The following is a 205000-nucleotide window of genomic DNA, read 5'->3' on the forward strand; positions in this document are numbered from 1 at the left end:
GAAATTTGTTGAAATTTTTGTGGGCTTTATTGGACTGAAACCCAAGTTATGTAAAAACAAACAAACATATAAAATAATATAAAATAATATGTAAAATAATATGTAAAAAATATATACATTTATAAAAGATTTACTTTTTGAATGGAATTATGTAAATGAATGAACTCTTCTTTTTATAACTGTGCCTGCTTTTAAATATTTTAATTTGCTATATCTTAATTATGAATTAACTAATAATATTTTCACTCATTTAATGGATCTTAATTTTTTTCATGATTTTTTTTACAGTAGTCACATTTTTTTAAATGTTCGTTTTGTGGGTTCTATGAAGGTTAAGAAAAATAAATAAATACAGTCGTTCAAATTGCCTATGTATGTATATATATATATATATATATATATATATATATATATATATATATATATATATATATATATATATATATATATATATATATAAAATACAAAAATCTTTTTTTGTTTTCCATGATATTGTATTTTTGGGTCTATAATTTTGATTAAAGATTAAGATGGGCATATCATGTATGTATTTGTATACACTAACACAAAGACGCCATTGCGGTTTCGTCCAATAGGAAAGCAAGGGTAAAAAAAAAAGCGTGGTGGGGGCCGACCTCGATCGCTGTCGTAGAGGTAGGCGAACTTGTCCCACTTGTAGTACTCGATGAGGCTGAGCAGCGGGCCCTTGATGTCGGGTCTCATCTGGATGATGAACTGCTGGCTGCCGTCCAGCGGGAAACTGGGCGTGATGAAGGACACGTGCAGCGTGCCGCAGAAGGACGTGATGGTGTTGACCGACTTCTTGTCGTAGAATCCGAAGATGGCGTAGACGCCCCTGGAGAACTGCGAGCAGACTGCCCGAGCGGGAAAAGAAAAAAAAACAACCTCAATCGCTTGCATTATTGCATCCGCCGGCCCATTCGGCGATTTCCGTCTTTTAACCGCACCCACCGGACGGCTGAATCTCGGAACGTCCACTTGCTCGTCTGCTTCTTCGGAAACGGCGGTAGAGATATTTTAGCAGATGAGCAAATTTATCCGTGCGTCGATAATTTGGCAATTTTTTCGGAAGCCCGGCCGATTAAAAGGCTAATATTAGCTGTGCTAAAATTAGCAAAAAACATACGATCTTTTCTGATTTATTCAGTTTAAAGTGTGGCATGATACTGCATTTTCAAAATTTTATCAATTAATTGGTTATAGGAATGTCATTCTGCCAAATGTCGAAATTGGTATCAGCATCCAAAAAATTCGCAGTCATACCTTTCTTTTTTTGTAAAGTCAGTATTTTTTGTTTAGGAAAGCGTGGCAAAATACTGCATTTTTAAAAATTATTCAGGCAATTATCAGGTTATCGGAAAAGTTATCGGAAAGTTATTCGGCCAAATATTGGAAGTGGTATCAGCATCAAAGAATTCAGTCATAGCCTTCTTTTTTATAAAGTCAATATTTTACTTTATTAATTTATTAATACCAATTAATTGGCTGAATAATTTTGTTTAAGAAAATGCCGCAAATTATCGCAGTTTTAAAAAAAATAATCAGCCAATCAATTGGTTACCGGAATGTCATTCTGCCTTTTTTTTAATGACTTTTTTTTTTCAAGAATGTGCCACATAACACGACATTTTTTAAAATTAATCAGCCAATGAATTGGCGATCGGAATGTCATTCTGCCAAATATCGGAATGGGTATCGGCGCAAATAAATTCACAGTAATACCCTTCTTTTCTTCGCCTATTCTTAGTCAATATTTTCTTCTTCGTCAAATGCTAATATTTACATCATGGCGTGGTAAAATTTGCTTTCCTTTTGAGAACGCTGTCACGTAATCCGCGTTTTTATTCCCGTGATTTGCGTTAAATCCTCCATTCCGCTGACTTTGCAAAAATCCAGCTAGCTGTATAATTTACGAGGCGTGCCCCACGTACGCCAAAGTGACTTTTTCCCGGCATTTATTATGCAGCGAGCGCCGAGTCGTGGTCGCTTTGCATGCGGTAAGCACAGGAAAAAGATTTTCCCAAACGTTACCCCGGGGTCAGCGGATTAGCGTGGCGTTGGCGCGGCTCGTATTGATCGCAGGTAGTTTCATCAGTTTTATTGATGGTGCTCAGGCGTAATTAATGTAATGAGGCAATTCTTCTTCTGCAATATCATGGGAATGACTCGCTGACACCACAGCCGGAGGGGACAGGGAAGGAAAACCCCACAGGACGTTGTACTTATAAAAGAATAAGTGCAAGAATTTTGGAAATTTTTAGAAATTCGTACGATGTTTGTGTTTCACAATAAATTATGACGGTATTGATCTGTCGTAAAAATGTGACCGAGATTTGTGCCCTCGCAAGATTTTTATCCGAAATATTACAAAACATAGTAGGAAATTGTAATAAAACGATACCTTCAAATCTTTTTGCACTCACAAAAATAATAAAAAATGCTCCAGAAATGTAGATCTATACATATCTCTATCTCTACCTCTATATATCTCTATCTATATCTCGATATATCTCTATCTATATCTCTATATCTCTCTCTCTCTCTCGCTATATATATTAGCAGCCTTTGGGTTGAAAAAGTAATTGAAGTTTATGCAAATTAAAGTGTGAGTAGACGATGTGCACCATCGAAAAACGAACGCGCCAAAAGTTAAAACTTGTTTTTCTCAAAAGTAGGGAAGACTCGGCAACGTTCAAATGACCGTAACTTTTTGAAGCTACCGCCATATTATCAATTATTTGAAATGGAAAAGTCCCTTGGCCCCGTTCCCGTGACAACCCACCGCTCCAGATGATGGGCGTGCCACTGACTGTACGTAAGTGCTGATTCATGGTTTTAGCGCTGCCTGAGGGTCAGTTCGTATTCCGTTATCAATCCATCCACACAAGCTTAAATGAGGCTGATTCATGCAAGTGTCCTTTGGTACAAAGTGTATGTGGGATGAAGGCGGGGTCACCATGGCAACAAGATCTACTCGAATCTATCCACGGAAGGCTTTTGCAGCAGGGGACACATTTTAGCGTCTCGTCGTGGAATTCCAGAGTGAAGCAAGATTTTGGCTTTCGTTTCCTACAAATTTTTGACAGGAATTTTGCCACATTTTCAGGGTGAGGCGAAGGTGACCGTTTCGCGATAATTTATGCAAATGCAATCTTTGATCAGCATAAACAGCAGCGTAAAACGAGACGAGGCCCTCCGGGTGGCGAGAAGCGGGGCGGCTAATTGGAACGGCTAAATTTGTTTCACGCCGTTCACCTTCTCGCAAGGTGACGAGGCGCCAGAGCGTCCGTCCAAAAGACGTGGCGGCGCAGACGTCCTTATACTTTGTCTCCCCGAGGTGACGGAAACGGTAGAACGTTTTGTACGCGGACGTTGAGAAATAATGGTCATTTAGTTGTCGCGAGTGTACGGAAGGATTTGTGAGCAGGATTCATTGAGGGGCAGTCACATGTGACAAAGGCCTAATGGCTTTTCCCACAATCCTTCACTCTTTCTGCCAGCCGGCGATTAAGCGTCCCCCCGACTTCTTTATTGCGACGGATTGACTTGTTTCTCCACCTAAAAAAATACTTCTTTTTTAGGCTGTAAGTGAGTGGAAAAGTCAACTTTGGACTCGGTGTGGCTTTAAACACAAAAACAATTCTTCAGAATTGAAGTTCAGATTATATGACGTCATTACATGATCATCATCAAACTGATTCGTGCGGTTTCACAAATTTCGGACCAGAATTTTAGATGAACTTATATGGTGTGTTTTTACAAAATTGGGCACTGAAAATGAAAATTCACATATTGATCCGTTTTAACCCTTGTGGCATTACGTTATAAATTATGTAAATTCCTTTGTTAATGATATCGTAAATTAATGGGGGAAAAAACACCAGGAAGCTGAAATTTCCAGCAGATGATTAATACATGTAAAATTTTGAAATGTAACGATTCTGACATTTCTATATGATTAAAGTTGGACGTGCAAGATTTTGTGTACAAAAATAATCATATCGCTAAATCAGTCCCAATTTTGGACCATATAAAACCATTATAATTACAATTTTTGAGATGCATTTTAATAGGATTCATCACATTGATTTTCCAGCAATTTTTTGCAAAATTCCATTATGCGGCCATCAAACTATGTCAACAAATAGAAAATCCTTTGTTGACTTGTGTTTCACCTCAAGACAGTAGGTGGCGGTAGAGACCATTTATTGGGCTACAAAGACAGACCATACCATTTTTCAATTTTTTGTGGGTGTTAATAAATTGAACCTACACATGTATGGATAGAATTGATGCCACTGAATAATTTGAGTGGTTGAAGGACAAAAATATTCACAATTAACCAAGCATTTGGAAAATTAGGAACAAAATGCAATGTATACTTTGCAAAGCAAGGGTTAAATGAGGAACCGATGGGCTGTTTGTGTCACTTGATACAGTGGCCGCAATTGTGTTCCTTTTTTTTTTTCCTTTTCGACCGACCTTGTCTGCGGTAACCAAACAAGCCCAGAGGAGCGTTTTGCTGCTCGCTTAGATTTCATTTGCGGTTAAAGATCCGGAGAGGCTAACCGGCCAGCCGATTAGCGTTAGCGCACACGAGCCGCTAAACTCAATGGCGGGACGGCGCAAGGAAATCATGACCACAAAGATGACTTTTATGAGAAAAATGTTTTCTGAGGAATCTTTTGTCATGGAAAAGATGTCATGTTGTTTAGTGACCACCTTTCTTTGCTTGAACAAAGAACCTTTCACTTAAAAAACATGAAAAGTTATTTGTGTAGCTAAAATGAGATGACCTTGATAGTTCAACCCGGATAGACTATTTTTGTCTTCTCTTTGACTACCTCCTTCCTAACTCCATACAATCTTCTCATTCACTTGTCCCTTCACACGTTCTTACAGACCACAAAACTGCTCTCTTAAGACTTGGCAGCGTGTCCGGGGATTTTTCACTATCATCACCCAACTTGGGCTGACTTTCAAAGGGTCATAACATTGTCAAATAGAAATATATATTTATTTTCAGTGGCATCAGCCCTATCCATACCTTTTTTTTGTACAAAAATGGTCAAAATGCGATATTAGCAAAAGTAACTCCTCCATTTGTATGTATATATTCATGAAATTGAAATAAGAATTTTTATTATGTCCAGGAAGTTCAGGCTAAGCCAATCAATAAAGTCATTGACAGGCTTGCGAATGTCATAAGTTGGCCGCTAGCGCCACCCGGTGGTATTGCGCCCCGTTTGTAAGTTGCCGTTGAAAGGGTCAATGCAAAAATCGGGGGAAATCCATGATGATAGGTTTTCAATATGTCCAAAATTGACAATATTTTCAATTTTGAATGGCAGTAAATAAGCCTGACATGGGCTTAATTTGACACCTATAGGGTGTACCTTCTTACGGTGGCCAAGAGGCAAACATTGTGTTTTTCTTTCTTCTTTTTGGCTTTGTTTACTGTTTTAAATTTGCGCCCATGTAATTTTTGTAAGTGCATTGTGGGTTTTGTTTTGTTTTGTTTTTTTGAGAATTTTTTTTTGTGTTTATCATTTTTTGTTCGCAGCCTTTTAAATTTTGGCAATTTTTTTGTTTTTTTTGTGTTCATTAGCACTACGTATATTTACAACGTAGCCTCTTTTTGTAAATCGAGATTTTTTTTTTCTAATTATACTGCTTTTTTGCATGAAATGACTACTTGATAAAAATCCTAATTAGGGCTATATTCTGGTAGGCATTTTTTTTTTTTTTTTTACATTCTTATAATGCTTTATGACAAGCTAGGTAACCCATCCTATAATGAGGCAGTGCATTTCTGGGATGTCAGGGGATGTTGCCGTGACGACCGTCAGCTATATTAGAAAGAAGAAGGACTTGTGGGAGATGTGACTAGCGGCCACACTGGCTTGATTTATTTTTTTTTTTCTGCTCCTTTGAGCCATCCTTCCGGCAGCTGCTCTCGACAAGAACACTGCAGCTCAGTTCTTGTCAACTTCTATCGCCAACCCCCCCGCTCCTCTTCCTCGCCATCGCTCTCCTTTTGTGCACTGACCTGTTTCCTGGAGGCGTTGCGACGGCCCGCGCCCGAGCCTTCTCGAGCTACTTCATGCGCATCCCGGCGCCCCCTAGTGTAACGCTACTTTCTTTTGATGCTTCCCGCGGCCTCCTTTAAGGTTTGGATGTCGGAGGAGGGATGGGACACCATGGCAACAGTATGAAGCACTTCATCCCGCGCAAGCAAGACAACAGCGTCCTTCACGAGCAAACTTGGATGTTTATGACGCACTTAAAAAAAGAAAACATTCGGAATGACATTCGCTAAATATCTAGCTGTGAATTAGACAGATTTTTATCTTTTTGTTTTTAAATCAAGACATTTTAGACTTTTAATACCTAAAATAATCAATTACTTTAAGGTTAGATTATGTACTAATGTTATCAATAACTTTAATACATTATTACTTAATGTAATCCATTACTTTATTCCTTTATTCCTTTAGTGTCCGCCATTTTTAGACCCTTTAAACGCTTTAAACGTATTTAAACGCTTTAAAAACGTGCTGAAAATTATGACATGGAATTGAACGATTAAATAGGATTCAATTTATATGTTTGTACACGATACACAGCGCTGAAGTGGAAACAAATCGATCGGGATACGTGAATCGCGGCTACTCCCTGTCATAATAGCACAACGTACGCTTCGTGACCTTTAATGGAAATACCAACGTGGACTTGGTGTGTCCTAATGATCTCGCAACAAACAGACAAGCGCCGCCGCGCGTGTGAAGGACAGCGTTGCCGTGGCAACTCGAGGGGATTGACAACGCTGCTTCTCTCTGTTTAACCGTTACAGCTCTTTTTAGACACGCTACTCCGTCTTAATAGCCTGATAGTGGCTAATTCAAATATTCAGCACTATTGAGTTTCATTAGCAGCTCTTTGAGGAGGATTTTATTCCAAGTCATTTAAAAGGCTCATAGTGAGTCATTTTTCCCTTCTGCGCCAGTGTCACAAAAAAGTGGGGCTAATTATCATAATAACCACCTCCACAACAATGTCATGATCAGCTAGGCTAGCTAAAGCGGCCAAGTTGCTACCATGTTAAACCTAATGAATAATTGGAGCTGCCAAGTTAGCGCGAATTAGCATTAGCTAAAAAGCTTGTGATAATAATCGAGGTTTGTCTACTTAAAAGTTGGGGATATTTAAATTTGGTGTCACTATATCGAGTCAGCGGAAAAATGTGGGGGTAATTAACCACCTCGACACAAAATTTCCCCATCTGTGAAATAATTCGCTCAAGTTACAGGACCATATTTCCATAAAAGCCAAATTGCTAATATGTTGAAGCTAAAAGGTAATCACAGATGCCATGTTAGCAAAATTGAATTAGCTAACAGGGTTGCTAGCATCATCATAACCACCGCAACAAAAAATGTCTCAATTTTTCTCGATTGGCTAGGCTAGCTAAAGTTCCAGAACCACTTTTACATAATGTACATACAATTTAAAGTTACAAAACCATATTTCCATAGCAGCCAAATTGCTACCATGTTAAAGCTAAAAGGTAATCAGAGCTGCCATGTTAGCAAAACCTAGCATTAGCCAACAGCGTTGCAAGCATTAGCTTGACATAAAAGATATGGGTGTATACTTGGGAGTTGGGGATTTTTACGTCTTGCGCCAAACTGCTACGTTGAGTCACAAGTATTGCTTGGTGGAAAATTCTACATCCACCAGTGATTTAAATTAAAAAAAAAATGTTTCCGTAGTCCTGCCAAGTGACACAGTTTATAGCTCTGTCTCATCTAGGAAATTTGACCCCTGAGCCCGGGCTTTTATACGCTCCATTTGTCCTTGGCCTTCAACTCACTGTGAAACATCATTCCATGTAATGTATGACATAAAGACATACATTACTGTGAAAATCAACGACACATTGGCTGGAATTCGTAGTAGCGTACAGTCATCGGATAATACCGAACACAGAACAAAAAGTACTTAAATAGATGGTACATAATTAAAATATATACTCAGTCAAATCATTGTGGAAGTTTACAGTTAGTGTATAAAATGGAAAGGGATGAAAGGCGAACATGCTAGCAGTTAGTTTTCTAAAAATGTACGTTGACACAAAGCTAAAAAGCAAAGCAAAAGAGTGTTAGCTTAAAACCACTTCCTATGAAAAAATATGCTTTGATAGAATAAAAATGTGCGATTTTTTTTTTTTATGCGTATTTTGTTCAATTTTGCTCGGCAGCGCACTATTTAGCGTGTCCTCCTCACAGTTATGGGACCCGAGTTTGATTCCGGATGGTTCCGACCTTTCTGTCTGGAGTTTGCATGTTCTCCCTAAGCCTGTGTGGGTTCTGTCAGGGCTTTCTCCCACTCTAAATTGTCCTTAGGTGTGTTTGGGTGCGTGAATGGTTTTTCGTCCCTTTGTGCCCTGTGTTTGGGTGCGTGAATGGTTTTTCGTCCCTTTGTGCCCTGTGATTGGGTGTCCCTCGCCTACAGCCCGAAGTCAGCTAGGATTGACACTAGCAAGCCTGCGACCCTTGTGAGGATAAGATGGACGTTCATTTTCAAACAACAATTATAAAAAAAAAAAAGGTAAAAAAAAAGGTTTGACCATTTTTGTATTGCTTTCTTTCACATCATTCTTGCAGTATTTTCGCCAAGTGTGATAACTAAGTGGGGATGCCATATTGAATTTTGACATGTCGTCACCATCTGGGTAAAATTTCAGCTCCTTGGCGTCTCTTTAGTGATTTCTCTTTGATGTTAAATTCCTTTGATCTAAAGGCGAAATAGGGTATTAGAAAGTGTCTCATTTCGGCAAGCATCTTGCTAGCGCGTCTCCCGCTGTTTTGATAGCAGCAGGGGCGCTAGTGAAACATCTGTTGCCGCCAAAAAGACGGGACAACGGTTTCCGCGTCGTTCCCACGAGGACTTGATGTGCCTTTTCATTGCCTTCGCTCCCACTGTCCTCGCCGTCGTTTATTGTTTCTTATCAGCGAGATTGTGTGACATTCACTGACGCCAGCGATTGCGGTTCGACCTCGTCCGAGTGGCTGGATTCATGATTTACGCGCGCATATTTTTGAGTTATGTCGCCGGCCTCCGAGCCGGGGCGGCGAGGGTTCAGGGTGTCGCTTTGATTGAAAGAAAGGGAGGGGCAAAGGAGATAAAACAGCCAATGAAAAAGACCTTACGCGATTAGCTTTAAACGCTATGTTAATGAGCGCAATAAATCACACGTGTAATTTTACTGGAAAAAAAAAACAACGAACAAAATGATCGAGGCCTTGTGCTCAATTAGCTTTCCGTGTTGGGACGAATAGCGAGTAATTAGGCCGTTTGGCCAAACGTCTTCAGAAATGAGTGACCAAAATCAATAAGCGGATCATCTCACGTAAGCGTTAATCAATTTAAAGTTGCGTCTTTGATTCTCGCAATCTTGCAACAGAACGACCATTGATGGCATGTCACTTTATATAAAGATAAGTGAAAGGACAATTTAATCGGAAATCTCACCGTTTTTATTGCACTTAACTGCAGTGATAAACGGATCCGACATCACTCGAAGAGCGGAATGCCTGTAGTGCTTTCGTTTTTGTCGTTAAAATGCGGTTTATCGCTTGACGGATTCGAAATCAACAAAAAGCAGAAAATTCCGGTCTTATTATTATTATTATAATTCTCAATCAAAAAATACAATAGTTCGCTTTTCTGAGAGTTACGCAATAATTTTCTTATCTTAAATATATTTCCGTGCAGCATAACAGTCAAGTGCTGCTTCACCATGTTTGCTTTGGGCTCTGGGCTGCACTATTGCCCTTATTAATCCGAATTTGTAGATCTAAAAGCCTTTGAATATGGTATAACAAAAAAAAAATGAAAAGAACATGTACTTTTCTTCTGGACGATCGATTATCTGTCTCAGTCTCAAGGGACATTGCTTCTGAAATTTCGTTTTTAATTCCGTTTTATGGCAGCAGCGTATTAAATAGCAATTAAGAACAAAATGTTCGCCTCGGTGGGGACATTATTTTTTCTTTTTCATACAAACGCCCTTAAAATGGCACAACGTCGAAAGCTTAGCGAAAATGAGAACGTTGGCATGAAAGCACCCGATGATGCCCAATGGACTCCGTCTAATAAATGTGGAGTTATGGCATCAGGTAAGGAGACAACAGCAATGTGGGCGCTAGCTTGCTAGCTAGCCTGAGTCACGTTGCCCTTTCAAAGGACACGGCCTGAAGACGTGCGCTTACATTTACGACGCACGCAGGTTTAACAGGAACACAGTGTAAGTGTAAAACCGAGGCAAGCACATGAAAGCTAATGACATGCATGCTAATGAAACCTTTAGCGTTAAGGTTATACGCGCATCGCTAACAAACCCAGGATGATTCAACTAGCAATAACAAATGGAGGTATTTTAAAGGATATGTGGGGCAAATTTTCCACTTTGTGCCAATGGCGAAAGATTGCTTTATTTCGTATTATCTTATTGTCTTTAATCGGGTTGATTTCGTTTTATATTTTTCGACATATTAAGTGAACTAAACAGTCAATGTTTTAATCTGGTTGATTTCTAAATTTTGTACAGTAAACAAAAAAAAGTTCCACATCTGTCTAATATGCACAATAATTGTGCTTTAATTCTTATTGTTCATTTTGATGGAGTTAATATTAAAGCCTCATATTCAACATGTAAACTAAAAAGAAAACAAAAACATATGCTGCAAAATGCTGCAAATATGCTCATGAAAAAACTATTGTGCTTTCATTCTTATTGTTCTGTTTACCCTGCTTGATTTTTGTTTGCTTGTTTTTGTTCAGTTTAATGTGGTTTGTTTTGTTATACATTTTTATGAAATTTTTTTTTTTTGTCTTAACCTCGTTGACATTGTTATACATTTTTCTATGTCAGCAAAAGTTCCACATCAGTCTCTTGTATGCACAAGCAAAAAATGGTGCTTTAATTCGTATTGTTGGTGTTAATCCGGTCCATTTGAAAGCAATTTTCAACAAGCTACACTAACTAAAAAATAACAATAAAAGCCGGGTATCAGTTTCTAATATGCACAAACCAAAAAAAAGAATTCTTATTGTTTACTTTGGTCTGATCAATTTTCAAACATTTTTTTTCCCAACATGTTATGTACACTGAAATCACAAAATAGTCCACATCAATTGCTAATACCCTCAATATTGCTTTAATTCTTATCGTTGAGTTTATTCTGGTTGATTTTGTTAACATTCTAGCCATTATATATGAGAAAGTTGCTCTACATGCGATATTAAAAGCTATGTAAAATGCAATTAGGCAAAACAACTGTGCTTTAATTCTTATTGCGGAAGCATGACAGCACTAAGAGCGTTTACATTCTAGTTGTGCTGCAGTGTTTATGTGAGCACCTTGATGACGGTCGCCCACTTGCATCAAGGCCGCCCGGCGTGAGCGTGCGCATGTCGGAGACTGAGATTTTTTTTCTTTCTTTTTTTTTTTTTAATGCAAATGAAATGGATTGGACGCCGGCGAGCACCAATCGCAAGCCTTTGATTTATGTTGAAGGGAGCAGTTGCGTAGCAACCAATCGCCTCAACGTGAACTATGAAAAAGGTTATGTAAAAACACTCCAAATGTATGCCTGACTGCAAAAATAAAAATAATAAGCGTGAAAAGTCAAGTAATGGCAGGCTATGTATTTAAAGGTATTTCTGAATAAATAGATACAACATAATGAGGTAGTAATTGTAAGAAAATGGAATAAGGAGCTTCGATTCAAAACGAGACATAAGTAGGCATAATAAACGAAGCATTTTATACCTATGCATAAAAATGATCTCGATTTTATGAGGGGGCAATTGAATGAAAAACTCGAGGAGGACGATGACGACGAAGGACTCGTTTGCCGAGACGACGAATACCGCGAGCGATGCGCGGCGTCGTAGACGTGAAGGAATGAAATGATGGATGCGGCCGTTGCCGTGGAAACCAACTTTACCCCCCCTCCCCCTCGTTTTCCCCCTCACGTGTACACATCCATACCATATGGCGCAATGCCATTTTATTATTTTTTTAAAACTCACAGCAATTGGTGACGGCGAAGCTGTTGGCCACCTCCAGGTTGTCGATGTGCGGCGTGAGGCGGAACTCGGCCGTACCGAACTGGACCATGCCTATCCGGAAGGCGCTGTACTCTTGGTCGGCGCCCCTCGGAAAGAGCCCCCCTGTACGGGCGCAAATAAACGCAGCGGTCAGTCCTCCGAAATCGCAATGCGTGTCATTTCTGGCGCGCGGACATTTTTTTTTTCTCACCGATTTGGACGCTGGGTGAGCCCCCGTGCGCGCACCCCCACAAAACCAGGAGGAAGGACACGGAGAAATGCACAATCTGCTGCATGGCCGCGGCGGTCCGCATCTACCGTACACACACTCAGGGAGGGGAGGCAGGAATATTCCAGCAGAGAGACGGACGATTAAGGCGTTAAATCCCACGCATCCTTTTTCGCTTTTTTGGGGCGGGCGCAGCCGGGCGTGCGATCAAGGACGACTAATATCGGAGGTGGAAAATAAAAGGGGGGGCGACCCCAGTTGTCGAGGAATAAAGGAGCCTCGGCGACGGAGCGGCGAGCGCGGCTGTTTCCTGCTCCGAGTGCGGCGCTCGTCTCTCAGCATCACCCCCCCCTCCGTCCCCCCCCCTCCCCCCCCCTCTCTTCCCTCCACCCTACTTCTCAAGCCGAATGGTAATGAGGCGGTGGCCGAAGATTGCCGAAAGGGAAGCCGGCCGCTCGAGTGATGTCAGCGATGAACCGTGCGCTTTCATGAGAGATGTGTGCGGACAGGGAAGTTTCTCGTCGGGATGGACCGTCCGGAAAAATGGCATTGGATCGCTTTTTCCTGGAATGTTGTGTGAATATGTGATGACTATTTCATGGTGCGCTTCCTATGTATTATTATTTTTGCAAACATAAGCATACATACAGTCTATATAGGTATATATATACACACACACACACAATTTATACTGAATATTGTGTGTGTAAATATATCTTATTATGCATATATACGCATATACATGTTTCTGTATATATATGAATATACCTTCACAAATTTACAGTTTTATATATATGTGTATATATATATATATATATATACATTTGTTTCCATATTTGCATATACAAACATTTACATGTTTGCTTTTATTTATCCACATATGTAAATGTGCATGTAAAATTTAAACATACCATATATATTCTATATATTTACATACAGATGCATAACATATCCATACAGTATACCTATACATTCATTAGTATATGTTGTATACATATATACTTAAGAATGTACACATACATTCACGTTTTTATACAAATACGTACATTTGTGTGTGTGTATATACAGTATATATGTTAAATATGTATACAGCACATGTGTATACATACATACACACATATGTATGTATATATATGAAAACTGCATTTATCAATATACATTTTCGGATATGTTCACATATGCATTCATACAAATCTAGATACATTATCTATACATTATTTACACACACATTTATATATATATATATATATATATATATATATATATATATATATATAAATATGTGTGTGTGTGTGTGATATATGTGAAAAGTAGGAAGAACCTTTAGTGATTCAGTGGGAAATTTAATTAGCATAAATAAACTCTTAAACATGATAGTGTTGCGTTTTGTGCCTGTGAGAGTGTGATGCCACTTCTCCCATTTTTTTCCTCTTGTGTGAAGAAAATGTATCATTTTTTTTACCAAATTCTATCGTTTTGTCTCGCCATCAATATGTATATGGGACCATGATCGGGCAAGTCTTTCAGCACCATGGACAGCAGACAGACCTCAAGTCTGATCGAAAGAAAGAAATCTTGAAGCATGGAGGTGTTATGAATACATAACAAGTCAAGTTGCCATGTCAAGCATCCCCTGACACGTGGGTGGGGGTGGGGGGGTCGGGGGTTGAGTTCTTCAAGGCAGCAGGGACATGTCATGGAAGAGCGTGGAGAGCAAACACTGCATCGTGTCTTGTGAATATTCACTCGCTCCGCTCAAAAACCAAATTGAAACTAATTTAAAACACCGGTAATTTCAAAAATAAAAACAGGACCCTTAATGAAAAACGGTTATAAACATGACGAATCAAAGTTAAAAAAAAATAAAGGCAGTAAAAACTTCACATGTCTACAGTATAATTTACACATTCAATCCCAAAGACGAATTTATAAATCTGAAAAAACAATAAATCCTGGGTCCTTATGTAATTTATTCATAATTTTAAGACATTTTGCCGTCGACTGAAAATGTTATCACCACGTGCTGAAAGTAATGACCAATAACATCTTAGCTTGTCACATGACTAACAAATGAGCCATGATTGATTCAGGCTAGACCCATGAGTGGAAAATGGGATTTTACAGCTTTTAAATTGATATGAAATTATTAAACTTTTTACTGCCAAAAATGGCTAAATAAGCGGACTATCCCTTTAAGAATCAAGTAATGGGGAAGAATTGAGCAAGAAACTAAAGTAAAAAGCAAAAGAAACAATGAAAAAGGGAAAAGTAAGAAACAGGAGTACAGAAAAAAAAGCAAAATTATAAATGTACCTTCCTTTGTTAACACAAGTTGTTATTATTTTGGGTAATTGACTGCTGTCTTTGTGGCGTGAGACTTCAGCCAGTGACCTTTTGGCCAGCGCGGGCCGCATCCTGACATCCCGCCGGGCGGCGGCCTGGTGAGAGCTCCTGTCGGATTAGTGCTCGCCCTGTGTGATATAGGTTAGCGCGCTAGGACGCTACACACACACGCACACGTCCAAAGTAGAAGCATCAAATCATGTCAATGTCAATTACGCAGGTCATACACATCTCAAACAGCCGACCGGTGACATACTTAGCGCATTCACTACCATTGACGGCAAAAGACGTGATTGAAAATATAATGTCTAAATCGACTTTGTATGGGTATACTGGCAGCAGTATTTACTTGATACCGATACAATATCAAAATTTCAAAAGATGTCAGTGCAGCGTTACATTAAATTTGATGTAAAATGGATTGTTAAAGATTTCAGCGTTTGAAAGTAAAAGAATTACAATGGTGCAGTACTTGCTGTGAACAGCAGAGGTGCTGTCGCTTCACCTTTGCTGTGAAGCAATAATTTGATCATTTAATATGTCCAATACACCCGCTGTGCATGTTTTTGGAATGAGGGAGGAAGTTGGAGTGCCCGGAGAGAATCCACGCAGGCTAGGGGAGAACATGCAAACCCCACATACAATGGTCGCCAAAGCTAACTTCTCTGTGGTATCCATTTAGTTTAATTGAATATGAAAAATCAATCTAAGTGCCAGAAAAGTGCCTACACTTTTTTGTCTGTCAAATTTCAAATTTGAAATTAGCAAGAGCCGCAGGGTGCGAATTGCAGATTAGCATTAGCAACATTAGCTTCTGGTTCTTGAAAAAAATAAGTGAAGACAGTTGGGTTTTTTTTGTGACGTGCCTGGGTCGTAGATAATGGCAAATTTCGATGTAAAACAAATGTAAATATGTCACATGGTGGCAAAAACTTACAGTCTCCTTTTCAGGGTCACATCAATGACAAGCATCCCCACGGCTTTCGGTGTGCATCACGCTAGGTGAAAAGTTGTCTTTTTATTGAGCTTTTGCTTGCAACCCGTGTACACAGGTGGAAAACATCACAGTGGAGGGGCGGCGGGCGGGGGCCTGTCACTCAAGAGCAAAAATATTAGGGAAACCCCCACCCGAAAAAAGTCTGCTTTAAAATGCCTACTTGGATATTATATTTATATGCTCGCACATGCATGCCTTTCCAGGCTTTAAAAAACATGCAACGTAACGTTCCGCTTGAAAAAACAAAGAAAGAAGCTCATGATAAATAGAAGCTATGTACATATTGTATAGAATATATCTATATATAAATATAGAGAGATATATTTATATATAAGGCAGGGGTGGGCAAACTTTTTTGATTTGATTTTCAAAACAGACAGATGGCACATGTAAGGTGAATAAAGTAAATATAATATAAATAAATAGTGTTTTAATGTAATATTTTCTAAATATTTTATTTTTGACAATTTCTCATAATTTTTTTAATGTTAAAAAATGTGTTTTGTTTTAGAAGACTTGCATGTACATGTAACATTAATATTTACTCATACTTTTAAAATATTTATAATAAATGAACTACCGGTATTTACTAAAATGAACATTAAATCTAGAGTTACATTTCTATATTTGGACGGTTAAAAAAATGAGATTGTATTATCTTATTTACAACTAATTTAACAAAATAAATCAACCAATATCCAATAAAATACATAAAATCTATTGAAAGTTCATCTATATTTGCTGGTTTTAGTGTGAGTGTGATTTTTTTTTTTTTAATTGCTACAATAAACTCATTCGCCGCCAATCAATGACGACTAAAATGCCATTATGCCATATTTACTGGGCCGGCTGTGGATGAGTTAATAATTAAATATAGGGTATACAATGGGGTAAAGGGTGCATTTTAACTTACTTACTAATAATTAGGTATAAAAAAAAAATCCCAAAGTATAAGCGTGGGGACAGTTGATTTTTGTCACTTTGTATTTAAATCTTAAAAAAGATTGACACACTCTTGCTGGAGCGAATATAACTTGCTGAGTTTTGGAATAAGGCAAAATGAGAAGTGTTGGATGTTTGAAAAATAAAATAATAATACTAATAATACAAAGGGGCCCGAAAGCGGCCCCGGGCCCATACTTTGCCCACCCCTGAGCTAAGCTCGTTTCTTCGAAGTGTGCATTTGGCAAAAGCTGTTGAATAAATCATCAACAGTGATGATAAATAACATTGAGATAAGATAAATAGATTATATAGTTTTGGGCGCGTGGGATTAACTCGCTTTTCACGGGAGGAAGCACCGTTTTTTTTGTTTGTTTTTTTTTCGCCGTTTTTTTTTGTAGGGGCGGGGCGTAATTGTCCTTGGCGTCGGCGATCACAAGTAACAAGACCAGTAAATGACGTTGAAGAAGAGGAAGGAGAAAGGGAAGAGGGCCCGGGCGTACAGGTCCACGCGCTTGGCGGCCGACGGGATGACGGGCTTGGGGGGCGGCGGCTTCTTGTTGTTCTTGGCCTGCGATTTGCCGCCCCCGCCGGCCGTGTCGATGGGCTTGCCGTAGCAGTCAAAGTTCGACAGCTCAAAGTCCCGCGGGAGCGAGCCCACGATGCTGAAGTCGTTGGTGCGCAGGTCCGACTTGGAGGTGCACACTTTCTTGCAGCGCGTCTCCGCCACCTGCGAAAATAAAATGACAATGGGCAAAGAGAAGAGCCTTGGGGAACTCCATCCACGCATGTTTATGGCCAGGGAAATTGCGGTCGTTTTTCTTGATGGAATTTCTCCATCAGGATGCGGACCTCCCCCGAGGCATTCCGGCTGAACAGCATGTAATCAGCGGAAGCCATTTAAAGTCACCTGAGCTTCATTATGTTGACAAGCATCGCTCATTAAATCGCAATGGAAACGGTGTAATCCTTCTAGACAAATAAGGTTGGACTCAAAGAGCATTTTTTTTCCAATTAGCACACAATTGGAAGGATAAACGCCAAGTGCGGTGTCACACTTGAGTCACATTGAAAACACAAAGATTTTCTGATAGATTTTATCGGACTCTTTTGCATTTAGATGACATCTAAGCCGCATCTAATGAATTCTCTTTTCGACAAGCTTTGCTTCAAACCCTAACAGCGGAATTAAATCCTTCAAATTATAAATTATCTTCGGCACCCCAAATCAGATATGAAACCCTAACTCTGGCTTTAAACCCTAAACCTGAAGCCTTAACCTTATTAGTTGGAAAGCCTGACTACAGACTTCAAAATGAACATTTGTTTATCTTGTCTTAAATTAGGTCTAAAAATGGCCGGTACTAAATGAGTTACATTCCTTAATGTTCGGTGAGGTAGCGGGAGGCACTGACATGCAAGGTGCTGACATGAAGCGGCGTCCCTCCGGTGCCGTTGACGGTGTTGTTCCTGGCGGCGGCGTTGGCGGCGCCCTTGCCGGCCGCTTTCTCCTTCGACGCCATCTTGGCCTTCTCGGCCTCGATGCGCTTGGGGCTGTTGAGCATGACCTGCACCACGGCGTACTCCACCAGCGAGGCGAAGCCGAAGAGCAGGCAGGCGATCAGCCAGATGTCGATGGCCTTCACGTACGATACCTTGGGCAGCTCCGACGCCAGCGACGTGCACTCCGAGGACAGCGATAGCACCGACAGGATGCCTGCGGTCGGGGAAACACAACGCCGTACGCTTCAGCTTTGAAAAAATTATTTGAAAACTCAATTTAAACCCTAACCTAGACTTGAGACACCAATTCCAAACCCTAAACCAGACAAGACACCCCAATTTAAACCTAAAATCCTAATTTGACGCCATGACCCGAACTCCAACACTGATTTGAAATATGAGCTGTCTTCAAGCTCTCATTGAAAATCACCACAATTGCATGAAAGCCTTACCTTGGTTAAAACCCCCAATTTGAAACGCAAACATACCCCTTCAACTTTAAGACTGACGTAGACTTGAAACATTGGAAATAGTGTTTCAAATTACGACCCTAAAACTCATTTGAAGACCTATTGCAAACTTAAAACCTAGATCGACTTGAAACCCTAATCCAAACAAAGAAAAAAAAAACTCTTTATGTGAAATCCTACATCAAACTTGAATCCTTTAATTGAAATCTGAACACAACACAAACTCAAAACCCTTATTTGAAACCCTTACCCAGATTTTAAACCTTCATTCAAAACCCAAACTCATATGTGAAACTCTTAATTGAAATCCTACCCTAAACTTGAATCCTTAATTTGAAACCCTAACTTAGATCTGAAACACTTACTTGAAACTCTAACGCAGACTTAAAACTCGCATTTGAAACTCTATACCCGATTTGAAGCCCTAATTTGACCCTCATTTGAAATAATTACTTTGACTGCAAATCCTCCTTAAAACCCCCCCGCACATATGCAAACCCCTCAATTTTACACTATGACCTAGACTTGAAACCCTAACTTGAAGCACTAATCCGAAAATCTAAACGGTTTGGAACCCTCTCTTCAAACAACCTGTGCTTTGAAAACATGATTCTGGTTTGAAACCCCAACTCTATGTCTTGAAACCCTCATTTCAATCCTTACCCCAAACCTCATTCAAAATACCCACCCTGGCATTAAACCTTACAGCAGCTGGCTAAAATGACGATTTTGGATTATTAAACACACCACACACACACACACACACACAGAGGCACGGAGGAAGAAATGAGAGCGGCGGCACACACCTGGGTGTTGAGTGACCTGCAGCGATCCCATTTAGAGAGGAGTGAAGAGGACGCGGGTCCATGCGGAGTGGAGGTGATGATGACATGAGGGAGGTGATGATGGACGACTGACTGCAAGCGGGGATGGAGCACACGCATGACAAAGCAAGTCATGCCTTACCACGCACACGGCCCAGAAGAAGCCCTACTTTCAAACCTTGACCATGGAATCTTGATTTCAAACCTAACCATCTCCCAGAACCATCATTTTAAATCTTAACTTTCAAATACATAGCTTGGAAGCCGGCTTTGACCTTTGCTTGAAGGATGGGCGAGTACCGATACTAACTCGCAAAGACGGACGATACTTGTATCGCCCGGTCTCAATATGGCGGTATATCGGTACCCGTTATGCTGCAATCCTCCGTAGTTCGTAAGATTTGAACAGAGCTTCTGCAGGTATTCACACATCTAATTTAATACTCGTCAATGCCAGGAAGAGAAGAATACATTACAGTATTTTTCTTTTCAAACTAAGCGCAAATTAATTGGAACATTGTTCTTTTTTCACCGCGCTCTTCTTATTTTGCGCAGGTTAGGTCGTAGTTGACCGAGCAAATATTTCACAGGGGGTCAGTGAAAAGAAGGGCTTATCCTTTCGAGAACTCATCTGCCCCTGAACGTGCGCGCATAGTCCTTGGCCTGCCTTGCCTCGTGAAGGGCTTCAATCCCATCTGTCAAGCACATCTGTTACGTATTGATCGATGGCATCCAGAGGCGCATGGATGCATGCCTGCTAGATAAAGTCCTTCACGCCGTCCAGGTGATTGATGGCGCGACAGCCGTCGTAAAAAAAATCCGCCATCCTGCAAAATATACACCGACCACCCCCTAGAGTTCCTTCTATTTGTGAATTTTCCCGCCTAATGACCTCACTCCCGCAAACGTTGCCTTTTTGACAACCCCTGACATCCCGATGGGATATTCATACCGATTTTGTCAGCGGCGTTGGGACAGCGCGCGACCTGTGAAAAGAGCTGCCTTACCCAACGGCACTCTGGCGGCGCTGGCGTCGGGGTTGATCCAGAAGGACAGCCAGGAAAGCACCACGATGAGCAGCGTGGGTGCGTAGACGCCCATCATGTAGAAGCCCACCTGTCGCCGCAGAGTGAAGATGACCTCCACGCATGTGTAGTAGCCTGCCAAAACACATCATATAAGGCACACGTATAATACTTTAATTTCTCAAGAATGAACGGTGAGCCTTATAAGGTACGCACGTACCGAAGTTAAATTGAAGTTCAAGAAGTTAATCTTATTTGCTGGACTGTTTTGTTCTACTTAATGTGGAGTACTGATTTTAATAATCCGGCGCACTTTACCCACCTACCTACCTTGTTGTGCCTTATAACCTGTTGCGCCTTATAAAGAGATGCGCCTTATTGTGCCTTACAACCCATACTTATAAATCTGCAAATATGGACGTCTTCATTGATAGTGCGCCTTACAGGGCGAAAAATCAGGGCCGAAAAATAAGGACGGTTTTGTCCTACTACTTCAACTGTAGTACAGCGCACTAAAGATCAATTATTGGAATAACAGGTCTGTGTTTATTCTTTTTAATCTTCGGACCGTGAATGCTAACAGTACATACTAAGGCGCCTCCGCGTCTGGCCTCGATCATGTTCTGTGAAGTGTTAGTCCAAGGGGACGTTTTGATGTAATACGCGAGCGTGAATTTCAAATGAGCCTCCCGCTCACGCCTGCCTCAAGCGCAGAGCTAATCTTTGTGCCTGGCCTTGTTGCCGTGGCGACGCGCACCCGGCGAGAACGGTACCTGTCCCCGCGTAGAACTTGGTGCAGTTGCCGTAGTCTATGTCTTCCTGTCGGATGTCGAACTGGGGTAGGGCGATGGCGTCCATCTGCACGGGGTCCCCCGTCTGCCACATGAACTGCAGGTCGTCCGTGGTGTAGCCGACTGTATTCACACAAAATGATCCTCTGATGTACCCGACGATTTTTCTTTTAGGGCGGGGGAGGGGGTTGAGACTCACAGCTTTCCAGTTGCATTTTACACCTCTGGGTGTCCATGGGGAACAACGTCAAGTCTAGCGGACAAGACAGCGTGACGGACAACCTGCGGGTTGGAGGAAGACGTTTTGAACGCCGTCTCATTTGCGCCTAAGCAGGGGACTCATTTGCCAGAGATTAATGGCCAGCGTATTCTAGATCAACAAACTATGAAATTACAGCCGCACATGATTACAACCTGTCTACGGACGCCTCGGGGAAATTATCTAACCGCTTTATCGCTTTACTTTTGCGAGAGTAAATGTGCACTCGACTACTTGGCCAAACAGATCTTCTGCGAAAAATGATCGATGCGAAAAACGGGACGTTCCGTTCCAAGAACCGTTGAAGCGAAGTACCTCATGCTGATGAGTACGTCGCCGTTACGGAAAATGAAGAGGAGGATGTTCTCCTGCGTGACGTCGTGGAAATTGGCGCTCTTCTCGTTGGCGAAGAACAAGTCGGGCTTCCAAAGGCATTTGAACATCTTGGGGTCCACGGTCAGGGAGTCCGACTTGAAGTCCTGCGGCAGTTTGAGCCGCGGGTCGTTCCAGCGCTGCCGCAGGAAGATGTTGACCCGGTAGTCCTGTGGATGGAAAAAAAAAAAAAAACCTCAATAAATAAAAACAGCTATAATATCAGTCAGTGTGTGATTCATTGAAAGACATATTTCATCCATTGAAAGACATATTTTTAGGTACAGAAACTTAACTCCAGTTTGTTTCATGTTCTAATTGATTTGCTCTTATTTGAAAAACAAAACTCTACTGTTCATGTCACAATGATCAAAAACCCTGTTAAAATTTCACAAAACCGCTGAAATGCTTTCACGTAGTCCTATTTGAGAAACGCTGCTTTATGATGTGTTCAATCAAAATAAGAAGTTTACAAATATTTGCTTTTACTTTGAAAAACAATTATCAATATTTTAGCCCAGCAATTCTCAACTGGGGGTATGAGTAGCCCTATAAGGGTGTGTGAAGGCACTCCAGGGTGTACACACGTATTTAAGAAGATTTCCACATAAGCATCACTAAATTAATGTTTTTTTGATGACGGGACAGGAACAGTACGTTTTTCTTTTGCAAATTGAGAGCAAATTAATTCAAACAAGTACTGCAAAGGTTTGAGGGCTGAAACAAAATTAATTCTATTTACTGACACACTATATAGCAATACAATACAATAGCGTAAAAAATGAACTAAATAGCTTATTATTTCCTCCTGTTTTGCATGCAAATAAAAGGAACGATATTTGATTAATCAACGAACTCGAGAGATTCTGTGCAAGGTATTTTCAGAATTAAGTTTCAATGTTAATTATTGGAAAAAAGTGGAGGTAAACATGAATAACTGTCAACATCCTCTTGTTGCCTTCCTGTCAAACCTTGATAGCAACAAGCGCCCTCCGCAGCAACAGTTGCCTACACGTGTTCTTCATGGAAGCATACATAGGTTATCTGATGTTTGGTAAACTCGCACAAACACACACACACACACACACACACACACACACACACACACACTGTCAACTTCATAGGAGCCCTGCAGCTGCACACCAGACGGCCTCTTCACACGCACGCCCATAACCCCTAACAAGCTGGACTACTTTGGTTCTGTCCTTCCTGCTGCGGGCCAGTGCGACTACCAGGGGAAAACACACACCCACACACGCACACACACACATTGACAGATTAGGACAACAATCTGCTCCTCTCCTCATGTTTGGCCCATTAGAATGATTTTGAATTGATTGAAAGTGACAGGCGCTCTAAAGACACAAGACCTTCTTGGACCTCTCTAGGCTATTCCGACCTCCCGGGGAACCAAATGGAGGACTGTGTGGATTGCGCCACCTGTTGCAAAATCACAAGAATTTTGGACCGGAGAATTGTGCTTTTCTTTGATGTGTATTTAGTGATTTTATTTATCTGCCCGCCAATCATCTTCGCTGATTGCCTTTAGCCCCACCCAGTTGTCTGTCATTGACGTAATTTGTCTAGTTTGGTTGCTTGGCTTGTCGGGGCTTCTTTGTTTTTTTTATCTTTTCTTTTTGTTTCTTTTTTTCACGTGACGAAGTGGAATACAAAGTTTTGTCGCCCCCTTTTTATGGCAATTTTCCCGCTTTACGGCATCAATAACTTTCATGACCTGTGGGGTTGGCTGTGTTCATGGTGTTTTGCCTCCCTCTTCAGGCGTTTTTAGGTAATTGGTCTTATTTTCTGGTCATGTCAAACTGCCTGCGCTGCTATTGGTCGGTGTCACACAAAGACGATTAGTATGGAAACGAAGCTGGAGATAATCAAAAATACGAAGAAGGAAAGGTTAGGCTAAAATACCCTTGCTAGGGATTATGGCCGTAAATAGCTCGTTTTACACGCATTACCTAACCATGGTTTCCATTCCACGCCATAGGACGATTTCGCCTTACGACCCCAACCCCGGAAAAAATTAATTTCATGTGGCGGGGGACCACTGCAGTGTCATTTCTGTTTATTTTTTTCTTGAGAGAAAATAGGGAAGAAAGAACACTTTGTTTGGACATAAGGAAACCGCTTCAATGCGCAGAGTCAGCGTGCCAATACTGTAAGTATGTTTCTCCTTTAGTGAGGTTTCAAAGGCATGCTGTCATTTCTTGGGGTCCGCTGAGGGGCCGGTCTGACACACCTTTCGCCTTTGTACAAAAGAGCAAGCCGTGGAACTCAATCTTTTCTTTGGCTCCCAGTCAAGCTTCCCTTCAGGAGGGATTTAACACAAGCCAGCAAATCGCAAAAATGGAGGCTGCGCAGAAGAACAACAACTGCCACGCCGTCGAATTAGTCATCCTTGGAGCGAAAAATAGATGTGCTAACGGCAGCATGGGGGGGGGGGGGGGGGGGGGTGATGGGGAGGGGGTTGCCGTGACATTGCGGACCCAACGGAGGGAAACAAGAGGAGGATGGAAAGCTCGCATTTTGGACTCTTTTGTTGAACTCCATTTAAAAGAGTTGGGAGGCAGCCAATGTGTAAGGCGATGTCATGGTGCAAGAATGGATAAATGTCCCTGCCCCTTGTCGTCACGGTAACGAAAGCCAATAAAGTACCTTGTGATACGAGCCGAATTTGTTCAATGTGTATATTACTTCTTATAATTGGCAGGTTTTTTTTGTCTACATTATGACAAGTTTAGGTTACCTGGCTCAATTTTCAGATTTTATTTTTCTCATACGCCCCCATTTTTCTGAAAGGTCTAATGATGAATGCTAATTAAAAATATTTTGAAGAATTGCTAATTTGTTTGTTTTTTTTAATTAATTGAAGGGCCTAAAACCGCAAGTTGTCCATACTTGCATTACAACAAAACAAAAAATGAATGACAACCTCCCAAAAAAGCAGAAAAATAAATATATAAATGCCAAGTTTTCTCTTTATTAGAAATTTAAACAAATCTATCAGTTTTTTAGACTGATACCACTATGAATATCAATGAGCAGTACCGATACTGACACCAAGTACCGATTTTCTCCACAACAAAAACATTCCTATAGAATTTTCCTTAAAATGCCATGATATTAATAGCACTTTTCTATTATTCTATTTTGTAATTTCTAGTTTGTGATCATAAAACCGCTTCAAGGCGGCCCATGCGAGGCACGATACCAATACTTAGTATCGGGACTCAATCATCTCTACAAAAAGTGTGAAAAACTGTAAAATCTCCTGGTTGAATTTAGAGCTTCATTGTTATTAAGGGGCTGAAAAATGTTACTGATACCTTTTTTTTTTAATTAACCGGTAATCTGCATTTTGCTGCATATCGGAATCGGATCAATCGGGAAAAAAACCCAAAAAGGTAGCTTTAGGTCTAGTCTGAAACCATTCCAGTTCTTGGTTTCTCTTAAGCACTGTCCTTGAGTCCCGCCCCTTCATTAGCATTCAAAGTTGATCAGAAATGAAGCCATCCAATGAGCAAGGGCGTGAGAATTTGCCCTCAGACACGCAATTTTTAAGGCCCGACGGGGTGAAATATGGCCGATCAAGGTTAAAAAAACAACAACAAAAAAGACTCACCATGGTTGTCTCTTGGATGGAGCCGAAGCTGTTGATGAAAATATTCACCCGGTCTTCCACGGGTATTCCTGCGGCCGGTTAAGAGAAAGGATCGGCATCAGTGAGGTCATGTGTTTTGCTTTCGCAGACGTTCTAGTAGCTTCAAATGGTGATCAAAGCGAGAGCTTTTATAAGCTTTGGTCAAAGGAATGCACCGTTTTTTTTTTTTTTTTGGAGGGATCACGACACGCCGCTAATGGATGACTTTGGGGGGTCACTCCGGAATTGGGAGCAGATGTTTTGCTCGCGGAGGCACTCGATTAGGCTGGCGGAAGCCTGGGCTCGCAGACGACGCTTGCCAAGGACGAAGAGTATCCCAGGATCGACCTCAAGACGAATTTTGAGGACATCGGTCGAATGCTCTCCAGTTCTTCTGGGATGTTTGTGGCTGGGCGACGAATGCTTCTATATAATTAGTATATTATAGTATTATATATATTATATAATATATATATATATATATATATATATATATATATATATATATATATATAAAATATATAGTATTAAATATATTATAGTATATTATAAATATATATATATATATATATATATATATAAATATATATATATATATATATATATATATATATATATATATATATATATATATATATATATATATATAACTATATTTTTTTTATATGTTTTGTTTGTTTATATTCAGATTAAATCCATCCATTTTCTATAGCTGCTTATTCCTCACAAGGGTCGCAGCATTTATACATCATAAAAATGTACGCATCTTTAAAAAACAGAGCACTCTTTTTACATTCTATTTATTATATTAGTATATTAGCGGAGCCAAATTAATGTGATTAAAAGTTTTTGACAAACAGCAAAATGTTCCATAATTAATCTAACTACTTTCTATGAATTTTAAATGCTTAAAAAAATTATTAATATTTGGGGAGTCTGTCTGTTAGTCAAATGCTGTGCCTGCAATAAAAAAGTAAATGTATAATATGTATTATTATTTAAAGTCATATAATAAAATATACAAATATCGTATCTATAATAAAAGTCGAGCTCTCTTGAACGCCAGCAAAAATAAATCCAAAAGAAGAAGTTCCGAGTAGCCGTCGCGAAATTACTACGACAACGGCAATCCGGCGGCCTTCGTAAAAAGCCAGACAGACGCACGGCGGGGATGAGGAGGCATTGGGACTAACCTTTGAAGTTGGGCCGTATTCTGGGATCGTAGCTGATCAGTAACCTGTTCAAGATGTTACTGGTGGAATTGGCGGGCACGCGGGCCAGATCCTCGGATGACAGTTGCCTGAACGAAAACAAAAAAGGAAAGATCGCACAGGGCCGTCAAAAGAACTTCGGTAAGGACTACCGCTGGTGGATTCCATTAGCATCTGGCTGAGACGGAACCACCCAAACAACTGATGCGACCTGTCCTTCAAGAGAACATCTTAATAACTTCAAAAGGCAAATGTCAAAAACATCAACCGGAGGTAAATAAAACCACGTTGAAACATCAAACCATGTGTGTATAAAACCACGTTGATTTATCGGATGTGTCTCGCAAGCTGTGATGACTAAAAATGCACCTTGATTTTAGTTCTTTGGATTTTATGAGGCATTTCTTAAATCTTCTTAACCATTCATGATTTCAGATTTTATTCTTGATTTGTTTATGTTGGTTCTAGGACCTGGCCGATATGGATTTGTATTTTTTTAGGCAGAAACCCATTTTTGGTTAATAAATAAATACAAATTATAACAAATAAAATAGCATTTGTTTCGTTGCAGGACCCAATGCATTTCAATGGTTGAATTATATGTAGATTTTCATTATTCACTGGCCAGTGTATTGCTCATCTAATTAATGCATATAAAAATGAAGATTTATTTTGAATAACAGATCTTATCAACGAATTTTGTGATATATTTTGTAGGATACAAGGTTACGGTATGGATTTATGGATTTAAAGAATGATGCTGTTGTTACCTGTATATAACCGCTGTAAATTGTTAGAGTACATTCAAGTACATTGTTTTTATTTTTTATTGTCCACTCTTTTTTTGGTATCGCTGTCTTTCAAATGTTGACTTTGCACTTTGAGCTGTCACATTTCTTTGTAATGTTTTTTAATACTGTAAATAGCAAAAAAAAAAAAAACTCAAGTATCATCAGGTGGTTAGCAATGAAGTTCTTCTTTTACTAGGGAAATTGCAATTAATATTCCCGTCGTCTTAACCATGACAAAAAAACACTATTCAAGAAAATGTATTAAAAAAAAAAAGGATTCCACAGAAAAAAAATAGATTCTAGACATAGTCATAATTCACAGAAATGATTTGGTTTATTTACAATAAAAGAGAAAAATGTCACATTCCAGGAAAAAGTTGTATTTTCAGCTAAATGCAAACATTTTTCTTGAAAGTACACAAATTTGTTGCTTTATTTAAAAATGACTTTTAGTGTAGGAAATTGGCTTATTTGACACCTGCAAACTGCCATTTTTTGAGAAAAAAAAATGCTAGTAATTCACTTTAATAGGCTCTGTCATGTATACCTAATGAGCGTGCGCAGCTGACAAATTTTAATGGCTAACAGAAGAAGCGTTTTCTGAGTCACTTGATCAGATTGATGGCCTAATCTCGAGCTCATCAAGAATCTACACCCCCCTCAAAAAAATATCCTCTTTTCTTTTTCAAGCCGGCTGCCGCAGCAACATATAAAGCGAGTGCGGATGTTTGGGATGTTTGGATGGCGGAGGCGGAGAAGCAGCAGAAGCAGGTCTGGCAGAAGAGCAGAGACGAAAAAGCCTCCTCCCCGTGGGTGGCAATGAAAGCTTCTGCCAAAGACCCCCCCCCCCCCCCCCCCCCCCCTTCTCCAAGCACTTTACATGTCATTATATAAACGTTATCCCGCACACGGAATCGGTGTGAGGAATGTTGGGCACTGTGCGCGTGTTCTTACCATGATCAAAGTGAAACCCATAATTCCTGCCCCCCCCCCCCCCCCTTGCGTTTTACAAACACTGCAGCCAAAGCGGAACCAAGTGGCTCCTCAAAGTATAGCTTACACTACATTTGTTACCATTTAAGGCAGCTTTTCAATATACCGTATATACAGTGTACATATATAAGATATAAATGGAGTGAGACTCCGCTAGGGCATTGGTGAGCCATTTGGACCTTTGGCTGATCAAAAAAGAAAAAAAAAAATCTCCCTTCTATTCTTCCCACACTTCATTAACGGGCCTCTATGGGAGACAAGTTTCACCTCATGGAAAATATCGAGTATTTTCCTACAAGTACATACTCGTTTTTCCATTTCTAACTCACCTTACATTACCCTTTCAAATAAATGCATTACAGGTTGAATTTGCTTCCCTTTGATCTCATTCAAAATTGCAATGGCAGTGATTGAGTTCAATCTTCTTCCATAAAATGGCAGATTAAAGCAGGAAAGTCTGTTTCAGGGACGGCCATTTTGTGCGGTTTTCCTATGAGACGCCGCCGTCTTGTGACTTCTTTCGATGTTTCCAAACACAAAACTGCAACTAGGTGAGTTTTTCAGCAAATAAACCCCACTATCTGCGATCCCTGGCCATTATTTGTTCGAAATCGCACAACTAAAAAATATCTCATCTAAACCTAGCAACGGGTGCAGCATAAAATGAAACTAGTGTTTGTTGTACTTACGATGGGCAGTAAACCTGCTTCCCTTTCTTCTTGCCCTTCTTGGCCCCTTTCTCTTTGGCAGACGCTCCCTGGAGGCAAACGCACAGGACCAGGAGGAAGACCACCAGCTTCTTTTTGACACCCATCCTTTGTGTCGGGTGGAGCCTGCCCGGGGTCAAAAAAACAATTTAGGACACTTGAAAACAATCTTGAGGGCGCCCCGGTTTGAGAAGACGACAAATCACGCAGCCACATGTGCGCTAAAATGGCTAGCAAATAACGGCAAATGTATTTGCAAATATGTCTGTGCTTTCAAGGACGTTTTTGAAAATAGTTTGAAATGTATTTGAAACATTAATTATGTTCGAACGCATTTTCAAATGTGCCTGAATGTACTTGTAGGCTAAATGCTAGAAGCAGAGCAAATGTTCCCATAATATTATGCGGTGTTGATGCACATAACCTAGCATAGTGGGGGAAAAAAAATTAGCTTACAATTACGTTTGAATGTATTTTCAATCTCCTTTGAACACATTTTCAAAACATTTTAACATAACACAATGCCCACATTGTTTTGGCATGCGTACCTTGTAACATTATGGGAAAAAAACGCTAAGTTTTTAGCATTTAACTTATAAGTATGTTTGAGTGTATTTTCAAGTATGTTCTAACCCAGGAAATACATTTGAACATGCTTATAAATACGTGGGAACGTCCTTTCTAACATATTTTTAAATAGGTCTGAACATAAATGTAGGCTAAATGCTTAAAGTATAGCAATTATTCTCACAATGCCCACATGGTTTTGACATGCATACTCTGTACCATTATAGGAAAAAAAATGTTGTTTTTTGCATTTAGCTTATAGGTACGATCGAATGTAATTTAAAGTATGTTAAAACGCTTACGTAAATATGTTCAAACGTACATGCAAATATATTGAAATGTACTTGAACCTGTAAAGTGTACTTATTGGGGGAAGTGACACTTTTTTTGGGCTATGCAATCATCTAAAAAAAAAAAAAAAAGTCAACAAATCAAAGTGACAGCGCAATCAATTTGAGTACCATGACTGCTCCGCGATTCAGTCGTCGTCGGGGCAATGTGACCTCCAAATGAGGTCACCTCAAATTAGCGTCCATTCAGAAGCGCGGTCAAGTGTACGACCTGCATGGTACGCTCCGCCATCATCATTACAATCTGGTCCGGTGCGTTTACTGTACAGCAAAACCTCGGCTCCTATTCCAGAGAATCCAAACACAGCATGTCTACGGTATTAAGAGGCGGTTCATGAAGGCAGCGATAGGAGTCATAAATCAAGCGCATGATGCAGTCGCTAGTGGACAGTAGAGGGACGTCGCGGCCAAACTCGCATCCCGCGCCTTAAGTATCACACTTTATTGTCCGTACGGACTCTCTTGGCCGGAGCCTCCTCACCCGCTCTTTGCTGCTCGTTCATCATATTCATAAGTAGACGTCATCGCCATGGCCCGATCCGCCTTGGCTAGGTCAATACCCTTTCGTCAATGAGGACGGGAGTTGGGTCGGTCATTCTAAAACCATGGGAAATCTGGACAAGGGAGTATTAATACCTTCATTGGCCCATGAAGTAGTTTTAAATTGGGGTTTTGCACCCTTGTGCAATATTTTGACCATTTTTGGATCATTTTCTTCCACGGCGTTCTCGCAGTTGTTCTCCCGCTAGTGTGATCACTAGGTGGTCGTGCCATGTTCCAGATCTCTTGTGTCGTCTTTCAATGGCTTCCCTTTAATGTGAATAATACTATCAGTGCATATTTGAACATGTAGTGACCATCTGGATGAATTTTCAGCTCCTTGGTGTCTTCTTTCAATGCTTTCCTTTCGATGTGAATTGTCCTTGATGTAAAGGATCAAAGGATTGGACAAAATATCACACGAGGGTGAATAGAATCTGTGCCAACCATCTGGGTGAAATTTCAGCTCCCTGGTGTCTTCTTTCAATGCTTTACCTTTGATGCGAAATGCATTTGATGTAAAGATGAAAGGATTGGACAAAATACCACATGGGGGTTTGAGATAATACTATCAGCGCAGACTTGGACATGTTGCTACCGTCTGGGTGAAATTTCAGCTTCCTAGTGTCTTCTTTCAATCCTCTCCTTTTTATGTTAATTGCCTTAACGGAGTTAAGATAATAGTATCTGATTTTAACATGTTGTCATCATCTGGATTAAATTTTAGCTCCATACCGTCTTTTCAATGCTTTTCATGTAAAAAAAAAAAAGCAATTTTGAGTGCTCAAACATTAAATATGGTATTCAAGGAAACTTGCCGTCCTTAATATGAACTAAATGATCATTTTGCACAGGCAAAATTATCAGTCATAGTCACTATTCCATTCAGGTTTTCAATTAAGAAAGCATTCGAGCTTGTCAATTTCAACCAATGGCGGAAATCGAGTGCACTTCATAGTAAAAAAAAAAAAAACCCTCGCCGTTGACAAATGATTAAATGGTCGCTGGACATGCTTTCAAGCCTGCGAGCCAACCAGAAATCTTTCCCAAGTGACTTTGCCTCGGGCCCAAGTCGTCTCTCTGCCGCCCAATGAACAAGATCGCCCCGGTTCTGTTTGATCATGTCAGTGTTTATAGAGCTGACTGTGTCACACGGAGTGGCAGACGTGCATGAGCTGGATTAAGGCTTCAAGGTCAATAACATATCGCCACGTAGGTGCCGCATGGGAATAGAGCTACTCGAGAATATGAATGATTAACGAGCACGTGCGCTCCCGTCTGACCGGGGGATCGATTTGAAGAATTTGCTCGTAGAAATTTGCCAAGGTATGATTCCTTGAATTCAAAGCAAAAGGTCAGAATTGTTGTTCATTTTTTGGAAGGCATGTTATGATGTAAGTACACCAGAGGGATGGTTAATTTTTTTTATTTTCCTTTCAGAGCGATACCAGTTTGAGTATTCATACTTTTCCTTTTTCTCTGTTTGACCCCCCTGGCCGTAGTTTGGGGATTTCTGATTTAGGCAATTATAATATGTGAGCATCAAAACAGTCAAAAATAGTAATATTAAAAATCAACCTATACTTCATCGATGGTCATTTATGACCACAAACTTTTCTACTTATACTCCATGAACTTCGGGTTTACGTCACTATTTATCTTGCAGTTTTTTTCCATTCACGTAAGACTAGTCAAAAATTTGTAATTTTATTTATTAAAAAAAAAAACGGATTATCATTTATGAACAAAACTTTTTCTACTTGAGGTTAACAACACTATTTATTTTGCATTTTTTTCGTTCTTTCAAGTTAGATCAGTAAAAAAAAAGAGCTCTTATTTATTTTCATTCATGACCATGTCTACTGCAAATTTACTCACTATTTTTCATATTTTTCCTCCAAGTCAGACCAAAAACAAAAACTATTGATTCTGTGCATTTTTTTTAACAAAAAAAAAAAGGGAAGAAAAGCATTAAAAGTCCAATCTCTACCAGTGTATTGCAGATTTATGTCAATATTTGTCTTGCAGTTTTTCTTCCTTTCAAGTAGGACTAGTAAAAAATTAGTAATATTATCAATTTAAAAAAAATCAACCTCTACCAAATGGATTTTCATTGAACTAAACTTTTTCTACTGCAGATAAACGTCAATCTATATCCTGCATTCTTCTTCTTTTTACGTTAGACCAGTTAAAAAAAAAAACATTTTCTTTAAAAAATTAAATCTCCACTTAATTGGGTTTCATTTATGACCATGCCTTCTGCAAATTTACCTCGCTACTTCTCATATATTTCCTCTGTCAGACCAGAAAGAAAAAATATTGATTTTGTGTAATTTTAACAAAAGATGTCAAATTAAAAAATCGGGAAAGAAAGGGGAAAAAAAGTTCTCATCAGTTTCTTGCAGATTACGGTTACTACGGGTAATATGGGCACGTAAAACCCGCGATAAACAAGGGATCACTTCATAAACATTAATTTAGGTGCACATGTATAAAAGTGTCCAATTTTGGACCTTGGCGGAGGTCAAGTGCCATTCGAGTAAGGCCACACAGCTCTAGTATTAGCCTGGCAAGTGTAGCTAAAGCCATGAGTATCTTGCGTGCATATAAACAAAGGAAAGTCACCATTTGAAGTCTATGAATGCAACAGAGGCTGCAGCATTATTGAGCACCATGTTGCGGGTGGGGGGACAACACACGCAAACACGTACACAAGAATCCCCCACCCTCCCTCTTTAAAATGGCGGCCAAGCCACGTCACGAACGTAAACATTACGAGCATCACGTCAAAAGTCTCATTAGTTTACCTGTCAGACGTTTGTCGTAAATCTCCCCTCCGGAGCGAGCGGCTAAAGCTAGCTAGGGCTAATCGTCGTTAACGGCGCCTTCCCGTCCAGCCGCTGCCGCCCCTTTCCATCCTTCTTCCCCCGGGAGGGGGGGCTTGAAAGCGTCCTTCTTTCCCAAGCTGTTGTCTTTACAAGAGATTCACATCATCTCGCCCGAGCGGCATCTTGGCTGCACAACCACAGTTGTTGTTGTTGCTTTACGGCGGCGGGGGTCGATCGATTAATTTCGGCTGCTCTCGGAAGCCCAAGATGGAGGCTCGCTGGATGCTTCACGCGCGCGCACCTGTCATGGAACATGCGCAGAAGCGGCTGCGCAGAAGTAGCATCAGCACCACGGAGAGAGAACGCGCCTCTAGCCCCGCCCCTGCTTGCTTTTTTTTCTCCCCTCCAGCAGCTGTGACTTGACCACGTGACACGCTGAGGACGAATCGCTTAGCAAGACCCGGACGCACACCCCGGACGCTTCAGGCGTGTCACGGAAGCTCAGAGTGTGCTGTCATGGAATCCGCGGGGAAAGCGGCTTCATTGGAACATACATAATTTATTCATTGGTGTGTTCATGTGGATTTGATGCGTGCATTGGACTCTGACATATAAAGGACGGTGGGAACGCTCACTCAGGTGTTTTGTGAGGAAATGCTGTCATTTCAAATTGTCCTTGAAGGCAACACCTGACAATCCTCAAACCCGCAAGGGTGGGCAAACTTTTTAGCCTCTCGGGCCACATTCTTATTTGTTTGATTCGTGTTTTTTTTTTTTATTATTATTATTTTAATAAAAATTACAAGGAAATTAATTAGAATCATATATTATTTGATAATCCACGTTTATTGTTATAATGATCTGTAAAAAACTAACAACGTTTTGTGTGTTACCCATTTTTGTCATTTTCATTTGTATTTTAAATCAACACAATTTTGAGGAAAATAAATGTAATCACTATCTGCCGTATTGTGTGTAGACTTTTGAGGGGAAAAAAATAATGCAGAAATAGGTGGGAAATTACATCATATTGGTAGTTATGACAAGTCAACAAATGTTTAACTTCATATTTTGACAAATGAAAGACTTTTTTCCCTCAAATACATTTTTTTCTGCCATTTTTACATTCAATTATACATTTTTCCATCATTTGCTTACTTGAAGGTGTTCTTGAAAAATAAATGAGATACTTTAGGAGAAGTGCGCTAATCTATGAAAGTTTAACGACCAATGGCTTAAATTAGTGGCTGCTACAGGGGCCACAATGACTATTGATTTGCTCCTTAGCCTCAACAGCATCACATGATCAATCCATCGAGTTGTTGCTGTGACCAAAGAAGAAAAAAAGTCAGACACTTCTTGAGAGTTTAAACAAACGGCACAAACCATTGAATATAGTTTTGATTAATGATAAAAATTAATCGAATCTTGCCTTCCCATTGCAAACAATTCCTAGTATGAATTTTACTCAAGAATGTTTGATTTTGGTGACGATGCAGATGAAGTCACAATCATGTTGGTGACATGTGTTGCTGCCACCTAGAGGACCGGAGTGGAACATTTTTCAATTGGGTTAGAATAATTTGCCCTCTGGTGGAGGCCCAACCACTTACCGAAAATACAAAAATCTCCCATGCATGCACAAAAAAAAACCCTCCAAAAGCTGACTTGAGTCTTGATTTTGTGCTTGCACATGCTCACAAATGCAACGGAGTATTTAAGTGGCAAATCGACATGGACCTCCGTGTTGCTGATCTACTCCTTTCAGTATTGATCGTTGTCTCGTGCATTCCGCTCGCCGATACCTCAAAGTGTGCGTGATGGAATCTTAGTTGTCATACTTTCCACTGGAGATGTCGAGAAATGACCGTGTGAAGGTGTAAGCACCAGCAGATGTTCACCTTCACTGGAATCCAGGTTGATATGATTCATGGTTTGGTTCACAAAATTGGATCAAGGTAACACAGAAGATGCCAATGATCTTACTCATAAATACTAAAAAGATCAATTTTAAGTCCAAAAGCATGTCTTGCTTTTTTTCTTGGGATTTTTGGCCAAATTTGTTTGTCAAATAAATCTTTGTACACACGTAACATGTGTCAAAATAATCAATAATTAGCTTATTACGCATGGAAAAAAAACTCTTTAGCGCCCCCTAGGAAGTAAGATGAATCAAGCCCCAGTCGTACGCGTCATCATGTATAATTTGATGAGACGTGTTCCTTTTTTTGTATACGTTCTCATCAAGGTCTGCACCCTCTGACCGTACATGACCCCCCCACCCCAAAAAAAAAAAAATCTGGACCTTGTTTCTAATTTGTTTATTATTCGTCTTTGCATCAAGGTCTCAGTTGGACCACCGTGAAATCGCCTATCAGCAGACCAAACCTGAAGGGTTGCGCGAACGTGAATGTGTGTTTATGTGTGTGTGTGTGTGTTTGGGGGGGTCAGCGGGAGACGGGGGGATTCCACAATGTTGAAGTGCTGACATGTGTTTTGGGCCTTTGCGGGGCTGGAATTTGATCCGGCGTTTTAGAAAAAAGAATCGGCAACCAGAAGACGAAAATGATTTTTTGGAGTGTTCAACTCTTCTTCGTGTGAATATCTATGTCTGCGATTTACTGCCCCCATGTGGCCAAGACCCACAGCAGAGGGAGTGACACAATGTCCATTGTGCTGAAGCAAAAAAGCTGGCAAAAATGTTCAAGTCTTTACATTGTGTTTTAATTCAATACAAGATGTTATTTTAAATGATTACAAACATACAGTTAAATCATTATTGTTGGTTACAGTTATGCAACGTCACATTGAATCCCAGTTCACTTTTAAGGTGAAATGAAGCTTTTTTCAGCACTGTGCCATCTGGTGGATTTAGCAGGCACTGCACTATTGTTGAACTTCTATTTTCCTGAAACACTTAATTAACTCAATAATAATTTTAAAACGATTTTTGCATGTTTATTTAAAATCTCGAGTACCCCCTAAAGTTCCTTGAAGTATCCCCATTGTTTTCGGTCATTTTTTTAACTGACTGCAACATTTAATGACACACCCACCAAAAATTCATGTTGATAGTCACTCTGTCTCCTGTCTGGTCAACAGTGGAATAAAACAGAGCTGATGAGATACAACCGAGGAGGAAATTTGGAACACAAGTTGAGCACTTTGATCTGACAAAGTAACGATGCTTGAAAAAAAAAAAAAAAAGCTTAAAACGTCCGGTTTACGTTTCATCTCCACTCAAGTGTCTAAACAAGAACTCTTGAGTTTGGAAGCCCCAGCGGGGGCACATCTTGATGGGATGAATCATCTTTTATTTGGACTATGAAACATATAAACATAAAGTCAATAGCTAGCAAATGTTGATGGAAAAGAGAGTCATGTCATTGATTCGATTGTCGTGTGAATAATTAGTCTACAATTTTTTCACAACTTTGTAAGGAACTCCAAAAACTTGACTTTGAACAAAACGTTTTTCAAATGTATTTGATTTTGTCATTACCACTAAGATGAAAACACTGTCATGTGAATATTTGTGAAATTATTACACCTGTCTTACTATGCAATCCTAATGATTTTGTCATTCCGATCTGCGTAAATATGTTAATATTGCATAAAGTGGATGTTTCCTAAAAAAAAAAAAACCCAAAACAAAACAAAACAAAAAAATCCTTCATGTTTAATTCCGTTCCCAGTTGAAATTGACAAAATAAAATTACCAAGTCCAGTCCGCTATTTTGTTAGCATGAATGTTGAATTCCATTGACATGCAAATGTTAGCCTGTTGCCACATGTAAATATGTGTTAAAAAAAAGTTTATATTAATGCTGACATCTAATAAGAAGACTGTAACTTATTTTGTTCCTTAGATACAAAAAAAAATCTATATTAATAACATAGATAAATATAATACAAGGAGTAAGACTAGGTAAGTTTTATATTTTTTCGTAATATATCTATATCTATATATATATATATATATATATATCTATATATATATATATATATATATATATATTCTTTTTTCCCCCCCCAATGCCTCTCCCATACTTTTGTGCAGCAGTTCAAGGGTTAACACGGCCCAGGAGCTCCCTCCCTCCTTTCACTTTCCTTCTTCCTCCTCCTCCTTGGCGGCTCCAACTTTTTTTTTTTTTTTTTTTTCTGTCCCGGCACCTGTTGAGCGGCCAGTCTCACACACAAACCGTGAAAGTCTAGAAGAAGTGCTATAACGGACTACAGCACAACTCCTAACTGAGTTGGAGGATATTTTTCTCACGCCATCGCAACTTTAATCCCTGGATTATTTTTTTAAAAATTATTATTTCTTGGAAGACTTTTTCTAGTGTTTTGATAGTTTCTTTTTAGTTCCTTCGAATTTGAGCATTTTTGGGCAGCTTTTTCCCCCTTCCTCCGGGTGGATTGATGGTGAAGATTATGCGGATTCTAGCGCGCGTCCGAGCGCCGAAGCAGCACCGGTGCCCCTGCTGATCCCGACCCCCCCCCTCCAGAAGCCTCTGCCGCACCAGCGCTCCCAACTCATCCAAATGATCCCCCCATCATTCCTCATCCTCCTGGCGTCGCTTCTTCAACCAAGTGGCTCGGAGGTTCAGTCAAGTCATGTCAGCAAGTTTCACCCTCCAGGCGGCAAGGAGCAAAACGGTCAGTTCGCTTCTTCTCGGATGCACGCACAAAAGTTCATCCTTTCTGGGCTCATGGCCATTTTTTTTTTTTTTTCCAAAAGCACATCTTGTTTGAGTTTGCTAGGCAATGAATGGTTGGTTTCATTCACTTCAAACAAGGCAGGATATGGAAATTACCTTTTAAAGTTTACCCCCCAAATTCCATGTCAACCCCCCGTACGCTCTCCTGGAAGCGTGCAATTACCAAAGCAAGGCAACCTCTGATTGGGAAGTGCGTCTGCATGTTGTTGTTTGAAGAGTCCCGAGCGTTTGACCGTGTCGTCCACAACTGGGTTCCACAGATGGTACAGGTAATCTAATGGACTTTTCTGAACAAATGGTACAGAGATGATTGGTTAGTTGGTTGCTTGTTTGCTTAGTAGAAACACTGAATGACTGATTCCCTGGTTGGTCGCTCGCTTGGTAGACGGACAAGTGGGTCGGTGGGTTGTTTGGTAGGCGGGTACATTAATTAGTTGGTTGCTCAGTGGGTTGGTCGGTTGTCAAGTTGCTGGTTTGTTGGTTGGTTGGTAAAATGGATCAGTGGATTAGTCGATTTGTTGGTTGCTAGGCTGTCACTGGTTGGTTGGTTGGTTGGTTGGTTGGTTGGTTGGTTGCTTGGCAGATTGGGTAACTGGTTGGTCGGTCGTCAAGTTACTGGTTTGTTGGTGGATTAGTAGTTGGTAGGCTGGCATTACTTGGTTGTTCTGTCGTTAAGTTGCTGGTTTGATGGTTGATGAACGCCTCAGTGGATTAATTGGTTGGTTGGTTGGTAAATTGGATGATTGATTGCTCAGTTGGTCAGTCAGTCTGTCGTCAAGTTGCTGGTTTGTTGGTTGGTGAGATGGCTCAGTGGATTAGTCGTTGATTGGTTAGTAGGCTGGCACTGGTTGGTTGGGTAGTGGGTTGAATGTTTGGTTGGTAGGCAAGCTAATTGGATGACTAGTTAGTCGGTTGGTTAGCTGTTAAGTTGATGGTTTGTTGGTTGTTAAACTGTTGTTAGTTGTTCATGGTTTGGTTGGTTAGTTGGTTGTTTGGTTGGTTGGTAGGCAGGTGGGCAGGCCGGCACATTGGATGAATGAATAGTTTGTTGGTTGCTGATTGTTTGGACTGTTTGTTAGGTGATTAGTTGTACAGGTTGTTTGGTTTGTTGGCCGGGTGGGTGTTTGATTTAATGGTTTGTTGGTTTTTGTATTGGCCAGCCTTCTGTTTGGTTATTGACTGGTTCGTTCACCCTTGAGTCGGTTGATTGGTCAATTGGTCAGCTTGTTGGCAGACGTAGTTGATTCGTTGGATACATGACCAGTCTGATAGCATTGTCAAAAAGAAGTCAAAAGCGGTGGTGCCTTTTCAATATCACATAATGAGTTTTTGGTCTCTTTTTGGCTTCTTTGGTCTCTGTGGCTGATGATTTTATTCCAAAAACAAACACTGTGGCGACAACGTTTTACGCTTGAGGCCCACAGCTGTGCTTAAAAAAACACGACAACTTTTTTTTTCTGCCTCAAAAACCAGATTTAACTGCAAAAGGCCATCCAAGGGCCGTAACCCAAACTGACCCATGTCTGTGATCTGATTGCAGCGATCTAGTTGCAGTTCTGATGTAATCGTTTTCCAGCTTACTTGCCACACACACAAAGACCCGTGCTGCCAACATCATATTTTCATTTGATTTAAAGCTTGGTGATACGAACAGCAGTTCAGCTGCCTGGCTCGGTTTAATGATAGCCATGAGTTAAAATAATGGCTGGATCGTGATCTTTGCGATTGGATTGAGGTATCCCAGCATGGAAATGTAGACATTAAAGGATAGCATATATCTCAGGGAGTGTAGTTAGTGTTAAGAATTATGACATTGGAGGGTTTGTTTGGAGATGGCAAACATGGCGACACTAAGCGTTAACTCTAGCCCTAAAACTTTACTATAAGTAGCCCAACACCTAACCCAAGACGAACCTTATCCAGAACTCCTAACTCTGGACTCTAACCTCTAATTCTTATTTTTTTACCGTACTCTAATCCTAATCCCCATAAACCAACTCTAACCCGTAAATTTGCAAAAACCCAGTGACCCTGATTTACAAATAAGATTAGCAGTGAGTTCTAGAACCAAATCAATGGAGAGAGGATTTTTTTTTTTATTAATGGTGAAAGATAATTTCTCAAATCATTAAACCTAAGTCTTACTGTCAATTAATAGCATCTTGAAGAAAACAAGGCAAAATTGTTAAGTACTTATAAAGGCATCAGCAATCAAATATTTGGGTATTCTCATATCATACTGAAAAATCACATAACCTTGTTGGATGTTCAGATAAAAGAAAAATACATTTTGGTTGAAGAACAATTATAAACGCATAAATCCTGTCTAAACAGGCAGAAATAAAATCATTTTTCAACCAAGGTACTGAAATTTACGAGGACCTGTTTCACCCCAAGTACTTCTTAAAGTATGTTGGTCATTAATTCATCCCCCTAATCCTTCTGTAATTGTTCTTTGGGTTCCTCAATTTATTCTTCCACCGCACGGTATGTAAAAGTAGAACATCCAGCATTAAACATAAGTACCCACCGGATACTTGCGCTATCAGTAGATTCATCTGAGATTAGGGGTGCCTTCAGATCCCACATGGGAGTTAAGTGTTCCCGGTTAACGTTCCCGTACAAGGCCACGTTTCTCCATGCCCGAGCCCACCCGTAAAGCGCCGTCCCCCCTGGCCGTGATCTTATTAGTAACAAACCCCCGCCGGAGATGCGGATTACCTCCATAAATACTCCCTCGTATCCCCCCCTTGAGCAGCGCCGGAGGAAGGTATGCGTGCGCCGAACCCGACCCGCCGGTGATCACAGAGGCCGCTGTTCCGCTCCAGATTACCAGATTAAACTGGGAGAGTGACAGGCAGGGGGTGAGCGGGGTCACCCGCAAGCCTTACGGGGAGGGAGGAGGGTCAGGAGAAAAAAAAAAAAATCCCCTCATATAGTAGGGTGGGGTTCAAGATAAAGAAGCATATTGTGCATTCATTAGATTACCATGGGGACAAATAAGTGCTTATGGTGGAGTGGTTTGAAAAATGTGAAAACTGAGTGGCGACTCGGGAGCACGCTTTGAGTGGTATAGTGACATTTTGTAAAGGGGGGGGGGCACAGGGGTTTCCAGATGTAAATGCCGTGATTGGATGTTGGAGTGCGTCCAAGTCCTGGGTGGCCGGGGAAAGCGGCATTGAGACATCAGAGCCGAGGAGGACCCGTTTTAGCGAAAGTCTGGTGTCAGTTGAGTCAATGCAATACTCCAAATACACGCTCCAGGGATCATGGTTTAGGCTAATTCTCAAAGGATATACAGTAAGTGCGGGAAAGTTGATAGGTTGGTAGGTAAGCACTTGATTGGGTTGTGGGTGACAGCTGCCTAAGATGTAAAAAGCTGGATTTAAAAAAGCGCTGATTTGCCGGTCCAATTTAAAAATCACCGTCCGATTCAAGACCAAAGATCGAGATTGTTGGCTTTTGATAAGGCGCCACGGGGCCCAAATCAGCAGAAAGTGATGCACAAATGCCATTGGGATCAAACACCGTAACCTCTGTTTGCTTTTAAATAAATTCAAGACATTCAGCTTCATCCAGGCTTTGATTTTATCATGACGGGACTAAAGTGGTCTAAATGAGAAAGCGCCCTTTTGGCTCAATGGGACATATAGTAGATCTAACATTATACCAAATTGGAGTAGAAGGAAAAGTGTGTTTTCTTAAGATACAAATGAAAACCCTCGGGGCCCCAAAATTGAACCCTGTGGAATACCATACCACTGTAAGGCACAGCGACCAAGGCTAAAAGAAAAACTTTTGTCATCCAAATAGGATCGACTCAATTACAGTCTGTAGGTTAGAATTGTTTTACACATACCCTCAGAAGTAGAGACGGGATGTGTGAGATTTGAAAAGTTTCTGTCGATATCAGCTAATTTAATGCATTTTAACATCCAACTAAAGATACACATGTTGATGACAATAACCGTTCATCTGTCTTTTTAAATTAAAAGCAAATTAACTGGAACATCAAGAATGTACTGCAGATGAATGGATGGCTAGATAGATACATGAGGTATAAAAATAATTTTCATATATGAAAACGATAGGCTACTTCCAGCGGGCTTCTAATGGAAAACCACGACTTCCTGCGTAAACACTTCATCAAGGGAAATAATATCGTCCAATCTAAAGACGCAAACGTACGGACACAGGTCCGAGTGTGTCTGCGGTGTTTGATTTGGCCCAAGCTTGCCCGGAGGGGTGGGGGAGCCTGCCGCTTGTCATTTTGGCACCGCGCTTTTCCAAGCGCAACACCAACCGTTTCACTTTCAAATAAAGTTTTGATTGCAAAACAGATGCGCGGTAATCAGAGGCGGAGCTGCACTGTGTTTGTTTACAGAGTCGATGGGGGAGGGTCTGAAATACTTTTGAACCTTTAAAAATGGCTGGAAAGCCGGACCCCGGCTCAAAATCTTACTTCCGATCTTTACCAAGACGAAAATATATGGACGAAGCCACAAAATGGACATGATTGAAAAGCGATACGGCAACACCGATGGGACAAACCACCCCGACCATTATTCACAGCCATCCCGCCTTCCAGACTGCTGAGAGCGTAGAATGTGCTGACTCAGCAACAGCGTTTATATAAATAGCTGACAGGCAGGGCGGCTGTCGATGAGGAAAGCGGCGCTCGGGCCAAAACAATGAGCGGGAAACATGATGTCATGAAAAAATATGTGGTACTTTGTCTCTGGCCTGCTTTTTGGTGCCGCTTATCGCTTGACCCGTGTACAGTAGTTGTGCTGCCTCATTTCCTCTGCCCTTGACTGATCAATACAGATAAAGCGCCGCTTGGCACTATTGCCTGGTATCTTCTCTTTAAGGGTTAAATGCATGCTCTATAGGGTTTAGGTCTAAAATAATTGCCCCTCGGGATCTCCGTAGTTGTTTTGGAAGTGTCATAAATTCTTCATATGCAGATAAAAAAAATAAATAAATACTGTAAAATTTGTTCGATACACTTCTGAATTCTTTAGTCACTGATACCAAGTACCAATACCAATAGAACTTTTGATACATACTCGCCCTCTGAAAAAAAACACGTACCTCTTAGTTTTTATGATAATTTCCTCACTTTTTGACTAATACCAAGTATCGCTAACTTGAAAAATTACAGATATCAATACTTGGGATCTATACCCACATTTGATGATGGACATTTTTTACAGAACTACTTTAAAAAAAAAATCAACACAAGTTAAAAGTGTAGTCATTTTAATTTGGAATTTAAAAAAAAAAAAGGAAAACAAAATAACATTTTTCAAATTTAGGATTTACGCAAATCATTTTTTATATGGAAACTGCATTTTGCAGTGTTGCGTTTTTTTAAAATTATGCAATAAAACAATCTAATAGAATGTCAAGAATTAGTGCATAGTGCAATAAGTCATTATGCCAGCTTCTGTTTCTGAGCAATTTGGCCACTGGGGGCAGCATAACACTATTATGCAAAAACAAAAAAGAAGACTTTCACAGCCACTGTAACACAAGCCATTTTTCACAGTAACTTAAGAATTTATGCTTGTGAGCGTTCCCGTATTGTCTGTCTACATGTGTTGCTGCACCTTTTGTTTTGAAATTCATCTCTTGCGGGATTAAACTCAAATTCAAATCTACTAAATTACTGAAACTAAAATCTAAAACTGAGTTTAGACAGCTGAGCCTCTTTGCAGTCACTCAGGCCTGCTTGTCAGAGCACATAGCTGTCAATCAGCAAGCGCTTGCGTGGCTTGCTCATTTTTTTTTCGTCTCTCTTTTTGCTCGTTGCCCTGACCTGCTCCCATAACTTCAATTTGATTCTTTTGTCCGCTAAATTCACCCTCTCATGCTAGCCCCTTTGTATAGCATCTTGCATAACATCTCGATACTTATGTAAAAAGCTTCCGGTGACCATTTTGGCATGCTTTTAAGGACGCACTAGCGGGAAATGGTGAAAAAAAACAAGTAGACGAGATCAAACTAGTCAAAACTATGATGAGATACGGATGATTAAATAAACACTCCACACAAATGCTTATAAATCATATTGAATGTGATGTGCCAAAAGTGTAAAAGAGCTGACAGAACGATTCTAGCCCGGTACTAGTTTCAAACGTGCCTGGTCCTAATCTGGTTGTAGTACAGGTCTGTACCGTTAGCAAACTGAGACTAGTTCGGTCCTTGCAAATCTCTATCGTGGTACTCGTTTGAATCGACTATATAATTTTGTAGTAGTCTGGTTCTCTTTTAAAACTGGACTAGTCCTGACTGAAAGCAGTCTGGGTAGATTAGTTAGTCAGGGTTTCATCGGCACAAGTCTAGCTGTAGACTAGCAGTCGATTGACTGTGTTTTCTTAAGTGAGTTCTGGTTGAAGTTTGTGAGTAGACTAACTATTATTTGGTACTACTTTATTTCTTCCCTAGTGTTAATGTGGTTCTAGTCTAATGTTGGTCTGGTACTAGCAGAGTCTTAGTTTTTTACTCCTCTGGTACTTAGCACATGGTAGGTCTCGGCTGCTACTAGTCTACTGCTTACTAGTCTACTTCTAGTCTTGTATTAGCAGTACTAGTATTTGTCTGTTACTGGCGGGTACTTGTTTGCTAGTATAGTGGCGGTTGCTTTGTGCTAGCATCCTTGAATTCCGATAAAAATCTGAACTCTGTCTACACCGGGTCTAGGTTGGTTTTATCTTGGTTTCAATCAGGATCTAGCCTGATTATGTAAGGTGCTTCAGAGAAATTTACGAGCGTGTGATTTATTTAATTTTTTGGTACGTGAGCATGTCTAGTCAAGTTTAGAGTTACAAAGCTTCCTTTGTTGCGTCAAGCGGACGGTTTTGACGGGTCGCCAGAGCACAACCCCGTTTTGGCCCAGACCGAGACCTCGCTCCTCGGAATTCCGCCCTTGACCTTGACCGGCGTGTCCTCGGGGCATTCACGTCACCTCTGCGCGAACCCTCAAACTAGACCCGACAGATAGCTGCAGTTTTTATTTTGACTCAATTTTGCAGATTTGATTTCAACTAGCTAACCGATATGAAAACCAAAGCGTCGTTTCAGCGACGCTGTGAAAAGATTCCTCGGCTCCGTTGTGCAAAAGCTCCCGAATGCGTGCGACTACACTGAAGCGTAGCGGCACATTTCACGCTTACGGGAGCGCCGCCACTACGTTGGCTAATTTTAGCTTGCGCGGCCACGCGTGAACAGCTGCATACATTTGACACCTCGGGGCAGATGTGATAGGAATCTTCACATTTCAAGGACGACACGACCGAAACGTGCTAGTCTAAGGGCTCGCTTTGAAGAACTAAGAAAATTTTACGATGGCGCTTTCGATGGAAGATTTGTCGGTTTCCTGCTTTGTCAATTGAAACTTTTGTTTCGAACGTAAATCATTGTCAAAAACACACAAGAGAAATCACCGATGAGCCTCAGTTGATAGATTTTTTTGGCATTGAAGTAAAGGACGACTTTGGTCTGGAATTAGACGCTAAAAATTAGCAACTACTACCAGATTAGCGCAGGCAAAATCAGACTATACAGACTTAAAATATACCCAAACACCGCAAAATCCAGACTAGTACCAATCTAGCCTACAATAAAACCAGTACCAGACTCTTGTCAGGTGTGAACAAAGATAAAACCAGACTAGGCCCATGTTAAATCCAAGTTATTAGTAGAATAGAAACAGGCAAGGACCAGATTCAAAGCAAGTTCAGATCATACTTGTGACACCATAGACCCAAGAAAACTTCGGGGTGGTACCAGGCTAGTCCCAGAATAGTAGCAGGCTGGACCCCGCTAGACCCCTACCAAGCTAGGGTCAGTTTTGTCCTTTACTCGTTTGAGTCTAGCGCTAGACTAGTAGCATGTTAGATTCAAGTATTTACTAGACTAGACACAGGCAAATACCAGATTCAGCGCAAAATCAGATCATACATGCAGTACGATAGACCTAGGAAAGCCCCACGGTGGTACCGGGCTACTACCAGAATAGTAGCAGACTGGACCCCGCTAGACCTCTACAAGGCTAGGGTCAGCTTTGTCCTGAACTCGTTTGAGTCTAGTGCCAGACTCGGGCTGTTTTAGAACCAGGTTTGACTCAAGATAATCCTAGACAAGCAAGTATCAGATAAGCAAGCCTAGTATCACATTCATACAAGTTTGGATCCAGAGTAGTAGCAGGCTAGACCTTTCTAGTTCAAGTCTATTGTAACCTAAAGACATGCTAGCAGCAGCCTACTTCGAGACTAGTATTGGACTCAGACTAGACCCAGCCGAATAAAAGGTTAGCAACTGGCTAGAACCAAACAGGCATCCACAAAGTAGCACTAATTGAGAACTAGAACCAGACTAGAGAAGTGCTAGACCGGCCTCGTATCAGACTAGCATCAGATTAGAATCAGGCTAATACTGTGTAATCACACACATTACACAGGATCCTGTGTAATACCCGACAAGAATGAAGCCAGTACTAAAATAGAACCAAGCTAGAAAATACAAGCCTCCACAGTCTCCACTTTGCTGTATGCAGCCCACAGTCTCCACGAGCATAAACCTCTCTCCTAACTGTGCGGAAGAACATTTAAAAAGGGACTGGAGCTTTTAAGAAAAGACATGAAACAAGGCACCTGTCCCAGTAGAGGATGATGTCACCTGACACATGGCGAGGCGCGATACACGCCGCCGCGTCTCCGTAACCCGATCGTACTCGCTATTTAAAGAATGTTAGGCTTTCCCCATGTTGTTTTCACCGAGGGATTGATTTGTTTGATGGCTTGGGAGCCCTCCAACCCCCCAAACTCATGGTTGGGGGGTATCCATTACTACGAGCCACATTTGCAGGATCCGGATGTGCGGCAGCCTGCTTTTAATCAAACCTCACTTCGGTTTAGTAAGAAAGCGAAAGCCCGCAAATGTAGCATCTGGTTTTGTGCTAAAGAGCTTGTTTGACAAATCCGCGTGGGAACGAGGTCCTGGAAACTGTTTGAAAAAGGGCAGACTCTAGTGGGAGGTGATTGGAGGATAGTGGGTCATTAAAAAAAAAAAAAAAAAAAAAAAACTTTGTTTAATCATATGCTAGTTAGCTTAGCATGCAATTTCCTGGTTGGGGTTAGCAATGCCTTCACTTGACGAGCTAAACCGATCTCCTGCGCCTTTGCTGTGATGGCAGCTACGTTGACTGCACAGTCTCTAATTTACTGCCACAGGCCCTCAATCTCCCCTTGGATAAAATTCCTTATTTGGTGAGGAAAATACAAGACAGCCTTCTTTGTTTGTTTTTTTTTCTTGAGTGTCCTGTTGACCGATATATTGAAAAACTAAAACACATGCTGTCATCCTACTATGCTCAGAGATTCCACAGTTTCAATTTTGCTGCAGCTGGCCCACAGTGTCTTCTTAATAAATGTTTTCTCCTTTTGAGTAAGTAATCAATTTAAACCTCTATAAATATGTTTCCCTCTTTAGCCTTAACTTAGCATGTCGCAGTTCCTGAAGACTTCATATCCTTTTTGCTGCAGCGGGCCCTCAGTCTCCTTTTGGATAAAGGTTTCTATTATTTGGTGTGAATACAAGACAGCTTTAATATTTTGTTTATTGGTGTGTCCCATTGGCAGATATTTTCAAAAACAAAAACACATTTTAATCTTATCCTGCTATGTTCAGAGACTCCACAGTTTCAATATTGCTGCAGCGGGCCCGCAGTCTCCTCTTACACAATTGTGGCTCCCTTTGTGACAAAGTAAAGGATACCCTATTCTCTATTGTTGTTGTTTATGTTTGGCCATTCTCCTCAGCCTGTACTTGCAGATGAAGGCCCATAATCTCCTCTTGGATAAAAACTCAGACAAAAGATGATTTACTCCATTGCTGTTGTTAGTTTGTGCTTCTTGCATTTTTCCTAGAGGTATGCAAGTAACACTTTCAAGGTATCGGTCTTTAAAACGAGGAATTTTGTGTATTAAAAGTTAAATGGTATCAGTATCATCGACTATATAATAGTTAAGTCCTAGTACTGGTATCGGTCTGAAAAAATTGGTATCTAACATCTTTAGTGTTTTTCCCTGTCTCTCAATTATGTTTACTTACCGGAAGTATTATTTTTGCCCACAACACACCACTGGAGTGCGTTTCTCGACGACGCGCAGGAAATCTGATCAAGGCGTGTCACATTGGAGCGAGTCAATCATGCGTCACACATACGAACAAGTTCAAAAGTGATTCGATGGCGCAAATATGCGATCGCAGGATATCAGACACGCTTTGGACTGGAAGTAATGGAGCAGCTGCGAAATATAAATCAAGTGTGAACGAGGCAATCTGGCAATCAGGTTGGCCAATTAATAATGTCACCATATTGAAAATACCCCAATATAACGTTGATGAATTTGTCGGATTTATGAAGCGAAGCCCAATTAGCTTGGGGCTAACACGGAGCATCTTTGCCTCGTCTTTGCCCGCCGAGTGATTGATCGCTTCGAAACGCGTCACAAAACAAACGTTCCTTCATATGTATGCTAATGAGGTCCGCTGGGGGCAAGTCAATTATGATTTTATTTTATTTTAATTTATTATGCTGTGTGATTTGTAATCGTGCAAACATTGAGTACATTTAGCACCAGAAATTTTTAAACGCTTTTTTAGCTAAACACTTGAAAAAATATCTGCATTCAAGTACCTGGGATTGAAAGTGTCTCGAATGGCATTGAATGAGTTAAAAGCATCGAAGCTTCTAATGGCCCCTGCAGGAACTTACCAAAGTATCGAATGGCTCGTAATAATATGTATGCTTATTATGATAAAGGTAATAATGCAATCCGCATCAGACGCAAATGAACCTCAGCAGTTAAGCGCAAGAACGTTCATATTCATTTATAAATAAAGCTTCCACATTCAATTCGATTCCAATCCCACGGAAGCCATTAGTGCACAAGTGAGGTTAATCACAGTGTATTGCTTTGGACCCCGACTTAACCGGGGAGGTGCTTAAACACTCATGAAACACTGCAGGCTCGCCCGTACGAAATAGAGAGCTTGAAATATAATATAATATATATATATATATATATATATATATATATATATATATATATATTAGTGTTCAAGGGTTAATCTGTGACCGCCATTCTAACGATTTCCTCAAAGAACAGCAGCAATCTGACGAGCTTTAATGCAGACCGTTTCAACTCCAGTGAGGTTGGAATAAAAAGCACAGCAGCCTTAATCCATTCATTCATTTTCATCCATATTCAGGGGGCCGCCATTTTGGCCAATACCGTCCTGTGCCGTTGACTGAAAATGACGTCACAAGCGCCTTCGGGCTGGCATTGCGAACGTCACGAGACCTAACCCAGAAAAAAGGTGAGCCTTTTTCTAAAAGCGCTTTATGATGCTGGGTGCTCCTTTGGTGCTGGTGATCTCAAGTACATTCAGCTTGCGGGACCCAAAGAAACCTTTTCGCTGCGCTTCATTACATCTGCTTTTAAGCACTTTTCAACGCTGGTATTGTGAGTGGTGTGGTGGTGGGAATATAATGCAGCCGTTCTCAAATGGGGGGGGGGGGGGGGCTGATGTAAGAATCTCGCAGATATCGGCAAATCTCATCATATTTTAGCAACGCTACATTTTCCTTTTCAAACTGAGAAATGAAATATTTTCAATCAAGTACCCCCAAAAGAGAGGCAAAAGCATTTTTGGATGGAAAAGAAGAAAAATAAAGCCTACTACATTTTGTTACTGTATAACACAATTTTGCAGCAGGATGATGTTCCATTTGATTTGCTCTTAATTTGAAAACTTCCAGCCAAAGCTCCGGGGTCCAATCTGGTCAGCGGAAAACATTCCCTAAATCAGTGGTTAAACTTTTTTTTTTTTTTTTTAATGACGTACCCCCCTGTGAAATATTTTTACAACAAAGTACCTCCTAACTATCAACCACATTTGTACTTGTATCTCTTGGCGCATTTTATTCAGAAAATCCCGAAGATTGCATCTGTCCATCTGTGTGAAAACACCAAAATAAAGGCTTATAATATATACCAAAACTTAGCAATAAAGTGCATCGTGTTCTAATTAATTTGCTCTTAATTTGAAACACAAATGAATTTGACATAAGTGCCTTCCCGTATCCTTTTAACGTGCTTCTTTTTGCAAAATTCGCATAGTATTTCATGTAATCTTTGACTGGTGGTCTATTCCATTAAATAAGCGCTATACTAACGTGCGCTAAACGTTGGCGGCGGCCACGGCGAGTGGGAACACGTCAAGCGTCCTCCTGACAAGATCCATCAGCAGCAAGACGCGACGCCTCCAACCATGTTTGAGAAAAGAAAAAATAATTTGAATAGGGGCTAAAAAAGTTCCTGTCAACAGGTGTGTGTTTTGGCTGAGAGAAGCACAAAGTGAAAGATGAACTTTGACAAAGCTCGTCAGAGCCGTCTCGTTAGCTGGCGCGGCTCCCGCCAAACGTCCTCGTTAGAGGCAGCTGCGAGGGGAAAGTGAAGGAGGATGAAGAGGAAGGCGATGAAGATGACGAGCTTGACGCCACGCCGCTCGCTCGCTCGCTAGCCTGTTAGGCAGCACTTTTACCGGAGTCAAAACCACGGGAAATTTCACAGATTTGAGAGAAAACTATTGGGACAGGAAGGGAAGAAACTTTCAATTTGACGCTTTAGAATCGAAAATCAATTCCGAATCGAATAGGACAGCAGTATTCGTTGCCCCCTTGTGGCCATTTGGCATGAGAAGAATATTGAAAATTTGCCATCAGTACAACCAAGTTTAAATATGCCGACTGTTTATAACACCGCCCCCTACTGCCTTGGAGGTGGCATTACACGTCACAACTCATCAGTTTTCTGGGCTTTAGACGCGTGATGTTTGCAATATGATCCAGATAGAGCTTTGATGTCAATCTGAGTTGAAAACGGAGCAGCATCAAATATCCGTGAGAATAATTTTTGACTTGACTTTTTTATATTTACGTACAGGGTCTGTAATAAATTTAAGATGTGAAAAATCCTTCTTTCTGAGGTTACTTTGGGGCGTGATAGGATTTGTCGCATGTTTTGCTCTTGAGCAAAGTGGCCTGCAATCATCCTCTCAGCACAACTTTTGTGTTGAGCGTCCTAACGGCCGCCTCTGGTTGCGGCCGCATCCACTTCGGCCAAGCCACAAATCCGAAGGCTAAAAATTTCTCCTGTCGTGCGACCGCTTACAGATGTGACTTCAAAGCGGCCCGATCGGCAGCTGCGTCCAGTCGAAAGGACAATGTTGTGTCCGTGGAGACGTCTCCAAGACTTTGAGCATCACATTTCGCGTTACGGCTGAGTAAAAGACTGGATTAAATTTTGGATTTATCTGTTTACTGATTGTTTAAATATGGTGATGCGTTCATGTTCTTTCACAAAAAAAAGGCATGTTTTGAAATATTGCTTCATCTATAGACAACTCTTTGGTTATATTTATACCCGATTTTCATTTTTCATTCTCTAAAAAGAAAAAAATGCAATTTTTTACTCTTTTAGATTTTTATTTTATTTTCTTGACTGTGTTTTTGCTCTGCAGTAAATGTGAATTTATTTTTTATTTTTTTTTGATGAGTGTTTTGGTTTTATCTTCATGCAAAATTAGATTTTATTTCCTAACTTCACGTTTTTTAATTTTTACCAAGTGCAATCATTTTTTTCAGCGAAAAATTCAATTTTTTAAAATTCTGTTTGGTTTCTTTTGATTTAATTTCTTTTGCTATTTAATTTTGTGCTTTATTATTCACATTTCAATATCAATATATATCGATATATACCTATATCTATATATACATATCTCTCTCTCTATATATATCTATATACTGTATATATACTGTATATATACTGTATATATACTGTATATATATATATATATATATATATATATATATATATATATATATATATATATATATATATACTGTATAATACAACTCATATAATATCAATTCATTTTTTTGTTGTTGTCGGATTTGTGTTTTCATCTGTCGGAAAAGCGTCTATTAGAAGTGAAATCCTCAGACACAAGTCAGAAGGTGCTTCCATGTCTTCATCCCATCACACGCGGAATTCCAGCTGACACTGGAGCTTCCCGTGGCCGGATGCCACACAACAAGTGTTGGCACTAATGAGAGAGCCTGGCGCAAATCACATGGGGTGGGGGGGGCAGTGGTTTTGCAACTTGAGCGGCAGAAGGAGGGAGAAGTCTGCGGTGGCGACTTTCAGGCCCCCGGGGAGCGTCCCCAAGCCCGCCGGGGGAGGGGCACGGCCAATATTGCTGTGTGCGCGCAGTGGTCGCCGTTAACTTTGTGCAGCTGTGGCACTTATGCAAGGAGTTATTGCGTGTGGATTCATTAGAGCCTTAAAAATTAATATGTTCCAACAAAACTAACGATGTAACTGCACATTGTAGAAAAGCTGTAAAAAGACTTATAGTAGTGTGTACGTGTGTGTGTACAGAAAGTGGTATCAAATTGACACATACTGTGTGTAAAATGGTGGATTCAAATCAAACTGGCATGTGTGCTTTGACTTTTGGGATATGAGATTTAGACTTTTTTGTGGATCAACTTATGATTGGCACGCCCACCAAATTTCACCTTTTGGCTTTGGGGGCTGAATTTTTCATTGAACCTTTTTAAGATCCAGCCGTTGAGTCAGTCTACATTGCTGAGTGTGTTAGATGATGCTAAAATTTGAAGGATTTGAGATGTTGATGTGTAATCCAATGAATTATTTTCTTACTGGCTGTTCGGAGTCTGACAGTATGTCTGCAACATGACTAGCAGATGAACTCACTGCACAACTGGGCCGCACATGTCCAATTATTAATATTTCATGCTACCTAAGATTCCCGCTGTGTGTTTGCAGCCATGTACGGGCAACCGACTTTAAGCTTTAAAGCAATAAATAGTAGCTAAGCAGGGGAGGAGAATTGACTACACCTGCAGGTTCCTTAACAGGCAACAGATGTTGGCATCGCCCTTTGATATAGTCATAAAAAGAAGTGAATTAATTCCCGGATGGATTACGTCGTCCCATTAGCTGGTGGTGAGACTCCAACCAAATGTCGTCACAATACAAAATGTATTCAGATTTTTACTTAGGGCTGATATGACTTGGATGGAAAGGCATTTTGAACTTTTAAAGAAAACTTAATGGACCTTAAGCTCCTCCTTGAGGAACTCCTGTCTGTAATACTACAGAAACTAAAGGTACAAAGTCTTCACTAGACTTGTCACTGGCGGAATTAAATGACTGTACAATGTAACGTGCATTTGAAAAAGCAGCGTTCTGCCGTTTTTTAGAAAACTTTATGGACCTGAAACACTTTCTTGAGGAACTCCACTCAGTAGTCGTGAAGAAACAGAGAGGTACAAAGGTACAAGTCTTCACTAGACTTGTCTTCACTAGATTGTCAGAAATCGACCTTTGTATCATGTACAAAAGATCATTTAGCCATTTTATAGAAAACCTTCGGGACCTAAAACGCTTCCTTGAGGAACTCCACTCAGTATAATCATCATTATCATCATACTGATTATAATCATAATATACAACCGGCAATATAAAATAAGGAAAAAGCATGAAAATTTTGCTCTTTATTTGAAATTCCTCCATTATGTCAAGTGAAACAAGAGTTTGAAAACACACTTAAAAAGGCAAGAATAAGAGTGGGGACCTCGCACTTTAAAGAATGCCGCTATTTTGGTTAGCAACAGAGTTCAAAAACGGCTGAACTGAGATAATTACTACCCGTTTTTTGTTGATGGGAATAGGTAGTCTTTAATTTGTGTTAAGTGGATGACCGCCCAGCTTCTCCTGGAGCGATGACGTCTATTTAAGGAAATTCTGTGTATTCAATGGCAGCGCTGTTAGCGGCCTGGTCACCGTGTTCATTCACGTTTCGGTGGGCGAGGGTCCCTCAACCCCCCCGAATGTATGTGCACTCCATCGGAAAGGTTAATGTTCAACAGCGTGAATGGAAGGTGCGAACAAAGCACAATGGCCGCACTGTACGCCAGCCTATTCATCCGCATTGACTTCCTGCCTTAATAGCCGCCTCTACTTTCCTCACCGTGAGGGGTGGGTGGGTAAGTAGGTCAAACAAAAGTCATGTTTGAGGTAATTCGCTTCCCGGGGGGAACGGCTGCGCCTGTGATCTTGAGAAGACCCCAGAGGTGAGGTCATTTTCGAGTCACATGGTATACGCCCATGACGAGGGGCTTTGGTGAAAAGAACCTCTGTTGGTGGAAATGTGAAGCCAATGTCGAATTTTACTTCGTCGTCTGCGGGGACCGTCGAAAATAAATGCGGTTCTTACTCAAAAGGAGACTTAGGATACTTTTTTCCCCAGTTTGGTGCCATCTTGTGGCATCTTGGTGCCAAAGAAATGTGAAAGTTCAATTTCGTTATTTGCCCCAAAGATCGGAAGCTAACGCGGTTAGCTCATGCTATTCGGAGCTTCCACATAAATGCAGCTCTGCTTACCTTTTGATTTCAAGACAATAGCATCTGTGTCACACCATGAAAGTGTTTCCACCAACGCTGCCTGTCCGTCGCTTAAAAATAGTGATAAACCGATTATCGATCACGCTGATTATCGGCGCCAAAGTTTGGCGTTTCGGTCATCATGTTTTGTCAATCACTTGCGGGCTTCCGCTATTTGCGCCTGAGTTCAGATGCTAACACTGCTAGCTAACGCTCATTGGAGTATCCAACAAAACTAAATGCAGCTCTGCTTACCTTTTGATTTTAAGACGATAGCATATGCCTAAAGCCGTTGTGATAAATTTGGACGTCATTATATTTCCTTTGACTGAAAAAAATTCTTGACTTGAAAGTGGATCCGGATCTTCACCCGAGCAGACAAACTAGTCAACTATTTATACACAAGCAATTCAAAATTCCATTTTTTTTATGATGTCCTCCTGAGACCCAACGTCCACCCAACGACATAAACGAGGATACGTAACCATTAAAGACATTTTTAGAGATCGTAGTGGCCTTCAGTCATCAGTTTTGATGCGTATCAAAAATGTTTTCCCATCCCTCTCCATCCGGCGAATCCCATTTCCTCCCGTCGCGATAACGTCACTTCAGGCGGCGGGAAAACGCGGACAGTAATTAAAAACACGACTGCTGGAGGCCCAGATTAACCCGTCAGGCGGTAACCTCCCGAGCTCGCAACAGTTAATTAAACGCGGCCCCTTTCGCCGCCACTTGCTACGAGAGCGGAGATAAGACCTCAGAAGGGTATGGCATGCCGGGACAAGCGCCCGCTCAAAAGATGCGATAGCGCTTTAATTGGATTCCGCGCAAAGAAAAGGAAGGATTATGCAGCGCTTCCATGCATGCGTGTTCGCCCTGCAGGAGGTAACGTTGCGCCAAAAGTTGGTTTGGCGTCTTTATGAAAGACTCTTTTCATGCAGAAGTCCTTCTTTTGTTTTTGTTGGCGCGGAGGGACTCGATGGCGTCCCACCTGGCTGCCTACCAAGCCCACATGAAAGCATCAAAGGCAATCCGATGTATTTTTTTTTTCTATTCAAGTTTACATACTTTTTTTTTTTCTATTTGAAGTCTTGAATGATAGCCGCACTGTGCTACAGCTTGTCCTGTTACTTTGTACGTCAGGAGTGCTGAATTGAAAGTGAAAAATAATAACTGTCAAATAACATAAAGAAAATACAATTCAATTATATCTGGAGGATATTTATGATAAATTGAACTCACACTTTCTGATATGGTGTCACAATTAGCTCCAGAATGCATTCACTAGAATTTTTTTTTTGTATCCTCAACAAATTAACTCATGCAATCCCAAAGACGTGTTTTTATGTTGTTGTTTTTTTTTGTGTGTAAATGCAGACTTTCAATCCCAGGTACGTAAAGTAAATAAGTACTTAGGTAACTGGTTACTTTAGACCACCACAAAGGATCAAACACTAACAAAAGTCCAAGAAGGTAGCTCAGTTCGTTCAAGGTCGTCAGACATCACCAAAGGGTCGTAAGAGGTCGCCAAAAGGTCATCGGACATTCGCTTGTTGCAAGTAAACTCCTGACAACATCTGACAACCTTTGGTGACCTTTTAGTGACCTTTAGGCAAACTTTGAGGAGATCAAAAGAAGCACAACCTTCATGGACACTCGCCAACCTCAATGGGAAAGTACCTAATAAAGTACTTCACCTACTTCACCCACAAAAATCACACCAGAACTTTCTCAAATCGTGGTTGAACCAGATGAGACTTTGTCACGGGAGGATTTTGCATAATTACAAAACTTCATCAGGCCTACTCACACCTTTGCAAAATCGAGTGAGATTTTCACAAATCTGGTGGAAGTCCCTTTCACATATTCCTACCATTTTGTGGTGCAAAAGTATCCCCTCATTTCTTGATGTTTTCTCTCGCTTTTAGGAGTGCAAGAGTCCCATCAAGAGAAGGTGATCACAGTGTCTGAAGAAGGGACGATCCATAGTCCTGATTTCCCTCGCACTTATCCCAGGAACGTTGTGTTGGTGTGGAGACTGGTGGCAGCAAGCAACATGAGGATTCAGCTTACTTTTGACGAGAAGTTCGGCTTGGAAGACCCCGAAGACGGCATATGCAAGTAAGGACACACCCTCTGGATGTGACGATTCCTTAAATTCTCATTAGTGTTGATACCAAACTAGAAAGAGAAATCTTGAGATTTGTTTTGGTGTTGTGAGAAATATATTTAACAACATTTCCTCCGTGTACAACTGGAGTTAAAGCACGAGTTTTTAAAATCTTACGGTAAATAAAATCAGACGAGACCCTTCAAGACTTTGTTCAAGACTTTGTAAAACTTGCAATATCTACATGAAGTCACATGAGACTTTGTCAAATCTAAATTCTCCAAAATTTTTTGAGACTTTCAATAGAGCACAGGATGTCCTCAAACTACACAAGAATTCTGTATGACCATGCAGGAGTTCCCCAAATCTGATGAGACTTCTAAATCCTCTGGGATTTCTTAACATGATTTCAAAGAGAAATCTTGTAAGACTTCCACCAAATCTTTCAAATCAGCTAAATACGGCAAAATTTCCTCACATCAAGAGACCTCTATATCAAATGAGACCTCGCAAAATCTTGTGTTTCAAAACTTGAAATAACCCCGCTAAATCATAAGACTTTTTCAAATCTTGCAATAGTTAAAATATGTCACATACGACTGTCAATTCTTGTAAAGACTCAAAAATCTTGTGAAACTTTCGATAAGCCACAAAACGTCCTCAAACCGCACAAAAATTAAGCATATCCAAGGAAGACTGCATCAAATCTTATGAGATTTCTTCAAAATCATGTGAAACTTCCTGAAACAAATCTAAAAAAAAATCTTATGAGACTTTCATGGAATTACTTAAAACTAGGTAAAATAGGAAAGGTTTCCTCAAATCAAGAAACCGCTAAATCAAATGAAACACCACAAAATCTTGTGCGTTTTAAATCACGTAAGACTTTTTCAAATCTTGCAATAGCTATGCTAAGTTGCATGAGACTTTGTCACATCTAAACCCTCAAAATTTTGAGAGAATTCTGCCGAATCAGACGAGACTCCATTCATTCATAGAAGAAATCAGCTAAATCACCCAATATTTATCTGAACGATTTCACTCAACTATTCGACGCAAACCTCCAAGAATTCCATAAAAGGGAATTTGCTAATTTGCATGAGACTTTCCTCAAAATCATCCAAGAATTTCTCAAATATTCTTTCCCCTGTTGACATGTCATACGGCAGAGTCCATTTCAAGATTTCTTAGGCGTCTGCGTCCATTTGAGAGATTGCATCTTGTACGCTCATGAATATAGAAAATAACACCGCAGCAATTTTGAACCGGGCGGTGTTGATACAAGCGGCGGCTAACTCACACACGTGCGCATGTGTACGCACTACATGGGTCACTTTCAATTACGGCCATTTCATTTAACGGCGCCCGCGTGCGCATTGACGCCGATACATCACCGCTGACCGGACGTCACTCCGGAGACAAATCAGGGCAGAGTAGACGGATGGATGAGGAAGAGGAGGAGAGAGAAGAAGAGGAAGGAGATTGGGGTGCCGGATAAGTCACGACTGGAGAGTCCCCTAGAGGACGATGATGGGTACTGCAGGCTGGATTTTAGTGGCTTAAATGACGTTAACTTGCACATTATGAGCAGCTAAATCGGATGAGACAGTGCGGAATCAAACGATGATTAGATTGGACATTGTATTTTTTGTTTTCAACATCAATATGAGCGTGATGTCGAAATTAAAGTGAATGTGACAGCTCGATCATTTCAAAAGAGTGAAAGAAATGTGACGGATATGAAAAGATGTTTCAGATGTATGTAAACTACATTTTGATCAAATTACTTATTGATGAAAATATGATTTTTCGACAGAAGTGTCTATTTGGATTCCTACACGGAATTCCCAGCAGCCAAAAGATTCAAATCGTAACCGGTGTATGAAAATACAGGATTAGTAGACAATGCGCAGTTTTCTCAAAAATAGCGATGTCAACTTGGCAACGTTCAAATTTCTGTAACTTTTTCAGATTTTGAGCTACCTCCATGTATTGTATATCATTCAACCGCAATTCAACGGCAGCAATACTTTGTTTTACTTGTAGTGTACGCGACAGATCACATTTAGACAAAATGTAGACAAATGTAAATGAAACCGTTTTCTATAGTTGTAGCGCAGTTATTACATGTAAATTATTTTATTTACAATTTATAGTCTTTATTGCATCTTAAATAAAAGCAGAAACCACAAACCTGAGTACATCCAAAACTACATTATATTTCTATGTAATAATTCAGATATGGACCCACAACCTTTTCAAGTGCATTCGTGAGGCATAAATAAATAAAAGCACGGCACAAAAACAAAAGCATCGGCACGCACATGTGGACCTAGCCCGAAGTCATCGGCATCTGCAGCCCGTCGGGCGAGTACGAACGATCTCTTTTTTTTTTTTTTTCCTGGGGTCAAGCCAGTCCAAGGGAGGCCCGAGGCGTTTGATTGCATCCCAGGATGCCGCATGATGAATGCGGCATCCAATCATCTTGCACGCCCGCGCACACATTTACATTCCACTCACAGAGCTGTGGCCTGCATATTTTGACATGCACTGAGGAGCTTCATTAGAAGAACAAAATGGCTCCAATCGGCGTTTCTACCTGACGTCATCCCATTTCTTCAATTGCTGTTCACCAGCACATAACGATCAAAACTTGCTGCATTATCGATGAGCCATCTGTCCCCGCAAAAAAAAAAAAAAAAAGTGTTGGAATGCGTCCACGTTGCTGTGTGTGCGGCCTATTGTGGGATAGCTTCTTATTGATCGGTATACGACCTCCACTGTGTTTTATGAGTATTATTGCGAGCCGGTGAGTTTCCGGCGCAGATGGCGACGGCGGCGGGAAAGGTCAAGGGTCATTGCCAGGCTCGAGGACACTTGTGTCGTGTTGCGGAGGGGGCGGGGATCAATCGCGTGGCCTTCTGGTGGTCCTCGTCCGTTATATGGCACGTGATGGGTTTAAATGGTCGCTTGCAAGCTAATATCCATCCATCCATCCATCCATTTAGCTTTTTACCATCGTCATCCATCCATCATTCACCGATTTAACTGTTTCATCCTTCCATTTTTCAAATTTGCCCACCCATCCATCCATCTTTATGGTTACTATCAATGAGCCTACAACAATTTGTAGACAATCTGCTCGCAATTTGGGTTTCGACGTAACGTTTTTGATGTGCGTTTGTGTTTCTGAAGGTACGACTTTGTGGAGGTGGAGGATCCGAGCGACGGGAGCATCCTGGGCCGCTGGTGCGGGTCGCAGGCGGCCCCCGCCCCCCACCTCTCCAAAGGCAATCAGGTCCGCGTACGCTTCGTCTCGGACGAGTACTTCCCGTCCGAGCCGGGCTTCCTCATCCGCTACGCCGTGCAGCCGGCGGTAAGGATGGCGTCACGCCATAAGAAACACATCAATTGTCATTTGGGGGCGCAGCGGTGGGATTTGATTTCACTTCATGAGGGAGCTGAGGTGGAAACAACAGCAGTCTGATTTGTTGGCTAAATTGGCAATTATATTTTTCTGATTGTGGGTTGCAAGCATTTGCATGACAAATTAAAGCGAAGCGCGGGTTTATCTTGCTCAGAGTTGCACGGGAATGGGCTCGGCTCATTAGAAGGTCAACAAAATCTGGAAAAAAAAGGATTCTTTATTTTTATTGTTACCATCATGTTATTGTATTCTCTATTCGAAAGAAATAGACTTTTCTGACATGCTCTTCCCTTAATGTCTTTCATCTACGCTCTTATCAACTCAGAGGAGCCAAAGATGATTGTTCTTTATGACGCGGGGACCTTGTGAAGAGAAAAAAAAAGTGTCTGGTGGAGGGTCCTCGACCCCTGCGGGGCTTCTATTGGGACCCCTGAAATGAAAGTGGGAATTCAGAGAGAGAGGACTATTTTTTTTAAATTGTTCATCGTTTTGATCCTGCTCCAAGTAATATCCCGTCCTAACATCTGTCTATTTTTAGCTCGGTGATACTCCATATATATGGTTTCTTTTTAGGCTTTAATATTGCGAGATTGATAGTCTCGGGCGACCTTTACGTTCACCTTTCTTCAAGTCATAAAGTGACAAGGGAGGACGTCACAATGGCTCGTCCGTCATTTATAATCAGGGGTGAAAACGAAAGGGTCTAATAATAAACGGTGTACGTGGCTCACAAGATGCATTCAAGGAAACTGGGAAAAGTGACGCTTGACTGTGCCGCCAATCATGGTGTGCACGTTTTCTATTCGCTCAGTTCTGTTTATTGTGGGATGACTTCAAAGCAATGCGTGTGTTGCATTCAGGGAAGCTGGGAAAAATGATTCTTCCGAAGATTTTCCTTTTTCTTTTTGTTTCCTTTTTTTTTGTCTATTAGTCGCCACATTATCATTTCTTTTGTGCTAGGTGGCACTTATTAGCCACCACCACCCTTAATTTTGAGTCCCCCTCACCGGGCAAACATAGACGACTTCCGAGTGGCATTCGGGTGGAAAAGCTCGCGAAAATGTTGGCCCCTCCTGGGCTTCTCTTTGAAGGTTGCGCGGTGGAACAGCGGCGCTCTGTTCCCAGCTACCGGAACCCGCAGGAAGCCGCACGGGGGCCCATCAAGAGCCGCTCTGTCATTGACAGGAAGCCATTTTTGGCAGCTAGCTTGTTAAAACACAGGGAAGGAGAAAGAGGAGGAGGAGATATTTGAAGCCGGAGCAAAAAGTACTCACACGCTGATACTCGTGTAAAATAATACTCTTGTAAACCTACTGTTTCAAGTCCTGTCAAAAGTTACTGCCGAGGCACCGAACGTACTCACGTTCTCTACTTAAGGAGAAGGTCAGCTAGTTTGAGCAAATAAACGTAGTGGTAAAAATTCTATCCCTGTACATTTAAGAAGTACAGAAAATGTGTAAAATAAGAATCATCAAAATTGACTACTGAATTAATCAATTACTTTAATACCTAAAGTAATAGTTACTTTAGTACCTAAATATCTAAAGTACAGTCATTGTTTACTTAGGACCAGCCATTCTTAGATCCCTCTTCAGTAGAAAAAAAATTAAAAATACACAAAAATACGTCTTTGGAATTGAATGCGTTAAAAAGGGAAGTCCCATTTTTTCTCTTTTCAATAAAAAGCTGTATGTACCCCAATTATCCAAACACAACATTTGGATTAAGCAGCAAAATCCCCCTGTTTTTATCATTCTGAGGAGGCGGCCATTTTGTCATTTGCTGTTGACAGACAATGACATCACAATCATGACTCATCTTGCGGATGTCACATGAGCAAACTCAGAAAACAGATGAGCTGTGATTGGTCATTTTAAATCGACAGTAAGGGGCAAAATGGCCGCCCTGAAACTGATTTTGTTGCCTAATTCATATTCCACAAACAAAATATTAATCTGAAAGCAGTGTTTAGACTAACGGGGGTGCATTCAAAATATGACCATATATTCCGAACAATACGGCGCACCCAAAAGCCTTCAATAAAACTCTGTTTGAAATTTTGAAACTTGCAAAGTCACATTCCGTTCGCCGTTTCTCCTTGCGTGCAGGCAGGAGTTAGCGGCATAAAACTCCCGACTCTGTTTTTACGGCGACCTCAATTGCAGACTGTGAACGGGCAGGGAAGAAGAAGAAGAAAAAAAAAAAGAAAAACACAAGCCACATGATTTCACGCACAATAGACTTTGCGGCTTAATGGAAGCGAAGCGGATTGCAGGGAAGCGGTTAGGCTGCGCATGAGAACGACGAAGGGAGTCGTCCACGTGTGTCTTAATAGGCTCTTTCCCGACGAGTTGTCATCATTTCAGCCAGCAGAAATAAACGCACGCGAAATAGCTGTCATGAGTAGACGAACGAAACAACAAAAATTCAAGAACGTATTAGCTTTTTCTAGTCGGACTCATCCTAGAGATATCGTCCAAAGGAAATTTGGTGGCTATTCAACTACAAGGAGATCCACACAAATCTCCTAAAACAGTGTTTGAATTCCAGTCCTTGAGGGCCGGTATCCTGCATGTTTTCTGGTTTTCTCTCCTCAACACACCTGAGTCAAATGATTAGCTTATTTGCAAGCTCGGCAGTAACTCAAAAATGACGCTAATCATTTGAATTTGTGTTGAGGAGAGAAAACCGGAAAATATGCAGGATACCGGCCTTCGAGGACTGGAGTTCCACACAAAGGAAGCTTTACAATTTGCTGTGAAGTTGCAATGGTTGCGATTTGATTTTTAAAAAAATTAATTGAATATTTTACTGAATATTGCCGTAAATTGTGACACACTCAAGTCTTAGCCCCTGGGGAAAGTTTCATTTAGCAACATTAAATTCATTTTCAACATTAAGAAATTTTTGTGTTGCGGGCAGCTTATGACATTATGACTTCACTGATCGGCTAAGCCTGGACTCCCATAATGCAAAAGTCTCCATAAGTCATAATACTCTGATTTTGACACATAAACTATTTCAAAGTCATAAATACATAAATATACAGTGTAGTTACTTTTGCTATTATCGCATGTTTACCATTTTTGTACATAAAGGGGGCTTAGGTTCCCCGCAATAAGGGGAATTTCAAATTTCACTCCCGGCAGCTAGTTTCATTTAGCAACATAAAATTCGGTGGGCATGTTTCATATAAGTACACCCGCAAAAAGAGTCTGAAAAACAAACGCAATCAATGACACAAGAAGTCTGCTAGTTTGGTTAGCGCAGCTTGGCAGCAACAACTGAAGAACGCAGAAATCCATTAAGTTTGAAAATTCAGCCCCGGCAGCCAGTATCACTTAGCAGCATGAAATTTGGTAGGCTTGTCCGCCACGAGTAGCTCCACAAAAAAGTCTCAAGAAGCTCTGCCCTGGAAGGCACGGGAAACGCGCCGTGTTGCTTTGAAATGGCTCTTCCCTGAATTTGATTTCCCCATCAAATTTGAATGGATATGCTTCAAAATCAATACAAGTCTTTGGCGTGCGCGTTTACGTCTTAATCGGCGGCCGTTAGAAGTCACAAACGGGCCCGGCTAGCGGAGGGAGCGCGCCGCCGCTAATTGGGGGAGGATTGCGCCGTCAAAATTCATAGGCTGTTAATGACTTCCAGTCGCTGGACTCTGCCAAGGCCGGGCTAATTTGCCCGCTCGCTCGCGCTACTGCCGCTACTCGCTGCCAAGATCTGTCGGCGTTGGGCGCCCGCGTCGATTTATCTCAGCGAGGCTCCGGCGAAACCAAACGCTTCACCGCGAGCTTCCCCTAACGAGCGCCTCTCGTTAGAGCCGCCGCACAGATGGGCCTCAGATGTTTTTTTTTTTTTCTTCTCGTTTTGGCATCCTTTTTAAGGAGCCATCCCAGGAAAGCATGTCGGAGTTTTGCGCATAAAAAAATGGGGGAAAAGGCGGAAACGGTTGATGAAGATTGCGTGTGTTGAAATGGATAATTTACATGTAAAATATCTATTTTCAGGTTGACCTGATTGTTTTATTGTACAGCAGCAGATGGCTTTTGCTTCAGGAATCCTTGACCTCATCTGGATTCAAAGGAGTCGGAAATAACAGTTTTGATTCACAGCTCTAAATAAATGTATAAAATATCCACCCTCAGCTCACACAGCTGAAGAATTCATTTGTGGTTTTGGTATTTGTATTCTTAATGGGAGGTGGATTTCACATTAGGAGCTCCAATGGGAATAACAGAAAGAAAATCTGAGGGCTTTTGTGAAATTCAGCCTCCAGAGTCTTGATGTTTGAAAATTGCCATTTTTCCAAAACATCCCAAAAAATTCTCATTTCAAAAACATTAAAAAAAGCCATTTTAAAACATCACACAAAAAAAAAATGGCCATTTCACAAACTTTAAAATTTGAAAATTAAACTTGAAAATTAAATAGAATGTCTTTTATGTAAAAAAACTAAAGTCTCTTTGTTCAAATCATAAGAATATTAGTATAATAAAGTAATATGGATTTTTAAAAATATATTATGGGGGTGTTATATAATTACAACACTTCAAAGCTCGGAAAAAAGTAAGGAAAAACAAAATCTTCAAATAATTCCTATGTACAATTTGCTGTGACTGAGAAGAACTCTTTGTATGGGTGTTGTACCATAGTCACTGACCTTTGATTTGCTTCCAGATTCCGGGAGAGACCGAGCCTCCGTCCCAGCGGGACCTTCGGGAGCTGTCGGCGGCCGTGTCGGGCCTGAGGACGGTGGAGGAGGTGATGAAGTACCTGGAGCCCGAGCGCTGGCAGTTGGACATGGACGACTTGTACAAGCCCACGTGGCACGTATTGGGAAAATCCTTCATCCATAACAAGAAAGCCAGAGGTAAATGCCATTTTTCTTTTATTCTTATATAGCAGACAACTTTGTGCTGAGGAACTAGGGTCAGGTTGGTTGCGGAGCTTCACTGAGACAAAAGTAGCATGGTGCCAAGCAACTATGGTGAAATGATCTGAGGAGTTTCACTTTGACAAGCGCTCTGTTTTACTTATAGTTGATCGTACAATAAAAATAATCCGATGCTAAACTTCCTGTTTTTTTTGTCCACCCCCCGAGGAGGAGCTGACCTCAACTTACTTTGGGAGGAATCTCAGCTGTACAGCTGCACACCTCGCAACCTGTCCGTGTCGCTGCGAGAGGAGCTCAAGCGGACCGACGCCATTTTTTGGCCCAGCTGCCTCCTGGTGAGGCGCTGCGGAGGCAACTGCGCCTGCTGTGCGCATCGCTGCTACGACTGTCAGTGCCAGCCCGCCCGCGTCACCATAAAGTACCACGAGGTAGCTGCAAGCAAATTAGCAATAGATATGGCATATATATATATATATATATATATATATATATATATATATATATATATATATATTCGCTACTATGTTAGCATGAATGTTGAATTCCATTGACATCCAAGAGTTTATATTACTGTATATATACGGTAAAAAGTAACTTATTTTGTCCCTGTGATACAAAACATTTTATTATTAATATATTAATAACATAAATATAATACAAGGAGTAGGACTAGATAAGTTTTATATGTCCCCCTATTTTATACATATACATACATACATATTCAGCAAATATACATACATATACAGTATATATATAGATATATAAATATATATATATATAAAAAAAAAATTCCCCCCCTCGTTAGGTTCTGCTGCTGAAGCACCGCAGCGGAGGCCGAGGCCTGCAGAAGTCGATGACCGACGTGGCCTTGGAGCACCACGAGGAGTGCGCGTGCGTGTGCAAGGACGCCGATAACGGCAACAATAGCGCGGCCGTCGGACACGTTTAACGTCAAATTGGACGAAGAAAGCAAAACCAAGATTGGGACGGATTCAATCTCCGGAACGTCGTGGAATAAATACTGGGACTACAAATTCCATGGGAGTTTATCTGGAGAGTTAGAAGACAATTTGAGATAAGGAGTTGCCTATTCTTCGCCTTTTTGGGGCTGATAGTGTCATGGAAAATGGGAGGTTCTTTTGTTCGAGTGCTTTGGTAATTGGCTCCCTTTCAAAAGTATTGGAACATTGAGCCTGATCGCTTTATTTTTGCAGGGCAATTTGGGTTTCTGATCAAAACATACCCCAATCATCCGACCCTTCAGTGCACCATGGCTAATTAATAAAATAGCCACAACTACAGCAAATATAAAACGTTTACACACCCCTGATCAAATTGGAGTATTTATGATTTAAAAAATAAGATAAATCTTTTAAAAGGTTGTGATACCGTGAATGTGACCTGTACCTTTGTGTAAAACGTTTTTTCACATTTTTAGAGGGTAAGTAAAAAACAATGTGAAGATCATGTAAAATTGGCCTCGCTGTTCCAATACTTTTGGAGGGGAGGAATCATTTTAAAGCCTTCATTGAGTGTAAATATTTCATTTGCCTTTTTCTTTCCTTTCTGAGGTGCCTTTTTTCTACCAAAGAGACTGTGGGTGCTTCATTGGAGTCAGTTATGCCTTTTCAAATATTTATTTCTTTGTCTTTTTTTTTTATTTTCAAAGCAAAACATCCAAATGTCATTGTACAGTTAGACGCTCCTCCAATTCTTCCTGTCTAATTTTTTAAATGTGTTTTTCCTTCACTCATGTGCAATTATTTATCTGTGTTCTTTTCTTTCCCTCTGCAACAACTCGTTTTATTGTACTGAAATCCTGAATAAAGTTTTTCATTTCTTATTGTGGATTGACATGAAATGTTCAAAATTAACTTACATTTTTAAGATTTTTTTTTGTTTCGATACATTAATATCCAAAGGGTCATTTCAAGATTTGTTTTCATGATGTAAACTTAATTATCTTTTTAATAAAGTAAAATCAATTATTTTTCACAAAAGGTTAATGTTTTAAAACTTTTTTTTTTTTTTTTTTTGCTAGATGAGTTTTCATCCAGGATGTTGGACAACACTTTTGTTTTTATTTTTTATTCTTTAAGATCGATGCAATTACAGTACAGGAACTTCACTCTTGCATGGTATTGGATACCAAGTACCGATACCACTGGTGCTTTAGATAAACAAAATTTAAAATGTAAAATAAAGGCAGATCGCATTAAAGAAAGACCTCCCTATTGTAATATATCATTGTATATATCATTACCATTATATATATCATTTTGTGAAATTAATTACAATTTTCTATTCTTCTAATTCGTCATTTTTTGTTACATGATTGTTTATCTGCTCCAATGAAACGTCTGATTATATCAGCAGCCTGCGTGAGGACATTTAACTTAAAATATCAATATATAATAATATCAATACTTGGTATCAGCCCAATACCAAGTGTAGTCAACTATCCCTAATCTTAATATTTTTTTCATAGTAATTTTTATCTGAAATTTCTGAAAAAAAAAGTTGCGCTAAAACAAATCATGTTACCAATTTGTGAAACAAAAATGTGTTTTTTTTAACTCTCCTCACTACAAAAAAAAAAAAAAATCTTCTCGAGAAGTCTAATGTATTCTCTGGCAGGCGTTGGGATGGCGACAGATGCTGGTGCATAAACGCATCCCTGCCAGTGTGGCCTGATGCCATTGCCTTATAAGTCTTTTCCCCTAGCCCACACAACGGGCACAATAATGTGAGAGCCACTCAGCTCCTCCCCAACATTTCATCGCACTAAGACTATAAATGAGCCCAATTGACCTCAAGTCAACTGCACCTTTCACCTTAACCATTTTCACTATCGCACAAAGACATGCACGCTTTCAAGGACATGGAACTTTGTCAGGTGGACAGCAACAACTATTTTCACTCATCAGCAACAGTATATGCAGCAACATTATGCAGAATCAACATATAGTATAGAGTAAACACATTTATACATAAACACACACAAATACTATGTATGTATGTATATATATATATATATATATATATATATATATATATATATATATATATATATATATGATTTTTCATTTACAATTAATGCATTTAAAAACATTTTAACACTTGTTATTGACTGAAAATGACATCACCAGTGCTCAAGGCTCAGATAACCAATCAGTTCGTGTGTTGGTCATGTGACCGCCTCAACTTGAGCTGTGGCAAAAATGTCTTTTTAACGATATTAATTATAGACAAAATAATAACTTTCAAATGCTAAAAACGGCTAAATAGGTGGACTGTCGCTTTAAGATCAAAATATTAGCAACTCGTCATTCGTACGGTAGTTACACAAACATGACCTTTTCCTAGCTTATCATTTACAAGAACTACAAAAAAAAAAAAGGAAAGGAAAAGTGTTTTCAGCTCACAGACACGAGATGTATTTTCCTCTCGACGTGTCTGGACTTGCCCGATTGCGTCTATGTGAGTCACACACACACACGCGCGGCTCCAACTCCAAAGTCCTATTCAGACTCTTCAAAGTCCACTTCAACACATGGACTCGCTTTTGCAATCAAAGGTTAACGCACATGCACACACTTCCTCCTGCAGGTCATAATTATGCAAAATAAGGGGAGCGAGGCTAATAAAAACATCAGTCTGAACGAGGTGTTTTCTTTTAATGAGACACTACTTCCTGTCTCCCTCACGGTGTTAAGGCACCCAGAGCGCGCCGCTAAAGTAAACGCTGCCAAGGCACGTTGGTATCAACACATGCCGGCCGGCTGCCTCCTTTTAGGGTAAAACTCAAATGCGGCAGCCAGGAATATCATTCATTTATACTTGGTTAATACGTATAACCGTAAAAGGATAAACAGCAATAAAATAATCGTGACACCAAATTCATGCATTGACACGTTTCATAAAAACTGGGCGTTAAAATTGGTAAAATTGGAATTGTAACGATGAAAAAACTTAAACTGAGTAATGGAAAGCATTGAAAGTAGACACTAGGGAGCTGAAATTACACCCAGCTGGTGACATGTCAAAGTTCAGTATGGCACTGTTTTGTTAGTTAAAAAAAAAGGCCTAATATGGCTTTCTCTTCGCCCAACAAACATTTCAACACATTCACCAACAGCCCAGTTACAAAGGGGAAAAAAAATACGTCTATAGTCGTCAATGGCAGTGAATGCATTATCAAATGTTTTAAGTATGACTAATACTCATCTTTGATGAGTTTTTCCTCCATTCAAATAAAAGCCCTTTTTTCCTCCAGACTTTTACAATTTGCCTGTGATGCTGTTGCCATAGCGACAGACATCTCCACGCACCCACATGAGGAGACTGGAGGCAGAATTGAATGTACGCGCAGACCTCGAGCGCCTCGTCGTACATCATCGTATACCTTGTTTATGTGGGATTGCGAATTATGAATACCAAACCTATCGGTACAATTTTGACCGAGTGAAAAGCCCGCTCCCGTCTTAGGAATTTCATTTGCGGAGTTCATATATCAGAGATGGACTGTGAAAGTGGTTGCCTGGCAACCATCCTTGAGGTATCTCGCAGTTCCTCAGCCCCTTGCAGTTTGTTTTTTTCCCCTCAACGTCAACCGTGAGCCAGACGTTAAATTCCTCCATTCCTTCCCATGTTCCTGTCTTTTCAGGCTTCTTGAGATGTTTTTTTGGTGAATATACTCATGACAGATGCCTACCGAATTCCACGTTACTCAGCGCAGCTAGTTCGGTTGGCTAAATTTTCAAAATGGTGGCGTTACGGAATCCTAGTTCCAAAAATCACCCTGAAAGCACCACTTTGGACCAAAACGCCTTTCCTGTTTTTTGTTTAAGCTCCTACTCAAACTGATAGACAAACTACCAAAATGTGGTGAGTTTAATGGATAAATCTACTTGGAGGCATTATTAGAGGTGAGGTGTTTATTAAAGCGGAGCCCACTTTGTGTATGTAAAACTCCGAGCCCGCTTAAATGCATAAACGGGACTGAAATGGTCCATTTGGTAAGTGAGTCAGCAGCGTAGACGTGACAACACCCTGCCTTAAATAAACCTTCTTTCAACTCGCCTTTTCGAGCCTGTTTTTATTATTGCGGCTGTGACCTGGAAATCGCTGCCTGTTTCAATATGTGCGGCGGTTCAAAAGGCCCATTAAAGACCCGCCGAGTGGTCCGGAGATACTTCGGAAGCCAAACCCTCTTTATGGGTTGTTAGGTTGGCTCGGGACCAGGATGACTGCATGGAGTCTGACTCCTTTGAGGTCAAAAGTTGAAGTGGTTCAAGCCCAAAAGCACCTGTGTGAACTCATGACAGAGTCATGTCATTCAAATGCTGGAGCGCATTCGCGGAGGTTTATGCACTTTTTACATGTTTATGAATAAATATCATGTGTATCATCCCAAATCCCGACAAAATTAAGTTGCCTATTCAATACACCGGTCAAGATACGCTTATTTTAATTCAGAGAAAAACGTTATGCGCATAGATATTATTGTAGGTAATAGTTTTCCCGTTTTTCCATGTTATTAGTAGCTAGCAAAACACTATCTAGGGTCTTACCTAGCTAGCGAGTTAGCTGCGATCCAAGCTTAGCATCGCCATGGGCATGCGGCTCCAAAGGTGTCGTGTGACTTTTATATTCTATACATACTGCTAGCTAGCTATATAACTGCATCCTTGTTTGATTTTTTTCCCTTCACGACTTTGCCCTTCCTAGCTTAGCATCGCCATGGGCATGCAGCTCTAAAGGTGCCGTGTCATATTTATCTTTCTATCTATCTTGCTAACTAGCTAGCTACTTGCATCCTTGTTTGCTTTGCTCTTATTTTGCCCTTCCTACCTTAGAATTACTTTGCCCTTCCTAGCTTAGCTATGCCACACAGCTCAAAATGTGCTATCCATCTATCTAGCCATCTGCAGTATCTCTCTATCTATCTATCTATCTATCTATCTATCATGATAGTTACTAGCTTTTTTTTTCTTGCCATCCACAATCTTGACCTTCCTATCGTAGCAGTGCCACGGGCATGCAGCTAGCTGTCTAGCAAGCTAGGTATACCGTACTTTCAGATTTACTGTGAATGATAGGCCACAAAGTTATTAACTAGTCTTGGTGCTAAGATAGGATTGACTGATTATTTTATTGCGTTTGATTTGTTGGCACAACGCAGACCGCATATGTAGGTGTGCATTTCTAAAAGGATGCGACAGAATTTATGGTGAAATCTTTTGCAGACCTCTGGCGGTTCAGGGTTTGAGGGCCACTGAGTTAGCCATCGTTAGACTGTAAAGTGGGAAGCATAAGGGTTAAAGCCAGGAGAAAAGAGATGGCCATTTGTCTTTGTCAGAAGCACCACCGCAAGACATGTTTACTCTCTGGAGCATCCACGGGCGAGCCTGCAGCATCTGCTTTCTTCACTATAATCATCTTCTGAGGCTAAAGTGTTGAATTTTTTAATACATTTTTAGACGCAATAGTTGAGTTGTTGAGAGTTTGTTTGGAGTTTTTTTTTTCAAATTTATTTGCTATAGTCCTTCAACAAGGGGAAAAAATTGGCCCTTTCACAATTTAGCTTCTATCATTGCCGTTCACAAATATCTGCAAGATACTTATGCATATGTTGTATTTCTTTGTTCCACAAATGTTCCCTTTTTTTAACTTAGCAACGACAGGAGCTTGGCATTCATTACGGCAAGTGCCGTCGTCCAATTAATTAAACAAGCCATAGCATGGACGACAACATGGAGTTAACAGAGGCCAGAGTGATGCATTCAAATGCTCTCTCTCTCTCCTCAGGCATGATTCACACCAGCTTGATTTAATGCAGGTGTTCTGATGTCACATGGGCCTTTTCATTGCTTCACGGCGGCCTGCTGAGTGCACGGGGAGGGGGTGTATTCCAGCCTAGGACTTCACACACAAAGAAGGAAACAGTGCCACCTAGCGGAATGCTTTTCTCCCATTGCAGCCATTTTGTTGCACAAACAAGTCATCACTTAAATGGGTGATAGTTTTCACAAATATATATATATATATATATATATATATATATATATATATATATATATATATATATATATATGAAATCACTTATGAGAATGCCAACATGATGTTTTTTCTTCTTATCTGCTTTACATATGCAATGATAAGCGAAATTTGCCGCGTGTAGGCGAAGGTGAGAAAGCTGCAATGTCAAGATTTGAAACAGGCAATTTAGCATGTTCTGACTCTGGTGTATCTGTCATATCTTATCAGCTGGTGCTTGTTATTTGTTGTTCTCTTATTACATTTTATCGGGTTGGAAGAACAGTCGGCGGCGTCTTATAGCCTGCCTGGCATCGGAAAATGAGTGATGAAGAGTCAAAAAGCTGATTAAATTATGAAGGCTACTGAACAAAAATTCCTCAAAAGTTGTGCAGGTGCAAAAAGGACTTATTGTAAACACCACCCGTCACAAATTGCACTAGTTGTGAAAGTAAAGCCGTTGCAAAGCCTCCAATGGTTTAGTGGTTAAGATAACCCAAAATCTCTAAATTACAGAATTTGTTACAACACTACTTCAAACCCTTCCAACCTTGTCCAATTTGTACAACATTACCGTAAATCGCCCATAGGGTGCACAGCCAAAAATAAGACTATCATAAATCTCCTTACATTTACATAAAGTACGAAAAAATTACCTTAAATCACCAGATTTAAGTCAGACTGCTGTAAATATCCCACAAACTGTGCAGGTTAAAATAACATTACCATAAATCCATACCATAGCATAAAATGACCATAATTCCTTCGAAGGTTGTGTATATTAAAATAATATTTCATGATTATTGTTCTTGTGACGGTTATAAATCGGTCATAAATCTCTGAAAAGCTGCACAGGTAACAACATTACCTAAATCCCCACAAAATTGTTTTTAGGTTTAAAACATGACCATAAAAAACCCACAAGATGCACTGGCAAAAGACTATCATAAATCTTCTAAAAGTTACACAAAGTACAAAAAAAATAACCTACAATAAATCACCAGTTTCAAGTCAGACTGCAGGGAATATCCCAAACGTTGTGCAGGTAAAAATAACATTACCATAAAACCCACAACATTTGAAGAAGTAAAATGACCATAATTCCACTGACAGCCGTATAGATTCAAGTATCATTTCGTGATTATTGTTCTGGTAAGGCTTACAAATCTCCCAAAAGTTGCACAGGAACAACAAGATTACCTAAAATCCCCCATAGTTGTTTTTAGGTTTAAAACATGACCATAAAAACCCCAAAAGTTGCGCTTTGCAATATTACTACCGTAATTCCTCTTAAAAAGTGCACAGGCTGCCATATTTTCACCGTAATTTTCCAGAAGGTTGCTCGGGTTTCTTTAATAAGACTGAGTGAATTTAGAGTACCGTAATACCCGCAAAAAGTGCAGAAGTTAAAATACAACAAATCCCTGCTCCAAAGCCAGACTCCCAGCTTCACATTTTCATTTCTCTTTTCTTTTTTTTTCCCTCATAAGATTGGTCTCCACTCTTCCAGCACTTTACTAAGGCGTGTTTGGCGGCTGTATGATGAAGGCTACTCTGAAATCGTCTCTTCCACAGCTCCATTATATAGCGTCTGGAATATTTCTCATTTGGAGAAAGTTCCAGGAGACGTTGTTAAAGCAGCAGCACTATTAGCGTCCATCATGTGCTGCCAACGCACATTGAAATGTGACCCTGGCACCTCACAGCCAGTACTTTTGAAATCCCTGTTGCGTAGCAACGCTTTCGCCAGGCTGCTCGGCGGAAATAATGAAATAAAACTTGTGCACAAAACATAAATACCGCTCGCCTTGAAGGCCGTGCGTTTTCACTTTTCGTTTTGAATGCCTCTGAAAGTATACAAGTCTTTTTTTTTTTTTTAAGCAGCTTTTGTGTTAACATTCTCCCGAAATGAATCGGAACGGCTTATTGGTTAGTTAGTACTAATTTATCAGACTTTTTGTACTCCTGTTTATTTCCCTGCATTTGAATCCAAGATTAGGAGGTCAAATTGAGTAAGGAAATTCAAAAGTATGGTCAAATAAAACAGATAAATCAATGATCAATAAAATCACTATGATCTGAATAAATAAAATATACAAATAGAAAAATACACATGTAAGAGTACAATGAACGAAAAGCAAATACCAATGATTAGGGATGTGCCCCCCCCAAATCACATCAACATTAGGAGTCTCATTCACCACATTTCAGAAGAGATTTAAAATGTCCCCAAAATCGATATAAAAAAGTTGTATTTTATACATTTTATACGATAAACACTATGATATTTACAACTAGCTTCAAACAGTAGCACTTGTGGTCCACGTGTTTTTTTGTAGAAAGTTGTTCCTTACAATTTCAAACTTAATAAATTATTTGTTTTTAATTTCAGATTTTTTTTTTGCCTTATTTCTATCACGTTCTGTCGGATACAGTGCGTTTCCTCCCGTCATCCACTCTCCGCATGGACTCCCGCAATCATGTATGTACTCCCATGATCATACATGTAGATGTTTTCCCATTCGAGTTGTAAATACACACAAGGCGGTGAGGATGCACCACCGGGTCCAAAGAGTCACGGTCATGTATGCACTCCCTCAGTGATGTATGCACTCCCTTGGTAGCGTATGCACTCCCTTAGTTGTATACACACTCAAAATGACCGTTATACGGTCCAATAAAAACAACTGGGCTGGAATTACATTTTAATACTTGGGGTGAGAGCTCCTCTCCCCTCACAGCTTGTGAGAGAGTCAAGACTTTAATACCCATAATTGCTGACTGCTGCCTTTTTTTAACAGAGGAGGGCATGGCTGTACACTTGGCTAAAGAAGACGGGGCTCTGTCTATTTATATCTTGGCCCACAGATGCTTTTCTGGATGGCAGGAATCCAGCGCAAACAAGTTATCACCAAGCGAGGAAGACGGTTGAAAAGTAATGTAAATGATCGTTCATTTGAATTTTTATGAGCAGATGGGATCAGTTTAGTGGACAGGCGGGGATGTGAAAGGAGATAGGACCTCTAAAAATATTCCTCCCTGGCACATGAATCAGTTTGGGATGGTGGTATGCAGATGCAATCTTTCACAACCTTTGAATGTGTAACATAAGACGTAAAAGTGAGGCCTGTGGGGAGCACTGCGGTCCTCTGGCTCTCTCGAGCGGTCAAAATAAGGAATAGCCAAATGGAACGGTTGCAAGCAAATCTATCTGATGGCAATAAATGACAAATGATTGACAATAAATGATTGATAAATGATTGGCAATAAATGATTTTAAATGTCAATGTAATCCCATGGAGACCACACATGACGTCATTGATTTAAAGTGGGATAGAAAGGAAAATTAAGGTAAAAAAAATGTTGACTTGCCTTCGAACTTTTGACGAGAAAGGGATGCGCCACAGGATCAGCTGCAATTAACACAGTTAACCCCTCATAAATCGTCTCAGCGTTACAGATTGATTCAACTTCTCGGGGTTGCTTATCAAACATTTTATCGCACGACCGGCGTCATTTGGGACATTGTTACACTTGTTGGGTTTCAGGTGTGCGTGTTGTATGAATGATGCGTTCATGAACAGCTCGGATATGGCGTATAACGAAGCTGCTCCAGCAGCGTAGATGTTATTCCACGACAAGGCAAAACAAGCTAGAGGATAACAAATTACGGTCGTATGTTGTTATAAACAAACACGTTATAAAAGGTCAGATAAAGGCTTGTTTTTCAAGTTTATTTTTTATTTTTTACAAAAAAAAAACAGGAAACAGAGACAGTAATACTGAGATACTAAGATAATTTTACACATTGGTTTTGCTGACATTTTTTTGTGACCTAGAAAAACATCAGCAAGATGTTAGAGCTTTTTATCAGGTTGAATTCATTAAGTTTTGGTGCTCATGTGTGAATTTACCAGATCAATTTATATTTATTATAGTTGATTTATTTAATGTTGTTTTTTTTCCAGCATCACATGGTCAAGGATATTTCTAGTTGAAATAAGGATTGCTTTCATTCAGTATAAACTGTTTTTTTCTGTTTCAGATTAATCTGTAACTTGCACAAAAAATATATTAAAAGTAGTTAACATTTGTTTAAAGTTGTTAGACTTTTAGTGTTAAAGTACAGTTTTAGCTATACTTTTACATTTTTGGTAGATAATTATTTATTGACAATAATTCTCTATAATCTACAATCTGCAAATGTTATCCTTTTCCTAGGAAGAGCTTTGCAAAAATAATTTATCAGCACAGCTGTATACCAGTAATTTATAATTGTAGTTCAGTTTTTGACCACAAGAGAGCAGTAATACACCTGGTAGCGTTTACACCACTGCGGGTACATACTATGAAGAAGAATGCGGCCTCCCAAACCAAGATGGCGCTAAATGCGCTTCAAGTGCGTACTAAGTAGAGCAATGATCGCAGGAGGAAGAAACAGCAGCAGAGTCCAGTCCTCAAGTCTCTATCCAGTAACAAGAACTTGCTTCAACATCTGGCGTCAAATATGAGCAGCGATGTGTAATTAACCGGGTGAAACTAGAAAACACAAGCAAGGGATTTCATCGCCATCCGACGAGGAAGTACTTTAAATCCGAAGGTGTGTTGAATGTACGAGCCATTCCCAGGATACATCGCTGACCAACCACGGATCTGCCGTCACCCGGAAGGCCGCCGTCACCGCCGCCGCGCCGGGCGGGGATTTAACTTTCTCCCTACCGGACTTATGGACGGAGCCGACAAGTAGGAACCGAGCATCCCCGGGGTAAAACGCCTCTCTGTTTGGTAAGAATGGATTCCTCCTTGGGGATCGGCAGCGAGGAGTGCTTGGCAATATCCTTTTTTTCGAAGGGCGAAAAATCCTTTAATTTATTAATTGGCGAGGTAGCTTGTTGTCTAACATAGCATGGTCATGTAAAGTTATCATTAGGATGCTTGAATCATGAGTGGCTTTTCATATAGTACTAATTCATTTAGTGCTTGTCTCATTTCTTCCACTAGGGGGCTCTCAACCAAAACAATAGTACAGTATAATACGATTTGATGACGCAATTATCATTATCGTACGATTTTACGATAAAGATCTCAGGAGATCTACAAATTAAGTCATTTATTTTTTGTTGCTGTTCAGACACAATTATTCCTTGATTGTGCTGTTTACACTGTAAGAGGTCTGGAACTGAGAGCTGGCCAGAAGGAGCCCAGGCTGCTCTCACTAATTGAACGTGGTGGACAGTTTGTGTAAGTACTTAATAGATTAGAACATTAGCTCTTAACCTTTTTCAATGATGTGCCTCTTGGAAAATAGTTGGTCAGCCAAGTACCTTTTAACTGGCATAAAAAAAATTGAAAGAAGACTGAAAAGGACTTTTTTTTCAAATTAAGAGTAATTCGTTTTCTTTCTGTTTAAAAAAAAGATTTGCTGATGCCTACAAAAAACTAAAAATCAAACACGCATTCCTAGTTTAGTTTTAAATAGTTAATTTACATCTTTGCATATTTAAAAAATCCCCTATATTATATGCTACAAATTTTTTAGTGGCAAATGTAATTTTCTGTGTTTGGTCATTTTAAAGCGGTCGGCAATGTGCCACAAATTGCCCCTGGGCCATTGTTTGGACACCTATGATCTGGAGTCTTCACTGAACCTTCCTTGCATGTTTTTTTTTTTTTTAATTTGGAGAACATGCTAACTTCACAGAGATATTTGCATCCTTGAGCATTTGTGGGGCAGGTTGTCCCGTTCCAAAACGATTAGTTGGAGGCAGCTACCAGCTACCTCCGCTCATTATCTGGAATTCCTGAGCTCTGTAATGAAACTCACATGGCAACACAAGCTTTGTGCTCAGCTAAATGTTGAAAAGAGAGAAACAGACAAGCTGTGGCTTTCTTTTTGACAGTTTACCCGTGAGTTTATCAAGCGTATTAAAAAAAACAATGATGAAAGAATACTTGAACGTCTTGATTGTTGATTTTGTTTTGAGACTCGCTCAACGAAATTCAGTTGTCATATCCTCCTGAGATAAAGCCTATTGATTTGTGTCCACTGTCCATTTTGTCTCGGCAAAACAATTACAGTAATTGCGTCTCACTCAAACACATGAGATCTCATTGAGCCACTAATGACAATGCGTATCTGTCTAAAACTTTAGCAAAATAAAGGAGTCACTATGATACGATTTCACAATCTGTTGCTTCATCTTCCAATTAGTTTGTTCTTGCTTCATGTTCTAATTATTTTGTTTATTTGAAAAGAAAATTAAAATGTTCCTGTCATGGCAACAAAAATTATTCGATATGCTCAGTCCTGCAGAAACTCTAAAGATTTAATGTACTTCTTTAAGTGCCTTCATGAACCTTTTTTTTCTTTAATAGAAACTTACAGTCCAGCAGTTGCCTTACCGATTAGTGATATCATAAAAGCAGCCTCAAAAAAAAAGAAAAAGTTAAACAAGAGCACCTATAAGTGAGTGAGTGGCTAATTATGGGCCCCCATCTACTTTAAATATCACATTGACAAAATCACATAGACCATAAATTACATCCCTACATTTGAGCATGATCATTTATTTTCTTTTTTTAATAAACTGTTGTCTGTTCTGCATCACTGCTAAAACCCCGCAAGTGGCGTGCATGAAACTGACTTGCCGTGTCAAAGGAATGACAACTAAAATTCACGTTTTAGCCTTTCATTTGACTGTCCGTGAATCATGCAAACAATGAGGAAAGTTTGTATTAAATGTAATATTCTGTTGCCATACAGCCTGGGTGTGCTGGCAACCCCTGATGCTGTTGTGGCTCGTCCTGTGGCCCAGCTTTCCATACCCATAAATGGAAAATTTGAAATTGTAAAAGGTAGGAGACTTTATCATTCAGCATATACACAACTGATTGAGCTAACATGAGTAGTGTGTCAGAATCCCATGTTTTCTTCGTAGATTATCTGAGAATCAATAAACTTGAGGAAAATGTCTTCATTTTTAGAGTGGCTAGCTACGCCCACAAATGACCGTTGACCTGCACGTTAACTGTTTTTAATATTTCTGTCACTGCAGAGGGTGAGGAAGCTCTTCTGATTGACTTCTCCCTTGTATGTAAGTATTTTTAAAGTATTTTTTTAAAATCACAAACTGTTTTTTTTTTTAACTGCAAGCCTATGTGAGAACATAAGCATGTCGTTTGGAATTTATTGCAGCTTGACCAAACTGCTTTTTTTTTTTTTTTTTTTTGTAGGGGGGGGGTGTTTACATCTTTATTTAGTAGCAGTCACGGGTCATGAGTTTCCCGGGCTCTCTGCAAGAATTCTGAATGGGTTGACTGAGGATTCACTAGGCATTGTTTTCTACTGTAGACAGTCTGCATTTCTCGTGGCAATTTTAAAGGTTTTCCATTTGTGTGTGTCGGCTTTAGCCGGACTCAAGATCCGAATAAAAGGAGAAAAAGCTCCGGAACTCTTGTTAGAACTCCAGGATGATGAACGCACGCAGACTTTCCTCACTCAGGTGATAAGTGCTCAACAACAAGGTAGGTCAGCAGATGTGTGAAGTGGTTGGATAATGTTGGTTTTTTTTTTCTTTCAAACTAATTATTTACCCAACTACTATTTACTGTATTAACTAAGGCTTGATTAATGATTTGCTATGTTCTTGCGTTCAATATGCACCTGCATGGAATCCTATTGACCGATATAAACTTGCAGAGAAATGCTATTTATGGGGGGAAAAAAAAAATCACCTACGATTGCTTATGATCTGTGAACATTTTTTGGATTATAGCATCAAAGATTTTGTTATTTTTAGTTGTATTTTTTAAACGTTAGGGTTAATAGTCAATAGAAAAATGTGGCCCACATGTTTTGACTTTTTTTTTATATTATTATTTTAATAATCGATTATTCTGTTGATTATTTCTTGTTTAATTGATAAATCAGCTAATTTTGTGTGCGCTCACACAAGGAAACTAAAATTCTGTAATTCAATTGCTTGTCAGAAAAAAAAAGGCAGACAAAAGTTGGATTTTCTTTTTAAGCAAAAGCATACATTTGCAAATACGCATGGTAACTTCCTGAGCAGTAGGAACATTGGTTGTACAAACACTCAGGAAGTTTTGATGACTCACGCTCAGTTCAAATGATGACAAGTTCTCTATTTCCTCGTATGAACGAATCAGCAAAACTGATTGACCTCCTTCATTTCGGTCCATTTTTCTGTTGCTTGTCCTGAGGCACAACTGCACGGCCTACTAAAAATGTCTTTGACGCACGATATTAAGCTAATCGAGGAATCGCAGGAATGATATATTCTTTTCTTATTTTTATTTTTTGTATGTAATTTTAGAAGAAACTTGATCAAGTGATACAATTGTGAAAGAGCAATAGTCAGCAGTTGTAGGCATGAGAAAATATGATCCATTTATTCAAAATTTTTGGGTTACTGGTTTGTATATGAATGCAGAGATTTTGGATGTAGATCGATATAATCCGATACTGGCTTTTTGGCCGATACAGGACCAATGTCAGTATCAGATGGGTACACCTTTGCTGTGTATTAAGCCTGGTGGGCCACCAGCCTTATAATATATCAAAGAATGGCAAAAATTGTATTTTGCAGTAGCTTGGGACACATTTTGTAAAGGTGTCCCTCCAGGATATGTAAATATGACAGAGTTTCATCACATCAGGCTCCCTTTTGAACATTTTGTCTCCTGTGCTCCAGTTCAACTGAATCCTAGCAAGCCCAGCGTAATGGATCCCCTCGCACAAATTCCTTCAAGGGGAGCTCGAGTCCCCATCCCGCCTCAGAGGGGAAACAAGACTGCCAACTGTGTGGACTCTGGAGTCAACGCAGCTGCTTTGAATAGCACACTACCGCCTGGCCTCGACAGCAACATAAACACTCATCACACTAATGCAGGTAATAAATGCATAGAAGCGTCCTGTACCTTCATCAAATAAGACTTTGTATGCATTTATCTGATAATCTAGCCCAGTCCTTGGCCTCAGACTTTGGTTTTGAGGACAACTTTAATCACACTTTGAAAGTGGAGGAAAAGAAGAACCATCAGAACAGGATTGTGGCCAGTCGGGATCCTCCTCCTGTTCCTCCTCTTCCTCCCCGTAAAGCTTCTGTCACTCCATCTTATCAGCTGCCTCCTGCCCCCCTCCCCAAAGAGAAAGCCGTTTCCTCTCAAGCCAAAGACAACTCCACCGGCATCACCAGACCAGAGTGAGTCGCCTTACATTTGGAAATTGCCATACCTGCAAAAACCATTAAATTGCGTCTGTATTTTTGAAATCCCACAGTAGTTTTAGGTCAAACTTTGATCGGGCGGACAGGTCTCCGTCCTGGTGTGAGAGTCCCACTACGAACACCATGAGACAGGCCATGTTCTCCACCCAGGCCGGACAGAGAGAATACCTCATCAAACACCGCTTGGGAAAGAAGGAAAACGAATACGTGGACATCCAGAACTTTCGGTAGGAAGTGCTTCCTTTTCTAAGATTTTTTTTTTTTTTCTCAGACATACAATCCCAGGGTATTTAAATGTAATCTGTTTTCATACTTATTTTTGACTGAAAAAGCTCATCCACAACTTTGGTACTTAATTACAGAAAGAAATGGATTGCTTTATTTGAAAAAAAATATGTAACCAATATATATGATTACCTGGGATTGAATTTATGGACTCTTAAGAAAAAAAATGTCTTTAGAATTGAATTATTTGAAACCTAAATCCTCCCTATTGTTTCTGTAGGTTTTTCAGCGGAACGTGGAATGTGAACGGGCAGTCCCCCGACAGCAGTCTTGAGTCGTGGCTCTCTTGTGACACGGAACCTCCTGATATGTATGCCGTGGGGTCAGTGATAATTCTACTCCACTCACAACCACGCTGCACATACAAGTCACTTTTATCACAGACAATATGTCGCTCCTTTGTACATGTAGATCCAGGTAAAAAAATATTATATATATTTATTTTTTTGTTATTATTTTGTTTTTAGTTTTCAAGAGTTGGACCTGAGCACTGAAGCGTTCTTCTATATGGACTCATCCAAGGAGCAACTGTGGGTGGAGGCAGTTGAGAGAGGCCTCCACCCAAAAGCGCAGTATAAGAGGGTGAGTGGAGAAGCAAATTTGGTCATATTTCCTTCATTCATTTACATATTTCTGATAGGTTCGAATCATTCGACTGGTTGGGATGATGCTGGTGGTCTACGTCAATAAGATACACAAGAAACATGTGACAGAAGTAGCCGCCGAACACGTCGGAACCGGAATAATGGGCAAAATGGTTAGTTGGACCAGCTTTCATTCAAAATTTTCAGATTGTTTATGTCGCTCAAATCGAAATTTTGCGTCGTACAGGGGAACAAAGGAGGCGTGGCGGTGAGGTTTGTGTTCCACAACACCACCTTCTGCATTGTCAACTCGCATCTGGCCGCGCACGTGGAGGACTTTGAGCGTCGGAACCAGGACTACAAAGACATTTGTGCCCGAATGACCTTTCATCTACTGGACCATCCCCCGCTTAGTATCCATAAGCACGAGTTCGTACTCAGCCTTTTATATCCATACCGCACGTGATTCTTATTTTACACTTAGTTATTTTTACAGATACGTTTTAATTTTAGGTTGTGGTTATTTTTTCACGTTACGTCATTAATATGCTAATTTGGCTTTGTCCCTGTGTGTTGTAGTGTGGTAATCTGGTTGGGAGATTTAAACTATCGCCTCTTCATGTACGACGCTTTGGAGGTCAAGCTTCTTATTTCCCAGCAAGAGCTGAAGAAACTTCAGGAGTTTGATCAGGTAGAGAGCCATCAAGGCTTGGGTAACAGCCAATCACATCTCACTTGTTGGTCATGTGACATTCATAAGCTGAGCTGTGATTGGTGGATACCTGAGCCTTGAGCACATGTGATGCTATTTTCAGTAAACATTAAGTGCCTAAATGTGTTTTTGAAATGTTTTAATGTGACAAGAATTTATTAAAATAATTTTTGAAAAATAATACAGTATTCCTCATAATAAGACACTTTTTCCCCAAAAAAAGAAGGCCGAAAGTAAGGATGCGTCCTATAAACAGTAAATTAAATTTTTTTAGCTAACAGCTCGTGTCACCTGAGGTTGTTACGGCATTATTTTCAATAGAAGAAGAGAGCAAACCAAATTCTGACATCATTTTGCCGATTACGCCAGCTAAACATTCAGCGGCAAACCAGACGAGCCTTCACTGACTTCAACGAAGGAGAGATCAACTTCATCCCAACTTACAAATACGACTCCAAAACAGACCGATGGGACTCGAGGTAAAACCGTTATTTCTTATGTAAGCGTGACATCAATTTTCCAGGATATGCCAAGGGCAGCTCCAACACATTTGTAGCTGTTATTTCTTTCTGATTAAACCCGCTCAGCACAGCAGTTATTTCCTGTCGCTATGTGCGCAGAGATAACCAATCAGCTTGTCTGTCATGAGTCTGAAAGGCTTACCCTTTTTTCCGTTAGCGGGAAGTGCCGTGTTCCAGCCTGGTGCGACAGGATCCTGTGGCGGGGCAACAATGTCAAGCAGCTCAAGTATCGCAGTCACATGGAGCTGAAAACCAGCGACCACAAACCGGTCAGCTCTGTCTTCAAGATTGGGGTAAGAAGTGCACTAATCAAGACCTCTTTCACATTGTTTATACAGCAAAATGAATATGATCGTGGCGGTCTGATACGCAATAGGCCCAAGCTATACTTTGTCCATTCATACAGTTTATTATAATAATATAAATTAAATTATTAAATTAATTACCAGTAAATGTATAATACAGATAATACACAACAATATATTTCTTATATAATAAATTATATTATTGTATAAATGATAATGATAAATAAAAATAATAATAAATAATAATACAATTATCAAATCAATTACAATTAATAATACAGATAATACACAATAGTATATAAGATTTATTATGTAATACAATTATCATTTATTAAATCAGATATTATATCATATAAATGTTTTATATATTTATATATTTTCGTACATTTTCCTAGACATCTTGCATTATGAATATAGTAAGACATATTTTAAAACAGTAGTTTTCAATGTGGAATATTTTTCCAGCTAAGTACCCCCAAACCAGTGCAAAGCCTTTTTGGATGATAAAAAAGAAAAAGTTAAAGCAACTGTGCCATTCTTGTCTGCTGTATTAAACTTTGAAATTACATTATTAGCGGGATCTCTATGATCTCTACTCCAGAAGATAGTTTGTGTAACCATCTGATTTAGTTATGGCTTGTCTGCTGAAGAATTGTGTGACAGCGTGCAAACGCATAAAACTGAACAAAATAAAGGCTTTCTATGTTTTGTAAAGGACTCATGATCATACGATTTGGCAAAAGGTTGTTTCGTGTTCCAATTGATTTGCTCTTAATTTAAAAATGTACTCTTCCTGCCACAGCATCAAAAAGCAATACATTAGATAGACTATACCTTCAGAAACCCTGTTAGAGTCACATGTACTCCCTCAGGTATAAACTGTTGTTTTAAAAGATGGTAATTGTGTTTAGTTTTTTTAATACTTGTTGTTTGTGAAACAGGTGAAGGTGGTTAATGAGCAGCGCCACAAAAAAGTCTTTGAGGAGATTGTCCGCGCCATGGATAGAATGGAGAACGATTTCCTCCCCTCCGTTACCCTTAGCAGAAGAGAGGTAAGAAAATTTGGTCTCTCGCTCGCTCACTCACGTCAATGTCAATCTCTCCTCCATCTATTTTTATGAGCCGCTTAAATGGGTGTCCGTTTCCCCAGCAACATACTTCAGTTTCTCCTCGTGGGCCTCCAGGCATTCTCAGGCCAAAAAAGAGCCCTATAATCCCATCAGCATATCCAAGGCTAGGTCATTCCTGGTACTGGTTGATTGTAAGTGCAATACCTCCAGTAGGCAGCATCTAGCCGCTAGATGCGGGCTAGAAAGCGGGCTTTGAATTCAAGGACTAGAACCCATTCAACCCGCTAGCAAAGGAGCTTAGACTAAAGCTAGCTATTTTTGAAACAAAAAATCCGATTTGAGCTGATTTTGTTATACATTCCTTGTGTTAATACCCAAAACTCATGAACGTGCGAGGCTAGGAAGTACCTTCTGAAAACAACAGTCCAGCTCCTTTATCTAGTGTGTGCGTTTCTACCTCATTGATTGAAAATTGGGGTCGCTTACAATGTGACATGTTTTCAACAACTAGGTCACCATTGCTATTAGCGTTTCAAACATTTATTTATTTCAGGATGTGGTCTATGGAGAACCGAATGTGCCAAAATTAAATACATAAATGTTTTATCAAATAATGGTCTCCCATCAAACAAGTTTGACAAAAATAAATTACTCCGCAACACAGAATCGTGAAATCAGTAAGAAGATTTTATATCTACATATATATATATGTTTTTTAAACATGCATTTATTTTATTTATTTAATTGCACATTTATTTAATTAATTAAACATTTAATTGATTTGTGACAATTTCGTTCCAAAGTAGTGAATGCTAATGCTTTTTCTTTCTCCATTTTTCACCCACAGTTTACATTTGAGAACGTGAAGTTCCGGCAGCTCGAGAGAGAGCGTTTGCTCATCCAGAACGACGGGCAGGTCCCCTGCCACTTCGCCTTCATCCCCAAGCTCAATGACACACAGTACTGCAAGTCATGGCTGCGTGCCGAGCCCAGCGAGGGATTCTTGGAACCAAGTAAGGTTTCACTTTGACGCGTCCACTTTTTTTTTTTTTTTTGGTTTGTGGCTCGTGATGAAAACAAGTTTGACACCCTTAACTCATGGCAGTGGTTTCCAAATAGGGGGATGCGAGATTTGAACTGGGTCTCTACAGGTAAAATCAAATGTAATGTAAATGCAAATTAAGAATAAATTAATTGGAACATGATGCACCTTTTTGCTAAAATATTTTTGGCTGTATGCCTTTATTTTACGGACGGCCATTGCATTTTTTTTTTCCCATTCAAAATACGTTGTGCTGGTTAGGACAGTGTTTCTCAAGTGGAGGTAAAAGTACCTCCGGGGGCACAAGAAGGCACTTCAGGGCTATGTTAGATTTTAGAGGGTTTCTGTAGTTATCAAATCAAATTTAATGCTTTTCAATGCCTTGATAATGGCAGTACATTTTCCTTTTCTAATTAAGAGCAAATGAATTGGAACATGACGCACCTGATTGCTACTTTGTGTTGAAGGGTGTTTACCTTTATTTCGTCTTTCATATGGGTGGATGCACATTTTCAATGGTGGTGCAATTTTTCAGCAAATGAACCATCTGCACTTGCTAAATAAAATATGCCTAAAGATACCCCTACAAATATGGTTCCAAAGTTGAATAAATCAGATGTACATCACACAGCACTGACTTAAAAATATTTCACAGATGGAACATTTTTTTTTAAGAACCACTTTTTTAGGGTATGCTGGGTATATTTTCCTTTGAAATAACCTAAGACTGTTTTCTGGTGAACAGATGAGACCCTGGAGATCTACCTGGAGGTCTACGTGAGTAAAGACTCAGTCACGCTGCTCAACTCTGGCGAGGACTGCATGGAGGACATCCTGGTTCTTCATCTGGACCGAGGCAAGGACTACTTCATCACCATCTCTGGCAACTACCTGCCCAGCTGCTTCGGCACCTCGCTGGAGACCCTGTGCAGAATGAAGAAACCAATCAGGGAGATCCCCATCCCCAAACTTATCGACCTGGTGAGGAGAACTTCAACTGTGAGATTAGTCGGCAAAGAGTCTTTTCACAGCTTGGTTGAAAGATTGTGAAACTCAACTAGTTTAGATCGACGACCAGTCTTGGCCCGACGGTAGAACGAGGACACGTGAGGCCTTGCTCACTCGCGCAGGGTAAACTCGGCCACACGTAGTCTATTTTTAAAGACTCTGAAAAGCTTCAGTGTTTATTTAAGTGAATAAGGAAGTAGCGATGACAATGGAAACCACAAAGTGAGAAACTCATTTAGCTGATACGTCCTACTTGCTATTTTGGATCAGCTCTGAAATACCACTGCTGTCACTCCTTTATTTCTCCCCGTTTCCATTTTTTCTGCATTTGTGTGGATGAAATGATTTATGCTAGCAGTCTTGAGTTCATTTTTTTTTCTGATTCTGATTATCGGTGGCGTTTTCTTTCTTCTTTTGCTTCCTTTCATCGCCTGTCCTTGCCTTGATCATTCCTTTTCCAACTCTGCATTCTGGCTGTGGGCTGACTTCTTTCTAAGGGAGAGGACACTTTCACTGAAAAGGTAAAATATTACTACTGATAACTACTGGATAGACATGGTGGGAATTTGTGTTTGACATCCGAATCATTTTTTGCATAACGCAACCCCAGCCACTACTGTAGCTTCTATTCTATGCGCCTTATAATGCGGTGCACCTTATATATGAAAGAAAAGGTTTTAAAATAGGCGTCTTATGGTGCAGAAATTACGGTATGTATCTGTGTTATACTGGCAAGGTGTGCACACCAGAAAGAGCTGCTCTATGGAGACAAATGCATATTAATAGATTCAAAATTACATGCGATGCCAATAAATAATTTTCCAATGAATAAAGTGACATTTGCAGCAAACGAAGATTTCTCGGGGTATATTGCGCCATCACTACACTGGTCTGGTGTGCAAGTTTAACTGCGCTTTTGCCACCAACAGGAAAGGTCCAAGATGAACTTTTTGTTGGATGGCGCAAGCACCGAGGACATACCTCTAAAGATCCCCAAGGAGGTTTGGATTCTGGTTAACCATCTCTTCACCAAGGCTTGTGATCAGGTGAGATATATTTGTTTTAATGAGGTTTTACAGTCCACATTTTCAGCGTACTACAATGATCTTATAGTGATCCTTTTGTTTGTTGCATCTATTTCTTAGGAGGACCTGTTCCAAACCCCAGGATTGAAGGAGGAGCTCCAGAGCATCATTGACAGTCTGGATACCAGCATTCCAGATGTAGTCCGTATCCTCATTTGTGAAGTCGGTTCTGCGCTTTGCTACGCTACCAAACAGCAGATGAACAAGTCTGACCTGTTAGCATTGAAAATAACCTTTAGGGGAACCTTCTTACAGGTCGTAAAACGTTGTTATTTATTTCATCCATGCAGTGAATGAAATGATTATACAATTAAATATGATAACAGGCAGGTTTAAATCTCCAGAACATGCTCGCAAATTAAAACGTTCGTATCTTAAGTCCAAATTCTCATTTGGTAAAAAAACAACAAAAAAACAAACCTCCTTAACAACTTCCATCAAGCTGGCTGCAACCACTCTGTGGCCGAAGCACTGCTAATTTTCTTAGAGGCCTTGCCGGAGCCGGTGGTGTGTTACGAGCTCTACCAACGATGTCTGGAATGTGCCCACGACAGCCGCCTCTGCAAACAGGTGACCACGTCAAACATCATCGTCCTCCTTGCTTTTACACATCTTCGATTTGTTTAGCAAAGGCCGTCTTGCTCACTGTGTATTTTATGATTTTCAGTTGATCTCCCAGCTTCCTCGGGCCCACCGCAATGTGTTCCGCTACTTGATGGGTTTCCTAAAAGAGCTGCTCAAGCACGCCAACAACAACAACCTCACAGCCAGCCTCATTGGTAAGACACAGCCGCGACGCATTCAGTCAAACGAGATGGAAATGTAGAACAAAATCTTGAAGGTGCCCATGCATTCCTCATACATTTTTGGCTTTCTCTGCTCCATCAGCCACCCTCTTTGCCAGTCTCCTCATCCGACCGCCTCCCAGCACGGCCAACCGACAGACGTCCCACGAACGGCAGAAAGCCATTGACTTTGTCCTGGGCTTCCTCATGGCGGGAGATGAAGAGTAATTCGTTCTCCCTTTCATCACGATGTCTCCATCGGAGCCAAAAAAACATTTGCGCAACAAGAGTGGCCCTTTTTTTTTTCTCATCTGGACTAAAGCATTCACAAACTCTCACTTGTAAGAGATCCCGGATGCCTTTTTTTTTTTTTTTTTTTTGGGGGGGGGGGGGGGGGGGGGGGCTACATTGAGACACATTTAACTTTCACCAAGTTGTCCTTCTCTTCATGGTCATCATCTGGATTTACAAGCACTTTGGAAAGGCGTGAAAGATGCTGTGCACCTTTTTTTTTTTTTTTTTTTTATGACTTAAGGGCCCATACGTCCAGACCAGATCTTGTGCAAACAAACCCAAAATGGACGCCACAAAAACACATCCTAACCACACCAAGGGGGTAATATATATGTTAAAACACTATGTTTCACTAGCATACCTCTAAATGAAGTCAAATATTATGGTCACTTTCTTAGAAAAAAAATAAATAAAATAAAAAATACACATTATATATAATATATATATATATATATATATATATATATATATATATATATATTTCTTTTTTGACTATCCTATCCTCACACCAAATATCCATTTTACAGTTGCTTTAGTCGAAAGGGTCCAGTTGTTTTTTTTTTTTTAGCTGTTTTTTTAAATGTTTGCATTTCAACTAAGCAAGTTGAGGTTTCATGTCGAAAATGTCATCACGACTGGTTGCTGTGATCTTGGGAGAATTTTGGGAGCTTACATCAAGTTTGTCCTGTTCATCTGGAGTTATAAAGCAAGTATTTAAAATTGACTTCCTGCTTCAAGGCTGCAGCACAGGCTGCTCGTCTTCAAGACTGTAAATAGCAACTTTTGTTGTGACGTCTGTTTGTCATTGGCTGTCGATCTACAGTACATGTGTGTATTTGTTTAACGCTTACGTTTTCCGCTCGTGATTCATAGTTTGGACATTCTGTCTTACACTGTTTTCCCTCTTGTGTAAATTTATTGTTTGGTTCCGTCAATGCGCCGTGGTGGATAAACCAATCACGTCGCGGGTAGTAAAAGCAATGTGTACGGGAAATGACAACTGAAGTGGGATTAGTTTTGCTTTGTCTTGTGATGCTACAGATTTAATGTTAGCACATGATGTGGCTGCTGACAATCATGCATGTCGGCTTGAAATTGCTCTTTGTTTTTTGTCGTCTGTAGAGTTTGGGCTGGGACAAAACGTCCCGGCTTGGGAGAGGCATATTACGTAAACAACTTTTTAATGTTCAGTAATCATGCTTTACGAATCCAATTTTGGTAGTTTCACCTGAAATTGAAATCTTTGACTCGATTCATGTCTCATATCAGTGAATTATGAGTATTTATGGGAATTTATTATGCATAATTTGCTCCTTAATGAAGGTACTCATAGCGAAACTTTGCGTTCATTTTTTCAGCTTCTTTGGTACGTTTTAATTTATTTAACAAATAAAATTGTATTTAATTACGTCTATTCTGTATTCAAATTTAATGCCTTTTTTTTTAATATATTTAGTAAATGGACTTAGCTGATAAACGCTTCATCACCATGCTTCATCCTCAATGCAGGTGTATAAATTCAAGAAGAGACATGAATTCACTTGAGTTACCCTGTAATGTTACCGCTTTAGTACACTAGGTGGGAGTATTGCATAGCACAGCATTTCCCTCCTCTTGGCTATTGGTTATTCATCCTTTCCCATAGCAGAGTCATTCCGGAAGCCAGGCAGGGGCCTTTGGTAACATAACACTAATTGGAGAGCATGAAAATATATCTTAAATTCGCAATGTCCATCAGCAGAGTGGCACAGCGGTGTTCTGGCCCATAACCCAGTGGTTGACAAATCAAAATCGTCATCTGCTATGCAAATGTTCCTCTTTGGGTCAGCGACACAGAATGAGTCATTTTCCTCATTTGATGTGGAAATGGCAGTGGTGGGATTTGAACCCACGCCTCCTGAGAGACTGGAGCCTAAATCCAGCGCCTTAGACCGCTCGGCCACACTACCGTGTTATGCTGTTGAAAAGGGACATGTGTGGTCAGGAATGAAATTTGGTTGAGCAAGGAAATGACAAGGAGAATCAAGAGTTGGTTTCCACATCAAACTGTAGGCCAGTGCTCTTGAAAGCCTTGCGCATAAGATGTTAAAATCTTAAATGTGAACCATGTTTTATGGTGAGAAGGAAGTTTTGTTACACTTGTTACACTTCATGCAACTATTCCTCTATGATGTGAAAATGGCAGTGGTGGGATTTGAACCCACGCCTCCTGAGAGACTGGAGCCTTAATCCAGCGCCTTAGACCGCTCGGCCACACTACCTTCACAAATTAGTAAAAAGTAACATGTGGGGCAAGCTCAGAAATATGGTTGAGCATAGCAAAGATGGAGAATAAAAAGTTGGTTTGCGCATCAAATTCCAGATCAGTGCTGTCTTGATAGCCGTGTACATAAGATGATGACAACTTGAGAGAGAACGAGATCAATCCAGTTTTTAGGAAAACAGAAAGGGCTGACTTCATACGCAAACATATTTCTTTATGTCTGCAACAAAGAAGGAGCAATGTTTCACATCTGAGGTTGAAATGGCAGTAGTGGGATTTGAACCCACGCCTCCTGAGAGACTGGAGCCTTAATCCAGCGCCTTAGACCGCTCGGCCACACTACCTTATCAAATTGGGAAAAAGGTAACATGTGGGGCAAGCTGAGAAATATGGTTGAGCATAGCAAAGATGGAGAGTAAAAAGTTGTTTTGCGCATCAAATTCCAAGTCAGTGCTGTCTTGATTGCCGTGTGCATTAGATGATGACAACTTGAGAGAGAACGAGATCAATCCAGTTTTTAGGAAAACAGAAAGGGCTGACTTCATACGCAAACATATTTCTTTATGTCAGCAACAAAGAACATATAATGTTTCACATCCGAAGTGGAAATGGCAGTGGTGGGATTTGAACCCACGCCTCTTGAGAGACTGGAACCTAAATCCAGCGCCTTAGACCGCTCGGCCACACTACCTTCATAAACTGGCGAAAAGTAACATGTGGGCCAAGCTGAGAAAAGTGGTTGAGCAAGGAAATGATATATATGGTGAATCAAGAGTGGGTTTCCACATCAACCTCCAGGCCAGTGCTGTCTTGAAAGTCTTATGCATAAGATGTTAAAGTCTTTAAAGTGAACCCTGTTATAAGTAAGAAGGAAGTCTTGTTTCTACATCAAAATTAATGCAATGATTCCTATTTTTTGATGTGGAAACAGCAGTGGTGGAATTTGAACCCACGCTAAGAAATTTGGTTGAAATGGGAAGAAGGTTTGCAGAACAGAGGTGGTTTCCATTTCTTTTGTCAGCAGAGTGGCGCAGCGGAAGCGTGCTGGGCCCATAACCCAGAGGTCGATGGATCGAAACCCTCCTCTGCTATCAGGACTTTAGTCCTTATCAGTCTTACAAAACACTAAAAATTTATATCAAAATCTATGACTGCGTCAAGAGCGAACAATGTAACATTTGTGGCAAGGTAAAAGATATGACTGAGCAAGGCAATGTCCAAGAATAAAGGACGTTTCCACATCAAGCACCAGGCGAGTGTTGTCCTGATACCCTTGTGCATAAGATGATGTTTATGTGCATTATAATGCAGTAGAAACAATAGGTGTCCAGCAGCAGAGTGGCGCAGCGGAAGCGTGCTGGGCCCATAACCCAGAGGTCGACGGATCGAAACCGTCCTCTGCTATTTATAAGCTTTTTTAGGTGTGAGATCACAGGTAAAGCATGCAAAAAACATTAGGAGGCTAAAATATTGCATACATTGTCAAAACGTCAACTTTCAATGTCGTCTTGCCGTCCTTTCAAAATGCTTGCAAATGGGAGGTCAAGAGGTACACCGTACAGATGTCAAATTTAGCCCATGTCAGGCTCATTTACTGCCATTAAAAAATTGGAACGATTGAATTTTGGACATATTGAAAACCTGGTGTTTTCTCATGCTTTTCCCTGATTTTTGCATTAATCCTTTCAACAACAAGTCTCAAATAGGGTGCAACAGAAATGTTTGTGTTGAGACCCCAAAACCACCGGGGAGCACTAGCGGAACACTTATAACATTTGCAAGCCTTTCAATGACTTAATTGAGTATCTTATCCTGACTCCCATAATTCAAATTTCTCGCTATGCATTGTGGGACTTGTAATTGACAAAAGGCTTCGATCTAAGAAATAAATGTTTCAAGAAAGTTTTTTTTTTTTTTTTTTCCTGCAGGGAACTGTTTTATTTCATACAACGCATAACATTATACTGTATCTGTATGTTCCTGTCTGTAAAATCTGCAGAAAACCAAGCAGAGAAAAAAGTGTAGAGATCTGAAATTTCACCCAAACGATGCAAACGTCAAAGTTCAACACGGCTAAGTTATCACATTACTAGGAGTGTGCCATTCTTTCGTCAAAATACTGCAAAAAAAATATGAAAGAAAATGACCCCAAAAAAGGTCAAAATTCTGCACAAGTGTTAACATAATTTTCCATGCATAATTGTCATTTCACATCTAAGATGTGGCACTCCACAAAGTTTTGTGGGCCAGTGTCACTATTTGCAAGGCTATTGTGTGTGTGTGTGTGTGTGTGTAGGTGTGTGTGTAATCAGTTTGAGGGCTACATCAACTTCCCAGATGTTTTTTTTTGTTTTGTTTTCTGGGTGAGTTAGGTAATGCTGCTGTAGCTGTCCTACTTTTGGTATACGCAACATAGCGCACACGCAGGCAACTCCAAATTGGACCAGTCATGATGGACGATGTGTGTGTGTGCCAAGTATCCAAGGAGATGACTGCGAGGTGCTGACCTTCTCATTTACAACTTATATAACTAACAATCTTGCCAAGACTCAAAAACTCAGAGGTGAGACTATTTTTTCAGACTTTGTCTGCACTTTCTTAGGTTAACAGATTGCATTTTGAACTTTTCGACGATGCTATTTTGTACTTTATAAAACATAAAATTCAATTATAAGACTTTTATGACAACAATGTCAGTTTGCAGTGTCGCCACTAGGGGGTGATCATGCCACCATGCTGGCCACCAACTGGCTAGTCTTAAGAGTACAAGTTTTGGCCCAGTACTGTGCTTCTTTTGTTTATAATAATTTACATATTCTGGCTCCTGAAGAAACATATATAGTGGTTCCTCGTTTATCGCGGGGAATATATTAAAAAAAAAGACCCTTTATGAAATCTGCAAAGTAGAGATAGGTTTTTAATACATTTTTTTTAAGTTTGTTACATTCACAGTTTACTGTTTTCATTATTATACAGTACATTTTTTTTATCATTTACAGTATTTTATGGTTTATTATATATGGTTATTTTTTTTATTTCCAGTGTGTTTATGTTTATTATATGCATGTTTTTTCATTTGTGCTTGTTTCATTATTATACAGAATTTTTTCTTTTCATTTACAGAATATTTTTACTATTTATAATGTGTGGTTTGTTTGTATTATTTTTTGTTTTTTTGTTTAGTACAAGTGTTTATTTGTTCATGTTTTTTCATTTGTTTTTTCCATTACACTGTACACGTTTTTCAAATAACAGCATTTCCATTTTTACATTAGGTTTTCATTTATTCTTTATTTCAGTAAAACTCTTGCCTCACAGTACAATTTTTTCAGTGGCATTAAAATTTTCTGATTTCTCAAAATTCAAGCCTTGATAAAAACAAAACAGCGAGGCTGCAGAAAATGAACTGCACTATAGCAAGGGAACCAACTTTGTTTATTTTGTGTTTCTATAGTTACAAAGCAGCTTTATTTGGGAAACAATTTCCTGAAATTATGGCTTTCAGTTTTGCTGAGACACCTCGAGATTTTGAGTGCCCCCCTTCTGACTACCCCTGTAAAAAAAATCTGGAGGCGCCACTGCCAGTTTGAAAGTAGAAGGACATTTATTATGACTTTCACGGCAACAACAATCTTAAAGCATCCGGTTTACTTGACAGTTAGACAAATGCAATACATTTTTGACAGTAAACAAAAAGTAAGCAGCAAGATGTTTAACTGGCATCCTGCAAAGCCTCTTTGACTTCAATAATTTTGTGCAGTCAGCTTCTTTAAACCAGACAATTTCCTTGGAAGCATTATTTATTCATTTTACAAATATGCTTGTATTGGACTTACACAAAAAATAAATAGTATAACGCTACATATGTCTCCTTATTTTAACATTAATGGAAAAAAGGTTAATATTAATCTGTTTTACTTGGTCACTATTCAGTGTTTGTGTGTATATTATATATATATATATATATATATATATATATATATATATATATATATATATATATATATATATATATATATATATATATATATATATATATATATATTGTATGTGTGTGTGTGTGTGTGTGTGTGTGTGTGTGTGTGTGTGTGTGTTTGGATTTTGGGGTTTTTTGTATTGCGACATGCAAGACAATACAAAATATTTAATTCAGTGTTCAGAACAAGCTGTATTACAATTAAACAGACATGGAATTGGCCAAAAATGACCTTAACATAATTTAAGAAACCTCTAAATTCTGCACACAACATTAATACCACATTCCAGTTCTGACATAAAAGGAAGAAGTCCAACTTAAGGCACTAAGAACTGCTATCAATGGAAGATCATTTGTGTCGCAAGATTCACCTTCTGGTTTTAAAAATTAGAATCTTGGGCAACATTACGGTTTCAGCAATTCTTAACTACTATAAAAGAATTATTAGTAGAATAATTCTGTTGAATACAATCAACTTCAGAAGTATTTTTCCAATGGTATACTGCAAATGTAATTACATTTGACTGAAAGCATTTCCCTTTTGGCCCAAAACTATTATTAAATTAGCAAATGGCAAATAATCCACATATGATTCAATATCAACCAGGGGTGTCCAAATGTTGAGGGTCGCATAAACATACGCGTAAATGGAAGAAGACAAGGGCCATTTTCAAATTCTTCGACTTTAATTTCGCAAACACACTAAAACAATCAAGCAAGCAATTGGTCTAGGCGTGCCATCATTGAGTATTTCATGTCGATTATTCTTTAGAAATACTCCATTGATCAATCAAATAATTCGATTTTTTTTATTAAAATGATTTCTTCCCAATTAGAACCACTTTATGTTCAAGTCAGGAGTGTGACAACAAAAATCAAAAAGTCCAGCTGCAGAACTTCGCAGGCTGTGAGAAATGTTATTCAAGTTTAGCATGTTGCGGGCCACTTAAAAATGGATGACAGGCTGCAAATGGCCCCCGGGCTACAGTTTGGACACCACTGTCCTATACTATTTCCCGACTGATCCCAACAACGTTGCGTTGGAAACCATCAAACATTATTGACATACAAAATGAGGTTTTGATTAATCGTGACATCTTTGTACTATATTGCATATGCGATCATGAGGGCCTGCAAAATGATTGCGTGGACAGTCTCTAAAGAAAATACAAACTTGGATAAGAAAACAAATTTAAAGGCAAACCTCTCTACTGTCCTAAAATTGACAACATTCAACAAGGCATCATGTTTTCCAAAATAATTTCCCATTATACGTATTCATATTACGTTTGTATTAAAAATGCAAACAAACAAAAAAATAGCACTGCACTTTTTTTCGGCGCATTCATAACAACACTGACATTTAAACTGGAGATTTTTTTTTTTTTTTTTTAAGAAGACTTCATCCTTTATTTATTTATTTATTTTTTTTATTCCATGGAAGCTATTTTCCCTACTTGGGGTGGAAGTATGTATTCAATAAATAAGAATGAACACTGACTTAAGTTCAACTGAAACATATGAGCAGCAATGCAAGTTGTCGTTTTTTTCTATTTGGGCTTTTCCCAGATTATTTCCGATGCCTGTCGTTTCTATATGTCAAATACAAAAATAATCCTGTGGAAAATGTGTATCTTTTGACAAATGTAAACAAAGCCACTGCTTGCATAAATAATGAACAAATAAATAATGGAGACAAAGCAAAATGCCACGTATACAAAACAAGAGTGAAACTGTCAAATCAATTTAAAATAAACAATCAGAAACACATGATGAGCAAAAAAAAAAAAAAATACTGTGTACTACTAGCAAGTGTTTTTTTTCCATGTTTGTGTGAAATTTGAATTCATTCAATATTTTCTATATCATAATTCACTTGATTCCCCATGAGAACATTTACCCAAAAATATTGATTTGGTCTTTCAAACAATTCAAAAGTACACTTAAAATGCAGAGAATGTTTCACAAATATAAACGACTACCACCTGATTTTATTTTTGCCCCCTTACTCCCATTTAAAATTGTAAATTGTGGCGAGACTAAAAATGAAAGTACTTGAACTACTAAATACGGCTGGGTACTGTTACAGATGTTCAAATTCCATTTAATTCGCTTTTATCTTCGATCCAGCAATGGATTTCATGCAGTATTAATTCAACTTTCATATGGAAGACATTTTAATATGAATCAATGTTGCAAATAGTAGAACCTTGTTGCTCCAACAGTGCAATATTATAAACTATGAAAATTTACATTGAGAAATAAACATGTTATTAATCATTACAAGAATAAAGTAACAGGAATTACTAAGTGGTTTTTAGAATTGAATCGACTAACATTTAGCGTTTTAGCTTCACATTTCGCACCCGATACACGTATGTGCTAGCTTAGCGATTAGCATTAGCCTCAAATTGATCGCCAAAAAAGCATGTTATTCTCATTTATCACGATAACGTACGACACATTAGAAAAATGGATTGAACGCTTTAAAAACTTCATTTAGTTTTAACTAATTTCCTTACAGAGACGTTACTGATAAAGAACTACATCTTATTAAAGCACTTTAGCATTGAGCACAAGCAAAACGAGCTTACCGGAAGTCAACATGAGAGCTCATTTGATGGAAAACGGCTGCTCACATCAATGTAGGTGTACACTTCGTTATCCTAAAAAGCAAGCAACTTATTAAATACTGGCTGTTTATTATGATTCTCAAAAATGTATTTCATACCGGGAGATTCCTCGTCGAGTCTATTAGGGATATACGCCACCGTGTGGCCGAATGAGGTATTAAATCCAAATGGCAATCGTTTAGTAAACATGCATTTTATATGTGTGTTACAGACCGATTTATGGTTTTATGAATCTATACGGAGGGTAATGTCGAGTATTTTTTTAAACCCAGCCCTTACAATTGACTGCTCGATTTTGTGACGGTGTAATAAATTTGTTAAGCGCTGTATATACATATTCATTTATTAACGCTTTTTAGCTGTTAATTTCACTCGGAAGAAGACCGGAGAAAAAAAGTTGTTGTTTTTTTTTTCGTTTTTGTGTATGATCTTCACTTTGGACGCATAGAGAAAACAGGAGTGCCATGCAGAAAGGCCAACATACATTGACTTGCAAGGATCCAGGTTGAGACTGGAGCCAGGACGTACGTTGTGCGCAGTAGCATCATGTAAAATGTTACAAAGACAAGATGATAATCCTCAGAGCTGACAAAATATACATCTAAACTCAAAAAGTCAGTCTTTACATTGCGAAGATGAAACATAGAGGAAGGAGCTTCTCAGATGAAGAGCCCTCGGAAGAATGGAAGTTGAATATCGTGTGAATGCGTGTTTTTTGTGGATTGTGCTACAAGAGGGAAGTTACCATCACGTCAACACAAAGTCCAAAGAAGGAAGAATAACTGCTCATGAGTTGTTGCGGAGGGTCGGGACTATGCCCTGTGGCCCACAGAGTGTCCCCGATGTCTGTTACGGGACATGAAGAGCAGGACTTTGCGGATGCCGCTCAGGCGGTCTTTCAGAGAGGTGATGGCGAGGAAAGGCAGCTGGGCTCGGCCCTCTAATGGAAGAACGGCAAGTAACCACCAACACCATGATGGACCATTTGGACTGGCCTAAAGGCAAAGTAGGATTAGGGTGAGAAACATAAGATCCAAATATATTAAAATGATTGAAGTTGGGAGGCTCATATCAGCCAAAGCGCTAGTGGTATCGGTGCATAGTACCAGATATCACTCAGGTGGTAATATTTGTAATATATTCATGGAAAAAAAAAGATAATAAATCCTGGAAAACTCATTTGGAAGGTCTAGCATGAGATCAATTGTTTGTACTTGTCTGCGCGGTGATAAATACCTGAAGTTCGGAATCTTTTTCAGGTATGGGTCCAAAGTGCCCTTCGATACGTTCCTTCTGCTCTGTTTTCAGCGAGTTTACCCATACCAGGGCCTGGTCATACACCGTGTCATGTAAAGACTGGAGCTCCCCTATTGCCAAGCCTTCCACCTACAAAGGATTCCAAAATTCATTTTGAGGCCTTCAAAAATCTCAATGTCATCGTTTTGCTGCCCTCTCGCTGACCTTGACATCTTCCAGGTACTCGATATCGGCTGTGTTGTAGCCATCCCTCTCGCTGTGTTGGATGACTTTAAACCTCCGCCTGCCGATGGTGTCCACGACCGAGCGGCCGTCGGAGAAGAACGTCACGTCACGAATCTCCAGCAGGCATCCGTAATCTGCGAACCTAGATTCGAGGACGAGGTCATTATTACATTCTCGACATTTAAATCCGCTTGGGAGGGCAGGAATCTCGCACACCCACCCTTTGAGGTCATCCCCCAGACACATGCCGAAGCAGTTGGTTCCCGTCTCCATGCATCGGCGAATCATCAATCGGTAGCAGGGCTCGAAGATATGCAGGGGGCAGGGCACAGTGGGGAAGGCCATGGTGCACACAAATATAGGCACGTTCTTGTTGAGGCTGCGCAGGCAAAAAGACACACATCGTATGAATGGAAATTAGAGTTATCCGCAATCAAATACCGATGTAAAAATACAGACCTAAATAACACGAGATAAGGTTATTAACTATAAATAGTTTATGGTGATACTTGACACGTCTCCAAGAGGTCAGTGTGTCAATTCCGCAAATGAATCACAGTGGGGCAGTAGGTCAACTCGCAGGTTATGTCAGCTCAAAAACAAGGGCGTGGCCAGGGCAAAAGGAAGTGCTTCGAAATATCTGTCCGTGAGCGGACAAGTTATCAAAGAACAGATCTCAGGGATCTCTTTGCTAGCTTTGGCCATGCTCAACACGTCGCAACTATAAATATAGAAGGGGTTTGCAAATGGGGGTGTGTGTACCCCTGGGGATACGGAAAGCCACTTTCAGGGGGCACTTGAGATTTGAAAAGGGTTTCTGTAGGTATCGCCAAATTAATTTATTGCTGTTTTGAATGCATCTTAAATCAAATGTAATTCCAATGTCTGACTGCATATTACATATGTTGACAGGAACACCACATTTTCTTTTCAAATTACATGCAAATAAATTGGAACAGGAAGTAACTAGCATAAGTTTTAGTTTAGTGTATATTTCAACTACCCACAAACCTAATCAAATGCTTTTTAAAGACAACGTGGGAAAAAAAAACAACTTATTTTCAAATTAAGAATAAATTAGTTGTAACATGAAGCCACTGACTTGTGTTATAGTTACCCCTTTGCAAAATGTTCTATGCCTCATGGCCCTAAGTCCAAAAATGCTTTGCATTGGTTAGCAGGTACTAAACTGAGAAATGTATTTCACACACATTTAAAAAATGGTTGGAAAACTACTACTCTAAGATACTGGTTCTGAAATGGAGATATGTGAAACAATTTTAGGTGTTAAGTGAGTTTTTAACAGTGTTTCTGCAGGTATCAGCGAACTTGATTCATTACATTTTGAAGTCATGACAAGAACAGATTTCTTTTCAAATTAAGAGCAAACTATATGGAAAATGAAGCAACTTATTGGTAAACTGCGTACAGGTGACTTCTTTTCAAAAACAACATTGCTCTAACAAATGTTTCATCAATGAGGAAGTTTAAAAACTTACTTTGAAAGCTCAGCCATCTCCTCGTCATGAATTTTCTGTCTTTCCATGAGCTCAGACGGAAGATACCTCGCTATGAGATTTTCCATTAACGTGGTCTTGCAGTATTGTCTTTGGACTAGGTACTGTGGAGGGACGGAGACATTTTTGAACTCACCAAATACGGCAAATGGCAGTATCAAGCTCAGGTTCTTGGATTTAAAATGTTGAATTCAAAAACAAGTATTCCAGCGGGTGCGCTAAAACTGGAGTCTCACATACTTCAGACAGCTCTTCTTTGCAAAGTGGACACTTTGGGTTGTGGTCCAGACATCTCTTGAGACACTGGAGACAGAAGGTGTGACCGCAGGGTGTCGTCACCGGCTCATACAGCAATCTGAGTGGAAATGGAACAAAAGCGCCGTTTAGCATCTTTTGAATGGAAGCACTTGCAAATGGATTTATAGAGCACTTCACCTCATGCAAAGAGAACATTCCAGATCCGTTGGGTCCAAATGTTCCCCGAGTGGCGAACTCAAGGGATCGTTTGCCTCTGCTGACTCAAAAAGATGAAACGATTGCAGCGATTCACCTTTTGCAGCGCATTATTAGCATAGTGAGTATATTAGCATTTGTGTGCTCACCGGATTTCAATCTTTTTTTTTTCGCGTCGCTCTTCATCTCCGCTCCTGGCTCCTCCTCCTCCTCCCACTCTTCCTTTGTGGACCTTCGCTTTCGTTTTTGGAGAAGACAGCGGTCCGTCTTCCCGTCTTCTTCAACTTTGACCTCGTTATCCAAAATTCTGGCCGTGGAAGACACACTCGATTCCGAAGACGGGATGGGGCCAAGGAGCTGAGAGAAGGGCGTTGGAATTTAAAAATAAATAAATAAATATCTACACACAGGTTGTTTGCGTGCAAAGTCTTCTCTTACTTGAGAGGGTCCAATGATGCAATTCTTCATGCGCCCTCTAGAGGACAGGAGGCTGGGGAAGTCTGCGATGTGTTCGGGCACCTGATCCGTCACGGGAGCCAGGAGGTCACTAAGAAGCTGAGGAAGCAAGGATTTACAAGACATGCATTTATATTCTTGAAAAATCTTGCTTGCCAGGTCGGTGAAAATGACTACCTTGTGAGCTTCATTCCTCGCCAGTCGACAGTCAGGCTCTAAAGAAAGACATAGCAGATATTCCCTCAGGGCTTCCTCGGTTCTACCTAGTGACACCAGGGCCTGTGCCTTACGAACGTGACCCTGAAGGCATCGGGAGGTCTTGTCAGAAATTGATCAGGATTTTTAGCTCCAATAAAGACATGCATATGCAGTACCTTGGACCACAGAGGCATGAGTCTGCAGGCCATCTCGGCATCCCTCAAGGCTTTCTCGTAGTGTTTGAGACTGGAGTGGATCTGGGAGCGGTTACTGAACAGGATGTGGTCCGTGGGTGCTGAGGTTCATCACGGGAGAAAAAAATAAGCGGTTGTATTTAATAAACAGCGATACAAAAAAAGCGCATGGCTTTTAACGGCTTGTCTTGCCTGGCCAGATGTAGGAAAACCAAAAAATAATTACACAGGGAATCGATTTTATGACGTTCACAATGGAAGTCCAAAGATTCTTAAATGGCGCTGAAAATAACTAGAGCTGTGTGATACTTCAGATTTTGCTGTCGATTGAAACCAGGTATATATCGCTGCCGATACCGATCACCAATACCGATACCCATGTGCACACAAAACGATTGTGTGATGGAACAACGAGAAACCAAAATAATTTTAAAAATATAAAGGATCTAACTGGTGTTAATATGATACCAAAACCAACTTTAGTTTCATTCCAAATAAGAACCTGGAACAACTCACTCAGTGCCATTGACAGCTTTTAACGTCAAAGACCCATTTGAACTTGGCTGGCAGTACATAAGATAAAAACCAATATGTTTCCAAACTATTTCACAGTGCAGAAAGTTTCAACTGGATCAATAATATGTAAAGTTAAAATCGGACAATAAAAGAGAGTTAATGCGTTTTAAGTTATGTAAAAGAATGACTATTTCAAATAGATTAGGTGGCATATTACAAAACGCCCGTCTTACAAAACCATGCAGCACTATCAAGGTCACCCACATTGTATGTTTCATAACTCCCCAAAACTTACGCAAATGTCACATTTAGCTCGGAGAACAAAGAGGGGGATATTGCTACATTTCGAGTGAATTCAAAAGGTGAAAAAAAAGCATCGACGAAAAACAACAAAAGAAATCCTTTGGAGGAAAATGGAACCAAAGATGAAGCAACACACACACACCCAAAACATGCGCCGATTCTATCAGGAAACCATCAGACTTCCCTGAGGGCTTGCCCTGACTCCACGCGCAACAGCAAAATGCCTCAGCACAAAATGAATTCCACGTGTGACCTCAATCGAGATGATACACACCTTCCAAAATGACAACGATTATATGCGGCTTTTTTCTAATTCCAGATTTTATAGCCATATAATGTAATTGCAAAATCGTTTTAAGTAGTGTTTAAGAGATTCAATGTGGTTTCCGCGAATTGTACAATAATAGCTGTATTTTGTTGTACATTTATGATAAATTAAAGTTCATACCCAAAGTATGAAGTCAAAAGTATGGAAAAACCCTCGAATTTAATGTACCGCCATCCATTGGAATAAATGGGTCACATCTACTGCTGCTGATTTGTTTGTTTAAAAAGTAACAAACAAAAAATTATTGAACGAAGACACTAGGGAGCTGAAATTTCACCAAGATGGTGTCAACACATAGATTGTGCCATCACTTGGCTAAAATACTGAGTCATGTAGAAAAAAAATAACCCAATAATGGCCAAAAGACTGCACAAGGGTTAAGTTCGTGGCTGGTATCAGCATTCTTCGCGACTAACTGATTCCTTAATACAAAGCCAGTAACACCCTGAGACTGATACCTTGTTAGGTACTGGTACTCAGCCATCTTGACTATTTATGACAATGACGTATAGTGACAGGCAAAAGAAATTCTACATGCCATATTTTCAGACTATAAAATGCAACAGATAAGCCACACAGCTTGTTAGAATATTGCACCAAAACAACATAACATGCCTAGATATCTTTACTTGTGAAGAGTGTTCACTAGTGTGGAGGAAAATAACAGTTCAAAATCATTACTTCATTAGTGTTGTTTTCAGTCTCCCTTTGAGGAAATTGCCGCCTTGTGGCAAGAAACAAAACTGAAGATAAGCCACACTGGCCCAGGCTAAGGAAAAAGCAGCAGCCAATAGTCCAAAATTTGCTGTAATTTACTGCAGTTTACCTTTTTGCAAGATTTTGATTAGGGTGGTGTGCATAAAGACTTTTTTCAAGTCAAATAAGCCCCACGGCTCATCAATTGTTGCGTTAAACGACGCTAATCGTCGTTCCTAAAAGACAAGATAATGTCTTAGTTTAATCTTGTGGTTATATCACCCTGTCTGGTGTCCCGTTTCAGAAACGAACTTGGCCTACTGAGCATTCCTAGCGGTGACCTGCAATAATACCCTTGACCTACATTTGTGTCATTCTCCCATTACACAACCAGTGAGCCAAAGGGGGCGGTCTCGAGCTTACGCAATGTTTGGCCCACTGGCCCAGCCAACATTAAGCTTGTTATCCAACACGTGGAGACGCAGTGCGCGTCATGTCAACATGCGTGCACGCACACATGCTATCAAGTGAGCAGCACACACTTAGGACAAGAAAACATTGACACATATTGCAGTATCTTTCTGTAAATGTGTCCCGTGTTTATATATGTAACCTGTCTGTCATGAGCACTTGAAATAATAACAATGAACCTAGTAATCGTCATGATAATGAGACTGATTAATGATGGGAATAATTGTAATAATAGTGAACAATGAGCAAAGATAAATAAAGGCTGCATGTATTTGTGGCATTCTTTTTTTTTCTTTAGGAATCCAGAAATTCAATACCTTATATATATATATATATATATATATATATATATATATATATATATATATATATATATATCAATAGTGTCAATATGTATACACACACACACAGTATGTGTTGAGCTTAAGAAGTCTAAAAAAGTCTGGCAGTGAATGAGTGAAAAAAGAGTCAAAAAGATATTTCGTCTATCATTGCGGATCTATGATAAGATATCTTAATCGTCGAGTGCAGCAGGTCTTAAATGGGGGTATGTGAGGGCACTACATGAGATTTTAACAAGGCTCGTAATGAAGACGCATATCTGATTTATTGCTTTTAATGGAAAAAGAACAGTACATTTTCTTTTCAAATTAAGAGCAAATTAATTGCAATTAATTGCAATTGTGTTTTAAAATGTGCAAAATGTAATACTTTTTTAGTTTCATATGGATGTGCGTTGTCATTAGTGTTGCATTATTTCCAGCGGAAATAAAACAGATGATGTGACGCAATTTGAAAAATTTTCACCTAGAGCTACCACTACAAATGTAGTTTCAAAGTTTAACGAATCACTAATGGCACCTCAATCTGTTTTATCCTATTTTTTTCCAACCAAAAATGTTCTTTAAGTTATTTTTTCATTGTCAGTCATTCTTTTTCAACTTGATTAACAAAACTAATTGATTACTATTTAATTCAATTGGAAGTTATATGGTTAAAAAAAAAAATCAGCACTACTGGTCTAATAAAACCGAACAGTACTCACATATCATGATTGCTTGGTTGTATTTCTCCAAAGCCGCTTCCACCTTCTTCTCCGAGTAGAGGCCGTTGCCCTCCCGTCGCAGCTGGCCGGCCCGGTACACCCTGGGGAACCATTTGGCCAGCAGGTTGCTCAGAACCACGTTGACCCGGTAGCTGTGCGCGTCTACTCGGGAGCTGATCTTGCATTCCTTACAGACCACCTCGTCTTTCTTGTCCCTCTCCAAACACTTTTTGCAGAAGCAGTGTCCGCACGCCAAAGTGACGGGTTCGAACAGGGAACTCAGGCATATCCGGCAGGAGATGTCTTCCCAGCCGCAACCTGTGGCAGCTTCCGCCTCCTCTCCTCGGTCACCCCCGCAGTCCAGCCTGGTGATGGAGGTTAAGTAGTCGACGAGGTTGCCCAGGTGCGCGGGGCTCAGTCGGTCCATTTCCGCGGCTTTCCGATAATCCACGAACGCTTCGGCGAATCTCCCGCCGAAAGCCAGCGCGTCCGCCCGCCTCACGGTCAGCTCCTGTCGGCTCTCTCCTTCCGACACCACCGCTAGCTGGCACTCGTAAATCTCGGCGGCCAGGTCGAAGTTTTTCGCCCGGAAAGCTTCGGCGGCGAGGTGAAGCATACTTTCGCTCTCCGTCCCCATGGCGGCCGGCTGTTTGGAGGAGCTCATGCGCGTGGAGCATCCCCGCTCGGATGGAAGCACTCAACTCCGTTGCTCCACGTACCACGCGCCTCATTCACCAACACAGGGAGGAGGGGGGCGGGGGGTGGTTACGTAAAACGCGTGTCACGTGACGCCTATCATGCGTTCTCATTGGGCGAGCGCGTGGTAAAAAAAACGGTTACAAAACAATTGGCCATGTAACACATTCAAGAACTGGAGTGACTGTGGGGCAACCGCCGATTTGACCTGCATTCGGGACTCTCCGGACGGGTATATATAACGAGAATCGCCATTAACCCAAATATAATAACACCGACATATAAATATATTTTTGTCTTGGCGCCACAAGCCCCCATGACTCTGAATTCTATGCCCCCAATAAAACAGAATGACATCTTTTTAAACCTGCCTCTTTTTAATTTAGGTCAATTCAGTCCTCAAATAAATGCATAAGTTGAGTATTGGGAATACAAGTGCAATTGCACATCCACTACAGTAGATGGCAGATGTCTTTTTGTCAGTGTGAACAGGGAATACGGTATTTGGCCAGTGTTAGTTGTACCCCCAAAGAGTAACTCTTAGGGCAGGGGTTCTCAAACTTTAAGAAATTAGGGATACCTTTTTAGAAAGCAAATTTTCTAAAAGTGCAAATGTTTGCGCAAACAAAACAAGGAATAATTTAAGCCAAACATCCAGTGCCCATTTTATTCACTGACAGATTCAATTTCACAGCAAGTATATTTGCAACTTTTCAGCTGTACTGAAGTTTAGAAAATAAAAGTCGCAAATTACATGCCTCCTTATGACAAACCTGCTTTAAAGAACTAAGCAGAGAGAGAGAATGGGTGTCACAGATTTGGTGAAAAGCTAAATATTGCGTTAAGCTTCATAGCAGAGGACGGTTTCGATCCGTCGACCTCTGGGTTATGGGCCCAGCACGCTTCCGCTGCGCCACTCTGCTGGTAGCTACTTAGTGTTTGCGCAGTACAGTTCTGGTTCTATTTGAAGAAATTATAATGCAATCGGAGAAGTTCCACATCTTATGCACAAGGCTAGCAACACTGACCTGGTGCATAATGTTGAAACCAACTAATTATTCTGGACATTATTGCCTCGCTCTATCACATTTCTTAACTTGCTATAAATGTTGCATTCTTTGCTCTTGACACACATTCTATTAATTTGAAGAGTTAAAATTTGGTTTCACTGATAAAGACTTATGCTAGCAGAGGATGGTTTCGATCCATCGGCCTCTGGGTTATGGGCCCAGCACGCTTCCGCTGCGCCACTCTGCTGCCAGTAGATGTGGAAACAAGCTCTCTGTTCTCCATGTCTTGTTCTAATTACAATCACATTGGTTGGTTTTATAAGGTAGTGTGGCCGAGCGGTCTAAGGCGCTGGATTAAGGCTCCAGTCTCTACGGAGGCGTGGGTTCAAATCCCACCACTGCCATTTCCACATCAAACAAGGAACTTGTGCTTAACTGTAAACGCAAGTGTGTTCTCTTGTGAAGATCTTTCTCCAAAAAACTGGATTAATCTGGTGTTTCTCAGCGATGTTTTCGTCATCGAGAAGCACAAGTCTATCTAGACAGCCCAGACCAGTAGGTCGATTTGCAAACCAACTCTTTAGTCTCCATCACTTTGACTAACCACATTTCTTCGTGTACCACACAAGTACCTTTTAGTCGAAGTATCAAGGTAGTGTGGCCGAGCGGTCTAAGGCGCTGGATTTAGCCTCCAGTCTCTCAGGAGGCGTGGGTTCAAATCCCACCACTGCCATTTAAACAAAAAATCCTTTCTTAGCAATGGCACTGGCCTTGAGGTTGATGTGGAAACCCACTCTTGATTCACCATATCATTTCCTTGCTCAACCACATTCCTCAGCATGGCCCACATGTTATTTTTTGCCGATTTATGAAGGTAGTGTGGCCGTGCGGTCTAAGGCGCTGGATTTAGGCTCCAGTCTCTCAGGAGGCGCGGGTTCAAATCCCACCACTGCCATTTAAACAAAGAAACTTTTCTTAGCTATGGACTCAGTTAGGGTTCTTTTTGAAGAAATTATACCACTCTTAGAAAAGCTCTACATCTTATGCACAAAACTATAAAGACAACCATGAGCTGGTGCTTGATGTGGAAACTAACTCTTTATTCTCAACGTCATTTCCTCACTCCGTCACACTTCTTACCTTGCCACAAATGTTACATTATTTGCCCTTGACAAAGTTATTTCTTTCTAAATATTAAAAAATGGGTCTTTCGTTAGACCGACATTAAGGTTCTAGGACCTGATAGCAGAGGATGGTTTCGATCCATCGACCTCTGGGTTATGGGCCCAGCACGCTTCCGCTGCGCCACTCTGCTGGTGTTTGAAACTCTCTGTTCTCCACATTTTCTTCCCATTTGAAACTTCTTAATTTGCCTCTATTGTTCCTTTCTCCGAGGGCTTGATAGGTCGTGGGGACCATTGATCTAAGGCACTGGATTGGACCTCCTCATTGCAATTTCCACATCAAAAAAGGAACATTACCTGTTCTTTGCTGTTTACATGAACAAATCTGTTCTTATGATGTCAGGACTTCCTTTTATCCTAAAAACTGGATAGATCATGTTCTCTGTGAAGAGTTTATCATCTTATGCACAAGGCTACAGACAGCACTGACCTGTAGATTGATGTGTAAACCAACTCATACTTTGCCACTTCTTTTTCCTGCTATAGCACATTTTTTTTTTTGGTTCCCTCAGATATTCCTTTCATGAGAACTGTACAAGGTAGTGTGGCCGAGCGGTCTAAGGCGCTGGATTAAGGCTCCAGTCTCTCAGGAGGCGTGGGTTCAAATCCCACCACTGCCATTTTCACCTCAGCCAACAACTATAACTCATTCCTTGCTGTTTACTCAAATAAGTGTGTTCTCTTGTGAAGTCAGGACCATTTTATTCTAAAAACTGTATTAATCTCGTGGTTCTCAGGGAAGCTTTCATCATCTAAAAGCACAAGTCTATCAAGACAGCTCAGACCAGGAAGTTGATGTGTAAACCAACTCAATCTTCACCTGTTTCGTTGCAGATATACCTTTTCCAACAAGTGCTCAAGGTAGTGTGGCCAAGCGGTCTAAGGCGCTGGATTAAGGCTCCAGTGTCTCAGGAGGCATGGGTTCAAATCCCACCACTGCCATTGAAAAGCAGAATTAAGCACCTAGAATGATCTAGAATCCTTTTTTAAAAAGCATAAATATATATATCTTGTGGGTTGAAGGAGTTCTAGAAGTCACTTGAACATTTTAGCAAGTTCAATTGAACGTAAATGTAAGTCAAATGCTAAAAATGTAGCATTTTCCCCATAGTACCACTGCAGCATTGATTTGTGAAGGTCGTAGTCACTCGTGAACTTTTGTCAGTCATTGCAAGAGCATTTGCATAAAAGCAAAAAAAAAAAAAATCTGAAATGCCGCTTGGAGTCATGACTATTTATTTCAGACATCCAATAGTGGTATTCACCTTCATGTCAAAAATTGATATGTCATTCTGATTGTGATGAAATAATTTTCATTCAAATGATTAACATTATAAAACTATAGCGCATAATTAGGGTGACATTATCACGCATAATTTCCTGGTGTTTCACAATGAAGCTGTTTGGTAATGTGGAATCTGAGTGTGTGTTATGTGTTAAGATTATCTGTGCCCCATGTCGGTGGTAACGGGAGTGCATAATATAGGTCGGCCGGTCTCGCCTGTGAACTCAATCCCTCCCATAGACATAAAGGCCGAAGACACAGACGGAGCACCTGACACACTGTTACAAGTGCTTCAACAAATGAGGACACAAATGATTACGCAAGAATGCAAATGCTGCTGGAGACTTTTTTTTTTCAGCATTGGGCAGAAGTGTACAAAAGGTAAATGAAGTAAAAGAGAAAAAGGTCAAGTTTTCTTATCTATGGAACGTTTATCAGTCTTGGATTTTAAGAATGCTTCTCTTCTCCAGATCGTTCATCTCCTTGAGGATCAGAGCTACGTTGTAGCGAAGCTCCTGGAATTTAGCGGTCGGCACCTGCACGGGAAATTGATAGCATGTCAATTGATCAATTTACACATTAAATGTTGACGCTCTGCTGCTGTTCCGTAATCTGGTTGAATAACACTTGCGAAAGGGCACATTCGAGTCATTCATCAACCTCCAACCTGAATTGAGGTGTGTTGTATGGAGTCTAGCGCCCTCTATTGACCAGAACATCTTACTCACTTACAAAAGCAATTGCTTTTGGTGTTTTGGCATTTTATAACCAGCAAAACTCTAAACGATCTGTCTAGACTTATGATTTTAAATTTGAGGGTGTTAAAGTTAATACTTATTCATTCATATTATCATTTTTAAATAGTTTTAGTTTTTTGTCCATCCACCATTACCTCTACCATTTCGTCAACATCTTTCATTTTAAGTTTTCTTTTGAATTATGAATGTTTGAAATGTTTTCGTGTCTTTTAAGCTTGTGCATAAAATGCCCCATAAAATGTGCACCTAAAATATCTTCTAGCACTTTACGGTTTAAAAATGTTAACCTTAATGGAGTGAAAAAAAATAAAAAACTGCAAATATTGATATTGCCATGTTGTTTCCATAGTAACCGTTCAGTCCAATTACAGATAATGTCCAAATTCGAAATTGAATTAATGCTGTACCTCAAATCTGTGAAAAGTTCCATCAGACAGTTTGAGTTGCATCAAGACAGAAGGCTGGAGTGCTCTGGCCAATGAGCTGAGGAAACATAAGGATCAAAGTGACTCTCACATAAGATGGTTCGCCTCAATCTGCACTTTACCTCGTAGAAATGGCAACATCCACTCTCCATTTAAATTCTTCGATTGTAGGTAGGTGGGGGTCCCTCTGAGAAGTTGCTCGTTCCAGAGCTGCACGGCTGCAATTGTTCAGGTGCCATGAAAAATGAAAAAGGATCATGTTATTAACATTACGACATCTGCCGACAGTCTAGGTTCAGTTTGTCACTGAGTTTTTGTCTTATTTATGTGAGAACGACCCAAGGCATAAATCACAATTGGAGGGGCCCCGATCCTAGCCATAACCTCTGCAGGGAAATGACATTGCACAATCAGTTCTTGGCTTGACTCCAAATCTCCTGTGGTGTTCCTCAAAGCTCCGCCCTTGGCCCAATTCGATTCATTTTCTACATGCTCCATTTGGGTCATGTGTCATAAGCTGTCACGAATTCATTAGAAGGCTGATGAAAAATTGCAGAGAAATGAACCATAACCCCTTAGCATTCACTCCAACATCTGCAACAACCCAAATGCATTTTTAATATGACAGGCAGCATAAGAGGTACCTAGATATATCATATATGACAAATTGAATTGAAATTACACACCGATTTCCAAAGACCACACTGCAGAAATCTGTGATAAAATCTTCTGGTATCCTAGTATCAAGATAAAAAAAAAAGTTATGACCAGGTAGTAGGAGTACATCAACGTGATAAATTCAAGTGTTGATACTCACCTCAGTTCTCGAAGATCTTCTTTAAAGGCCTACAAAAGAACATAAGCATCATGAGCCCATGGCTTTTATAGGTAAAACTAGTGATGGGCCAAAACGAAAAGGCTGTGTCGAGTAAGGGGAGGGAGGGGTGTCCACGAAACATGTATTGAGGATTCTAGTTCATGTCACTGACTGAGTTAACGCTCAATAAGGAGTACATGCAAAATCAACACAAAAACTCGCCTCTTGTTTAAGTAGTGATTGCGGTATGCGAATGGCCTCGGACAGCAATCTGTACATTCCAGCCACAATGTAACTAAGCTTCTCCTGTGGAAAGACACTGTTCTCTGCTATTGACTTCATCGCGTCTCTGCAGTCTTTCGCCTCCAGGGCATTCACCACCGCTGAAAAGACAGAAAGTGCACGATTAAAACACGAGATTTGATCGTATACAAATCGACACGTTAATTAAAGATTGCAGTCTATTTCCGACATCAATGTTAGTTCGAAATTAGAAAATACCTTTCAATAATTTTCTAAACGTCTCTTGGTCCACATCCTTTAGGTTTTTTGACATCGACTCGATTTCAGGTGGGATTCTATTACCCAGAAAGCTGGTGTCCTTATCTGGTGTCGACGACATTCTTCAATATTCAATTTTATACTAAATCATACCCAAAGTGTAATCAAAATAAGAGCTGACATGTTTTGTTTTTGACAATCCGACAACTTCCGCGTTGCGTCACATGATTTTGTCCTCACTACAGCAAATCTCGCGATGATTCTACCGTGACGTTGGAATCGTCTGTGGAGAGGATTTGCAAATGGAGGTCGCGGAAAAATTTTAGGATTGGAACGACAATAGGTTGGTGTTTTCTGTTTGATTATTATCTTACAACGATTTAAGATTTATTTAATTGTTTCAAAGATACCTACATGTTGGTAAAACCACTTTGTTGCTATTTGATGGCTTTTGTAAATGCCCCGTTGGCATTTAGCAATAGCAACTAGCTAACGATTTATGCATTACAAAAGCAAATTATGAATTACCCCCCTACGCACACACAAAACGAGGTCAAAACTTACACAATAAATATAATATCTCGTTCTGTCATAAATACTGAAGTCCCTTGAAATGACCCGCATTTTAATGGACGATAATGTAGTGACGTCAGACGGCGATCTCTTGAAGCTGCTCATGGCAGATCAACTCATTAAGAAAGTTATTGACATTGACCGTATTTTTATTGTGATTTTGAGTGCTATATGGTGATAAGATACTATGGCTATGAATATTTGTTTCTCAGCTAGCTCTACACCATGTCGGATTCTCTGTATGAGAAGTTTCTGGCCCCAGAGGAGTATGAGAAGTTTCTGGCCCCAGAGGAGCCTTTCCCTCTCCTCTCCCAGAGAGCCAATCTCAGCGATGTGGGGACCCTGGACGTCAGTGATTTCAGCTGTCATCTGTCATCCTGTCATCGGACAGACCCCCTTCGCCGCTTCCATGGCAACAGGTGACATTGAACTCATCCTGCCCAGGAAGAATCCATTCAAACTTTTTTTTTACCAGTTCTGAACAGCTGACACTTGAATTGCAGGTGGAACCTCACTTCGTGCGGCACAAGCGTGGCCAGCTCCGAATGCAGCGAGGAGCTCTTCTCTTCTGTGTCTGTGGGCGACCAGGACGACTGCTACTCCCTGCTGGATGACCAGGAGTTGACGTCTTTGGATCTGTTTCCCGAGGGCAGCGTTTGCAGTGATGTCTCCTCTTCTATCAGCACTTACTGGGACTGGTCTGATAGCGAGTTTGAGTGGCAGGTGGGTTTGTGGAAGAAGAATTTTGCCATTCCTTTTACACAACATTATGTAACTTAGTTTTCTCTTGGAAAGAAATAGACATGGCTGCTGATTTAGATGTTTCCAATGTGGATGCTTTGACTCATTCAGGATAGTGCACTAAATCCCAGTATGCTCAGTAGAGGACATTTTGTCCTTTTCAATGATAGCTTTTGGGTTTGGGTGTGATAAAGTTCAGTTTGCTGACTTGCTGAGACAAAATGGACACAACAGTGGACAAAACAGTAGAGCAGGGTGACATGCAGCATCCTATCCAAATTTTTTTTTTTTTGTATTCGTACTGATACAAGTTACAGATACATTGTTTATCTTTAACAAAGTATGTCTAAGAATTGTTATTGTTATTTGTCTATGAACAGTCCAAATAGTTTTCAGTCCAAAAGGTTTTGGTGGAGCTCTGTGACTTTTGTTCAACTTTCTCATTCTTCTGCAGTTGCCAGGAAGTGACATCACTAGCAACAGCGATGTCCTGTCAGACATCATCCCCAGCATCCCCAATTCACCTTGTTTGGTTCCCAAGAGGAAGCCGAAGTCCCACCCGCACCGTAACCTGGACGAGCTGCCGTGGAGCGCCATGACCAATGATGAACAAGTGATGCTACTTACCGAAATCTGGCAGGTGTATCAACATGTCAGGACATTGCTGAAATCTGCGTTGTCTTCCAGGTGGAATACATCGAGTACCTGAGTCGTAAGGTCAGCACCGAGATGGGCCTGCGAGAGCAACTGGACATCATTAAGATCATCGACCCCTGTGCTCAAATCTCGCCCACGGACAGCGAGTTCATCATCGAGCTGAATTGTCTCACTGATGAGAAACTCAAGCAGGTGGGCCACCGCAAACTGCCCACTTTGTCGCAGTGTTCAAATACAAATGTAAACATGTGTGTGGGCCACGTCCAGGTACGGAACTACATCCGAGAGCACGGCCCCCGGCAGAGGGCCAGCAGCACCCGCGAGGGTTGGAAGAGGAGTAGCCATAGCAGCGCCGGCGGCGTCAGCGGGGCCAGTAGCAGCAACGCCAGCATGGTCAGCTCGGCCAGCTCCTCCACCAGCTCCACGGCGTCCAACTCCATAGCAGGTACCCCCGCTACACCTCACCACAATGGCAGTATCAGCGGGAGCATGGGGCTGAGTTGGCCCGAGTTGGGGGAAAATGACCGGGACCAAAAAAAAACACCCGTGATAAGGGAATTCTGCAAAGTAGGATTTGACCCTAAGCTGCATTCCACAAACATGGATGGCAGGTGTATTGGACACTTAATTGTATTTAGGTGTGATTGGGTCGTGGATGGTTGATTGTAACTGTGTGCCCTGCGATTGGCTGGCAGCCAGTCTAAGATGTCACCCGCCTACATGACGAGGACTGTGATAAGCACCAGTTAGCCTGCGACCCTAGTGATGAGAAGCTGCTACGGATAATGGATTGAAGGATCGGTACTGCAGTACTGAAGTGATCAATTACTCGAGTTACTTAAGTACTAAAGTAATCAATTATTTCGGATTAAACGTTTTAAAGTGCGATATTTTAGGCATTCAAGCACTATGGTAATTATTACTTTTGTACCTAAAGTGATTCATTAAATGAGTACTGTACTGAAATACTAATATTACTAATATGTACAAGTAATCAATAATTAATTACTCAATTCATCACCAGCTGGCCAACAAGTCAGCAAATTTGAAAAAAATATAAATAATATCCCGTCACTAAAAAATAGCATAAAAATACTTCTTTACTATTGAATGGGTTCATACAGGGCTGTCCAAATCCGGTCCTCAAGGGCCAGTATCCTGCTTATTTTTCCAGGTTTCTTACCCGGACAAACCTGATTCAAATGATCAACTCATCAGCAAGCTCAGCAGAAGCCTGATAACGATCCTGATCATTTAAATCCGGAGTGTCGGGGAAAAAAACCCGGAAAACATGCAGGACAGTGGCCCTCGAGGACTGAGTTTGGACACCCCTGAATTAATAAAACCTCTGTGCCGAAGTACAGAGGCCGAACAGGCATTTTTTTTAGCGCAAACATTATTTTCTTTTACAACACACAATACATCAGAGCGTGTTGAGCAGCCTCTAACTCTCCTTGCAGCCCTGAGCACTGCCCTCCATCCGCCCATTCCCCACAAAGCAAGTTTTCTTAAACGCTCAGGATCAGACTAAGCTGTCATTCCCAACCCCTCCTCCCCCACATGTACGTTCCCGCGCAGCTCTCTCACTCACAGCCATAACCGCATTGCCCGTAAGAAGAGTTGCTGCCAAAATGGCCTTGTATAACGCAATGTGTTGATGTAGAATGCCGTGCAGTGGTTTAGTTTTTAAGCAAAAGTGCCTTCATTTGCAGCTGAACAAGACCGAGTATTAACAGGCTGTTAGACTCCTCGTTTGGACTGAGCGTGTGAGTGGTATTGGAGTCCATCGAGTAGGTGCTGTTGTAAAATGATAGTCTTTGAGGTGGGGGTGCATGGGCGTAAAGCATTAGAACGAAAAAGAAACTTAACGCTTCTCGACATATTTGCTGTCTTGTTTGTCCTCCAGGTGGAACGGCTTCAGCCTGCAGCGGCAGCAGCGTTGCCAACATCAGCCGAGCCCACAGCGACGGCAATCTTTCCAGCGCCGCGGAACGCATCCGAGATTCCAAAGTAAGAGCGCGTTTTCCTTCGCGTCTTCCACCGAACGGCCCTCGTAAGCCCCGCGTCCTCTTTGTAGAAACGTTCGAAGCAGCGCAAGCTCCAGCAGAAGGCCCTGCGCAAGCGGCAGCTGAAGGAGCAACGGCAGGCCCGCAAGGAGCGCCTGAGCGGCCTCTTCCTCAACGAGGAGGTGCTGTCCATGCGGGTGACTGAGGAGGACGACCACGCAGACGATCTGGACGTACTCATGTGACAGCAGTGAATCGATCAGTGCTCCCTCTAACGCCTGCGCTTGCCACCGTCCAGCTTAGTATGCTTAGTTTAATTTGAGAGAACGCTTCTATTAGCTCATGCTATTCGTCATCACTTTGACAGTTAGGCTTTAGTACACTTAAAAAAAACTTAGGGATATCGGGCTTGCGGGTGACACTTCAGGTTGGGCAGGGGGGCTTAATACACGTATACGGATAGGTAGAATGAAACTATTTGGAATGGTGGGAGTAAAAATAAAATGGGTTGACTTCCACTTTAAATTTGGTTGCTGTTCTAGAAGCATGGACATGATAGAAGCTAAATTAACTCCGCTAAGCTAACTTGGGAGTAGAAGGACTAAAGATGCCCAAGCTGATCTGCGCTCTCCTTTTTAAATTCCGCTTGCCATGGCTTAGAGGGAGCACTGAACCCAACTGCATGTTCAAGCCGACGCCTCCTCGATACGTTTCAGTAACCTTCAGCGTTAGCCCTTTTTCCAATCCAGCCGTTAACCAAACGTACGCGTGCTGTAAATAATTGCATATTTACTGCTTGTTTCAGCTTCTCCCCAGCAGTCAAAAGTTGAATTCAATGTTGTCCCCCTCTCTTTGTGTGTATTACAAGAGTAGTGGCGCTATTGAAATCTAGCAATATTTTGAAGCATTCGACGCATTATTTGTTTGTTGGTTTAAGCCCCGCCCCCTTCAAAAGCACTCCGAATGTATCTGCCACACACAGATGAATGAATTGTTCCTTCTAGAAGTTTCAGGACAGATTAAAGTGTATTAATACAAAAGACAGCTGGCATGGTTTCGGAATTCTAACATCAAGCTAATAACACTAATATCAACAATGGCGTTTTCAGTAACAAAATATTTGTTCTCTCCATTTCTACTGTGATATGTTGAACCACTTAAAAGCCTTGATACTTTTTTCATGTACTTTAGCTTTGGCTCTCGTTCCTCCTGTATGGATTTTTAATCGCAGCAATTCTTTTCAAAGCGGTTCTATGTGTTCTCTTGTGTTGAAGTAGTAAAATTCTATTTTGGAAAGAAAAAAAAGATCATTTTGAAAAGGAAAAAAAATGACACGGTGTGATGCAATGAAATTGTGTAAATAAGGTTTTGAGGATTATACCATTAAAATGATTGAAAAAAAATATGGGTTGTTTTTCTTGGTTTAGTTTTTTTTTTGCGTACACTAAGTTGGCGGTTCAGGGGCCGGAAATCAAGAGGACGCCACCGGAAACAGGAAGTGTGACGTGGTCGTGTTTACAAGAAGCTAATTCGCCATTTGCACAATGAACGCAACCTAATTTAACTCATTTCGTGTTTTGTAGGCACTCTTAGTATAGTTTTTTTTTCTGAGAGTCCATTGTTATAACGGTTTTTGCATGGGGGGTCACGGACTTTTGGGGAACGAGCCCGAGTCCATCGACTACTCGGTTCACGAAGCCTGGAACGAGGCCACCAATGTTTACCTGCTGGTTATTTTGGTTAGCTTCGGCCTGCTCATATACGCCAGAAAGTAAGCAAGCACGTTTTGTACTTCACCATTCAGATTATCACGCAACGACTAAAATATCTAATAAACCATTTAACCATTGGAACATTATTAAATCTTATGCACGTTGACCCCTAAATAAGTTTTTTTTTTAAACACAATTGTATTATTTTGCAGAAATAAGCGGAAGATCATGCGTATCTTCACCTTGCCTCCCAGTGTTGGTACCATCCCGGAACCCAACTTCTACGACAGCCTACAGAAGGTCCGCCTGAGACAACAGCTGGAGATGTACTCTATAGGTTAGTATAGAGTGTAATTATCAGTTGGTTTAGTGGTTTCCAAACCGTACACTTACATTGGCCTCAAATTCCAGTCGAGAAAAAAATATCCTGCATGTTTTCCAGGTTTCCCCCAAACACACCTGATTCTCAACCTATTGGCTCATCAGTAAATTCCGCAACTTGACAATAATTATCCATATGTGTTTGTGAGCATTGAAAACATGTAGGATACTGGCCCTCAAGAATGTTTGGAGTTTTATTTTGCATAGCCCGGCTAACACTCGTTTTAATTCAAGCTTTAATCAATTTCTACATATCCCCTGTAATGTGCTCACATAGCTCTTCAAGTTTGGCAACTTGGCGGACTTACTGCACAATCAATTGCACAAGCGCTTGCAACTGTGTTTAAGAAATTTACATAAAGCATGTTATTCCCCCATTTCCTCTTATAATTTTCCTAACCTCATGTTTGTTGTGTTCCAGCGCGAAAATATGACCAGCAACAGCATCAAGGTCAGACAGACAGTGTTCAACTTTCCATGGAATGAGGAGCCATTGAAAATGATTTTCCAGTAGTATTCCTTTTATTACGAACATTTTTTGTTTTTGGGGCAACGATGTATGGTGCATAAGATGCTGCCAGATGTGAGATGTTGACATGTGTTTTCATGCTGTGAGTCCAGAAAGTGATGAATACTCTGCACACTGAATTAAACTTAACATTCCTGAATGATCCAAGTCGTGTTAGAGTTACGTCAAGTTTATTTTTTATTGCAAAGAAATGAAATTTATAGTGAAACACTTGACATTTTTACACATCCAGATTCTCCTGTTTTTATTGAGTGACATGAAGAACGTTTTTTAGTCAGAGCTACGGCGGCATCACATAAGACAGCATTTGATTTCATTTCTAATCAACTATGTGATCTACAGCTTCAATATTTTTCTCTCAGCATTTATCACTTTTTGGCTTTGTGCATCCTGAATTTTAAAATGATATGGGAAATATCTTGCAGAACATATACAAATTGCTCCAGGCAAAAAAGAAAAAAACTATACAGATCAGATTGGTAGTGCAACAGCAACTGTACAAAAATACAATTTGAAAACAGCAAATATATACAGACTTTTCAAGCGGCAGTCCCAAAATGTGGCAAAATAGCTAAAGGAAGAGCAGAAGTTGGAAAAGCATGGGCCATTCAAAGCGGCAGGCGAGGGCAGGCCCTGATGTCGGCGGCCGATAGCGAGCTGGCGTAATGCGACCTCCAGTCTCGCTGGAAGAGCTCCTCCGCTTGGCTCCGCATAGTCCGCTGGTCTTGTTTGACTTCGGCCTGGGTCTGGTTCACCACCAAACCCACTCCGGCCGTCTGGGTGAAGTAGTTCTCGGACCAGTTGGATGTGCCTGTACGCATTGGAAACGTGTCGTTCGGGGCATCTGCAGGAATGCTTTTCTAGCGTCAAGAGTCGGGAGTACTGACCGATATAGAGGACTCTGTCGGTGACCATGTACTTGGCGTGGTTGACTCGAGCGTAGGGGATCTTCATTTGCTCCACTGTTGAAGGCACTGTGAAAACTTTCTGCGTAAAAAACAAAAATCCCGAAAATGTCAAATTGCAAGGGGTGAGGACAACTGTCCAATCAAAAGAATTGACTCATCCCCAACTATTTTAAACATTTTCTACAATAATTCCTTAGAAATATCTTTTTTTGCTCCGTGTCAATTTTGTCACGATTTGGGCCATTGATCTAAACCGATGCTTCTCAATTATATTTTGTAAAGCCCCCCCCCCTAAAAAAGAGAAATCATTCCATGAGCCCCCACATGCCATGTCGATCATTAAAATTATTAATAAAAACAAGTATTTTTAACTAACATTAACACAATTTCAACACTAGAAAAGCCCATGTAGAAACAACAGTGGCGCAAATATGAGCGCGGAAGTGGATGTTTTTTAATCAACCTATTAATAAAATCAGTAGACCCTTCTTGGTCAACTTTCCCTCCCGCAACCCTACAAATAAATCCAGCTACGCACCACTTCAATGTCGCATTTCATGGGCGGCTTGTTGAGAACCAGCAGTGATTGCAGGAATGTGAACATGGCGGCCGGAGAGTGCTCCCAGCAGCTGACCAGGATGCGAATTTTCACATGTCCTACGCAGGCTGCGGCGCGCAGGGCCGAGTCGATGGCAGGCCAGAACCTGAGAGTGTGAGAGCAGCGTCACGGTCTCAACACGGAGCTTTTCAAAAAGCCAATTTGATAGAATACACATTCTACAATTCGAACGGGCGGAACCTGAGTGGATTGGTGAACTCGGACAATGGAAGATAGTCCATGACGGATATGAAAACATATTCCTGAGCGTCGCCAATGATGGACAAGATGGTGGCCAGATCGTCAGAGCGTCCGCGGGCTGAGATCTGCGGCGGGGCGCTCTGCGAAAGACGTTAACCGAGCGGTGAGAAAGACGCTTGGGAAATCTTTTATGTTAAATATGTTTTCATGCTATTCAACTCACAGACAAATAAACTTGGGCGGCAACGCCATTCAAGGTGACCTGCAGAGGATGCTGGGCGTTGGACAGGGCCGTGAACCGAGCCGGCCAATAGGGCGGCAGGGAGCCTTTCAGGCTCCAGTACATCTCCCAGATACGAGAGGCGTCTTGGGCCAGGCAGCTGCAGTCTTCCACGACCATGCCCACCTCCTTCACCTGTCAAGCACAAAAAAAAAATACTTGTATATGTATGTATTAGAGCTGCACAATTAATCGAATTTTAATCGAGATCACGATATTGGTTGCCGTGATCACTTAGTCATCCTACCACCAGGGTGCAATATTTCCCACATGTTTGCATGACAAAAGCCCATCAGTTTTGAGGGGGGAAAAAAAAAATCTCACCTCAAAATATAAAAACGCCCCAATAATGACCCCAAAATACAAGGTTAGATTATTTTAAATACCTACAGTACTTATTCCAAGATACCAGTTTTCCTTAAAATTCTGTGCCGCCAAGTCACCTGACTCAAAGAGCGCCAATCCATGTTGGCACTGCCTATGTAAAAGTGCTTCTGATCGACCACGAGCAGCTTGGTGTGCACGATTCCTCCCGATATAGCGCTCAGATTCACCTCCCTGATGTTAGCACCTGATAGGAAAAAAAAGAAGGTCCAATTGTAAGTGAGGTCATGTCAGTTAAAAAAAATAGTACCGTGGCAACACTACTTATGATAAGTGACATTAACTACAGCTAACATTGTACATATTTACATAAAAACACATACAGTACATACCGCTTTGGGCTGGCGCGTCTGACGTTAGTGTTGTTAGCACGCCGTTAGCATTTTAGCAATAACATCACGCAGGGAGCACTTCGCATGACCGCAAACTAAACTTAAGTAAACGAACACACTTAAAATAATCCAATAATATTATTGCTCCTGTGGAGTTGTAAATGATACCTGGATCACTGAAAATGTAAAATAAAAACGTACAAATTAAACATCCTAAAAAGGTGTTTCACTCTGCACTCATCACCAACATACCAGCACTATCTCAAGGCAAACCAGTGAATTTCGTAAGTAGAGGCACCACTGTATATTACACACCTGCTGCAGTCAATTCACTTGTGTCCTGAGTCAAATTCTGAGGTCCATTAACAGCTATATTGAGTTTCACATTTTTGGAAGGTAGTTGCTTCAGCTCCTCAAAGACCTTCCTGCCCTGTAAACACGGCAAAGCGATGACATCAGAGGACAATGCGGGGGGGGTCGCCCGCCAAGCGAGGCCCGAGCCGCCCCACTTGCCTGAGCGTCGATGAAATCTGCGAACTCTGAGTTGTTGCTCCGCAGCGACATGTAGAAGGCGGCGATGCTGACGGAGCTTTTGGCCTTGTCCAGCAGCATGAGCCAGCTGGCCGCAGTGCTCTGATGCGGAGACGGGCTGGACGGGTACAAACCCGCCGGGATGCTCTCCACTAGGTAAGCTCTAAAATTGAAAAATTCATATCATTCCCTGGCATTTGGAAAAAAAATCTTAATAGTATGACCTACACACTTTTGCCATCCAGTTCAAATGGATTTTTGACGGGTTTAGTTTAAGAGCAAAGGTGAATTGACAACTAGTCGTTTCCAAAACTGTCTAATTTTGATAATCATTTACTTTGAGAGCTAAAATTGGCCAAATGCTTAGTATTTCAAATAGATTTTCCACTTGTATAGCTGCCAATGGCAGCAAGTGTGTTAACTTACTCATGGCCAACCCTGTCAAAATCGATCTTTGACCTTTATGGCCGTCATGGGTAGCGAAATGAATGAATATCTCATTTCATACGGGAGTCGTGTTGGTGCTGGTCGGAAGACGACAAGACAGATTCCTCACCGGCAATCTGTGCTACATTCTTCCGTGATGGGGCCCGTGCCCTCCAGCCAATGCAGCTCCAGATGGGCGGCGAGCTGGTCGACCGACGTGGGAAGGCCAAAGCGCCACGCGTGCATCCCCGCAAGAAGCAGAGTCACCGACAGCAAGAAGTAGAGGGCGAAGCCGCCACATCGGGATCTCTGCAAAAAAAGGGAATGTTTTTGTGAGTGGAAATCCACAACAGCTTGCAAAGAAGATTTCAAAACATCTTTGGAATGCATTAGCATTGCAAAGCTATTTGTGCAGGGTGTGGAGAAACTCCTGTGACTAGATGTTTTTTTTTTTTTTTTTTTTAAGATGGCAATGTGGCAATTTAAGGCAAACACAATTTGTGTGTGTGTTTCTTTCATAGTGCTGCAGCCTATATAAGGTTTTTTAATTTTTATTTTTTGTCAGGGATAAGTTGCGCCAGACTATACAAACTTTTTAAATTGAAATTTTAGAATACTACACCTACAAAATAATAACATGGCTGGTTGCATTTACCAGCGGAGAGTGCAGGTAAAATAACAGTTTAAACTTGAAATCAATACTTTCTTCTTTGCGCCCTTTAATTGTTTTATTAAACATATAAACACAGTGCACATAATTCATATACATACATCCACAATCTTATATATTAATATATACATATTTATCAAATTAATGTGTGGCAAGCTTTTGTATAAAATCTTATTTAACCTATTATATTTTTAATACAGTATTTTTAAAACACTGTTTGACCACAGCCATATGATTCACATCTTGTCTGTTCTATTTTATAGTTGTTCTATAAACTGACACCTTAACAGATACACAAATTTGCAGTACTGATGGATTGCCCCCTAGTGGTTAATAAAAAACTGCAATTTATTGTCAAATCGACTCACTTTCGTTGCGTTTGATGGCGCTTTGGCAGGTTGCTCTGCTCCCACCGGACTGGCTGATTGGTCATCAATTCCAACGTCCTCGCTGTCCTTCTGGCTCGCTGGGGCTTCATGATTGTCCTTGGCGCTGCCCGAATCATCCAAAGCCTGCTGCTCCTCCTCGCTATCTACGTCCGACGAAGATCTTAACTCCTTCGGCTCAGCTACGTTGGGGTCGTCGCTCTCCCACGGCGGCTTTTCATCGGCGATGGCTTCTGTATGGCTCACGTCGGGAATGCGAGTGAGCTCTTTGGGCATCGGGAGAGGAATAATTCTCTTTGGCTCAATCTGTGGAGTTTCTTCCCGTGGCGAATGATAGCTGGGGAGGTCCGCACGTGGGAGGACGCTTGAGGAGCGATCAGTTCCTGTGTGGCTCTTGTTTTGACCTTGATGGAGACTCTCCTCCGCTCTCAGGGCAGGTCTTGGGCTTACCATCAGACTCGGCTGCGCTGCCTCAGACAAGGCGGAGCTTCTGGGGAAAGCCGCCAGCGGGGTTTGTTCGGCGCCGCTCATGATGTTTTGAGTCTCCGGGCCGAGGTTAAGTGGGCGGGTCGACGGCTGGGGCTGGGTTTTTTCACGCACGTCGGATAATTTGGACTTGAGCGAGTCGCTGCTGGCGGCTTTGTCAGCGAGCTCTTTTCTGGAGACGGACGGATCGACGCCGGCAGGCCGCTTATGGAACGTGGGGATGCGGGAAGCGAGCTTGACGCTTTTGCGGTTCATGTCGTCTCTCTCCTCGAGTTCTCTTCTGCCGGTGAGACGGTCCAGCACAACGCAGCACTGCTTCACTTCCTAAAGAGAACATACTGCCGATTTCAAAGTGGGAACTCTCCTTACCGTTGTAAAGAGCTTCAAAGAGTAGCAGTTGTGGTCCACAGCTTGTTTTTGTAGTAAAACCCATATTTCTTACAATTCCACAGATAATAAATGTAAACAAAGACTTTTTTTCTCCTCGTGTTATTCCGCCTTGTAAAGGAGACGCAAGAAATATGATGATTCTACACAAAGCTAAAGATTGAAGCCAAAATAACCGTCAAGGGAATGAAATCGATTAATTTTGAATCATAACATTTTTCCAAATCGAATCGCAGTTCCCCAAATCGGAATCTAATCGAACTGTGATACACTTCTTTATATACAGTACAAAGATTAATGTCATGCATTCGTGTAGCGATACCTTATCATCTGGGTCCTCCACGTTTTCATCCGTTTGCTCCCTCTCCATCCCCTCACTGTGCACGGTGTCAGAATCCGAATCATCGAACTCCTAGAGCAAGTAAAAACAACACGTTAGTTTGGCCGATCCACCACTTAAATATCAATACGTCGTGGGTCGAGCTACAAAGCGTTGAGTCATCTTGATTATGCCCCAAACGTGCGCAGAATGAAACGAGTTACCATGACGCAGGAGCTTGCGAGTGTCAATCGGCGTCAACAATAAAAGCCGGTGACGTGTTTGCAAATGCGACACGTCCAAGTTGATGTAAACGCCGCGGATGTTTTTGCCTTTCCTGCAAGTTGCACGGCTAGGTCCGCTAGCGATGCTGCTGCTAGCGTTGACGAGGAACTACGTGGCTCGCGGTGAACTTTTCTTCGCTGGGTTGAGGAGGAAAAGGAGGCGGAAAAGTTGAGTAATATTACTCACAGCGTCCGTGGGTTTCTCCGCCTGGCGGGAGGACGTCCTCTTGGCCTGTGCGGTTCTGTCTTCTGTTTCACTCTCCTCCTCGTCATCATTGCTGCGGTATATCGATTTTCTGGATCGCAAAATCATCGGCATTGCTGCACCTTTGTTTTTTTTTTTTAAAACGACCTTAATGATAAATTTGACGGTACTGTGTTTGAATGCAAGTAAGAAGAGTGTACTGTGCAGTCGAACTAAAGATTTATATTCGCTCCTAGTCGCTGCCTCTTTCAATGCCCAATAAATAAATAGTGTATCAAATCTGTTTTGCGCGTAAACCCACAACTGAAAGGAACCGCGGTTTCCTGCTATCGCCGATTGGTTGGTGGTGAGAATCAGAATCTCTTAGACACGCCCATTATTGTGACGTACTAAGAAACCGGAAGTACTGTCGTTTTTTAAAAAAAAAATAAACCGTTATTCATGAACAGCCGAGCGTACCGAAATAACAGCCACGGGGGTGACAAATAAGGCACAAAACTATTGAACCGTACGAATATAAATCATTTACATTTGTGGGCTGTCCAATAGTTTTATTTTGACTTCCTTTTTAACATACACATTGCAGGTGAATTATGTTGAATGATATTGCTTTTACTCAATTGTTATCAAATATTTAAGTGGCGAATTCCAGATTTTGATTTTGTTTCTACTCAAAATTATTGACAATATTCCAGTAGCGATTGGTGGTTGAAAATTCTTGTGGCCACGCCCCCAGGGTAGTGGAGGAGGAGGGGGGGGCATCACGGAAGTAACGTCGTCGGTTGAAGATACCGTAGTTTCCCGTTGAAGTAAGTTCTTTAATGTAGAGTTTACTTTGATCATTTTATATGTTCAAAACATGACTGAGTGGCAGTATGAAATTGCTCATCTCCGTTATGACTAACAAACTTCCAACAACGGTTAGCTTAGCTTTTGAAAATTAGCATGGTGTTGTTGACAAACATTCAACCTTTTTTTTTGACACAGCGCTTAAGAAAATCGATACATGAAGGTTGTTTTTAATAATTGTCGTCGTACCGCCCGAGAATGGCGTTTTTAAAAAATAAATATATGTTCATATTTCCACCTGTTAACCGGCTTAGTGATAACGGCGTATTTACTAACTAACGATGTCATTAAGCCGTTGAAGGAAGTAATCGAAGTGTCAAACCTTATTTGTCTCAGATGCATGAAACGATCGCCTGCCTATAAACTACATAAATGTGTAATGTGAAAAACAACTTTAAAAAAACTACTTAAGTTTGAAATATAAAATAAAATCGCAGGCTCATAGTGAACAAAATGACACGTTTAATAATCTTTTTCCATTATGTGTCCACCAGATATAGATATATTATTTACTAGTAAGTAAGTAATACTTATTTTATTTCTTAAATATTGTCAACTGTCTGACTTTGAGTCCGTGTGTGTCTTGGTTAGGTGTCCCACGTTTACTTCCGGTTGAGAACTAAGGGTCATCAACATGGACCTTTAGAAACATCAGGACTGCCATGGAAGCTCCAGTCACAGTCTCCCCTCCTCCCAACTCCTCCGCCCTGCCCACCCCGCTGCCCCTACGTCCTGCCTTGGCCCCTTCAGTCCAGCTGGGCTTCACCGTATTGTACACGGCGCTGTACGGCGGACTCTTCCTGGTGGTGTACGCCCAGCTTTGGCTTCTTTACCTCTACAGACACAAGCGCTGGAGCTACCAGAGCACCTTTCTTTTCCTTTGTCTGTTATGGGCCGCACTGCGCACCACTTTGTTTTCGTTTTACTTTCAAAACGCGCTGGAGGCCAACCACCTCCCCGTGGCGATCTACTGGCTTCTCTACTGCTTCCCTGTCTGTCTGCAGTTCTTCACCCTGAGCCTCATCAACTTGTATTTCACTCAGGTGAGACCAATGGGATTCCCCAGTTGAAGTCAGATGACTTTTTGCCACAATCTGATAAACTTGATCATGGCTTGTTTCTCTGGTTCTGCAGGTGCTACTCAAAGCCAGGGAAACTTACAACTTGGATGTGGAAAAACGACTGTGAGTAAATAATTTATGTACGTTAAGCATACCACCCTCAGGCGGCTTGAAATAAAATATTGAACTCCTTAATGCATGATGCTTTTTTATAATAATTAAAGTGTTTTGTTTTTTTTGGTATGGAAGAGGTTTGATACGAATTTGGAGCAATCCGCTTTGAAACACCTTTCTAATTTAGTGTTTTTAAATCCCTGCATTGAAGATTAATGCGTAACTGATCATATTTGCACACCTTGATATTTTCTTCATCAGCTTTATGATGTGAATAATGCGGTAAAACTGGGGTGTCAAACTCTTTTTAGCTCAGGGGCCATGTGGAGGAAAACCTATTCTCAAGTGGTCCAAACTGTTATACCTTAAAAAACATTTTATTGGGCTGAGCACAATGAAGCCAGGTGCTAATGCTAACTTAAACACTCGAGTAGTGTTCCACTTTATGTAACGGAAGCCATCAGCAAGCTATTTCGCACAAGGGTTCCAATTGTGGACTTTTAATGCTTCACAAAACCATTTTCCTGGCTGGATTACATTTTTGACATGCCTGGTCTAAGATCTTGAATGACTTAACCTGTTTATTGTTATTGTCGAAGGTGCAAGGCCCGCTGTTTGTACGGAGCACTAAACACGGTTTTCTTCTGCGTCAACGTGGGCTGTGCCACTTTTGGAGGCCGCGGCGAAGGCATGGGACAGGGGGAGCGTACCTGGAATTTGGTGCTGGTCCGGGTGCTGGTCAATGACCTGCTGTTCATCCTAAACGCCGTTTTGCTTGCTGCCCTGTTGCTGCTGCTGACCCGACACTCGCGTTCCACAGGCCCATACTTGACCAGCAAGGTGAGTAACATTCATTGAAATATGATATATGTATATATTAGCGTTGTCATGATTTTTTTTTTTTTTTAAACATTACAGGGGACCACTGTGTGTCGCACAGCAGCTCTCGGCGCCACAGTCATCTTGCTGTTTGCTAGCCGCGCATGCTACAACCTGAGTGTCCTGGTTCTGTCCCAGCACCAGCATGTTGAGTCTTTTAACTTTGACTGGTACAACGTCTCTGACCAGGTACACATACTTTACCGTTCCTTTCCGAATGTGTTGGTCGCTCGAAGTTGTTTTCCGAGTTTTCTGCATGCTAAAGCAAAATAGGGTTCCGCCAAGCCTCGTATTTTTATCTCCAGGCTGATCTGCGTAATGAACTGGGCGACAGGGGCTACCTGGCTTTTGGCACCATCCTCTTCATCTGGGAGCTGCTCCCAAGCGGTCTGCTCATCCTCATCTTCAGAGTTCGCAGGCCAACTCAGGAGGTCATTCTTCTTAGCAGATCTTTGTGGCGCATTATTTAACAGTCATATCATCTGTGCAACCCCTCTAGTCTACACAGTAATATGATCGATATCATGTTTATAAATTATGAATTAAGCAGAAAAATCCTACTTCCGGCGACGAATGACAACAAACCGCTCAGCTCGCCAAATGTCAGATGACTGAGCTCAGAAAACAGGTGAACCGTGATTGGTTGTTACCTGAGCAGTTTTGATGTCATTTTCAGCCGACAGCAAGTGCCAAAATGGCCGCCCCCTGAGGTGGAATCAAAAAACTGGTGGATTTTGCTGCTCTGGTCATTTTACCCAAGAATAACGGTTAAATTGTAAACTATGACCACTGCATGCTCGATGCTTCCCAATCCATGTCCAAGCAACGTCACATTGTGTTTTGTGATGGCAGCAGGTCAACAACCTGAACGCCAACAACAGGGTCCTACCTCGTCCCTATTTCTTCGACGACCCCCAAGGCAACGATGAAGAAGTCGCCCCTCCGTGGACTTCCACCTACCAGCCCCACTCAAGGTTGTCCATCTGACTGGCTCCACTGTCACTTCAAACATTCATCCAATCCTTAATGTCCTTTCTCTTATTTCCAGTTGGTACGGTACAGAGTCCACTCCACTCCTGTTTGCCAGTAACCCCCCAGATCGGAGTCAACAGCACCACTCTTTCTACTCCACCCCCCAAAACTGACATCCGTGCTTTTTTCGATGGCGGTCATCTCAAGGAGAAACAAAAACCAGCTTCCAAGCCAGTATAACCTCCATTTGTCTGTGTATTATTAGTGTTTTTTTTGCACTTAAATCCTCAGGAAATGTCACCACATAATAATTATGCACCTTCTAGTGTATTTTAAAGGGAACAAATTGTCAGGGAAGAGATAGAATGCCATTGAGAGATTTTATTTTTCTCCAGACAAGTTAGAATTTACATTAAGCTGTATTTAGCCAAGTTTTTAAAGGACAATCAACCACTAAAGTGGTTAAGCGTGTAAATAAGCTAATTTCCTTGAAAATCTTCATTAATTCCTCTATATTAGAATATTTAAGTGAGCTGACTCGTACATCACAAGGTTAGTTCGTGTATTTTTTTTCCTCTTCGTTCTAAGCTTTCCTCTTCCTTTGTGATTATATTGTATTTTAATGAATCTTAACTTATTGCATTAACACTTTGTCTGACAATTGTAGAAAGCAACTTCAATATGGCTTCGACTGGACGCGTTTACTGTGTACACAATTAAAATGCTTTTCTAGCCTGTTGCTAAGTGCACGTGTAAAGTTTGTCTAAGTAGGTCTGGACTTACAAAATGTATATTGCATCGATTTTATTTTTCATAGCGCGATAGTATAGAGTAGAGTCGATCTCTGAGTTCCATAGTTAATACTTCATTCCACCACAAGATGGCGCATATCAAGGGCAAGGTAATTGGCGCGGTTGCGTTAATTAATTTATTGAAACTCGTCAGGTGTGCGTTGTGACTACTAAGCAACATCACGGTATGGACGTGAAAATTATTTTTTAATTATTAACTCATCAGTAATAAGATGTTTGCTTATCAGGACAACGAAGAGTACGCTGATATTGATACTCGCTGTTTTCCTTCGAATGGACTGACAATGTTGAGAACCGGTAAGAGCGTAAGGACAACGCGCCATTTTTTAAATATATTTTTGAAGAAATGTGGTTAAAAGTAATCACGGTTCAATTGTTTTTACTCCTTAAATGTCATATTGTGTGATAATTGGGCATGAGAATGCTAGCTTTTGATAAAGACTAGGCGAATGCTAATAGCTCTGCTAGCACATGTACTACTTGTGTTGTTCATTATGGCGCTAGCTAACTTAAAATGCTATCATTGGTACTATAAGATTTAATAACTTTCAAATTAAGATCCTTAATATTTGAGGATACGATTAGGAGTGTCTTTTTGCCACTTTAGTCCCTGTTGGATTTAAACTGCCTCAGGTCTTAACTACGTGCCAAGCGGCCAGATCAAGCCTGCCGCACTTTTGTGGTCAAAGCAAATACTTGAGAATCCATAATTGCAATTTGACCTGTGATAAAATTATTCTTCCATCAGTCCTCAAAATGCCAAAACGGTTAGCACCTTTCATTCTCATTTTATTGATAAACCTCTTGGAATTAACTTTGAACATAGCCTAAAAGAAAATGTCACACTGTTTATTCACCTTTATGTACAGATCACCCTAATAAAACTCTATACAGTATGTACACATTCAAATCTGTTCAATATTGAAAAAAACAGGACACAAAGAGTGCTGATCTGTAAAGGGGTGAAAATATGTCGATTCATTTTCCTTCGAGATCCGCTAAGATCACTGTGTTGTGTAACAAGCGACAAATCTACTGAAGCCAGCTGGTTAAAGGGGAAAAAAAAGCCCGCAGGCATCGAGCCCAATCATAGCCAAACTACCAAATACTAACCCAAACATTTTTTTGTCACCTAACTGAACAAACGCCTCTTTCTCACTTTACCATTGCCATCTGGCCATTCATTCACTATTCTTTGTCCTTAGTGAAACAATGAAAAAAAACATGCTATTATTTAGCCATATTCAGGAGTGGAAAAAGAACCCCTGGCATAACCCCCCTCCCCATCTTGAGTCCGACTCAAATTGGAAGTTGGGCACAGATAATCAATATTTAGATCTCCCGTCGGTCCGCAGCCATTTGCCTCCAATCGGCTCAATCGTCTGCTTGCGCAAGTGGTGCCGTTTCCAACTTGCGAAGCCGCCGCCGCCTCAGCTCAGCGGCGTTGGGTTCGCCGTCCTCCTCCTCTGATCCTTCATCCGCTTTGTTTCTTCTGTCGCCATCCCAAGAGGCGGAAGCGGATTCGGACGTTTGGGCTGGAGCTCCGCTCGCTTGGTCACAAAGAAGCGCATCACGTGATAAACGGGACGGAATCGTCAACTTGACAAGTTGTCGAGTGAAAGTTCTTACGGCTGAGTGAGGAGATTTTCTCCTGATTTGTCTCGCCCTCGCTCGCGCCGGCAGCGGGGAAGGAAGTGGAACGGTTTGTCCCGCTGGCTTCTCCCGTGCTGCTGTCAGACCTCGGAGGACTACGGAGTTAGAAAATGTTCTAGAACAGCTTCATCTATTGCCGTCGTAAAACTCGAAGTAGGAGTTCAGCTTACGTGAGCGTGGCGACAGTGCTGAGGTAATGGTGGATGTTGAGCATGGCCGCGTCTAGCAGGGTGTGGATATTTTGGAGACACTGCAGCCTGGCCTCCAGGCCACGGCGGCCTTCCGCCTCCAGCTCTCTCAGCTCCTCCTCAGACAGCTGCGACAGAGATGGAGGAGGCGGGGGCATCGACGACACTGAAGGCGCAAACAAGAGGGCCGTTTTGCACAACAATTCCATGAAAACTGGTCAGTGTTGCACTGTAGCTGCAAATACAAATAGCATACTGAAAGGAGGAGGTGGCGGGGGCAGCCACAGTGCAGTTGGGAAGGGAGGGGGAGGGATGGAGAATGGAAATCCCGGCATGGATGAACCAGGAGCGGCAGCTGTAGTCGGGTCCGCACTGGACGAAGGGGGCGGGCTGGAACCTGACAGAAACAAAGACACTCAGTAATACTGTCAATGTGGCTGCTTGACATCACGTGACCTACCAGCCGCCTGCGCCGCCTCCGTGTTGCCCTGCGGTGCATCGGCCGCGGCGGGGGCCGCGGCGGCCGGAGGAGGCATGCCAGGAAATGGACCCCAGAAAGGAAAGAGGCCCGGTGGGAAGCCGGGCAACATACCCGGGGCCACTAGAAAAGAATGCAACAATTTAATGCCAAATCTAAGTCTGAATGGAATTTTTGTTCCTCCATCATCTACCATTGACTGGCTGGGCAGCAGGAGCGTGCGCAGCTGCCGCTGGAGCGGGGGCTGCAGCCTGGGCTGGGTTAGGGGTCGGATTGTTGTTAGTCGCCCGGAGAACGTCCATGCGGCAGGTTGGGCACGTTTGCTGCCTCTGGAACCACGAACGCAGGCAACTGCATGCAGAGGCAAACACAAGCTATTGTTCTCAATAACTTCTTTTTGAATGTAAGCGGCAGTTGTATGCAAGGAACATTCTTTTGTCATTATTTATTACAAATTAATCAATACCATAACCGTATGATTCAAAGTATACTGTGAAATTTACCTGGAGTGGAAAATGTGATTGCAAGGTAGTTTCTTTGCTCCAGTGACCATTTCCTCCCGACAGATGATGCAAACGTTGTCAGAGGCCTGCAGATCTTCAGGGGTCGCGTCAGGGTACCTTGATGAGCAAACACAAAGTAAAAAAGGACACTGAATTGACTATTTTGGCTCTTAAGTAAATTACATTTAGTTGACAAAATAGTGATGCAAGCATTTGTCTGTACGGATAAGCCTCTTTTGGCAAAAAAAGAAACACGCACTCTACATCTTTTCCCCATACCACACATATTTTATTTCAACTAGGGGAAGAAAAAGCTTCGTATGCTCTAAAATTTTAGCTTGCACGTAAGAGCATTCAATTTTTCAAGCCACCCGCATTTACAAAATAACATCCCTGAGTCAGAGATTGCTTTACTCACAGTGTGTTCATGTTGCGGATAGCTCTCCGAGACATTATCGCATCAATCACAGCTTTCTTGAATTGTCTGAAAGGTGAAAACACACGCAATACAAAAAAACATGCCAAGTCAAAGGTGGAAATAAGCGTAAATGAGATTAAAAGTTGTTTTGACTAGGTTTTAACTAAATGAATTGTTCAGTGACCACCTTGTAAGGCAAAATGCTTCCATGAAAATCACATTTCCTCATTCAAACAAATACAATTAATTCATTCCCTCCCCAAAATATGATAGACCGATGGGCAGCTCCCTTTTTTGTGAATTAAATCTGATAACAATCAAGCGATCCCTTTAAAATTCTTAACTTGGGGAAGCAGTTGTTTATATGATTTGAACTATTTGATTTTTCTAGGTTTACAAAAGATTCTGTTGACACTAGAAAAACACTGCACTTTTTGTTTGACATTAAAATAAAAATAAGTTGAAATTTTAACATTTCTTGTTGAAGAACTTATTTTATTGCTGGAGTTTTCATATAACTTTCAAGATGTGCTGATGATGGTGGGAGCTAACTGAGCTTTTTGTTCAGATTTGGAAAGATGTCTAAATTTAAAAAATAATAGCATAATGCAAATCTGAAAAGTTGGTTTTCATAAAGTATGCTTCAAACCATTTCAACCACATGTTGTTTGATGACAATATTTTCCGCTTTACTGAAAATGAATGTTGACTCCAAATATCAGCTTCCTTTGTCTAATAATCAATATTGGCCTTAAAAAAAAAAAAAAAAAAAAAAATCAGAAAGGTTGCACCAGAGATGAAAATCTGTTCTCTATTGTCATCACCTGGATTAAAAAAAAAAAAAAAAAAAAAAAAAAAAGTATAGATGTATGAAGTGTATAGGTTCCTCACCTCATAGCCAGATACATGGGCCGGATGGCAAAAAGGGGGAAAGTGTGAACCTTCATCATAATGCTCATAAAGGCAATGTACAGGAGAACTTTGATGAAACCTGAAAAAGACAATTATGCATGATCATTAAACCAATATATAATAAACAACTTTTGCGATGTAAAAAGCACACAGTTTACCAGTGAGGAGCTCTGTGTAGAGCATGTAGACAGCCTTGTTGTCCCAGGGATTTTCACTTTGCAAGTCAACAGTGTGCAGGATGTACTTAATGAACATGGTCAAGACCATGGTCAACAGGATGGCGTACTGAAGTGTGCAAAAATGGCACATTTTAATTTAGCAAGCACATCATGTTCAAATCTAATTTTCTGGTTGTTTTTTTTTGTAAGTTGACTAACCTCAAAGCCAAAAACAAGCTGCACGGAGGCCCCCCGGGTGATAATGCTTTGACACGCGTGGTAAACAAAAAGGAAGTCCAAGATTCCCAGGAGCCCCATGAGTGCTGGAGATCGGCAGAAATGAGAATCCTAAATTCTAAAATGTTCACGCAAAGGTAGCTTGACAGTGAAATGCATACGGTGGCTTGTCATTAAACTAAAAGCGTAACTTAAGAGCGAAAGTGTATATATTCGGTTTTGCAATAGAGAATGACAAGAAAGGGCAAGTCGATCCAAAATGATATGTGATCCCGCCAGTGTAAACACAACATTCTGATTAATATTATGAATTAAGCAACAAAATTCACCTGTTTTATCCATTTCAGGGGGAGCGGCCCATTTGCCGCTTGCTTGCTGTCGATTGAAAATGACATTGCAGTTGCCAGGGGCTCTGGTAACGACCAATTACGGTTCAGCTCAGACAACAGGTGAGCTGGGATTGGTCATTACCTGAGCATCTGTGATGTCATTTTCAAGCTAAGTGGCAAAATGGCTGCACCAAGATGGATAAAAACAGGTGGATTTTGCTGCTTAATTCATATTCCACAAAGTCAGTCAGTGCCCTGTTTCGACTAGCGGGGTCACATATATTTTTTTAAAAGATTTTTGCGGGGGCGTTGACGTCCCCTTTAAAAAAAAAAAAAAATTACATCTTCGCAAAGAACATCTTCGCTGACAGGGCGTGTACTTACATAACACTCGAAAGTGAAAAAGACAGGATATGTTTGGACTTCGTTCCATCTAAAAGAACAGAGAGAAAATTAAAAACATGCATCATTTCTGAAACACGTAGTTTCATATTCCATTATTCAAAATACAATCATCTTTTTACCGTGTATTTTTTCCAAATTCAACACCGTCTTCCAGTGTACTTTTAAGAGCAACACCTTATGTCTATGACAGATGACAGAATTCTCTGAGATCACTTACAAAGTCCACGCGGTCCTCAGCCAACCAGTGGAAGCACTTTAGGAAGACCAGAAGGGTGAAAAGGGCAACAAAGCGTGGGGAAAAGTCATCCCTGAATACAGTGAAGGCCAGGCACGTTTCGGTCACTGCGTACCAGGAACGCTCAATGAGATGCTGATCGGAGAGAGAAATCAATGGCACCAGTTTTATTTTTAACAACAAAAATCGTGCATTTGTTTCTATACTGTCGTTTGACAATATCTACTAAACATGAACTTAAATATGTCATCCATATATTCGACCAACCTCCATTTCTGCAGCTCTTAGTTGTCCAAAAAACACTTTCCTCATGAATTTTCCCAGAAGAAACACCAACACAAAAGCCTGAATGTACAACACCTACAAAAACACATTAAAAAAAAGTAATTGCTTGATGAACCTGTCACCCATTAAGACACCAATAAATTAAATTAAATTGTATTTTACTCGAGCATCGCCTTACCGCCATGCTGGGGCTGCTTTTGGTGAGGTAGACGACAGTTGGGTAAAATTGGTGTTTGAGGAGGTAAGCGTGCACCACCACGGCACCGGTCAATGCCAGACTGGTGACGGTTACCAAGGTTGCCCGCACCATGTTGGACTCAAGTGCAGCTTCTGGAGTCAAAATTGCAGAATGTAATGTTTTCATTCGTAGATTTGATTTATTGAACATATAAACACAATACAACAGGAAATGGGGGGGGGCAACAATAGATATAACAGTTCAGTAATTTACATGTTCAAAAGGTGTAAGAAGAAGTTCAAGAACTTGTTGGGTCCTACCCCTTATTTTCGCTAAATTGTTACATTATATTTAAAGGGACCATATTTAAGTATTTTCCACAGTGTAACATGTGCATATAACTCATGTTTGGTGCATTGGCGGTTTCATTTCTTATTAAATATGAGTTTTATGGTGCCGATCATGCTAACCAGGAAGAGAAACTGCTCATTTGCTCTTACCGTGTAGCTGCCACACCCCCTTGCAGCTGGCCGGCTGCGAAACATTTATCCATCCCTCATCCTGACCTATTGTCCTCATGAGGCTTGTGGCAGATTAAGACTACTCCAACAGCATGGATAACGGGGCCAAAAACTGGCGTTTTACTGATATTAAAATGCAAAGCGGTGTCCCTACACCGCTCTAACTAACAAGCGTTCCTTCTATCAAATCAGTCCTCGTGGGTCTGCAGGTTAATCATTCAGTTCCGGTGTTGATTGTCCAGCTGTATGCTCATTTTGGCCACCTCAGCGTTTGTAAAACATTGTAGCTAATAAATGAAACGTTGGTGCTTGCCTGGCCGACTCGGTGAAAAATCTCCCTCCTCAGCTATGGAACCAAAACAAAACTAAGACGTGGATAAGGTCTGTGTTTTTTCTTGCACACTCGGGGAGTTGAGAATTGCTCCTGTTTCGCTCCTGTCGTTATAAGCCACCTTCAAGACGTTTTTATTTGCACTGGTGGGGCCGCTGTGAGAGCGCAGAATAAGCAAAGAATGCGAAGAAATGCATCAATAAAACAAAATAATACTTTTGGGGTGTTTTGGGTGAGAAATCAACATTGGAACAAAATCAACTCTTATCCTCTAGAAAGTTGAGTTTTCATGTGACGGCCCCTTTAAACACTAGTTAAAACTATATAGAGGTATTAAGGTTACTCTATCACGTTTTCAATTCATATTTAAATTTTCAAATTCATGTTTTTGTGTAACTGAGATACCTGTTGATTTGCGTTATGGCTGTAATTAATTCGTATCATTACGTCCGTTATGTAGTTTTTCAGATATTCAGTAATACTAGTAAAATCTCAACCCCTATTGGCCCTTTTTAATAAGTCATACATTTTTTAACATTTGTCACGTAAAAATGATATGATTATCAACACATGTCAAAGATCTGCCTGATAAATGGTGGTTACATGCAAACAATCTTGTACGCAAATACACGACAACATTTTGGTAAAATCTCGATTTACTTAATTTAGGAAGCAACATTTTGAACAATTAGATCGTCCTAAGCTTAGGTACAGACATATAAAATAACGACGGAAAATATGCAATCGTCAAATCTTGCACGTTGAATTAAGTGACGTGTATTTATGTCGTAAAGTAACACAAACTGCAGGCAATCAATCAGATGTTTAGCTAATGCCAGCTAACATGAGCTAGCTTAGCCGGTAGCATTACAGCTGTCAGTGCTCTTCGGAACTCACCGAACCCAAGTATACGGAAGACTCACTCCTTGCTTGCAAGAAGAGTGTTTCCTCGTTTCCAAAGGTGTATACGTCTTCAGAAATCACTTCATTTCGAAAATTGAAAGCAGCCTTCCAGTGATATTTCTGGTTCTCGCCCCTCTTGTTCAGGCTACGTGTTTATCTTTGGCTTGCTGTCTGGCAGCCACATCACATCCGGCTTTTACGGTAACTCGACGCAACAATAAATGAAGTAATGCTATTACGCCCTTCGACGACAACTATTAGTTTCTACGGATAATCAAAAATCGACACAACGTGTAAGGCAGTTTGGTGTTCTATTTACAAAAATTTAGAGTTCTGGTTATGGTACAATGGATAAACGTCAAAACTTGTTTTATGGGCATTACGGTACACCTCGACGTGGACCAATGGGAAGTTACCACTCTACAGTTGACGTTAAATCAAAATAAGATATTACAACACGATTGTGTGCAAGTACTCGTCATTTTTTTATCTTTTAAGTAAGCACTTAGTGGTCAAATTATGAGGCAGGCTCTTTATGAGCTCAATCGATTAGAACGTTACTCTGTGAACGTGTAGTCAACACCAACTTACCTTGCATTTGGACCCGGTACAAAATTGGTTTAACGCAGCAACGTAGTCAAATATAATCACTAAAGGTCAATACAGGAAAATATATCGCAGCCGAGAATATTTTACCTTTTGGCTTTGACTTGAATGGTGGTTGATTCCCCCCAACGACTTGTGTGAAAATTTACTTTTTTAGTTCCTTACCCCTCACGTGTCCACTGTTGTCCATTGTGACTCAACAAGACGGCATTTTAATTGCATCCCCACCCACTGAAACACATCATTTGAAGGACCAGATGTCCTCACCTGAGCACACTAGTTTACTTAATGAGTTAGCTCAAATGAATGAGTCTCAGGACTATATACAGTATACCCTTCCAAAACCCATCGTTTTCTATATGAGCAATGTGATAGTCAAATCGGTAGGTTTCAGTTCCTCAAAACCATGACGGGGCCAAATTAAAACGAAAATAGATTGCTAAATCTGCAGTAATGGATTCTTATTTAAAAGTAAAGCAAAGATTTAGGGTCTCTTCAGCAAATGTAGTTAACCATATGAATTGAGTTTCCTTAAAAATCTTCTATTGGTAAATTAGAAATAAACCCAACACTTGATGTCTCAAGTTTATTTAAGAGGTAAACAAATACATGGTAACCAAATAACCGGTTTATTCAATAGAGCTAATGAAGTCATTCATCAACAGAATGTCTTGTAAGCCACGGCAGTACTTAATATACGCCTCCACATCTACATAATCCGAGTGCACAATATTAACAGAGTGGGTATGGAAGATGAAGTCACTCCTAAAATATCTATTGTAAGATTTGACTTGACTAGTTCTACTGCAACACGTGTAACATTGACAATGATGTTAAGCTCATGGCATGAAGAATTTATTCAACGATCCATTTCCCACATCAAAAACTATCGGATTAGAGAGGCAGTAGCTCAGTGTTCTTTCTACAATTAGCCACTAAAAGATTGACAATTGCAATGTCTGAGTCTTAAATTGTCATGTCTGCATTTTTTACATTGAGACATTTTGAATCAATTGTCGATTGCGCCACAACTCAGAACTAAACATACAGAGAAGTAAAAACAATTGGAGTAACCAATAGATGCAAAGAGATTAAAATTGCATGTATCCAAGGTGAAGACCATCGAATGACGTAGGCGTGGCATCACTGCCAGTTGGGGATTTCTTGTCTTTCTCCAAGTAACAGGAAAGATTTCAACAACAGATTGTGGCTGTAGCTGAGATCCAGTCCAATGTCCCTTCCCAAGTGTAAACAGTTCAGCCATTAAGACCACCTTAAATTAAAATTGCAGATAGAGGGGGCGGAAAATGAAGTGGGGAGGGGAAAAAAAAGTCTAATCCAAATTCTCTATTATTAGGACACAGAGGAGATTGGATTCAGGGGAGACCCCATCTGAGTCAGGACCTTGTCCAACCACTGCAGTGGCCCATGCAGGTGCACCTCAATCCAGCAGGGAGTGCTGGTGACATCCTGTCGGTGGTACTCTGCTCCCCAGCCCTGGACATACGGAACCAGGTAAGACAGATGAATTAGGTCATAATATGAAGACATTTATTTAAAGCAGTCAAATTTATGTGTCCCGAATCATCACGATTCCCCGATTTGGGTTTGTGTTGTTCTCATTTAATGGGTTTTGACCAGTTAAACAACTCAATCTTTTAGCTCTGGGTGCAGAGTGAGTGAACATCTCTCAGTTGGTCTGCATCTGGGTTGCCGTTTTCAAAATAACTCCTGGGGTGCTGTGTCTCTTTCTCGAAAGAGGCACAAGACTTTTCCGAATAGTGCCTAAATCTCCTCCTGAGACCCATCATACTCATTTGTAGCCATTGTTTGCAGTTTGCTTAATACAAAATGGACAAAGTTAAATGCATCCAAACCAAAGAGCTGACCTGTCACTGGAAACACCAGAATGTCCTTAACTGAAACAACTCAGACTTTGTAGGCTTACTCAAGTCAGAAGCAGTAGAACCAAAACAAATGTACACTGCAGTGGACACTGATGAATAGACTGAATGGCAGTAAGGTGTACTGTGCCTCAGAACATGATGCGTCCCATTATCATATCTGCTTTTCACTTGATGGTGGTTACTGTTTGAGAACTCGACTGACTTTTCACTACTTCTTGCCATTGTGGACAAACAGCTCAGTCTTTGTATTGTCCAACTATAAAAAGGTATTTATAAAGCATTTGGTCTTCCTTGTGGACAGCTGCAATTTTTCAGTGACGTATGAAGGTTTCGATTTCCAAAGCAGGGCATTCTGTCTTTGTAGGCACTCTCTCAGTCCACAGCAATGAATAACTTGATTCACTGCATACAGTAACACTTGTGTTCCAGCAGTTTGCACTTCATAGACAAACCCGAGGCCTGGTAGTTCCAAAGTTGTTCCTGAACATCTTAACCAATTTCCTTTCATCTGCTGGTGACAGTTCCCAGATTGTGACAAATTGGAGACATGTAAAACTGTTGAACTGATCTTGGAATGAGAATGTCCTTAGAAATGACTCCAAAGCATTTTCTCAACTTGTGTCGCTAAAATTCTCCTCCTCCAAGAAAAAAATGTTCACCTTATTTTTTTCTTGCCCAGAAAAAAATTGCAACGGTTGTAAATGCGCCGCATGATAGAAAAACACGCTTGAAACGTGGTGAGAAGACCAACTTTAAAATAAACGTTAATTCACAACTTCACTAAATAATTCATGGCCACAAATGCCTTGGTAGAGTTTTGTTTTGTTGTTACTGGCAGCGTGTCGCAGTTTAAGAGCTTGGCTAGTCTTTCTACTGCAACTGTTGCTCGCACCTCCCCTTACAAACAACACTACGTTGTTCTGAAATCACATTCAATTGCCAATTCATGGCGCTAACAAACTACTAATTGCGATGATAGACATGTTGCCAGCGTTTACCAGTGCCTCAGGCTGTGTTATCGCTGCTTCTAGCATAAATTAGCCGCCTGCTATCAGTGCAGACGCCAACAGCCCGACAAAGTTGCCGTTTCTACTGATCACATTTTAGCAAACCATGCTGACTCAAACGTGCATTTTAATCTTAGACGAAAATTCAAGAGCAGAAATTTAACTGGAGGAGGAAAATTGTGTGTTGCTAAGTGCGGCTGAAAGTTAAAAAAGTGGATCAAAAATGTATACAACTTGATCATTCATAACTAAGTGGATTTTTATCATGGTTTAGCGTGATGATCATACCTTAACAAAGCTCATCCTGATGGTGCACATTTTGGTAAGCTCATAAACGGCCTCGAAGCCATGGTTGACAGACTGAGCCAGAAGTTGAGCAAACTCCTGGTTGTTGAAGATCTTCAGGCTGCAGCCACTTGGGATCTTACAGACAGTGGTGGGATGGAAGCCATGATGGTAGTTGCAGTTGCGGCTCTGGACGAAAATGCTGGTGTCACTGAGGCACTCGGCGTACACTTCGCCGCCGACGTAGTACAGGTGAACACCTGGTGGAAGACGCAACTGATCGTTAAGAGTTTCATCAAAGGCTTTGAACCGCTGTTGGTCGTACCTTTGCCAATGTGCCGCCGGGTGTTCTCAATCGTGGAGTTGCGATTGACATTGGACAAGAGCCCAAGGCAGAAGCGGTTCTTGTTATTTGACGGATCGGTGAAGCCGTCCACGAGCACGCTGGTCGATGAGGCGTGGTAAGCCTCACCCACACGATTGTTGAGTTCATAGTAGACGATAGAGCACCAGTGACTCGGTTCCTCGTACTCCACGGGCTGCACGTCTAAAATAGAAACCGTAGCGTTACACACATGCTATTCATTTAAACTACGGGCAAAGAAATAGTCATTTTGACTATGTTACCCACCTCCTCGGACCATATTCTGTGGTCCGAGGCTGCTGCTTGTTTCCATGGACTGGCTCTCCTGGCCCAGTTGCTCATCGGGAGGCATGTATGCTGGAGGTGGGGTGTCAGCTGGGACAAGCGAGGGTGAGTGATAGAGCGGTCAGTGAGGATGAGCCAGTTGCTACCGGTAAATGTTTGGTCTTGCGCGAAAACACACACCAGATCCGAACAATCATCATACTATCAGTCCCACAGAAAGGTGTCAGATTTCGCAAGTCCCAGTCTGCCGAGCAGCCACATGCCAACTATTCCCGACAGAGATGCAATATGAACTGTTTGTATCGACAGACGGACCACCTTTTTCAAGCTTTACTAAGAAAACGTGAGACTGCAAAATAGATGGTTCAGTCCACACGTGTCCACGTTTAAGATTTAAATATTGTTTTGATTCACAAACTGGGCTTCAAGTTTGTGAACATTATATATGGGATCCGGGATGCAACCAATGTTATGTCAATAAGTAATTAGTCAATTTTGTCGCCTGATCTAGGAAGCTAAAACCTTTTTAATTTACATCCCTTTTATTAAAATATTAAAAATTGATTGTTGTGGTCCATAACAGGAAAAAAAAGCGTCGGTTTGTAGATTATTTCTTTGGATTGAACACAATTATAATTAGTTTGTTTCATGAATAACTAAAGCAATTTGATAACTGTCAAGAGGAGAAAATTCTGAGGTTTTGAGCAATTATGGGTCTTTAAATGACAAACAAATGATCAAAAATAACTTGATTGTATAATCTTGTCAAATCATTGCAATTCTAATTTCAACCGTCAAATAGTGAGTGTAAAGTACTTTAAAGCATTGCAACACAGACATTTCAGCACCCATTTACCTGGGAGCTGGAATGGACTGGAGGGCCCCGAGCTGGCAGGAGAGTTGGGATAAGTACCACTGCTGGCTGGAGAGGGAGGATAGGGAGAGTTGGGAGAGATGGGAAACGAGCCTCCGCCACCCCCACCGCCGGTGCCGTTGCCCCCACTGTGTGGTTGCTGGAAGGATTCGGGAAAGGTGGCGTTCAGGGGCATGTGCGGCTCGTTGTGGGTCAGGTTGCGGAACTGGACAAGCAAGCTGTGCTGTGGGTTGAACTCGCTGTGGCGCGGTACCAAAACAGGAGGGAGCACTAGATGGCAGATCCAACAAAAAGGGGGAAGAACGGTTATTCTGATAGGCCAGTGGTTCGCAACATTTTTTTTTTTTTTTCTCAAACCAGGGCAAAACTTTTTTGGGGTGCAGTGGTGGGATACAAAACAGATACAAAGTCTGTAGTGCAATCTCTGTCTGATTCAACAAAATTTGGAACTACATGTAGTGGTAGTTCGAGGTGTACGTTTTTCAGCAGTGTCTCTATTGATAATCACATCCACATAAAAATAAAAGACTTGCAGAAGAGTCATTAACAAAATAGCAGGCTTCATGTTCCAATTAATTTGCTCTTAATTTCAAAAGAAAAATGTAGTGTTCCTGCCACAGTGTTAAAAAAAGCAATCACATTTGCTGATACCTGTAGAAATGCAGTTAAATTTTAAGTGCCTTCACTTAACCCAATTTTAGAAGCACTGTTGTAATAGATTAGCAGCTGCAGATTTGACTAAAATTTTAGAAAACACCCTAATGGAATCGCTTGCGAGATTATATGACTTGTGTTTTATGCCTGGGTTATAGATCAGAAACCATAAAAGACACTGTGAAAAAGAAAAAAAATCTGGGGCTAATGAAAATGTGTATGCTTAAATATTGATCAGATACTCCAAGTAGGGATCCTGATTAATGGCCCGAGCGAGCTAATGTGTGATGCACTTTGAGATGTTTCCAAAGACACTCTCTCATGCCACACCCTTCTGGAGTCTCAGAGGCACATCATCTAATAAGAGCTCGTCCTATCGATTTTCTGTGCAATGGAGGGAGCGGCTGAGCAGGCCAGACCACTTCTGTGCATTTGCACGCCAAGGGTGAATGTGAAGGTTTATAATTCGTCATGGTCCACACACGGACACAATAGCACAGCATTTGAATCTACAAAACCTTTCAAGAAATCCTAGGCGACCTGAAAGTGTGCTTACCAGGACTCTCCACTCGCTTGTAGTGATACGGGTTAATGCAGACCTCTTTCTGTTTGGAGCCAAACGGATACTCGCACACCTCCAGGGGCTTGAGCTCATGATGGGATTGCAGGTCTGGCCAGCGCCACACCCGGCAGTATATTACATGTGGCAGACCTTTGCGGTGCGAAACCTGGAGTCGGCCGTCCAGCGATCGAGGAATGGTCACACATTTGCTGGGTTGTCCTGGGCAGCTGAGGGCTTTCTCCAGGTCCTCCATTGCCCCTTTCTTCTTCTTCAGCTTTTTCACAAGAGCGTCCACGGCCTTTTCCGCCCACTTCTCCTCTTCATCTCCTTGCTTCCAGCCCAGCAGGCGCTTGACCGCTGGACTCGTAAATGAAAAAAGACTGGACATGGAAGTCATGCTGGAAACCAGGGCAGGTCAACAGGGAGAAAGTCTGCAGAGGGATCACGAGGTTCTCAAGGCCCTCGTTGAGAGTGCGCGTACAACTCGATCGGAGGGTGAGATGGGGAAGAGAAGAGGCAGGGGCCTTGTCTGACCAAGCACAGGAAGGAGGGGAGGGAGAGGAGTCAGCGAGCAGGACGCAGCTGCTGCTGCTCAGGAAGGGCCCTGCAGCAAGCTGTCCGGAGTAGGGTCACAGCCGCCGATGGAAGGAGGGAAGGGGTGGGGTCACGCCGAGAGAAGAGCAAGGCCGCTGTCCGACAGACAGGCTGAAGCAGCTTGCAGTGCTTCCAGTCAACATCCAGCTCCTTCGCGCTTGCCACGTGCTTTTAATCCATCAGACGCCTGCAAAAAATATCCCATACGTTTACCATGTGAAATATTCCCTGATTATTTGACAAACAGCCAAGCACTAGCAGCATACTTGGTCAAATTTCAGAGAGACAAACCATACCTAACAATGCAACTCACTGTCTTTGTCAAGTATTTCATTTTTCTTACATCGCATTTTTATCTCTAATAGCCTTGGCAAAACTTGAAAGACTATCCGGTAGATTGCTTCTGCAAAGCAACAACTCAAGTTTGAACATGTTGAATTGATATATTAAAAAGTAGCATGGAAGCTTTAAACACATCAAAAGCGAAAAAAAAAATACAAATATATCTTTGTTCATCTTAGAGCTGGGCATTAAACCAAATTAATTTGTTTGACCATTAAAAATAAATCTACCATTGAAAATTTGTGAAATTGTAAAAAAAGAATGCTGACTGGGTGGGTTACAAGACGTGTTTATTTTACTGTAGTTACTTTTTAATCGTAGTATTTGACAAATAATATGCAATATATCAATAGCTACAGTATTTGTGCTCAAGCTATGAATGTTGAGTTTGTTAAAACTGATTCAAAACTCATACGTTACTGTCGCCTATATATTTCACACGATTTTATTATATATTAAAAAAAAAAAACTGGATTTTTGAGCTGATCACCAATCAGAAAATTTAACAAAAAACATTTTAGTAAAATGGGGATGGATACGTATGGATTCCATGTATTTGTATTGGGCTAATAACTGGTTATATTTCAAGGAATTGGTAATCAGAATAGCAGCTGAATCTAGCATCGGCATCTCTCTTGTAGCAGTTTTACAAAAACAAATCGGAAATGAAAAATTTGAAGAATAAAAAATGGCAATAATTGCATGCAATTTTAAGGAATCATTATATTAGATTGGATGTGTGTTCAAAATTATCTTTCAGTGTTTCTTTCTTGGTATCGGTGACTAAAGAGTGGAGTACTCATACTGGTATTGATCTGAAAAATATATGCGATACCTCATGCGATTGACCAATATAGCTTTAGAAAGACATTGATTGACTGTAATGCTAAAAGAGCAATGATTAATCAACAGCTGATTACTACATTCATGTAAATATACTTTTGACACTTAATCGGCCAAGTCATAAAAAAATAACTGTTGGAACATTTTTTTCACTGCCAATTCGATTTTTGTTTAATAAAGGGAAAAGGAAAAAACAAACCCATTCATTAAGAAGTCCTATTCATCGATTTATCAACCAAATAATTTGTAGCCCTACTGTATATTAGACCAGCAAATAGCCCAAATTTAACTTTCATCGATGCCCCACTGCAAATGCTTTGGGGGGAAAATAACAACTGTGTTTAGATTCTACAAATGTCAACTATTTGGAAGTCAGTCTACATCAAACACAGATTGAGTTCAACTTCAAGGTTCCACTGTATGAGGCGCTGATAAATGATGCAGATTTAGCAAACAATCAAACGTGTAGCCTTCAGCTGCCGTCTGGGGGCTTGTGAAAGCCATCCTGCTAGAAAAGGATGTAACCACCAAAAGCTGTTTCCTGCTTCAATCCCTCCCTTACAGCACACAGCTGTCCACGCTTCATTGTTCTACATTCACACACAAAAATGTTGGAAAAGCTCCAATGGGCACGGAGGCATACACATGATATTACTGGCCCATAAAAATATATATATATATATATATATATATATATATATATATATATATATATATATATATATATATATATATATATTCCCTTTCGTAACATTCACCAAATTGATCGAACATTCAGTCAGTTTTACTCACGTCACGCCTATTTGTGATTCATGGCTGATTCATCGTAGGTGAGCTATGACGTTACAAATTTCGACATTAACACATTTCCGAATATTTTCTGTACGGGGATCGTTGATATGAGCCGTCTTAACATAACTACAGTGATGTGCATCTGGATGACCAACCTTGGAGATAAAACTCATCTTCTCTGCTTACTGATAACACTTCGCGCTGACTCCTTGAGTTTGCACCAGCAAACACTAAGGACCAAATTTACATTCCCTTTTCCTGCAGCATGATAATCATTTGCTCAATAATACTGTTGTTTTATTCAAAAAAGCAATTAGCTTGGTCCGCTGCATTACAGGTTAAAAGATAACCCTCAAATGTGAAAATTACGAAACGGACTCACTCAATTCTTCCATGTTTACAAAATGGACAATATGGAAGAACGATTTGGCGAGTGGTGGGGAGCACCCCCCACCCCTAGGAAGAGCGATTCACAGAAACGCAGCTCGCCTCACACAAATCCCGAACAGCTGTGAACAGATCACCCCAAAAGTTAATGCAACGCGAAGAAAGAAAAACACTCATCGGGATGTTCGTTTACACACAAGTGGACGCCAACTATGTCATGGTGCGAGAAAGCTATTTGCTAACTTAGCTTTGCTAACATTACAAAACTTACCAAGAAACTGGTTAAAAATCGCAAAACTCAAACTCCTCCCCATTGTCTCCTTTTGCGATCATTTCACTGTTTTGTACGAAGGGCAGCGAAGCGCAAACGCATAAAAAGACACACAGTAGTAAATCCTCCTTGTCTTCCCCCATTCCGTCAACTTTTTTGAACTTCACCAGCGAAGTTGAGCTATGCTAGCTGATAGCCTAGCTAACCCTCCCAGCGAAAGTGATCTCCGCGAACCGTGCAACTCCATTGAAATCTCCTTTACGAACATCACCGCATGCACGTTAAAAAAATACCCAGGCTACAAACCTCGGGTTGGGTTTCATCTAGTTTGTAGAGACAGTCGCGCGTTTGGTCCAACTTTTAGAAAGAAGGATTTTCTGCAAGTTTTCCGCCGCCTTCCGCGACACTCTCCCATGCCCTCCAGATCACGAAGACAAGTTGCATTGAAGGAGAGAAGAGGCGGGGTACATATCCCTCCGCCGTACTGGCGAACTAGTCCCTGCATTGACGTTCATTACGCCCGAATCAATCACCGCTACATATTAACTCACATGTTTGATGGGTTGAATTATTTGAACGCTACACATTTGTTTTCTATTCATAACGTGTCAGTTTCTTTTAATTCAAAATCCGAAAGTACACGAGAGCAGTCGGTGAACTGTCGACTTGTTTTGAACACGCTTTGATTGCATAATAAGGCGCAATATCATAAACTATACCAATCAAAATCGGATGATCGAATTCGAAATCATACTGGAAGCGTCTCCAAGGTTTCCGCGTATGAGGTCGGAATTCTTCCGCAGGTCGTGCTGCGGCTCTGGGACGCCTCATAAGTTGCTGGCTCCACTCTGTCTGGGGCTCTGTGGTTTGTTGTATATTGTTGTCCTTTGTTCCAAGCGCCACCGGCGACCGTGCTGTTAATTGCATTTTAATTAATCGGACCAGTGACCGCTCTTCCTCACGCATGCCGGCCGGGAAAGCGCTCGTCTCTGGTACACAAGTTTTGCAAATTTAGATTCTGAAATGGTTCACAATTTCGTATGCACACGTTGCAGTAGCCACATTGGGACAGTAGGGGGTACGAGATACGCGCATCTAAACGCGCAAATAAATTAATAACAATAGAACGGCGTTTTTATTATTTTAAGTGAATGTGTTATTCTAATCCTCCCGAAACATTCGAATTGTGGTCCAGCTTGACAGTTATTTGCATATAAAAAAAAGGCAACCGTCGTTTGGTGTTTTATTTTGTAGGTGTGCATCCCATCTGAACAAAAGGAAGAAACCGTTTAACAATAAAACAAAGCTATGCAAGATGCAGCTTTAATTAAGCGAGCTCATGCATTCTCAGACAGTTCCACATGACATTCCTCAGTGTTTGTCATATTAGGCCCAGTTTGTAAATAGGCTACAGTTATTGTGACTTCAAAACATTTCTAGACGTTAGTTTTCCTTAAAAAGGGCACACATACATAAAACACGATGAACTGGTAAATCTGCGGTGTATCAGCGACATTCTCCAGTAATAGAAGCTTCAAACACTCTGGCAATCAACATTCAAAATTCACACTGTGAAGTGGAAAGAGAAATAATACAGTATATTGTATGTTCAATAAATTACTGGAAATTTGCAGGATGAATGATAGATGCATAATTTAGAGTGCAGCAGTTAATTAGCAACACATTGGTTTGAGCCATGGTCTTTGGTCCTGTCCAGCCTGAAATATTGCTTTTCGGGGACTGAAGTGCATAAGAGGCACTTTATGTGGAGACCAATACCAACAAAACGAAAATCAACATGTGTTTATCTCATAATCAAGCTGTCAGGAATAAGAGCTCATTTGTGTCCTTTCTATTCTATTAAATCTGTGAAACTAAGCAAGAACAAACTAAATTCAAATGTCAGAAAGGTGAACATATACATGTTGCATGTACAGTATGCAGATTGTCAAAAAACAGTTGCTATTATGTTGGACTGGATTTATCAACAACTTTTTCCTGTCATGCAATTAGTTACAAGATGGGGGAGGAGACCTGAAAAAAACACGTGATTTTACGACTAGACAACATGACTACGTTTCTGTGCACGGCATTGAGACATTTAGAAGCAAATAGCGATATGATTTGCAAATTATGATTTATTTTTTAACTGCAGAGTGCATTATCCGTTTATTTTGTTCTGAGCATCTTGTTGGTTTATTGCACATTCTTGGCCCTACTAAACAGCTATTACCGTATAATTTGTTTCCAAGATTTATATTCTAATTTTTCACAGGGTTTGATCCCATTTAAAGTTGAGAACCTTAATCATACCGTGAGGGGGAGGAAAAAAAGGGGGTGAAAGTCATACATTGCAGCTCAGTTTTCTTAGAACAGTTTGGCAACTCTGATTGTGTGGGCAGTGTGAACTGGTAGTAAGATCTTCCCCCAAATGGTAAATGATTGCAATTTTTCAGCTCCGATACAAAAGATGCTCAGCAATGAAGGCACTGAAAAAGGAACGTTCGCTTGAAAACTAAAGCATCAGTTTCATCATATTTCACAATATGACGAGTAAGGAATGGCATTTATTTCATGAGATGGGGGTGGGGGGCTGGTGAGTTTGTGTTTATGTTTGGAGGTGGAAAAAGTCCCATTTTGTGCTGGACACTATCTGTCCTGGCCTTCCAACCTGAGGCTGTAGTCTGAGGCGTCCTCTGAGGGAGTGTCAAGCACCGGGTTGACAAAACCCTCAAACTCCGGGTCGGCGTTGTCCTCCATGTGGGTACTCACAAAATCATTCTCCCACTCCAACGCGTTTGAGTCCTCAGACGTCGAGGTCGGCCCGCTGTGAGCTTGCTTGCCGCCGGGTCTCAAGGCCGCACGTAGGATGTCCTCTTCTGTCCGAGATCTCTCCCAGGCTGGAAGCGCTCGATTGATTCCTGAGAGGAAAAGAGGAATACGGAATGTATTGGTTCCTTGCCGAAATGAAAGAGCTACAATGCTGAATGCCTCTTCTTCCAGCTTCCAAACTGAACTTCTTGTATTAAAGAGATACTAAATATATCATACTAAGCCATTTTCAGCATCAAAAAATTATTTAGCAAACAATGCATTCTATACTTCAACAATTTTTCATCTAGTTAATACCTTTGACAATAAAATTTTCCACTTGCTGTTGACCGAAAATGACATTACACGCCCTCAAGGCTCATTTAATGACCAATTAGAGCTCAGCTTGTGATCATCGCATGACCAAACCTAGAAAAACATGTGAACCGTGACCATGGTCATATCCCCATTCTACATAGGTTATGTGTGGTAAAAAATTACGTCCATATGAATGCTTGATAAGTATTTTGCACGAAAGCGAAGAACCTTGGATCATGGTTTAAATCATCATCTGGAAACAAGTAAGCTGAGCTCCCCAAAGTAAACAATAGAATTGTACTCGCACCCTCCTCATCCTCCCACTCTAGATCCAGTGAAGTGGCGTCATCATTGGTGGAGCGTGTCTTGGTGGTGAAATCCCAGCTGCACTCTGTGTTAGGCGTCACCACGTTTGTGTCGGAGGGAAGTCCTACAAGCACGTAGCATATTGATTTTTTTCGTTATTTCAAGTTAATTCAATCATAGTTCCTTATTAGTGCGGATGTTATGTACTTTCAATTAGATTAGATAAGACTGAGTAGCGTGGTTTCACTCACGATTGCTTCTGAAAGCCTCCGACTGGGCTCTGACATTCTGGAGGGAGGCGTCGAAACCATCCCCGGCTTGTCTGTAACAGGTCAGGATGACAATCAGAAAACAATCCCTCACAGCTTTGGAATGAAAATACAAAAACTGGAATACGCACATGGAAGCGACATGTACATTCGGGATTGGACGTAAATGGGCACTCAACCACATTCTTGACCATTATGAAAATTTAAAAACGCAAAAAAAAAACTGATGAATTATTATTGAAGATATTTAAAAGAATGGGAGAATGTAACAACGTTCTGAACTCCTGTTTTCATGACTGTTGTACTGAGCAGAACAAGTTTGTGCCCTAGCTGACATCATAATTTGTAGTGCTGTCAATTGCCATCAAAGAGGACGTCAACCCACATATTTTCTTTACAATAATATGTTCTATGTGCCCCCACTTCTCTAAACATGAGATTTGGATTGTTGCATTCGTGGAATATGAATCATTAGGGAAAATCCGCTCGTTTTTAACCATCTCTTGTGCAACTTACCGTTGACTGAAAATGTCATCACAGTTGCTCAGCCAACAGCCAATCACAGTTCGTTTGTTGTCTGACATTTGGTCATGCGGCGTTCGCAAGCTGAGTCGTGACTGGTAAGTACCTGAGCCCTGAGAAGCTATGATGTCATTTTCAGTCGAGAAGAAGAGACAAAATGGCTGCCCCCTGAATTAAGAACAAGTGGATTTTGCTATTTAATTCATATTGCACAAGCATAATATTTAGAGGATTTTACACTATTGGGGCTGCATACAACTTTTTTTTTTCATGTACTTCCCCTTTAAGATAAAAAAAGATGTCCAAGAAAGGTTTACGGCAAAAAAAAAAAAAGTTGACTAAGCAACAAAATCATGAGGGGACATGACTCACTTTCTCGGCTGAGGATCGCTGCCGCACCCATCTGCTTTTCCCCTCGTCCTCTGGGCCAAGAGCTGAAGTATAAGAACCCACACGAGTGGTTAAAAGTGTCAGATAATTTCAAATATATGTGACAGTTATCATTCTTTCACTTTAGGCACCGTTGCAAGACAACGTAAGCAAACGACGTGTAAACAGAAGAGCAGTGGAATGAGGCATTAACGGCATTTCAGTAAGTGATCTCTCCTTTAAATTATGGGACATTTTTACATCACAAAATCAGAAGTCTTCAAACGAATGAAGACTGGCACGATACAATCCTGACAAATATTCATGGAGACGAACAGCAGCCCCAGAGGGGTCTGGCGTGCCGGTCGGTACAGCAAAGCGGTACAGTCAAGTGGCGGAAGGGAGGAGCGCTCAATGTCGCCTCACCTCCTTGACTTTTCGTTCACGTGCCAACCTGGCGGCCTCCCGCTGGGCAGCATTTCTAGCCTCCTCTTCTAGCCTCAACCTCTCCTCTTGTGCCTCTAACTGAGTGACGTCACAAAATCAAGCAAAAACACAAAAAAAAACAGAAAATTAACAAACTGAAAAGAAAACAAATGCAGCAAATGATACGATAAAAGTAAGTTGCAAACGTGAAACAATAATAAAGTGGGCCGACAGGAAATTAAGAAAATATGAAAAGAATATTACCTCAGCTTGTAGCTTTTGGTCTATCAAGACCTGCTTATTGGAAATGTCGGCATACCGATGCTCCCGAAGGTTCTTTAGCTCATCTTCACTGATGGGCCTGAGATAACAACAGCAACAAAAAAAAAGATGCTTAAATTTTGTAATTTTACATTGAAAATTAATCATTTGAAAAAATAATCTACCTTGGGCAAGGCTGAGGGCTTTCCTCCTGTCAAAAAAAACAAACAAACAAAGAAAACATAAATTCATCAAGAATTCATGATTGCACGCTTTTATTCAAAAATTAAAAAAAAAAAAATCAACATGTCACTAGACCTTTGGATTTGAATGCCATTGAACATTTACAATGAGCTCCACCAAAATCAGATGATCTTTCTTACCTCGTCGCTTTCTACAAGGTTTTCAAACTGTAAAATTACCACAAGTAATTAGATTAACAACATACAAAAAAAAAAAAACACAGTCAAATAATAAGACAGTCAAATATGTACCTCTATTGTATAATGTTCTCCAGTAGTGGTGCTGCGAAAGTATTTGGACCTGTAAAAACACAAAGTTACTCGTTGTTTATAATTTTCTTTGCTTCATTTTTACAAATTCCACAAAATCTTATTTGAATGATATATAACAATGATTCCTCTATGACACTGTCCTAAAACATTGTATTTGAATAACATTTTCAACTTGAGTAAATGATTCCTTGTGTGTTTCTGCATAGTTTGTATGGATTCGGTCTTGTATTTATAATTGTGTGTGTGTGTGTGTGTGTGTGGGGGGGGGGGGGGGGGGGGGGGGTCTGAAGGAGTTTCCAAACTTTTGACCAGTACTGTCGTTTGACATCAAAATATGTTGTATGCATGAAATGCTCATTATTTTACTAAGTCACATAGTGCCCCCTTTTCTCGGGGAAAGACGAGACTCCAGGATTCCTGGTATCGCGGTGACGTAACATTCTGCTCATGACGTCAGGCAAGCTCGTATTCATCAAAACGCGAACAGCCACACAGGTAGAATAACACTAAACCCGGTGGACTCCTTCAATAATCGCATTTATACTGTACGAGACTCCGAAATGTGCGAGTGACTAACTTAGTGAATGTAATGTCAAGAATAATGGTCACAAGGGTGGGGTCTTGTGCAACTGAAGGTGCAGACCCCGATGACATAGGGAAGGGAAACATTTGTACAATGTTTGAGTCTTAAACACACGGGTCTCAAAAGGTACGCAAAAACGTCACGAGCCGCCTCGTTTATTGGAGGCGAACGTTCGCATGAAGCGACTTCCCCATTTCAATGAGGCTGTCTCGCTAGTTAGCTCACCGGGCCAAGCTCATGGGTCACTCACCCGCCTCCTCTTTGGATCCTGTTCGCCTCTCTTCTGAAGAGTCCTACGCACAGTGCCCAACAGTTACCCATGGCATTTTCAAATGTTACTCAGATGTACTTGGCACCAAAGCAGAACATTGCATCTCCAGCACCACACAGTTGTGGTTTTCATCAGCGACCTGAGGATGGCAGCTGTGGCACTTCCTCATCCTCCTTCCTTTATCGGTGACACGCCTCCTATTCTCATTACCGCCATCTATCGTTCCGTTTAGCGATGTTGTTGACAGATTATATGTGCGCATGCGCGAGTCACTAACGTAGAAAAAAGGCTGCGAAACTAAAGCGCAGTCATTGAACTTGTGCGATTGTAAAAACATGCAAAACAGTTCACCTTACCTAGAGCTTGCAGGCATTGTTTAAATTAATTAAATGTATCAAGCGACGAAACGACAGGAACACTTGATACCGTGTTGAACGTTAGTCTTGGAAAAAAAACACAAAAACTATTGCAAAGTTCGCCCATATAGAATAGGTAAATGCGATGATAAGACTCCATTAATTCTTCACCTTCGACCTTTTTGACATCTAAAGTGACGTTAAAGCTGCATATAAAACAATGAAAATGTGATAATAATCCTGCTACTCACGAAAAAACCCAAACCTAAATGATCTGTAAATTACTATTAGTCACCTAAAACTAGCAAACCAAATAATTGCATCTGTTTTGCAATTAGTTTGATTTAATTCAGTTAGTTTCATTGAATATAAAATATGTTTGGAAAAATTGCCGTCTACTAAAACATTTACTGTACCAGTCAAAAGTTTTAACAATACATAACAAATTCAAGCACTCATACAACAACAATAATTTACACTTAGAAAACATTTTGTTAATAAGGCAACACACCACGTCATGAACCAGGATACTTTATTAGAAAAGTACAAAAGTATACTGTAGTGTATATATATAATATGATATATATCATATAAACTAATATGTTCAGTACTATAAGGCATAAACGGATTCAGGTCGTTGTTATTTGAATGATATACAGCAATGATTCCTCTATGACACTGTCCTATATTAGCGGGAGTGCATAGTTTTCTTGTTGTTAAAAAGGTCATTTCCACTCAAGGAAACGACATACCCTTGTGCAGTATTTTGTCCAATCCTTTGATATTTAAATCAAAGGCATTTTACGCCAACGAGAAATTATTGAAAGAGTACTCGAGGGGACTAAAATTTCACCCAGATGGTGACATCATGTCAACGTTTGAAATGGCATGACCATTTTCACATCCAAGAAAATGCCATCCCTTGGCTAAAATATTGTGAATGGGATGTGGAAGAATTTGTCCCAAAAATAGACACAGTACTGCGCAAGGGTTAAGTTTATCAGCTCCTCAAATGCCTTACTGTATTTTCCAGTATTTTATATTTTACATTTACATTTTACATTATATTTACATTTTGTGTCGACCGGTCAACATTCATGCAAAGGTGCATCACATATGTTTCTGTAGCAAAAATAATGATCTTTTTTGTAGAATCTCCCCTTTCCCCCAATTAGCTGTCCTTCGAATCCCCCCTTTTCTCCAATTAGCTATCCTTCGAATCAGAATAAAATATAAAACAATCACAGTCATGAGGCATGGGGATAGCCCGTCATAGGAAAAAAAAACGATGGCTCAGTTGTTGTAATGTAAAATTCCAACCAAGGAGGGCAGCAGACGCTACACAACCCAGGTCATGATACGTTTTCATATAAAAACTATGTGGGGTAAAAAACAAATAAACAAAAAACGAATTCAGCAAAATTGTGGTGGTTCGGATTCTAATAGGACAGCGGATGGAAGATAAACAGATAAAAAGATTAAGTAAAACTACCTCAAAGAAGCAAAAGGACCCGCAAAAGGAGTTTGTGCAACAATGAAAAGCTTTTCAGCATTCACTAGCACTGTGAGGCAGATGTGATAAGCCCTGAGGTGTAATCACGATACGAAAATTTCATCTCTAGTTTCTTGGGGTTCAGAGAAGCTTGAGGGACCTTAACTTCTTACAGAAGCGTAGGAACGGAGGGCAGCTTCAGATGCTTGTGAAGAGTCGGGTCTCTGCGCTCCAAGTGATAGATCGTAGCCTTTGAAGCGTCGGGTCCTTTGCCACTTACTGTTTCGATCAGTGCACGTGCTTGGTTCCTCGATGTCCTGTTTATTCCTCGGATAGCACCTCTCTCACCCTTATTCAGGACTGGACCAAGGTTATCCAACAATTGCTCAATCATTTCCTCACTGACCCCGTCCACAAAGGCAGGCAGCACGCTGAGAAGAACATCATCTGGAATAATGAATCAGTGTAACTATACATGTTCCCTCAATACGCTTTGTATGTAGTTAAACTATGGAGCTTTAGTCAATTGCCTTCAAAATTACAGTACAAACCAATTATCTGTGCACATTTCCAATGTATTTAAATTTATTTCTGTGAACAGAAATTCTGAGCAAACTCACCAAAGAACATGGTTTCATGCAGAATTATGAATATTTTCTTTTTAGTGAGCATTTTACCTCTTGGACGTGACTTCAACACTAATTCTTATCAAAATCATTATCTTAGTTTGAAGGCTAAACAAATGAGTAGGGTTTCGCAAATACACTTGGCCCCCCAAAAAAATTCATGCAAAATTAAATAGAAGAAAATGATTCTCACCGTATCCCCTCGCTTCGGGCACAGAAATTGAGTAGTCAACTTGAAAAAGAAAAAAAAACAGATTGTAAACGGCATAATTATGTTTGACAATGGAGATGAACAAACGTGCACTATTTCTTAAATCAAAAAAAGAAGAAAAAAAAAGTCAGCACTCACATTGTCGAATTTCACAGCTCCACACTGCTCCAGCTGTATTTTCAAGTTGGAGAGTGAAATGATCATTTGGTTGTTTAATGAAAACCTCAAAGTAATTAGGGTCCCAACTGTCATACCTGAATCGATATTTCTATGGAAAAAAATAAATAAAATAATAATTCCATTTTAAATAACAACCACCCTTGAGGTTGAGTGAAAAAATATTAACATATTATAAATATTATTAATGCAGTTCATATATGATGAAGGTAGTTAAAACTTACTTTTGGCATTATTACTGCATCGTTACCATTAGTATTGAGCTTTAATTGGTCATCAAGTTGCAAGGTCCCCTCAGGACGAGGCTTCTCAATACATTCAAAGCCTTTGTTTTTGGCTTTCTTATTCAGAGCCTGCGATTAAAAAAAAAAAAAACACACACAATCGAAAAGTAAACGAGCGAAACTTTGATCGCAGCAGTCGTGCTTGTGCCATCAAAATAGATACTGACCGCTTCAAGACCAGGGTGGTTCGGGATCACATAAACATGCAGCGTCAGGAATGTTTTCTTGGTCCGATATATTAACACTTTGCACTTCAAAGACACTTGAAAACCAACTTGGTGCCAAAGCCACTTCAATCTGAGGACTATTCCTTTCCGAGAGAAAAGTGGGTGTGGTAGCCTGACATGGGACGGCGTGACCTCGGACACGTTTTCCACAAGCACTCCATTAATATCTGAATGAAACACTGCAAACTTGTCCAAAATTGTAGGATCAACAGCTGCACAAGGGAAAATGCACCAGTATTAATTTGCAGTCGATCTAGCACTGTCTTGTAAATGCAATGATTCTCACTTACTTGTGCAGATCCAGTGAGGTAGATAGACGTCATCAAACTGCCCATAAATAACAGTGATATCCAGTAGGGGGCCTGCAGGCAAGTACTGCAAGACCTTCTCTGTGTCTTTGTGCTCGGACCACTTGCCAAAGCGGTACTTAAATCTCAAAGGCGTATTCTTACAAGTCCAGCGCAGGCCCGAGATACTGCACTCAAATTTACCTGGCATACAGAGGAAGCTGGTGGGATTCAAGGTTATTATGGTTAAACAGAAATCAACAAAAAACTCAAACTAAAGGAATAAATAAATGATGACACCCAAAAATTTAAATGACTGTCTAACAAACAAGACTGGTGATAAATAATAACAATAATTACAACAAAATATTTAGTCAGTGTTATGCAAAACCTTTCATAGCTGATTTTGATTCAACCTATTTTGCTATTATCGTGCAGCCTTAAGGAACAGAGAAGGTTAAACAGTCGTTTGGGTACTGTACTTAACTATTCATCCATCGAGCATTCCATCACCCATCTATCATCATCTATCCGCCCGTCCATTCAGAACCTTTCTCCATCCATCATCTGTCTGTCCATCAATAGTACATATAGATGCTGAATGTCTTTACTATTAGAAACACAAAGGCAAGGACTGACCACTTTACCATAATACATTTGGCCAGTAGTATCATTATAAAATGTGCCCTTTTTTATCTCATCCTATGATATGTACTTTTTGGGAAAATCATCTATTCCTTTCCTTGTCTACATTTCTCTTCCTGTCATTCTGGAAAAACGTGACCATGTTGTTTTACGTACAGATATAACAAACTCTAATGAAATAACAATTTGTTTCCCCCGGTTAGAGAACTTAGAATATGTCTCACCTGTACCAAGTATCATCATAATCACAGCTGATTTCTGGCTCTTGTTTAGTCCATTCATTCTCTGCAACTGTTGCCATTTTTGTGAGCCCCTTTGCCTGGTTAAAGAAATGAAACATGAAAATAAATGTTACATGCGATTTAGCATTTACAATTTTGATAAAATGACATGCAAAAAAAAAAAATCCTTTTCACTTCATTTTGGGAGGTCAAACAACATTTTGTAAAAGATGTACTTACTGTGACCATTTCCATGTGTTTACTCGAATGATCGACTTCCCTGAAAGTGGTTGAAAAAATAACGTTACAAAAAAAGCACACAGAAAATTCTATTTTGCGTGTCCCCCGTGTAAATTGTGTTTAAGCGTTACTGCCTTTCCCAAAACAACTTATTCTGCTCGTACCAATGTTTCGATCGAGTGTTTGAACCTTTCTGCTATATATTCATTAGTAGTCAGTGATAAATCATCATAAGCTTGATTTGTACACCTTACAGATCATTGCAAATCTGCGCTAGGTGTTGGCTTTCTCTCAGGAGCAGAAACTATCTGTTTAGCTAGGTATTACTGTGGACCAATAGGACAAACAGCAAACTATTTTATGAAAATATGATAAATAGACGAGAGGACATACCGTTGCTCTAGCTCATGACAAGTACATTTACTCAAACTGCATGTGTTTGTATTTTGTATGTAGATTATTTAAAATGTGATAGGTTGAGATAAAAATGTCCTCCAATTCTGGAATGACCATAGTATTCTAACAACTACACCAAATTGTGCCACTATTATGACAACCATATTATGCAGCTAATTACGATTATGGACTGTAAGCAAATGCAAAATCTAAGGAGGGCGCGTCATTCTTTTTTTTCCGCTAAGCACTTCATAATGGCAAACGTGGGTGTTTGACATTTTTGCCGGTCCATCATTTATAGTTTGTCATTGTTATGGACCCCCTTCTGTCGCTGTTCAGCCATTTTTTTTCATGCGTGTTCTCCATCTTCAAGTCAAACCCAACTCTTTTAAAAGTTAAAAGGGTTGGCCCTGAGTCACATCCAAAAGTTTAGCCACTGAATAGCACAGAAAGACTTACATTTCAGTGGCTACGTTCCCCGGTCCTTGTGGCATCCATTCCTGAATGATGCTGAAGAAGATCGATTTTTGATCCAGAGATTTCAGATTTTCGATGACTCCTAACAGTTTATCGTAAGGGTTCTGGATGGCGTTGATGACGGCACTTGTAGCAACTCCCCTTATATTGAGTGCATCAATTACAGCGTCAACATTTTGAACCATGCGTACCAGCATGAATCTGGATCGCTGAACAAGGCTGTAGTCTGTTGAAAGGAGAATAGGTTTACAGTACAGTACAGGTTTTTGCATTCAAAATAGCCATAGTAGTTAGATTTGGCTTTATTTCTTCAGACCTGTACTTTTTTTTCTGTGATACAATGTAATGAGATGTGATATTTTTGTACTCTCTGTCACATTCTGGATCAGTTGTCCTTACATTAATTTTAGGAGGGTTAGCTACCACTTGGTTTATTATCATTCCCTATTCTCTTTATGTGGATATGGGCACAGCGTGACTCATAATTCCAAATCTTGGCTTTGTAACCTTTTACTGTAACTTAAGATTTCAATCAATTTTCTTGCTTGTTCTTGACTCTGGCAAAAATCCTGCAGTCTACTTCTCTTTGTCTAACATAAACTACTGTGGTGAATTCTTGATTCACTAGTTTTGATGATCATGCCTAAGTGCAGCCAATGAACTAAAAGTCAGAAGACATTTTAAAACGATGTAGCTCGAACATTTACATTGTGCTTGGATGAAAACGACCTAAATCTTGATTTAATTAAAAGGTTAAAAAGAGTTATAACCTTGTCCCTTACTCCTCTATGATATTAAATAAAACAACCACATCTAAACACTTACATGTAAATATGCCATATTTTTCGGACTGTAAGATGCAACTTTTTTTCTCATGATTTGAGCCCTGTGGCTAATCCAGTGCAGCTGATATGCTGTTTTTTGCCCGCCACCCAGGAGGCAGTCCACCAGTAAAACGTGTGTATCCATCGGACAATTTTCTGAACAACTATGAAATAGAGCTGAAACGATGCGAATGGATGGTTTGCTAAATTCAAAAGGAGTTTTTGAAATAATATTAAAAAGATTAAAATGATGTATAAAATGAATAATATCGTGTAGGAAATTTTGTGATGTGTAATTAAAGTGAAGCCTCGTAGCAAACGTGATAACAATCACAGTATACATGTACAATTGAAGTTCCCATTTATTACAAAAGAAATCTAGGGGAAACTCATATTTCCAAAGCTGTGCATTTCAACGATGCTGTCTGTGCCTCCGCGTGTGCGTTTGCTCTCAGCACGCCTATGTGATCGGCTTCTGGTGCGACCAAAAGAGAGTTGGTTGGGGCGGCAGTAGTTTACACCTTCTACACTGCAGTTATGCCATCGACCAATGACGGCAGGAGTTGTAATCTACTCCCGCCCCAATTTCCGTGGTTGCGCCGGGAGCCGATTGCAATACCGTAATGCAACCTCGAGGGCAGTGAAAAATAAGAAAAGTAGGGAAATGGTTAAAAAAAACACTGTTCAGGCAAGCTAGTGGGCTGAAACCTAAATATGCAACAACCAGTGGTCAGGGAGGGGATTACTAATTTTAGACTCGGAGTTGCGCAGTCAAAAGTGAAAGTACACTTTGCAATCCTGCTTTTTACAACGACTGTTTGTTAGGAGTTATTCTACAGAAAACAAAGGATGACAGAAATGGTAGTTACCGCGACTTGAGGTTGAGGCGCTTGCCTTGAATACTTGAATACTGTTCAACAAATCCCTCAGCTCCTGATCTTTTTCCAAGGCGTCAGCTATTCTAAACAGTTGGTCAACCATCTTCCGATGGTCAGCGTCTAACAAACCTGAACTTGAACCAGGGATTTGAGTTTCTTCACTTTCTTCTTTTGAGGCCATTGTAATTAATTGTTACTAAGGTCAAATGGAGTCCGGGTCTCTTCCAGAACTTCGAGAGAAAGTTCTATGTCATTTTGCGGCAGCGGCGGGACTCGCTGCAACTTCTGTTGGCGCTTCCGCCTATGCGACTACTTTGCGTCACTTCCGGTCGTTGCCTCAACAATGCCTTTTTCGAGATACGTACTTACTTGTATTTCCTCGTTTCCTCGAGAGATGTCGCAACTAATGATTTGACAAGCATTCCAGATGACGTCCGACAGATTGCAAAGAATGTGCAAAGTAGTCATCGAGGAAAACCGTTACTGGAATAAAAAACTTTGTTCACTACATGTGTTCATTCATAGTTATGATGGCGAAATGGAGTGTAATCTGCAGTAACTTTATAAAGTTTAATCTAAAATTTAAGTAAATTAATGTACTGGTGCCGGATCCCGATTAACCGCGAAAAACGAGGGATCACCATATTGCAACCTTGAGGGCGGTGAAGAGTAGGAAAAGTAAGGAAGTTGATACGCAAACGAATAAAAAAAGGTTTGGGCAAGCTAGTGGACTGAAACCTAGATATGCAACAAAGGGTAGTCAGGAAGGGATTATTACTTTTTTGACTCGGAGTTACGCAGTCGAAAGTGAAAGCAAACTTTACAGCAGTCCTGCACGATATCTTGTCACACAACGGCTGTTTGTTAGGAGAAAACAAAGGATGACAAAAATAGTAGTTACCCGTACTTCGTTCGTCTATTGGGTCACCAATTACACTCAACATCTCCGCGAGTCTCTTCAGCATTTCCCGTTCTTGCTGAACCTGCAAAACATTCCGCACCTCCTTCTCCTCTCGACTCATCACATCATAACACAACATCTGCAAGCGATTGCCTAACAACTCTGGCGGACTTTGGGTTTCTTCGGTTTCTTCTTTTGCAGCCATTGTAATTGACCCTCTTCCTGGAACTTAAAGAGAAAGGTCTAGACTCTAGACTCTAGGTCATTTTGCGGCAGCGGCCGCTGCAACTTCTGTTAGCGCATCCGCCTAGGCTGCGACTACTTTGCGTCACTTCCTGCTGCTGCCTCACCGATGCCTCTCGAGATTCGTACTGTACTTGCACTGTATTTCCTCGTTTCCTCCAGAGATGTCGCAACTATTGATTTTTAGAAGCATTCCAGGTTACGCCCGAGAGATTGCAAAGAATGTGCAAAGTAGTAATCAAAGAAAGCCGTCACTGGAAAAAAAAACAAAAAAACTTTAACTACATGTGTTCATTCATAGTTATGATGGCGAAATTGAGCAGCGTAATCTCCGGGAAAGTTGGAATGCAAAGACAACCGCTTGATTATAAAAAAATATATATTTTTGGAGAGCAAGTGCAGAACAGTATGCTATGAACACAAAATAAACATACGTATTGAAAATATGAAATACATCGCAGTACTGGTGTACAACAGAAAATAAGAATAATGCCAAGGAATTCATAATATATTGCAAACATGAAATACATAACTACTGAGGAAGAATAAGAAGAATGCCAGCGAATAGAAAAACATTAATAAATAAATAAAAATCACAATGAAAAAAAAAAAATATACAATCTGTTAGTCCACTTTTGGAAATTGTACATGTTGAATGAAAAAAGGCTGTTTTGTGCCTTTTTGCACTGGTCTTTGTACACAGTTGACGGTATGATCAGTCGTCACATGCTTGCCATTTATATGGAGATAGTTTCTATCGCCCATTATCCAGCTGCCTGGCACAGGTGCACCAAATATGACACCCAAAATGACCCATTTTGCTCGGCAATAGATTGAACGCAGCCCATCTTCGTAACAAATATTCTTATCATAGTTATCTTTTCTAAAATTGCTGACCTTTAAATCGGAATAGAAATATAAAACAGAACAACAGATGTATAAAAATGATGCCTCTATTGTTATAAGACACAATTCCAGCCAAGGGGGCAGTAGAAGCTTAACACCCAATAAAGAACATTTTGTAGGTGGAAAAAAAATCCTCTTTAAATTAAGCCTTGATCAAAACTGTGGATTGGATTGGTCCTAATAACTCCAGATCTAATATAAAGTAAAGAACATGTAACTCATGAAAAAAAAGGACCTTCAAAAGGAACTTATGCAACTGTATAAAGCTTTCCAGCCTTCCTCTGCACCGTGAGGCGGGAGTGCTAACCCCTTGCGCACTACGCTATAATTATGATGTGAAAATTTCATCTTGAGTTTCTGGGAATCCGAGAACTTCCAGGCAGATTAAGACCTAACAGGTTTGGGAAGGAGGGGCAGCTCCAGCAGGTTGTGAAGAGTCCGGTCCCTGTACTCAAGGCAACGGATCATTATCTTTGAGGCTGTGGGTCCTTTCTTCCTTACTGTATCGATCAGTGCACGCGCTGTGTTTCTGAGGGTCTTGTTTTTCTGAAGTATTGCATCTCTCTCACCGTCACTGAGCGTAGGACCCAAAAGGTCATCCAACAATTGATTAATAACCTCTTCACTGACCCGTTCTGCAAATTCAGACCTCACTCTGAGAAGCTCGTCATCTGAAAGTAAAAAAAAAAAAAAAATAGGCGTGGTTGTATTGGGTCACTTCATTCCAAATCCACCCCCCCCCCCCCAATAAATTAATAATTAAATGTATCCTTTTTTTTCCCAATAAACTTAATGGGAACATAAATAAAACAACAATATTCGCACCAAAAGTCCGTATTTCAGGCACAGCATTTGAGTAGTCATCTGAAAAAAAACAAAAATAATCGTCAAACATCGTAATAATATTTGGGTATAGGAGACAAATGAACATGCAGTGATTCTTAAAAAAAAAAAAAGTCAGCTCTCACATTGTCGAATTGTACAGCTCCACACTGCTCCAGTTGCATTTTCAAGTTGGAGAGTAAATTTATCACTTGGATGTTCGATGAATACCTCAAAGTAATTCGGGTCCCTACTTTCATATTTGAACCTACATTTCTGTGAAAAAATACAAAAAACAGCTAGTTATTTAATCTTTATTTATCCAGTGAGAACAAATTCTCATTGGTGATGACAACAAAAATGTAAAGCAAAAGCTCAACCATAAGTAGTGCAGATTTGGGGAAAAAATATGTTCATAAAATTACTTTCACACAAAGTATGCATCTTAAACTGTGGGCGATGGTATGCATTTTGCGCAAACACCAAAGATATGGTCAGGTTTTAGCAAGTACGTGTAAATATGGACCAGAAGACCTGTCTGTGATTGAAAAGAAGGGGAGGACCGGTGACAAAATGGATGGCAGCGCGGTTCTTGGTGTCAGGCATTTGGAGGAACATTTTTGAAGCCGAGTATAGTCGATTGTGTCTAGATCCAATCAAGGGAGTTCTGATATTGACAAGGCAGTTCAGAAATGTTCAAGGTAGTTCAGACTTACATTTGGTGTTATTTCTGCATCAACAAGATCACTTTTTATCTCTAATTGGTCATCCATTTGCAAGGACCCCTCAGGATGAGGCTTCTCGATACTTTCATAGCCTTTCGTCTTCGCTTTATTATTTAGATTCTGTAATGGAGAAACACAAGACGGTCACAAAGTCACGGCGTCATAATCAAAAATTACATATTAAAAGTATGACCGCAGCCGCCAAAATAGATACTGACCGCTTCAAGAGCGGGGTCGTTCGGGATCACGTAAACATGCAGCGTCAGGAATGTTTTCTTGGTCCGATATATTAACACTTTGGCATCCAGGGACACTGGGAATCCAACCCAGTGCCAAATCCACAGGAGTACACCCCTTGGAGAGAAAACCGGATGTGGTAGCTTGACATGGGATGGTGTGACCTCTGTCACCTTTTCCACAGTTACTCCATCACTATCTGAATGCAAAACTGCAAATTTCTCCAAAATTGTTGGATCAACAGCTGCACAAGAGAAACAGTGTTAATCTCCATGCTATCTGTCAAAGTCTTGTAAGCGCAATCGTCCTCGCTTACTTGTGCGGATCCAGTGAGGCAGGTAGACCTCATCAAACTCCCCTTCGGTAACTGTGATGTCCAGTAGGGGGCCTGCGGGCATGTACTGCATGGGATCCACTTTGTCCTTGAGCTCCCACCACTTGCCAAAGCGGCAATCAAATCTCAGAGACAAATCCTTACAAGTCCAGCGCAGACCCGAGACACTGCATTCGTATTTACCTGGTGCACACATGAATCTAGAGGGGAAAAAAGCAAGAGGGTTTTTTTCATCTGTTCGTTTCAAATTAGTCCAAAAACAGACGCGGCATTTCAATAGGTGCAGTGAGTAAACTCCAGCCACAATTCCAAGGCATCAATTTCAATGGTTCAACTGAGAATAGAAGTGTTTTGATTCTATACTGACATCAGTCGAAATAAATGACTAAAGTTGTATCAAATTAGATCAGCTAAATTCCTGCAGATCAGCAGTCCATTCCATAATCCACTCCAGTTCTTCTATCCAAAAAATTTATCATATTTTCTCATATGTACAGTGGGCCCCCGGGTTACGAACTTAATCCGTTCAGCGGCTACGCTCGTATCTCGAATTGCTCGTATAGCGGGCAATCCAAACCCATGTTAATTCGTGAATGCGTGCAACGCGCGCAGAAGCCTTAGGTAAAAACATCGCGCTGTATACATATATTAATATTGAGTGACATAATCTACTGTACGGCTGCATTATATAACAAATACATAGGAATAATGACAGAATTCAACACGGTAAAGCAGATATGCTATTGGTCTTACAGTGTCACAGTAACTTTTTCAGTCAGGGTTTTCTCTACTTCCTTCCATCCCAACCAGCTGTGCCATCAAGCTAGATAAAGGCGTTCGGCCAATAGCATATCGGCACTTCTGTGATTGACGTGTGATGCCGGCCAATAGCATCTCCGTGAGTGAGACCGGGTGACCTTAATCGACCAATAGCATATTGGCGTCTGACTGATACTGACTGATACTTATTGGCACGTTTTTTTTAAACGGTTGGAATGTATTGACATCTTATTGATTAAAACACATTTAAACCTGTGACGATTCTTTGTCCTGCAATCGGCACACTTAATTTCATGTCAGCTGTTTTTCCCGACGTGAATTGAGCTGGGTGGAGGTGGGCGGAGGGTGTGTATGTGTTGTATTAACTAGGCACCACACTTATAGCTTGTTCGAGCATCAGTTCGCTGTTGGTTTCAACTAGTAGTATTGCAACGATGGCGCTGTCCCAAAGCATGTTGGGAGGTTGCCGACTAACATGACACGCAGTTATGTCGAACAACCTTTAGATAATACTGCAATACCACCCGTAATAGGATGCAGAGATTAACGCTCAGGGTGAACACGGCCACGCAGATAGGCTATTGGTCTTACAGTGTTACAGTAACTCTTTCAGTCAGGGTGCAAATCACGGAGATACTAAAACATCATCCTCTTATTTCTTCCTTTACCGCTGCTAGTAATTTTAGAAGCTATGTCTAACAGATAAAGTTTGCAAAGTCTTCAAAACATTCCGTTTTTCACTCATTTTCTCCCTTCCTTCCATCCTGTCCCATCAAGCTAGATAAAGGCGTTCGGCCAATAGCATATCGGCATTTCTGTGATTGACGTGTGACGCCGGCCAATAGCATCTCCGTGAGTGAGACCGGGTGACCTTAATCGACCAATAGCATATTGGCGTCTCCTTGACTGACTGATAATTATTCACACTTTTTTTTTAAACGGTTGGAATGTATTGACAATTAATTTAAAAAAAAACACACATTTAAACCAATGACAATTCTTTGTCCTGCAATCGGCACATTTAATTTCATGTCGGCTGTTTTTCCCTTTAGCTGTACAAACACTACACTTAAATGGTAATTATATTTAGACACCGTGAGTGAGACAGTCAGTGTGACGTTGTAAGACCAATAGCGTTCACGTTATCGTCACAAGTATCTTCTGATTAATTTAGATGACGTAACTGCTGAAAGTATTGACGCAGTTAAGCGAGAACATTTCTACGTACACAATGGCCGGTATGTCGGAACGCTCGTGAGGCGAGAGGTTTGTTCGCAAGCGGAGGACTAAAATCTCACTGATCCACGCTCGTAAGGCGAATTGTTCGTAAATCAGGGTGCTCGTAAGCCGGGGGCCGACTGTACCTACAACGGTGCTGACTTATCGTTCGTTGTTGGAATAGTCTAACATAGGGTCTCACCTAGCATTTCATACCAGTAGATAAACGCATGTATCATTTCGGCTGAATCGGATGGAAATCAGACTGTTGTATTGGTATCATATCAAAAGTGAAAAAGTTGTCTCAATATGCATTCTTCTGGTAGCTAATATTTAGTTGTTAACAGGGCCGGCAGCCATTGGCCAAGGGTTGCTGTTGGGAGACGGATCTTGTTTTGAGAATTGTCAGACTTTCTTTCCCTGTCTATACATTTTTGTTCTCATCATTTAAGTTCCACTTGTTTTATATTCAGAACTTAGTCATGAACTCTAGTAACCCTTGTGTAATGTTCAAATTGTTGTTACTCAGCCAGTGTTTGTGGGTCTGATGGACCCGTTGCATTTTTTGGCTTTTCATACCTTAAGTCAAACACTTTTATGGTAAAATACTGAACAGATGTATCATTTTTCTTTTAATAAAAAATGAAAACGGGTCCCGCAGACCCCAACACCATACAAGGGTTAAAATACCAACTGCTTCACTTTTACCTGTACCAGGTATCACCACCATAACTGTCGTCATCATCATCATCGTCATGGATCTTTTCCGGCTCATATTTAGTCCAATCGTCATTGGCAACTTTTGCAGTTTCAGTGAACCACCTCACCTGATTAAAAGAACGAAACGCGAAATGAAAAGTAACATGATATTTAGAGTAGGCTTCAATTTTCATGGAATAAAAATGTAAACCCCGTAAAAATGGATGATTGGCATCGACAGCCATCGATGGCAGTTGCAATGAGTTAATTTCATTGTTCATTTTGCGATCATGCAAAAAAAAAAAAATCTAAATAAAGGAAGACAAACCTTTATTAGAAGACGTACTTACCGTGACCATTTCAAAGTGTTTACTATTGTCTTCCTCCATCCACGGTGTATCAACATTCCTGAAAATAAAAACTATTTAAATACTCATAGTATACAAAAGCAACGTTTAGGACTTCTGTTTCTGTATTTTTCTCACATAAACAAACAATTGATTCTACCATTGTGCAAAAAAAACTACCAGTAAATTGTGTTTTGTGTTTATCATATCTAAAATTTAACACTTAGAAACAAAATCAGAAACGTTCTCATCTTCAAATCAAATTAATCTTAAAAAATCTTAAAAAAAAAATAAATAAAAAAAAAATCGCCCTTCAAGGCCAAAACTTCAGCTCTTGAAAAGCATCAAAACTTACATTCTCAGCGAAATCGTGCTTAGTATTTCTGGCTCCCGTTCTCGAAGGATAATGGAGAAAAGCCGTTTTTGTTCTAGAGATTTCAGACTATCAATGACTTTTGACATCTTTTCGTGAGGGTCCTGGATGGCTTTGAGATCATCGCTTATAGCAACTCCATTCTTATCGAGATCCTTTATTATCATGTCAACATCTCCAACCATGTCGATCAGTATGTTTTTATATTGATCAACAAAGCAGTGCTCTGTGGAAAAGAGGAGAAAAGGATAACACACATTTGTTTTGAATATGCTAAGCGGCTGTAGAAAACGGACGGACGGATGGACGGATGGATTTGTCTTCAAAGCAGTTGTAGTTCGTTTCGGCTTGATTTCCTCCAGACAAAAATGAAGCATGCCAAAAGAACACAGTGCCTACTGGCAAACATAGAGGAGGCACGGTCATGTTCTGGGGCTGCATTACTGTATCTAAAGACTACATCAAAATCTAGAGACCATCGTGTCAGAAAGCTAACTAGTAAAATAATTGTTGTCAGGTACAGAAGTCTCATTGACAGTTACAGAAATTGTTTCATTGCAGTGATGTTTCAGTGGTAAAAATATATGTATACAAATAGCTAGAACTCACCATACAGTCGAGGCTCTATACGCCTTAAATAAGACGCCATCTTCTTGCTTGCTTCTGGACCTTTCACGTGGACTAAATGAATCAGATCAAAAACCTTACTTCTGATATCTTGCTCGCAAGAGACTATCAAATTTTCTTCGACACAACTCAAGATATGATGCCTTTGAAGCTCATCTATTAGCTTCAATAAAACACTAGATGACATCAAGTCATATCTAAATAGCGGAAGATCTTGAATTGTTTGAAGCTTTCCACGATCATGAGGATCCAACTGAACTGAAAAATGATACAAACAGAAAAAGTCAAAGTCATTACATCATACAGTGCTCTTATTCTCATTCAAGGGCCTCTGGAACTAGCCCAACAGTAGAATTTCTTTCATGGTTCTGAACCAAAAAAAATTATGTCAGCAATAATCCCTCAAAGTACCTCTCAAGTACATTGCATGCAAAATAAAATACTCAATAAAATACATAGCGTTTGGTTCAGCTCCATATAATGATTAGAGCATGCTTACAAAAACTCACCGGGTTCTTCAAAAGCAGTAGAATATGATCGCTTTCCCACAAACAGTTGGGAGAACATGCTCATGAAGCCTGTTGCTTTAGAAAACACAGGTGAATCTCATGTCAGGATATCTTGTATTCTTTGTCTATTGTGGTAACTTAAGAAACAGATATGACGTGAGTAACAGTATTAAACGTTTGAGTAGTGGTTGTAATAATAGTAGTACTAGTAGTACAGTAGTAAGGTCACATTTACAACGGTTTAAATGATCGCTATCATTTTTCACTGACAAAAAAGTACTTACCCAGGCCTGTCAGACCAGAGAAATCGAGCGGGTCAGAGGTCGTAGTGCCGCTTGGTACTGGACAGAAAATGTCATGTCAGCTATTTCAGATCAAGATCTTGGTAGTAGTAGTAAGGTTGCATATACAGTGGTTCAAATATTTGCAATAATTGCTCACTTAAAATGTACTTACGAAGGAATGAGCGACCGCCTGGTCGCCGTCCAGAAGACGTCGTTCCGCTTCCTCCTAGAAATTTGGAGAGCCACAATATTCCATTTATTTCACTGAAACTCGAAATATGATTATGCTGATGTTAACAGGGTAAATCGATCTATGATTCATACGTAACCTATTATTTTGAATGCAGTCATTTGAAAATGAATGCAAACACAATGTCAGGTCAGCTATCTCATACACAACATCCGTTTTTCTCGTCATATACTGCACGTTTGCAATTTAACACGCGTTGACTCGTTAGTGCGCAAAAGTGAAAGCAAAATTGTGTCCTGCACAACCTATCCACAACCAAACTATTACCCTGCACAAACTCTTGTTCCAATTTTGACAGTGCCGTTGGGTGTGAGTCGATTGACAACAAGAGCGTAAAAAGTCGTTACCTGCACGTTGTTTTCCAATCTTGTCCAGCGACGCATTGATAGCCCTGTAAGCTCGATCCTTGCCCAGTGAAGAAGTTAAGGCATTCAGGAGCTCGTCTTTCGTACAGTACGTCGCCGCCTTCAACGCTCCTCGGCGCACCAGATCTTCACACAGCTTCTCCAAGTCCTCGCGCGTCAATGCTGACAGCCTTTCCGTGACATCAACTTCTCTCGAAGCCATCGTTTCTCACAAACTTCGCTTAGTCGTGAGTGTTTCCTCCTTCAACCGTCGACGAAGTTTGTTTTCCGGTAGGGGTGGGCGGGGCCTAGTTTGGACGAATGACATCGTGCTATTGACATTTTGTTAGAAGATGCTGATCTATTGATACACTGTTATAAAGCCTTGATATATATCCTCTCTCAGTAGCAGTCGAATATTATTAAGGTGAATGATTTGCAAAATGATTTAATTGAATGCGTACTGTCCTTAATTAAATCATTTTCACACTGACAAGCAAGAAATAAAACAGACGATATTACATCATTAATCTTCGGGATTTTTCTGAATGAAATCTGAGGGATACCTCAACAAAAGTAGACACAAATGGGACAACACCCTATTTTTTTTTTTTTTTAACGTCTAAAAATGCCTTGTGATGATTTGGGTGCTTGGATGAAATTGATATGAGGTACAAAAAAGGTTGAAAAAGCAGAAACATGGGAGTGCACGAATTTAAACACACAAAAACATTAGAACGTACATACAGCACGCACACAATAAAGAGACTTGAACACAACTGAAAAAAATCAAGCTGCATTTTAATGGTGTAGCTTTTTCACACTTTAAATCAGGCATTACAAAATTTTACTTTCCTTCTTTAGTCAATTTCTAAAGATGTGAAGAAGTAGTCGGTGAAGCCCTCATCAGTAGGAGCACTTTGCACTTTTTTGACTTTGACCTTCTGAGCAATTGGGATGCACCGGGGCATCAGTTTACGTCCATTCTGAAAAACAGATAGTTGGAGCTCAAATATAACTGAAATATGTCTTATTCTTTTGTAAAAATGATCTGATTACATCAATGTATTGAACATGTTTAGCAACATTTGAATGACCCCAGGAAAAGGCTTTGTTTTGGTAATATGAAGCGTAACCACAATAAAATAAGAATTGTCATCTTTTTTTTTTTTTTATTTCAGGCACTTTGATGCACTTGATTCTGTTTTCTGCTTTAGATTAAACTGTAACTCGTATAAACGCTGTCCAAAATAATTAACATTTGTTGAAAGTTGGTTTATATTTTCTTTTTCTTTTCTTAATGTTAAAAAGGCTCAAGTTTAGGTATATTTTATATGCATATTTTATAGATCATATTTATAGTCGGTGCGTTGAGTGGGGGGGCGTGAAAGGTTTTTTTCTTTACTGTGGGGGCTTGGCAAAATATAATTGAGCAGCACAGCTTTACTGTAAATGTGCAGCTGTGTAATTTAAGACAGTTATACTTTACTGAAGACACATTTAACTGAAACTTCTTTTATTAAGTGTGAAGACCTCACTAAGCATGGACATTCTGTTTTTTATACGCCTATGCAACCTGGCTCGCATTTATTGCTTTATGTCTGCAGTATCAGTTCATTTGGAAAAACGATTGCAGCAAAATCCTGGAATATGAGTAAATATCAAATAATAATTACAATAATAATAATAATAATACAAATATAACAATCCTGGAAAAAATTAGTAGCAGAGAAAAAATTATTTGACTGAATCATTATATTACAGTAAATATGAGGCACCTATAACGATAAAAATCTACTTACTGTTTTCTTGGCATCAGATAGGGACCTTTCCAAATACCTCTTTATCCTTTCCATTTGTTTCTCTCTTTGCAACCGCAACTTTTCTTCACGTTGCCTTAGGAAAACACAATTTCAAGCAAACACATGGTAGACCACATTTCTAAGGGAAAATCCTTATTTTTAATACGTCTATACCTAGTTCGTCTCTCGCTGTCCTTGATCTTTTGCATGGTTTCCAAACGTTCCTTGGGGATGTCCTCAAGGCAGTGAAGCAGTGAAGACATCTGCTTCTCAATGCTGGCCAGCTTCTCCAATGTGCTTTGACTGCTCTCCCTGTCATCCACGCAGCATCTATACACCTCAGAGACCTTCTCCCCGAGCGCCCTCATCATTTCATCCTGCGATCAAGCGGGGACATCCACGAAATAAAAAGTCATGCCATTTCCGTCCCTACGTCGGAATAGTGCGGTGAAATTTCCTCACCTCGTCTTCTGTATTCATCAAAACATGGAGCTGAACCTTCTTTTTCAGCTTGGAAGCTTTTGTTTTCTCTTCTTCGATTCGCTTGTTCGTGTCATCTATTTGTTGAGTCAGCAGTTCTTCCTCCTTTTCACTTTTTTGCAAAAAAAAAAGACTTTCAAATGTGTACACTAGTTGTTGGGTCCGACTAGAGCGAAATTAATGTCTTTTGTCATCTGCATATTTGCGCAAGAGCAAGAGATTTCCTTTACATTACAGGGGCACTGATTTACAAAAAGTAATTCAAGAAATAATATATAATGTATAATTATTATGTCCAAACCATGATGTAAGCAAAAGAAGTTACAGTGTTAGCATAGGTTAGCTTTGAGTAATAATGTGTAACACGGGTAAAAAGACTGGCTAAATGAAAAAAACCTTTTGATCTTCGGATTCTGATGAAAGAATGTAAAAAAAAATATATAAAATATCCCTGGGAAGTGTTCTTAATTGTGAAAAATGTCTTTCCTTAAGAACCATTCAAAAGGTTTCAGTTTTTGTTGTTTAATTGTGACGCAAAAATACAGTCGTTTTTTGAGTAATTCACGACTACATTTCTAGTTCAATGTGTTTCGAACTGCTTAGCTGATGGCTATTTATTCACACATTTCTGATAGCTAACATTAGCTTTAGCATTTTTATTTGGTCAGAACTCCCTGCTCGTCTTTGAGATGACGCCGCTCGTGAAAGGCGGGTTTGTGTTGATTTATGACTGTCCTTTTATCCGGTTTGCCCCTCCCTTTTTCTTGATTATTTTTACTCAAATTTTTCTCTGTTGTTTTTGCCATGACATCAGTAATCCCGCGTAGACGTTTGATTCGACTGCCAGGGAAAAATGGGAAGTGATGTATGTACGTACTGTGCGTATTGCAGTCACCATGTTTGTAGTTTTTTGTGTGGCTGGGTGCCTGCCACCCCCCATAAAGTTGCTTAGTGCCAGTAAAAACAATACAGAACCCTCAGGCCATGAAAATACTTATAAAAGTATTTTCCGAAGTTTGTTTTGATGAGAACGCAATCCATAGGAACATTTCTTGACCCGAAAAAAGATAGCTGGCACTTACGTTCTCTTTCGGACTTCCTCCATGGATTGTTTGAGCTCCTCCAGTGTCTCCTCGGCCCTTGTTGAATTCTTGATCAATGACAAGTTCTGCTCAGTTAGCTCTGTCATCAGCTCAATAATTTGCTTAGGATCAGTGAAATATAACTCTGGATCGTCCTGCGTGAATGCAAGTTTGCAAGTCAGTAAGCAAGAAGCCACAGCAAAGTTCAAGAAAACTGACCTCATATTCAGAACTGTCGCCATCTGGTTCAATATCTTTCGGGGTTCTAAAATGTAAAGAAAAATTGTTAGGAAAGGATCTCTTAAAAATCTTCTGGGGGGTCTGACATCACTTGTCCCATTGAAAAAGAACATAGGGGGAGAGAGCTTTTTCTGTCTAAATTTTACAGTTTAATTTTAAATTTAAAAAATATGTTGATCAATGTATATCAATGGCCCAAATCTCAATCTCATCTTGTCGGATTTTTGTCTTGTCCCATCCCTAGTAATAGGTTGTAGAATGCTGTGTATGGTGAATACCTGATGCGCTCTTTGGAGGACTGTTCTTCTGAAGGCTGGGCACTCACAATTGGGTTCTCCACTTCTGTGTGTACACTCAAGAAAGTTAAAAACCAATAAACAAAGCAATAACGATGTTCTTCTGGTCCTTTGGTCACATACTGTGGTTCCGAGCGTCTCATAAAAAACTTCTACCTTGCATGAAAGTTGAGTCCGCGAGCTCCTTGTTCTGTCCATCCTCACTCTGTTTACGTAGTTGGACTTTGCTGAGAAGCTTTGCTTTCTGAGCTTGCTGCCATTCTGGAGGAGACAACTTGAAGAGAAGCTCCTTGTATCTTTTGTACTCTTGGAGGATTTCTTCATAGTGGGCAACTTCACTAATAAGACAAGGCTTGATTCAGATTCATTTATAATCAGACCAGCACGGTCACGTGAGGTTTTGGATGGCAGAAATGAGGCACCTTTTTAGTGTCGCTATTTCAGAAGTCACCTTTTGGAGCTCGGCCGTTTTCTCCTGTTTGGACTTGATCTCCTGTTCTAAACTGACAACAGAAACAACCAATATTGTTTAAAAATCAAATATCCCTAACTTTTTGTAAGGCATGCACATTACCGGTCAAAGGTTTGAAAAAAAGTCTCAAAGCCAAATGGTCTTCAAATATTTAAGAGGTCAACAACTTCAACCTAAATCTTGATAATGCAGAGCTGGGAATTGAAAGAAAATTTGCTACTATATTTTCCAAACTATAAGGCACACCGTATTATAAGGTGCACCTTCAATGAATGGCCAATTTTAAAACTGGTTTCATATATAGGGTGCATCGCATTATAAGGTACATAGAATAGAAGCTACAGTCGTGGTAGGGGTTGCGTTTATGCATTCGCTAATCAGAAATTAAGAATACATTTGATTTGTGGAAAGTACTGAAGAATGGGAAAAATACATCTTGATAGCAGAGGAATCAAGATTTTAAAAACTTGAAAAATAATATTAAACTTACATTTTCAATCAAGGATTTATTTGATAAAATCACGCTTTCTTTGACAAAAAAACCCTGCATTTTTTGCGCTTTGTCCCCATATGATTTACTTCAAAATTGAAGCATATATATAAAATATATATAAATATATACAATTTCAAACAGGGTGTTATAAAAATTCTAATTGTAAAAAAAATACATTTCTAACTGAAATGCACAGACAAAAAATTCATAATTTACATGGTAATTAATTTATTTTATTATTTCATCCCCCAAATATGTAATCGATCATATCGCAACGGATTCGAAGGCGCACTGTCAGCTATTGAGAAAATTGAAGGCTTTTAGGTGTGAAAAATACAGTTACAGTTTTTTAGTGTATACAACTGATCAGTCCACATATTTGGCTGATGTTTACACAAATCATTTGAAGTGTTGTAAATGACTTGCTTTCATTGACAGTGACTTTCTTCTCTGACCGCATTTCAAGTCGGTAATTCATTTTTACTTACTGTAGCTGGCAGGAAATAAATTAAAAAATTGACAGCTATATCAATTAAAAATCCATTTTGACCTATTTACTGTGATTCTAGTCGAAAATTGAGCTTTGGCATCAATTACCCTCAGCGGCAGTCAATGAGTTAAATGTTCTGCAAAAGAGTCGTCAATGCATTTTAAAGAAGTGCGGCTAGCTCTTAAAATAATAATTACAAAAAAGAAAACAGTGAATATGAGGATGTTTCCAAATTTCTAACTCTAAATCGTGATAGTTTTTACAATGTTTGGGCCTCCAAAGACTTCTTCTCATTCTCCCTCAGGAACGCTTGAAATCTTTGATTGTCCTTCTCAATGGCCTTCTCCAACTCCTTCAGCTTTCTCTCCTCTTTTGCGACGGCTTTGTCCATCTTACAAATCTCCGACCTCTTTGTCATCAGTGAGATCTGTAAGTGACCAAAACCCAGAATCTCAGAACGGCTCCTTAAACCGAGTGTGAATCTTTTCTTTACCTCCAACACGGCCTTCTGGCGCTCCATGGAGATTAAATCATGTTTAGATTCTCTCACTATGTGCTCTAAGAATGAAATAGGCCACATAATTCAACGAACGACAATATAAGTTGTGGAAAAAGTTGTTTGCGCTTACTTTGCTTCAACAAAGCAGTTTTCAGCGCACGTCTTGCGGGTGTTTGTATTTGCAGCGTTGGCTTCAGCATTTTTGCTTCATCTTTTTCACGTTCCTTTTCTTCCTCCTCCAGCTGCTTGAAAAACGCTTCCTCCTGCTCGGCCATCATTCCAACCACGTAATTTGTCTTCTCGTGAATCGGGAGAGGCGGGAAGTTCCGCTTCTTCTGTGCATGGAGGACAAGGTGAGGAACAACAGATAACAGATTTGTAAACATAAACAGATACACACCATTTGCCGATCATCTTTTTCGGCAACATTTTGTTTATATGTAATATTTTTCCCATCTATTGAGTTTTCTTGACTCTGAGGTGTCTCCCTCTGCATCCTTCTCCTCCTAATATCTACAAACACCCAGAGATGAATATGTTAATACACTTTTTTAATATTTTTTTTTTCTGTGTGATACACATGAAATGCTACTGATATGCTACTATACCTGCGTGACTGTCTGGGGATGTCGCTGATACTTCTGTTAAAAAAAAAAGGGGCAATTCATGCATGAATAAAAGCAGAACATTTGACGGGTCTGCTGACCCTTTTTTTAAAGTACTTAACTTTAGGATTGAAAAAAAATCAGCATTTTTTTTAAATGGCATTAACTTTGTTTTATGTGTTATTGTCTTATTTTGTTAAAAAAAAAAAATCAGCCTATATATTGCCTATTTTAGAATAGATGATGTCAGCTATTTATTCATTGGGCCCTGATATATATCCGTCACAATCTATAAATAATGTGGAACATAATGAACTTTTCTGGCATTAAATGTTGTATAAATCCACTCTCCTGCCCGACTAAGCAGCCGATGCCAGGGATAAATTTTCACGTTTTTTAAGAGTCCGGATATGAAATCCCAGATACATAAGTATGAAATACATACTTATGTACATTAATTTCCAGATACTTAATTATTAAATCGATACTTACTGTAAGTATCTGGGATTGAATGTCTGGACTCTTAAAAAAAAAACAAAAAAACATGAAAATACGTCCATGGCATTGAATGAGTTAAAAACGTTTTTGAATGGATAATTCCAGTAGATAGTTGGAATAATGTAAGGTGCAAAAAAAAGTTGGCAAAATGTCTCCTGGGCAGTTAAAAAAAACAAACATTTTTCTGTCCCATGGGATGGCTTCATATGTGCATGCATTATTATTAATTAATTAGTTTAAGATATATTTTTACACAGTGAACAATATCATCATAAAAGTAAAGAATTAATGCTAACATGATTATCATTCAAGAAAGAAATTTCATCGTCCTCAGAGCCAGCATATTAATTTGTGTCCATTGTAGTGGACATTTGTTTTTGGTCTCTTTCTCGCTTGACTCGTTGGAGCTACTTTGCTAAGTGCCAGTGTGCTCGGTAGAGGACAACCTGGCTTTTCTAAAGATGTTTCGTGTGTTTGGGTCGGATGAAATGAACTTTGTTGTCTTGCTGAGACAAAATGGACACAACAGTGGAAAGTAAATGCAAAGACTGGGTCTCAAGATGATTTGGAAATATTTAGGGGTTGTACCAGTAATATTACTAAACATTTTACCACTATGACTACTATTAATAATTTTGATTATGGTTGAAAAAAATCTGTAAAAAGGAAAAAATGAAAATCAGAAATGTATCTTTTATGTCTAATTTAAAAGTAAAAAAAAATAATCACGCATTTTTCGTCATGATCAGGAAGTGTTGTTCAGTTATTCAGTAATGTTATCTTGGTCCAATTCAGATTACGCCATAGCCACACGTTAGCATGACATCATCACAAAACACACGCTCACACAGTTGAACACCATCGTATGCTCAGAGAAATTTGAAAGCAACCTACTTTGCAAAGTCGGCGAAGGAATTCCTTCACTTTGGCAACAAGACGAAAATAATGACAAAGTCTAGAATTACTCAACGAGAAACGCTTCGAGCTTCTTTCTGTGTACTGTTGTCATGGTAACGGTCACCGCGGATTCGCGGTTAAAATTCACCAGTCTTCACAGGTAAAATAACTATAGCCGCTTAACAAAAAGTTTTACTTCAAATATTTCAAATATTTTATTTGGTGGTCATTCCTGTTGAGAAGAAAAAAATAGATTTGAAAATAAAGCAAGCAGTTTACGTGGCAATGAAACCAAGTTTCCGCTAGAGGGCGTTAAACGCGCATACGAGCAGACGCAAATGGCCCTCAAATGTACATGACTCCTATTAAATCTTGTGTTGTCATTAACGACAGGCAAACATGATGCTGAAATAAATGTCATTCAGTTTTGATTGAATCAGGAATATTCCAGATCTGGTCTGTTTATAGACTGCTCTGATTTGCAATATTCGCTCCTGTGCATGAGTGGGTATACTTAGAAGCACACTCTCCTCTTCCTCCTACGCATCCACACATGACCCTGTACATCTCTCCTGGAAAAAAAAAAAAAGCCCACACAAACTACGCTCGTTTGTAGGAAATCCCAAGTTAAAATAGCGCAAAGTCACGGGGGAGTGTTGACCCTCAAAAGGTCACGTTGCATAAGGAGAATGAAGGCATTGAGTTTTACTCGAAAATCAAGCGTTGGCTTCGACATCTAGAAAGGGAATTAAAAAAAATGGATAGATGATGAGAATATTGCATAATAAGCAGAAACCGAGCTACTCTATCAACCACTGAAAGGCTGCAAAAGTTTTCCCGATTGACATTTCTATTTGTGGAGAATTTGCCACGGCGGCGAGTACTGAAACTTTTTCTAATTCATTTTTTTTCTCCCAATAGTGTGACGGCCATTTGAAATCAATGTTTCTCCCTCCGTTCAGCATTTTCGGTGTAGACCGGCGTCGATTCCGTCACTTGGCCTGATTGCATTTAGAGCTGTGTGACCTCACAGTGAGGAGGAGGAGGAGGAAGAAGAAAGAAGGGGATTTGGCATGCCTTTTCATTTTTAGCTTTAAATATATGTCCTTACTGTTTGTTGTGGCAGAGAATGTGATCCAAACGCCACAACAGCTTTACCACGTTTTTTTTTTTTTTTTTTTTGCAGTCCATGCAATCTTGTCAAGCATGCAACTAATAATTTATCACCATAATACTCTATAAAATAGCGTCTGGCAAAGCTTTGAAATGTAATGAATAAGCAGAATTGATTATAATTGGTAGCATACATTCATATGGCATTTAATTGAATTAATTATCGCACTGCGAGTTGGGAATTGGAGCGCCGACTAAATATAGGCTGCTCAGAAGCTAATGCCCGCTAACGCAGAATAACAATTTACTGGGAGCAAATTTAATTCAGTTTTACTGGGGGGGAAAAAAAAAACGGAGCCATTCAAATTCCACCAACTCAGTAATAGTAGAATACTGTATGCTAAATTGAAGTGTTTAAACACAAAAGTCCAATTAGGTTTATGTAACAACTGCTCATTAAGAGAGCGAGGATAACGAGAAGTTTGCAGCTATTGGGGCCAGCCAAATACAGGATGTAGCTGCAAATATAAATCTTGGAATAGAAATTATTTGCCGATGACATTTGGCAAGGAAAGACATAGCAAAATAAAGGCTTACGGTGTTTATACCTTCTATCTATCTATCTATCTATCTATCTATCTATCTATCTATCTATCTATCTATCTATCTATCTATCTATCTATCTATCTATCTATCTATCTATCTATCTATCTATCTATCTATCTATCTATCTATCTATCTATCTATCTATCCATCCATCCATCCATCCATCCATCCATCCATCCATCCATCCATCTGGCCATTTTGCAAAGGAATCACTCTTAAAATTTAGCAACAAGTCGCTTGATGTTCCAATCAATTTGCTCTTAATCCGAAAAGAAAACAGTGCTACTCCTGCCAATGATATAAAAACTATAGTACAGTGGGTGAGAAAGTTTGATCTCTGCTGTTCATATGTTTTTGTTAGAGCAGCAAGCTACCCCACGCCGTTGGTAGATGCGCTTCGGGCAGGCGTAGGCTTTACGACGAATTTTCCGTCACCAAATTGTCACTCAGCCAGGTACATCTCATCTCGATTTGAAACGTGAACAATCGGCTCCGCGGACAGACTGCCGCATGTTACGAGGGTTCCTTCTGTGCCTGATGGCTTTCGTCCCACCAGAATGAATCCCCCGCATAATTAAAATTATTTTCAACTGACAGATGCTTGCTTGCACGAATCGGAGAAAACGTTGGGCACGTAGGTGACAATTAAAGAGAAACGTTGAATAAGCATAATGGGAAATTCCTCCATCCAGTCGAGCTTCCAATAAACTTCCAAAAATGTAAATGAAGAGACGACGAGCCCGCCCTCGCCACGTTAATTGCCGTTGAGACCGCAAGAACTAGGAATCCGCACGTCAAACTAAAAGCCTCTAATGATGAAGGATAATGAGTTCCTTCACCTTGGCCTACAAATTTACCGCATTTAAACCCGCTAATCAGCCTAAATCCAGAATCATTAGCTCTTAGTTGTTTTGACAGCTCGTTGATTTTTGCTGTCAATATGAAAAGGTAGTTTGATGCTGATAATGGCCTCCAGGGGTGCTATCATCTCGGCCAATTTACTGTCTTCTCAATGGAATATTTATATCATGAAAACTAATTTTCCTTGAAATGTTGACAAAACAAGTTTTGGATTTTTTTTTTTTTTTTAATGTATCAAACAACTTCATCGGTTCAATTGAATATATATTTTTTTATCCCCAAGCGTGTTGTGCTCAAAGCACTCTATTTGAAAGAGGACTTTGAATGCGGCAAGATGTAAAAATAGATTAGGTTTTAATCAGATGACAATTGCAAGCAAGTCCTTATTGCTTGAAGTGCTTCACCACTCAAGGGACAGAGAAAAAAAAAAAGACGATTTGGGTTAGATTCTTTTTCAACTCCGCTGAGAGTTGTCTCATTTCTTTTTGCCCCTTTCTGACAGTTAAGCAGCACAAGCAACCTGGCAATAAAAGGAAGATACCCCAAGCTAGGCTACTAAGTCCTAGTGTGCTCAGTATTGGACATTTTTGCCTTTCCAACGGTGTCTCATCTAACTTTGCTTTCTTGCTGAGACAAAATGGACACCACAGAGGACAAAATGAATAACAACATGAAGGCTTACTATGTTTCGCAAAGGAATCCCTTTAACACAATTTGAAACTAGGGGATTTCATGCTCCAATCAATTTGCTCTTAATTTGAATAGAGACATGTATCAAATATTCCCAGATATAAAACCCACCTGTGTATAGGACGCAACCTTAATTTTAGGGTCAAATTCTGGTAATTGCTGTGACCGTGTATAATATGCACCCACAGTTTGGCAACAATGTAAAAACTATCGCAAAGCAGAATAAATGAAATATTAATTTGTGAAATAATGGTATTAGTCTAGTAACAGTATCAAATCGCATATATTAAAATTTCAGTTACCCCCTGAGCTGCCTCCACACACCCCCATTCGAGAAACACTGTCCGAGCCTATTTTAGTTACCAAAGTCATTTTACAAAAAGAGAAGTTCGCTGAGGCAATTACTGCATATGATAATAAGATGAGAAGACACCTTTATGTCATTTCAAGTTGATGATTGTGCTTTTGAGGCTTTCCTACTTTGTGGAATGTGAAATAGAAACCCCACATGGTAATGTATTTACAATTGACCCCCAGCTAGTTTAGTGGCTAATGCCCCTAGATCATAATGACATTATCGTCATGATGATTTCAGATAGAGTATCTGGGAATTTTTCACTTGCCTGGCCTTATTATCACCCAACTTGAGCTGACTTTGAAACGGTCATAACATTGTCAAGTATAAATATGTATTTACTTTTAACCCTTCAAAATGTTCAGTGGCATCAGCTCAATCCATACATATCTAATTTCTTTGGGGTGGGGGACCTACGACCCCCTTACGTACAAGAATTGTAAAAATGCAATAATAGCAAAAGTAACTCTGCTGTGTATTTATATATTTATGAAACTGAAAATGGAATATTTATTATGTCATAGTTAGAGTATTATGACTTTTGAGGGATTTTGCATTATGGGAATCCAGGCTAAGCCAATCATGGAAGTCATTGAAAGGCTTGCAAATGTCATAAGTTGGCTGCTAGCGCCTCACGGTGGTTTTGGGTTGTCAACACAAAAACTTTTATTGCGCCCCGTTCGCAAGTTGTCATTGAAACGATTTCTGCAAAAATTGGGGGAAATACAGGATAAAACCGGGTTTTCAAACTGTCCAAAATTGAGAATATTTCCAATTTTGAATGGCAGTAAATGAGCCTGACATGGGCTAAATTTGACACCTATAGGATATACCTCTTGACCTCCCCTTTGCAAGCATTCAGAAGGGACGGCAGCGTGGCATATGAAATGTTGTCATGAATTGACAATGCATGCAATATTTTAGCCTCCTAGTACTTTTTTTGTATGCTTTTCCTTTGACATCACACATCAAAAACAAAATTTCCCCCATGGGTTAACTGTCAGGGGAGACCTTTACTGCAAATATAGTGAAAATGTGACTCACATGATGTTTTGGAGCACGACTGTATGTACTTTGAACGTTCCCAAAACTGCCCAGCAATTTTGCTGTTTTCACATAACGAGTGTCAACGTATTTTCTCGCAGATACGCAAGGAAGTGTAGTCACGATTCATTAGCACCTTGAAAACACAAATGTCTTTGGGGAAAACATGTCTGCTCGTGAACAACATAATTGGGACAACTCAGAGAGGGGGAGAAGCATGTCGGCTCACACGCAAACTAACAAAGCTGTCACAGGCAGCAAATGAGCCATGGAGAGGATATGGATGGTAAAGGAAGTTTTTAGCTGCAGGAGGAAAAATTGGTTGAAAATAAAAAAAAGCATTTCCAGATTCATAAAATAACACCCCGGTTAAAAAGTGAAGGGATTCCACATAACCTACCAAAGCCATGTAACAGTCTGGCCTATATCTCAACGTTGGAAATTTGGCCATTGGTCCTCTCTTGAGGAGCTCCTCGGAGAGATAAACACTATTTTAAGCGTGCCTTTTTTATACAGCGCCGCCTCGGCGGAGAGGTGAAATCAAGTGAGAAGAACTTCCCCGCAATCAGGGCAGGAAAGTGAGAACTTCCATGGATCCAGATTCAATTTCCACCACCGGAGTAGTAAACTGATCCCTGCATTGCAACATCATGCTCTCACGGGAACCATGCATCATTCTTTGCTTTATAAAATCTGCAAGTGGGATATATTAGCGCCTTTGAGTAATCACCAAAAATTGTGCAAGTAAAGACATATTAACATGTATTAATTACACTATTTATTTTGACCGCACATTATACTTTATCTTAACTACTTTATCTGTTTCTATAATGTGATTCAGTCAATATAAGTTTAAAAATCAATGTGTTGACTCCAATTGGTGCGCTAAGTGGTAAATTTTGCTTCAAAATCACCCCGACGAAACCAAAAAAATAAAAACAAAAGATTTTTATGTTTCTTGCAACAATCTTTTCATCTAACCATGACAATTTAAACATACCATTTTAAAATCAAATACCAAATTCCAATCCGCTAGCAAAAAATGCTTATATATATATATATATATATATATTTATAATATATTTATATATAATTTTTTATATAATTTATATAAAAAATTTATATATATAAATATATATAAGTATATTTATAATATATTTATATATAATTTTTTATATAATTTATATAAAAAATTTATATATATATATATATATATATATATATATATATATATATATATATATATATATATATATATATATATATATATATATATATATATATATTTTTTTTTTTTTTTTTTTTCCCCAGAAACAAACTTGAATGCCAATTAGCACGATTTTCTGAGTTTGAGGCATGTTTTTTTTTTTTTTTTTTTTTTCCTGTTTTACCTTATGGTGAGGTAAAGTCTATCCTCCAGGCTACTGCTGCTGAATGGCTGCAAGCTACACCGGCCTGTTTTTTGTTTCTAGTCCAACATCTGCCAGGTGTAAATGGCATTAAAAAGGGAACTTTCATCACGACGTTCCCGTCGCAACTGTCATGGCTCAGCAAAGCAGCACAGTCAAGTCTTGAGGCTGCATCTGCCGCAACTGGAGGGGGTCTACTTGGGGCCTGCCGTGGAGAGCGCTGAGGAAGTTGAGCGGAAGCAAAATGGCGGAAAAAAACAAACAAAAATATTATGTCAATGGTATGTCAGCTTTAGTATCATTTTATTTAATTCACCTAAAAAAGGCATTTGTCCTTTTTAGTAATAAATACACTTTAAAAGTGATGTCATGAGAATTCATATATTTCATTTCTCCTCATAAATATGAACAATTATGATTTTGAAGAGCTCAAACGTACAAAGAAAAACAGTTACACATACAACATTTAATGGAGAGAAAATATTTCCTCAGCATCATCACAGGCACGCTTTTTCTTGCATCTACCGCCAGCCCCTATGGATTTGACTGTAAATTGTCACACAAATTAACATATAAATGTGTGAACGCTTCCTTTATGTCTGTGTTGATTGGATAAAAACACTGGCGCCAACAACAGATGTGCTCTTCTGTGAAAAAATGTGCTTTTCACTCAGTCTTTTGTAACAATTTCTTGAACCAAACTAAGTAAACAAAAAAAAAATATGTGATGATGTTTATAAAGATACTAAGGAGTCTATTATCAATCGCTGTGACGCAATGCCAAATTGAAGTTGCTTGTGACCAGTCCCACAGCGGCGCAGCCCTCCCTCTCACAGATCTGCCCTTTTTCATCCACGTATTTTGCTCAGTCCAGTAAGGTGGAAAATTGCCTCTCAGACCAAAACATCCCTTTAAAATGAGGCCAAATTCTAAACTTGGACGTCGGGACAGCAGAAATCCAGGGCTGTTGGACTTGGGGGTAATTGAGAGGACACGTCATTGATTACACTGCTGGCTCAAGTTTTTCATATCTATCAACACATTTGATTCCTTTTCTCCAAAAAGGAAACGTTGTTTCCCTAAACGTGTTCCCATTTTCAACATCTTAAGTCATTTTAAAGATATGAAAGACCCAATACATGGTGAGGAAGAAAATTGGCAAATGTCCTTACCGCTCGAGATGACGCAGCACACCACTCACGTAATAATATGGCCACCGGCAATCGTAAGGCTCCACCTGTATAGTGACATACACGCCTCTCGAAATCGCCAAGACACAAATTGTCATTGTAAATGAACTAAAGGAAGACGCAAGGCTAACTGTTAGCTTATCTATAAATAACTACATAGATATTCGTGGTAGTTTTCCTTAGACGGATACAACAGGAGATTTTGTGATGACCCCATCTCGTGACGCCCCCTCAACACCATACATTATTCCATCATGCCTTGCTGCCTTCTATGCTTCCCCTTCACACACACACACAGACAAAAACTAGGTTATCGTAGCAGTTATTTCTGCTGCAGGGAGTGCAGGTAACAAAGCAGGAAGAAGAAGGAAGACGTTTCAAGGAAGCGTATCGATCTATCTGTCTAGATCGCTAGCCTTATACCTATCTACTGTATCTCTATCCGTCTGTCTATCTGTCTGTCTTGATAGCTAGCTTTCTATCTATCTATCTATCTATCTATCTATCTATCTATCTATCTATCTATCTATCTATCTATCTATCTATCTATCTATCTATCTATCTATCTATCTATCTGTCTGTCTGTCTGTCTGTCTATCTATCTATCTATCTATCTATCTATCTATCTGGCCATCTTTTGCAAAGGAATCACTTAAAATTTAGCAACCAGTTTGCTTGATGTTCCAATCAATTTGCTCTTAATTCGAAAAGAAACGTGTACTACTCCTGGCAATGATATAAAAAATATAATACAATGGGTGAGAAAGTTTGATCTCTGCTGTTCATATATTTTTGTTAGAGCAGCAAGCTACCCCACGCCATTGGTAGATGCACTTGGGGCAGGCGTAGGCTTTACGATGAATTTTCCGTCACCAAATTGTCATTCAGCCAGTTACATCTCATCTATCCATCCATCCATCCATCCATCCATCCATCCATCCATCCATCCATCCATCCATCCATCCATCTATCTATCTATCTATCTATCTATCTATCTATCTATCTATCTATCTATCTATCTATCTATCTATCTATCTATCTATCTATCTATCTATCTATCTATGATTTTTGTCTAATTATATTTGCAGTAATCAAATGGAAAAAAAAGCTCGAAATGAGAGTTGGATGAAAGCCCGCTCCCACAAAGCACACGCGTATTACTCATCCCCCACATCGCCGCCTTGTTCTCGTGCGTTGTGGGTGGACCGGGGTGGGTGGCTGCGCAGGGAATTGGGAAATATGTGTTCTTCGCATGTAAGGAATGGACAAGATGCTTCCTCAGCTTACCGTGATTGCGCAGATTTGTCGCGCTTATGCACGTAAACCTTTTAGCGCCGCGTAATTGACCTCGACTACAGAAGCACACACTGAAAAGAGTGAAGACCTTCTACTTGTCCCAGGTGCATAGAAATGTGTGTAGCAGCATGTGGCTTGGCCCACTTCTACCTGTGTGTGCGTGTGCGCTCGTGCATGTGTGTACTGCGACAAGACTGACCCATTTGAAACTCACTCTGCTGCTCCGTGATGCAATTGATATGGATGCCCCTCATTAGGTGTGCGCCCCGGCGCTTTGCCCCATCGGCCCCCTCTTTTTTTTGCACCACTGCTCGAGGATTATTGACACAATCAAAGACCAGTAAGAACATGCAAACTCCTCTGGCTGGAGCTTAGATTCAAACCCAGAGGGTGGGGTTGAAAGTTCATTGAAAGTTTGGATTTCTGTGATTTTTCCACCATTTTTTTCTAGATGCTGTTTTCTTAGACCCCTTGATACTATGTCACATTTTTTAAATAATAACTGCATATGTATAAATGTACACTTGATCTGAATGCGAACGAAAATAACCTATTGAAGAAAAAAAAAAATTCTACTCGACAACTATCAAAATCTACTTTCACATAAGTCTGGGCTATATAGTTGAAAAGTGTATCACAATCTAATATCAGTCTGTACGGGTATACTTTTATTATTATTATTTATAAACTTAAATAAGGGATCATAATCACTATAAAAAGGCTAACTGGGCAATTTCAAGAACTTTTTTAAACCTAATGTGCTTAGTAATGCTGGATGAATGACAATGTACATGCATCATAGCAGTCTATTGATTTTGTTACTTATTAAAAATACGACCAAAGTTGATTCAAGTAAAAATCATTTTCAAAAACAGATGAACTCATTCAATCTAAAAGACTTGATCAGCCTATGCAAAATGGCGTCGCCCATCTGTGACAATTAATCACTGATTGGCTGTTAGCTAGCGAATCCGTGCAGGTGATAGCAGTCGACTATGAGATGAAGTCACTGCAAGGAAAACGGCATTATCTAGCAAATTACGTAAACGGAGCATTTTACAGCGGATTAAGTTGCGCATATAAACTTCGTGGGGGAAACGCCTTGTGTGTAAAACACAGAGCGTATTTTTGCAATGTTTGAGCAAAACATGTTTGAGAAAGAGAAAACAAGCAAATACTGTAGTATGCTGCAAGGAAGGGTGGGAAACACATATAAGCAAAGTGAGTGAAGCAGAAGGCGGATTTGCTTTTCGGTGGATGCAAGTCAAGAGAAAAAAAAAGAGCAGCGGGCTGGAAGGGAGGTGCGACCGGGAGACTGCGGCCGGGAGAAGTTGCTCCATCTGACCTCTCCTCCTCGTCCTCCCTCAAGAGGCGCCTGGAAGTGAGGAGATGTGAAGAAGCTTGAAGAATGGCATGCGAAGATGCTCTCTGCCCATTTCAAGGCGATGGTGACGGCGATGCGCCCCGCTTGTACGATTCTTATGACTCTTTTCTACTTTTTCTCTTTGGCCACTTGGTGAGTTCAAAATTGTCCGTGCCTTAGCGCAAGTTCCGCTGTTATCCCCCTCTAAAATGATCGATTTACCTGTTTAGTGTTAAAAACGCCACAGGACAGACGAGGAAGGATGAAAGGATTTATCCGGAGAATTTTACGCGGATTTTAGACCGACTTCTCGACGGTTACGATAACAGGCTGAGACCTGGATTCGGAGGTACGTATCAATTGTTTTTAATTCTTTATCACCCCCCCCCCCCCCCCCCTTAAAAAAAGCATGCACTTTCGGCAAAATAACGCACTGTTAACTTTAACCGACAGTCAGTGAACGCAACATCAATTGACTTATAAAGCGTTCGTAAATCAGTCAAGTAAACGACGCATTGATGTTTTTGGAACTTTGTGACAACATCCCCCTCACCGCGGGTTTAATTCGACCTCCAAACGAGAAATGACGACCCACGCAATGTTAAACGCTATCATACTTTTATCCCATATGCGCTCGCCGGTGTGGTTACGTAATCCCTTTGCAGGACAAACGCTTAATGCGCACAGTTCAAGTGTTAAAAGTGCTGATTTGTTTCTCAAGCGCGTCTGAAACCTAAAGTGCGTGTATATGTTGTCATTGCATTCTAGCACATCCACACTGGAGCTTATCCAGTCAAGTCCACATTCATTCACTAGAAGGGAAAAATCAAACAGGATTATGCTTTACAAGCATTTTTTAAATCCATTAGTACATGCCTGCTGACTTCACCCTGACAAACTGAAGGCCTATGATGAGAGGAGAGGATTTTTTTTCTTTTTTTTTAACACAAAATGTGAGGTGTAAATAAGACGAAGGGATTGTGACTTGAGAGGCATTTGAAGATGTGATTTATTGTCTTCTCAGGTCCTGTGACTGAGGTCAAGACGGACATTTATGTAACAAGTTTTGGTCCGGTCTCAGATGTTGAAATGGTATGCACTCCGAAAAACTTCAAATATTGTATCTCACTATTTGCCACTCAATTATTAAACACTGTTCAAATCAAGTAATCACACATTTCCTATGTAAAAAAAAAAATATATATATATATTTTTAAATGTAAATATGTATTTTTATTATATGCCCGGGCCGCAAAAATGTAGATGATGGACTGTAAATGTCCCCCGTGCTGTAGTTTGGACACCACTGCAACACTTGAATCTATTTGACCCAACTTTCTTCCTAAAAAGTGGTTATTTTCTGTAAAAAGTATTATTTTACCAATGATTAATTTGATTGCTCAATTAATACATTTAAAAACACACTTTCCCACTTGCTGCCACTTGAAAATGACATCACAAGCGCAAGGCTAAATGTATCGACCAATCAAGGCTCGATTGTGAATGTCACATGACCAAAATCCAGAAAACAGATGTGCTTCTGATGTCTTTTTCAATCAGCAGAAGAAAATGGAAACATGTATATTAACCGTACAAAACATGAATTTTTTACTCCTAAAAATGGCTAAATAAATGTAGTATTTATTATAAAATAAAGTGAAAATATGAACTGATTTTGCCTTGTTAGGAATACACAATGGACGTGTTCTTTCGCCAAACTTGGGTGGACCGCAGGTTAATGTATGAGGGACCGATTGAGATTTTACGTCTAAACAACTTGATGGTGACCAAAGTTTGGACGCCAGACACGTTCTTCCGGAACGGCAAGAAGTCAGTGGCCCACAACATGACGGCGCCCAACAAACTGTTCCGCATCATGAAGAACGGAACCATTCTCTACACCATGAGGTCCCGTGAGACAAAAATTATTTTTACAAATCTGTGTCAATAATTTGCTTTTGGTATTCACATCAAAAAAATAAAAAAAATATTAAGGGCGTTTGATTGTTGCAGAAACTGTTTCTTGTGTCTTATGTTTAACAGATTGACAATTAGTGCAGAATGTCCCATGAAGCTTGTGGACTTCCCAATGGATGGACACGCGTGTCCCCTCAAGTTCGGAAGCTGTAAGTTTTGCAATGTTACAAATGATGACATGTGCACACACTAATAACCGTGCAGTTAACATACTGAGTTTTGTGACTAATCTATAAGACATAAAGTGTGCTATTCTTCCTTTGCTACATCCTCTCTGTAGCTAGCTAGATAACGCCTTCAATGCTAACACCTGTTGATAATTATTGGACTTTTATTCGCAATAGATGACTGAAAGGTGTAAAACTGTAACCAAAAAAACAAAACACTTGGAATGCCATCGTAAAATGACATTTTTGTCCGTCGTACAATACACAGTAGCCTAAGCTAGCATGCATTAGATGAAGCTAGCACGGTAATATGAAAATACAGCAAAATGCTGCCCCCCCCCCCCCCCCCCCCACTTGTTTCTTACATGATAAACAGAAGCTAGTATGTGAATATTCACAAGCAAATGTGCTAATCGCAAATTTAAATGCTGATTGCTAACTATTGCTAATCCGCTAGTTAGCTTGAATGCTAATTGAAAGTAAACCTTTCTAACTTCTCTGATACAAATTTACAATTAACAAGCCACATTGATTCATACCAGAGGTGTCCAAAATGCGGCTCGGGGGCCATTCGCAGTCCCCACCCACATTTTAGCGGCCCACATACGAAAACAAAATTTGGACATGGCCAAAAAGCAATGACAGCGTTAGAATTGATCAAAACAAACTCCTGATATGCATCATATTTATTTTTTTTCAGATAAAATATGCAATGTATTTCTTAAATAAATACGTTTGATAATTCTATTTTTATATAAATAATTTTGCACATATATTTATGATAAAATAAATATTTATTAAATAAAAACATACAAATACAAACACAAAATAGAATATAAATACAAATAGAAATACATTTCACAGTATGTTTTTTATAACAACATAGTGTAGACAATCTGAATGCAAGTGCTTGATTGAATGATTTCTTCAGTGTTTTGTGAGTTAAAGTAAATTAAAAAAAATAATGTGGCTATTACAACTTTCTTTTTTGTTTGTTTGAAGACCTCAGTAGAAAAAGTTTGAACACCCCTGATTTGTAATGACTAAATATTACACAATATATTCACAATAAACACAGCTTCAGGTTGTGTTTGGATAGGGACGACGCAGCAGACAACGCTCCCCGTCCAAATAAACAGGAAGTGCTTAAAGCAAAACCACCCGGTTTGCTTTTCACAATAAGATACAACATAAAAACTGTATTTTTTAATTTAATTTATTTTTTAATGTATTTTAAAATCCATTGGGTGGCCAGAAAATGTATAGGGGTGTGTGGCACAAAAAAAAAAAAAAACTTCTCAGTCACATGACTGTTCCTATTTTAGTACTGATATTGATTCTTTGCTGAAAAGCACAAAATGCCAGGCCGCTCATTCTAAATAATGACGTCGCGTTTTTCATTGTTGCACTTAGCAGCGAACAATGAAAGCTCAACTCAGCACCACTGTTTATGGCGGACCAACTGATCAGCAAAAAAAAAAAAGTCTTATCTCAATTAAAGCAGCTTCTCAAATGGAGCGACTCGTTCTTATCAGAGAAGCAGCCATTTGGAGATTGCATCTCCAAAAGAGAAACATTTGCCTTTGCTCTTGGCCAATCCTCGCCAATTACACACCACGATGACATTGTGGAGGACAAATTCCCATTTTTGGTTATTGTCATCCTTTCCCCCCGCCCCTCTGCCCCTCTGCCCCGCCCTCCTCGTCCTCCTGGTGCTCACCTCCAGTCAGGAAGAAACGACCCTGGATGTGATGTGGCCTGAAGCAAAGGAAAGGTCACAATCCATTCCTGTGCCCCGGGATAGCAAAGACCTATGCAGCTATTTTCCATATCTGGCATATGTGTGTGTGTGTGTGTGTGTGTGTTTTCATTTCCCCCTCTTTCTCCTCTGCCTTCATTCCCCCACGCTCTCTTTTTTGCTTCTCCATCTGGACTTGTGTGCGCACTCCATGACACACCAGAGTCATTTCATTTTGGCAGCGCGCTTGCTATCCTGCTGGTGCGGCGTCCCATAGGGAGCGCAAGGCAAAGACAGCTGTCATTTGATGCTGCATTTTATCGGGTGGCCGTAGCAAAAAGGTTGAGACGTACGGCGCCGTCTTCGTGTGAAATCACTGTTGCCAGAAGTACAAAAAAAAGACGCGTAAAAGCAGGTGGTATTGATCGAATGCCAAGTCGAGTCAAACATTTTCCGTACAATAATCATTTGTCTCTAGCCCGACAAGTTAGTTTTGTGAGTGGAATATTCCGGAAGCGCGGGATTTGAACGTACCGTGAAGCTAAGTGCTAAAAACGTAGCTTTTGTTCCCATAATGCCACGAGGTATTGACAAGGATACCCCATAGCATTATGGGAAAATAGCATGCTATGTTTTTAGCATTTAGCTTAAGTGTAGGGTGAGGAATTTCCCTTATGACATTTAAGATAGTCCCTAAAACTTGCTCAATCATAAAATATTAGCATTAGCCAGTCAGTGATCACTCAGTGATGCATCTTTATTGTGCACAGATGCCTATCCCAAAACCGAGATGATCTATACTTGGACCAAAGGACCTGAGCACTCCGTGGAGGTCCCTCCCGAGTCGTCTAGTTTGGTTCAGTACGATCTCATTGGGCAGACAGTCTCCAGTGAAACCATTAAAACCATCACAGGTGAGACTCGGGCGGTCGTTTTCTCTTTGTCTGACTCTCTCCTCGTGAGTAAAAAAAAGTTCAAGTCCCTTGTCTTCCTTCTTTATGTTTTGTTTATTAAATGTTCAAGGTTTACTGTACCTGGGATTTCTTGATGAACTAAAATGGAGAGGATTGTCAGACCGCATTCTCCGTGTACTGTACAGTATTTCACAGCACTTCTGGCCCATGTCAATTATTCGGTGCCTGGTATATGTGTCTATCCTGCCTAGGTCAATTTAGTCTTTGTTTGAGCTGGATTTGTCACCCCCGCACTACACAATTTGCGGGGAAAAGACATACTTGGTGGAAGGTTTGTTTTGTGTATATACATATAGGTATATATAGCATGCCTTCAAAAAACTGCTGTCCGAAGGTCCCATGAGTGAAATTGTCAAAATTGTCCGAATGATTTGTTCATCCCGCTAATTCCTCTGTGTTGATCCCGCAGGTGAATATGTGGTGATGACGGTCTTCTTCCACTTGAAACGCAAAATGGGCTACTTCATGATTCAGACGTATATCCCGTGCATAATGACAGTAATCCTCTCCCAAGTGTCCTTCTGGATAAATAAAGAGTCGGTCCCGGCGAGGACGGTTTTCGGTACGTGGACCTCGCTCATTGTGGCCAACCTTTTGGCGGGCTCTCAACTTGTTTGGAGTGCCTCCTCTCTCTGTGTAATTACGGTGAATATCAAGAGCTGCTCTACTCGTACACGGCGTTCTTTGAAAGCTAAGATTAGACATGAACAAAAGTCGTTTCAGTGCACCTTTTAAGTACAGTGGAACCATCTAATGGGACCGCCATAGAAGTTGTGGTTCAAGCAGCGAATAGTGAAATGATGTAAAAATTGAAGGAGAGAAAAATATTTGCCAAATCCTACAGTGGATTTATAGATATATGTCAGTGATCTGGAAGTACATTTAAGAATATTTCATCAGGGAACATTTTGATTGAAAGGTGATTCTCGGGGCTGTTAAAAATAATTAAGCGACAATGATTTTCATTCTCGAGTCATCATTTCGAGTTTAACTTCAATCCTTAAATTTAGTCTGAATTTTGTAGTCTGAATTTTGTAGTCCTTTGTGAAATATGTTTATCTTTTGTGTTTCTTCAAAAGAAAGCATTTGATTTTACTGACTGAATCACTTTCAAAAAAGTTCGGCCAGTACAATATCGTCCCTTTTGTATAACATTGCATAGTTGTTGTTTTTTTTTTACATCACTTGATATACAAAATAAACAACAATAATTATATAATACCAAAATATGATGAAAATAATAGAGTTTTGCAGTACATGGTCAAGCAAAATAACATTTTATCTGATTGTTCAGTTAATTAAGAAAATAGATTTTCCCCAATGCGGCCCAAAAGTTAAAACGATTACTCGTTTACATTACTTGATGAATTAATTAACTTTGAAAGCTTTTCAGCTATTAGTGAAATGTAAAAATAACAGCGCTGAACTCCGTTTGAAGAGTGGAAGTTTTGCGACTCGCTAAATGAGCATTTTAGCTAATCCTGATGTTTTTCGGCGAGCGTTTCTCTGATGGAAAGCTGGCAAATAATTTTGCTGATAAACGTAAGTTTCACCCAGCGTTCTCGTGTGGATGCCTTTGATTGACGTGCAATTATATAGCGGTCACCTCCAGACGCATTTGTGATGAGGACGGACTCCGCGGCGCACAGAATGGAAAAGGGATTTCTCTAAATTCAATTATTGCTATTGGTTAAAGACGCGGAGGACGAATGGTGCGCCGTTAGCATATATAGAGCATCTTTCTATTCTTGTAGGAGCTACACATGACCTTGTATACACTCTCGCCGACGCATTCATCTCCTCTATTTTTTTCATGGCACCGTGACAGCGACAATGTGACATTCCATCAGATTCATTACGCCGTGTCCTTTAGCGCTGTCTTGCACACCTTTTTATACATTCCGTTCTAGTGCTTGGTATGTCAATGAATCCAAAGTCAATAATAAACCTGCCTGTGTTATATGGAAATATAATGACATGTAGTATGAAAAAAACAAATCACGTTCAAATTAGTCCCCCCTTTAAACAGGCGTTAAAACAATGAATGTGAAAAATCAAGGGCCACTTTTAGTATAACTCATTCAATCCCAAAGACGGATTTTTACGTAACACAGCAGACTTAACCAGAGATTTGTTTGTAGTTGCTTTATTTTTAGACCGTCCTTTACCCAAACCTTTGATTTTTTTTTTTAAATATACATACATAGCTAGTACATATGTCTGAACTCTTAAAAACGTAGAAATACGTCTTTGGGATTGAATGAGTTAGTTTATCAAGCACTCTAAAATAAATCTTTTGCACATTGTTAATACAGTAAATTACTGAATTTTGGTGAAAAAAAAAAGCTTCCTAAATAACTTTCTATAAGGCAGAGAACTGTTAACTACTTTTTACAGTGTTTATACAAGACCCAAGTTAGTCTAAAGCTGGAAAAAAGCAATACCTGAACACTACCATAAAAGGGAAAAAAATATGATCCCGATCCTTATTTTATTGCAATGACTCTTCACTCTTTCAATGACTCTTCACTCCTCCTATTTGAGAAGGGACTGCTACAAGGAAAATATTTGGGGACTTTTCAAGATTCTCTGGGTTGAACGTGGCCCTGTAACCCAGCAGCTATTTTTTAGTCAAATACTGTGGTATCATTCGTGTGATATTTTCAAATTTTTTACTGAAAACTGAGGAAACTGTCTTGCTGAAATGATCACTATAGCGTTACGAAAAAAATGCTATTCCTAGTTTAGTTGGAAATAGTTAGTAGGCATCTTTGCATTTTGAGAAAAGCTCAACGGTATAGCTAACAAAATTTTTAAAAGGGCCGCTTTAGAGTGGACCAAGGGCCGCAAATGCCCCCCGGACCATAGTTTGGACACCATTTGTACAGCCAATCAGTTATAGAAACACAGCGTTAGACATTAAACACAGCTCACAAATGCGAGACAGTACGTTTGATGCGGTTTCTATTTTAAACATATATTACAGCCGTTGCGCTCGCTTTAATGTGTCACTTAGGTGGACTGAGTTCACTTCCTTTTAATCCAAAGCAAACTGAATTTAACATCCGTCATCGACTTACTTACAAAGTCTTTTTTTTTTTTTAACCCCCGAAGGCATCACCACCGTGCTGACCATGACGACTCTCAGCATCAGCGCCCGCCACTCGCTCCCCAAGGTGTCGTACGCCACGGCCATGGATTGGTTCATTGCCGTCTGCTTCGCCTTCGTTTTCTCCGCTCTCATCGAGTTCGCCGCCGTCAACTATTTCACCAACGCCGAGATGGAGCGGGCCAAGAAGAAGCCTGCCAAATGTCCCCCCGTGCCCCAAAGCACGCCGGTTAAAGTCAAGGACACGGAGGAAGTGCTGCAGGTAAATGTTTTACTTATGCCTCCCACAGCGGCGCAGCCGTACCTCTTGCAAATCCGCCGGCTGCCTATGAGCAGGCTTCGCAGGATATACAAATATAGAGACCTCCATTTTCACATACGTTAACCCTCAAAAAAGTGATAGCTAACATTCAATCCCAAAGACGTATTTTTACGTTGGCGTCCCGACTTTCAGTCCTTTTTTCTAATGGATCTCTTTAGTGCTTTGATACATAAAGTAATCCAACCCTAAAGTAATTGATTAGTTTAGGTACAATAGTAATCTATTTCTCCAGGATTAGTAATCGATTAATTTCAGCACTAAGGTACTAAAACCAATCAATCACTGTGGTGATAACTGTGACCATTGGACGGCACTGCATCAATTCTAACTGAAGAATGGAAGTCAATATTTCATATGGCAGCACCCATATTTACATAGACATCGCACATAATATTCTGTTGTCATTTTCTGTCAGCAGCAAGTGACAAAATGTCATAATTCATATTCCACAGATCCAATATTAATCACAATACATTGTTTGGTCTAGTGGGAGCGCATAGAACATATTTAAAAAAAACCTTTTCCTTTGACTTGCCCTTACCACATGAGAGAAAAAATTTCTTGCTGCTATTTGTGAAATAGTGTCAGAAATGAGCATTAACAAAGAGAATTCATATCAATAAGATTTTCAAAGCTTCTTATTGTGCATATGTTGAATATGCTACTACGACACGATCAGTGATGACTTCTTGAAGTTGCCAAATCCCACTATGGTGCAATCACGCCTGAATGCAGCCGGGTGACAACAGCACTTTGGTGGATTAAGTATGTTGCCACGGCAACACAGCCTGCTTGCATCTGTATACGTTTCGTAGCCGGCTGGAAATGCTCTTTCGCGCCCGTTTGGTCGTTGGGCGACGCCTCCGATCTGATAGCGCTTCGCACCTTCCGCCGTGACGAGCAAAGACGTTCACAACTCCCATGTCCACGTCGGACACAATAACATCCACTATTTGGAGTTTGAGAGGTCGGTGGGGGTGGATTATGTCTGCAGACTGCAGCTTCGCGCTCCTGCCTGCTGGAAAACATCAAGTCCCAAAGGATAAGCTTCTTTGACTCCATACCGCATTACCAGTCCTACCTACTTTATGTCTTAAGCTTGTGCCAAATGAGTGAAATCCTCCATAACGTGACATCTGCATCGGACGCTTTGATGAAGGCCATCTGTGTGAAGGCCTCCAGAAGCAGATCAATACGATAAGGTTTACGCTGACACGCGTTACAGTACAGCAGGAGAAATGAAAGGCAATTTGAAAAATAATATACGGACACACCTGGAATTAAGGTGGTGCCTCTGCTTACGAAATATTTTCATTCCAGAAAAGATCTTAATCTATATATATATATATATATATATATATATATATATATATATATATATATATATATATATATATATATATATATATATATATATATATATATATATATATATATATATATATATATATATATATATATATATATATATATATATATATATATATATATTAGGGCTGCACAATTAATTAAGATCAACAATTTTAACATTTAAAAAGGCTTCTATAGTACATGTCAATAAGCACTTTGTCATCCTACCACCAGAGGGCAATGTTTCCCCCATGTTTGCATGACAAAAGCTTCTGCTTTTTTCACCCCAATATATTTACCAGTGTGAAATGGCATTGAGTTTCTCACCTGATTCCTAATATATCCAGTTCTAGCTGTCAATTGAGACCCATTTTAAAAATCCCTCAAAAAATTGGAGTAAATTCGGTTTGAAATGACCGAAAATGACATTTTGACTGCTAATTGATTAAAATTTGCTTGTATATCTACTCATGCTAACTCATGCTAATTTATGGTCGCCAGTTAATTTTGTCGCTTCCGTTTGAGCGCACCTGACATGTGATTTACTTCCGCAGCAAAACCCAGACAGTAACGGTAACCTGAGGAAGCGAATGAACTACATTTCCCAGCAAGACTCGCGCAATCACCAGCGAGCCCAGTCCGCCGGCAACATCTCAGGCGCGGGTCGCGCCCGACCCCCGCGACCTTTAACCGGCGGCCTCAACGGCAGCTCGTCCACACTTTCCCGCTGCAGCCCCAAATCCGAGAGCGTGGCGAGCGTGTCGTCGGAGGAGAAACAGCTTGTGCAAAACGCGTCGCCGCAGGCCGCCGCCTCCACGCCGGACGTGACGGCGGGGACGCCTCTCGAGCAAAATTCCGCCACCGCTTCCTTGCAGCATCTGCTGGGGCCCAAACTGGAGCGCCTCCAGATGATGGGCAACAAAGTGGAGCTGAAACAGACGCCGTGTTCCCAGCCCACCGCGGCCGGCATGGGCGGTACCAGCAAAATTGACAAGTATGCACGGATCCTCTTCCCGGTATCCTTTGGGGCCTTTAACATGGTATACTGGGTGGTTTACTTATCCAAGGACACCATGGTGGCAAAAGGAGGCTAGACTGGCAACGGGCGCCATCTCGCTCCACAGATGGGAGGAATACGCTGCCAAAACCAGAACGCAAGTACCTTCATATCCTGAGAGAACACATGTTGTTTTTATTCACAGCCAGCTCGGGAACAAATCGGCCGCGTGGCTAAATATTTGACTCACTTTAAGGATGGAAAGTGTCCCGCGGGATTAAGCTTTTTCTCCTATTTTGAGTTTATACTTTGTGCGGTATTTTGATCTGTACATCAAAGGTGTCAGGTTCAGTCAACCTAGAACAATAATAAACAAAACACAAGGAAGGAAGACAAGAGACTTGGACTATTTTTACTCGCGAGGAGAACGGACAGAGATGTGTATCATCACAAATCTTCTACCCTCTTTTATTCATTTGGCTTGGCCCTAGTTACAAAGCCATTGCTGTCCTGAAGGGATAGGGAAGACATATGGCAGCGACGTAACATTCAGCTTGCAATCACTGCTATCTTTTTTCCCAGGAACATAACGACCGACCCCATATTGTTCAGTCATGTGGCTTTCTTACAGCTGCAGGAGACGTGTCATCTCTTCACACTTTTGTCACAAAAAGAAAATATCCATGTCTAATAATCCACCAATATACATACAGAAAAAAACAAATATGGGATAAGATATCTACAATTATTCTAACTAAAGGCATCTCACATCACAGGGAAAGCATTGAAAGAAGACAGTAGGGAGCTGAAATTTCACCCAGATGTTCAACATGGCACGACCACTTAATTATCACACTACCAGGGGTCTCTCGGCTAAAATTCTGCCAGGATGATGTGGATGAAAATGACACAGAAATGGTCATAATACTGCACAAGGGTCAAAGGTCTTCGTCGGCTAACACTGGAGTCAAGGTAATGCATGAGGTTGACTGTTTTTCTATTTTGCTTCTGGGAATTTGCAGGATATGTGCACCACCCTAATTGTTCATCTTATGTAAATGCATTTATTTATACTGATTTTATAAATGACAACATAGTGGACTTAAGCAGAGGTAGATTGATAGGTTTTATTTTATATATATATATATATATATATATATATATATATATATATATATATAATGAACAGCAATAACAGCAGTAATAAACAGCAATTATTTAAAGAAGGTTTAATTTGTTGCAATTGTTTTTTAAATTTTTCGCCAAATGTTCAGGCAATAATTTATGCAAATAAAAATCAGTTTTAAATCAAACTTATCCATATCGTGCAAAAATAAGCTATTCATAGCTAATGCATAACTTGCTTAAATGCTATACTTAAGTAGTAAATAACTAACTTTGATTTCACAATCAGCTTGTTTTCAATGAGCTGTTTTTTAAAGATGGATTCATCAAATTTATCTGGCATTTTCACGTAGCTCTGCCGCTAATTCCGATTGGTTCTTTTTGCTGTCCATATTTTCAACGAATTAATGGGGTACTCGCTCTAAATTGCGGACAGGTCTCTTGGAGTAAAATGTGGAACTGTAATAATAAAATAGAATGCATCAGCCCTAAAAGACGGCGGCCCACCGGGTATCCGCCGTGTATGCCGGACGGCCACTCCTGCTATCTCTGACTTTTAACGCGCATCACATCGCCGCAGCGTGCGTTTGTACTCAACATGTGGTGGGAGCTTTGTTTTTTCATGCGTGTAGTTGCCGCGGTGGGCCCCTGTCGATCTGTTAGTCCAACACGAGGGATGATGCCGTCGCGTCGGCGCCAGACGAGCCGGGCTTGATAGACAGATCAAGATGCCGGCTGCCACTCATCTCTCCTCAAGGCGGTCATGTGTGAAATTGATTTTGCCGTTATTGCCTCTCTCCCACTCTCTGCCCGCCCGCTGCCACCACCTGCAAAAAAAAAAAAGGAACCCGTCGCAAAAAACACAGAGCAAGCTCGTCCTAATGAGGAGCTTGTCAACAATAGATTGATGTTTGCCGTTGATGTGCTCTAAATAAGCGTGCGCGTGATTGATGGAGCTGCCATCTTTTTTTTACCCCTTTGTATTTTTCTTTCAGTCTCGTTGTTCCCGAAGCCTAAAAAATGCCAACTCTCTCACATTAAATGCTACAGAAGAGGCTTTGAGGCTTTATTCATCATGGCGGCAGTTTCCTATTGTTATTCCTTTTATTCCTTGTTTGGGCCGTTTTTGGGCCTTGGATCTTAATTTGCTAAATATGGGGCATTCGTGGGGGAGTGGCTCTGGACCTTTTTTTTTTTTTACTATGCCAAACAGTGTCAGGGGTGTCCAAAATTTTTTTGTTTACTATTTAAATAGCAAAAACACATCAAGTAGGATTTTTATACACTAAATGTTTAAAAAAAGAACTTCTTTAAAAAGCATTGCAGGCAATGCCAAAATGTTTTTTTCCATATATGCCACGGGCCGCCAAATTGTGGTTGGCTGGCCGCAAATCGGCCCAGGGGATATAGTTTGAATACCACCGATTTACATTGTTTCCTCATTTCTCATGGTTATGGTCCTCCAAAAATACACCTGATAACCCAAATAGGTAGAGATTTTTTTTATTTTTGCTCTTTTCCCTTTTTTAACTTTGTTTATTTTGTAAAATAAATACATTAAATTAAAAAAAAAGTAAAATGATATATTTTCGCCTGGTACAGCTTGAAGAAGGGAAAAGTTTCCAGCATTTCAGATTACTGTATGCATGCAAAAATGGCAGAAAAATCATATAAAATTTTACCTTTTGCTGTGGGGTGGCCACAGACTATGCATATGATAATAAAACTGAATCATGAATCTTGAGGGCTACAGCCACCCCTGGCCGTCATGTAACTCCGCCCCTAAACCTGGAATTCCGTTTAACCTGCGTAATATGTTGTTAAAAATATCTTTGTAGTCTGCAAACTGCATGCACAAGGGTTAAGGGGTCATTTGATTACATTTAGGCACCCTTGCTTGTCTTCATCTGGTTCACAAGTGAGCAAAATCTTAATACATACCTGGTACTCTGTACAGTTGCATGAAGGAAGCCGAGGAGATACGATGAAATAATCAGCAGTAGCACAACCGTTGTAACCGCCTGCTTTCCATACACGAAAAGTCCGTAGGAGGGGAGACAAATATAGATTGGATCACTTATTTGCAGGATAAACAGACTGGGGTTGAGAGTAGGATGACACACTTACAGATGGAACTGGAGCGTGCTGTATTGCAAATACATTTATATATATATATATAAAACAACTAGCATGAGCAGTCAAACAAATATAAAAAAGTTCTGTATGGTTCACAAAAGAAACAACAGGAAATCAGTCATTTGGGATGCAAGTGGATAATAGGGTTTTATATTAGAGTAAAAAGCTCATCATCGTGTAAATCTACGCAGGGGCAGGCTAGACTAAGTGTTAGTATTTTTCCACACCCATATAAGGTGGTTCAACATGACACATTTTCAAAAAAAGTGTTGTACATGCAATTGAGAAACAAATAAATCCAACTAAACAACTTCATTTATTTTGATGAACCCATGGGCCAAAAACCACCCCCCAAAAAAAAAAAAGAACAAGAGCATGTTGTGTATGTGTGCGCATCTCATGGAAACATAACCTTCACGGTCCAACAGAGCGACCGGTGGCGACAGAAACTGGAAAAATCAGCATGCCATCAACTCCTGCTAGCTTGACCATCTGCCTCTTGTCAGGCATTTAATCACCACATGCTGTGAAGCATTACATGTCCACGTCCCATCATTCCTCGACACAGTCACACAGATCATGACTTTTCCCTCAATGATCACAATCATCACAGCAGGATGTGTAAAGTGTTGTCACAATGTTTTGCAGTTGCTTTTAGTTGTGGGCAAAACATACAAACTGTAACATTCAGTTTGCTTCACGGATGAGGATTTTTATAATGAGATGCTAATGCGCCTGTTTTAAGGAATTATACGATAGCATCGTTTCCTTTTCCTTTTTTTGTATGCTCACGGCGCAGTGCTCACTACAGTAATTTGGCTTCTTCTGCCATCTAGTGGCTGTTTGCAGCAGAATTTTTTTTTTAATTAAAACCGATCTGTCCAGCTAGAATGAAACGCAAAACAAACGTCTTACTACTGCATAATATCAGCACACGTGTTAATATATATTTTTATGACAATAATTTGATTCAGTTTTCATGGAATTTTCTATAAAACGGTTTCACATAGACTAATTCAATCATAGAAGATTTATGTACGGTTGCATGGCTCGGGCGACCTCTAGTGGCTAAAATACTATTGCAAGGCAATTTAACTTACTGATTTTGTAAAGAATATATATATATATATATATATATATATATATATATATATATATATATATATATATATATATATATATATATATATATATATATATATATATATATATATATATATATAATGCTCATTAAAAAAATATTGTTGTCTTAAATGCTAATTGCTAGTTATTCCTAAATGCTATTCCTAGTTATCATAAATGCTAAACTAGCATTCTAGCATCTGCATGATAGCATGCTAATCACTATCTTAAATGCTCATTTCTGACTCAATGCTAATTGCTAGTTCTCTTACATGCTATTTCCAAGTAAACATATTTCCAGCAACTCCGGTGCTAATTGACAATAAACCAACCCCATTATTTTCGACTGAGCTCATATTGCTCAAAATATTGACTTTATATTGCTTGGCAAAAGTCACAGAGCTGCTGTCAATCCTGCATAGGTTCCTTTCAAAAAATCTGCTTTGCAACCATGGAAAAAAAATCCCAGGGGTGGGCTCGGCCCCTCCTGGCCACCCCCTGGTGCCGCCACTGAACACAACATGACAGCAGCAAGCAGTAGAAGACAAAAATGTGAGAATTCAGCATTTGAATTTATGCATGGATAAAAAAAAGTTTGACCCTAGTGTCAACAGGCATACCACCCAAAATAGCGAAAAATTGTGCTGGGTGTCGTTTCCATGGTAACCTGAGGCAAATGAGTAGCACATTAGCAGCTTGGCTAAGGTCAGGGAACAGACCTTTTTGTTCTCATCTGTGATTCATTTATTGAGTTATATAAGGTGCATGCAGCTGCGTGGACATAAGGGGAATATTTTCTGATGATGACATCTCATGGCAGAACATGAACCCGACATGAACTCCAGCTGCCTTCAAGCTGCAAAAGGAGCTGAGCGACGCAACTTGTTTAGGCCTTCACTTGTTAGCTGATGTTTTGATTTTTTTTTGCTTTACTCGAAATTTCCTTTTGTGTTCCGCCTCGTTGTCTTGCGTTCCGTGTTGGTCAACCGATCGGATTGTCTGTTAT

At 40.3% G+C, this 205000-nt stretch overlaps 17 protein-coding genes, 2 long non-coding RNA genes and 13 other non-coding genes across 50 annotated transcripts in view; 13 read left to right on the plus strand and 19 right to left on the minus strand.

Moving 5' to 3' along the window:
* Positions 1-12718, minus strand: part of gria2b (glutamate receptor, ionotropic, AMPA 2b) — a 38563-nt gene extending 25845 nt beyond the window's left edge. Inside the window, exons 1-3 of one of the 4 annotated variants that reach the window (XM_088430768.1) lie at positions 12350-12712; positions 12121-12261; positions 636-875 (exon numbers count right to left, since the gene is read on the minus strand). In XM_088430768.1, coding sequence (XP_088286894.1) covers positions 636-875; positions 12121-12261; positions 12350-12452 — 484 coding nt within the window. In that variant the 5' untranslated portion in view covers positions 12453-12712. Of the gene's footprint in view, positions 1-635; positions 876-12120; positions 12262-12349 lie in introns of all 4 variants that reach the window. The other 3 variants (XM_088430767.1, XM_088430771.1, XM_088430770.1) reach the window with 3 other exon arrangements.
* Positions 12719-15691: 2973 nt separating this feature from the next.
* glrbb (glycine receptor, beta b) lies at positions 15692-33848 on the minus strand. The gene is made up of 10 exons (XM_088430790.1): positions 33512-33848; positions 29230-29373; positions 26739-26845; positions 25528-25595; positions 21837-22063; positions 21462-21544; positions 21245-21385; positions 20454-20606; positions 18065-18366; positions 15692-17379 (listed from the first exon to the last, which is right to left on the minus strand). The coding sequence occupies exons 2-10, from the start codon at positions 29352-29354 to the stop codon at positions 17083-17085; spliced, it is 1503 nt and encodes a 500-aa protein (XP_088286916.1). The 5' UTR covers positions 29355-29373; positions 33512-33848; the 3' UTR covers positions 15692-17082.
* Positions 33849-37685: 3837 nt separating this feature from the next.
* On the plus strand, positions 37686-67074 carry pdgfc (platelet derived growth factor c). Of its 4 annotated transcripts, none has more exons than XM_088430805.1 (7): positions 37686-38191; positions 49534-49641; positions 56726-56918; positions 60103-60283; positions 65015-65207; positions 65439-65659; positions 66037-67074. In XM_088430805.1, the coding sequence occupies exons 1-7, from the start codon at positions 38077-38079 to the stop codon at positions 66178-66180; spliced, it is 1155 nt and encodes a 384-aa protein (XP_088286931.1). In that variant the 5' UTR covers positions 37686-38076; the 3' UTR covers positions 66181-67074. The 4 variants fall into 4 exon arrangements, with proteins under 4 accessions (XP_088286931.1, XP_088286933.1, XP_088286932.1 ...); XM_088430807.1 differs by having other exon boundaries at positions 65439-65566; XM_088430806.1 differs by having other exon boundaries at positions 65442-65659.
* Positions 67075-76632: 9558 nt separating this feature from the next.
* On the plus strand, positions 76633-89303 carry ocrl (OCRL inositol polyphosphate-5-phosphatase). 2 transcript variants are annotated; one of them, XM_088430765.1, is made up of 24 exons: positions 76633-77102; positions 77431-77510; positions 79033-79124; positions 79325-79363; positions 79680-79793; positions 80984-81181; positions 81253-81493; positions 81571-81744; positions 82023-82124; positions 82270-82384; positions 82443-82559; positions 82634-82815; positions 82966-83077; positions 83468-83577; positions 83777-83912; positions 84866-84976; positions 85842-86007; positions 86782-87017; positions 87542-87565; positions 87974-88090; positions 88190-88274; positions 88572-88699; positions 88797-88908; positions 89018-89303. In XM_088430765.1, exons 1-24 carry the CDS (start codon positions 77061-77063, stop codon positions 89140-89142), a joined length of 2958 nt encoding a protein of 985 aa, XP_088286891.1. In that variant the 5' UTR covers positions 76633-77060; the 3' UTR covers positions 89143-89303. The 2 variants fall into 2 exon arrangements, with proteins under 2 accessions (XP_088286891.1, XP_088286892.1); XM_088430766.1 differs by lacking the exon at positions 87542-87565.
* LOC148413478 (uncharacterized) lies at positions 80389-86958 on the minus strand. Its single transcript, XR_015867559.1, has 3 exons — positions 86802-86958; positions 83762-83864; positions 80389-81525 (listed from the first exon to the last, which is right to left on the minus strand). It is a non-coding gene; the product is annotated as an uncharacterized LOC148413478 (long non-coding RNA).
* Positions 89304-91075: 1772 nt separating the features above from the next.
* On the minus strand, positions 91076-91157 carry trnal-uag (transfer RNA leucine (anticodon UAG)). Its single transcript has one exon. It is a non-coding gene; the product is annotated as a tRNA-Leu (tRNA).
* A 230-nt stretch (positions 91158-91387) lies between these two features.
* On the minus strand, positions 91388-91469 carry trnal-aag (transfer RNA leucine (anticodon AAG)). Its single transcript has one exon. It is a non-coding gene; the product is annotated as a tRNA-Leu (tRNA).
* A 264-nt stretch (positions 91470-91733) lies between these two features.
* On the minus strand, positions 91734-91815 carry trnal-aag (transfer RNA leucine (anticodon AAG)). Its single transcript has one exon. It is a non-coding gene; the product is annotated as a tRNA-Leu (tRNA).
* A 265-nt stretch (positions 91816-92080) lies between these two features.
* Positions 92081-92162, minus strand: trnal-uag (transfer RNA leucine (anticodon UAG)). Its single transcript has one exon. It is a non-coding gene; the product is annotated as a tRNA-Leu (tRNA).
* Positions 92163-92803: 641 nt separating this feature from the next.
* trnam-cau (transfer RNA methionine (anticodon CAU)) lies at positions 92804-92875 on the plus strand. Its single transcript has one exon. It is a non-coding gene; the product is annotated as a tRNA-Met (tRNA).
* Positions 92876-95595: 2720 nt separating this feature from the next.
* LOC148413484 (LON peptidase N-terminal domain and RING finger protein 3-like) lies at positions 95596-106469 on the minus strand. Of its 2 annotated transcripts, XM_088430775.1 has the most exons (12): positions 105740-106469; positions 102363-102481; positions 102166-102288; positions 101971-102087; positions 101682-101889; positions 101515-101593; positions 101320-101434; positions 101062-101183; positions 99783-99941; positions 99542-99704; positions 99317-99466; positions 95596-99075 (listed from the first exon to the last, which is right to left on the minus strand). In XM_088430775.1, exons 1-12 carry the CDS (start codon positions 106401-106403, stop codon positions 98893-98895), a joined length of 2202 nt encoding a protein of 733 aa, XP_088286901.1. In that variant the 5' UTR covers positions 106404-106469; the 3' UTR covers positions 95596-98892. The 2 variants fall into 2 exon arrangements, with proteins under 2 accessions (XP_088286901.1, XP_088286900.1); XM_088430774.1 differs by having other exon boundaries at positions 101971-102288; positions 105740-106445.
* An 817-nt stretch (positions 106470-107286) lies between these two features.
* Positions 107287-107358, minus strand: trnam-cau (transfer RNA methionine (anticodon CAU)). Its single transcript has one exon. It is a non-coding gene; the product is annotated as a tRNA-Met (tRNA).
* A 262-nt stretch (positions 107359-107620) lies between these two features.
* trnam-cau (transfer RNA methionine (anticodon CAU)) lies at positions 107621-107692 on the minus strand. The gene has a single exon. It is a non-coding gene; the product is annotated as a tRNA-Met (tRNA).
* A 75-nt stretch (positions 107693-107767) lies between these two features.
* trnal-aag (transfer RNA leucine (anticodon AAG)) lies at positions 107768-107849 on the plus strand. Its single transcript has one exon. It is a non-coding gene; the product is annotated as a tRNA-Leu (tRNA).
* A 247-nt stretch (positions 107850-108096) lies between these two features.
* Positions 108097-108178, plus strand: trnal-uag (transfer RNA leucine (anticodon UAG)). The gene has a single exon. It is a non-coding gene; the product is annotated as a tRNA-Leu (tRNA).
* Positions 108179-108318: 140 nt separating this feature from the next.
* Positions 108319-108400, plus strand: trnal-uag (transfer RNA leucine (anticodon UAG)). Its single transcript has one exon. It is a non-coding gene; the product is annotated as a tRNA-Leu (tRNA).
* A 288-nt stretch (positions 108401-108688) lies between these two features.
* trnam-cau (transfer RNA methionine (anticodon CAU)) lies at positions 108689-108760 on the minus strand. Its single transcript has one exon. It is a non-coding gene; the product is annotated as a tRNA-Met (tRNA).
* A 407-nt stretch (positions 108761-109167) lies between these two features.
* trnal-aag (transfer RNA leucine (anticodon AAG)) lies at positions 109168-109249 on the plus strand. The gene has a single exon. It is a non-coding gene; the product is annotated as a tRNA-Leu (tRNA).
* A 240-nt stretch (positions 109250-109489) lies between these two features.
* On the plus strand, positions 109490-109571 carry trnal-aag (transfer RNA leucine (anticodon AAG)). Its single transcript has one exon. It is a non-coding gene; the product is annotated as a tRNA-Leu (tRNA).
* Positions 109572-109990: 419 nt separating this feature from the next.
* Positions 109991-110511, plus strand: LOC148413493 (uncharacterized). The gene is made up of 2 exons (XR_015867557.1): positions 109991-110295; positions 110385-110511. It is a non-coding gene; the product is annotated as an uncharacterized LOC148413493 (long non-coding RNA).
* commd5 (COMM domain containing 5) lies at positions 110250-112655 on the minus strand. Its single transcript, XM_088430814.1, has 7 exons — positions 112416-112655; positions 112137-112297; positions 111915-111943; positions 111784-111834; positions 111220-111315; positions 111080-111155; positions 110250-110450 (listed from the first exon to the last, which is right to left on the minus strand). The coding sequence occupies exons 1-7, from the start codon at positions 112534-112536 to the stop codon at positions 110349-110351; spliced, it is 636 nt and encodes a 211-aa protein (XP_088286940.1). The 5' UTR covers positions 112537-112655; the 3' UTR covers positions 110250-110348.
* Positions 112656-112687: 32 nt separating this feature from the next.
* Positions 112688-117789, plus strand: fam199x (family with sequence similarity 199, X-linked). 2 transcript variants are annotated; one of them, XM_088430799.1, is made up of 8 exons: positions 112688-112758; positions 113201-113407; positions 113492-113711; positions 114184-114342; positions 114417-114578; positions 114654-114831; positions 116293-116396; positions 116464-117789. In XM_088430799.1, the coding sequence occupies exons 2-8, from the start codon at positions 113214-113216 to the stop codon at positions 116635-116637; spliced, it is 1191 nt and encodes a 396-aa protein (XP_088286925.1). In that variant the 5' UTR covers positions 112688-112758; positions 113201-113213; the 3' UTR covers positions 116638-117789. The 2 variants fall into 2 exon arrangements, with proteins under 2 accessions (XP_088286925.1, XP_088286926.1); XM_088430800.1 differs by having other exon boundaries at positions 112694-112758; positions 113205-113407.
* A 94-nt stretch (positions 117790-117883) lies between these two features.
* Positions 117884-119161, plus strand: smim19 (small integral membrane protein 19). Its single transcript, XM_088430817.1, has 3 exons — positions 117884-118163; positions 118317-118441; positions 118907-119161. The coding sequence occupies exons 1-3, from the start codon at positions 118030-118032 to the stop codon at positions 118969-118971; spliced, it is 324 nt and encodes a 107-aa protein (XP_088286943.1). The 5' UTR covers positions 117884-118029; the 3' UTR covers positions 118972-119161.
* Positions 119162-119173: 12 nt separating this feature from the next.
* Positions 119174-125707, minus strand: pld7 (phospholipase D family, member 7). Of its 2 annotated transcripts, none has more exons than XM_088430772.1 (12): positions 125394-125707; positions 124926-125015; positions 123713-124540; positions 122805-122983; positions 122231-122411; positions 122033-122147; positions 121445-121572; positions 120945-121136; positions 120722-120861; positions 120461-120626; positions 119902-120001; positions 119174-119825 (listed from the first exon to the last, which is right to left on the minus strand). In XM_088430772.1, exons 1-12 carry the CDS (start codon positions 125523-125525, stop codon positions 119623-119625), a joined length of 2454 nt encoding a protein of 817 aa, XP_088286898.1. In that variant the 5' UTR covers positions 125526-125707; the 3' UTR covers positions 119174-119622. The 2 variants fall into 2 exon arrangements, with proteins under 2 accessions (XP_088286898.1, XP_088286899.1); XM_088430773.1 differs by lacking the exon at positions 125394-125707 and adding an exon at positions 125147-125312.
* gpr137 (G protein-coupled receptor 137) lies at positions 125275-130025 on the plus strand. Of its 4 annotated transcripts, none has more exons than XM_088430803.1 (8): positions 125275-125374; positions 126852-127303; positions 127395-127444; positions 128035-128275; positions 128354-128503; positions 128620-128745; positions 129167-129288; positions 129363-130025. In XM_088430803.1, the coding sequence occupies exons 2-8, from the start codon at positions 126923-126925 to the stop codon at positions 129457-129459; spliced, it is 1167 nt and encodes a 388-aa protein (XP_088286929.1). In that variant the 5' UTR covers positions 125275-125374; positions 126852-126922; the 3' UTR covers positions 129460-130025. The 4 variants fall into 4 exon arrangements, with proteins under 4 accessions (XP_088286929.1, XP_088286928.1, XP_088286927.1 ...); XM_088430802.1 differs by having other exon boundaries at positions 125337-125489; XM_088430801.1 differs by lacking the exon at positions 125275-125374 and adding an exon at positions 126130-126220.
* Positions 130026-130931: 906 nt separating this feature from the next.
* syvn1 (synovial apoptosis inhibitor 1, synoviolin) lies at positions 130932-138021 on the minus strand. The gene is made up of 16 exons (XM_088430783.1): positions 137827-138021; positions 136078-136229; positions 135882-135974; positions 135597-135749; positions 135359-135407; positions 134628-134731; positions 134409-134535; positions 134230-134329; positions 133339-133404; positions 132921-133037; positions 132611-132768; positions 132400-132540; positions 132196-132336; positions 131922-132105; positions 131728-131846; positions 130932-131648 (listed from the first exon to the last, which is right to left on the minus strand). The coding sequence occupies exons 2-16, from the start codon at positions 136207-136209 to the stop codon at positions 131473-131475; spliced, it is 1860 nt and encodes a 619-aa protein (XP_088286909.1). The 5' UTR covers positions 136210-136229; positions 137827-138021; the 3' UTR covers positions 130932-131472.
* Positions 138022-139010: 989 nt separating this feature from the next.
* smad5 (SMAD family member 5) lies at positions 139011-148065 on the minus strand. The gene is made up of 7 exons (XM_088430791.1): positions 147912-148065; positions 144371-145157; positions 143143-143430; positions 142269-142376; positions 141963-142184; positions 141641-141897; positions 139011-139935 (listed from the first exon to the last, which is right to left on the minus strand). The coding sequence occupies exons 2-7, from the start codon at positions 144771-144773 to the stop codon at positions 139792-139794; spliced, it is 1422 nt and encodes a 473-aa protein (XP_088286917.1). The 5' UTR covers positions 144774-145157; positions 147912-148065; the 3' UTR covers positions 139011-139791.
* An 828-nt stretch (positions 148066-148893) lies between these two features.
* ap1ar (adaptor related protein complex 1 associated regulatory protein) lies at positions 148894-154421 on the minus strand. Of its 2 annotated transcripts, XM_088430811.1 has the most exons (10): positions 154236-154421; positions 153382-153430; positions 153271-153297; positions 153073-153098; positions 152891-152987; positions 152627-152725; positions 152204-152265; positions 151292-151362; positions 151042-151164; positions 148894-150526 (listed from the first exon to the last, which is right to left on the minus strand). In XM_088430811.1, exons 1-10 carry the CDS (start codon positions 154304-154306, stop codon positions 150255-150257), a joined length of 897 nt encoding a protein of 298 aa, XP_088286937.1. In that variant the 5' UTR covers positions 154307-154421; the 3' UTR covers positions 148894-150254. The 2 variants fall into 2 exon arrangements, with proteins under 2 accessions (XP_088286937.1, XP_088286938.1); XM_088430812.1 differs by lacking the exon at positions 152627-152725.
* A 706-nt stretch (positions 154422-155127) lies between these two features.
* Positions 155128-162781, minus strand: LOC148413502 (NACHT, LRR and PYD domains-containing protein 1b allele 2-like). 3 transcript variants are annotated; one of them, XM_088430787.1, is made up of 10 exons: positions 162505-162781; positions 159878-160121; positions 159023-159062; positions 158786-158880; positions 157920-158137; positions 157570-157841; positions 157343-157471; positions 157080-157209; positions 156924-156962; positions 155128-156551 (listed from the first exon to the last, which is right to left on the minus strand). In XM_088430787.1, the coding sequence occupies exons 1-10, from the start codon at positions 162701-162703 to the stop codon at positions 156274-156276; spliced, it is 1644 nt and encodes a 547-aa protein (XP_088286913.1). In that variant the 5' UTR covers positions 162704-162781; the 3' UTR covers positions 155128-156273. The 3 variants fall into 3 exon arrangements, with proteins under 3 accessions (XP_088286913.1, XP_088286912.1, XP_088286914.1); XM_088430786.1 differs by having other exon boundaries at positions 162499-162781; XM_088430788.1 differs by lacking the exon at positions 162505-162781 and adding an exon at positions 161589-161893.
* A 321-nt stretch (positions 162782-163102) lies between these two features.
* Positions 163103-171467, minus strand: LOC148413503 (uncharacterized). 2 transcript variants are annotated; one of them, XM_088430780.1, is made up of 14 exons: positions 171200-171467; positions 170775-170828; positions 170603-170659; positions 170319-170393; positions 169792-170067; positions 169165-169408; positions 168813-168870; positions 168472-168590; positions 165748-165965; positions 165413-165675; positions 165186-165314; positions 164616-164745; positions 164473-164511; positions 163103-164318 (listed from the first exon to the last, which is right to left on the minus strand). In XM_088430780.1, exons 1-14 carry the CDS (start codon positions 171417-171419, stop codon positions 164032-164034), a joined length of 2169 nt encoding a protein of 722 aa, XP_088286906.1. In that variant the 5' UTR covers positions 171420-171467; the 3' UTR covers positions 163103-164031. The 2 variants fall into 2 exon arrangements, with proteins under 2 accessions (XP_088286906.1, XP_088286907.1); XM_088430781.1 differs by lacking the exon at positions 164473-164511.
* A 550-nt stretch (positions 171468-172017) lies between these two features.
* LOC148413504 (cilia- and flagella-associated protein 100-like) lies at positions 172018-179172 on the minus strand. The gene is made up of 15 exons (XM_088430789.1): positions 179048-179172; positions 177659-177691; positions 177451-177563; positions 177181-177385; positions 177045-177109; positions 176815-176978; positions 175519-175599; positions 175253-175434; positions 175079-175142; positions 174780-174825; positions 174561-174715; positions 173461-173590; positions 173173-173375; positions 172999-173092; positions 172018-172182 (listed from the first exon to the last, which is right to left on the minus strand). The coding sequence occupies exons 3-15, from the start codon at positions 177544-177546 to the stop codon at positions 172057-172059; spliced, it is 1611 nt and encodes a 536-aa protein (XP_088286915.1). The 5' UTR covers positions 177547-177563; positions 177659-177691; positions 179048-179172; the 3' UTR covers positions 172018-172056.
* A 9489-nt stretch (positions 179173-188661) lies between these two features.
* Positions 188662-199862, plus strand: gabra4 (gamma-aminobutyric acid type A receptor subunit alpha4). Of its 2 annotated transcripts, XM_088430784.1 has the most exons (10): positions 188662-189130; positions 189208-189326; positions 190002-190069; positions 190665-190885; positions 191021-191103; positions 193630-193773; positions 194243-194395; positions 196948-197204; positions 199169-199608; positions 199682-199862. In XM_088430784.1, the coding sequence occupies exons 1-10, from the start codon at positions 189036-189038 to the stop codon at positions 199854-199856; spliced, it is 1755 nt and encodes a 584-aa protein (XP_088286910.1). In that variant the 5' UTR covers positions 188662-189035; the 3' UTR covers positions 199857-199862. The 2 variants fall into 2 exon arrangements, with proteins under 2 accessions (XP_088286910.1, XP_088286911.1); XM_088430785.1 differs by having other exon boundaries at positions 199169-199851.
* Positions 199863-205000: the final 5138 nt, after the last annotated feature.

This window comes from Hippichthys cyanospilos, chromosome 13 (genome assembly GCF_059441005.1).
Source record: "Hippichthys cyanospilos isolate Australia breed blue-spotted pipefish chromosome 13, RoL_Hcya_1.0, whole genome shotgun sequence".
In the NCBI taxonomy this organism is placed as follows: Eukaryota; Metazoa; Chordata; class Actinopteri; order Syngnathiformes; family Syngnathidae; genus Hippichthys; species Hippichthys cyanospilos.

Excerpts from the sequence above, each read along its gene's own strand:
- LOC148413484 (XM_088430774.1), bottom strand. The coding sequence starts at position 106,403 with ATGAGCTCCTCCAAACAGCCGGCCGCCATGGGGACGGAGAGCGAAAGT. Across the intron at positions 102,482-105,739 it reads CAACCAAGCAATCATGATAT|CACCCACGGACCACATCCTG; the intron begins GTGAGTACTGTT and ends GATGAACCTCAG. Across the intron at positions 101,594-101,681 it reads AAAAAAAAGATTGAAATCCG|CAGAGGCAAACGATCCCTTG; the intron begins GTGAGCACACAA and ends TTTTTGAGTCAG.
- smim19 (XM_088430817.1), top strand. The coding sequence starts at position 118,030 with ATGGGGGGTCACGGACTTTTGGGGAACGAGCCCGAGTCCATCGACTAC. Across the intron at positions 118,164-118,316 it reads CTGCTCATATACGCCAGAAA|AAATAAGCGGAAGATCATGC; the intron begins GTAAGCAAGCAC and ends ATTATTTTGCAG. Across the intron at positions 118,442-118,906 it reads GCTGGAGATGTACTCTATAG|CGCGAAAATATGACCAGCAA; the intron begins GTTAGTATAGAG and ends GTTGTGTTCCAG.
- ocrl (XM_088430765.1), top strand. The coding sequence starts at position 77,061 with ATGGATTCCTCCTTGGGGATCGGCAGCGAGGAGTGCTTGGCA. Across the intron at positions 81,745-82,022 it reads GTGGACATCCAGAACTTTCG|GTTTTTCAGCGGAACGTGGA; the intron begins GTAGGAAGTGCT and ends TTGTTTCTGTAG. Across the intron at positions 82,816-82,965 it reads CTTAGTATCCATAAGCACGA|TGTGGTAATCTGGTTGGGAG; the intron begins GTTCGTACTCAG and ends TGTGTGTTGTAG.
- smad5 (XM_088430791.1), bottom strand. The coding sequence starts at position 144,773 with ATGACTTCCATGTCCAGTCTTTTTTCATTTACGAGTCCAGCGGTCAAG. Across the intron at positions 143,431-144,370 it reads CAAGCGAGTGGAGAGTCCTG|TGCTCCCTCCTGTTTTGGTA; the intron begins GTAAGCACACTT and ends TCTGCCATCTAG. Across the intron at positions 142,377-143,142 it reads CAGTCCATTCCAGCTCCCAG|CTGACACCCCACCTCCAGCA; the intron begins GTAAATGGGTGC and ends CGCTTGTCCCAG.
- fam199x (XM_088430799.1), top strand. The coding sequence starts at position 113,214 with ATGTCGGATTCTCTGTATGAGAAGTTTCTGGCCCCAGAGGAGTATGAG. Across the intron at positions 114,832-116,292 it reads GGCGTCCAACTCCATAGCAG|GTGGAACGGCTTCAGCCTGC; the intron begins GTACCCCCGCTA and ends TTTGTCCTCCAG. Across the intron at positions 116,397-116,463 it reads AACGCATCCGAGATTCCAAA|AAACGTTCGAAGCAGCGCAA; the intron begins GTAAGAGCGCGT and ends TCCTCTTTGTAG.
- commd5 (XM_088430814.1), bottom strand. The coding sequence starts at position 112,536 with ATGTCGTCGACACCAGATAAGGACACCAGCTTTCTGGGTAATAGAATC. Across the intron at positions 111,316-111,783 it reads AGTGTGGTCTTTGGAAATCG|CCGTGCAGCTCTGGAACGAG; the intron begins GTGTGTAATTTC and ends GAACAATTGCAG. Across the intron at positions 111,156-111,219 it reads GATGTTGCCATTTCTACGAG|CTCATTGGCCAGAGCACTCC; the intron begins GTAAAGTGCAGA and ends ATGTTTCCTCAG.
- gpr137 (XM_088430803.1), top strand. The coding sequence starts at position 126,923 with ATGGAAGCTCCAGTCACAGTCTCCCCTCCTCCCAACTCCTCCGCCCTG. Across the intron at positions 127,445-128,034 it reads TTGGATGTGGAAAAACGACT|GTGCAAGGCCCGCTGTTTGT; the intron begins GTGAGTAAATAA and ends TTATTGTCGAAG. Across the intron at positions 128,276-128,353 it reads GCCCATACTTGACCAGCAAG|GGGACCACTGTGTGTCGCAC; the intron begins GTGAGTAACATT and ends TAAACATTACAG.
- pdgfc (XM_088430805.1), top strand. The coding sequence starts at position 38,077 with ATGATCCCCCCATCATTCCTCATCCTCCTGGCGTCGCTTCTTCAACCA. Across the intron at positions 60,284-65,014 it reads GCTACGCCGTGCAGCCGGCG|ATTCCGGGAGAGACCGAGCC; the intron begins GTAAGGATGGCG and ends ATTTGCTTCCAG. Across the intron at positions 65,660-66,036 it reads TCACCATAAAGTACCACGAG|GTTCTGCTGCTGAAGCACCG; the intron begins GTAGCTGCAAGC and ends CCCCCTCGTTAG.
- gabra4 (XM_088430784.1), top strand. The coding sequence starts at position 189,036 with ATGCTCTCTGCCCATTTCAAGGCGATGGTGACGGCGATGCGCCCCGCT. Across the intron at positions 189,131-189,207 it reads TTTTTCTCTTTGGCCACTTG|TGTTAAAAACGCCACAGGAC; the intron begins GTGAGTTCAAAA and ends TTACCTGTTTAG. Across the intron at positions 190,886-191,020 it reads ACCATTCTCTACACCATGAG|ATTGACAATTAGTGCAGAAT; the intron begins GTCCCGTGAGAC and ends TATGTTTAACAG.
- pld7 (XM_088430772.1), bottom strand. The coding sequence starts at position 125,525 with ATGCCGATGATTTTGCGATCCAGAAAATCGATATACCGCAGCAATGAT. Across the intron at positions 124,541-124,925 it reads TGGAGGACCCAGATGATAAG|GAAGTGAAGCAGTGCTGCGT; the intron begins GTATCGCTACAC and ends TGTTCTCTTTAG. Across the intron at positions 122,412-122,804 it reads GAATGTAGCACAGATTGCCG|AGCTTACCTAGTGGAGAGCA; the intron begins GTGAGGAATCTG and ends TTTCAATTTTAG.
- LOC148413502 (XM_088430786.1), bottom strand. The coding sequence starts at position 162,703 with ATGGCTGCAAAAGAAGAAACCGAAGAAACCCAAAGTCCGCCAGAGTTG. Across the intron at positions 156,963-157,079 it reads GAGCTGTGAAATTCGACAAT|TTGACTACTCAATTTCTGTG; the intron begins GTGAGTGCTGAC and ends TTCTTTTTCAAG. Across the intron at positions 156,552-156,923 it reads GCCCGAAGCGAGGGGATACG|ATGATGTTCTTCTCAGCGTG; the intron begins GTGAGAATCATT and ends TCATTATTCCAG.
- glrbb (XM_088430790.1), bottom strand. The coding sequence starts at position 29,354 with ATGGGTGTCAAAAAGAAGCTGGTGGTCTTCCTCCTGGTCCTGTGCGTT. Across the intron at positions 26,846-29,229 it reads AAGCAGGTTTACTGCCCATC|GCAACTGTCATCCGAGGATC; the intron begins GTAAGTACAACA and ends GTTTTCGTTCAG. Across the intron at positions 18,367-20,453 it reads CGCCGCCAGAGTGCCGTTGG|GCATCCTGTCGGTGCTATCG; the intron begins GTAAGGCAGCTC and ends CCCCGACCGCAG.
- LOC148413503 (XM_088430780.1), bottom strand. The coding sequence starts at position 171,419 with ATGGCTTCGAGAGAAGTTGATGTCACGGAAAGGCTGTCAGCATTGACG. Across the intron at positions 170,068-170,318 it reads TACTGCTTTTGAAGAACCCG|TTCAGTTGGATCCTCATGAT; the intron begins GTGAGTTTTTGT and ends ATCATTTTTCAG. Across the intron at positions 169,409-169,791 it reads TATAGAGCCTCGACTGTATG|AGCACTGCTTTGTTGATCAA; the intron begins GTGAGTTCTAGC and ends TCTTTTCCACAG.
- ap1ar (XM_088430811.1), bottom strand. The coding sequence starts at position 154,306 with ATGGGTAACTGTTGGGCACTGTGCGTAGGACTCTTCAGAAGAGAGGCG. Across the intron at positions 153,099-153,270 it reads ACCTTGTAGAAAGCGACGAG|GAGGAAAGCCCTCAGCCTTG; the intron begins GTAAGAAAGATC and ends TTTTTTTGACAG. Across the intron at positions 152,726-152,890 it reads ACCAAAAGCTACAAGCTGAG|TTAGAGGCACAAGAGGAGAG; the intron begins GTAATATTCTTT and ends GACGTCACTCAG.
- syvn1 (XM_088430783.1), bottom strand. The coding sequence starts at position 136,209 with ATGGTGCGGGCAACCTTGGTAACCGTCACCAGTCTGGCATTGACCGGT. Across the intron at positions 134,732-135,358 it reads TTTTCACTTTCGAGTGTTAT|CACTCATGGGGCTCCTGGGA; the intron begins GTAAGTACACGC and ends GCCGATCTCCAG. Across the intron at positions 133,038-133,338 it reads ATCCGCAACATGAACACACT|GTACCCTGACGCGACCCCTG; the intron begins GTGAGTAAAGCA and ends TTGCTCATCAAG.
- LOC148413504 (XM_088430789.1), bottom strand. The coding sequence starts at position 177,546 with ATGCAGAGGGAGACACCTCAGAGTCAAGAAAACTCAATAGATGGGAAA. Across the intron at positions 176,979-177,044 it reads GCCAGAAGGCCGTGTTGGAG|ATCTCACTGATGACAAAGAG; the intron begins GTAAAGAAAAGA and ends GGTCACTTACAG. Across the intron at positions 174,716-174,779 it reads GCGACAGTTCTGAATATGAG|GACGATCCAGAGTTATATTT; the intron begins GTCAGTTTTCTT and ends GCATTCACGCAG.